Source organism: Elgaria multicarinata, chromosome 1 (genome assembly GCF_023053635.1).
Source record: "Elgaria multicarinata webbii isolate HBS135686 ecotype San Diego chromosome 1, rElgMul1.1.pri, whole genome shotgun sequence".
Classification (NCBI taxonomy): Eukaryota; Metazoa; Chordata; class Lepidosauria; order Squamata; family Anguidae; genus Elgaria; species Elgaria multicarinata.
In genome coordinates, this window is record NC_086171.1 from 218,162,386 (window position 1) to 218,449,347 (window position 286,962).

The 286,962-nt window shown below is 50.5% G+C and overlaps 3 protein-coding genes across 3 annotated transcripts in view; 1 reads left to right on the forward strand and 2 right to left on the reverse strand.

Annotated features, from left to right (window-relative positions):
* Positions 1 to 11,201: 11,201 nt before the first annotated feature.
* On the reverse strand, positions 11,202 to 135,262 carry CTNNBL1 (catenin beta like 1). The gene is made up of 16 exons (XM_063147497.1): positions 135,150 to 135,262; positions 112,006 to 112,191; positions 109,940 to 110,046; positions 101,323 to 101,462; positions 89,339 to 89,436; positions 86,219 to 86,312; positions 83,794 to 83,885; positions 78,974 to 79,046; positions 78,655 to 78,713; positions 76,854 to 77,002; positions 63,868 to 64,049; positions 28,500 to 28,597; positions 26,875 to 26,955; positions 18,081 to 18,218; positions 16,585 to 16,657; positions 11,202 to 11,418 (listed from the first exon to the last, which is right to left on the reverse strand). Exons 1-16 carry the CDS (start codon positions 135,177 to 135,179, stop codon positions 11,330 to 11,332), a joined length of 1,689 nt encoding a protein of 562 aa, XP_063003567.1. The 5' UTR covers positions 135,180 to 135,262; the 3' UTR covers positions 11,202 to 11,329.
* A 99,846-nt stretch (positions 135,263 to 235,108) lies between these two features.
* Positions 235,109 to 237,992, forward strand: LOC134395222 (omwaprin-a-like). Its single transcript, XM_063121343.1, has 3 exons — positions 235,109 to 235,186; positions 235,854 to 235,988; positions 237,846 to 237,992. Exons 1-3 carry the CDS (start codon positions 235,114 to 235,116, stop codon positions 237,881 to 237,883), a joined length of 246 nt encoding a protein of 81 aa, XP_062977413.1. The 5' UTR covers positions 235,109 to 235,113; the 3' UTR covers positions 237,884 to 237,992.
* A 47,558-nt stretch (positions 237,993 to 285,550) lies between these two features.
* Positions 285,551 to 286,962, reverse strand: part of LOC134411045 (kunitz-type serine protease inhibitor 4-like) — a 4,123-nt gene continuing 2,711 nt past the window's right edge. The window contains exon 2 of the mRNA XM_063144670.1: positions 285,551 to 285,720. Coding sequence (XP_063000740.1) covers positions 285,551 to 285,720 — 170 coding nt within the window. The remainder of the gene's footprint in view (positions 285,721 to 286,962) is intronic.

Below are 286,962 nucleotides of genomic sequence, written 5' to 3' on the forward strand. Positions count from 1 at the left end.
TTAGGGTGGATTCCTGCATTGAGCAAGGGGTTGGACTCGATGGCCTTATAGGCTAGGGTGACCAACTGTCAGGATTTCCCCGGATTTGTCCTGGTTTTTGTTCTTTCCATGGTGTCAGGGGGGATTTTCTATAATTTTCAATAATGTCCTGGAATGACACACCTTCCTCTTTAAGGCTGCCATTAGCATGGCAGGAGGGAATGACATGCTTTCTTGAGGCACATCATTCCCCCACCCCGAGCTCCAATTGAGGTCTTAAAGGGGAAAGTGGGTCATTCGTGGACATTATAGAAAAGGCCCCAATTGGAGTGGATGGTGGTGGTGCAGAATGAAATCCTTTCCCCTCCTCCACTCCAATCGGGTTCTTTAAGGTGGCGGGGGAATAACGTACTTTCTGCAGGACTCAGAAAGCTGCTTCCCCCCACACACGCACACTAGGTGTCCTCTTTTTTGGTTTCCCAAATATGGTCACCCTATTATAGGCCCCTTCCAACTCTGCTATTCTATGATTCAATGAGGCTCCCGAACATAGTGCAAGGAGGCCAACGGCTTCACGACACTCTTGGGTGGTCCTGCACAAACCCACCACAGCCAAAGGTTTGCATCATGGGAACTCCAGCTTTTGCAATTAGGAGGGCTGGGTACAAGCCCAGGCCTGCCACCTCATAAGCAATCCCGCCACACACATCAGAAACCCAAAGCAGCCTGTGGATGAGGGGAACGTCTTCCTAGGATGTTGAGGGGGCTCACAGCTTCAAGCCTAGCTTCGGCATTGACTCAGCTGAAGCCCCCCAAGGGAGAGCCCTGCCCGTTAGGGATGCAAGGACCCCTATGGCTGCCACCCCCACCCCCAAACCGACGAGCAGTGCATTTAACACCAAGCAGTCCGCATTTAGTCTCGGTCCAGTCAACGGGCTCTTTGCCTCGGAGCCAAGCAGCAGGCTGCAGGGAGAAAGCCGACTGTGCCTGCTGGCACTCTTGCAAAACAGAACGAAACCTTCCCTTGTCGATAGCAGCTTTGCAAAGGCAGTTTGCCACGGAGATCTGAGCCCTCTGTCCACAGATGTTGAGCACTGTAGCAAGGAAGGAGCTGCAAGCCTCTTCTGGGCCAAACCACAGTAAGCAAGGAGTGGCGAACTCATTACTTGCTGCTGTCTCTGGGGAAAGCAGCGGCTCACCCACTGAATGAAACCGCCAATAATCAGCCCAGTTGTGAGGAAAGGCCGCCTGGCGATGAAAGAGCAGCATCCAGGCACATCCCCATTGCTGTTCCCTGTGGAGGAACCTGAAAGAGCAGGTTCCCTTGGTTCGCTGAGTGGTGGTCAAAGACTCTCAAGACACAATTTCTCTCATCTTGGAAAAGTTTTATTACGAGCAGCCTGCAGTGCTGCAAGGTGGCAAACCCTAGAGCAGCCTTCCTCAACCTGGGGCGCTCCAGATGTGTTGGACTACAACTCCCAGCTGGCTGGGGCATTCTGGGAGATGCAGTCCAACACATCTGGAGCGCCCCAGGTTGAGGAAGGCTGCCCTAGAGGATCTGAAGGACTGCCCACTAGTTGTAGGCAAAGCTAAGATACTTAGAGGGTAACATCCTCAGAAGTAACAACAGAACTTCTTCATATAATAAACCAATCGTAATACAGTTTTGCAATACAGTAACCAATGATAGACAAGGCACTTCTGCATGTGCAGAGTGCAGATAATTCTAAGAGTAGAAAAACAATACGTAGATGGGAATTGCAATCCTGGAACATCTGTTCCTTTATGGTTACTACTCTTCCTGTCCTCGCTGGGAGGCTCACACTCTGACTAATGTGTCAACACTTCTTGTTGGTTGAGCAAGTGTTGCTCAATATATTTTCCATTACAGTTTGGATCAAATTGCTATAGAACTTAATTTCTAATAGAAAGGGCTTACATCAAAACAGGGTGGGCACAGACAAAACAGCCCATTCACACATTTCCTCGACATCCCCACCCGCCACCCCCACAGCTGCGTGACCCCAGAGTAGAAACCCTTGGAAAGACCATCAAGTGAAGTCCGCCCCAGGGGCAAAACCCACCACAGCCAGTCAGCCATCCATCCATCCATCCATCCATCCATCCAATATCACATAGCTCCATGGTAGGCCCCAGTACTGGGGAAAAGGCAGAAGAAGGAGGAGGAGGAGGAGGAGGAGGAGGAGGAGGAGAAGGAGAAGGAGAAGGAGAAGGAGAAGGAGAAGGAGAAGAAGAAGAAGCCGCTGCTTGGAATGCAGATGGTCCAAGATTCAATCTGTGGCATCTCCAGGTAGGGATGAAAAACAGCAGCAACAGCAACAACACAGCCTGAGATGCTGGCGTGCCACTGCTGCCAGCCATCATTCAATGCTCAACAGACCCGGGGTCTGAGTCCGCCTAGAGCCAGATCTCACTCTACTGAGTGCCACAGCAACTTCCCCATCTGAGAGAGGGGCATGCAGCAGCACCCAGTTCTATGGGGTCTCCCTCTCTTACAGCCCCCTGATCGGGGCTCCTCTGTGCTAAAAAAGGACGGAAGTCCTGCAGATGAAGGGTACAACGCAGCACGCGTGCTCCCCTTCAGAGACATGCAAAACCGCAAAGCCAGAAGCAATTGCAATTGCAGCTTCACCTTGGTCCAGTTTTTAAAGGGAACAAGCTGGAGCGTGTTCAGAGGAGGGCAACCAGGATGATCAGGGGTCTGGAAACAAAGCCCTATGAAGAGAGACTGAAAGAACTGGGCCTGTTTAGCCTGGAGAAGAGAAGATGGAGGGGAGACATGAGAGCACTCTTCAAAGGCTTGAAAGGTTGTCACACAGAGGAGGGCCAGGATCTCTTCTCGATCCTCCCAGAGTGCAGGACACGGAATAACGGGCTCAAGTTAAAGGAAGCCAGATTCCAGCTGGACATCAGGATAAACTTCCTGACTGTTAGAGCAGTATGACAATGGAATCAGTTACCTAGCAAGGTTGTGGGCTCTCCCACACTAGAGGCCTTCAAGAGGCAGCTGGACAACCACCTGTCAGGGATGCTCTAGGGTGGATTCCTGCACTGAGCAGGGGGTTGGACTCGATGGCCTTGTAGGCCCCTTCCAACTTCTGCTATTCTATGATTCTATGTTATAAATATTGTCATTGTTTATGAAAAGTGAGAAAAACACTTCCATGGTTCCTGTCAGATTCTGGGCTGGAGCCCTTCTTCTTGGGGTGAACTGCCCAGAGAGCTTTGGCTATTGGGCGGTATAAAAATATAATAAATAAATAAATAAAAAATACCAGGCTGGTCTCTTCACGTTGCAAAGTGCCAGGTGCGTATTCTGGGGAGGGTGCCAGCTCATGTGCTTGCCTCGTACAGGAGCACGACAGCTCTGGTGCCAGTGGGCAAGGACAACAGACGCTGAGTGGACCCTTCCCTCCACCCCCAGCCTCCTTGGGTGGAACATGCCTCCACACCTCCCCTCGCCTCCGAGTGCCTCAATCACATTCCCCCTAATTAACGTCTAATTTGCCTCTTTAGTCAGATCTGCTTACAACTAGAGACAAGAAAATATGGCCCCAAACCAAGAGGCCAGGCATTGGCTTCTTTCTTTCCTTCCTTTGTCCAGGGAACTTCACCACAGTTTTCACCCCCCGAGTCCACACCGTGCAGGGTGAGGAAGGAGATGCACTCCAGGAAGGCGGAGTAAGCCTGTGTGCACCAGTTGCTGGGGAACATGGGTGGGAGGGTGCTGTTGCACCGTGTCCTGCTTGTTCATCCCTGGCTGGTGGCTGGTTGTCCACTGTGTGAACAGAGTGCTGGGCTAGATGGACCCTTGGTCTGATCCAGCATCAGGGCTCTTCTGATGTTCTTAAGTTCTTAGATGTGACCAACGGGGCTCAGATGCAGGTTCTGCTGTTCCCTTTCATTGCCTTTATTCGTACAACTCACTTTTTCAAGGGAGCAGCTCCATGGGCCCGTTTGGAGGAGGTCACCGGGGGTGTAGCCAAAAAACGACAGACATCTGCCCCATCGTCCTGTGCTAGTTCTCGGGAGGCTGCCTTTCCCCCAGCAGTGATTGCTAAACACAGATGGTTATAGGTACGGCAAAACTGTGAATCTCTTCAGTTTTTACATTTTATTTACTTTGAATCTTTTCAATTAACCACTCAATTAAACTGAATCAAAACTTTTTGGGAAGATGCCACCCAGGTGTGTTTAGAGCAGGGGGTCGCCAACTTTTTTGGTGGGTTGGTGGTCACATTTGGAATTTTGAGAGGGTTACGAGCGCTGTCACAAAATGGCCACCGTGGCAGGTATGGCCAGTCATAAAGCTCTCACTTCCCAGAAGGCAAACTGGGGAGACCAAAAGAAAAGCAACTTGCCCAAGAACCTAATATAAAGCAAAGACGGGGTGGGTGGGTGTCTGAGCTCCAAAACACAGAGCCCCTCATTTGAACCCCAATAAGGATGGCGTTGAAAGGCAGCCCTTCGCCGTGCAGATGCCAGCATCCCAGCTGAAGCCTGTTGAAGCGAAAATAGGTTTGGGGGCAACGGTGCTGCCTTCGTGAGAGGGCCAAGCATTGTGAGGGGGGCAAATCCAAACTAAATACACCTTTAGACGCCCCTCCTGAAAACCCCAGAGCGGAAGGGCCCAAGTTCCCCTCCGTTCCACTTGCTTCCACTTAATGCCGAGCAGAAGATTCTTGGCTGGAAAAGTCCCCTTCGGGGGCCTTTGCTTAATGAACTTGCTGGGGAATTAAGCGGACAAAAACGGCGCGTTTACACCAGCAGCAAAGAGGAAAGCCGGGCTCAGCCGGCTTCCTTTTTATGCTCAATTAGCTGCTGCCTCCAGGGCCGGCGGAGTGGCAGGGGGCTCCCGGTCTGGCTTGTGCCGTTTCCTGGTGAGGCGCCAAGAGGCCAGCCGGGGAGCCGGTGGGAATCGCTCTCTCCAACATGCAAAATGACAGGGCTGCTGCAGGCCGGGAAGAAAAACCGCTTTACAGGCGCTCCCTGCCCAAATCTCTCCCACTGTTCCTCATAGAATCATAGAATAGCCGAGTTGGAAGGGGCCTACAAGGCCATCGAGTCCAACCCCTGCTCAATGCAGGAATCCACCCTAAAGCATCTCTGACAGATGGCTGTCCAGCAGCCTCTTGAAGGCCTCTAGTGTGGGAGAGCCCACCACCTCCCTGGGTCACTGATTCCATTGTCGTACTGCTCTAACAGTCAGGAAGTCATAGAATCACAGAATAGCAGAGTTGGAAGGGGCCTACAAGGCCATTGAGTCCAACCCCCTGCTCAATGCAGGAATCCACCCTAAAGCATCCCTGACAGAGGGTTGTCCAGCTGCCTCTTGAAGGCCTCTAGGGTGGGAGAGCCCACAACCTCCCTAGGTCACTGGTTCCATTGTCGTACTGCTCTAACAGTCAGGAAGTTTTTCCTGATGTCCAGCTGGAATCTGGCTTCCTTTAACTTGAGCCCGTTATTCCGTGTCCTGCACTCTGGGAGGATCGAGAAGAGATCCTGGCCCTCCTCTGTGTGACATGGAGGAGAAGGAGGAGAAACAGCTCCCAGCCTGTCACAGAAACCCAGGAAGGCCATCGGACACATTGCTGAGTAAGACTTAGAAGTGGCTGGGAAAACAGAGCACCCCACACCTCCTTAATCCCCACCCCCCACGACTAGCAGGAAGAGACTAAGGGCGCAACCCTAGGCACATTAATACAGAAAAACATGCTACAACTCACAGCATTCCCTTTCCCCCCTGTCTAAACATGCCTAGGGTTGCGCCCTAAATTGTGCAAAGTAGGATGACTGGAGAGAACAGATAAAGCCAACATTATGAAAATTTGCTTTTTCTTCAGCACAGAAGTTTTCATTTAATTATTTAGTTAGTGCAGAACACACAGAGCCTGGCTCCTAGCCAACGTTCTGGGTTCAAGGCAGGTTTGTTCAACTATTCAAAGCCATCCCTCCCCTCCCTCTCTCTCTTGCACACACAGAGAACCCCGAATGACTGCAACATCAAGTGTGTTGTCTGGGGTGGGTGGGTGTTACACCAGATGCCCTCACACACTCTTAGGGTCAGGGATGCCTACCAGCAAAGCTGCAGCCTGGAGACGGTGTTCACGATATCTATCTATGGAGAGGTCTTGGGGCGGGGCGGGGTGCTCATTTAGTGCCCCCGCTGCCCAGGGCCCATCCTGCCCAGGCCATTAACACGCTTGCTACAGCTACATGCCTGTTTCCCAGAACACACCTGGAGAGCCGGAAGGCTTGGTACGCAGACACCACAACGGGGTATCCAGCCAGGTCTTCTGTAGGACGTCAAGGGCACGCGTCCTGCCTGTCACAGTTCTGCTTGCTTTACCACCAGGCAGGGCCGGTGCCAGACTATTTTGCACCCTACGCAAGGTCAGCTACTTTCACCCCACCCCCACCCACCCCCAAAAATGCCAACTTTGATTTTTAAGAACAGATGTTTCCTGGAAAAAATAAGAAGCACAAAACTTGAAACGGCTAAATTTATTTTAAAGTGCAAGAAATACGTCATGCCAATTATAGCAAACAAATTGGAAAGGAACGTCTATGGGTCTAAAATGCATTATTTAATAGGAATATCACCTCCAAATCATCCCCCCCAACTCACACACGCGCATGCACACACACACTCAGCATCACTCACTCCAAACAAACACACGCATGAACACATGCATTCAGTCAAAGACCCCCTGCATGCACCCCATTCACCCATACATTCTCTCTCTCTCTCTCTCTCTCTCTCTTCCGGGCGCGTTCCGGAAGTCCGAACGTGGAGCCACCCCACCCCCACCCCAGCGTCCTTGGCTTCGCTTCAGCTGGGCAGGCGCGGGGCACCATCTTGCCCGCCCAGGCCCAGCTGAATCCTGGGCCGGGCCGGCTCACAGCCAACGCACGTGAGTGCTGTGCGGTGCCCGGCGCCCCTCTTAGCTTGGCGCTCTAGGCGGCCGCCTGAACGGCCTCTATGGCAGCACCGGCCCTGCCGCCAGGAAAACGTCTTTGATCTCCAGCAAACTCAGCGGCTGCCTGAGACGTCTTGGATGCTCTTCTTCCAGCACACAGCAGGCCCAGGAGTGACAGGCTGCAAGTCGCAGCAGGAGCCCCCCGCCCCCCAAGGAGGAGAGCAGTGCGCACAAGCTAAGGCCAGGTGGGCCTCCTCGTGAGGTGGCTTTCCTAGTGATACAGCACCCAATCAGCTGCTTCCTCCCCTTTGCTATGGCACAAGCCAAAGAGCCACGGAACAAGCCACGTGGCCGTGGCCGCGGTGCCCAAAGTGCCTCTCAAGGAAGCGTCCTGCACGCCGTCTCCCGTCACTGCTCCAGAGGGATGGCAGGTGCACAGCCCTTGCCGTGGCTTTCAGTGCTGTAATCCTCCCAAGTCTGTCTCCTGCATTCATCCGCTAATAGGTTTAAAAGGAATTACACACAGAACTTTCTCCGCACATACAAAGCGTCGGCCTATATCCAGCCTGGCAGGGGAGGGGGGCGGGTTTGGGATCTGTGATGCAGGGCAGCCGCGCAGGGAGACGCCTCTGGACCAGGGACCCCTGCACAAGCCCAGCTGAAAGGAAGAGGGGGCTGCAGCAGTGGGGGCTGCCCGGACCCCTTGGTCCATCTAGCCCAGAATTGGCCTCAGGGGTGGGCCGCAACGGCTCTCCAGGGTTCCAGGCAGAAGCCTTCCCAAGCCTTCCCTGGAGACGCTGAAAGGGATCAGACCTGGGGCCTCCTGCATGCAAAGGAGGGGCTCTTCTGCTGCTGAGCCATGGCCTTTTCCCACGAAGAACTTGCCGGTGGATTGTGTCCGATGTCAAGCGTTTGGCTGGCCCTTGAGCCAGTCTGCCTGGCTTGCAAACCGGACGGGTTCCTTCAGGGCGGAAGGGCCGAGATGGTTTGCATGCCCACAACCCCCAAATAAAACGGCGGATGTTCTGTGCAGGACTGGGGCTTCCCCTGCTTGGCCGGGCTGCAAAGCTCAATCGGACCAGAGCCACTTTCCCCGGAGAGCGGCCAGGTGGGGCTGCAAGGCCACCGCAAGGCCAGAAGCACAAGGACCGCGGAGGAAGCGGCGCAGCTGGCCCCAAAGCCAGGCCACGATTTATGGCCGTCGCTGCTGTGGTGCTGCAGCTTCCTCTCCTAATGAAATTTTACTGCAGGTGGGAAGGATACGACATCCCATCCCAGGAAGTGTTCCTATTTATTCATTACGGTTATTTATGGCCTGGCAGCCTCCCTCGGCAGCTCCCAGCGCCGCCTTGCCAGAGACAAATCTGGAAGCCGAGCCAGGCAGCCGGCCGGCTGGTGGGGAGGGAGAGAAGAAACAGGAAGGAGGCAGCCCAGGCCAGGGGCTCCTCTAGAGTAGCCCCCCCCCTCAGCTCAGAAGCTTTTGCTTTGGGGGGTGAGAAACCGCACTCTGCCACTGTTTAAATGAACAGTTCTTCTTACATGTTGCCTGGGGCGGAGTCCTTCCTTTGAATCCAGGTGCCAGAGCTGAAGGGGGGGGGGCTCCCATTAACCTCCCTCCTTTCTCACAGCAGTGTCTGCAACTTGCCCCCCCATCTCACCCCCCCATTTCTCCTTTGCTAACTCCTCACTTTTCTTACCAGCTCTCAAGAGCCGCTCTGTTCCGTTCCAATAGGAACGGTCCTGCCTGCCCTGCGGGGAGGGGGGGCACACGTGGGCATCGCCTCATCGGCACACCGGATCTTGCACCCGCACAGGCACTCAGGGCAGTTTTACCAAGTCCCAGATGTGCAGCACAGCCCCTCACAGGGGCTTAGAGGGAAGAGGGCCGTGCGCTTGCTGGCCGTGTTGACATCAGGCTGAGCTTTGCGGCAGGGACCGGCAGCAGAAGGCCAACAAGGGCGTTTTTACTGTTGATGATGTTTGATGTCGGATTCCAGTGCTTTTCTTTCGAAAAGGGTGAGGCGCAGGGCTGGGCAGAGGGGGGGGGCAGTGGGGCCAGTTGGCAGGGGCCTACGATTTTGAGGGGGGCTACTCCAAGTCCCCCTGGGCAAAGTTACTAGATTTTTCCATTGTTGATGATGAATTTGCCCAAAGAAAAGCACGTAAAGCATTTCTGAATGTGAAGAAGTGATGTCTTATATACGTCTTGAATAAAAGTGCTTGCCATGACCTTTTTTTATAAATCATTCTAAGTATTTAGAATTGATTAAAAAATACTTAATGAGCAGTTTGAAATGGGGCCTACATTTCCCATCTGGCCCAGCTTTGCCCGGCCCTGGTGAGGCGCCCCAAATGGTGCGTAGGGAGGTGCTGCAGCTGCAGACAGAAATTAAAGCCACCATCCTTAAAGCTAGCCTGGAGCCCGCCATCCCATCCCTGGCTCAGAAACAGGGCATTTGTTTCTGCACCCAGAGAATCATAGAACCATAGAATAGCAGAGCTGGAAGGGGCCTACAAGGCCATCGAGTCCAACCCCCTGCTCAATGCAGGGATCCACCCTACAGCATCCCTGACAGATGGTTGTCCAGCTGCCTCTTGAAGGCCTCCAGTGTGGGAGAGCCCACAACCTCCCTGGGTAACTGGTTCCATTGCCGTACTGCTCTAACAGTCAGGAAGTCATAGAATCATAGAATAGCAGAGTTAGAAGGGGCCTACAAGGCCATCAAGTCCAACCCCCTGCTCAGTGCAGGAATCCACCCTAAAGCCTCCCTGTCAGATGGCTGTCCAGCTGCCTCTTGAATGAAGGGCTCCTCCACCTTCAGAGCTCCTAGGATGGATCCGGCAGTCAGCATCTGGCACACTACTTGTCACCTATTGGGGTGGGTGGGGGTGTCCTCCCTGGCACTGTCTGGAATGGCACGTTTGGGAGGGAGGCGGAGGGGTGGTCACTCCCAGCTGGCCGTGGCCACGGTCACGAGCGCTCGGTGCTTAATACCCCTAACATCTGGAGCCTCATTCGCCATCCATCGGGCGAGGAAGAGATGCCAAGATTGCTTTGTACTCAGATAAGCAACGGCATTTCGGATTTTTTATAATCCCTTCAAACATTTCTTTCATTTGGGAGAAGAAAAGAAAAGGGGGAAAGAAGGATAAAGACAACAAGCAACCACACGCCGGAGTAATCTTCGCAGGCTTTGGGAAGGCTCCGGCGTTTCTCCTTAGAACCTCTGCAAATGGGAAGGGACCCCCCCCCCCCCCACCCAGCACACAAAGTTTAGGATCTGCCCCAAAGTACTGAGGAGGGGCGGATCCAAAGGCGCTGTGGGGGCTGGGTTCAGCTCACAGGTCAGCAGTTCCCCACCCTATCAGAAAGAATGGAGAAAAGATTGAGGGGAGACCTGATAGCACTCTTCAAAGACTCAGAATTCAAATGCTCTCTGGGCAGCGTTCCAGAGGTGGGCAGGGCAGGAAATGGAAGGGCCCTGGCCAAAACACCCGACTATTTTAGCCTAAAGCGCTTATTGTTAGTAACGAAGCTGTAGGGGAAGAAACATTTCAACTTTTCAGAATGGCAAAGAACAACAAAAGACGTGCAAAAGCTGGGAAACCAGCCAATGAAGTGGTGGTGGTGGGGGGTGGCCATCAGGGGAAAACCAGAGGAATGAATTGGGGCCCCCAAGTACACCGGCCGTGTCCCACAGCCTGAGGTTCAAGGCCCTTGCTTTACGTTTTAGAATGTTTTTAGAATGTTTTAATCATGTATGTTATGTTTTTAATCAGTTTTTAATGTGTTTTATATTCACTGTTGTTCCCTGCCTTGATCCAAGTGGAGAGGCGGGTAGGAAATAAATTATTATCATCATCATCATCATCATCAGGTACGAAAACAGAAAAGGGGCTGATAGCCACACGTCTACTCAGAAGCAAGTTCCACTAAATTCAATAGGATTTACTCCTAGGTAAGTGGGTGCAGGATGGCAGCCTCAAGGCCGGGACATCCAGAGGTCCGGGGCTTTCCACCTGGGCACAACTGGCACCTGAGATAACGGCACAGATCAGGCCTTGTGGGGACCGAGGCAGGAGCCACGCCGGGTTCCCCACCAGAGGCACCGGGTAACGCAGCAGCAGCTGTGGCAGCGAGGGCCCCCACCCGGGCCCCCAGCCTACGGAAACCTTTCTGGAAAGCAAGAGGGCCACCGGAAGCAAGCACCCACTGCCAGACCAACGCTTTCCCAGAGACGGCCTCCTCCGACGCTCCCAAGCAGACAATCAGTCGCCGAGAAACTTTAAAAAAGCAAACTCTCTTTAATATCTCAAGGCTCAGTTTCTTCAGGAAGTCCTTCTATGACCCCAGGGTGCCGCAGACAACGCACCCTGCCGGGGCGAGCCGGGGCCCCCAGGCGGGATCCTCAGAAATTCTCCAGGAGCTCCACAATCCGCTTCTGCTCGCTCTCCCGGAATTCTGGGTTCTTCCCGTCCCCGATGTTCTCTGCATACTCTGCGGAAAGACAAGAGGGAGGCCTCAGCAAGAAGCACAAAGAGCCGCAGCTGTGGAGACACACGACTAAAAACCCCACACGGGGGGAACAGAAGGACATAAGGAGTGCCCTGATGCTGGATCAGGCCCAGGGTCCATCTAGTCCAGCACTCTGGGAAGCGGCGGAGGACGGGGGGAACGCGGCCTTCTCATGCTCCCCGCACAGGAAACGCTGCTCTCCCTTAGAATCACAGAATCCTAGAACAGCAGAGTTGGACGGGCCTACAAGGCCATCGAGTCCAACCCCCCTGCTCCATGCAGGAATCCACCTTCAAGCATTGTCCAGCTGCCCCTTGAATGTGCCTCTAGTGTGGGAGAGCCCACAACCTCCCTAGGTCACTGATTCCATTCTCGTACTGCTCTAACAGTCAGGAAGTTTTTCCTGATGTCCAGCTGGAATCTGGCTTCCTTGAGTGTGCGTGTTACTTCCCTGACTGCCCCAGAAAGGGAGAGAGGCAGCCATACGCAGCTGTGGGCCCCTGGTCGCCCTCCTCCGCCCCAGGGCAGCTCTCACCCTCCCCCACCCCACCCCGAAATCCAAACGGGGCTCACTGGCAGGCAGGACGTCCCACCCACGAAGCAGGACTCCCCTCTTGGAGTGTTCTGTGCCCAGCAGCAACACTCCTGGGAAAGCTCTGGGAAGGTCCCAATCCTCTCACCCAGGAGGACGATGAGGCCCCCCAGAAAGGGGGGGAGAATCCTTGCATGCTTTGAAACCGGCTTTGGATAGGGTGAGCCAGGAGCTCCCCCCCCCACCTTAAAGGCAGACCGTTTCTGGAGGGTTCTTCTGTGCAAAGACCGACTGAACGGCCACCAGGATCCAAGTTTAAGCATCAGTTGCAAACCCCACGCCCACCCCTCCACTGGACTGGAGCCTCTACTGGGGGAAAGGGGGCAGACACACCTTCTCATCTGTTTTTTATTATTACATCTATATCCCATCCTTTTATCTTTTGAAGAACCCAATGCGGTTTACATAATCCTCCTCCTCCTCCTCCTCTGCGTTTTATCCTCACCACAACAACCCTGTGAGGTTGGCTGGGCTGAGAGTCGGTGCCTAGCCCAAAGTCACCCCATGAGCTGCCATGGCCGAGTGGGGAGACGAGAACCCGGATCACCAGAGTCCCAGCCCAGCACTAAGCACCGCACCACGCTGGCTTTCAAAACCTTGGGGTGATTTCACAAGGAATTTCTTACGCCAGAAATCTTATGGATTTCCCACCCCTCTGGGAAAGAGGCCAGCCGGCAGCCCGTGCGCTCCAACCAACGCCGCGCCCCACTGTTTTACAACAGATCACCCGTGTGCCGTGCTGCTCCACAGCAAATGCAGGAACTGTTGACCGATGACACCGATCTGTTCACAAGGGAAGCCGGCGGCCACGACACAATGCAGCAGCCATCTTCCTAGGCGCTCTCGCTCACCTCCGAAAGAGCCGCTCCTGGTCTTCCCTGCCCCGCAAACCCCACTCAAAAGTTCTGAACGCAACCAGCCGCCACATTAGGGAGAAAAACGGCTTCTTCACATCACTTGTGACGGCACCTCAAGGTCACCCGCCTCTCTTGCCACTGCCGAAATGCCATTAACCACAGAGGAGGCGAAACGGAGATGCGCCAGATCACGGCGCTACACCAGCCGCCCCCGACGGCTCAGAGGCCACCGATGGGGAGCAATAAATGCAACAGCAGCAGCAGAAAGCCCTACACTTGTCTGGGCCAAGGTGGGGAAACCGTGCTTCTGTAGGTTGGGGAAGGGCGGTGGGCGGAACGGGCGTGCGTGTGAGACAGGGTGTGCAACTGAATGCTCAGATCGTCAGGAGTGTGCCTCAGGGGTCTGGAAACAAAGCCCTAGGAAGAGAGACTGAAAGAACTGGGCATGTTTAGCCTGGAGAAGAGAAGATGGAGGGGAGACATGCGAGCACTCTTCAAAGACTGAAAAGGTTGTCACACAGAGGAGGGCCAGGATCTCTTCTCGATCCTCCCAGAGTGCAGGACACGGAATAACGGGCTCAAGTTACAGGAAGCCAGATTCCAGCTGGACATCAGGAAAAACTTCCTGACTGTTAGAGCAGTACGACAATGGAACCAGTGACCTAGGGAGGTTGTGGGCTCTCCCACACTAGAGGCCTTCAAGAGGCAGCTGGACAACCCTCTGTCAGGGATGCTTTAGGGTGGATTCCTGCACTGAGCAGGGGGTTGGACTCGATGGCCTTGTGGGCCCCTTCCAACTCCGCTATTCTATGATTCTATGAATGAGGCAACCCTAACGTCCCCCGTCCCATCGCTCCCTTCAAGTTGCCCCGAGAGAAGACCTCCTTAGTGCTCTGGCACTCCACCAGCCCACCAGCTGCGTCCATCTCTGATAACGCCAGAGACAGGAAGAAGCCCCTCCACGCCCCCCCCCCACATGTACACACAAACGATAGGGAAGAAAGAAGCCCCTCCTGACCCCCATGATCCTGGTGTGGACTGGCAAGCCCCACATGTCCTCCCCCCCCACCCCAAAGAAAAGCTACTTCAGAGAGCCCAGCTGGTCAGCTGGCAGAGAGGAGCTGTGGTGACTCCGGCATCCTTCCCTGCCCATCTCCATCTCCACTTAAAATAAATGCAGAGCCGAATTCTCCCCCCCTCAACCCCCCCTTGCATCCAAAGCAATTCTTGGCCTTCCCGGGGGACCCATCAGCTGTCAGGCTGCCAGAGAAACACGGAAAATATGTAGGCCATAAAAATCAAACTCAAAAACAGGCTTCCAATTAGCATGCAAAAAAGCAGGCGGGAGAAGGGGGCAGGAGCAGCGCATGCAAAGCAGGAGGCTGCAGGAGCTCTGCCTCGGCTGTGGCCCAGCAGAGGGGGAAACGGGCTGCCGTTGGGGTGCTCCTGCCCCCCTCCACGCACCCCACCTCACCTGTACCCCTCGCCAAAGACTAACCCCTTCCCCTCTCCCCCCAAACCCCAGTTAAACAACTAGGAGGTGCTGCAAACATGACTTATGGCCCAGCTGTGCAACACTCAATGCTCCTTTCTCTCTCACCACTCTGTGCCAGATGTGCTGCACCAAAGGAGAAGCACCGGCTGAACAGGCTTCTTTCCACGCTATTTCTTATTCTTCCATCGTGTGTGATGTGACTTGCTCCCTGGTAAGTGTGCTTCGCGTGGCAGCCTTGATGTTGCGTCTTTTCCAGCGAAGAACGCAAGAAGCGGTGGGGGAAGCTTTCCGCCGAGGCCTGCCTGGAACCTTCAACGGGCTCTTTCCGGCGTTAGGTGACGACCTTTTCCAAGGCGTTTCAGTCTTTCAGTATCTACAGTTTTTAAATCTGTTTTTCTATTTTTAAATCATTACATTGCTATTGGTTTTTATTTTGGGTTTAAACTGTAGTTGTAAATGTTTGTTTTTTTTAAAAAATTATGTTTATCGTGCTGTATTTTACGGTTTTAATTAAGAACATCAGAAGAGCCCTGATGCTGGATCAGACCCAGGGTCCATCTAGTCCAGCACAATGTTCACACAGTGGCCAACCACCCATCAGCCAGGGACCAACAAAGCAGGACATGGTGCAACAGCACCCTCCCACCCATGTTCCCCAGCAACTGGTGCACACAGGCTTACTGCCATGAATACTGGTGATAGCACACAACCATCAGGGCTAGTAGCCATTGATAGCCTTCAGCTCCAGGAATTGATCCAACCCCCTTTTAAAGCCATCCAAATGGGTGGCCATCACTGCATGTTGTGGTAGTGAGTTCCATAATGTAACTATACGCTGTGTGAAGAAGTACTTCCTCTTATTTCATAGAATCATAGAATAGCAGAGTTGGAAGGGGCCTACAAGGCCATCGAGTCCAACCCCCTGCTCAATGCAGGAATCCACCCTGAAGCATCCCTGACAGATGGTTGTCCAGCTGCCTCTTGAAGGCCTCTAGTGTGGGAGAGCCCACAACCTCCCTAGGCCACTGGTTCCATCGTCGTACTGCTCTAACAGTCAGGAAGTTTTTCCTGATGTCCAGCTGGAATCTGGCTTCCTGTAACTTGAGCCTGTTATTTGACCTGGATCTCCCACCAATCAGCTTCATGAGATGATCCCAGGTTCTAGTATTTTGAGAGAGGGAGAAAAATGTCTCCCTTTCCACATTCTCCACACCATGCATAATTTTGTCCACCTCTATCAGGTCTCCTCCAAGCTAAACAATCCCAGCTGTTGTCACCTTCCCTCACAGGGGAGATGCTCCAGCCCCTTAATCATTTCAGTTGCCCTTTTCTGCACTTTTCCCAGCTCCATAATATCCTTTTTTAGGTGTGGTGCCCAGAACTGTACACAGTATCCTAAGTGTGGCCGCACCATAGCTGGCCGTTTTATCCTCAATTCCTTTTTTTATAATGCCTAACGTGGAGTTTGCCTTCTTTACAGTGGCCGCACACTGGGTGGACATTTTCATGGAGCTTGTTGTGAACTGCCCAGAATGCTTCGGCTATTTATGTAATAAATAAAATAAAAACTATCTGAATCCCGCCAGTGCAGTGCAGAAATTCAACCTTGCCTCCCTCCCGATGGAGGGTTACGGCTGCAAGGAGCCTGCACTCTACTAAGCCATGGCCGCACTGACTATTTTTGGTGGGTCATATTGCCTCACACAGCCGGCCCACACCACACAGTCCGCCTGTTCATACAAGCAGTCGAGCAACCTTGAGCGATCACAGTTTGGACAGATACAGGCAGAGTAAAAGCTCTGTTACGGTTCTTTCTCCAAGCCCCACCTGGTAGAAAGACGTTAGAACAAGCCTTAGTAGTGCGGTCAAAGCAATCCATTTCTAAGCCCGCAAATGTCGCAGCCCCTCCGAGTCTGACCTTAAGTGCAAATGCCTGAAGATCCGGAGTCAAAGGCGCCAGCCCGCCCTGTGCCACTGGCGATGGCTTTGCATAGAGCATTTCCCTCTCTACGATTTCATTCGGAGCCGAAAAGGGACGAGAATACAAGGACCAGCGGCCAGGGCTCGGAGCGGGAGGAGCGCGTGGCTTTCTCCCAGCCTCGCGTGCTAGAGGAAGCCAAAGACCGGCTAACAGCCAGCTCTCCTGGCTAAGCCGGAGCTGTGGAGCAAGCTGCACTTTGCCGCTCCTGGTCTTGAGGACTCACCTTTGATGATGTGCCGAACTATTTTGATGGAGCTTCCCCGCATGTTCAGAATCTGGTGGACTCTCTGACGAATCTGGCCAGAGGAAAAAAGGTACAGAAAGCTGCAGTCATTCTCATGGAAACAGAGAACGGAAGAGCCGCCCAACAGCTGCAGCGGCTTTGAATTTTCTGGGAAGCAGCTTGGCTGAAAAGTCTTCTAAGTCCTGTAGCTCTACTCCCAAAGCCAAAACACCCAGAGAGGCTTTCTAGAGGGGTACCAGAGAAAGCCAAGCGCTCAGCCAGGAGACGGCGGGTGTGCTGAGTGCACCGAACAAGGGAGGCGACTGGCAATGTGGGAAACCCACGGAGGCCTCCAGGTCCGCCCAACCCACCTCTGCGGCGGCGAGGCGGACGGCTGCGTGGAAGGGCACCTGGGGTGAACCCGCCGGTGCCTCTGCCAGCCTGAGTCTACACGACATCGATCGCCATGCACAACATTGCCTTGGCTGCCTCCTACAACACATGGAGGCCCCGAGAAGCCCGATCGCCAGGCGGGGGAACCCAGGGCCAGAGTTCAGTCAGAGGACGTGGGAGGGTGGGGCCAGCAGCGTGCCAGCAGCATTCTGCCCAAGAGCTCTCGTTTTAATGGCGTTTGTTGGAGTCGGGAGGCAGGTCTGATGCAGCGCAGCCCCACAGACCGCCGAGGGTAAGTCACCCTGGCTCCCGTTTTATGGGCAGGGCACTGAGCCTGAGTGACTTGGCCAACCCAAGGCCCCTCAAGGAACACACGGCTCTAGGCGGAGCGGAACCAAGGCTGAATGCTAGCTCTTTATCCACTGGAACTCTGCGCCCCACCTGCCCGAGGCTCCCCAGTGCTTCTGGCAGGTGAAGCAGGGCCCAGACAGGGTCACTGCTCACCTGGGGAAGCGAGGACTCACGCCAAAGGGCGGGCACTGAAGGCACGGCTCCCACCACCCCAGTTTTGAAGGCGTAAAGGGTGGCCTTCAGCACTGGAGCCGATTTGTGGCAGGCAGGCAGGCAGGCAGGCAGGCAGGCAGGAGCAACCCGGTGCGCCAGTCTCGAGGCCACTGCAGTCTGTGCAAAGGAAGTGCCTGCGAACGCATCCTCCTCCCATGGGGCACACGGTGAAAAGCTCCACAGGCCAAGGAGGGGAGGGGGAGAATTTGGACGTGACAGACTTCCCCCCTTCCCGACTGCTGCCCACTCCAGTGGCTCCCACCTCACCTCCCTTTTACTGCCGCCCTCCCAGTGCTCCCAGTCCAGGCCTTGCCAAGATTCCACATTCCGCGACGGAAAACTCAAGGAAAACATCGCCACCACGTAAAATAAGCCAACCGAGCCATTGATCCAGAAGCGCGGAGTTCACCTCACAGAAGTGGGAACCCTTCTAGCAGAGTGCTGCCGGAGCGCAAACCCCGCCTGGCTGTGCAGCAAACCTGGCACGCTCACGGCAAGAACGCCCCGTGGGGCTGGCAGCGGTCGCAGCGCCCTCTCACCTGCGGGATGCCGGCATTGCAGATCTCCGCCATGATGTAGCAGATGAGCTGGAGGACAAAGAGTCCAGCGTCCAGGCGGCGGAGGTAGAACTCGTCTTCCATGTCGTCATCAATTATCTCTCCACGGCGGACCATGTCCTGGAAGGAGGAAGGCAGACGGTTGGGTCAAGGGGAGCTGAACCAATACTGGCATCCTCAGTTTCGGCGTAGAATCCTAGAATAGCAGAGTTGGAAGGGGCCCACAAGGCCATCGAGTCCAACCCCCTGCTCAATGCAGGAATCCACCCTAAAGCATCCCTGACAGGTGGTTGTCCAGCTGCCTCTTGAAGGCCTCTAGTGTGGGGGAGCCCACCACCTCCCTAGGTCACTGGTTCCATTGTCGTACTGCTCTAACAGCCAGGAAGTTTTTCCTGATGTCCAGCTGGAATCTGGCTTCCTTTAACTTCAGCCCGTTGTTCCGTGTCCAATAACGGGCTCAAGTTAAAGGAAGCCAGATTCCAGCTGGACATCAGGAAACTCCTGATCTGTATCTGACTCCTCAGATGCAGAGGGACACTCCGCCCTTACAGCCTTCATCACGCCAACCCCATAGGTGCCAGTGGCTACAAAATCGGGCAGTGGCCTTTTAAGAAACCAACGGCTTCTTGTGTGTGTGTGTCTAGACTGCAGGTCTAGATCCGCTGGCCTTTATAAGGCTTCAGAAAGTCTTGGACTGTCGCTGAGTCGAGCGCTCTCTCTGACTGAGCCTCAGCTAGCTTGGAGCTAACCAAGGTCCTGAAAGACCCTGCCTGGTTTAACGTTGCTTTGTGCTTCTGCAAAGGATGGGCCCTGGTCTGTCGTGACCAGACGTGACCTGATTTAACCCAACTTGGCCTGACGAGACAGTCTGGCCTTGACTTTGCCTTAAAAGGAGATCCAGGACAAATGAAAGGAAGGACTTCTTCACACAGCGTATAGTGAAATCATGGAACTCACTACCACCGGATGTAGCGATGGCCACCCATTTGGATGGCTTTAAAAGGGGGTTGGATAAATTCCTGGAGGAGGTGAAGGCTATCCATGGCTACTAGCCCTGATGGTTGGGTGCTATCTCCAGTATTCGAGGCATTAAGCCTGCATGCACCAGTTGCTGGGGAACATGGGTGGGAGGGTGCTGCTGCACCATGTCCTGCCTTGTTGGTCCCTGGCCCATGGCTGGTTGGCCACTGTGTGAACAGAGTGCTGGACTAGATGGACCCTTGGTCTGATCCAGCATCAGGGCTCTTCTGATGTTCTTGTTGATTTTGGCAGACTCCCTTGGATTGTGATGGAGGGCGGGTGGTCACAGGAGAAGCCTTTCTGGGCAAAGAGAATCAAGCAATCCAGAGAACATTTTCTTTGCTGGCAAGGCCAGGAGACCGGGCTGGTTAGCTGCACATGACCTCCTGATGGGAGCAGGCCCCAGAATCGTTACTGGATAGGAGTCCGGAAAAAGCCCTGGCAGGGTCAGTTCTAAGATCCAGGGCAGGGAACAGGTAGAATCGGGAAAGGGACAGGTAAAGCAAGAACAGAGCTGGTCCCAGGCTCGAGGCAAAGCTCACGGGAGTGGGGAGAGACAGAAGTGCAAGACCACATGCTTTGCAAGGGCTGCTAGAAGGTCATAGACCCAACACAAGTCCTGGCTGTGCCTCATTCTGGGTGGAGACCAAGCCCTGGCAGTGAAGCATCAGGAGGAGGTAGAAGGGGTGGGGGGTGGGGAATCCGTTTTCCACCCAAGTGGCCCCTGAAATCCCTGCCACAGGGATTCCGAGGCCCATCCTCCCTCAAATCTCCTGGGTAAGCCTGCCTGGTCGCCCTCCACTTCCTGGCCCTGTGCCAGCACTAACTCATGCCACAGGTGACCTTTTGCTATCCTCACACTGGAATTTTGTTTTGCCAACCTGAGAGCTCCCTGCCGCTTGCGTGATTTATTATACAGGGGCGCAGCAGGTGGGCACGCTCCTCTGGAGCAATATTTCCTCATTAGAGAGCGAGCGAGCGAGCGCTGTACCTGCATTGCTCAGCAAGGAGACCCTCCTCCTCCTCCGTGCGTGTGTGCATGTGTTGCAGACAAAAAACTGTAAGCAATCTTGCGATGCTACAGCGGAGACCGGCTTCTCCTGGCTTGTCCAGACCCAATTAGCGGCTCCAGAGGCCACACAGGCCCCAACGGCTGCCTGCAAAGTGCTGAGGAGAGCAGCAGCCAGGCGGAGGAGCCGAGGGAGGGCAGCGGGGGGGGGGGGGGGGCTCCCTGCCATTGCTCCTTGGGTGACGCATGAAAGGGTATCTGACGCTCCTTCACTGTCACACACGCACACGCCCAGCCCAACCCACTGCCCCTGTTCCGAGTCCAGACGCAAATCCCCCGTGACGCAAGACCAGGAGTGGGCCATCTTTTGGGCTGCAGGCACATACGGCAATTTGGAGGACTATCCTGGGCACGACACCCACACGGCAGCCTGAGGAGGCCGAGGCCAAGCAGCCTGCCCCAAAGACCGGCTTACAAGGCAGCAGTGGCGTCTGAGCCCCGACCCAGACTTTTCAGGGCTTGTTTTGCAGCAATCCCAGGTGCTAGTAAGAAAATATGTTTGCTTGTTTGTTTTTTAAGTGGGGGGGGGGGACACCTTGGCGGGCACCAAGAAAGGAATCCTTAGGCACAACGGCGCCTGCGGGCCACCGCATTGTCTACCCCATATCTATTCTGTAAGCCAGACCTGCACAGCGCATGACCAACCCCACCTTCGAATGAGGCGGGCCAGGGCCTCGGTAACCCCAAGGCAGTGGCACAAACAGGGTGCGTGTGTTTCTCCCCGGGTGCCAAGGCCTGAGAATCATAGAATGATAGAATCCTAGAATAGCAGAGTTGGAAGGGGCCTATAAGGCCATCGAGTCCAACCCCCTGCTCAAGGCAGGAATCCACCCTAAAGCATCCCTGACAGAGGGTTGTCCAGCTGCCTCTTGAAGGCCTCGAGTGTGGGAGAGCCCACAACCTCCCTAGGTAGCTGATTCTATTGTCGTATTGCTCTAACAGTCAGGAAGTTTTTCCTGATGTCCAGCTGGAATCCGGCTTCCTTTAACTTGAGCCCGTTATTCCGTGTCCTGCACTCTGGGAGGATCGAGAAGAGACCCTGGCCCTCCTCTGTGTGACAACCTTTCAAGTATTTGAAGAGTGCTCTCATGTCTCCCCTCCATCTTCTCTCTCCAGGCTAAACCTGCCCAGTTCCTTCAGCCTCTCTTCATGGGGCTTTGTTTCCAGACCCCTGATCATCCTGGTTGCTTTTCTTTACCTGACTGCAAGAGCTACCAAAGAGCGCAGTCTGGTCAACTCTGCCACTGAGCTCGCTGCTGCCCCTACTGCACTCCAGGCCTGGCTTGAGCCCGCCTGCACCAATCCCTGGACCTAGCTTGGTTATGGCCGGTGCCAGCTTCCTTTCCCCCCCCCCCCTTGTTTTTCCGATGGCAAGATTCTGGCCCTCCCTCCGGCAAGCCACCTGTAACCTCTCCTGGCTTCCCCACCCTGCCTCTGCCTGTCCCCCTCCCTCTGCTGAGAACCTGCAGCCAGAGGGGCCTGAATTCTGCCACCAAACACCGGCAGGAGCGTCGCCGACAGATATCAGCCACAGCGGGAGCTCCTCCCGTCAGCCGTGATATCTGCCCATCTGCCTCGACAGCTCTTGAATTTTTAAAATCCGGACAGCGAGGTTTCCGGAGCCATCAGCCCTGCCAGCTCAAGCTGACATCTGAAACGCCGGGCGCACGACACCTGCAATCCAGGCGAACGGCTGATTTGGAGGCCGGATCTGCTGATTGCACAGGCAGCCAACGGGGAGGCCTTTCTCTCTCCCCCCCCCCCCATGCGAAGTGGAAGCCTCTCCGGCAGTGCTGACAGCGGGACGCGAAGCGCGAGCGCCAGGAAATTAAGCAGCAGCCACTCGCCAGGTGCGCAGGAAGCAGGAGTGCGCGGAGCCACGGTGCCATTTTTAGCCTTGTTAACAACTGCTGCCGCTCCATCCCCCCCCTTCAAATGTTAATCCGCTTCCAGCACAGATACCAAACAGCCGCCCCGCCGCCCCTCTCCAAGCCGTCAAGATGAGGATCTCCAAATGAGGGCTCAGGTGCCAATCCCTTATCTGCCGCGCGATGCCCCGTGCTGATGGGAGAAGACAGCAATAAGATGGGCTTCCGTGCAGCTAGAGCGAGCGCCTCTCACACTAATGAGGCTGGACTGGCAGGGAGGGAACGGCCAGCGGGGGCTCTCGGAGGCCGGGGAGTGGGGCCGGCCGCGGCCACTACCACCACCACCACTGCGAACAGCAGAGAAAGTGCCTCTCTGCGACCCCCAAGATTCTGTCCCAGTCGCTTCGTCCAGGGCATCAGGATCTGCCACAACTGGAGGCAGGGTGCTGGGTGCCCTGGATGACCCCAGCACCAATGATGTTTCTCTTAGGAAGCCGGGGGGGGGGGGGTGTCGCACCTGCGCAGGGAGTGAACACTTGCTATATCGGGGGTTAGGAAGGACTTTCCTCCTCTCCTGGCAACCAGGAAGGCTGCGTTGCCTCCCTGTGCAGGTCGTGGCACGGAGGCCTTTGCTCTGCACGATGCCCCCCTTTCTGCAGTGCGTCCTTCCGTGGCCATGGGGTGTGGCGGTGGTGCTGAGCGTTCAGCTGCTCTGGGCAGGAGGGATGCATCCGGCGAGATCGGCCTTCCCCAAATGGGTGCGTTCTGGATGCCTCGGAGTTGTAGCTCAGCACTCCTGGAGGGTCCCTGGTTGGGGAACACGGGAGCAGACCACGTCCGCTCACGGCCCAATTATTATCAGCTGTCACAGCGACGGAGAGGCTGCGAGAGGACAGCAAAGGCACATGAGCGGCCCTTTCTGGAACTTGGTGCAAGGCGGAGTGACGGTCTCCTAGGCCAGTGCTGCAGGGCTTCCACCACTGGGTTTTCCCTGCTCCCACCAACAAGAGCCCCCCCCACCCATCGCCAAAAATCGTTTCCAGGTGGGGAGGAACGAGGGGCGACTCCCAGTCCAGGACACTGACCTTGAAAGGCCAGAAAACGCCCCCCGCCCACCCCAAAACTCAGGGGATCTCCTGCTAAAGCCCAAGCCCCCCACCCCGCTGCAGGGAGCCTCCCCGGCAAACATGCTGTGCTGCTACTCGAGGGAATAGCAAAGTGGGGAAAGGGGGAGAGAGGTCTCTGCTGCACCCCTGCGGAGGTTTGAGAGACGGGACATTAAGGGGGAACTTAACTTCCCCGTAGAGGAAAATGAGCAGGCCTTGAAGGGGGGGGGGAAAGGCTCTCACACGGCACGTGGAGAGATCAAACGTGTGGCATTTCCCCCGCATAAAAATGCACCCTGCATCATGGAGAATGCAGTAGGCTACGCCTCTCCCCGCGTGCGTGCGCTTGCACACGGAGTTTTGTTTTTGCTTCTTAATGTAAGGAAGCATTCAAACATGCAATCAACACCTTGCAGCATGCAATGGCTCAGGCACAAGCGGATACGTGGGAACGTCTCTCTCTCTCTCTGAGTGTGTTTCTTCTGCTCAGCTGGTTCAACTTTCCTTCAGCTGGGTGGGCAGGAACAACAAGAAAAATGCCCAGTGGTGTGTGGGACCCAAGGAGAAGAACAGGCCCCGACTCACGGCTGGCAAGGCCGGTTGTGAAAGCCGAGAAAAGCTGCAGGGTTGCAAAGGGACCCAAAGAGGCCCCTGAGCGCAGAGGGTTCAAAGCGCCGTGCTGGAGCGCAGGCCTGAGCTGGAAGGTCCACTGAAATGGTCAGCAGGGCTGGGGCAAAGGCCTTCCCTGGAGAGAAGCACACAGCAGCCGTGCTGGGTCAGACCTCGGGCCTCTCTCTCTCGCCCTGCACCCTGCTCCCCACAGTGGCTGATCAGACGCCCCAGTGGGAAGCCCACAAGCTCCCACTCATGTCCCCCCCCACTCCACCCCCAGCATTTCAGGACACTGGTGGCTCTTATTCTCCATCCATCCGTCTAATCCACTTTTAAGCCATCTACGTTGCTGGCCGTCACATCACCTTGTGGTAATGATGGTGCTATATAAATTAATAATAATAATAATAATAATAATAATAATAATAATAATAATAGTAGTAGTAATAGGGTCCACTGTCTGATCACGTGTTGCGCAAGAAGTCCTCCTTTTTGTCTGTCTTGAATCTTCCACCGTTCAGATTCACAGGACGACCCCAGGAGCCACTGCCTGTCAGAACCCAGAAGCCTTCCCCAACCTGGCGCCCTCCAGATGTTTGGGACTTCAGCTCCCACTATCCCCAACCAGCATGGCCAATGCTCAGGAATGCTGGGAGCTGCAGTGTTTTCCACTACAATAGGGAGCACCAGGTCGGGGAAGTCTGGAGTAGACATTCCTGGACCTGACTGACCAGAGCTGTGCAGAGCACTGAAGCCACAACTCTTGGTACAAATGTCATGTGTGTGTGCATGCGTGCGTGTGTGCGTGCGTGTGCGTGTTCCCTCCAGCACCTAGCACAGGTAGCAGTGGAAGGCCACTGGTAAGCAGCCTCAGCCTCAAAAGCTTAAAATGTGTTTCAAACTGGATCAGATGCTCACAGCTCTCACACCTGAGCAGCAAAACCACAAGCCACAACATGTACCCAGGCTGGCCGGTCAGGCGCCGAATGCCAGACACGCGATGGACAAGGCTGAGCGAGGAGAAGGGCTGCGCACGCAACCCCTGCATCCCCAGCCTGCCTGCCTGCCTGCGCGCAACCATAGAATCAAGGAATAGCAGAGTTGGAAGGGACCTAAAAGGCCATTGAGTCCAGGCCCCTGCTCAAGGCAGGAGCCAACCAGGTGGGCTCCTGAGCTGTGCCGGCTGGTCCAGTCTCACTCACCCCTCTGTGTCCCCAATTCCGAATCACAAGGGCGGGAGAGGCCACACAGTAGGCGCAGCAAGGCCTCGCCCTTCTCCTGAGTTGTCTCCTGCCCCCCAAGCTGTTTCACACTGCTGCCGGGGGCTGGGGGGGTCGGTCGGTCAGCCACGGAAGCCGAGGGGCCACTCCGACACCTTCTGGCTCAACCCATCTCGGAGCTCCGGAACGGAAGGTCCAAGGGGCTCCGACCAGCCGGCGAGGCCTCCGTGCCGTGCAGAGGATGGCGCCACGTCCCTCGCACGTCGCATTAGCCCCCGTCATTAGCATCCGCCCTCGATGCCACGCCGAGAGATCCAAGCCATTTGCAGCCGCGTTGAAATGCCAGGTTAATTCAAATCCCCCCATTTAAGCTATCAAAACCTCCGGACGCGGCTTCCCTTCCAGGCGCCCTGTTTCTCCCTTTCAAGGATGGAGCGACTTAACTGTGGCACAATTAGCATCTAATTTGTAAGTCGTTATGGCGCAAAGTATCCGGTGAGAACGTTTTATTGAATAAACCTGCTGAGCATAATTTTCTCACGGAACTAAGGAGAAATGCATTAAGCCATCTCCTGCCTCGGCCTCCCATTTGAGGGGATCACGGCTGCGGTTCTATAATTACGCCTCGTTTCAGAGGGAGCTAAAAGCTGGGGGGGGAGCGGGGGCGGGGGGTTGTCACCTTTTCCCAAAGAAAGGATGGAAACAGCCGGGGGGGGGGGAGATGAGGTGTTTTACCCACAAGCCACTGTGTTGAGAGTTCCTGGGCTGTGTCCGTTGGCGAACGAAGAGGAACCCAAACCGTTTCCCTGGCTTCCTGCAGTGCTCCAGGGGGGACCCCCACACTTTGCTTTTAGGGGGGGGCTGCGTGGCTCTCTGCACCGACACCTGCCTCCCATTCAAAGAGCTCCCATGGGCACTAGGGCTGCCCCATTCCCTTCAGTCCCACAGAAAGCACTCCCGTTAATTCGCCACCGTTGAACGGAATGTCGCACACGGGTCAACTGGTCAAGCGCCGCTCCTCTGAGGCGGAGACACCTGAAGAGCTGTGCCCGGTGCGGTTTCAGTGTGGCCAGGCAGGAGGCAGATCAGCTTTTTTTGCCTCATGAACGACATTTCCAGCACTCCTCATAGAATCCTAGAGTAGCAGAGTTGGAAGGGGCCTACAAGGCCATCGGGTCCAACCCCCTGCTCAATGCAGGAATCCACCCTAAAGCATCCCTGACAGAGGGTTGTCCAGCTGCCTCTTGAAGGCCTCTAGTGTGGGGGAGCCCACAACCTCCCTAGGTCACGGGTTCCATTGTCGTACTGCTCTAACAGTCAGGAAGTTTTTCCTGATGTCCAGCTGGAATCTGGCTTCCTTTAACTTGCGCCCGTTATTCCGTGTCCTGCACTCTGGGAGGATCGAGAAGAGATCCTGGCCCTCCTCTGTGTGACAACCTTTTAAGGATTTGAAGAGTTCTATCAGGTCTCCCCTCAGCTGCCTCCCTAAGAAGGGCCCAGTGAGAAAGATCCGGGCAGCAGGCGTCATCGCAGCACGAGGCGACAGAAAGACAAGAGACCATCACCTGCCTATGGCCAAAGGCCCATCTAGGCCACCGTTTTATTCCCACGGGGGACAACCAGATGCCGCCACAGGAAGCCTGCAAGCAGGACATGAGGGCAACCGGTTTTATTGTTGCCAGCTGCCTCATGTGGGCTTCTGCCCTGAAAGGCGGCCAAAAAATGTTCTGGATGACTAACTAGCCACATTCCCTTGCTGCTGCTGCTGCCGCCCAGCGCCTGGCATTCAGCAACGTGCCGCCTCTGAGCCTGCAGGGAGCAGGCAGCCGCCGTGACGAGTCGCCACCGACGGCCCGAGTGGAGGAAGGAAAGGGCACTTACATGCTTTTCTCCTTCAATCTTCTTATCGGCAGCCTGCATTGCATCCAGGTACTTGAAATATAACTCCATCAGCCGATCCACCTGCCATGGAAAGAGAGAAGCGGAGAGGGGGGGATCCTGAGCACCAGAAAAAGGAAGCCGGCCCATGCCCACGCAACGGTTCCGTCTCCTCAAGACCAAGGAGCCAGAAAGCCAGAGAGAGCTCTGCATTCCGCCGTGTTTCATAAGATCGCATCTGAACTAGACACGGAGTTTGCTCTGCTCGCTGCCCGCGGGGCCCTTTGGATTCAGAAGGCGAACGGCCCCAAGTGGCCAGGGGTCCGGCAGACTCTCTCACTGGCGGGATTTGTAGCACGAAGGCCTGGAGCTGCAACAGCCCCGGCAGCTCCTAAGCCACCTCCGCGTCTCTTCCTTCCACTCCCTCGACGTGGGGCTTTGCATAGCCGCTCCCCCAGACCGGCCTTGCCCCGGGGCTCCCCTTCCTTTGCCCGGCACCTGGCCCAAAGCGCGTCGCTTCCTTCCCTTGAGATATGTCGTCTCTAGAGCCCAAGTGGAAGAGTTCTACACCGGGGGCCCAGCCGGATGCTGCTGGCAAACCCACAAGGAGAACAGGACAGCCATCGGCTTCCCCTGTCCCCCAGAGACAGGTACGCTGCCCCTGACCACGGGGCTTTCCTTTAACAATCACGGCTAATAGCCCACGAGAGACCCAGTGGGGGACAGGAGAGTTTTTAATTAAAAGAATGCCAACAGCAGAATTTTAAAAGCCATTTGGGCGTATTAATTGCTGCTCCCTGCAGAACAAAACCAACAGGAGCCCCGTGGGACCTGTCTTGCCAGTCCTACCATAAGTGTCTACACTTCCGCTTGGCTCCCTTCTAGTAGGGCATTCCTGGTCCACACTGCTACGCTGATTCACTTTCAAAACGGACCCTTATTTTGAGTCGTTTCCAGGAGCACTGAAAGCGCCACCATCACAGACCTGGCGAAATGCTGGCTATTAAATGGGCAAATCCCCCTTTGCAAGGCAGCCCCCCGGGGGGGGGGGGACACACCGCTGCTGCCAATGATCCACACAGCACTGGCGAGCTGTGCACATGGGGGCTGCCATTCACAAGGGGGGATGAGGCCAGACGTGGCTGCCTGCACGAGGCTGCTCTGGGGGGCGGGGTGGGGCGGGGCGGGGTCTTTAAAGCAGCCCTAGAGTCACCTGGAGATCTCATACGCCACGCCACACCCTCAACCCACCGCTCTACCTTGAAGCGAGGTAAGATGGCCACCTGGGGAACTGTTCCGGCTCAGGCAGTGTGGTGCAGTGGTTAGAGTGCCAGACTGGGACTCAGGAGATGGCAGCTCCTAGCCCCCACTCGGCCACGGGAGCCCACTGGGGGACTTTAGGTGGCAGAGGCAGATCTGCATGACGGGGCAGAAGCCCCGCTGAAAGAGGATCTGAAGGGCAACGCGGGGACCGTGCAGGAGAACCGCCCCGTGGATTGTGCGACCTAGATCGTCAGTGGAACGTGCGCGTGTGTAAAGGGGCCACTTGGATTTCCACCTGCCGATAACCACGGCAGCCTCGTTGCCCGCGCCAAACCCCTGCTCACTCCCAGCTGCCCCAATCTCACCTTCTCGCTGTCATTCTCCGTGAACTTATTGAGTAGCCGCGTTCTCTGCTGGCCTCTCAGGTTCCTCAGCAGGGAGGCCAAGATGGAGCAGACGTGTTCTGCGGACAGAGAGAGAGAGAGAGAAAGGCAGATGCAGGTCAGGGGTGGGGGCTTTCTTTATTTTTAATTTCTTAAAGGACCCTAAGTCGCCTTTTAGAATCATAGAATAGCAGAGTTGGAAGGGGCCTACAAAGCCATCGAGTCCAACCCCCTGCTCAATACAGGAATCCACCCTAAAGCATCCCTGACAGAGGGTTGTCCAGCTGCCTCTTGAAGGCCTCTAGTGTGGGAGAGCCCACCACCTCCCTAGGTAACTGGTTCCATTGTCATACTGCTCTAACACTCAGGAAGTTTTTCCTGATGTCCAGCTGGAATCTGGCTTCCTTTAACTTGAGCCCATTATTCCGTGTCCTGCACTCTGGGAGGATCGAGAAGAGATCCTGGCCCTCCTCTGTGTGACAATCTTTTAAGTCTTTGAAGAGTGATGTCATGTCTCCCCTCAATCTTCTCTTCTCCAGGCTAAACATGCCCTGTTCTTTTAGGGCAAAAGCCCCCCACGAACACGGCACTATCCCAGTCCCTGTGCGTTTCACAGAAAGAGAAACAACCCACCCACCGGAGCGACCCCAAAGGTACTGCATTGGCACATGACGGGAATAAACTGGGTCAGGGAGCGGCTCCTGCCCCAAGCCTCGGCTCCATCCACAGAAAGGCCTTTGTGCCAGGCAGAGCCACATACAAAAGCAGTGCAAAATAATGAGCTTTTTTGCCTGCTCTGCAGCCTCCCGGTTTTGCTGACAGGTCGAGTTCAATGCAGCACAAGCCTTGGAAGAGAGGAGGGAGCGTGGCTGGGCAGGAGCGCCCCGAACAGAAACTCTTCTTCTCCTCTCTTCACGCTCCACCTCAGGCTCTTGCTGGCAAGGAGGCAAACTGCTCCTTGCCGTTGTCCCTCCCCACCCACCGCCTTCCGGCAGGGCCTCAAGGTGCCAAAGTCAAGGCAGCTGCACAGACTTCCTTTAAGCAGACGGGTTCTTTCTTGGAAGGAGGGGGGGCTCGCAGCTACGGCTACTGACCAGGCGCGTACATCAGAAGAGCCCTGATGCTGGATCAGATTAAGGGTCCATCTAGTTCAGCCTTCCTCAACCTGGGGCGCGCCAGATGTGTTGGACTACAACTCCCAGAATGCCCCAGCCAGCTGGCTGGGGCATTCTGGGAGGTGCAGTCCAACACATCTGGAGCGCCCCAGGTTGAGGAAGGCTGATCTAGTCTGTTCACAGAGCTGTCAGCCAGGGACCGACGAAGCAGGACATGGTGCAGCAGTGCTGTAGAAGACCCATTTACTTAATTTAAAACTCCCTATACTGCCTTTCAATGTAAATACTTGCAAGGGGACTTGCACAATAAGAAATAAAGCAAACATGATCAGCTCTTTTGGGCTGCATTAATAGAAGTATAGCTTCCAAATCGCGTGAGGTCCTGGTTCCTCTCTATTCGGCCCTGGTTAGGCCTCATCTAGAGTATTGCATCCAGTTCTGGGCTCCACAATTCAAGAAGGACGCAGACAAGCTGGAGCGGGTTCAGAGGAGGGCAACCAGGATGATCAGGGGTCTGAAAACAAAGCCCTATGAAGAGAGACTGAAAGAACTGGGCAAGTTTTAGCCAGGAGAAGAGAAGACGGAGGGGAGACATGAGAGCACTCTTCAAATACTTAAAAGGTTGTCACACAGAGGAGGGCCAGGATCTCTTCTCAATCCTCCCAGAGTGCAGGACACGGAATAACGGGCTCAAGTTAAAGGAAGCCAGATTCCAGCTGGACATCAGGAAAAACTTCCTGACTGTTAGAGCAGTACGACAATGGAAACAGTTACCTAGGGAGGTGGTGGGCTCTCCCACACTAGAGGCCTTCAAGAGGCAGCTGGACAACCCTCTGTCAGGGATGCTTTAGGGTGGATTCCTGCATTGAGCAGGGGGCTGAACTCGATGGCCTTGTAGGCCCCTTCCAGCTCTGCTATTCTATGATTCTATGAGAAGCATCAGGGCTTAACAATTGAAAAGCCTGTGAAGTCTCAGCCTGGCCCAAAGGCCAGCGTCCCTGGGAAGAGTCCTCCACAGAGGGCCTCTCCTCAGCTGCCTCACTGCTGATGGGGGACGACAACACGCAGAGGGTCTCAGAGGGCGATGCCCACGGGCAGGCAGTTGCTCCTTCATCCAGCCTGATATGCCCACCAGCCACACAGGACCTTGAAGCCCTTTGAACTGCGCTTGGAAACAGACTGGTGACTAATTGGAATGTCCTAAGAATCTGTGAGATAGCTTCCTCTCCACCTATTGATCCTGGTTAGAAGCCTTGCAGCTCAGCCGTATTTTGGTGGTTTGTTTTGGTTTTTTGAATTCGCTGAAGTTTCTGAAAAGTCTTCAAAGGTAGCGCCGTGTACAACATATTGCAATACTCGAACCTATTACCAAGGAACTGATAACCATTCATTATCCACGAGGTGTGGGGACGCCACAGCTCATTGGCAGAGCACGTGGTTTGCATGCAGAAGGGCCCAGATTCCATCCCCAGCTAGGGCTGGGAGAAGCACCTGGCCAAAAGCCCACTGCTGGTGGTCAGTGTCAACACTATTGGGCCAGATGGACCAGGATAAGGCCGTGTCCTCTGTTCCTATATTCCATGGCAAAGCTATTTCTACCCAGGGGACCCCCACAATGGATGTGGCAGCCACACGCCAAGGCACGGACATGCCTTGGAACTTTAGTGACAAAGCTGCGTCTAGAAGCACCCGCGGACTGCAAACGGTCTTTCAGGGGTAGCCCATTCCACCTCAGAGGCATTTCACGATGGCCTTACGCCTGTGTGCCCCAGTTGCTGGGGAACATGGGTGGGAGGGTGCTGTTGCATCATGTCCTGCTGTGTTGTTCCCTGGCCGACGGCTGGTTGGCCACTGCGTGACCAGAGTGCTGGGCTAGATGGTCTGACCCAGCATCAGGGCTCTTCTGATGTTCTGAAGAAGCCCCTTCCAACTCTACTGTTCTAGGACCCTCCTGAGCCAAGCCTTCCCTGCAGAATTCCTGCTCTCTCTAAACTCCTCCCAGCTGGCATATGGCAACCTTCCACTCCCCCTCCACCCAGCTGATCAGACAGGTCCCTTTTCCTGCCCTCCTTCTTTTACTTGGGGGCTGGGCACATACCATCTTCCTATCCTAACTGAGTCCCACCTGTGGCCCAGAGGCATTTGTGGGAAATGGAGATCGCAGCAGCGGTCTCCATCTTCACTTCCTTTGAAGTGATCCCAGCTGCTGGAAATAAAATGTCGTACTTTTTCAATAAAATGTGGGAGGTGTAGGGCGCCTTGGGGGGCACTAGGAAAGGTGTCGTGGGGCTGGAGGTGCAGCATGCCTACCGCTGACCTAAGGGCTTGTGCAACCAGGATGATCAGGGGTCTGGAAACAAAGCCCTATGAAGAGAGACTGAAAGAACTGGGCATGTTTAGCCTGGAGAAGAGAAGATGGAGGGGAGACATGATAGCCCTCTTCAAAGACTTGAAAGGTTGTCACACAGAGGAGGGCCAGGATCTCTTTTTGATCCTCCCAGAGAGCAGGACACGGAATAACGGGCTCAAGCTAAAGGAAGCCAGATTCCGGCTGGACATCAGGAAAAACTTCCTGACTGTTAGAGCAGCACAACAATGGAATCAGTTACCTAGGGAGGTTGTGGGCTCTCCCACACTCGAGGCCTTCAAGAGGCAGCTGGACAACCATCTGTCAGGGATGCTTTAGGGTGGATTCCTGCATTGAGCAGGGGGTTGGACTTGATGGCCTTGTAGGCCCCTTCTAACTCTGCTATTCCATGATTCTTTGATTCTCCATGCACTGGTCAGAAAAGGCAGGGTTGGAGCAAAGGCATTTGAGAGTCCACGGCTTGGCAGGAACGGCACGTCAGGCGTTGGGCATGGCATCGTGCCCCACCTGGGCTCAGGCTCCGTGGCCCTGCAGGGCCCAGCCCTGAAATACTTTGAGTCAGGGGAGCCACAGCCCCAAGAATCAGGCTGCTCCCTCTTGCCACGGCGTGCGTGCCCACTTCCAGCGTTCGGAGCAGGCCTTGGCTTGCAGACATTTCAGTGCAGCTGCAATTCCAACTTCTCCACATTGTCTTTGCTTTAATCTTGCTGATTAAGATTGATGAGGCAGAGGGGGCCATAAAATTTGCCTCTGTTGCCTCGCCGGAGGAGAGGGGTGTCAGGATGCGTTATTTTTCAGAGAGGAAAATGCAATATACAGAGGAGAGGGATCATCTCCTCATTGCTGTCAAGACAGATTAACATGAGTTTCCACAGCTCTGCCTTAGCCCGGGGGCCACGGGAAGCCGCGATCAATTGCGCTCAGAACAAGCGACGAGCACCTGCGAAGAGGGCTTCAAGGAACGGATGGGCTCAGGCCCGGGTTGGACGGACGAAAGGATTCTGCAAGGGGCACATGACGCACCAAGTGATGGACGGACACGGACGGACACACAGGGGACTGGGCACGCCACGTCTAGGCAGCACAGACCGAGGAGGAGGAGAGCCCACTGCGTGCACAGGTTTCATTAGCTGCTAATAAATGTTGCTCCCTCAGCAACAGATTTCAGCCCGAGGTGGTGTCGATTTTTCATGCACCAAGGAGTCGGAGTGGGGAGGGGACCTGCTGGCAGGAACAGGAGAGGCGATAAACCTGTTATCTGGTGGCTGGCCATGCTCAGAGGCTCCATCATTCCGACGAAGGGGAGGGGTGGCTGGGCAGACGCCAGCACACGGCCTTTGCCGACACAGGATTCAGCCGTTGGTAACCACAGTGTGTGCGCATGCATGCATGCACACACGCACACACACACACAAATACACACACAAATACACACACACAGAGGCACACACACACCATCCTCTGCAATAATGCAAGGAGCGTGAGGGGGGGGGGAAACAAATCAGAAAACCCAGGCAAGGCTGTTTGCAAACAATACAGACTCCCAAGAGTTCCCTCTGCTCACTGGAGAGACAAGGATGAATTACTAACACATCTCTGGCTCTTGTCTGAATGCCAGAAAACTGAAGATGAACCACCCACACCCACACCCCTTGCTGGCAAGCAGCAGCAGCAAAAGAGGGAATCCTAGAGAAAACACTTTGGTGAAACGTTCAGATGGTATTGAATGATGTAAGAACATCAGAAGAGCCCTGATGCTGGATCAGTCCAAGGGTCCATCTAGTCCAGCACTCTGTTCACACAGGGGCCAACCAGCCATCGGCCAAGGACCCACAAGGCAGGACACGGTGCAACAGCACCCTCCCACCCATGTTCCCCAGCAACTGGTGCACCCAGGCATACTGCCTCTGATACTGGAGATAGCACACAACCATCAGGGCTCGTAGCCATGGATAGCCTTCACCTCCTCCAGGAATTTATCTAACCCCCTTTTGAAGCCATCCAAATGGGTGGCCATCACTACATCTTGTGGTAGAGAGTTCCATAATTTAACCCTGGGCTGTGTGAAGAAGTCCTTCCTCTTATTTGTCCTGGATCTCCCACCAATCAGCTTCATGGGATGCCCCCTGGTTCTAATATTTTGAGAGAGGGAGAGAAATGTCTCCCTGTCCACATTCTCCATGCATCATTTTGTCCACCTCTATCCTGTCTCCCCTCAGCCTCCTTTTTCCCAAGCTAAACAATCCCAGTTGGTGTAACCTTCCCTCCTAGGGGAGATGCTCCAGGCCCTTGATCATTTTAGTTGCCCTTTTCTGGCCCTTTTCAGACAGCCTTCCCCAACCTGGAGCTCTGTGGAAGCTCTGAACAACACCTCCCATCATGATAGGAAGTGTAGTCCAACACTGCAGCAGGGTACCTGGTTGGGGAAGCCTGATGTAAGACGACCGGCCTGTGGCCAAAGACTTGGACCTCCCGTCCTACAGCACCGCGTGACGTTTCCTCCCAGCCAAACCGGAAACTCCTGCTCACCCCTCAAAGCAGCTCATCGTGTGCCCGGCCAATTTGCTGAGCGACGACTACAACAGATGCCATAAGTCTGCCAAGCCAGACTCACGCGGAGGAACATGGCCAGCGGGACGCCCCTCGCCCCGCCACCACATGCGTTGGCCCAGACGCGTGGGTCTCCAGGGCCAGAGAGACTCGCCACCAAGCCCGGCGCCCTCCCAACGAATCCCGCCAAACACGAGGCCTGGATGGATCAGAGCGGCGTGGAAGGCGCCAGCGAGCGCTTTGAGCTCAGCATGAAGAGAGGCGCCTGCAGCCGATCGCCTTTGATCTCCCCCCGCAGCTGCAGGCCCAGGGCTGAGCATTCCTTGGGATGCTGATGGGCCTCGGGCTACGCTGCAGGCATCGCAACCAAGCGCCGGCACGGGTGCAAAGGGAGCTCCCAAACAGCGGCATCAAGAAACACACGCACAAAGTTAACTTTGCCTGCCTCCAAAGTTTCCGCGTGCCGGGGCTGCCACGCGTCCCGTGCCGGCACTCCCGAGTCCCCAAGAGAGGCCGCGGAGGCCGACATCCCCCCCCGCCTGAAATAATCATAGAATAGCAGAGATGGAAGGGGCCTACAAGGCCATCGAGTCCAACCCCCTGCTCAAGGCAGGAATCCACCCTAAAGCATCCCTGACAGGTGGTTGTCCGGCTGCCTCTTGAAGGCCTCTAGGGTGGGAGAGCCCACAACCTCACCAGGTAACTGATTCCATTGTCGTACTGCTCTAACAGTCAGGAAGTTTTTGCTGATAGAATCATAGAATAGCAGAGTTGGAAGGGGCCTACAAGGCCATCGAGTCCAACCCCCTGCTCAAGGCAGGAATCCACCCTAAAGCATCCCTGACAGAGGGTTGTCCAGCTGCCTCTTGAAGGCCTCGAGTGTGGGAGAGCCCACAACCTCCCTAGGTAACTGGTTCCCTTGTCGTACTGGAAGAGGAGCCCGCCACCTCCGGCCAGGCTCGGCTCAATGTCTGACGTTTGGGTCAGCCGCTTGGGCAGGCTGCAATGATAAAGCAAAGCTAGCCCCACCCCAGCCCCAAAGGCATCAACAGCACAGCCAGGTGGGGTAAAGCCTCCACCCTGGACAAACTCAGCTGAACTCACCCCAATCCTTCCCAGAGTAAAAGGCTGCGCTGCAAAACCCTCCTCCCCTAGTTTTGCCATCTGAACTAGGATGGTTGAGGGAGAGAGGGTCTGAGCCAGCCCACAGGGACCCTGGGCCCGGGACGGTCTACTGTGACTGGCAGCAGATCTCGGGCAGAGAGAGAAGGAGGCCTTTTCCATTCCTGAAACTGGAGAACTGAACAAGGACTGAACTTAGGGCTTGCCACATGCAAAGCGTGTGCTCTGCCACAGAGCTACGGACAGCTTCCTTTCGTTGGGAAGAGGCAACTGCTCGGTTATGGAGGGGTGATCACTCAGCAAGCTTTGTGGCCAGGTTTGGATTCAAACCCAGGCTTTGGGGAGGGGGCCGCGGCTCAGTGGCAGAAGCCCCTGCTTGGGACGCATAACGAATCCCAGGACTGATCGTTGGAAACGCTCCTGCATGAAACCCCGGAGAGCCACGGCTGCTAGTCAGAGTCGACAATACTGGGCTGGATGGACCGAGGGTCTGGCACCTTCTGATCTTCCTGTGTCTTGCAGACAAACCCCAACCCTCTCTCCACTATCTCAAGCTGACTTTTCAGGTCTCAACAGAGGCTTCCTTCCTTCCATTTCCATACTGTCCAATCGCCGAAGCTCTCTGGGCAGAATTCGCCAAAGCTCTCTGTGATGATACCAGCCTAGATTTTAGTTCTAATGCCCCCTACCCTGGCTGGTTCTTCCCCTCCCTGCCCTGTCTGTTACTGTGATTTTAGATCCTAGAATAGAGTTGGAAGGGGCCTATAAGGCCATCAGGTCCAACCCCCCAGGTTTAGAGACATGACAGCACTCTTCAAATACTAATGCCCAGAGCATGGGAAACAAACAGAACGAACTTGAACTCTTATTACATGAAGGCAAATATGACTTGATACGTAGAACTGTAACTTGGTGGGATGACTCCCATGACTGGAATATAGCAATTGAAGGATATAACTTGTTCAAAAAGAACAGAAGAAATAGAAAGGGAGGAGGAGTTGCATTATATGTTAAAAATACCTCTCCTTGCACAGAAATACAGGTGGATCAGACTGGGAGCCCCGTCGAGAGCATCTGGATTAAAATTAATGGGGCAAGGAATAAAAATAATATGATAATCGGAGTCTACTACCGACCACCCAATCAAGGAGAAGACAAGGATGAAACTTTTGAGAAACAAATTGCCAGTGTTTCAAGGAAGTGTGATGTAGTAGTGATGGGGGACTTCAATTACCCTGATATCTGTTGGGAGACCAATACTGCCAAAAGAGGCCCTTCCAAGAAATTCCTGACATGTGTGGGTGATAACTTTCTCCTACAGAAAGTGGTGGAAGGAACTAGAGGATCGGCAATCCTTGACTTGATATTGACCAATAGGGATGACTTAGTGGATAAAGTGGCAGTTACGGGAACTCTGGGGGAAAGTGACCACGTCCTACTTGAATTCTTGATTATGAAGGAGACAAAAGCTGAGTGTAGCCATACACGTACTCTGGATTTTAGGAAAGCTGATTTTAATAAACTCAGAACTATGATATGTAAGGTCCCGCGGCAAATGAGCCTAATGAGAAAAGGAGTGCAGGATGGGTGGGAGTATTTAAAAAAGGAAATTTTAAAGGCACAGTTACAAACAATTCCAACAAGGAGAAAAGATAGAAGACAACAGAGGAAACCAATGCAGCTCCACAAAAAGCTTAGAGATGACCTGAAAACAAAAAGGGATACATATAGGAAGTGGAAGGAAGGCCAGGCTACAAAAGAAGAGTACAGACAAGTGGTGCAGAAGTGCCGAAATGGCGTCAGGAAGGCTAAAGCTGAGCATGAGCTGAGGTTAGCGAGGGATGCTAAAAGCAATAAAAAGGCTTTCTTCAGATACGTGAGTAGTAAAAGACAGAGGAAAGAAATGGTGGTTCAACTGCTTAATGAGGATGGCAAATTGATAACAGATGACAAAGAAAAGGCTGAAGTGCTCAATTCCTACTTTGCCTCAGTCTTCTCCCAAAAGCGGGTCTATGACCCCCCCTGGAAAAAGTGAAGCAGAAGTTGATGGGGCAGGATTACAGTTTGAGATTGATAAACAAATGGTCAAAGAACACCTAATTTCCTTGAATGAGTTCAAATCTCCAGGGCCCGATGAACTGCATCCAAGAGTAATGAAGGAGCTAGCGGAAGAACTCTCAGAACCTTTGTCTATTATCTTTGCAAAATCATGGAAGACGGGTGAGGTGCCGGACGACTGGAGGAGGGCTAACGTTGTCCCTATCTTCAAAAAGGGCAAAAAGGAGGAACCTGGGAACTACAGACCAGTCAGTCTGACATCCATCCCTGGGAAAATTCTGGAGCAGATTATAAAGAAGTCAATCTGTAAACACCTTGAAATCAATGCGGTGATCACTAGAAGCCAACATAGATTTGTCAGGAACAAATCCTGTCAGACTAATTTGATCTCATTTTTTGATAAGGTAACCTCCCTTGTGGACCGTGGGAATGCTGTGGACGTCATATATCTTGACTTCAGCAAAGCTTTTGACAAAGTACCACATGACATTCTGATTAACAAACTAGCTAAAAGTGGGCTAGATGGAACAACTATTAGGTGGATTCACAGTTGGCTACAGAACCAGACTCAAAGAGTACTTATCAATGGAACCTTCTCAAACTGGGGAGAGGCAACGAGTGGGGTACCACAGGGCTCAGTCCTGGGCCCAGTGCTCTTCAACATTTTTATTAATGATTTGGATGAGGAGGTGCAGGGAATGCTGATCAAATTTGCAGATGACACCAAATTGGGTGGGATAGCTAATACCCTGGAAGACAGAAACAAACTTCTAAGTGATCTTGATAGGCTGGAGTGCTGGGCTGAAAACAACAGAATGAAATTTAATAGGGATAAATGCCAAGTTCTACATTTAGGGAATAGAAACCAAATGCACAGTTACAAGATGGAGAGGCCAACTGTCTCTGCAGAGGCCACCAGTGAGGGAGGAAGCAGCAGCCAGGCACCTCTCCACCGTGCCTGGGTCCAGCTCCAGCTGAGAGCCCCCTCCCTCATGCTGTCAACTGTAACTGCTGAACTTTACAACTAAGATTGTAGTACCTGAATTTGCTTTCCTTTTCCCCCTCCTCCTCCTCCCTCCCAATCCCCTTTCCTTTTGTGTTATGTCTTTTAGATTGTAAGCCTGTGGGCAGGGACTGTCAAGAAATACTTTTGTAAGCCGCCGTGAGAGCCTTTTTTGGCTGAATGGTGGCATAAAAATCCTTAAGTAAATAAATAAATAAATAAATAAAGATGGGGGATACTTGGCTCAGCAATACTACAAACGAGAAGGATCTTGGAATTGTTGTAGATCGCAAGCTGAATATCAGCCAACAGTGCGATATGGCTGCAAGAAAGGCCAATGCTATTTTGAGCTGCATCAATAGTATAGCTTCCAAATCACGTGAGGTCCTGGCTCCTCTCTATTCGGCCCTTGTTAGGCCTCATCTAGAGTATTGTGTCCAGTTCTGGGCTCCACAATTCAAGAAGGACGCAGACAAGCTGGAGTGTGTTCAGAGGAGGGCAACCAGGATGATCAGGGGTCTGGAAACAAAGCCCTATGAAGAGAGACTGAAAGAACTGGGCAGGTTTAGCCTGGAGAAGAGAAGATGGAGGGGAGACATGATAGCACTCTTCAAATACTTAAAAGGCTGTCACACAGAGGAGGGCCAGGATCTCTTCTCGATCCTCCCAGAGTGCAGGACACGGAATAACGGGCTCAAGTTAAAGGAAGCCAGATTCCAGGTGGACATCAGGAAAAACTTCCTGACTGTTAGAGCAGTATGACAATGGAATCAGTTACCTGGGGAGGTTGTGGGCTCTCCCACACTAGAGGCCTTCAAGAGGCAGCTGGACAACCCTCTGTCAGGGATGCTTTAGGGTGGGTTCCTGCATTGAGCAGGGGGTTGGACTCGATGGCCTTGTAGGCCCCTTCCAACTCTGCTATTCTATGATTCTATAAGGCGTTTCCTCCACCCTCCATGACACTCACACAAATCTGGCTTAGCACACTCTGGTCATCCCGTTGCATGTCAGCCATATGGCAGATGTACAGCCATGAACATTGATGGCGCTTTATAAATAAATATTAATAAATAATAATATTAACAGTGTACAAAGAATGTGGGGGGGGGGAGTCAGGACACTGCTCCACCCCCCACCCCCCAGGCAGAGGACACCGCACTGGGCACGGCTCCTGCCACCCAATCAGGGATTCTGCTCAGCCCAGTTTCCAGCAGCTCATCCCTCGCCCGTCCTCCGGCAAGTGGGCAAGGAAGGCTCGGGACGCAGGCAGTGTTTAAAATACCCTAATTAGATTGATTTCGACTTTGGTGGAATGCAGATGAATCCCTGCCAGGGCTGGCAGCTGCAGCAGCGGGAGGCCCCGTCAAAGCGCACCGTAGCGCCGCGCTGCTCCTGCCTTTCGTTGTTGTTTTTCTTCCGCCCCCACTTTGCATTACGTTATAACGGACATCTGCCTAGCAGGGAGGCGCGGGCAGAGCGGAAGCGTGCGCACGCTCTGGCGGAATATTGATGCTGGCTCAAGAAAAACCCCGGCCCTCAAAAGCCGACCCCACCCCCCACCCACCCCCGCGCATCGCAAAGGAAGGGTGGTGGTGGGCTTTTTGGAACAGGTCAGGATAAGCACAGCAAGGCAAAGAGGGGCGGAGGCAGGCAGGCAGAGTTTCTTGTTAACAGGCTCTGAAGGAACGACCGAGCTGTCTGAAGGCCCCTCCAGACCTCGGTTTGATTTCAAATGAGCAGCAGCCGGGAGGAGGGAAAGGCCAGGCTCCGTGCCCTCCATGCCGATCGCGCACGGCCACCTCACCCGGCCCGTGACTATTTGTCAGAACGGAATGAGATGTCTGCAATCGGCTCCAGAGATGGCCTCCTCTTTGCCTGCCAGAACGAGCGGCCGACACTTCCGGACAAAACACGGCCCATATCAGCGATGCACCCACTGGGGAAATGAAAACTCCAACAGTGTTTCACACGGGCCGGCAAGTATCCGTCGCCTCCAGCCCCAATATTGGGACGTGGCCTCCCTCGGTGCCACAGACACGTGTCCATGGCTCAAAAAGCCGTGGTTTGATCACGCTATAGAAACTGCAGCCACAGCAGCAGCAGCAACGACGGGCATTCTTTTTACCATGGAAGGAAATGCTGGATCATGGCCACAGCCTAAAATGTGCAGCTCCCCTGCACTGGGATGACTCTAACGTAGAGGCAGCCATCTGCTTCTCAGGACTGCGTGCCTGTGCCCACAAAATACCCTGGTGGCTAAAATCATTGCCAACCCTCAGAGATGTGTGAAAGACTCCTTGTTAAAGGATTATGGAACTGAAGAGACTGGGGGGGAAATTTGCACTGCCAGTTTAGTCACGGCGCAAGGGCAGGAGGGTGAGCCTTGTCCAGGCCAGGACAGGCCTGCCAAAACGAAGAGGAGCTGCACCAGAGCTCAGCTGTGCTCGGAGCCTTGGGCCACAGCAATGCACTCAAGCTCCCACTCGTGCTTTGAAACAACCCCATCAACACAGAGGGGCCGGATGCCAGAAACCTTAAACAAATTTCGACCCAATCCGCAAACCCATTATGGAGTGCAAAGGCATTTATCCTTCCCTGTTCCCAAAAGATTTCCTGTTGGAAACACCCAGAAACAGTGCAATAAGTGCACTATCTGTTTCCCAAACATGTGGGTCTCTTCACACAGAACGCCGGACCAAGTGGCAAAGTCTCGCATTGGCCTCTGTATTAGATCTCTGGTGGAGGACCAGCTCAGGACCTCATGGCCTTTGCACTCTCATGGGCTACCAGTCATCCTCGTTGCACTAGAATCATAGAATCATAGAATAGCAGAGTTGGAAGGGGCCCACAAGGCCATCGAGTCCAACCCCCTGCTCAATGCAGGAATCCACCCTAAAGCATCCCTGACAGAGGGTTGTCCAGCTGCCTCTTGAAGGCCTCTAGTGTGGGAGAGCCCACAACCTCCCTCGGTCACTGGTTCCATTGTCGTACTGCTCAAACAGTCAGGAAGTTTTTCCTGATGCCCAGCCGGAATCTGGCTTCCTGTAACTTGAGCCTGTTATTCCGTGTCCTGCACTCTGGGAGGATCGAGAAGAGATTCCAGCCATCTTCTAGCCTGTTGCCTCATTCAAAGGGAGCCTTCTGAGCCCCACAGGGCCAAAGAGAGCATCCACGAGCAATTGTGTTGACGGCCCTTCATGCCTCACCATTCCAAGGGCCTCAGCAGAATTGCTGGCTCTGGCTACTGGAAAATTCCTCAGAGCGTTCAGGAATCCATCAGACCCCACAGAGGGGTCGACATCATCAGCGGGATCTTCAGCATGGTTTGAAATTCTCAATTTCAGGAGTCTATCAGCCAATCCAACCTGCTGGCGAATCATTTACCCATGACTTACCTAGGGAGGTTGTGGGCTCTCCCACCCTAGAGGCCTTCAGGAGGCAGCTGGACAGCCCTCTGTCAGGGATGCTTTCGGGTGGATTCCTGCATGGAGCAGGGGGTTGGACTCGATGGCCTTGTAGGCCCCTTCCAACTCTGCTATTCTATGATTCTATGATTCTATGAATCTGACTCCTACATCTGCAAAGACAGGGGCCACAACCCTGCCCAAGATCAGTGGGATTAAAGAGGTGGAGCCCTAAGGATTCCCGCACAGCTGGTCTGCTGAGTCTGCCTTTCGCCGTCCCTCTTGGTGGAATCACCCAGAATGGCCGAGGCTTTCCCCTGCCAATACGCTGGCTTCATTGCCCCCTGTGCCAGCACTGCTCAAATCCAGAACAACTTCATAACCTGCAATCCCGACTGTCAGCAAGTAAAAGCGTCGGCTTGTTTGGACGGGTGGCCAAATTCCTCTTCCCAGTTGGTTATTTTAGCATTCCCATCACACAGCTCTCCTCTCCCTCTCTCCCCCCTGCCAGGGCTCGGCAATAGAAATGAGGTCACAGTTTGCCTCCGACACGAGCGTTTCCAAGTCCTCCCTTTCTATATTATCCAAGCCCAAGTATTTAGGCAATTAACAAATTCATTTTCTTCAAGCTACTTGACACCTTGATTCATTATGTTCGTGATGCTGTGAGTGAGACGCATGTTTTGGTGGCGAGGCGATTTACACGTTTGATGCAGGATGTCAGCTTAGCTTGTCACAAGGAAAGTTAAACAGGCAGCTGACTGAAGCTTGCAAGCATGACATCTCTGTGGGCCAAGGGCACCTTGTACGGCCAGGTCCTACAAACAGCAGAGAATGGAGGATTGAGACGAAGGACCAGTTTATGCCACCAACTCGTTGGGGACAGATCCCCATAAACACATGTCAACCGCTGATGAGTGTACACGTCCCGAAAGCGCATCAGTGGATGAAGCAAGATGACAAGGTCAGGGGCTTGACCTGAGCGGCCTCACTTTCCTTCTGGAGTGACATAACCAAAGCCAGCGTTGTTCTCTCTGATGGGTGGCCATCACAGGGCCATGGTGACTGACAAACAGCCCAAGGCGGAGCGTGGAGCTGAAACATCCTGGGATGCCTTGTTTGCCTGCAGCGGAGTGGTGCTCTTACATCTCACCGATTCTGCATATTATCTGCGATTGCAAATTGGGTGGGGGGACAACCCCCCCCCCCCCGCCCCGGTTGTCTGTGAGAAGGAAAGTGCAATTTCCACATAGAGGAAACACCCTCCATTGACAGCTGCTTGAAACACAAGTAGAGAATCGTTTGCTTGAAAAGCTAGCTCCCAGCTCAAGATGGGGCTGCCACTGGATGCATACTTGACTCATTCATTCCTGTATATCTCTCAGCAGTCCACAGAACTCAGGTCACAATGGTTTCTGCTACCTCCAAAGGTGCAAGATCTAAGCAGAAGTGTGCAAGAGATACTGAGCAGAAGATCCGTGAGCTGCTGGCACACCTGAGGCCTCACTCACAGGCATGGATGACTCTCGTGAAACGGAAGGACAAGAGCCACAGTTCTAATATTTGCTTCACCTCTTCATAGAATCGTAGAATAGCAGAGTTGGAAGGGGCCCACAAGGCCATCGAGTCCAACCCCCTGCTCAACGCAGGAATCCACCCTAAAGCATCCCTGACAGAGGGTTGTCCAGCTGCCTCTTGAAGGCCTCTAGTGTGGGAGAGCCCACCACCTCCCTAGGTAACTGATTCCATTGTCGTACTGCTCTAACAGTCAGGAAGTTTTTCCTGATGTCCAGTCGGAATCTGGCTTCCTGTAACTTGAGCCCATTATTCCGTGTCCTGCACTCTGGGACGATCGAGAAGAGATCCTGGCCCTCCTCTGTGTGACAACCTTTTAAGTCTTTGAAGAGTGCTATCCTGTCTCCCCTCAATCTTCTCTTCTCCAGGCTAAACATGCCCAGTTCTTTCAGTCTCTCTTCACAGGGCTTAGTTTTCAGACCCCTGATCATCCTGGTTGCCCTCCTCTTCATCGTTATCATCTACAAATGGCTGTTCCAAACAGCTGCCCTGGGTAGGAATGGCAACTTCAATCTGTATCTAAAGTATAGGGTACAATTTAGCTTCAAGAGACCCCCTGGCAATCTTTGTCTCTTCAAAGCGTCTTTCTTGCCCTCGTGGGAAAAGAGCGAACTTTGAAATGCCAGAGGAGCCAGTAACAGATGGATCTTGGGCTGGGAGAGGATCTGGAGACCCTGCAAGACCTCCAGACGATGAATGTTCTGCCGGAGCTCAGCCATCCTCTATGCCACCAGCGACAACAGCAAGGATTGCCCACTTAAGCCATGGGACAGTTACTTATCTGTAGAGATTAAGTGCCTAGGAAAAAGGTCACTCCCTCCAAGGGCTGTGCTGTGCTCCAGGCTGCACGCGGTGCTCCGTCAGCTCCTGGGAGGCCCACCTGCCTTATGCTTCTACAGGGATCATAATCCTTAATCAAGAAGATTACAACAAGCTTCTAATCCCAAAACAAACAGCCCCCAGCGCCGGGCACGGTTCAACTTTGGATTTGACAGTAATTTCAGCCATCATCTGCAGAAATTTCCCACGCGCTCCCTCCCGTAGCAATATTGTGGGATGGGGTTAATAGGTTCATTGACACTAAAGGGTGTTTTACAGGTAAGACAGGGCAAACCTGGCTCTGCCTTGGCGTCGGGCAATTCTGGCTCCCAAGTGAGCATCCCTGCATTAGACACGTTTGTCTCCTTCACACTTTACATTTTTTAAAGCGCACACCTGAATATGTAATGTGTGAAAAGGCCCCGAGGTGTCCACAGATGCAACAGATGTTTTCGAATTTTGATATCCATTTTGAAAGCAGCACATTCAGTGAAATCAAAAGAGTCGTCCTCCCCTGAATACTCACCTTGCCAAACATTCACACTGACTGGATTACATCCGATGGACTCTGGTTCCGGTGGCAACGTTACCTGGGTGCCATTTTCCTCCTCCTTCGCCCTCGTGGTCTCGTTGGCCCACGCTGCCACTGAATCTGGCTGGCTCAAGACACCCACGAAGTTTTATTTGCAGATGTTTGAGAGCAGGTCAGGTCACATGACCAGCAAGGTCACAGAGGTCGCCAGAGCGAAAGGGATGTGGGTTGAGGGTTTTTAATGGAATTGTTTTATATGGGATTGTAAAGCGCCACAATACCAGAAATGGCGAGGTGGTGCCATAAAAATGCTAGAAATAAAATAAATAAGGAATAAAATTAAATGGCCATGTGGGCACATGAGGCAGAGGACTACGAGGGCAAAGGAGGAGGAAGAAAATGGCGCCGAGAAGAATATCATTTATTTATTTATTTGTTACATTTATATCCTGCCTTTGCCTCTAAGAAGCACAACGCTCTAAGCACTGTACAACACCGGTATAGAACAGTACAGAATAGGATTCATAGAATCCTAGAATAGCAGAGTTGGAAGGGGCCTACAAGGCCATCGAGTCCAACCCCCTGCTCAGTGCAGGAATCCACCCCAAAGCATCCCTGACAGAGGGTTGTCCAGCTGCCTCTTGAAGGCCTCGAGTGTGGGAGAGCCCACAACCTCCCAAGGTCACTGGTTCCATTGTCGTACTGCTCGAACAGTCAGGAAGTTTTTCCTGATGTCCAGCTGGAATCTGGCTTCCTGTCACTTGAGCCCATTATTCCGTGTCCTGCACCCTGGGAGGATCGAGAAGAGATCCTGGCCCTCCTCTATGTGACAACTGTTCAGGTATTTGAAGAGTGCTATCATGTCTCCCCTCCATCTTCTCTTCTCCAGGCTAAACATGCCCAGTTCTTTCAGTCTCTCCTCACAGGGCTTTGTTTCCAGACCCCTGATCATCCTGGTTGCCCTCCTCTGAACACACTCCAGCTTGTCTGCGTCCTTGAATTGTGGAGCCCAGAACTGGACGCAATACTCTAGATGAGGCCTAACCAGGGCCGAATAGAGAGGAACCAGGACCTCACGTGATTTGGAAGCTATTCATTCCCTTAGTCCACAGGCCACATCAAAAGAATAACACTGGAACAACGCAAGCGTGTTTTGCAACGAGTGCCAAAACACCAGAGATGGGAGGCATTTTGCAACACTCACACTGGAGAAAACCAAAGGAGGTGTAATGTTTTTAATCAACCCAAGCCTACATCCACTGCAGGGTGAAATGTCTGTACGAAATGCAGTGTCAAAACAGCCTGTTTTAGGGCAGTCTACGAGAGAAGTAGAGGTAAAATGCGTGGCTCTTGCTTCCTCGTAAAACTATTTGCCAGCGTGTGCAGCTGCATGTAGTGATTTGCCTGAAAGGGATCGTTTATTCAGACTGGGCAAATGGCGTTCAAGTGTCAAGTACACCCTCTGGCAACAAAAGGCAGGCGTGACACAAGAAGCTGGCTGGCTGGCATCCTCGCTCCCCTATCCTTGCATCTCCCTGCAATGTGCATTGCAGATTATTTCCTCTTGCAAGACAGTCAACATCAGGAGAGTTCAAAAAACAACCTACCGAATTTCCAGCTCTTTAAGCCAGCAACGGCCAGCCTTTTCGGCACATGGACCCCGAACCGCATCCAGAACATCAGAGCGTAGTGCTCTGTTTCACCCGACAACACACATAGATCCCTTTCGCTACTCCACTTTGCGCTTTGGGCGGTTTCTGCCTCTGGAAGCTTGCGCTGGGAGGAAGCAGCTGTGGAGGCCGGCTGGCAGGCAGAAGTGCAGCACCGGCTCTGCCTCGCTGTCTGCCCTACTGACCCGGTGCCCTTGCCCAGGCTCCCTGTGAAGTTGCACTGCCTGTGAGGCGGAACTTGACCCCTCTGGCTGGCTGCAGGGCGTCCCTGAAGCTCCGGCTCAGCTGGCTCGTGTGCATCTCGTGTTGCGTAGACTCTGCTCGCTCTCTGGCTGTGGGGCACGTGATGGTTTGGAACATGAGGGCTGATCTGTGGGCAGCTGGTGGTCTTCCCTCTGGTTCACCTGGTCCCTTCTAACTCTGTAAGGTGTTCTCTGAGAGCAAGCAGACTCCTCTCTCCCTGTTACCACCACAAATTGAAAGCAGGCTTGAGTAACTACTGCAAAGACGAATGGACAAAACTGGCCGGTCTTCTGCCAGGTGTGATCCAAGAGGGGCTTGGACCCCTCCCCTCCCCTCCCCTCCTCCCCTGTATGGCAAGTGGTCAAGCTCCTCTGCTTGGGCTGCAGGGGCAGGCGGTCCAGTGACCCCCAGATGGTTCAGACTACAGCTCGTAGCAGCTGCAGCCCACACGCCCAATGGCCAGGGATTACAGCTTGCAGTCAGAAACACCTGGAGGGCAGCAGGGTGCCTACTCTGGACTTAGGGGAAAGAAGAGGCGGCCCTTCGGTCCATCAGAGAAGCTGGGTCGGGGGCCCTGTCTGAAAGCAAATGCTGGACCTCTTCACTTGGGCAAGTTTTAGGATGCCGCAGCCATCACTGAGGGGCCCCGTTATTACGAAAGATCAGCTCGACTGACATATGCGCACGTATGGGGCGGGGGAACGCCTGCCCCCCTCCCCTCTCTCTCTCTCTCCTGTAAAGGCAGAAGAGAATGTGAGGAACTGATTAAGAAGTTCTGCACGGTCGCGCACAACATCCAAATCTCTCAACATACCAACATGCCACTGTGCTCCCCGGGCAGCCATGGGCTCCACCCACACACAGAATCACAGAATAGCAGAGTTGGAAGGGGCCTACAAGGCCATCGAGTCCAACCCCCTGCTCAATGCAGGAATCCACCCTAAAGCATCCCTTACAGAGGGTTGTCCAGCTGTCTCTTGAAGGCCTCTAGTATGGGAGAGCCCACAACCTCCCTAGGGAACTGGTTCCACTTAAAAGGTTGTGACACAGAGGAGGGCCAGGATCTCTTCTCGATCCTCCCAGAGTGCAGGACACGGAATAATGGACTCAAGTTAAAGGAAGCCAGATTCCAGCTGGACATCAGGAAAAACTTCCTGACTGTTAGAGCAGTGCGACAATGGAATCAGTTCCCTAGGGAGGTTGTGGGCTCTCCCACACTAGAGGCCTTCAAGAGGCAGCTGGACAAGCATCTTTCAGGGATGCTTTAGGGTGGATTCCTGCATTGAGCAGGGGGTTGGACTCGATGGCCTTGTAGGCCCCTTCCAACTCTGCTATTCTATGATTCTTTGATTCTATGATCCTCTGTGTGACAACCTTTTAAGTATTTGAAGAGTGCTATCATGTCTCCCCTCTATCTTCTCTTCTCTGGGCTAAACATGCCCAGTTCTTTCAGTCTCTCTTCATAGGGCTTTGTTTCCAGACCCCTGATCATCCTGGTTGCCCTCCCCTGAACACGCTCCAACTTGTCTGCGTCCTTCTTGAATTGTGGAGCCCAGAACTGGACGCAATACTCTAGATGAGGCCTAACCAGGGCCGAATAGAGAGGAACCAGGACTTCACGTGATTTGGAAGCTATACTTCTATTAATGCAGCCCAAAATAGCATTTGACTTTCTCGCACTGTTGGCTGATATTCAGCTTGCGATCTACAACAATTCCAAGATCCTTCTCGTTTGTAATATTGCTGAGCCAAGTATCCCCCATCTTGTAACTGTGCCTTTGGTTTCTATTTCCTAAATGTAGAACTTGGCATTTGTCCCTATTAAATTTCATTCTGTTGTTTTCAGCCCAGCACATCTCAGCCCCGCCATGCCCCCCGCTTCACCACGGCCACCTGGACCACAAGGTGCCACAAGTAAAAGGAAACAAGTGTGGGACCCCACCCAACAGCCTGAAATGAAACAAGGACGCCAGCCAAGCCTGTGAGCAGACCTTTGCCAAGGGGTTCTTGGCTACCGGAGGAAGTCAGAGTCCAAACACGAGGCAAAGAACACGCAGTCCATGTGCGTGCACACACAACACCCCCCATCCTGCCATGCTTTCCCTGGCTGTGGAAGTGCTAGAGGGGAAAGGAAAAGCCCTCTTTGTTCGTGTGCCTGCCAGGAGGGGGCTTCTGAACTGACGAGGGAGGCGTGCTCCTGTCTTTCCACAGCAAACGTCGCAATGCCGGGAGGGAAGAAGGTGTCCTGGTCGCCGTCGCTCCTGGGTGTCTGTTTTCAGCTGTGGCATCTCTCCTCCAGGCTGTGCAGTGGTCACTGCAGAGATTCACGATGGAAAACAAGAGCCCCTTTTGGCCATAAACATGTGAAATGGCTCGGAGAGGCACAGCTTCAAGCCACTTAATTATGAGATTTCGGTTCCACCGTCAAGAGGAAGGATCAGATACATAACAACTTGATTTTAAATTTGGTAAGCTGCCACTCTTTGCTGCCCTCTGTAACCCGAGATGTTCTGGGCACAGAAATCCGGCTCTTTGTAGTACAAAAGAAGGCAGGATTCATGAGGTTTCGTGGCCGTCTTCAAGCACTCCCAAGTTCACCTCGATTAAATATATACTCCCTATCTCTCCTACACAGCCTGGAGATTAGGGGCGCATCGTGTGGCCTCCGGCTTGAGGCTGCAAAGGCAGGCAAATAATCTCTCCTATCAAAAGAAGTTTTGTTTGTACACACCGGAGGAGAAGGGGGCACAAACACCAGGCAGCCTCAGCGAGCTGCCGCGTTATCGCAGGAGCAGATAACGAGCAAGAATTAAACATTTCTAGCAGGAACAGGGGCTGCTTCGTCTGACAGAAGCAGAGGACAGGAAGACGCCCGTCTCTGACCCCACCCACTCCAATGGGCCCACTTGCAAAGCCATGCAGAGCCTGGGAGCTCGGAGGGCAGAGCAGGCAACGGGCTATGAGCCGGGGAGCGCTTGCTGAGGTCTCTGCTCAGCTGCGAAGTGCGCGGGGTGGGTCTTCGGCAGACCCCTCTCCCAGCCTCACACAGCTCAGTCCTGGGGGGAGTCAGGAGCAAGGAGGTGTCTACCCTCCTTCGAAACACGCACATCCTCAAAAACGCCTTCCCAGAAGTGCCGCACCCAGAGGTCTCCCCTCCTGGCAAGCTCACCCCACTGCTTCCCTGGCAGTCTGGTTTAAGCACTTTGCCCTCCCCATGTTTTGTACAGAGCTACTCTGTACACTCAAACAAATGTTTGGTGGCAGCAATCAGCAAGAGCGAGGCCACCAGAGGTCGGGGAAGGAAGCAACAATTCAAGGCACGTGAAGGACGGAGAGATCAAGATACTCCCCTGCCTGCAACATGCAAGCACAAACACACACCGCCCCAGCTAGTCCCTTCTCAGGAAGGCACTTTGCCCATTTGTATAACTGAATGGTGGAAAATTCCTAAGAAGGGACGCGCCATCCTCATGCTCTCCTACGTAATCCTACATTGATGGTGGCCAACCATGATTACTCAGCTGCGAGCCAAAAGCCTCTGCATACATGCCCACAAGCACTCTGCTTCGTTCCTAGCCCACCCATTCCAGGGCAAAGTCAAATGCTGTGGACGTCATATATCTTGACTTCAGCAAAGCTTTCGACAAAGTGCCCCATGACATTCTGATTAACAAACTAGCCAAAAGTGGGCTAGATGGAACAACTATTAGGTGGATTCACAGTTGGCTACAGAATCGGACTCAAAGAGTGCTTATCAATGGAACCTTCTCAAACTGGGGAGAGGCAACGAGTGGGGTGCTGCAGGGCTCCGTCCTGGGCCCAGGGCTCTTCAACATTTTTATTAATGATTTGGATGAGGAGGTGCAGGGAACGCTGATCAAATTTGCAGATGACACAAAATTGGGTGGGATAGCTAATACCCTGGAAGACAGAAACAAACTTCAAAGGGATCTTGATAGGCTGGAGAAAGAACAGAAAGAAATTTAATAGGGATAAATGCCAAGTTCTACATTTAGGAAATAGAAACCAAAGGCACAGTTACAAGATGCAATACTACAAACGAGAAGGATCTTGGAATTGTTGTAGATCACAAGCTAAATATGAGCCAACAGTGCAATATGGCTGCAAGAAAGGCAAATGCTATTTGGGGCTGCATTAATAGAAGTATAGCTTCCAAATCACGTGAGGTCCTGGTTCCTCTCTATTCGGCCCTGGTTAGGCCTCATCTAGAGTATTGCGTCCAGTTCTGGGCTCCACAATTCAAGAAGGACGCAGACAAGCTGGAGCGTGTTCAGAGGAGGGCAACCAGGATGATCAGGGGTCTGGAAACAAAGCCCTATGAAGAGAGACTGAAAGAACTGGGCATGTTTAGCCTGGAGAAGAGAAGATAGAGGGGAGACATGAGAGCACTCTTCAAATACTTAAAAGGTTGTCACACAGAGGAGGGCCAGGATCTCTTCTCGATCCTCCCAGAGCGCAGGACATGGAATAACGGGCTCAAGTGACAGGAAGCCAGATTCCAGCTGGACATCAGGAAAAACTTCCTGACTGTTAGAGCAGTACAACAATGGAATCAGTTCCCTAGGGAGGTTGTGGGCTCTCCCACACTAGAGGCCTTCAAGAGGCAGCTGGACAAACATCTGTCAGGGATGCTTTAGGGTGGATTCCTGCACTGAGCAGGGGGTTGGACTCGAGGGCCTTGTAGGCCCCTTCCAACTCTGCTATTCTATGATTCTATGAAGGTTCCGGCCAAGCCCTGTGGTTAGCCTCAACAACAAGGAAACCATGTTATCATGACAGATATCCTGTCATGTCCTCTGTTTCCTGGCATACATTCCTCTGAGGTGGACTCAGATTCAGGCAGGCCACAGATCACGCTGCTCCAGGGGGAGCCCTCAGCACCCTCTTCTATACCTCCCTGGCCTGAAACTCTCCGATCATATGACTCTCAGGATGAATCTCCTACAGCCTGTCCTGTTCCTCACACATGCAGCAGACCGAGGCTGAAAAACAGATCCCGGTCCTTTAATGTCTACACTCAGCATCCCACAAGATTGGAGCCACTGGGAGACCAGGCTCCGCCAGCCCTGTTAAGACCCCAGTTGACTACAGCCCGTTTGCTGGGACAAGAGCTCTCTTTGCAGAATGCTCCAGCCAGTGCTTCCTGTGGTGCGCTACCCAAGGTCCTGCCATCACCCCAGAATAGACAGTGAGCCCCGTGTTGCAGCCTGCTTCCCCCGGCCTCGCATGTTCCGCTATCCTACCCTGCCCCAACCTGGTACACCCTACATCTGTTGACTACCATCTCCCTGGGCAGCATTTGCCTATGGTGGCTGGGGATGATGGTAGCTGTAGCCCAACACATCTGGAGGGCACCAAGTTGGGGAAGGCTGCTCTATCCTGATATAACAAGCACAAGTGGTTTGTTAGAGACACGGGGAAAGAAGAAATGAAGAGTCCCAAAGAGATTTTCCATGGTTGGACACCGGCACCACTCTGCAAACTTTCTAGAGATAAACACCTTTGGAGTTTCTTCTACAACATTTAATTAGAGCCATGAAATTCCATAATAAAGGGGAAGCTGCCTGAGCCACACTGAAGTCATAATAAAATGACAGCAGCTGGGAAAAGAGCTTTGAATAAGAGGATAAACATTGTTTTACACATAATCTCCGACGTGAAATGCAATAGGAGCAGGGCTTCATCCGCTCAAGAGAAGCGCGAGGGCGGGCACCCAATCCCCTCGCGGGAGCTCCAATACAACCAGGAGAAGGTACCGCTGCCTGCCTGTGCCACGGGAACCCGCGTTAACCCTACCGTTCCTATTAACAGCAACGCCATCTCTGCATTGAGCCATAATCATCTCCTAGCCAAAAGGGCTACTGGAATCCCAGGCACTGCCAAGGCAAGCCCCGGCCACATCTAACCCTCTCTCTCAAGGTTCCAACTGGCTACTTGGCCTAGGAGTGCGGCCCAAGGAACTTCAAAAAGCAGACTTGTCCCTCATTTAAGGAGGCAGCAACTTCCCCATGGCCACAAAAGAACAGAGGTGAGTCGAAAAGGAGCTACTTTACAGGAGGTGCAAAGGTGGAACAAAACAAGAGAGACTCCTCTCTGGGTACTGGGCAGGTTTTATTAGGAAAAAGCCCGACATGTTTCAGACTCTATTTTCTTGTCGCGTTCAATACCATTCGCCAGAGATTCTTTTCACTGGAGATGCCAGAGGTTGCAACCTGCACGCTCAGCGTGAAAAGCAGAGGGCCCTTCCTTAAAGCCAGCCCTTGAGACTTCAACACTATGAACAGACCATAATAGCTAATCTGGAAAGCCTCCGGTTGACTCCAGGAGAAATACCCTAATAATTGCTCAAAACATATAAACACATAAATATATGTTACTGATGTATTATGCTTGAAAAATAATATTATATGCCTATCTTTTAATATATTGCATGACTACAGATTTTTCTATTCTATATTTTTAAAAAGACAAAGAGTATTGTTGTAAAACATGACAGTAATAAGCTCATATAGGGAAAATGTCCTGGAATTTCAGCTTTTCCCAATTAACTCATCCATGGCTGCAAGAAAGGCCAATGCTATTTTGGGCTGCATTAATAGAAGTATAGCTTCCAAATCATGTGAGGTACTGGTTCCTATCTATTCAGCCCTGGTTAGGCCTCATCTAGAGTATTGCGTCCAGTTCTGGGCTCCACAATTCAAGAAGGACGCAGACAAGCTGGAGCATGTTCCGAAGAGGGCAACCAGGATGATCAGCAGTCTGGAAACAAAGCCCTATGAAGAGAGATTGAAAGAACTGGGCATGTTTAGCCTGGAGAAGAGAAGATTAAGAGGAGACATGAGAGCACTCTTCAAATACTTAAAAGGTTGTCACCCAAAGGAGGGCCAGGATCTCTTCTCGATCCTCCCAGAGTGCAGGACATGGAATAACGGGCTCAAGTTAAAGGAAGCCAGATTCCAGCTGGACATCAGGAAAAACTTCCTGACTGTTAGAGCAGTATGGCAATGGAACCAATGACCTAGGGAGGTGGTGGGCTCTCCCACCCTAGAGGCCTTCAAGAGGCAGCTGGACAACCCTCTGTCAGGGATGCTTTAGGGTGGATTCCTGCATTGAGCAGGGGGTTGGACTCAATGGCCTTGTAGGCCCCTTCCAACTCTGCTATTCTATGATTCTATGAGCAAGTGGTCTGACTGCCCATTTTAGTCATGTGTTTTCATGAGAGAGAGGAGAAAAGAATAATAATTGTACACCTTTACTCTGGTGGTATGAGAGAAAGTCATCAGCCATATGCGAGAGGGACATGTGAAAATTCGTGGGTGCCCAGTAACGAGCGTGCAATAAAACACTCGTCTGATGGAGCTCACAGAGTTCTCTGATTCCTATCACCATTACAGGAATTCCACAGCTGTGGGGGAAACCTGGAGTGATTTTAAATCCAACTCCAGTGGGCTAGAGATGGTGCATTAATCCACCAGCCCACTCACCCAACCTGTCACAGCTGCTGGCCACACCAAGAGAGACTTACCCTGAGATTGATTCCTCCATAAGAACATCAGAAGAGCCCTGATGCTGGATCAGACCAAGGGTCCATCTAGTCCAGCACTCTGTTCACACAGTGGCTGACCAGCCATCGGCCAGGGACCCACAAGGCAGGACACGGTGCAACAGCACCCTCCCACCCATGAGAAAGGGCAGGAGAGAGATGAGAGAAATCTATCTATCAATCAATCTCAGGGGAAGTTAATAATGTGTTTCTTCAACATGATGTGGGCAGCAGGGGAGGTGAGCATCCATCCCTGGAGCTGGTCAGCGAAGTCGCATTTTCAAATTAGTCACTTGAGGGGTGATCTGGCCGTTGAAACTCAGCCGGCAGCTTCATACTGCTTTGCCAGAAAGCAGCGGCTTTCTAGACACGCTGCCAAGCTGTCACTCGGAGACCCTCACCGGACGTTTGGAGTTGGGGGCAGAAGCGCACAGCCTGCCTGGAACTGCGCACGCCAGAGTCTGCAATGCTTCCCACGGCGCCTATTTCTGAGGGTGATCCAAATGAACAACAGCTTCCACTTTCGGAATAAAACCCATTGTGACAAGGATTACATACGTGCAGGCAGCATGTGCATTTTTAGAAGCCTCTTGTCAAAACGCAGACATCTCAAAGGCCCACCAGGTATTAAACACACAGCAACAGTCCTCCAGACGCCAGCATGGCTATTTAAGAAGCACGGCAGCAACGGCAGCAGCCCCGTTCCCTTTCGAAGAATGGAGGCATTGCAAAACACAGGCGGCAACGGAAATCATTTAGGAAATAGAAACATTTAGGAAGTAGAAACCAAATGCACAGTTACAAGATGGGGGATACTTGGCTCAGCAATACTACAAATGAAATGAGAAGGATCTTGGAATTGTTGTAGATCACAAGCTGAATATGAGCCAACAGTGCGATATGGCTGCAAGAAAGGCCAATGCTATTTTGAGCTGCATCAATAGAAGTATAGCTTCTAAATCACGTGAGGTACTGGTTCCTCTCTATTCGGCCCTGGTTAGGCCTCATCTAGAGTATTGCGTCCAGTTCTGGGCTCCACAATTCAAGAAGGACGCAGACAAGCTGGAGCGTGTTCAGAGGAGGGCAACCAGAATGATCAGGGGTCTGGAAACAAAGCCCTATGAAGAGAGACTGAAAGAACTGGGCATGTTTAGCCTGGAGAAGAGAAGATGGAGGGGAGACATGTTCGCACTCTTCAAAGACTTAAAAGGTTGTCACACAGAAGAGGGCCAGGATCTCTTCTCGATCCTCCCAGAGTGCAGGACACGGAGTAACAGGCTCAAGTTAAAGGAAGCCAGATTCCAGCTGGACATCAGGAAAAACTTCCTGACTGTTAGAGCAGTACGACAATGGAACCAGTGACCTAGGGAGGTTGTGGGCTCTCCCACACTAGAGGCCTTCAAGAGGCAGCTGGACAACCCTCTGTCAGGGATGCTTTAGGGTGGATTCCTGCATTGAGCAGGGGGTTGGACTCGATGGCCTTGCAGGCCCCTTCCAACTCTGCTATTCTATGATTCTATGAAATCCAGGGGGTGGGGTTTCCCACCTCAAAGCAGCAGCCCACAGGCTCATGCTGGGCTTACCAGCAACTGGCATCTTTCAGCTCGACAGACCCAGTGAGGGCTTGGGGCGGCAGGAGCTAAACAGAGACATCAGCATACAGGCAGCAAAGGCTAAGCCCTTGTGGCATTGAGACCGGGACCTGAGTGACAGGACAGGCAAAGGAATGGAGGAGTGGAGCCATTTGCTAGAGCAGGGCTGGGTGCAGGAAGCCGCCCGAGGCAGAATGCTTGGCGCTAAAAACTGTCTCTGGAGAGACCACCAGTGAGGGAGGAAGCAACAGCCAGGCACCTCTCCACCGTGCCTGGGTCCAGCTCCAGCTGAGAGCCCCCTCCCTCCTGCTACCAACTGTCTCTGGAGAGGCCACCAGTGAGGGAGGAAGCAACAGCCAGGCACCTCTCCACCGTGCCTGGGTCCAGCTCCAGCTGAGAGCCCCCTCCCTCCTGCTACCAACTGTCTCTGGAGAGGCCACCAGTGAGGGAGGAAGCAGCAGCCAGGCACCTCTCCACCGTGCCTGGGTCCAACTCCAGCTCAGAGCCCCCTCCCTCCTGCTACCAACTGTCTCTGGAGAGGCCACCAGTGAGGGAGGAAGCAGCAGCCAGGCACCTCTCCACCGTGCCTGGGTCCAGCTCCAGCTCAGAGCCCCCTCCCTCCTGCTACCAACTGTCTCTGGAGAGGCCACCAGTGAGGGAGGAAGCAGCAGCCAGGCACCTCTCCACCGTGCCTGGGTCCAGCTCCAGCTCAGAGCCCCCTCCCTCCTGCTACCAACTGTCTCTGGAGAGGCCACCAGTGAGGGAGGAAGCAGCAGCCAGGCACCTCTCCACCGTGCCTGGGTCCAGCTCCAGCTCAGAGCCCCCTCCCTCCTGCTATCAAGTGTAACTGCTGAACTTTCCAACTAAGATTGTAGTGCCTGAATTTGCTTTCCTTTTCCCCCTCCTCCTCCTCCCTTCCAATCCCCTTTCCTTTTGTGTCATGTCTTTTAGATTGTAAGCCTGTGGGCAGGGACTGTCAAGAAATACTTTTGTAAGCCGCCGTGAGAGCCTTTTTTGGCTGAATGGCGGCATAAAAATCCTTAAATAAAAAAAAATAAATAAAAATAAAAAAAATAAAATGATGCAAATTACGGGGACGGCCGGGGCTCCGTGGCAGAAGGCCTTTGGTCCAGCACCTCCAGTGAGAGCAGATCTTGCAGGGGAGGGCTCAGGGAGACCCCGGAGAGCCGCTGCTGGTTAGAGTAGGCAGAGCCGGTCCGACCTGGTACAAGGCAGCTTCACACGTTCCAATTAGGCACTATGAAAAGCCCATTTCTGTAGCCTGCCTAAACGCTGCAGCATAAGCCAGCGTGCGCATAGCTTTATTTCATTTACTGAACAGACTTCACGTCCCGCCTTTTCGAATGTCCCCTCTGACGGCTTATAATACCCAGTCGAGACACCAAAGCAATCAAATATAAAATATATCACTATGGGTTGGATCCGACTAATTACGGGTTGGATCCAGTGACGCAAATGACGCTGCGCTGGCGGCAACCAAGATTCGAACGACGGCAAAGTTCTGCTTATTAGAACCACAGCCACTTCTAGGCCTTCAGTTCACCGAGTGGTCCTCTCGTGCTCGGGCGATGGCGGAAGGCAGCAGAGCTCTGCCAGAGCAGCAATTTCCCCTGCTAACCGTACATTGGATTTAGGCCTATAAATTTTTTAATATAGTTTTAAAACAAACCCTAAAACCTTTGCTTAATTTGAAGCGTTGATTGCGCTTCCGCTGGTCACAGGGAGAAGAAATACCTCTGCTCAGCATCCCATCCTCTGATGGACAACTCCGCCTGCTCAGGTAGCCCAGCCCCCTCCCTCACGCCCCCACCCCCACCTCGGTCCTAGCCAGGGCCGGTGCCAGACTATTTTGCACCCGAGGCAAGGCAAGCTACTTGCACCCCTCAAAAAATTGCCAACTTCAATTCAGCTGTTTAAGAAGAGTTTCTGAAGTATTATAGTTCTCTTTTATTATGTTTTTTTCCTTAAAACAGCTAATTTGTATAAAACTGTGACCCTTAAAGGGCAGTACTGCGCCCCTCCGAAGTCTGCGCCCTAGGCGGCTGCCTAGTTAGTGTAATGGTCGCACCGGCCCTGGTCATACCCCATCTCTTGAGATTCCCACGAGGCCATATCCTGCCTGCACATGTTCACGTCTACGTTCACAGCCGTACGGACAAGGAACAGACCTTGAAAGACAAAACACAAATGCTTTTTACGGTTGTTTTAAGGAAAGGTGTTTCAGGTGATGATTTCTGGGTCTCGTTACAAGTTCTGCTTTTTCAGAACCATACGAGGAGGACGAGTCCAAACAGGGAGGGGGTAAATGGGAGCTGGATGAAGACCAGATCCGGGGTGGGGAGGCGCGTTGGAGGAGATTCATAGCAGAGACAGCTCAATGGTGAGATTCTTAAACAGCAACAAAAGCCATCAAGACACACATTTTAATCCTTGTTTAACACAAAGTGCCTGTTAGTGAACAGCTTAATGCCATTCTTTAATTTAAACGGCATTGACTGTTTAAGGCTTTATAGCCAGGCAGGGGGAAAAATCCTCTTTTGAGATTTCCAGCTCAGAAGGGTGGGCGTACGTACGTACACACACACACACACACACACACACACACACACACAGAGGTAGAGGAGTTTGAAGCTCTCAGGACCAAACTAGTTGCTAACATCCGAAAAGACCTTATTAAGCAGAAAAAAAAACCCTTCTGAAGGGGGACAGTGATTGGTCAGAGAGCTTAAACCTTTCCCTGCACTCCAAGTGATGCTGGATCAGCGCCTCCATCCCTGTCAGGTTCTCAAGTGAACTAGGAAGTTTAAGGGGAAGGGAATCTCCTGGGGCGGGGGGAGGTAAGAAACAGCAGGTGGAGGTAAGGGTCACGCATTGCCTCTCCTCCTCCTATCATGGCCCCTGGTTCTGAGGCTCAGAGTCACTGAAGGAGGACTCGGATCCAGAAAGGTTACAGGTCACCCCGCTTCGGGGGCAGTCCTTGGCGCCCCTTCTAGGCCTCCTCAGCCAGAGGACGTAGACCTCCCATCAGCCCCTGACTCTCCTGCAGCTTCTCCTGTCCATCAGCCTCGCAGGAGCCAGAGACTGCGGAAACAGACACCGGCCCTTTAAAACTCGAAGTCAGCCTCAGGCAGGCAGAAGTCCAGACGGCACTTCCTGCAGCGCGGCCCTCCAAGGCCCTGGCTGCCCCTGCCTTGTTTGCCGTGATCCTGCCCTCCTTTGCCTTGCTGCACCTGACGTGACTCAGAACAACCAGGAAGGGCCGCGGCTGCTTCTGTCCACTTGCCCTGAGCTTCAAGCCACCTCTGATCCTGACCGGGGCCACCCACGCCGCCAAAGTGGCCTTTCCCCGTTTCGTAAAGGCTGTTGGGGAAATGCTCCACGCATCACCTAGAGGTTGTGTCTATATGAAAAGGGCCGGGTCCTCCTGTGGATTAATAACTGGTTAAAACACAAGAGGCAGAGAGTAGAAATAAATGACATTTTTCACAGTGGAGGGAGGGATAAGGAGTGCGGTTCCCCCAAGGATTGGTATTGTTTTATTTTGAAAGCGTAGACGCCACACACACACACACACACACACACCCCGGGGCCCCTCCTATTTCCCTGAGAGGGAGCTCAAGGCAGTGAACAGACAAAATCAGCAATACTTAAAAGAACTTCCAAACCCAAATTAATAAACATACAACAAGAATTGTTTGTAAGAACAGCAGTTAACAGCAAAGGATAGATATTGGGGATCCCGCTTTTTAAAATCTTTCTGTAAATGATCTGGAGTTGAGGTGAGCATAGAATCATAGAATCCTAGAATAGCAGAGTCAGAAGGGGCCTACAAGGCCATCGAGTCCACCCCCCTGCTCAATGCAGGAATCCACCCTAAAGCATCCCTGACAGAGGGTTGTCCTGCTGCCTCTTGAAGGCCTCTAGTGTGGGAGAGCAAACAGGATGCCACATCTGAAGAGGACGCCAAATTCCTCTTAAATTAAAACTGAGGCAAAGCTTCAACATTCCCTCTCCAAATGGGAGAATGGTGAACAAATTGGCACGTGCAGTTTAATGTAAGTGTAAAGTGATGCATACTGGGGCAAAAAAAAAAAAAGTAAATCCTAATTTCACATATGCACTGATAAGAGTCTAAGTCGAGTGACCCAGAAAAAGACTTTGGGGTCATGGTGGAGAGCTCAATGGAAGTTTTACCCCATGTGCTACAGCACTGAAAGGGGCACAAACGCAGGGCTGGTGGCACCCAGACACCCTGGGCTAACATCCAGAATTTTATTTTACACTAGAAAATATTTTCCTTTTTGGGGAAACTACAGCATCATGCTGTGACCGGTTCACACATCATGGTGAGTCATCATGGGCTAAACAACCCATGATGATTCACAGCGTGTGCTGGGTGTGTGCGGCCGCTGATTTGAATCTGCAACCCATGATTGGGGAGATGGGGGGTAGTGAAATGTCGTGCGAACCTGGCCAGCGTGGGTTATTCAAGGTTTAAGCAGCCCCTGCATCATCCTCAATTAGTAGTATGGCTCTGCGAGGGTTGTTTAACCCTTCAATAAACTACACTGCAACCCTTCACCACCCTGATCGGGGCTTGCATATTAAAAATGATGGCTACATGCACCAGACACACGCCACAGGTCATTGTGTGTTAAATAACCCATGATGACTCCTGAGCGGTGACCTGGCTGTGTCACGTGACCTGGCCCTGTCTCACACAGAAAAAAGAGCTTTATATCAGCTTGTATGAAGAAAGGGCCTTGAGATGGTCCGGCATCTTCTGCATGACATAGGTAGCTTTTGACGCTCTCAGGCTACGCATGGCCAAAGTCCCGCTGGACGGCCCTGACCCTCAGGAGAAGTCTGGCAAGGCAAAGGGCGGGCACTGGACTGCTGCACCAAAACCACTCCATGCACCACCAGGATAACGGCCAGCCAGACGCTGGGGAGGCCTGTTAAAACATCTCAATTAACTGGAATTGCTACAGTCTCAATAACTCACCTGCCCAGTCATGCAAAACGAAGAAAATTGGACTTACTTTTTTTTAAAAAAAATATCCACTATTTTAAGTCTATATCAAAACCACTCCAGGATCCTGTCTATCTTTACGGCCATTCCCTTTATTTGCTAGAAACACTAAGCAAAAGAAATCGAATAATTCACTTCTCTCTCTCCCCCCGCCCCCAACCTTCTCCCTATAACATATAAATTGTTGAACAACTGGCCCTTCAGGGGCGTGATGCTTGTCCCAAGGCCATGTTAAGAGCTGCGGCAGGAACAGAACACCTAACAGGACGGGGCATAAGAATCTCATTGCATTATAAATGGCCCAAATCTGGGTCACATAATACCACGGCCCCAACTGTGGACCAGTGCTATCCTCTGCAAGGCCACTGATGGGACTAGCTGTGGCCGTTCTGTGTAACCCAGAAGGGCTTTAAGCAAGCCCCAAGGGCCGGGCAGATTCCCGTGTTGGCAGACAGGACTCCCTGCAAGCTCCTGTCTGCACCGATACCACCAAAGCAGCCGCTTCAGACTGGATTGCAGACTGGAGCTTTTGGCCTTGCTAAGCAGGAGTTGAAATAGGGGGAATTCTTATTATTTATTTATTGCATTTCCATCCCGCCACGTAGCCGAAGCTCTATGGGCAGAATCCAGGCGCTGCTCCAAAGCAGCCTCTACGTTTCTTTATAAAGATACATCAGTAGTTGGAATTTCGTTTCATCTTATGTACATTCAAAGTCAGATGCTTAGTCAAGACCAGAGAAAGCTGGGTTCCGAAATGGCAATTTCCACGTGCAAATTCGGCCTGAGGAACTCTCCCGGTCCCAAAGAGAAGACATTCCAGAACAACCACCAACCATATTCAAACAACTCCTTATCCAGAGCGAGGACTCAAAATATTGCAAAAGTGAGCTGTTTAAAAAAAAACCAAAACAGAAATCTGATGTCTGAACTTAGGCTACTGGGCAGTATAGAAAAGCAATAAATAAATCAATTTTAAAACTTCACTCTATGGTTTTAACGCCCAATCTTGGGCGCAGCTGCCAGAGTTTGACACGCAAACACGGACATGCTATAATATAACTTCGAAGCCTAGACCATTTGAAATTGCAAATGTGAATATGCAAAGGGCTAATCGCCACGTAAAAGTTTAAAATGTGAGAACTGAGTGAAAATACTTTACCCCACCCCACCCCCCAAAAAACCCACCTTTCCAGCTGCAGTGCTTAGCTCTGCTTCAATTCACTGTCAAACACAGCAACGAATGGTTGTTAACGCCATTTCACAACGCGAAGTTTGTTTTTTAACAGACCCCCAGAACTGTTGTTTTTAAATGGATACTGTTGTTTTTATACTGTTGTTCTTATGTTTTTAAATGTTGTATACTTTTAATGTTTACTGTTTTTAACTTTTGTAAACCTCCCAGAGAGCTTTGGCTATGGGGCAGTATATAAATGTAACAAATAAATAAATAAATAAATAACGAACTAGATATTTATTATTTATTTATTTAGAATATTTATATGCCGCTCCCCATTGAAAAATTTTGGAGCAGTGTACAAGGTAAAATGAAAATAAAAACACAATAAAACAGTTAAAACAAAATTTTAAAGAAGCAATAACAGTAATCCAAGGCTGCATGTTAAAGAAAAGGCTTCTTGGAATAAAGATGTTTTCAGGAGGCGCCGAAAGGAGTACAAGGTTGGCGCCTGCCTGACCTCCAGAGGCAGGGAGTTCCACAGGAGGGGGGCCACCACGCCGAAGGCTCTTCCCCTGGTGGATTCCAGTCGGAGGATGGATCTAGGTGGAACCACCAGGAGCAGGCCCTCGGATGACCTCAGTGACTGGGCAGGTTGGTAAAGGAGAAGGCAGAGCTCTCTCAGGTATCCTGGTCCCAAGGTGTTTAGGGCTTTGTACACAAGTACAAGAACCTTAAACCTGGCCCGGTAGCGAATAGATAGTAGAGGGACGTTCACTAATAGACCTTGATCAGACATTGCCACCTTTCATGGTGCTCTGGAGAAGACGGGGGAATCAAGGCCGGCATTCCACGGTGCTTGCATTCTGCTGCCGATTTGGGGGCATATCTTTTTCACTGCAGCAAATAAGCCTATACTCGGGGATTTCCTCGTTAAAGGTGCATTGCTTTTGTTCATGGCCTGACTCAGACTGCGAGTTCAGTATTCCTTGCTGGCCCCTCCTCACGCTCGGAAGGAGAAAACAGCGCTGAAAGCAGCCGCCCATCGCGTCAATGGGAGTCCTGGTTCCCTCCGCAAAGCCGGGCCTCCCTGGGGAGCGGCCGCGCAGCGGAGAGAAACGGGGAGAAGGCCACGGGGACCCACAAGGAGCCTGTGTCTGCAATGCCTGATGTTCGCGTCACACTTCGTTGCCGGGAGCCAGGAAAAACACGGCTTTGGAGGTGACATTTGCAGTTGGCTCATTACTCTTTTCAAAAGAGTTTGGCATCAAAGAGACAGCTTCAAACGGGCTCACATGCGCATATGCAAGAGCTAATTAACCGCCCCGCTGGCAGCTGAGGAGGAGCTGCTGCGAACAAGCCCAGCCTCGGTGCGCGGTGACTGACCGGGCCGGTCTGCTTAGGCATTCCGGGCCAGTGGCCTGGTGAGGGAGGGGCGCGCAAAGCCTGGACGGGCCCAGCCTTTTGCTCCCGGAAAGGCGGAGGGCTGAGCTTCGGCTAAAGCCTACCTTCGTGTTCCTTTTCCGAGGTTCCAATCTTCTTCATCTTCTTTGGGGACTTCATGAAGAGCGGGAAGATGGTCCGAAGGCCGAGGATGTCGACGAATTTGTGGCAGTTGTCGGCCCCCTCGGGCCCGATCATGGCGTGATCCAGCACTTTCAGGGCGCTGCTCCTGGAGATTTTCTTCTCCCTGGGAAAGAGGAACGGCTGTCAGTGAAGCGGGGCGGGGGGGGGGGGGCAGCACACGTTGCCCCCAAAACAAAGTCTGTTCTCTGCTCCTTGGCTGCAACATTAAATTCTAGGCTGCAGGAAGGAGAGTGTTCTGGCCCCCTCCGTTTTAGGTCAGGAATCTGAGCTGCATTTCCCTCCTTTATTTCTCTTGCACTGCCTGACAAACAGGTGCGCTTGCCCCTTAAGGAACACCCCCACCCCGCTGCTGAAACTGTTAACATCGACGCATAAGAAACCTGCAAGAAACCACACTGGCCGAAGGCGTCAGCCGAACTGCTAACGTGTTTTCCACGCCACGATCGCTCACTATTAATCATCATTTGCGCGGCTACTAATTTGGATGGCGTTTCCCATTTGCTAAGTGCTTTGTCAGGCTTACTGTGCTTGCTCCCACCGTTTGGACCGCCATGATTCCTATTTCACGGACGGCAAAACCAAAGCGGAGGGAGAGACCCACCAGGCCAGACTTGCACAAGGCAGGGGCGGGACCCGAGACGCCCAACGGCAAGTCAAACTGTCCATCCAGGAGCTGCCGCCGCGGCCCCCACCCCTGCCCCGGCCATCAACCATCTTAGCGCTGGCGTTGGGCCTCTTTCTCTTCCACAGCTGGATTTTGTAGGCTAGCCTCTTGAGAGAAAGCGAGTGATGAAATGGGAACCAGCTCCCGTGTTCAGAGGAGGGCAGCCAGGATGATCAGGGGTCTGGAAACAAAGCCCTAGGAAGAGAGACTGAAAGAACTGGGCATGTTTAGCCTGGAGAAGAGAAGATGGAGGGAAGAGAAGATGGAGGGGAGACATGATGGCACTCTTCAAATCCTTAAAAGGTTGTCACACAGAGGAGGGCCAGGATCTCTTCTCGATCCTCCCAGAGTGCAGGACACGGAATAATGGGCTCAAGTTACAGGAAGCCAGATTCCAGCTGGACATCAGGGAAAACTTCCTGACTGTTAGAGCAGTACGACAATGGAATCAGCTACCTAGGGAGGTTGTGGGCTCTCCCACACTAGAGGCCTTCCAGAGGCAGCTGGAGAACCATCTGTCAGGGATGCTTTAGGGTGGATTCCTGCATTGAGCAGGGGGTTGGACTCGATGGCCTTGTGGGCCCCTTGCAACTCTGCTATTCTATGATTCCTTTTTCCAAAGTCCAAATGGGCTCCTACAAACCTTATCCCCAATAAGGGACCCGCACTGAAGTTAAGGCACAACTGACAAATTTTCATACTTGAAACGTGGTGCGTATTTATTCTGCGCAAGGTGTTCGAGGGCCGTTCGTGTTGTTTTATTGACCTTTTGTGCACAGGCCCCCCAGCTCCCCCTCCCATCACTGTAACTAGCAAGAGGAATGAGGCGCAAATGGATATGTCAAGGGGAAAAACACTCCCTACTCAGAGGGTATCGATCCGCTAATAACGTTTCATATTTCTTGTATGACAGCTACACATGTGCGCAAATAAGCAGGAGCGGAGAGGAAGGGGAAAGGGAAACGCTGCTTTCAGCTGTGACCCAACGCTACACTTCCTTCTCAAGTCCATGAAGTGTGTGGAGTGGCGCTTCGTATTATCCCAGCCGTGAGGGAAACGGTGCTTCTGCCAGCACCACTTCCCCGGGCAACAGATAATTACGCCAAGTCGACAGAAGCGGCCCTGCTGGGCAAGACCAAAGAGCCGTCTTGTCCCACCTCCTACTTCTCACAGCGTCCAACCAGAGGCTTCTGGGAAGCCTGCAAACAGAGCAGGAAGGCAGCAGCGCCCCCAAGCCCCCCCCCCCCCACAAGCCCCGAGGTTCCTAGGCAGGGGCAGGCTGCAGGTTGCATTTCACTATCCTGGCGAATAGCAACCCCCGACCCCCTTTGGGGCCCATCTCAACTAGCGGCCGTACCAGCGCCAGGTCCTGTGGCAGCGAAGGCCACGCATTAATTCCACCTTGTGCTTTTAGGTGTTCTAAACCTACTGCTCCATCCGTTTCACTGGGTGATCCCAAGTTCTTATATTGGGAGGCAGTGAAGAACACTCTCGATGCACTTTCTCCACACTGTGCAGAACTGCAGAACCCCCTGTCATGCCCGCCCCCGCCCAAAGAAAGCACCAAACGCTTTAGCCTTTTCTCCCTCACAAGGAAGGCGCTTATTCCATCCCCTTGGATTATTTTGGTTTCTCGTTGTAGCACCTTCGCCATTATTGCTGGTAAGAACACCAGAAGAGCCTTGAGGCTGGATCAGACCCAGGGTCCATCTAGTCCAGGGCTCTGTTCACACAATGGCCAACCAGCCATCGGCCAGGGACCCACAAGGCAGGGCATGGTTCCAAGCCAAATGTGCTTTCCGGTAAGAGCATGTTCTTCTCAGTAAGGTCTTCTGAAAGGAGCCTAGTTCTTGCACAGCTCCCATTCATTTCAATGGTTCTCACAGAGGAGGACCTCCTGCTGGATGCGTCCAAACGATTTCCCCCAAGGGCTGCTTAGTAGCCACTTATTTCGCACTTGCAGGCTGTTCCGGTGGACAGGAGCTTTGGCCTACGAATGCACAACGTACGTTAGCAAATGAAGCCGGATTTGCTGCTTTGCCACAACTGCTGCTGGCGGCAGGTGGGGCAAGGAACGGAACAGCCACCGCGTGAAATGCTGCTGCAAAACGCCGCTGTGGACGTGTGTTTGTAACTCATGCCAATAAAAGGAATGCAAGAAGCAGGCATTTGATAGCCGACGCAGCTCCATTCAGCAGCGCATAGCTCCCAATTTGTTCGGGGAGGGCGTTGCATTTTCAGAAACAACATCCTGAAACATAAACTGAAAGAACAGCCGCTGGGATGCTTGAACTGGAACATGAACAGATGAGAGGAAGGGAAGAAAGAGAGAACAAATCTTGGCAGCCTCTTCTGAGTCAACACTGATCCCTTCCCACACAACAGAAAGCTAGAAGACCAGCGCAGCCTCCCACCAAGGCCAACAAGGCGGGATCCGCTCCTTAACCTGCCTTCTTGGTGGGAACGGAGGGGGGAGCTGCACTTCCAAAGGGAGAAACAGAACACAGACATCCTGCTTGTCATAAGTGGAAGGAAGCCGAGGGGCTGTGAGGGAAGAGGATCGAGGCCGCAGAGGGGCCAGCCATGTGTTGCAAGGAACACCCCGTGTGTCCGTCAGATCGTAGGTCTGTAGAAGCAGACAAAACCCAGAGGAGGGCAACCAGGATGATCAGGGGTCTGGAAACAAAGCCCTAGGAAGAGAGACTGAAAGAACTGGGCAGGTTGAGCCTGGAGAAGAGAAGACGGAGGGGAGACATGAGAGCACTCTTCAAATACTTGAAAGGTTGTCACACAGAGGAGGGCCAGGATCTCTTCTCGATCCTCCCAGAGTGCAGGACACGGAATAACGGGCTCAAGTTAAAGGAAGCCAGATTCCGGCTGGACATCAGGAAAATATTCCTGTTAGAGCAGTATGACAATGGAACCAGTTCCCTAGGGAGGTTGAGGGCTCTCCCACACTAGAAGCCTTCGAGAGGCAGCTGGACAAGCATCTGTCAGGGATGCTTTAGGGTGGATTCCTGCATTGAGCAGGGGGTTAGACTTGATGGCCTTGTAGGCCCCTTCCAACGCTACTATTCTATGATTCTATCAAAAACAGGAGTGGAAGGTCTGGAAGCACGGGGAGATCTCTGGGTGATTGGTAAACACTTCTGACTGGCAGAGGTTTCTGACACCCAATTTCTTAACAGAAGCAACAGCAGCATGACTTTGCTTGCCTAAATTAGGCTGCTGAAATGAAGAAAGCTTGGGATAATCAGGAGTGGACATTTGTTTAAGCTCAGTTCAGCTCCAATACTGAAAACAACCCCCAGGGCTTAAAGTGTACTCAGAGGCAACTTGTTCTTTAAGTAAATTTCTTTTGTACTTGGCTCTGGCTGGTGCATCTTGGGTTTCTAGTTGAAAAACAAAACAAAACCCAAATCCAGAGGAGAACTGGCAGGCCTGAAATCTGCCCACGGCTGCTTTAGAAGAATCAAACACATTTGAACCCAGGTCTCCCCAGAGTCCAATGCTCTAGCCACTACATTATAGGGTAGAGGCACATTACAGAAAAGGAGTTTGTCATCTTAGGTTTTTAAAAAAAACTTTGCTGTTTTAAATCTGTATTTTAAATCTGCATTAATCTCTGCATTGCTGCTCGTTTTAATTCCGGTTGTGCTTTTATATTGTACTTTTATGCTGTTTTTATGCTGTTGTTTGCTTTATACTTTGAACAGTCTTCATGGTTTTAATTTTTCTGAACCGCCCAGAGAGCTTTGGCCATTGGGTGGTATAGAGATGCAATAAATAAATAAATAAATAGGGACACCTCAATGGCCTTTTTTGGTACCCAAAAGAATAATGGTGTGCGTGCCATTTTTGCATAGGGAGGGATGGAGGGACTCCAATTAGAGAAGTCATCACCACGAGCGCTTCACAGTGGTTTGAAAATTAAGCACGGAGGGAATTGTCACTCCTTGCCAATCTATCCATTCTTGTTTATATCCTGAGAGATTCGAGTCAGCTAAAACATATTGAAAAGCAAACCCCAACCCAGCGCTACACGTGACGCAAAAAACATTCCTATAAATCGCCGACACCCCACAGCCTCCTGCCCAGCCGCTCGTGCATCCCAGAGGGCCGTTTTCTACTAAAAAGTCCTCTTCTCCCAACCCTGGCTTCTCATTCCATCAGACGCATTCAACAGAGCCTCTGACAGCTGGCAGTTCTGAATGTTTCAGGGGAGAAATAATGAGGCCATAAAAAAACATTTCAAACTAACCCACCCTCTGTCAATTCCCAGGTATTCTGCAAGCCATAGCCCATGCTTGCACAGTTCCCTTAAAACATGAAATTCTAGGCATTTAAAGATGATGATGATGATGATGATGATGATGATGATGATGATGATGATAATAATAATAATAATAATAATAATAATAATAATAATATCATCAACCTTATCAGAAGCCCGTTTGAATAGCATCAGATGGCAGGCAACAAATTCAACAGGTTACATTTTGGAAGCTCAATGGAGCATAGTCATAGAATCATAGAATAGTAGAGTTGGAAGGGGTCTCTAAGGCCATCGAGTCCAACCCCCTGCTCAATGCAGCAATCCACACTAAAGCATCCCTGACAGATGGTTGTCCAGCTGCCTCTTGAAGGCCTCTAGGGTGGGAGAGCCCACAACCTCACCAGGCAACTGATTCCATTGTCGTACTGCTCTAACAGTCAGGAAGTTTTTCCTGATGTCCAGCTGGAATCTGGCTTCCTGTAACTTGAGCCCGTTATTCCGTGTCCTGCACTCTGGAAGAATCGAGAAGAGATCCTGGCCCTCCTTTGTGTGACAACCTTTTCAGTATTTGAAGAGTGCTATCATGTCTCCCCTCAATCTTCTTAAAGCAAGGAATATGTGATGTGTACTACACACACACACTTCTCAGACACACTCACTCACACCCCTCCTCACTTTCAACTCTCCTTCACCTTGTGAGTCAAAATAATAAAAGGCTAAAAAAAAATAAAGTTCAGGATTTGGCTGGAGAACTTAAGGTCTCTTTTCGAGGGAAGGTAATTGCATATTGATCAGCATTTAGGCAGGTTGCAGGGAGCTGATCCCTGGAATATTCATTGGGTTTAAGTTCAGGCTTTTAGAGATCAATAGCTGTTTGACTGGACCGTCTCGGGTTGATTTTATTTGAAATATTTATTCTACTAGAGGGCAAGCAGTTTATCTTAGTCTCATCTTGGGCTTACCGAAGCCTCCCTTGGGTGGAAACTAATTCAAATCCCAGTGCCTGGGAGCTTCAGCAAATGAGGACTGAAGTGGGCCCTAAGAAGGCTGGAAACGACTTGATTGCCCCCAGTCCTCCTGCACAACTCCTGTGATCCACCAAGCCAACAGCAGCCCACTCAGGGTCAAGAGGCCTCCTGGTTCTGCTAGCTGGCCAGGACTGCAAGAAAGGTGCACGTGAGTGAGAGCAGGGGCGGGAGAGAAGCTACGTTGGGCTTGGTGGGTGACTCGCTGTGCAGACTGAGCGTGGAGGTGGCTCTCTCGGGGGAGTTCTCAGCGCGGTAGCGGCAGCATGTTCCAGTGGTGGCAGAAATGCAACTCTTGCACATTTGCAGGCACCACCCCAAAAATTCAAGCCCAAACCAAACACAAACCTGACACTCAGGTCCTGAAGTTAACCTACGTTGGGCAGGGGGTTGCAATGGGTGGCCGTATTGGCCCCTTCCAACTCTACTATTCAATGATTCTACAGCCCTGATGTAGCTCCATAAAATAGCTCCGGCTATTGGGTGGTATAGAAATGTAATAAATAAATAAATAAATAAATAAATAAATAAATAAATAACAAATGGAAACCTCTGGAAAACATCAAAGTGCTCTGGAAAGGTGGACCAGAAAGGCTGTCCAAGGCCAGCAAAAGACCAAATGTGCGGGAACAATGAGCGCTTGGGGGACAAAACGAAAGAGCAAAATCCGGAGAAAAGGCAAGGGGGCGTGGTGATGGGAAGGGGGCGTGGCGATGGGAAGGGGCGGGCCCACCCTGGAGAGGCTTCGCAGACCAGATCAGGGAGCGACACGAGCCAGGTTAGGCCGGCTGGATGGCCGTTCCCCATTGGTGCATTGCACATTTTCCTGCCGCACATCCGGGCCACCATTCAGGGGGGAGGCCCCAAGGCCCCAATGAGACCCTGAACGCATCGGATCTTCTACCAAAGAGGAAGGCACACCCCCCCCCCCTAAAGGCCCGGGGAACAGGTGCTTCAACCAAAGGACTCTCACGCTTCCAGAAGGATGCATTACAAGAGCTGGAGTGAGCATCTGATTCCGCTAGGCAAACACAGCATGAAGCTGCTAATAAAAGAGTATTTCAGTAGATACACATTAATTTTGAGTTTCCAAGGAGCTGATGTGACATGGAAACCGGAGGAGTAATGAAAGAGGGCGCGGAGGCTGCTGCACTGCACTCTGCACGTCAACAGACGCGTCTTTTATTCCGCATGCCTGCTTGCTTGTGCTGGGCCGTCAGCAGACACCTCTGCACGGGGCAAGGAAAGCCACCGCGAACAGCTGCACGGCAGAGACCTGCCCACTTGTGCCGTAAAAAGGTTTGCGTACCCATTTTCCTCAATCCATTCAGTTTCACGTGCACTTAAAAAACAAGCCAAGCTCTCTCTCCTCTTGCCGTAAATACAGGAGGGGCCTCCCCGAGCGGTCCCTAAGAGAAAGCGGGGTGGGGTGGGGGCTTCTTCCTACACAGGAAACAGACAATGCGTCTCGTGTCAATGTTCCCAAGGAATATGACAGTGCAATTCTCTCTCTCTCTCTCTCTCTTTCCGCAGGGAAAGAGGGGAACCTCACTTTCTCTCATGGAAGCCTCAGGCAGCTCCGATCTGTGAAGGAATTGAATTGTGCTTGGAGAGAGACCTTAATTGGATGTGACATTTCTAAACCTCCAGTTGGGAGGTCACCAGCTAGAAACTAAATTTGATTCTTTTTAACTCTTATTGCAAACCGCCCAGAAAGCTTCCATTATTGGGCAATGTACATAAAACAGATAAGAAAGAAAGAAAGAAAAAAAGAAAGAAAGAAAGAGAGAAAGAGAGAAAGAGAGAAAAGCAAACCTGCTAATTTGCAGGCCAGGCGATTTCCAAGACAGACAGCCTTGCACCCAACTCAGCCCAACAATGGGAATGCACATATGCGAGTAATCTCAGCTCCTCCGTGGCTCGGGCTTCTCTCCTGTGTAAGGAACCTATTTATGATCCAATCCGCAGGAAGGTGATCTGAGGGTAAAGCCCCTCAACTCTTGCTGCATAAGCCAAGAGCTACCCCAGCTATTCTGTTTATTCATCTGACATTATTCTTAGGCCTCTTGAAGGCCTCTAGTGTGGGAGAGCCCACCACCTCCCTAGGTCACTGGTTTCATTGTCGTACTGCTCTAACAGTCAGGAAGTTTTTCCTGATGTCCAGACGGAATCTGGCTTCCTTTAACTTGAGCCCATTATTCCGTGTCCTGCACTCTGGGAGGATCGAGAGGAGATCCTGGCCCTCCTCTGTGTGACAACCTTTTAAGTATTTGAAGAGTAACCAGAGGGAAAGTGCCAGGTGACCCTTCTAAGGAACAACGTCCCACAGAATGGGTGCCAGTAATGAAAAAGCTCTATGCCGTGCCCCTGCCAACTATACCTGAGTGAAAGGGGACATTTGGCCCAGGATCTCACCGCCTGATCTGCGGAAATGGGGAGGGGCACATGGATGAAGATGCCTCTCAACATGCACAGGAACAGCATTTTAAATTGTGCCCAGAAGCCAGGTAGCAACCCGCGTAGCTGAGCCACGATGCAGCTGCCCACAGCATTTTGCACGTGTTAAAACTTCCAAACAGGCTCCAAAGGTAGCTCAATACTGAGCACATTGCAGCAGCCTAAAAGCGGACTGACACCATTAGTAACCGATCGCAGCAAAACTGCATCTGACGGATCAGGCCGGAGACTCCTGTGGGTCGTCTACTATTTGCTGCTTCCAGAGTCTCTGCAATAAGTCTGCTGAGCAGCTATCGGCATGACCTGAAGGACTCAGTGGGTGGAGGCCTTTGATGGAGGCCAGACGGTCACACCTTTGCACCTCACCACCACCCCGGTCAAGACTATGCTCACGGTAGCAGGTAACTTAAGGTGCTGCTCTCAACATTTGGAGGTTCAGACCATGCGTCACCCCAAGGACCATAAACGTAGCAAACTGCCACAGGCCCAGGGGGAGGCGAGGGGGGAACGGTGTGCATCGGGGCAGGCAGAGGGGCTGGCTGCACAGCGTTCTCTCTTTTGCCAACCCCTCCTCACCCATCAGGGAGAGGGGGCAGAACCCCCTGTTTTTCAGAGCTAATTCAGTAGCAGCAACAGATGGGGTTGCTGGTTTATTCAAGCTTTGTCCTTCAGAACTCCTTTTAAATGCAGCCACGTCCAGGGAGACGTTTTCTCCTTGTCATCATTTGCCAGCTGGGACCAGGGAAGAGAAGAATGGTAAACAGCACAGCCCCCAAAAAGAAGGGGGGGGACACACCATTAAAAAAAAATTAAAATGCAAGGTCCCACCCATATGGCTCGAGGACTCCAGGTAATTAGTTCTGCCAGGCTAGCTGAGCAGCTGAGCATTCAGAGGAGAAAAGGACAGGAAATCTAGGAGGCGGAGGGAGCTTCCCTCGTGCCCGTGGTCTCAGAGCTTTGCAGCTTTGCTTTAATTAGCCTAAAGAAAACTCAGCACTCCTATCTGAATAATCCATGTTTCTGGTTATTTATTCAGTTCCCTGCTGCTGCTGCTGCTGCGCATTACCCAGCCTTAGTCTGCAGGAATAGATCATCTCTGGCTGCTGCTCGCAAGGCACCTCTCCGTGCGGCTCAGCGCAGCCCACCCAGGGAAAGCTGCAAGGCGAGAGCAAGTCCTTCCAAGGCAGCTGGGGGAAGGGGAACGCCACCCGGGGGCGTTGGCGGGGGCCGGGGGGTTGAGGGAGGGCCTGGACGGAGGGGGTGCAACGCAACGGAGGCGTGAAAGGCGTGGAGGCCGTTTCACGAAGGCCACTGCTCGGTTTGGTGGGGCGGGGAAGAGGCATCACCTCAGAAGCATTCGAGGGAATTTGGGGGAACCACGAAGCGCCTGCCCTCGTGCAGAGTGTCCCTTCACGGGACTCCCGAGCAACCCTTAGCTAGCAGCCATCGAAAGCCTCCAGAACGGTTGCCTCCGGCACCAAGAGTAAAGCTGAACAAACTATTGGTGCGTTATCACGATTCTTCTATGCGAAAGGTGGGAAATATCTACCGGCAGCCATCCAGGTTTACAAAGCTAAAATAGTGTCTCAGACTCTATTTGGAGCTCCAATATGGTTCCCACACTTCAAAAGTTCTCTTGAAGGAGTGCAACATCTCTACCTCAGGCTTATATTTGAAGTCCCTAGATGTGTTTCTGGTGCTGCCCTCAACTTGGAGGCTGGACTAAGTACACTTAAATGCCAAGCTTGGATATTCACCATACACTACTGGCTCCGCTGTCACCTAACGCTCACCCCCAACTCCTTGGTTACCAAAGTCCTGTTAGAACCCTCCGAATCTCACTGGTCTAGGGCAGTGGTGCAAAAAGTAACCTCAATAGGGCTATCCCCTTTTTTCCTGCTATCTCTGGACTTGGACAGCGCTAAACAGATCACCAAACAGAGACTACTGGATATAGACCACCAAGAGCTCCGGGGAACTGCCTGGGGACCATGTTCCCCCCAATCATTGGGTCTCCCAGTCCCTTCTTGCAAAGACGGAATGCCATACCTGGGTTGGTTAACCATTCCCAAATACAGGAAAGCATTCACCCTAGCAAGATTTAACGTCCTCCCCTCCAAGTTGCTGGAGGGCAGATATAAGAAAATTCCATCCAAAAACAGATACTGCCCATGTAATAACATCGAGGTGGAATCCATTTTGCATGTGCTCTTCCATTGCAATTTTTACCAACAGGCAAGAAAAGACCTATTATGTCCTATTATGCAACGTCTCCCTGGACGATCCCCTGAGTCACTCCTGATTAGTCTACTTCAGGGCTCCAGTAAATCTACCACTGAGCAGGTGGCCAAATTCCTGAATTTGGCCATCCGCACCAGATCGCTTATGGATGTTGATTGCGTTTAAATGCACAGATTAGCAATTTTATTATCTATATATCCCTCCCTTTTTCACTATGCTAGGCCCCAATAACCCAATTCTGTTCCCTTTTCAGAAACCAACAAATAACCATCTAGTATCTTTAGTGATTTTGTAACACTCCTTCTTTTTATCCCTACTCTGTATTGTTTTATATAATGGTGTATCTTCTTGTTTTATATTGGTCTGTTGACTGTAAATAAAGGAATACAATACAGTACATAGATTGCCTCCGGCATGGACAAGATCCACAGCTAGGATCAAACACACTGAATAAGACAGGTGGAAACTTCCTGACTTTCAGAGCAGTACGACAATGGAACCAGTGACCTAGGGAGGCTGTGGGCTCTCCCACACTCGAGGCCTTCAAGAGGCAGCTGGACAAGCATCTGTCAGGGATGCTTTAGGGTGGATTCCTGCATTGAGCAGGGGGTTGGACTCGATGGCCTTGTAGGCCCCTTCCAGCTCTGCTATTCTATGATTCTATGAAATACACGCCAGAGGGGAAGTGGGTAAGAGGGATGCCGTTGAGGTTTGCTACCAGCGCACCACAGGGATCGGAGTACGGGTCCCATGAAGGGAGGTCTTCAGCCCAACATGCCAACCCCCCTCCCCCACCACTCAGTATAACCACACTGCCCTGCACGGACCCCAAGTTTGTGCATTTCTGGCTTTCAAGCTTTGGCCAAGAGGTGGGCAGTGGAACAGGCGTTGGCACTGGACAAAAGGAAGTCTCCAAATGAGTGTCACCTTCAGCCCAGTCCCCAGCTGTGCCTTCTCTGCCAGCCGGTTCTGCAGTGACCGACGATGGACCGACGATGGTCCCCACGTCTTGCTTTCCTGCTGACTGGCAGGCAGAGGAAGGCGGGGATTGTGAGGTCCTCTGGAAGAGCTTGAGAAGACACATTAAGATCCTAAGAAGAGCCCGGCTGGATCAGACCAAGAGTCCATCTGGTCCAGCACTCTGTTCACACTGCGGCCAACCAGCCACCGGCCAGGGATGAACAAGCAGGACACGGTGCAACACTGTGAAAGATGCTTCCCAGACCGAATGGCCACACGCCAACCCTGCCCCTCAGAGTCAGCATGTCTGGCTAGGCTGAGCACTTGAAGGCCTGGGGATCGTGCCAGTTGCCTGCCAGACTGGGACCAAGCACACCAGAGGGATCGCCAGCCAAAGAACTGCTGCACAACCAGATTCTCCGGGTGCTACAGACTGAGAAGACGCCCAAGCGAGACAAGGTCACACCCACATGGGTCTTATCAGGGCAAAGGTGTACATCAGGGCCCTCCGGATGTTTTGGCTAGAAGTCCATTATCTCTTGATGCTGGCCATTATTATTATTATTATTATTATTATTATTATTATTATTATTATTATTATTTATATAGCACCATCTATGTACATGGTGCTGTACAGCGTAAAACAGCGTAAAACAGGCCGTGGCGGATGGGAGTTGTAAGCCAAAACATCTGGAAGGCTGCAGATTGCCCACCCCTGGTGTAGGCAGTGGCAAGCAGGTGGATTCTGCCACACTAGCTTCAAGTGAATGTGACAGATCAGGCCATTCTTTCCCCAAAGCGAAATGCAACAAGTGATGTTCTCTGGGCCTGATCAGACCGTCAACGCTGTGGTGCGTGGCTCGTGGAGACGTTACCAAGTCATAATCACTGTGTGGCAAAACATCTCTCCACGGTTTTACTTGTACGGCAGAGAAATGTGCTGGCAACTGGTAGGCCAGGGAGAGGTGCCATACTTTTAAGCTCTCTCTCTCTCTCTCTCTCTCTCTCTCTCTCTCTCTCTCTTGGACTGTGAAGCCCGGGCTGCGACACACTTTGCACAGCCCCTGGACCACCGTGTGGAGAATGGAAGAGCCACCGAATGTACCAGCCCTGGCCTTGATCCTGGGTGTGAAAGATCAGCTCATCCATCAAGCTTCCTTGAGAGAACGTCCCTTTTGCCCTTGAGTTCCCTACCCGACACCTGGGTTCTATGCCTGGGGCTGGTGGGAAGCCTTCACAGCCCCCAGAGGCCAGGCACAGTGGCTGAGCCACCCCGGTCTTCACCTGAGCATGAGGTTCATCAGCTGCAGCCCCTCCCCTTTCAGGAAGCGCTCCCGGTTGGAGCTCAGCATCAGCGAGGAGCAAAGGGAGTCAAAGAGGTTCTCCATCATCTCCTGCTCCTCGGCCGTGTTTGGGTTGTGGCGCTTGAACACCTGCACGAAGAGGGAGACAGAAGGCGTCACAGCCTGCTGGGCCAAAGAACCCCCCTGACGGAATTCCCCACTACAAATCTGGCCTCCGCTATTGACTGTGCACTGAGGAAGGGACTCTTGGGGACCGCAGGAAGGGCTTCCCAGGGGACTCAGGCGCACGTTATGAAACGTATGAACGACCTGGGGCTGGTTCATGCGTCGCCCAACACCACGAGGGGGCCCTGGAAGAGGCTTCCTGCCGGCAGTTTTACAAAAGGCACACTGTGGATTCAGTACGAGGAGGGAGACCTAGCCGTCAAAGCAGGCGACTCTGGAATCTACTGGGGACGGCAGGGGGAGGGGCTGAGATGTTGGTGAGCTTGATGCACTGCACAGGCCATGCACTGAGGCAGGAGGCAGCTAAACGTTGATAAAACCCAAGCTCTCATCTCCATGGCTGCCGCTTTTATTCCCTAGTTGTCATTTATCCTGCAATGACCTGGCTGTGCCCACATACTCTAAGGCTGGCGGTTTGATGACCTCCTCCTTTAAGCTATTGGGCTGACAAGCGGCCTCCCTCTGTGTTCCCCAAACTTAGGCCTAACTCTCCCAAGGGGCTTCGCACATTACTGTCAGCGGAAGGAGAACCCACAAACACAGCAGCCTCCGTGCACAGAGTCACCATGCAATGGGCGTGGCTTCTCCATCCTTCTCCACACTGGAGGCCTTCAAAGGCAGCTGGACAACCATCTGTCAGGGATGCTTTAGGGTGGATTCCTGCATTGAGCAGGGGGTTGGACTCCATGGCCCTTTAGGCCCCTTCTGTTGTTCTATGCTGTTCTATGATTCTATGATCGTCAACCACATCCACCACCACCAGGGTGAATTTCCATGCTACTGCTGGATGCGGCCTTCTCAACCTGTGCCTGGGCTGTACCATTTCATAGAATCATAGAATAGCAGATCTGGAAGGGACCTACAAGACCATCAAGTCCATCCCCCTGCTCAATGCAGGAATCCACCCTAAAGCAACCCTGACAGAGGGTTGTCCAGCTGCCTCTTGAAGGTCTCTAGTGTGGGAGAGCCCACAACCTCCCTAAGTCACTGGTTCCATTGTCGTACTGCTCTAACAGTCAGGATGTTTTTCCTGATGTCCAGCTGGAATCTGGCTTCCTTTAACTTGAGCCCGTTATTCCGTGTCCTGCACTCTGGGAGGATCGAGAAGAGATCCTGGCCCTCCTCTGTGTGACAACCTTTTAAGTATTTGAAGAGTGCTCTCATGTCTCCCCTCAATCTTCTCTTCTCCAGGCTAAACCTGCCCAGTTCTTTTAGGACGGAGGGGTTGGGGTGGGGGGGGGCGCGGAGCGCATGTGACCAAATGCTTGTGCAAGAAGAAAGGACCAAAACCTTGAGTATTTTTTAAAAAACACAACTCCCATGGAATATCAAGTGGGAGGCTAGGCCAGAATATTTCTGCAGACCTGCTAGTTTCCTGTATGCAGGAAGACTTCTGTGTTGGGGAGCATCTCATCACGCAATGCCTCCATGTACCCCCCCCTGCAGAAGGGTCAGTGCCAGCCTCTCTCCTCTCCTCCTCCTCCCACGCCCACCCCAAGTCTCCAGCCTGGCTCTGTGGCTCTCACTGGCAGACGCAATGGCAGCGAATTACTCACGGATAACTGCTGAAGCAGCACATCGATCCCGTCCAGCTCCCCAAGTAATTCTCTGTTGTCTACAGGAAGGGAGGGGGAGGGGGGGAAATGAAGCCAACTGTCAGATTTTACAGCCATCTAACACGGATATATCAGCAAACAACATCAATACGGCTTGACAGAGTACAAAAGCTGCAGCCCGAGAGAGGGAAGAGCCGGCAAAAGCTAGGGGAGGCCAGAGGCAGGAGAGGGGCAGGAACGGAGGAGGAGGAGGAGGAGGAGAGCGAGCGAGTGCGGAAGCTGCCATGGTCCGAAGCACGCGGGCAAGGGTGCCGCTCACCGTCCTTATTCTGGAGGAGAATGGCCAGCACCTCACTGCAGTACAGCTTGTTGGCATCAAACGGCATCTTGGCCTGTGGGAGGAAAGAGAGCAAAGGAGAAGAAGGTCAGAGGCACAGATCTGCTGGTCCCGGAGAGAGACGCAGGAAGGGGCTCAGGCCGCTGGTCCCTCCAGTTATACTCAGCAAACAGCCAGGTCCAGCAGAAGCCCGTGAGAGGGGGCCGCCCTGCTTGCAAGAGGCTTCAGGCGTGTCATTCCCACTCCTCACAAAGCCTGAGGCATCCTTACTGGCTCTCGTTGAGCTAAGACTTGCTCGTGCCATTGTCCCGGGCCCAGCATACTGAGGGAGAGGGCCTCACAACGTTAAGGCGTGAGAACACCAGAAGAGCCCCGACGCTGGATCAGACCGAGGGTCCATCTAGTCCAGCACTCGGTTCACACAGGGGCCAGGCAGCCTTCAACCAGGGACCCACAAGCAGGACACGGTGCAACAGCACCCATGTTCCCCAGCAGCAACTGGTGTACACAGGATTACTGCCTCTGATCCCGGAGGTAGCACATAGCCATGCTTTCCAGCATCAGCTGAGAGCTCCCTTGAACACCAACTACCAACCGGTGTGCTGCGTTTGGGAAGTCAAAGGTGCAGAGTGGGACAGCCACGGTTGCTGCTCAGGACGAGGGTTTACACTCTGCAAAAGGCCAAACCGTCTTCAGAAAGACACCCCCCACCAGACATTTCTCAATGGGCCGGAGTTCACACTCGCTCTGCCTTTACGCTTTGTACCCTGAAACTGTTTGGCCAGAGTTGCGCTGCTCCCCAGCAGAGAAACTGAAACAAGCCTCCTGGAGAGACTCCGCTGTGCGAAGACCTGGGGAAACAGCAGCTGTGGACTAGCAGTGGCAGGCAGAAAGGCACCACGACAGCCACTGGCCACGGGGGGGGGGGGGGGAATGAGGAGGTGGGGAAGGCTGGAAGGTGGGGAAGCCTGCCCTAGAGAGAGAGCAAGCCAAGGCCACCATTTTATGGGTTTACTGCTTTTTGCAATAATCTTGGGGAAGAACAAGAGTGGAGGAAATTCACGCACACAAGAATTTGGCGTTCCGGGGACCTGAGGGAGGGCCTAGTCAATTACCAGCCAACAAGGACCCTTTGATCTGCAAGAGATGCACTGTTCACTGCCTGTCCGGCCCCATAAAAGACAGGAAGAGGATGGGGAGGGGAAGAGGGTGGGGAGGCAAGACAGGGCATTCTCAGTGGTGACCCCGTTTGTGGAACTCTTTCCCAGAAGAGGTGCAATTAGCTCCCACAGTGAGTATTTTTAAATTCAGATTAAATACTATTTTTATTTACAAAAGATGGTATGTTGGCTTTGTGTTTTTAGATTACATTATTACTGATGTATTTAAAATTGTTTTATTGCAGTAGTAGGATTTTATAGTTGTTTTAGTAGTACTTGTTTTATTAACAGCGTAAGCCGCACTGTGCTTCTTTTGGAGAAGGGTGGCCTGTAATAAATTTAAATAAACAAACAGAGCGCAGTGGAAAAGTACGGAAACGAAACTGGCTCCAGATTTATGGCCAGTTGCTTTTCTTTTGGATTTAGCCTGCAAGGTCATGAATTTCCACCCACCTCAAGAATCAGGTCCCCAGTTTGGGTGTGCTCTTGGATCTGGCTTTGTTTCTGGAGGGCCAGCTGGCAGAAGGTGTCTGAAGTGCTTTCTATCAACTTCACCTAACGCACCCTTTCTTGCAGAAACCAGGCCTGGCCTGAGTCATTCATGCTCTACACAATTCTACATTAGGCTGTTGTCATGCACTCTACCAGGGACTCCCCTTGAAGACAGTCTGGAAGCTTCAATTGGATCAAAGTGTGGTAGAATCACAGAATAGCAGAGTTGGAAGGGGCCTACAAGGCCATCTAGTCCAACCCCCTGCTCAATGCAGGAATCCACCCTAAAGCATCCCTGACAGATGGTTGTCCAGCTGCCTCTTGAAGGCCCTGATCATCCTGGTTGCCCTCCTCTGAACACGCTCCAGCTTGTCTGCGTCCTTCTTGAATTGTCTGGAAACAAAGCCCTATGAAGAGAGACTGAAAGAACTGGGCATGTTTAGCCTGGAGAAGAGAAGATTGAGGGGAGAGATGAGAGCACTCTTCAAATACTTAAAAGGTTGTCACACAGAGGAGGGCCAGGATCTCTTCTCGATCCTTCCAGAGTGCAGGACACGGAATAACAGGCTCAAGTTAAAGGAAGCCAGATTCCAGGTGGACATCAGGAAAAACTTCCTGACTGTTAGAGCAGTATGACAATGGAACCAGTGACCTTGGGAGGTTGTGGGCTCCCCCACATGAGAGGCCTTCAAGAGGCAGCTGGACAACCCTCTGTCAGGGATGCTTTAGGGTGGATTCCTGCATTGAGCAGGGGGTTGGACTTGTAGGCCCCTTCCAACTTTACGATTCTATGATTCTATTCTGATGTTAAGCCACCATATTTAGTAGAAAGGCAGGGGGAGTGTGTTGACAAGAAATAGAAAGAGGACTCAGGTGCTGATCAAGTTGAAGTCTCCACTTTAGCAGCAGATCACGGAGAGGATAACTTGCCCTAGTCCTGTATTACAGAAGTCATCCAAAGTGATGGTTCAGCTGCCAAGTACAGGGGGCTCTCAGCCTTCATGAGCGGCCAGCTACAAACAGGGGAATAGACGGATCACAACGAGTCTTAATCCAACAGATTTTTCAACATCCTGAAAAATCTCAGCTTTCAGTTTTCAAAATGGCCCAATGGCCAGAGCCTTCACGGATGCAAAGGTCAGAATACTGGAAGGCGGCTGACCTGGTCTCCTGCCATTCAGAGAATGGGGGTGAGGCTGAGCAAACGGCTCCGTCGCCTTTCCCAGGGCCAGCAGCCGAAACGAAGCACATTATGCAAAATACACAGATATGCAAATGCGGGCGCTTTAAAGTAAATGAAATGTAGTTTAAAAGCCTTAGGATTAAAACATTAAACACGGTGCCTGCAGTGCTTTCCTTCCAGCGCTTTCTCTGCTCAACACACAGCTCTGAGCACAGACCGTTCCCCCCCACCCCAATCACCACAGTAACAGAAAAATTCCATTGCTGGGGACGTCTCCTGAGCGAGTCGCTTTGAAATGAGCGAGGACTGCACGGAAGGGCTTCAGGGAAAGAAAGCTGGGCTTTTCAGGCTGCAATGTGGTTTCCATGGGCTGGATGTAGCTTTTTGGAAGCCTCAGTTTCCCCATCAATGGGACCTGCCCCTCAGGTCCCACTGATGAGAAACTGAGGCTTCCAGAGTACAGCGCTGTGGCAGGCTGATGGAAGCCCAATTCTTCTGGGACAGGGTGCGCATGGAGGGCTCTCCCCACGTGCCAGTCCGCCAGCTGAATCTGCTCACATTGGGAAAGAGGGGGCCCAAGGAATCATAGAATAGCAGAGTTGGAAGGGGCCTACAAGGCCATCAAGTCCAACCCCCTGTTGAATGCAGGAATCCACCCTAAAGCATCCCTGACAGAGGGTTGTCCAGCTGCCTCTTAAAGGCCTCTAGTGTGGGAGAGGCCACAACCTCACCAGGCAATTGGTTCCATTGTCGTACTGCTCTAATAGTCAGGAAGTTTTTCCTGATGTCCAGCTGGAATCTGGCTTCCTTTAACTTGAGGCCGTTATTCCGTGTCCTGCACTCTGGGAGGATCGAGAAGAGATCCTGGCCCTCCTCTGTGTGACAACCTTTCAAGTATTTGAAGAGCGCTCTCATGCCTCCCCTCAATCTTCTCTTCTCCAGGCTAAACAGGCCCAGTTCTTTCAGTCTCTCTTCATAGGGCTTCATAGGGTGCCCCACTCCAAACCAGGGCTGTGGAGTTGGAGTCGGAGTCAGAAGCAGTTCTTGGGTTACTGGAGTCAGAGTCGGTAAAAATGTACCGACTCTGACTCCTAATAAATTTAAATTGTATATAGAGTTGCGATATGTATATTCACTTGAATTTTATATTCAAATGATACTTTAATTTCGAAAAAGGTTTATGCTACTTATGTACCTAACTGAGTTCATTTCTTTTAAAATGATCATTTGTTGAGTTGTTTCAGGTGTTCAATTGTTTTTTACTTTTTTGTAGTTTTGACTTTGATATCAAAGTATCAAAGTATTTGATATCAAAGTATTTTTGAACTAGTAGAGAAAGTTGTTCCTGATTTTCTTTTATAGTATCATATCCTATTACTTTATACTCTACAGTCTTTTGATAAACTTCAGCTATGGGGAGATATAAATCCAATTAAATAAATAAAAAAAATATAACCTCATTGTTTTCATTTTGGGGCTTCTTTAACAAATAAAATAAAAAAACCAGAATGTCTTAGCTATAGCCTTTAGACCCGGGCTTTAACAGGTTAGGGTTCTAAAAAGTTGCGTGCTTGCAGTCAATGTAGGAAATATATAGGAAATTTATTTCCTATATCAATATATTATTAAAGGAGTCGGAGTCGGAGGTTTTATGTGCCAACTCCACAGCCCTGCTCCAAACACATCAACAGCCAAAACCTGCAATCCTACCCACACTTCAGGCCATTAGGTGAACTGCTAGGATGTTACGGAATATCCATAAACATCCCAACTACCAAGGAAAAAGGTTGTTGGCTGAGAAGAAAAACTTCACACAGTACCCAGAGACAGAAGGAACTGTATTTCCGGAAGAGAGGACAGAAGTAAGCCGTATATTCACAATTAAGTGGGGGGGAGGGGGAGATGAGGAAAGGTGTAAAAAGAGAAGGCAAAAGGTTCTCAGGCCAAACAAAAGGTAACGTGCTTACCTTCAATCTCTTGAGGAGCCACTGCATAAGGCCCTGCTGAGCAGCATCAGAGCACATCTCAGGCCGGAACTCCGCCATATTCTCAATGATTGCTTTGTGGAGGAGGGGAGAAAAGAGATCATCAATTCTGAATTTCCCATTTATCCCATTTAAAGAGAAGATTGAGGGGAGACATGAGAGCACTCTTCAAATACTTAAAAGGTTGTCAAACAGAGGAGGGCCAGGATCTCTTCTCGATCCTCCCAGAGTGCAGGACACGGAACAATGGGCTCAAGTTAAAGGAAGCCAGATTCCAGCTGGACATCAGGAAAAACTTAGAGCAGTACGACAATGGAACCAGTGACCTAGGGAGGTGGTGGGCTCTCCCACCCTAGAGGCCTTCAAGAGGCAGCTGGACAACCATCTGTCAGGGATGCTTTAGGGTGGATTCCTGCATTGAGCAGGGGGTTGGACTCGAAGGCCTTGTAGGCCCCTTTCATCTCTGCAATTCTATGATTCTATTTATGGTATTTCTATACCTTCCTTCTGAATGCAACCAAAGCGATTTACCAAAAAAATTCAGACGACAAAAACCACTAATCAAAGAAAAAACATAGTAAACAACTAAGAACAGCCTTAAAAACCATAACAATCATTTTATATTACATGTGAATTTGCCATTAATAGCGGTATCCCATATCTCTTTGTACCAATCTTCAATTGGTACAATCTTCATAACAATCATTTTAAACGCCCGGTGTAAAAGGTGCGCCCGGACCCTTTCTTCCTGGGTGCTTATGCCAAGTTTCATGATTAGGCGCATTCCCCTCACCTTGGCGTTCCTCTCTTAGTGCTAAGGCCCTCATTCACCTTGGATTCATAGCATGAATGAGGGCAGCACCGCTCCAAAAACAGAGGAGAGGGGCGTTTCTTATTTTCCTCTCTGAGGAATCAATCAGACACGGCACGTGGCGCTGCTTTGGTGTCACCCTTCACAAGACGACCCAGAAATCGCACTGCGGTGCCTAGAGACATTCAAGAGGATGAATAGCCTTCCTTTTCTGCACCCCAGGCCTGCAGATGCCTCTGGGTCCAGTGTCGGAATGGAAAGGCATTCCGGATTTCTTAGCCATCCAGTCAAACAGGTGCCCAGAGGATCCACCCTGCCCCTTTTCTTCCCTTCTCCTTCACAGGGATACCTGGCCAGAGAAACATGGGCCTCTTTAAAGGAGCACAAGGTGACAAGAGAAGCAGAGGCCATGTTGGCCGCTGCATCGAGCTGGAGCTGGTTTAATGGGTTGTTCCAAGGAAACAGTGCTTTTCGGAGAGCATCTTCCAGCTTCAAGGAGTGAAAGCAGGCACTCGCAGGGACCTGCACTCGCCATTTCCACTCAGAAGTCTGAAAATAGGTCATTACATCCCTAACACTACTTTGGTGCAGGAGGTGTCACTGTGGAAGAAGGGGGAGACGGGACAGAGCGCTGCTCAGCCAACTGTTAGCAAAGAACTCCCTGGGACAGTACCGTCGATCGTTTAGGGGGCTCACGGTATTCACCCCACCCTAGCAGCTACCCACATTATAGGCAGATCCTGTCAGCCCCTCTTGGATTGCTGAGGTCCGGTATCTGCTGCTGTGGGGCCCCTCTGAGCTGACACTCCCTCCTTCGTGGAAAGGCGCCCCCCTCAATTCATCCCTGCGCCTCCCTTTCACCACTTGAGAGCAATTCCTCTGGGAGGATCGAGAAGAGATCCTGGCCCTCCTCTGAGTAAAAGGTTGTCACACAGAGGAGGGCCAGGATCTCTTCTCGATCCTCCCAGAGTGCCGGACACGGAACAAAGGGCTCAAGTTACAGGAAGCCAGATTCTGGCTGGACAGCAGGAAAAACTTCCTGTTAGAGCAGTATGACAATGGAACCAAGGAGCTAGGGAGGTTGTGGGCTCTCCCACCTAGAGGCCTTCAAGAGGCAGCTGGACAACCATCTGTCAGGGATGCTTTAGGGTGGATTCCTGCACTGAGCAGGGGGTTGGACTTTATGGCCTTATACGCCCCTTCCAACTCTACTATTCTATGATTCTATGAATACCAAAGGGTTACCGGGATCTCCCCACTTAGGACGGGATTTCTCTATAAACGTCTTTTCCAAAACCTCAACCTCAAAATAAGCTGACCCTGCCTCTAGCATCCAACCACTAAGGGTGGGTTAAAGGCTCTGTCAGAATTTTGGCCAAACTCATGGAAATCCAGGGCCAGTTGGCACAATCCCTCCACGCATGGAGGAGACGGGCTGAACAGGATTCTGGGACTTACTCTCTTCGTAACAGGAGCGGTAACAGAAAGAGCAGTCCTTCCTTCATGAACAAACCTCAGAAGCACACGTCAGCCTCCCTGCCGCCGGGCTTTCGCCAGCTGCGCACGCGCCAAAAGGGCGCCCCGCGTCCTCCTTACCCAGAGTGTTATGAACGCCGTCTGCCTCTTCCTTGACACTTTCATCCAGGCGCTCCAGGTTTTGCACTAGCAAGGCTACCACCTGCCCGTCGACCTGGGCCACAGAAGAGGGAGAGATCAAGAACAGAGAGAGGGGCTTGAGGCAACGCAGTGCAGAGGAGCTGCAAGAAGGGCGGAAATCACACGTTACAGAAATACAAACTGCTCCAGCGAGAGCTGCTTTGATCAGGGGAACAACCTCGCTGTCAAAGTTTTCCCCCAGCAAACCCCACTGCTATGTTTTCCCCCTTAATTAATTGGACAATTTTTCTGAGCCAGACACAACAGAAAAAACCACACCTGAAGACTATGAACCTTGTCACGAGTCTGCTATTCCCTAAATCAAGTGTTGATTGACTTATAATCTCTCTGAATTCCAAGGTGCCAAGCTGAACAAGCCCACTGGGCATCAGCTGCCTGTCAGCCCTGAAAGCAGCGCGGCGAGATTCCACTGCCGGTTACTGTGTGTGCAGGATTTGCTCCTCGCTTTCAGCTCTGCCTCCCTGCCTGGGAAGCGGCTGGAGCAAAATCCAAGGACCCAGCAATTACGCAGAATGAAAGCCTAAAGGAAGAAACGTCCCCGTTTTTAAAAGGGAGGGGAAACGCCCCCCCCCCAAATTGCCACTGCCTGCCTTTTATTATGTAGCCCTCCACAGTTAATGTGGCTGTAGGCAATTTTATCTGATTAAAACAGTCTTGCTTATTCTTCTGCATGTGCATGTGCTTTGGACATGGACAACAATTTTGGGCTGCATTAATAGAAGTCTAGCTTCCAAATCACGTGAGGTCCTGGTTCCTCTCTATTCGGCCCTGGTTAGGCCTCATCTAGAGTATTGCGTCCAGTTCTGGGCTCCACAATTCAAGAAGGACACAGACAAGCTGGAGCGCCTTCAGAGGAGGGCAACCAGGATGATCAGGGGTCTGGAAACAAAGCCCTATGAAGAGAGACTGAAAGAACTGGGCGTGTTTAGCCTGGAGAAGAGAAGATGGAGGGGAGCCATGATAGCACTCTTCAAATACTTAAAAGGTTGTCACCCAGAGGAGGGCCAGGATCTCTTCTCGATCCTCCCAGAGCACAGGACACGGAATAACGGGCTCAAGTTAAAGGAAGCCAGATTCCAGCTGGACATCAGGAAAAACTTCCTGACTGTTAGAGCAGTACGACAATGGAACTAGTGACCTAGGGAGGTGGTGGGCTCTCCCACCCTAGAGGCCTTCAAGAGGCAGTTGGACAACCCTCTGTCAGGGATGCTTTAGGGTGGATTCCTGCATTGAGCAGGGGGTTGGACTCAAGGGCCTTGCAGGCCCCTTCCAACTCTGCTATTCTATGATTCTATGATTGATCCCACAGTCCGCCGCAGGGTCAGGCGGAAGGAGTTGAGAAAAGTCGGGAGGCAGCCTCTTAGGGTTGCGACTCACAAAAGGCTCCTCCCGAAAGACCCTCCTTGAGTTAAAGTGCCTGTTGGATTGCAGATAACAGTCTTGCTTTAGGCAACCACCTAACTTTGTTAGCCAGATTAGGTTTAGAGGATAGCTCCTGGCATTCACACTCCCTTCTGGTGTGAAGAAATGTTTGTTTGTTGAATAAAGCTTTGTGGATTACACAGCAGACGTCTTCATTGTCTCGCGTCAGCAGGAGGGCTTGAAATCACAACACTATAACTCCCAAGCTAAGAACTGAAAGAATTGTGGGACAATACGTAGCAGCCCAGGGGCTGGGCAGGATCTCCACAAGAAGATTGGGGACAAATTTCAGTGCAACATTTTGTGAACACCAGGTGTCTTCTGGAACCATTCCTGTGGGTCCACACACCTGAAAAACCCAGCAAATTCTGTGGAGGAGTCCTAAAGATGTTCCCATGGGCTGAACCTGAATTCATGGATAGACAAGAGCCCACGGAATTGTCCTTCAGCGAGCTGCATTGAAGGTCCATCCTGAACCAGCACAGGAATCATTCCAGAAGGCATCCCGTGAAGACAAACAATTTGGTCAAACAAAATCATGGCCTTTCAAGCAGGTTAGATTAGATGACCCCTTTCACACTTGAACAGCTCTACAGTCCAGAGCACAGTTATATAGTGATTCTGGAACACACACCATCAGTGGGTGTGAATTATCTGAGTAGGGACTTTAGGGACCTCAGCTTAGATGTCCAGAGAGTAATTATGTCCGTAAAATAAAGAGGAGCCATTCAGAAGTCAGGCACGGCCCGTTTTGTTCATGGTGGACAACAAAATGCTCACACAAAGGGAGCTTTTGTCCAGGTTTATTGCTTCCCTGTGCAATAGATTCAGCATCCTCTACAGCAACGTCTTCTCCCAACCCTGCCGTTTCATTCATTCCGCCCGCCCTTGTAACGAAGAGTCGGTAATTAAAAGAGCTCAGAGGCCGGCCAGAAGAACTCATCCAGGGCAACTGTAATTAACCTCTGGAAGGGTAACATCAGAACCAGGAGGCCGGAGAGACTGCAGCCCTGGCCAGCACCTCGCTGTGCTGCTCCGGACTGACAGCTCCCTGCCCTCCCCTCCTCCACACACGGCAGCAGGAAGGCCACACGGGAGCCCTGCTGTTTCACAAACACAACGCTCCCCCCCCCCGCCCCATTGAAAGGAGGGTGGGAATGTTAACACTGACACTGGGTCAGCTGCCGGCGACTTGGCTGGCAGCCCTTCCTCACCCTGTACAACTTCCTCACCGAGAACATGGGAAGCCTCCCCAGCCCCACCAATGCGTGCACTAGGTAGGCGGCCCCCTGCCCTGCCCCCCCTCTCTTCTAGACGCCCTCCCACGCCATTCTTTCCCTCTCTGCGTCTTTGCACTTGGCCAAGCACACGGCCCCCAAGATTCGCGTGAGGACACTAAGCTGCAACGGACACAGTGCTCACCTCTGCTTTCAAACTGAATGTTTGCCTTTGTGAAGGTTCTTCTTTTAAGGTGGGTGGGTGGGGTGTTTGGCAGATGGCCCTGCTGAACACCTTCATGTTATCAACTAGAATAACACCACCACCACCCAAAAAACCCTGTATGATAACAGGAGGCTCTTGCCCAGACGGAGGGTCTTGTGGGAAGGGGTTACTTACCAGGGCATCTATGAGGATCTCTGCTCCTTCCTCGCTTTCGTGGAGGGTGTCAATGTCAGTGAGCTCCTGCAGAAGATCTACTACAGCTATAGACACATGTACAGGAGGTTAAGGAAAGCAAGCAGGGAGAGGCAGGCAGGCAGGCGAAGGCCACCTTGGGGCCTGCCTGCTCCTGCTAGACCAGCCTTCCTCAACCTGGGGCGCTCCAGATGTGTTGGACTACAACTCCCAGAATGCCCCAGCCAGCTGGCTGGGGCATTCTGGGAGGTGCAGTCCAACACATCTGGAGCGCCCCAGGTTGAGGAAGGCTGTGCTAGACTATCGCACAAGGCATCTACCTCCGTCTGCCCTGCATGAAGGATTCCAGAAGGGGTTGGAGGCAGGCAGGCAGAGACCACCTCAGAGCCTACTCCAGCCTGACTCCCCACTCCCTGTGCCCTACAGGGCCAAATATCACCATCTTGCCTACGGGAAAGATCCTGATCCCTTTTTCTAAAAAAAGAATTTCTTGTGACTTTATTATGGATGGTTGTTACTTGAACACATTTGTATCCTGAAAGGTAAGACGTAACTAATTGCAATAAACTGAAATAAGTAAATAAGCAGAGCACTATGTGCTGCAACAAGTCATGGGCGCACCTTCTCAGCTGCACAAACATCTGCATTGCCAGCAACACCATGATACCTTCTAAAATGACAAACAGTCCATCCACAAACGTTTGCTCCAAATGAAAACACAGATTCGCATTGAAACGGATGGATTTTTTTTCTTCCAGTGATGACCTTTTAGTGCTCAAAATTTACACTCACCTGCTCCTTCCAATTTTTGCGAACCGCCCAGGGAGCTTAGGCTGTTGGGCAACACAGAAATGCAATAAATAAACAAAATTTCTGTTATGGTCCTAGGACTTCATCCACTCCCAATTCCTCTCACTACAAGCCAATTCCCGGTCCTGCGATCTCTGATCATTCCAGTCTCCCACATATTTATGTAAAGATTTACATTCTGCCCTTCTGTTGCTTACACACCGCTCAGGGCAGCTTACAACAATGAAGACCAGCTATGAAATACAGAAACGTTCCATAAAAACGACGTGATAAAACAGAGAGAGGTACAGGAGATAGCAAAGACATCGGATAAGAAATTATCTACCCGGTAAAAAACAGACCTGAGAAAATGAAATGTTTTATCATCATCTGGCAGAATACAGCAACAGAAGGGGCAACTGAGGTTCATGGGGCACAGAATTACAAACTTTCGCTGTGGCCACTGAGCAGAGCCTTGCTGCTAGCAACCAGGGGCATAGAATCATAAAATAGCAGAGTTGGAAGGGGCCTACAAGGCCATCGAGTCCAACCCCCTGCTCAATGCAGGAATCCACCTTAAAGCATCCCTGACAGATGGTTGACCAGCTGCCTCTTGAAGGCCTCTAGGGTGGGAGAGCCCACACCCTCCCTAGGTAACGGGTTCCATTGTCGTACTGCTCTAACAGTCAGGAAGTTTTTCCTGATGTCCAGCTGGAATCTGGCTTCCTTTAACTTGAGCCCGTTATTCCGTGTCCTGCACTCTGGGAGATCGAGAAGAGATCCTGGCCCTCCTGTGTGACAACCTTTCAAGTATTTGAAGAGTGCTATCATGTCTCCCCTCAATCTCCTCTTCTCCAGGCTAAACATGCCCAGTTCTTTCAGTCTCTCTTCATAGGGCTTTGTTTCCAGACCCCTGATCATCCTGGTTGCCCTCCTCTGAACACGCTCTAGCTTGTCTGCGTCCTTCTTGAATTGTGGAACCCAGAACTGGACGCAATACTCTAGATGAGGCCTAACCAGGGCCGAATAGAGAGGAACCAGGACCTCACGTGATTTGGAAGCTATACTATTAATGCAGCCCAAAATAGAATTTGCCATTCTTGCAGCTATATCGCACTGTTGGCTCTTATTCAGCTTGTGATCTACAACAACTCCAAGATCCTTCTCGTTTGTAGTATTGCTGAGCCAAGTATCCCCCATCTAGTAACTGTGCATTTGGTTTCTATTCCCTAAATGTAGAACTTGGCATTTCTCCCCATTAAATTTCATTCCGTTGTTTTCAGCCCAGCGCTCCAGCCTATCAAGATCACTTTGAAGTTTGCTTCTGTCTTCCAGGGTATTAGCTATCCCACCCAATTTTGTGTCATCTGCAAATTTGATCAGCGTTCCCTGCACCTCCTCGTCCAAATCATTAATAAAAATGTTGAATTGCACTGGGCCCAGGACTGAGCCCTGCGGCACCCCACTCGTTGCCTCTCCCCAGTTTGAGGAGGTTCCATTGATAAGTATTCTGAGTCCGGTTCTGTAGCCAACTGTGAATCCACCGAATAGTTGGGCAGTAGCCAATGGTGCCCTTGTACGGGTGGCCCAGTCCCGCTGGTGGCCACAATGCAGACCTTCCAGGGGCAAGTGCTGGAACAAGCGGAAAGCCTCGTTTCTGGAAGTGGCTCAACCTACCCCTTCAAGAAACAAGTTCTTCCGCTTGGTTTGGCCCTTGGCCCTGGAAGCGCTGGCATCGCGGCCACCAGCAGCAGGGGCCACACACACACGACATCGGCAGGCTTGAGTCACCCACACAAGGGCACCATTGGCTCCAAGTCACAGAAGCACATGACAGAAGGGCATCTCTACCAGATCTCAGGATGCGAGCAGGAGCAGGTGATCCATAAGGTAAACTGTGCCCAGTCCATTTAGGCCTTTAAAGCTAATCACTAATGCTTTGAATTGTGCCCAGAAACAGAATGGTAAACAGTGCAGCTCTTGCAGGACAGACGTGAGCAAAACCCTACTAAGATCCTCGCTGCAACTTTCCCCCTTGATCTTTAGTCACTTGCCCACTGAAGTGAGGGGAGACATGATAGCACTCTTCAAATACTTAAAAGGTTGTCACACAGAGGAGGGCCAGGATCTCTTCTCGATCCTCCCAGAGTGCAGGACACGGAATAACGGGCTCAAGTTACAAGAAGCCGAATTCCGGCTAGGTATCAGGAAAAACTTCCAGACTGTTAGAGCAGTACGACAAAGGAACCAGTTACCTAGGGAGGTGGTGGACTCTCCCACACTAGAGGCCTTCAAGAGGCAGCTGGACAACCCTCTGTCAGGGATGCTGTAGGGTGGATTCCTGCCTTGAGCAGGGGGTTGGACTCGATGGCCTTGTAGGCCCCTTCCAACTCTACTATTCTAGGATTCTATGATCCTTATTTGCAGCGCTACTGTTATCCCCATGCAATCCAACGCAACCTATCCTCACTGCTACGACTTTCTCAATCCTCAGTTTTGCACAGAAAGCCCCAAAGAGCTGGGAAAGGAAATGAGAAATGGAAGCTTGCTTCAGACAGAAGCCCTCCAGAAGATCACAACTCCGCCCCGGCAGGGCTGTGGATGGACTAGCAGCATAAGCAGGAGAGGGCTATCAGTGGCTAAATGAGGAAACTTGCCAAGTGATCTACAAAGCTTTATTTCAAGTAACAATGAAATTACCCCCGAGGCAAAACTATGCAAACTAAGCAAGACAATTGTCTGTTCAAAAAGAAAAGAAATAACATCTCAAATGTCTAGAACTTCAAAGCGGCTGGTGTGGCAGTAGTTTCTGGCGTAATCTCTCTGACTTTTTCACGGCCTCTGTCCGCGCTGAGCATTTTAGCTTCCAGTGGACCCTAGCATCCGTTAGCACTTCGGAATGCTCGCCCCCGGAAGCTCCCTCCCTTTCTACTGAGCTTGTAGGATTTGGCCTTGAAGAGATAAGCTCTGGAGGGGGGCGACTTCCAGCTGAGGCCTCTCCCATGAGAGCTTCCTCCCTCACTGGCACTGGCTGGCTGGTGTGTGGCAGTGCATCTTCTAGTTCTGAATCTGATTCTGATTGATTACCTGAAACACCTTCTCCCGACACAGGTGCATTAGGGTTAGACATGACACCGTGCCACTTTCTGGGGAACATGACCAGGAGGATGCTGTTGCCCCTATGTCCAGCAGGCCTATCCAGTGGAATTTGAGAATGTTTTAAGGGTGTTTTAACCATGTATGCTATGTTTTAATCAGTTTTTAATGTGTTTTATATTCACTGTTGTTCCCTGCCTCGATCCAAGTGGAGAGGTGGGTAATAAATTATTATTATTATTATTATTATTATTATTATTATTATTATTTTCTCAGTATTTTTTATTTTCTCAGTATTTTAACATTTAATTTTAACTTAAATTTAAATCTTACTGTTTTAACTCTGTATTTTCATCTTATATCAATTTTGCTGCGTGGTTTTATCCTGGTTGTGCTTTTTATATTGTATTTTGTATTTGTGCTTTTAACCTATTGGTTGTTTTATGATGGTTTTAATTTTTGTGAACCGCCCAGAGAGCTTCGGCTATTGGGCGGCATAAAAATGTAATAAATAAATAAATAAATAAATAAATTATTATCAGCACTTTGGCAAAGGCCACTGCTTAGCCACTGAACAAAATGTTGGACAAGGTGGGCCTCTGGTCTGAGCCTGCCGGGCTCTTCCGACGTTCTTACGAGCAGAGCTCTACTTGTGCCAAAGGCGTTAAGGAGCCACATTCGAGGGTGCCACTCATTCCACGAATAAATACATACTAGGATATCGGCGGTGGCGGTGGCAGTGGGACGTCCCAGGTGCTGGCTGCAGCGTGGCAGCATTTCCTTACAGAACTGGCATCAGCCAATTTAGTCGCTCTTTAAAGCTACCTTCCGTGGGCCAGTGGCTAAACATTCTTGTTAGCTTTTATTTGCAGCTCATCAGATCTCACAGCTGTCCTGCCCTGTTTTGCAACCGACAGCCCACGGGCCACACTGGGACCCATCTCATCCCTGCGCCTTCCCAACGCCACTCCGCTGCTCCTGGGGGTCAACTGGAACAGCTGCCCCTGGGAACAGCAGGCACACGGGGCAGCAGGCCCTTTGCTAGGACTGGCCAGCAGCCAACCAGACCGTCTGAGCAGCCCTGTTCCCCTCTTTGCAACAGAGAGCACCTCACACACCGAAACAGTTTGGGCAGGAGCTCGAATTGTTTTGACAGGGATGAGAGAAGCAATCTGACAGCGAAGGCATTCGGCAAAGCGTACAGCTTTGGGGGGTCCACTCGTTCTCATTTTCTAGTTGTTTACTCTCTTACATGGAAATAATGGCAAAGGCGCTGGGCAGGTCCATGGAAAGCAGCACATTGCAAAAAGCCAACGTCCGGATGTCATGTTGCCTTTGCTAACTGCAAAGCAAACAGACTCTTCACAAGGCTGCAGCGCTCAAGAGATGAACAAAGCGGGCCAGAACTCTGCATACGCCAGCCAGCGCCCCACCAAAGAGCCCGATTTCCAATCGTTAACTCCGGGCCCAGCCTAACAGGCAGCTCCCTTAACGACAGCATCGCTCCGCCAGACATCTCGGCACATTTCCGCTCATTAGACCTACTTGACTATTCTCCAAGACACGCCGATCAATCCTGACCTATTCCCTGTGCATCACAAAAGGCAACCCAGATTTGGAGATGTCCTACATAGCAGCCTCCTGGCGGAACTTTCTAGGCCAGCAAAGGCGGCTTCTCCCCTTTCCTCTTCCTGGAATGTTTAAACCTCATTTTAAACGTTGTAAGCGGCGCCCTCCGACTCAGAGCCAACGAGTGCTGGTTTCCCTCATCGCGATTTGCATTTTTCTGCAGAGTGAAAACTCCTTAATGCGGAAGGAAAATGCCACCTCGGGTGTCCAGCCCACAACTGCTGCCTCAATCCATGTTACACGGCAGGACTTCAAGCACTTCCTCTGGACCACAAAGGTGGGGCTGGGATTGTGTTTTCTGTAGGCTGGCTCGACCCGGTTCACAATGCAAAGGCTCTTGATTTGAGGTGTTCTGAGGAAGGAGCCTCCTTTCTTAGCCCAGGCCATGCCGGTCATTCTCTCGACGGCTCTCAGGCAAGAGACCTGAGAAACCACATGATCAAGGGATCACCAGGTGGAGGGAGGTGGCTTATTTATTTATTATTTATTTATTTATTACATTTTTATACCGCCCAATAGCCGAAGCTCTCTGGGCGGTTCACAAAAATTATGGGCGGTTCACAAAAATTACGATGCACAACACAGCTTGCGATGCACAACACAGAAATTCCTGTCAAAGTAGAATCATAGAATCATAGAATAGCAGAGTTGGAAGGGGCCTACAAGGCCATCGAGTCCAACCCCCTGCTCAAGGCAGGAACCCTCCCTAAAGCATCCCTGACAGAGGGTTGTCCAGCTGCCTCTTGAAGGCCTCTAGTGTGGGAGAGCCCACAACTTCCCTAGGTAACTGGTTCCATTGTCGTACTGCTCTGACAGTCAGGAAGTTTTTCCTGATGTCCAGCTGGAATCTGGCTTCCTGTCACTTGAGCCCGTTATTCCGTGTCCTGCACTCTGGGAGGATCGAGAAGAGATCCTGGCCCTCCTCTGTGTGACAACCTTTCAAGTCTTTGAAGAGTGCTCTCATGTCTCCCCTCCATCTTCTCTTCTCCAGGCTAAACATGCCCAGTTCTTTCAGTCTCTCTTCATAGGGCTTTGTTTCCAGACCCCTGATCATCCTGGTTGCCCTCCTCTGAACGCACTCCAGCTTGTCTGCGTCCTTCTTGAATTGTGGAGCCCAGAAGGAAGAATTGAGAACATCAGAAGAGCCCTGAGGCTGGATCAGACCACAGGTCCATCTAGTCCAGCATCCTGTTTACACAATGGCCAACCAACTGTTGACATGAGTGCAACAGCACTCTACCACCCATGTTCCCCAGCAAAGAGTGTGCATAGGCTTATTGCCTAGGATACTGGAGGTAGCACATAGCCATCAGGGCTAGTAGCCATGGATAGCCTTCACCTCCTCCAGGAATTTATCCAACCCCCTTTTAAAGCCATCCAAATTAGAGGCCATCTTGTGAAAGCAAGTTCCATAGTTCAGCTAGTCCTTCCTTTGATCTGTCCTAAATCTCCCACTGATCAGCTTCATGGGACGATCCCGGGTTCCAGTATCATGGGAGAGGGAGAAAAATGTCTCCCTGTCCATATTTTCCAGACTGTGCATTAAAGCAAAGTATTATCCACCCTCCTACAACTATGCATGGGGGGGGATCCCAAGTAACAAAGAAGCAGCTCTTTTTAAGCTCCTTCCTTCCAAAATCACACTGGGACGACGGGACAGTTAAGTGTGCAGCTACACCCACGCAAATCCAAGGTGGACCTTGGCTGTGGGCATTCAATCCACCCACATTTGGGCTGGTGGCCAGGGGAATGCAGGAAGGTACTGCCTGCCTCAGGGTCCAATCTTTCTCTGGAACTGCAACCCCTTTCAGGTGCTTTATGCCCCCACCACCACCTCCACAAGGAGCCCCCCCCACACACAATTACAGAATCACATCTTGACCTATAAAGCCCGTAATGGCTTGGCCCGAACACACATGAAGAAATTGCCCCTCTGCAACACCCTCCTGGGATCACTAAAGGAGACCTGTTGATCAAATCAGCTCCAGGGAGCGATGAACTCCTCCCCACCTAGGGACTTCCCAAAACTGGAGGCTGTTCAGGCATCCTTCTGGAAGCTGGCTTTTAGTGGACCGAGCCACGCTACCCCGAAGGGAGAGGGGACATGGAGCTTACGCTTCTTATCTGGTTGGGTCAAAGGGGGGGGGGCTTTATGTCTGCATTTATCCTTAAGGGTTTAACTTATCATTAAAAACTCTGGCCCCTCAGGGGGATGGAGAAGGATAAACATCTTGGCGCAGTAGCTCTGCAGGTAGGAAATCGAGTTGAAGCGAAACTTCCTCTGCTCTTAATTCATCTTAGTAAAGGGGGGGGGGAAGGGTTAGGAAAGCAGGATTTGTCTCTGCCAACTAGGCCCTCAGGACCAAGCTGGGTGTCAGACGCACACAGGGGAGGGGGCGGGGGGGGGGGGCGGGGAGAGAGAGAAAGAGAAAGAGAGAGCTTCTGAGCGGACTGCCGCTACCGGGGCATAATGTTCTAAGTTCACCCAAGGGCTGTTTGGGAGCTGCAATCCTCTTGCACCAGGGCGGAGGTTTTGCTATCTGACTCCAGCAGATGCTTACCAGCCGAGCTAAAGGATTTCGGAGACCGGAGCAGGTTCCGTCCCAAGAGGTCTTAGCTTTTAGTAATTTAAGCCACCAGCTGGGCATTATCTTTTCCCCACATCCTTGGCTCTACTTCAGCAGAGGAGCCGCCAGGTCCTTCCGTTTTATTGCTGGCGACTTTATCCAAACCCGCGTCTCCAGCCTCCCCTGCCAAGGCACGATATCCAAATCAAGTGTGCAGAGCGAAGCCATCCCTTCAGCGTTCCTTTCGGAGGAACCAGCTTCCAAAGCACCTCTTCAGCACGTTAGGCAAAGCCGCCGCCTGAAGGAGACCTGTCCCCAGGTGCTTCCCTTCCGCAGTCCTTGCCTTCCCACGTCTGCTGCAATGTAGCATTTTCAAGCAAAATGGCTCAGCCCGGCCTTTCCGCTTTGCCTTCCAACGTTCCAGAGCAGCTTCAGCGGCGGCTTCCCACCGTGCCCTTCCCCTGGGGCTCCAGAGCGCAAGCCACGTTTCTGCCCCCAATCTAATCAACAGACGCAGACTGACCCGGCTTTGCTAAGCGCAGGGGTGAGCGATCGAAATTTTGACAAGCCATCAATAGCAGCTGCCATCCCCAGAAATGGCTGGAGAGACACGACAAGCTGTGTTTCCTCCTCTTAAAGGTCACGGTGAGCAAGACTACCAAGCCCCAGTCAAAATCCCCACTGTTTGTGTTTTTCCCCCGAGAATGACAAATACATGCTAACCTTCTGGCACAAGACGTCCCACACAAGCTGCCTGCGGTCTCCCGCCAAAGCTCAGAAGAACAATCAAGCAAAGCCACGATGCTGGCTTCACACGGAAGGCGTGTGCAGCGCAACACCACTGGGCTGCTAAATTTACGACCTTCAACTTCAAACCAGAGATAAGACAAAGCAGCGGAGTTGGCAGAGCTCAGCCTTCGGCTGATCAAGATTAGGCAAAAGGCCAAACTGAAGCTGGTGCCCTTCTGTAGGCCTGGTTAAAATGGTCCCAGGTTGGAGAGTTGCAGCCAACCTGAATGTTTTAGATGCTTTAGTTTTAGGGCCTTCTCCGCTGTGGCACCCTGGCCGTGGAATGAGGTCCCCAGAGAGGTCCGCCTGGCGCCTACACTGCATTCTTTTCATCGCCAGCTGAAGACCTTTTTATTTTCTCAGTATTTTAACACCTAAATTTAAACTTTGCTGTTTTAATTCTGTATTTTAATCCTATATCAATTTCTGCTGTGTGGTTTTATCCTGGTTGTGCTTTTTATATTGTATTTTGTATTTGGGTTTTTAGATTGTTGGATGTTTTATTATGTTCTTAATAGTTTTAATTTCTGTGAACCGCCCAGAGAGCTTCGGCTATTGGGCGGTATAAAAAATGTAATAAATAAATATATGAATAAATGTCCGCCCCTCATTTGCCTGGGCTTTCAACTGTTATCCCCTCGCGCCTAGGGCAGCAAGCCCAAGGAGTGGGGCGTCACTGCCAAGTCAGCTGCACACACGGACCTGGCTGACCTACCGCCCCGCCAAAGATGTGTCAAAGCTCGTGTTGTAATTGTGGTGATCTCTAGTTCGGGAAAGCGGTGCTGGCTGTGAAGTGCAACTGTATGGGGTGGGCATAAACAGAGACCAAGCTGGCACACGGATTGAACTCAGTCACACAAAATGACAGGTTATTAGGTTCGAGACGAAGTTTCAGTGCTGTAGATGGTATTGTTATTCACTTGGATGATTAATGAGCAGCCTAAGCGCACCTCACAGCCCCGCCGAATCCTCCCTCAAAACTAGGACGACGCTTTGCCAAACTCCCAAACCCCCTCAAAACTGAACTGACTAAACGGGGGGGGGGGGGAATCCTCCTCTCACTACACTCACTCCGCCCTCCCCTCCCCGCCCAGGTAGAACCAAACCAGCCACACACAAGCCAGCAGTTAACCCCCTTCCTTACCTGTATAATCAGTTTCTGAAAAACTAAGTACATTCATATTAACATAATAAAACTGGAAACAAAGCCCTATGAAGAGAGACTGAAAGAACTGGGCCTGTTTAGCCTGGAGAGGAGAAGATGGAGGGGAGACATGAGAGCACTCTTCAAATACTTAAAAGGTTGTCACACAGAGGAGGGCCAGGATCTCTTCTCGATCCTCCCAGAGTGCAGGACACGGAATAACGGGCTCAAGTGAAAGGAAGCCAGATTCCAGCTGGACATCAGGAAAAACTTCCTGACTGTTAGAGCAGTACGACAATGGAATCAGTTACCTAGGGAGGTGGTGGGCTCTCCCACACTAGAGGCCTTCAAGAGGCAGCTGGACAGGCATCTGTCAGGGATGCTTTAGGGTGGATTCCTGCCTTGAGCAGGGGGTTGGACTCGATGGCCTTGTAGGCCCCTTCCAACTCTGCTATTCTATGATTCTATGAACAGAACTCCACACCTACCAGTTAACTAGGAATGTCAACGGGTCAAGACCTTTGGCAGATACAGTGATACGGATTTATTCATCTAAATTATTTCTATCCCACTTTTCAAATGCATCTCTAGCACAACTTAGATCCGCCCACCCCACCCATTGCCAGGCTGGCTGGGAGTGATGGGATTTGCAGTCCAACACATCTGGAGGGCACCAGGTTGGGGAAGTCTGACTTAGACTGCTTTAAACCTCCTTAGTTGCCCTCAGGCTAAGTGGCGAGAGGCGGCAGAAATGCAACAGACTCCCTTGCTAGAACTTTGCTGTCTCCCCAACTGCTGGTGTCTTCTTATGGCAGCTCCTGCCCCAGCCTCCTTCACCTGTGGCTCAACTCAGCAGAGACACGTTCCAGCAGCCCAGCAGGCCTTTGCCCAGGTGGGACCATCTCCCCTGTGGCCCGGCAGGTAAAGAGCTACGCAGGCAGAGCCGGCAGAGCTGCTTGGGAATGTGGCCCGGGGCCACGCCGGCCCTGTTCATCCGCATGGAGGAAGCAGCAGAACAAATGAGCTGCCCTTGCCTTTTTGGTCCTAAGAAATCCTTCAGAAGGAAGCATGAGATGATGATGACCGTCTAGCAAACGCAAACTGTACATCAAGCTCATCCCTAAGCTACGAAATAATGGGCTTACATTACAGGGAGGCCGATTTCGGTTGAACATCAGGAGAACCTTTCCAGCAGTCAGAGCAGACCGACCATGGAACTCACTGCCTAAAGAAGTGGTTGCCTCTGCATCGCTGGAGGTCTTCGAGCAGAGACTGGGTGGCCCCCTGTCAGGGATGCTTTAAACTGGGCTCTTTCACTGAGCAGGGGGCTGGACTTGATGGCCTCAATGGGCCCTTCTAACCCTAGGGTTCTTGCTCAGCAAGCCCTGCCTGCTGACTTCCTTCTTTTCCCTGCACATTCCGAGATGATGACGATGATGATGATTTATTGCATTTGCATCCCACCCCATAGCCGAAGCTCTCTGGGCGGCTTACATAATATTAAAATTCCTTCGCTCTCTTCAGCCTATCCTCAGCCCCGAATGCCTGTTCCCAGCCTTGCCTGGATTTGTGTGCACAAGTCTCTACTTGTGTGCACAAGTCTTGTGTGCACAAGGCGATCCATTTTTGCCTCTCTCCTAGACCGGGTTCCTCCCCTAGATCTGCTCTTGCCAAGATTTCGCTCCGGAGCGTCAATTCTCTAAACGCAGCTCACGCCCCACCTCGCTCGTGACATTCTGTTGGCTTTTAAGCGGAGGTAGAATGCCACAGCAGTGCTGCTCCGAGCACGCCGGCCGGGCTTCACCCTCCCACATGAATCCAAATTAAGCCACCGTTGATGACACATGCGGAGGGGCAGCCAGAGACAGGGGACTAAAATCCCTGCGGGGGAAAACGGGCTAAGCACCACCGGGCTCGCAGGAGCACTCAGCTCTCCGCTACGGAAAGGATATCAGTGTTGTCATGCCCAAGCAGCCCCAGGAGGGAGTGCACAGCATTCAGTTCCACCAGGAGGTGGTACAGGTCCGGCATGGTCGCCACCACGTGCATCTCCTGGATGATGTCGTTGAGGTCCAGCTCCGACTCCATAAACCTGCGGACAGATGTAGGGAAACGGTCAGCAAGAGCAGTTCAAAGAGAGACACACACACACACACACACACACACCCTGCTGGCAAAGGACCCCAGGGGAAAATGCGGCTGCTGTAGCCTCACTAACCACAACAGGCCCCCGAGGAAGGGTGTGGGTAGAGCGGGCACATGACAGGTGCCTGGGCATCCTCTGCCTCTAGTCGGCATCTCGTCAGTGTGCTTTGGAAATAATAATAAACCGGGCCTTTTCTGTTGCTTGGTTTCTCCTTGCTCCAGCCTCCCTCTTCCAAAAGTCCCTTTCCTGCCCTCCAGCTTTTCATCCGCTCTCCTGACCCCCAGCCTGCCTACTCCCCTTTTTCCAGCCCCATCAATGCCCAAACGTACTTTCGAGTCCAGGCATAGAGAATCTGTGGCCCTCCCGAAGTTGACGGACTACAAATCCAATTATCCCTCACCCCTGGCCATGCTGGCTGAGGCTGACGGAAGGGCCACAAATCCCTGCGCCTGTTCTAGGCTCTCTGTCATGCAGCTAAACACTGCTCTTCTCTAGGCACTGACAAATAGAACACAACGGACTCCGAGCAGACTCACGGCCAGAACCAGGCAGCCACCACCCCACTTGCATCCCTCCAAAGTTAAAGACATGCCCCAAATCCCAAGGCCAGTCTAAGCTGTGTGCATAGACCCTTTCCTCTCCCCTCCCTTCCCTTCCAAACCCCCCAGAACTACTCTGAGTTCAGCTAACCCCCATAATTTCATTTACAAGTCTGTCATTTACAAGAGAAAGGATGCAGGAAGGACCCAGGCACTTTGGGAAATGGAAAGCTACAGGACTGTGGCAAAGACCTCACTAGTCCAAACTGCACACATCAGCATGACTGCCCACATCAGAGCTTAGTAGAGAAAGCTGCCACTGAGCCACACTTCCTATTAAGTTCCACTGGGGAGCAAAGGAGAAGAGCAGAATCACCCGAGGACCATTGTTAAAAGCAAAGTTGAATTGGATATGATGATGATCATGATGATTTGGCTGGGATCTGTGAATGTGTTGCTCTGATTTTTCATAGATTACATACAGTCGTGTGAAAAAAGTTATTGCTGCTACACGCTATTGAATCATAAGGTGTACTTAATTTTCCACACGTGGCTTCTCCATTTTGGCTTTATTTCTGTTAAATAAATCATGACACGGTGTAATATGTCATGTGTTGTTCTTCATCTGAGGTTGTATTTACCTAATTTTTAGACCTGCTAAGGAACAAGTGATTGTTATTATGTCCTGATATGTAAAATCATACAATTCCAAGAGGGTGTACTTTATTTTTCACACGGCTGTATTTAGGTGTTTAAGAAAAACTGCAAAAATAAAACACTTTCATTTTGTGCGGAGCACCTGCTTATGAACGGCTTTGGCTGTATGATTTTAATGTTCAATTTCTGTAAAGAAACGAAACATCTTTGCAGCATGCTTCGAGGTGTTATCGAATAAAAGGACTGGCAAGAAAAGCCTGCAGACATCCTGCAGGACGAGGAAGAGCTTGAGCCAGATTTAGTATTGCATGCCGTCCACAGGGCCCTGGCTTTTTTACTCTGCATCTCACTTGCCCGCCCCCCGGGGGAACGTATCGCTTCAGACAGGTCTTCTGCCAACTGGCCTTTCCTTCACTCTTGAAGCAAACTCTGCCCTCCAGAAAGGCTGTGTCCTGGGGGAACCAGCATGGTTCAGCTGCTTGCAGTTTGCCAACTGGGAGGAAGAGTGGGTGGATTCCTGCATTGAGCAGGGGGTTGGACTCGATGGCCTTGTAGGCCCCTTCCAACTCTGCTATTCTATGATTCCTGCATTGAGCAGGGGGTTGGACTCGATGGCCTTGTAGGCCCCTTCCAACTCTGCTATTCTATGATTCCTGCATTGAGCAGGGGGTTGGACTCGATGGCCTTGTAGGCCCCTTCCAACTCTGCTATTCTATGATTCCTGCATTGAGCAGGGGGTTGGACTCGATGGCCTTGTAGGCCCCTTCCAACTCTGCTATTCTATGATTCCTGCATTGAGCAGGGGGTTGGACTCGATGGCCTTGTAAGCCCCTTCCAACTCTGCTATTCTATGATTCCTGCATTGAGCAGGGGGTTGGACTCGATGGCCTTGTAAGCCCCTTCCAACTCTGCTATTCTATGATTCCTGCATTGAGCAGGGGTTGGACTCGATGGCCTTGTAAGCCCCTTCCAACTCTGCTATTCTATGATTCCTGCATTGAGCAGGGGGTTGGACTCGATGGCCTTGTAGGCCCCTTCCAACTCTGCTCTTCTATGATTCCTGCATTAAGCAGGGGGTTGGACTCGATGGCCTTGTAGGCCCCTTCCAACTCTGCTATTCTATGATTCCTGCATTGAGCAGGGGGTTGGACTCGATGGCCTTGTAGGCCCCTTCCAACTCTGCTATTCTATGATTCCTGCATTGAGCAGGGGGTTGGACTCGATGGCCTTGTAAGCCCCTTCCAACTCTGCTATTCTATGATTCCTGCATTGAGCAGGGGGTTGGACTCGATGGCCTTGTAAGCCCCTTCCAACTCTGCTATTCTATGATTCCTGCATTGAGCAGGGGGTTGGACTCGATGGCCTTGTAAGCCCCTTCCAACTCTGCTATTCTATGATTCCTGCATTGAGCAGGGGTTGGACTCGATGGCCTTGTAGGCCCCTTCCAACTCTGCTATTCTATGATTCCTGCATTGAGCAGGGGGTTGGACTCGATGGCCTTGTAGGCCCCTTCCAACTCTGCTATTCTATGATTCCTGCATTGAGCAGGGGGTTGGACTCGATGGCCTTGTAGGCCCCTTCCAACTCTGCTATTCTATGATTCCTGCATTGAGCAGGGGGTTGGACTCGATGGCCTTGTAGGCCCCTTCCAACTCTGCTATTCTATGATTCCTGCATTGAGCAGGGGGTTGGACTCGATGGCCTTGTAAGCCCCTTCCAACTCTGCTATTCTATGATTCCTGCATTGAGCAGGGGGTTGGACTCGATGGCCTTGTAAGCCCCTTCCAACTCTGCTATTCTATGATTCCTGCATTGAGCAGGGGGTTGGACTCGATGGCCTTGTAGGCCCCTTCCAACTCTGCTATTCTATGATTCCTGCATTGAGCAGGGGGTTGGACTCGATGGCCTTGTAAGCCCCTTCCAACTCTGCTATTCTATGATTCCTGCATTGAGCAGGGGGTTGGACTCGATGGCCTTGTAGGCCCCTTCCAACTCTGCTATTCTATGATTCCTGCATTGAGCAGGGGGTTGGACTCGATGGCCTTGTAGGCCCCTTCCAACTCTGCTATTCTATGATTCCTGCATTGAGCAGGGGGTTGGACTCGATGGCCTTGTAAGCCCCTTCCAACTCTGCTATTCTATGATTCCTGCATTGAGCAGGGGGTTGGACTCGATGGCCTTGTAAGCCCCTTCCAACTCTGCTATTCTATGATTCCTGCATTGAGCAGGGGGTTGGACTCGATGGCCTTGTAGGCCCCTTCCAACTCTGCTATTCTATGATTCCTGCATTGAGCAGGGGGTTGGACTCGATGGCCTTGTAGGCCCCTTCCAACTCTGCTATTCTATGATTCCTGCATTGAGCAGGGGGTTGGACTCGATGGCCTTGTAGGCCCCTTCCAACTCTGCTATTCTATGATTCCTGCATTGAGCAGGGGGTTGGACTCGATGGCCTTGTAGGCCCCTTCCAACTCTGCTATTCTATGATTCCTGCATTGAGCAGGGGGTTGGACCCGATGGCCTTGTAGGCCCCTTCCAACTCTGCTATTCTATGATTCCTGCATTGAGCAGGGGGTTGGACTCGATGGCCTTGTAAGCCCCTTCCAACTCTGCTATTCTATGATTCCTGCATTGAGCAGGGGGTAGGACTCGATGGCCTTGTAAGCCCCTTCCAACTCTGCTATTCTATGATTCCTGCATTGAGCAGGGGGTTGGACTCGATGGCCTTGTAGGCCCCTTCCAACTCTGCTATTCTATGATTCCTGCATTGAGCAGGGGGTTGGACTCGATGGCCTTGTAGGCCCCTTCCAACTCTGCTATTCTATGATTCCTGCATTGAGCAGGGGGTTGGACTCGATGGCCTTGTAGGCCCCTTCCAACTCTGCTATTCTATGATTCCTGCATTGAGCAGGGGGTTGGACTCGATGGCCTTGTAAGCCCCTTCCAACTCTGCTATTCTATGATTCCTGCATTGAGCAGGGGGTTGGACTCGATGGCCTTGTAAGCCCCTTCCAACTCTGCTATTCTATGATTCCTGCATTGAGCAGGGGGTTGGACTCGATGGCCTTGTAGGCCCCTTCCAACTCTGCTATTCTATGATTCCTGCATTGAGCAGGGGGTTGGACTCGATGGCCTTGTAGGCCCCTTCCAACTCTGCTATTCTATGATTCCTGCATTGAGCAGGGGGTTGGACTCGATGGCCTTGTAAGCCCCTTCCAACTCTGCTATTCTATGATTCTATGATTCTAAGAGTCAAAGCGGAGAGTAACTGCTCAGCGCCACAACCCACCTCTCCCTGCCTGCTTGCCTGCTCTCAGATGGGCACCAAAGAGGCACAAATGTAGCCTGATGGGTCACAGGAGTTCTGCATTTCCACTGGGGCTCTGATGCTGCAGAAGAGCGAGGACCAGTGGCGGCTCGCCAGGAAAACTGGCAGGACTGATGAACGGTGACGGCAGCTGCGGGAGCAGAGAGCGATCAAAGCAAGAGCCGGCAATTGACTTGGGCTGGGGGGAGGTGTGTGTATGTGTGGGGGGGAGCTCTTGGATTTCAAGGAACTGCCACTCAAAGAGATCTCCAGCAGAGCGGCAAAACCTACCCCCGTCTAGCTTGGCACAACACATCCCCCCTCCCACACACACACACACAAATTCCCTGGACGGGACACGCAAAGGCTCTCATGAGCTAACTGTCAGCTGCAGCTAGAAGTGCTGTTCAGCCAAGTTGGCAGTTCTGAGAAATTCATAAAACCGATGAAAAACCGATGTGGCTGAGCAGGCAGGCCTGCACCTGGCAGGCAGCAAGTCAGGCGGGGAACAGCAAGAGTCATCCTCAACTGAGGCTACGGGGAGAAGAGCAGGCTTGGTGGAGACTGAAGTGGTGATGCAGGAACGGAAAAGCACGCTGGCGGAAGGAGAGGAGATATCGGCAAAGGAATTGGATGAAAATTCACGGAGGAGAAGGCTAGTCATGAGGACTATATGCTACCTCCAGTAACAGAGGCAATATAGAATCATAGAATCATGGAATAGTAGAGTTGGAAGGGGCCTACAAGGCCATCGAGTCCAACCCCCTGCTCAATGCAGGAATCCACCCTCAAGCATCCCTGACAGATGGCTGTCCAGCTGCCTCCTGAAGGCCTCTAGTGTGGGAGAGCCCACAACCTCCCTAGGGAACTGGTTCCATTGTCGTACTGCTCTGACAGTCAGGAACAGTCCTAGTTGTGGGCTTCCCATTGGGACATCCGGTTGGCTACTGTGGGAACAGATTGCTGGATGAGATGGGCCCTTGGTCTGATCCAGCATCAGGGCTCTTATGGTCTTACTAGGTAGCCACAGGCAAGCAACCCCCTTCGACTCAGCTTCCCATCTCCCCAATCGGCAAAATGGGAGTGATAATACTGACCCACCTTATAGGATTGTTGTAGAGATCACAGCAAAGCCTTTGAATACTGAAAAGTGCTACATAAATGCTAATCATGATGAGGGAAAAGTGGGCTAGATGGAACAACTATTCGGTGGATTCACAGTTGGCTACAGAATCGGACTCAAAGAGTACTTATCAATGGAACCTTCTCAAACTGGGGAGAGGCAACGAGTGGGGTACCGCAGGACTCAGTCCTGGGCCCAGTGCTCTTCAACATTTTTATTAATGATTTGGACGAGGAGGTGCAGGGAACACTTATCAAATTTGCAGATGACACAAAATTGGGTGGGATAGCTAATACCCTGGAAGACAGAAACGATATGGCTGCAAGAAAGGCCAATGCTATTTTGGGCTGCATTAATAGAAGCATAGCTTCTAAATCATGTGAGGTCCTGGTTCCTCTCTATTCGGCCCTGGTTAGGCCTCATCTAGAGTACTGCGTCCAGTTCTGGACTCCACAATTCAAGCTGGAGCGTGTTCAGAGGAGGGCGACCAGGATGATCAGGGGTCTGGAAACAAAGCCCTATGAAGAGAGACTGAAAGAACTGGGCATGTTTAGCCTGGAGAAGAGAAGATGGAGGGGAGACATGAGAGCACTCTTCAAATACTTGAAAAGTTGTCACACAAAGGAGGGCCAGGATCTCTTCTCGATCCTCCCAGAGTGCAGGACACGGGATAACGGGCTCAAGTTAAAAGAAGCCAGATTCCAGCTGGACATCAGGAAAAACTCCCTGACTGTCAGAGTAGAACGACAATGGAATCAGTGACGTAGGGAGGTTGTGGGCTCTCCCACACTAGAGGCCTTCAAGAGGCAGCTGGACAACCCTCTGTCAGGGATGCTGTAGGGTGGATTCCTGCATTGAGCAGGGGGTTGGACTCGATGGCCTTGTGGGACCCTTCCAACTCTACCATTCTATGATTCTGTGATTCTACGATGGGTTATAGAAGCAGCATTCATGATTGGGAGGAGTCAGGTAAAAGGAAAACTACAGTCAAGGATACACCTTAAGCAAACCACACACCAAACTGAAAGCTTTGGGATGGAAATGAGAACAAAGCCTCAGAGGACGGAAGCTGACGCAGCACCCGAAGGTGAGAGAAGGGAGGCCGCAGTGGCACAGGGATGCAGGACATCCCATCCTGACCGTTCAAAAGCCTGGCAAGGGAACCCTGACCCCTGTGTGTGTGTCTGCTTCTAGGCAGGGAAGAGCAGCGTATTGCCTTTCGATGGACTAGGTAAACCTCCCTTCCAAGGGAGGAAAACAAGCACAATCTGTCCCAGTATTATGCTTTGGCTGACTTTGGAGAGATTATGGTAATGATGTTTATATCTCTGTATGTGTTCTTGTTTATGTTTTTTCAAAGCTAATCAAAATGTAAAGTTTTCTTTTTTAAAAAAAATATATATTTCCCAGCATTGAGCAGATTTTGCAAATATGTAAAGAACTGCAGGCAGCTAATCTCCGTTTGGCCAGAAAACTAATCATACAAACTGAACTAACACATTGGACCAGAAAAGCAACAACATTACAGCAGTCTGCAGATTACACAAAGAGCAACACATGAGGCTTTAGCCTTTGGGCATCCTGCTAACCGAACTCATTTTCAAAAACGTGAACGCGGCTGAGTCCCACTTGCCCTTTAAGTCTGAAAGCCCCAAGACTGGAGTGACGGACTGGCATAACAGGGGAACGGGCCCACGGAACCCATAGAGGATACCTGAGATCACTCTCAAGAGCTGCCCGAATCCTGCCACATTGCCGGCCCTGTGGCGAGAGCGGGCACCAAGGAGAGGAAATAGGGCCGCCGCCGCTGCTGCTGCTTCTCTCCTGGGGGGAGTCTTTACGTGCAGTCCTTCAGTAAACGGTGTTCAGTAGCTGCTCACAGGTTCAGGGCAGAAGACCAGCCAGAACAGCTCACATTTCAAAATAAAGCAGAAGTTTTTGCCCTAGTTTTCAGCCCGCTTCTATACTCAGCCACAGCACTTGGTGCCTTATGAGGTTCCCTTTGATGCGCTGTTGCCATCAGCCGCATGAGCTTCAACAAAGCCTTCTCCCGCTACTTTCAAACGCGATTCCTGATTTATACCTGGCAAGTTAAGAATGTGAAGCGAGACGCGTCCCTCTTCAATACCAAACAGCAGCAGGCCAGAGCATTGCTCTAGACAGGTATGCATGGAACAACAGCTTGCCAGATTTTGTGTGTTAGAACAAAGGCTGACCTGTCATGCTGACAAGCCTTGAGATTCGCTTTACCGGCAACAGACTTCGGCTCAGTGAAGTCTGGCTTGATCTACATGTATGAATTCAGAAGCCCCTGGATCTGCTGAGAATTGTTGCTAGCTTGCCTTGGGCAAACAGAGAGCTCCTGAACCTAGCAGCTGCATAACCTTAAAAGTTTATTGCCTTGGAAATAGGAGGCCAGGATCCCTCGTTCTCCGAGGCAGGTTGCTCTGAATTAAAAACAAACTAACCAAGCCTAAATTCCCCATGTGAAGTCTATCTGGAAAAACTTCCTGACTGTTAGAGCAGTACGACAGTGGAACCAGTTACCGAGGGAGGTTGTGGGCTCTCCCACCCTAGAGGCCTTCAAGAGGCAGCTGGACTACCATCTGTCGGGGAGGCTTTAGGGCGGATTCCTGCATTGAGCAGGAGGTTGGACTCGATGGCCTTGTAGGCCCCTTCGAACTCTACTATTCTATGATTCTATGCTTGTCCTCTTTATTAATGGGGAATGCGAGGGGCTGGTGACAGCAAGCTGAGAACAGTGGGCCAAAGGAAAAAGCTAAATCCCGACAAGGCTTACTTCTCTGGGTTATCTGGAAACTTGATCCGAAGTTCCTGGTTCTTGTACGATCGCTTCTCAAAAGTGAGGATCATCTTCTTTACTGAGCTCTCATCCAGCGGTTCCTCCTGGCCAAACACATATTCATTCGTGTAAGACGACAACAATCATGCAAGGCAACTTAGCCATTTTCCCCAACCTTTACTTTCTATAGCTATTGTTTGTTTATTTATTTATTTATTATATTTCTATACCGCCCCATAGCCGAAGTTCTCTGGGCGGTTTACCCTATTGTTGCGAACCACCCAGAGAGCTTCAGCTATTGGGCAATGTAGAAAGGCAATTGACAGATAAAGCTGTGTACTAGTTCCAGTTTGTGCAGAGACCCAGCCCTTGCGCGCATCATGTCACAACAGAAAATGACTGCCTGCTCCCCAGCCCTCATCCTGCGACCCACCCCTATTCCATAGAGAGAAGTGGGTGTTGTTTTGTGACTGGCAGTTCTAGCTTCCAACCAGGCAATGACTTTAGCAGGAGTCTCCTTTTTGCTTCCAATCTCAGTGACTTTGGGAAGAACATAGAAGAGACCTAGCAGTAAAGGTTCCACTTTCATGGCACTAAATGGCAGTGTGTGTGTGTGTGTGTGTGTGTGTGTGTGCGTGGCAGCAGAAGCACTCAGGGTTAAGGCACGATTTAAAGTAAAGCCCAGTGATGCTCTAGACTTCTCACAAAGTGTGAGGAGGACATCCCTTCTCTACCCAAAAGAATACAGGAGCTGCTCCAAGGACTTTGCAAACAAGTAGGGATTTACTGCTGCACTCTCTGTCTGTCTGTCATAAGAACCTAAGAAGAGCCCTGATGCTGGATCAGACCGAGGGTCCATCTAGTCCAGCACTCTGTTCACACAGTGACCAACCAGCCGTTGGCCAGGGATGAACAAGCAGGACTCGGTGAAACAGCACCCTCCCACCCATGTTCCCCAGCAATTAGTGCACACAGGCTTATTGCCTCAAATACTGGAGATAGCATCCAACCATCAGGGCTAGTAGCCATGGATAGCCTTCATCTCCAGGAATTTATCCAACCCCCTTTTAAAGCCATCTAGATTGCTGGCCATCATTACATCTTGTGGTAGTGAGTTCCATAATTTAACTATGTTAATTTAATTATGGTTGTTTTATTATGGTTTTAATTTTTGTGAACCGCCCAGAGAGCTTCTGCTATTGGGCGGTATAAAAATGTAATAAATAAATAAATATGTGCTGTGTGAAGAACGACTTCCTTTTATTTGTCCTGGATCTCCCACCAATCAGTTTCATGGGATGACTCCGGGAGAAGGGAGAAAAATGTCTCCCTGTCTGTCTGTCTGTCTCTCTCTCTTACACACACAGCCACTTGCCCACAGAAGGTGGGTATAGGAATCCCATTTAAAAAGGCCCCAAACTTCAAAGGTTCTCCTTCACTATATTATACTGTGTGATCAAGCGCTAGGTAGTGTACACAGTCATATATTTTCCCCAAGTGTCATCCACCCACTCCATCAAGGGTGAAGCGCTGTCTGTGACTCTGGGGTCCAATTCTGAGCAAAAAACAAAGTCAGCCTCAGTTTTTCGTTCATCATAGCTCCTTAGTCCCTGACCTGTCTGAAATATTGAAAGGTATCTAAGACACTTCTACAATGTATGCCACTTTCAGACAAATTGCCCATATAAACATGGGGAGGGGGTGGTGGAGTGAATCCCTTTTTAACACCTTCAAAATCACTGCACCACTCCTCTGTCCGAAATGTAACAGGCTTCATCCCCTCAGAAGGGGCTACTTAGGCCCGGAAATTTCATGCTATTCTGTCTAAAAGTAAAGACGTTACGGTTGTTTGTTGATTTCCCCGTGGTAATCAGCAGGGAGTCACAAAGCTTTGGATGTTCCAAAGTGAGGTTCTGTTTCAGACCCAAGACGAAGCAGTTCTCTTCCAAAGGGCTCCAAACCAAATCAACCCGCTATCTGAAGAGGGTTCCCAGTAGGGGTCTGCCCAGAAGACCACACTAAAAAGAGTGCAAGTCACCCCAGCCTCACAGCGGTAAACGTACCTCCTCCTCTTCCTCGTCGCCTCTGTCAATTACATGAAGCAACTTCTTTTTCTCGCCGTCCACGTCCTCCGCTGCAGGGGCCTCCTCTTCCCGGTGCCGGCCCCGCTCCCGCACGCTGCCTTGCTTGTGCCGCACTTTAAGATCATCTTCTTCATCTTCGCGAGTTCTTTTCGTCCCTCTATTCGGCTGTGGAGAGAAAACTCAAATGATGAGCCAAGAGAATCCACCTTCCCTTGCCTCTGTAGGCCAAAGAAAAAAGACGGAATCTTTTAAGGGCTGCTGTCAACATGTTTGCAAAATACAGGCTTAACCCCACGGTGCTGTTTGGGGTCAGCCCTCAAGGAGTCTCTCGTTGGGGCTAGAGCAGAGCCACAATGCTCCGCCCCACTCAGTGACATGGGTATGGAGAATGTGGATAGGGAGACATTTTTCTCCCTCTCTCATAACACAACCCCCTGCTCAATTCCTGCATTGAGCAGGGGATTGGACTCGACGGCCTTTTAGGCCCCTTCCAACTCTACGATTCTATGATTATCTATAACGATGATAGAAGCAAATGTGGACCGATAAAAGGAAGGACTTCTTCACACAACACAGAGTTAAACTATGGAACTCACTACCACAAGATGTGATGGCCGACCATTTGGATGGCTCTGAAAGGGGAGTGGATAAATTCATGGAGGAGAAAGCCATCAACCGCTACTAGCCCTGATGGCTATGTGCTACCTCCAGTATCCGGGGCAGTATGCCTATATACACCAGTTGTTGTGGAACAAGGGTGGGAGGGTGCTGTTGCACTATGTACTGTGTTGTTGGTCCCTGGTCGACAGCTGGCTGGCCACTGTATGAACTGAGTGCTGGATGACCCATGTCTGACCCGGTATGGTTCTTATTCTGTCCTTATATTTCCAGAAAAATCTGAATTGGAAAATTTTCCACCAAAAATTCCAACATAAATCGGGTTAATTTTCATAGGGGGAAAAATCAATTCAGATTGGAAAATTTTCCAATGAAAATTAAGTTCATTTGTATAGGAAAATTAAGTTCATTTGCATAGGAGAAGATTGAAGGGAGACATGAGAGCACTCTTCAAATACTTAAAAGGTTGTCACACAGAGGAGGGCCAGGATCTCTTCTCGATCCTCCCAGAGTGCAGGACACGGAATAACGGGCTCAAGTTAAAGGAAGCCAGATTCTGTCTGGACATCAGGAAAAACTTCCTGACTGTTAGAGCAGTACGACAATGGAACCAGTGACCTAGGGAGGTGGTGGGCTCTCCCACACTAGAGGCCTTCAAGAGGCAGCTGGACAACCCTCTGTCAGGAATGCTTTAGGGTGGATTCCTGCATTGAGTAGGGGGTTGGACTCGATGGCCTTGTAGGCCCCTTCTAACTCTGCTATTCTACGATTCTATGAAAATGTCCAGTTCACCTCACAAAGTTTTCTGAAGCCCTAGAGAGATTTAATTTAGCACTAGCCTTGTTTCGGCACTAAGTTAAAACATGGCTTTTTAACAAAGCTTTTGATGGCTAAGTTCACCACGGTTACATATAGTTTTAACAATTTTTAAATTCTATACTGGTTTTAGCTTCATTAGTGGTTTAACTTGTTTTGAGCTATGTATTTTTATTGTTTGTATGATTTTATCTATATGCCACCCTGAGATCCTAGTGATATAAGGGCAGGATATAAATGTTTTAATAAATAAACAAATAAATAAAAAATAAATGTTTATTTGAATTGTATTTAGTAAACCACAAAGCTGAACACCCCATGTTAATTTTTGGCCCGGTACATCACAAGTGCCCTGAAATGGTTGAGAGAAAACAATTTAATAATATTTAAGGTGATATTTATTCATTTCAAGTGTATATAAATATATTTCTCTATGCCTTTGACAACAGTGTCAGCTAAGAATAATGTGTCCCCTCTGAATGAAGGCTTGGAGGCAGTAATGGGCTGGAGGAGGAAAAACAAACTGACGCTGAATCCAGACAAGACGGAGGGGCTCGCTGTCAAAGGCCACAACCTGGGTTTGGAGGTGTATCAAGCAGTTCTGGATGGGGCTACACTCCCCCTGAAAGACTACGTTCACAGCTTGGGGGTGCTTCTGGATCCATCGTTCCAAATGACAGCCCAGTTAGATGAGATGGCCAGGAATGCCTACTACGGTATCAGCTTCGGCTGATATGCCAGCTGTGCCCCTTCCTAGAGTTGGAAGTGCACGCGCTGGTAACTTCGAGGCTCGACTTCTGCAATGCGCTCTACACAGGGCTACCTCTGTGCCTAGTCCGGAAACTTCAATTAGTCCAAAATATGGCAGCCAGGCTGGTCACTGGTACACCTAGAGGTGACCACATTACACCAGTTTTAAAATCTCTTCACTGGCTGCTGATTAGTTTCCGGGCGAAGTACAAAGTGTTGGTTATCACCTTTAAAGCCCTACATGGTTTGAGTCCAGGCTACCTGTGGGATCGCCTTCTCCTGTACAATCCGCCCCGCACACTCAGATCCTCTGGGAAGAATCTACTTCAGCTAGTACAAATTAGATTAATAATTGTTACCCAGAGGACCTTCTCTACTGCTGCTCCCAGACTGTGGAATGGCCTGCCGGAGGAAATTCGTCAACTTGACGGTCTTTTAGAATTTAAAAAAGTAATAAAGACTGATCTATTCCGGCAGGCCTATCCAGTAAAATTTTAGAATGTTTTAAAGATGTTTTAATGTTTTAAAGATGTTTTAATCACATATGGTATGTTTTAATCAGTTTTTAATGTGAATTTTATATCCTGTTTTTATACTGTTCATTTTATACTTTGAATGGTTTTAGTTTTTGTGAACCACCCAGGGAGCTTCGGCTGTTGGGTGGTATAAAAATGCAATTAATAATAATAATAATAATAATAAGCTGGAGCGTGTTCAGAGGAGGGCAATGAGGATGATCAGGGGTCTGGAAACAAAGCCCTATGAGGAGAGACTGAAAGAACTGGGCAGGTTTAGCCTGGAGAAGAGAAGACTGAGGGGAGACATGGTAGCATTCTTGAAATACTTGAAAGGTTGCCACACAGAGGAGGGCCAGGATCTCTTCTCGATCCTCCCAGAGTGCAGGACACGGAATAACGGGCCCAAGTTAAAGGAAGCCAGATTCCAGCTGGACATCAGGAAAAACTTCCTGACTGTTAGAGCAGTATGACAATAGAATCAGTTACCTAGGGAGGTTGTGGGCTCTCCCACACTAGAGGCCTTCAAGAGGCGGCTGGACAACCATCTGTCAGGGATGCTCTAAGGTGGATTCCTGCATTGAGCAGGGGGTTGGACTCGATGGCTTTAAGGCCCCTTCCAACTCTCCTGTTCTATGATTCTATGATATCAATGTACATACGGTGCAGGAGTTGAAAAGTGCACCAGGCCCAGAATCAAAGCCACCGCCAGTGACCCTGCCCTGTCTTCGTGATTTGCAGGGCTCTTTGCCTGCAAGGGAAGGATCAGCGGTTCGCCATGCAGTTCACCGTGCCTGAGATTTTCCACTGCACGTAGCCCATGTACATCTGTGCACTACAAGCAAACCTGGCACTTGCCTCATAAGACGAGGACAGAAGGATGAGAGACCTTTGCAGGAAGATATCAGCAGGCTTCTCTTCCCCATCTCTCTTCAGAAATACGCTCTGGCCATATTTAGCACGTTCTTCCTGCCAGCCAGAGATGGGTACAAATAAGACCAGCTGCAGGGTACAAGGTTTGGGAGAGAGCGCGGGGTGGGGGGAGAAATTGCCAGGGAAAAAACCACAGGCAGTTGCAGGAAAAGTTTGTCCACACGCCTCTTTTCCCAGACGAATGTCCCCCCCTTCCCCTGGATTCATTTTACTTCAGCAGACACAAGTTTGGAAAGACACATTTACTAGAAGCAGTAAGTAGTTCCACCATCATCAAGATGCAATTACGAAAAAACCATCCCAGCAGGAAGGATGCACCACGGAGGCCCAGCTCCTCGAAGAAAGAAGATCTACTGCACCCAGCTCGAAATTGCAAGTTAGGAGCCCTGAAAAGGGTCGCAAGCATTCGTTTTTGCCTTTGCCTACCAAGGCAGGGTGTCAGCTAGGCTGCCAGGTCTTATTTTTCTCCCTCCCTCCCTTCCTTCCCCCTCCACTTTTTTTTTTTAATTAAAAACAAGGAGACGACTGGCGTAATGAGGGGCTAGGAGAGCACACGGTTTGGTGGGAAGCAAAGTAATGTACCATAGAAGAGGCTACATCACCAGAACGATTGCTAAATTAAAACTCCACCAGAACGCCAGCTCCGTCTCCTCCAAGCGTGCAATCAATGTCATTATCGGCAGTTATGATCTGTTTCAGCCTCAATTGGGGAAGGGGGGGGGAATCCTCCTTAATATGCAATAACGGAGTCATTATGATAAATTATGAAAGTGCCGGGAGTGTAATTATTAATGCTGCCAACACATTTGCACCCAAACACCAATGAATTCCTAGACAAAAAGTATGAGATTCAGATATGAAGCGGGTGTGTGTGTGTGTCTTTCCAAGAACTCCTGCAGCATCAAACGAAAGTCGTGCCAAATTATGACAGCCATAAATATGGCAACAGGAAAAGGATTCACCACGTCACCAAAACTGCCTCAAACAGCGAGACCACCATGTCCTAAGAAAGGGGCGGGCAAGTTGTGGCGCTGCAGATGTTTTAGCCTAGAATTCCCGTGATCGCTGACCAGTGGGTATGTTGGCTAGGGGCGGGGGCGATGGGAATTGTAGCCAAAACACCTGAAGGGCCACAAGTTGCCCACCCCTGTAATCTGCAACAACGTTCCTGGGAATGCTTTGCTTCCCAGAAACAACTGGCTTGTCGCTGCAAGAAACAGGAGGCTGAACTAGGCAGACCCTTCGGGCTCTTCGGACATCCTTGAAGAGAGACCCCCTGGTCACAGAAAGGAGAGGACCTGGCTCGTGTGTGCCACAGGAGAAGGACTGGTTGAGTCCTGAGATTAGGTTCCAACCTAGATTTGTTACCGTTCAGAGGGTGTGAAGGGCAAGACCGACGCATGCTGCACCTGAGCGTCAATTCAGAAAGGAGTGAGTTGTACAGGTTCCCTTTCCTAGCTTACAGGGCATCTGAACCTACTGGAAAAGGGGTCTGTTGTAGGTCAGGCTGCAACGGGACCAGTATGCCTGGCCTGGGGCACCCATTAAGCCTGCGAGGCAGCCAATGTCTGGATCGTCATCTGCCATCTTGAAAACATGTTCAGTAAAGAACACTGCATGAGATAATGAGATTTTAATAAATGTAAATATACGATATGATCCGTGATGCCTATTTTGCACTCAGGGTGGTACTCCATGTGCTACGGCTGTGCATGTAACGCCAGGGAATTCCCCTAATTTTTAGCGGTGCAGCAGAGAGGAATGCAACCCCACACACACACACACACACTCTGCATCAAGACACAACCCATCCATCCATATTGCGGCAGTTCAGTGGCGAAAAGGCAAAAACAAGCCCCGACAACCCTTAAGGTCAGCATTGGAGGCCCAACTCTCTTGCCTACCAGCAGTATCCATTGGTGGGTTCTGGCTAAAGGGCTTTCTCAGTGGTGGACCTTTGGAACTCCCTTCCCAGAGAGATACGTTTGGCTTCAACACGGCATGTTTTTTTTTAAAAAAAAATCCTAAAGGTTCATTTGTTCCAGTCTGAAGCTGGTAGTTAAAAGCTCTTCTGCCAATGGTGTCTGTAATTGTAGGTTCATAGAATCATAGAACAGCAGAGTTGGAAGGGGCCTACGAGGCCATCGAGTCCAACCCCCTGCTCAATACAGGAATCCACCCTAAAGCATAATAGAATCATAGAATAGCAGAGTTGGAAGGGGCCTACAAGGCCATCGAGTCCAACCCCCTGCTCAATGCAGGAATCCACCCTAAAGCATCCCTGACAGATGGCTGTCCAGCTGCCTCTTGAAGGCCTCTCGTGTGGGAGAGCCCACATGTTTTTATAATACTGTAATTCACCTTGTGCAGGTAGTGCACCCTGAAAGGTGGGCTGAAAATCTCTTAACAACAACAGGAAACCAACCATTAGCCAATTTCTATTTCACCTTTTCGGTAGCAGCACGTCAACTCCCTAAGGGGGTCGGATGGATTGAATCTTTGGCTAGCTTTAGGCCTGCCATCAAGACTTGCTTTATTTAGGGTGGCTTTTGATGAGTTTTAAAGTTTTAATTCTCCTCTCTGGGAGAGTATCCAAAGCTGGCAGTTTTCCAGGGCTGGTTAGGCTGTGCTAGCGGGAATGATTGGAAGCTAGCAATTGCAATTGGAAGCTAGCATTTCTTAGAGCAATTGCAGAAACTAGTGTATGCAGGACAGTCAGCGGGACTCGGAACGGGACAGGCCAGCAATGCTCCCTTCTGCAAACTCCGCTGATGTGTTCCATTCCAGAAACACTAGTTTCCAAGGTTGCTCTAGGAAGCACTAGCTGTTCCCACTTGCTCTAGTTGTTCCTACTGGCCCAAGGACAGCTTTGTATACTGCCCTGGATGTTTTAAAGATTGCTTTCTCTGAAAGAACTGGGCATGTTTAGCATGGAGAAGAGAAGATTGAGGGGAGACAGGATCGCACTCTTCAAATACTTAAAAGGTTGCCACACAGAGGAGGGCCAGGATCTCTTCTCGATCCTCCCAGAGAGCAGGACACAGAATAACGGGCTCAAGTTACAGGAAGCCAGACTCCAGCTGGACATCAGGAAAAACTTCCTGACTGTTAGAGCAGTACGACAATGGCACCAGTGACCTAGGGAGGTCGTGGGCTCTCCCACACTAGAGGCCTTCAAGAGGCAGCTGGACAACCATCTGTCAGGGATTCCTGCCTTGAGCAGGGGGTTGGACTCGATAGCCTTGTAGGTCCCTTCCAACTTTGCTATTCTATGATTCTACTTAATTTGTTTTATTTCGTTTATAAAGTCGCATATTGGCTTGGGGGCTTCTTTACATGGCCACCTGTAATTCAATTCCCATTCACTACAGGCGACCAAGGGAGCGTCTGTTGACAAATCTTGGGCTTCCTGAGTCCATGCATCTGAGAAGATTTCCTTCCCTGTAACCGTTCCTTCCAGAACAGCCCTGAGCTCTAGTAGCTGCCAGCCTTCATCAGCAACTCAGCAAGACTGGGACTGGGGGGCAGAGGAAAAAAAGAAGAAGCTGGTAATAAATTAACTTATTCTGTTTAAAATAGGAAAAAGAAAGATGCCTGTTTTGCATGGCACAAAAGCAAAATAACGCAGTTGCTATGGCGCTCAGAAACGATTTGTTAAAAGAAATTTGAAATGAAATCTTCGTAAGTGAAAGGGCTCCCTTTGTGCACGGATCTCCACCAGTTAAATCTAGCTGGAAAGAGCCGTCAAGGAGAGCTACCTATTAGCTGTCAATTTAGAAAGACTTCAGGAAGCAAGCCCCAAATCTCCAGTGATATCTTTCCAACAACCTCTTAATCTTTTTTTTTTTTAGTAACACCTGTGTTGAGCCAGTCTGCTTTCAATCCTGCTTTTCGCGAGTGCATCTCAAAAGGAATAAGCAAAGTCAGGGAGCGCAAGAGCTAAACGTTGTTGTTGTTGTTGTTTAAAAAAACGAAAAAAGGCTGCCTTGGAGAGGGGAAAATTGATAGGCATAACCAGGGAGTACATTCCATACCCACTAGCTGATGAGCACAGAAGGGGAAATCTTAGAATCATAGAAGAACAGAGTTGGAAGGGGCCTACAAGGCCATCGAGTCCAACCCCCTGCTCAATGCAGGAATCCACCCTAAAGCATCCCTGGCAGAGGGTTGTCCAGCTGCCTCTTGAAGGCCTCTAGGGTGGGAGAGCCCACAACCTCCCTAGGTCACTGGTTCCATTGTCGTACTGCCGGCACATGCACACATGCCCAAATACATGCCCACACCTTGGCATGGTTCTTTTACAAGAGAAAGAGACTAGTGTTCTCGCCTCCGATGCACCTGTACTAGTTACACCCAGACTAGACTACTACAATGCTCTCCACAGGGACCACTTTTAAAGAGAATTTAGAAATGGCAAAAAGGTGGTAATATTGATTACCACTTTATTTCCAGGTGCAATTTAAAGTTTTGGTGATAATATTTAAAGCTCTAAGCAGCCTGAAGTAAGTTATCTTAAGTTAAGGGTTGCTTTGTCCATATGATTGTCCAGCTGATTGTCCACAAGAGACAGCTGGAAAGCCTTCTGTAAGGGATGCTTTGAGGTGGATTCTTGCATTGTGCTGGGGGTTGGACTCGATGGCCTTAGAGGCCCCTTCCAACTCTACTCTTCTATGATTCTATGAACCAGCCCAAACCTTAACTTTGGTACCAGAGGTTCCATTATCTCCTCAGTGTCATCCAGTGGAGCTTTTCTAAGTGGTTCGTGGCCTTTTGCACTCTGGGCCAGGGAGAGAGAGATGGTAGAACCCTCAGTATTTATTATTTATTTATTGCATTTCTATACCGCCCAATAACCGGAGCTCTCTATCACAGTAGGGCACTGTGATAAGTTTGCACGGCGGGTTGAAGTTAAAGTCGCTTGCATTCGTCATGACTTGGACACCACAGTTAGTGCAGTTCTACTAGCAGAGGTGTCCAGAGCACCATCTGGTCCAGTTCTGTTGGATGAGTTTCAGTTGTTGACGCCCGAGGATGCAGCCAAGGTGCTTGGCCAAGTCCAGTTGACCATCTGTGTGCTTGGCCCTTGCGTTTCATGGCTTATTACCTCTAACAGGGAAGGGATGTCCAGCTGGGTCCAGGAGGTTATCAACCCCTCCATGAGAGAGGGAGTGGGGCCAACAATTTTAAAGGAAGCAATTATTACGTCACTCTTGAAAAAGTCTAATTTGGATCCCGAAGACATTAACAACTATGGACTGGTTGCTAATATTCGCTTCCTGGGCAAGACGTTTGACCAGGTGGTTGCTGGTCAACTCCAGGCACTCCTGAATGAACCAGATTTTCCTGAACTATTTCAGTGGGGCTTCAGACCTGGTTTTGGAACAGAAACTGGTCACCCTGCATGATGAGCTTTGCCGGGAGAGTGGGAGTGCGACCCTGTTGATTCTCTTGGACCTCTCATGGTTTTTGATACCATCAACCATGGCATCCTTCTGGATAGGCTAGCTGATCTGCGAGTTTGAGGCAATGTGCTGCAGTGGTTCTGCTCCTACTGGGATGGCCAGTCCCGGATGGTGGTCCTGGGGGATTATTGCTCTGTCATGGGGTGCCACAGGGCTCCATTTTACACCCGCCATATTGTTTAACATCTACATGAAACCACTGGGGGAAGGTCTGGAAATATGGACTGAGGTGTCACCAATATACACACATGACACCCAGCTCTATCTCTCATAGAATCATAGAATAGTAGAGTTGGAAGGGGCCTAAAAGGCCATCGAGTCCAACCCCCTGCTCAATGCAGGAATACACCCTACAGCTTACTTGACAGATGGTTGTCCAGCTGCCTCTTGAAGGCCTCTAGTGTGGGAAAGCCCACAAGCTCCCTAGGTAACTGGTTCCATTGTCATACTGCTCTAACAGTCCAGCCGGAATCTGACTTCCTGTAACTTGAGCCCATTATTCCGTGTCCTGCACTCTGGGAGGATCGAGAAGAGATCCTGGCCCTCCTCTGTGTGACAACCTTTTAAGTATTTGAAGAGTGCTCTCATGTCCCCCCTCCATCTTCTCTTCTCCAGGCTAAACCTGCCCAGTTCTTTCAGTCTCTCTTCATAGGGCTTTGTTTCCAGACTCCTGATCATCCTGGTTGCCCTCCTCTGAACACGCTCCAGCTTGTCTGCATCCTTCTTGAAGTGTGGTGCCCAGAACTAGACGCAATACTCTAGATGAGGCCTAACCATGGCCGAATAGAGAGGAACTAGTACCTCACGTGATTTGGAAGCATTTGCCTTTCTTGCAGCCATATCACTCTGTTGGCTCATATTCCGCTCATACAACAATTCCAAGATCATTCTTGTTTGTAGTATTGCTGGGCCAAGTATCCCCCATCTTGTAACTGTGCATTTGGTTTCTATTTCCTAGATGTAGAACTCTCCTTTTCATCAAACCCAGGTGAGGCAGTTGGTGTTCTGAATCTGAGTGCGGCAACGGACTGGATGAGGGCCAATAACTTGAGAAACAACCCAGACAAGATGGAGGTACTGTTAGTGGGTGTAGAGCAAACACATTTGTGGAGGTGACATCTACTAACAGCTATTAGACATGCTAGCCAAATAGAAAGTCCTTGATCAGCAGCTTTATGACAAAAAATGATGGGGTAGGAATTGCCTTCAAGACCTCCTATGAGCTTGCCAATCAGAGATGAAGTCATAACTATGGGTTAATCGTGAATTAAATAGCCTACAATTAACCTAATAAGTAATTGTAGGTTAAGTGTCGGTTGTTTAACCCACAATTAACCTATAGTGTCTGGGTTCACACATCAGACGGTGGAAATGGCACACTCTGGGACAAATCGTGGGTTAATTAATTAACCCACGATTTGTCGCCGTTATGTGATCATTGAGTCTGACTTAACCATCCCACTTCCTCCGCCTCCCTCCGACTTTGGAAACGATTCCTAAGAATCTTATCCTGTCACCTGATTATTAACTAATTAACGTTCCATGTTTTCACAGACCGTGATCGACACATCAAGTGTGCTACTGCCTTCTGGCAAGCCTCAGTCCTCTTCCCAGCCTTGCAGCTGCAGAACGGCTGAGGAGGCCAGCCAAAAATTGTGATCCACATTATGTATCTTGCATTACTCACTGCCTAATTGTTCCGCTCTGGAGAGCAAAACAGAGAGAACAACAACAGAAATGAAGAGGGGACAACTGACTGACTGGTCCACAAGCTACAGATAAACACTGGCAGTAATTCGTCAGACACGCAGGGTTGCTTAAAAGAACCACCTTGGTCAGTTGTGCCAGATCGAGCCAATAACGAAAGGAAGGTACAGTCAAGGCTGAACAGTGCTGAAAATTTCCACACATTAACAGTCTGCATCAGCGCCTCTGCCAAGGCAGCTTTTTCTGCGGCACTGGAGGATGTAAAAACGCTGACAAGCATTGCGCCTTGTGGGCTCCAAAACAGAGTAAAGAATCACAGAAAGACCCCAAGCTTTCCCTGCCCAGCTCATTTCTGTTGGGGGTAGAGGGAGGATGGACGGGCTCCATTTGACCTTTTACGGGCTCCATTCGTGGGACAGGAGGAAGAATCCCCTCTCAGAGTCTCATCTTAGCTGCCTCTTTCTGAGGATCACTATTTATCATAGAATCCTAGAATAGCAGAGTTGGAAGGGGCCTACAAGGCCATCGAGTCCAACCCCCTGCTCAGGGCAGGAATCCACCCTAAAGCATCCCTGACAGAGGGTTGTCCAGCTGCCTCTTGAAGGCCTCTAGTGTGGGAGAGCCCACAGCCTCCCTAGGTAACTGATTCCGTTGTCGTACTGCTCTAACAGTCAGGAACAGAAGTTTTTCCTGATGTCTAGCCGGAATCTGGCTTCCTTTAACCCCCAGGCTGTCACCTAGAAGTGTTAAAAATTGTGCCGTTGAAGAACATGACCCAGTCCATTGCTGCTCTGTTGACCCCAGACAACAAGTGAATAGAATGGTCTCTTTTGAGGGGGTGGGTGGGGGGACCTTCTTGTTAGGCATAGGGATCATACACAATTTTGTACAAGTAAGATCCTGAACGAAATTGGCCCCTGTTTAGGGTTCCATCTAGCAATGCCCATTTCCAGAAGACAAACCACCCAGAGCTTTGTAAATCACCTAGAGAGCTTCGGCTATGGGGCGCCAGGTGGCATATAAATGTAATAAATAATAAATAAATCAGCAGTAGGGAGATTTATTTATTTCTGTATTATTACATATTGAGCACTCTCTCACCCGGCAGGTTTCCTTTCTAACAGACGCTCAACACGCTGAGGCACCTGAGGACCACCCCTCGGCTGCGAAAGGTAAAAGAAAGAAAAAAGTTTCCTTCCCCAAGCATGATGGTGCTGCCCTTCTGTTTTGGGGTGACCCTGTTTAGTTCCCAATCAGGCACTTAGTTTGCTAGGAAAGGGAGTGAAAGTTGAATATAAAAATAGGTTCCAACAGCATGGCTCCTCACTATCGAGGTTTGGTTCTGGAGCAGACAACCAAACAGGCCAGGAACGTGCCAAGGAGAGGCACATTTACTGTCATGGTATCTCCCACATAGTGCGCATGAAAGCCTGTGGGCCAATTGCACAGGTCCCACGCTGTTAGCCCCTAGGCAGGCAGAAGTGGCACCTATGTCTACATGACGAAGGTCAGAGGAACAATTTCTCTCCTGAAACACACCCGTTGCGTCGCTCTTACAAGATCGTGCCAGGGCACGGCTCCCCCGGGATTTGCCTGCACTACTCAGATGTCAGCAATCCCACTCGGAAGGTCAGGGAGGGCTGCAGGACGTCTGGCAAGGCTGTAAGGACCCAAGGGAAGGCACATCTTCACGAAATGGCCGTCCCTGGCATCCGCTGGGCTTGCTGCTACCTAGATTGCTACCACAGCCATCTCAATCCCTTTGCACCTGCACTCACTGACAGCGCCCACGATCCATCCTTGCCTTGCCTCTCTCAGCTGTCCTCGAGCATCACGCAGGCGTTCCGTCCTGAAACCCAAAGTGGCAATTGGGAATCGACTGAGTGCAGCAGCACAAATCAGCTCTTGGCAATCATGACAAGTGCTTCCCCTCTCCTCTCCCGAGATAAATGGGAAGAGGAAACCTGGAAATAGCTGGACTTGGCGGTGACCCCCTAATTACCTGATGTAATCAGAAACCAGACACACGGGGCCCGGGCACAGCCGTTCTGGGCAAAGCGGCAGCAATATTTAATCATCAGCTTAGGCCATCTGCAACTGTTTTGCTGCGCCATATAAAAGTTTATGGATTCCTGAGCTCTTGAAAACTGCCAGGTGCTGCCCTCGGCGTAATTGTATACTCGGTGCGGCAGGGCAGTGCAGCGCCTCCCTCTCCCCCTTCTAATCAATGTTTGGTGTCGAATTAAAAGGCACGTTGCCCAGCATTGCCCAAGCCAAGCCTGGCATAGCGGCAGCACCGCTATTCGATTACGCAGAACATAGATTAAATGTTTAGAGAAGAGATATCCAGGACAATCACAATGGAAAAGCAATTAGTCTGGCTGGCTGGCCGGCCAGCTCCGGGAACAGGGAGCAGGGTTCCTCAGGCGCTCAACAACATAATCAGGAGAGGCCCAAGGAACCACCCAAATGGCGCTTCTGCACAAGTGCCACTCATTTCTGCGCAAAGCCCAAATGTTTTGCCCGGAACAAGCAAGTTGCACACGGTAGGAAACTTGAAGTCCCACTTAGGAATGTTATTGTATTTAGTGGTATACAGATTTCCCAAATTTATAAGTAAGTCACTGCACCAGAGTTAGCTAGTCCTGGACTGGAGCACAGTATGAAGTTGACATCTATTTAATTTGGTTTCTGGCAATCCAGGCCAAAACGTCCCCGGCTCCCCCACTACCCACCACACGAACTGCAGACAAGAAAACCGTCTCTCCGCCCACTTGCAACAGTGCAAGCAAAGCGCTCTGTTTTCCAATCTGGAGGGTGCAAACGAAGGACCGCCTTCACCCACGACTTATCGGTGTTCAAATTATATATGTCCCACAAAGTGGAACCAAATGCTAAATCAACCATGAAGCAACAAAAGGAATCAACGGCACGCACATAGCAACTGGCATTTGAAAACATATTGCACAGCAGTTCCTTCAACACAGATAGCCCAATATTTATTTATTTTTTAAAAATCATTTCAATGGCATCAGGAGGGAAGGAAATGAACAGAAGGCAGAACAAAGCCAGTGAAGGCTGTGCTCCATCTGCATTTGGAGTCCTGGGTTCAAACCGAGAGCGGAGGAAGTTTGGCTCAACACTGCACAGAGGCCTTATCAGCTAAATCCAGAACTCAAGCTGCAAGAACATCCAAATGGCACACAGAGCAAAGCCTTCATTGTTGGCCTTACAGCGAGTGGAAAATTTCAACCCTTAAACCTTCCAGGGGATGCTTCTGGGTTGCATTTGCAACTTAACGGAATAAAAGAACTGAAAGTCCAACAGGAATTACATGGTCGCAAAGCCACTTGACCCAACAACCATTCGCACAACCTTCATATTCCAAACAGACCCTATAGTGCAGAAACACCACTACAACGATCAAGGCTTCCCCGGAGAGACGGCAAACAAGTGAGCCAAGCCATGAACTACAGGGGAAGCAAACACTCAGGGCGTGAATGACAAGCTTTCCGACAGGATGGAGCCATTTCAGGGAACGCGGCAAACAGACCATGTCAGAGGAGCATGGGCCTTGGAAGCAGAAAGGGCAGGAAATGCGTAACTTCTTCATAGAATAGCAGAGTTGGAAGGGGCCCACAAGGCCATCGGGTCCAACCCCCTGCTCAAGGCAGGAATCCACCCTAAAGCATCCCTGACAGGTGGTTGCCCAGCTGCCTCTTGAAGGCCTCTAGTGTGGGAGAGCCCACAACCTCCCTAGGTAACTGATTCCATTGTCGTACTGCTCTAACAGTCAGGAAGTTTTTCCTGATGTCCAGCTGGAATCTGGCTTCCTTTAACTTGAGCCCATTATTCCGTGTCCTGCACTCTGGGAGGATCGAGAAGAGATCCTGGCCCTCCTCTGTGTGACAACCTTTTAAGTATTTGAAGAGTGCTATCATGTCTCCCCTCCGTCTTCTCTTCTCCAGGCTAAGCATGCCTAGTTCTTTCAGTCTCTCTTCATAGGGCTTTGTTTCCAGACCCCTGATCATCCTGGTTGCCCCCCTCTGAACACGCTCCAGCTTGTCTGCATCCTTCTTGAATTGTGGAGCCCAGAACTGGACGCAATACTCTAGAAGAGGCCTAACCAGGGCCGAATAAAGAGGAACCAGTACCTCACGCAATTTGGAAACTATACTTCTATTAAAAGCTATACTTCTATTAATCATCCCAGACTATGAACTGAAAATAAGCAAATACATTTCTCCACCACTACCACCACCCCTAGCATTCACACCTCATTTTCAACAGCCTCGTCTCACTGGGAAATGGGAAAGGTGGGGGTACAGAGATTTGAAATATGCCTGAACACATGCTCCCCTACACACACACACACACTTTTCACTGCAGGAGTCATTTCCAAAAGTAGGAGAGAAAAAATATGAGCAAAATCAATCTTCTTTTCCAAGACGAGCTGCCGAAACAAGCGAGCTCAATGAAATACAGCACAGGATTACGTTTTATAATGTCTTGCATGCCACATGCAAATTGCATCAAAAATACTTAGAATTAAATAAGAGGGTAATAAATAATAGCAAACCTCAAGAAAACTGAAGAAAGAAAGACAGGAGAAAAATGAATGTTTTCACTTGGGATTAGAAGAAAGATGAACAGTTGGCATAAAATACAGAATAAGCAGGAACCACCGGGGGGGGGGGGGGCAGAGAGGGAGGGAGAACTGTCTGCATTTGATGGGGGTGGGTGAGTGGGCGGGTGTCAGTCCCCTCAGGAATGTGCAGAAAGCCCGACACAGGACAGAGGAAGAAAGGGGGAACGGTGTATCGGAAGCGAGAAATCTCCTTCCACTTCCTACGGGGGAGGATTAGGAACAAATGGGGAAGTCTTATTTTAAAGCAAAAGAAGAAATAAACCCAACAAGACAGTGTAGAAGAAACTCCATAGTTTGTTGTCATTTCCCACCATACCCTCGAACCAGCACCCTCCTGGAATTTAAAGCCACCCACGCGTTCTCAGCCTCTGCCGCTGCTGCAAAGTGCACCCAGAACACAAGCAAGGCGAAGGTTACAAAGGGAAGCGTCTCCCAAGGCATTCCCAACTGCTAGATCCTGTGGAAATCAGTCTAGCTGAAGCTCCCTTCAACGGGAATATGCCCCCCTGTAATGACTCCGGCTAATGCTGTAACTGCTTTTCGGCTTCCCCCTGAACCGTCAGATGAAGAACAGGTTTGTTGGAGCATGAAACTCGAGGCCTGGTGCAAATAAATGGATCAGAACACTATTATAGAAATATTAGTTGAGTTTAGGAAGTCTGCATTCAGCTGACCATATGAGATTATTCTGGCAAGGAAAGGGGGATGCAGTTTGCTATGGAAGCCTAGAAAAGGGCTCCCAGCGCACTTGACGAGGTTGCCAAAGAAGTCAACTAGCAAGAAATATTTCACACCATGGGGCAGAGGACACCATCTTCCGTGCAAGCTTCAGCCTGCCGGTCACAAACAGAGCCATTTCCACAAGGGACGCTTAAAATGGTTTTCCTGGATCTCCATTTCTCCACAAGTCAATCACACCAACACCTGGCACATCTTTAGCAGTACCTTCAACATTGTTATATAGGGTGAGAAAGGCCGTACGGGGGGGTCGACAGCTCAGACACTGTTGATTGTCACAGGAAAAAGTGGTTTATGAAGGCCATGCCGATATACAGGAGACATGGAATCATCTGAATTACATAAACACATTTCTAGGAGATATCACAGCTGCGGTGAACCTTTGTGGCAACGGTTCTGAACATTTCTAATACAACAGACAACACGGAAATAAATCCCATTCACCATATGGAGAAAAAGCTCAGTGGAATGTGCTTGAGATACACATTTACATTTCACAACGTTTTCATCCAAGGTGGTGGTCGAATCAAGAGAAGAGATGGTTTTTGAGTAGCACTGGGCAATTTCCATCAAGGAAAGGACCGAATAGTGTGCTGGGTGGCTGGCTAGGAGCTGTGCACCAGTGCGTGCACAATGCACGTGCACACACAAACTTCACCCCTCCCCCTAAATCCTGCAACAGATCCTTGCGTGGGGGGACATTTTAATCTCCCCTCTCCCACCCCAGCAATACTGAGCATCACTGGGATGACGGGAAGATTAAAATATCTCTCTTTCTCTCTCTCTCTCTCTCATACACACACACACAGCTATGCTGCTAAAGATCAGTGTGATGGAGAGGATGCTTTAACTGCGCCCACATCCCAGCAACTCTCCAGGGAAAGACGGCATGCGGGGATGACTCCTCGCGCACCCGTTTATCCTGCAGCGTCCTGAGCGTTCCCAGTTAGCACTGCTCCAGATGCACGTCCAAACTTGCTCCTTTAGAGGAAATGCAACCCAGTCTAAGACCAGACATATTCCTCTATCCAGATTCCTCTGGAGAACTGCAAGGGATCCTAGTCTGACACCACACACTATTTACTCTGTGCCTCCAAAGAAGTGTTGAATTGGTGGGAGATTCAGGACAGATGAAAGGAAGAACTTCTTCACACAGCACATGGTTAAATTATGGAATTTACTACCACAAGATATGGTGATGACCAGGGGGTTGGATAAATTCCTGGAGGAGAAAGCTATCAATGGCTACTAGTCATGATGGTTGTGTGCTATCTCCAGTATCCGAGGCAGTAAGCCTGTGTGCACCAGTTGCTGGGGAACATGGGTAGGAGGGTGCTGTTGCACCATGTCCTGCTTTGTGGGTCCCTGGTCAACAGCTGTTTGGCCACTGCGTGAACAGAGTGCTGGGCCAGATGAATTCTGATTCAGCATCAGGGCTCTTAAGTTCTTTGGGCTTGAACCGGTCATTTAACCACTCATTTAGAACCACACGTTTTTTTTCAATTATATAAGCCGCCTTAGGAAACCTGGCTCAAAAAGGCAATATGAAAATGAAGCAATTAAATAAACCCCACTCCGCAAATCCTTTGTGTAGAGATGTCTGGCTCAGCAGAGATCTTGGCTAGCATAGCTGGTCTAGAGGGCTGGTGACTGAAGCTGTGGCATCTTGACACCTTCTTCAAGGCAGGGCACCTTGACACCTTCTTCAAGGCAGGGCACCAATTGGTGGACTCATAGGTGCTCTTCATTGTGGTCCAAATTTAAAGGGGGAGGGAGTGGACCTTAGGGAGGGAGTGGACTGGCCAAGAGAGAGTAAATGGTAGTAGGACCGGGGGGGGGGGGGGAGAAAAATGAAGAATAAGGAAGGAGAGGTGGAGCTTAAACTGGTGTTCTAAATCGGTAATTTATTGTGACATGTAAATTGGAAAAACCAATGAGGTGTAATTGTAATTTAAGACAGTTAACATCACTTGTACTCTGCTGGTTTGTCTGTTGCAGCTTCTGTGCTGCTGGTACAACCTTTTCTCTGTTTTGCTTGTATCGCATAAATTGCACAATGCATTTATTTCAATAACCACCTTTTCCAATGACACGGAAACCAGCAACAAGATGACTTAACAATAGAATTAAAATATACACAAATTTAAAACAGTTATCCACTAAAATACAACTGCCCCATTATCAACTTTGGTTGGTACGCCAGCTACACCTGTTCCTGGATAGGGATAGCCTAGCCATGGTCATTCATGCAGTGGCAAACCCACGATTAGACTACTGTAACACGCTTGATGTGGTTCGGAAGCTGCAGCTAGTGCAGAACGCAGCAGTGAGGGTGCTCACGGGGGCACCTAGCTCTGCCCATATAAAACCTGTGTTAAAAGAATTGCACTGGCTGCCTGTTAGCTACCAAGCGACATGCAAGGTTACGTTATTATCCTACAAAGCCCTAAACAACTTGGGACCAGGATACCTAGCAGACCACCTTCCCTTATATCCACCCAGACAACAACTACGATCCTCAGAGGAGGCCCTAGCGGCCATTCCGAGATGACTGGAATGCCACCATGAAGAACCTCGGTGGCAGGGCCTTCTCTGTGGCAGCCCCCACGCTCCGGAGGACCCTCCCTCATGCGGTTTGGGAGGCAGAAAACGTAACATCTTTTAAACGCCTCCTGAAGACATACCCTTTTACACAGGCTTTCCCTGGTCTTTAATGCAGCTGGTCTTATATTGCCTTTTAAACTTTTTAATGTTTCAAATTTATACTTGTTGTATTTCATGTTTTTTAATAGTGCACGGCCCAGAGAGCTTCGGCTGATGGGCAGTATAAAAATGTAATTAATAAATAAATAAAATATTGGTAACTACACAAACAATTCAACTGATTCATTAAAGAACCCATCATATTTATTTATTTATTTATTACATTTCTATACCGCCCAATAGCCGGAGCTCTCTGGGCGGTTCACAAAAATTAAAAACATTCAAAGTATAAAACAACAGTATAAAACCATCATATAAAATACAATATAAAAGCTCAACCAGATAAAAACAGCAGCAATGCAAAATTACAAATTTAAAACACCAAGTTAAAATTTATTTATAGATTGTTAAAATGCTGGGAGAATAAAAAGGTCTTCACGTGGCGTCTAAAAGCATATAATGTAGGTGCCAAGCGAACCTCCTTAGGGAGCTCATTCCACAGCTGGGGTGCCACAGCAGAGAAGGCCCTCCTCCTAGTAGCCACCTGCCTCACTTCCTTTGGCAGGGGTCCTTCTCGCGGAGAAGGACCCCTGAGGATGACCTTAGGGTCCGGGCAGGTACATACAGGAGGAGGCGTTCCTTCAGATAACCTGGCCCCAAGCCGTTTAGGGCTTTAAATGTTAATACCAGCACTTTGAATCGGGCCCGGACCTGGACTGGCAGCAAATGAAGCTGGAAAAGGACTGGCATAATGTGGTCTCGTCAGCCAGTCCCTTTTAGTAAACGTGCTGCCCTGTTTTGTACCTGTTGAAGTTTCTGGACCATTTTCAAAGGCAGCCCCACGTATAACGCATTGCAGTAATCCAAACGAGAGGTTATCAGAGCATGGATAACTATAGCTAGGCTATCTCTGTCCAGATAAGGGCACAGTTGGTATATCAGCCTAAGCTGATAAAAGGTGCTCTTTGCCACTGAGTTCACCTGTGCCTCAAGTGACAGTTCTAGATCCAAGAGCACCCCCAAAGTTCGGACCCGATCCTTTAGGAGAGTGCAACCCTGTCCAGAACAGGGCAAACATCACCTCGCCGGACAGATGAACCACCCGCTAACAGTACCTCCATCTTGTCTGGATTGAGTTTCAGTTTATTAGCCCTCATCCAGTCCATTACCGTTCCCAGGCACTGGTTCAGAACAGTCACTGCCTCACCTGGGTTTGATGAAAAGGAAAGGTAGAGCTGGGTATCATCCGCATATTATTTATTTATTTATTTATTTATTACATTTTTATACCGCCCAATAGCCGAAGCTCTCTGGTCGGTTCACCTCAGTCCACATCTCCGGATAACCTCTCCCAGTGGCTTCATGTATATGTTAAACAGCATAGGGGATAAGATAGAGCCCTGCGGAACCCCGTGGCTTAGGTGCCACGGCACAGAGCAATAATCCCCCAGCACCACCTTCTGGAATCGGCCATCCAAGTAGGAGCGGAACCACTGCAACACAGTACCTCCCACTCCCAGCTCAGACAACCTATCCAGAAGGACACCATGGTCGATGGTATCGAAGGCCGCTGAGAGGTCCAGGAGAACCAACAGGGTCGCACTCCCCCTGTCTCTCTCCCGGCAAAGGTCATCCCATGGGGCGACCAAGGCAGTTTGCCATCAAATGCCTGAGAACAGTGGACAATTTTAACCTGGCCTCAAAAAGATGAAAAAGTTGGCATCAGGCAGACCTCACTGGGGAGCGTTATTACATAATGGAGTAAGGGGAGATCACAAGAAGGGCTTCTTCCCTTGTTCCCATCGTCCAAACCTCTGATGGAGGGAGGCCTCAGATGTTGATCGCAGGGTATGAGTAAGTTCACACTGGCAGAGGTACGCCTTTCGGCATTGCGGCCCCAAGATGTGTAAGGCTTTAAAGGTTAAAAACAGCACCTTGTCTCGGGCTCAGAAATGCAAAGGCCGCCAGCACAAGCGGCCTAGAACCAGTGTTATATGTTCAGATCTTCTGCTCCCAAACCGGCTACCACATTTTGCACAAGCTGCGGTTTCCGAACCATCTTCAAAAGCAGCCCCACATACAGCGCACTGCAGTAATCTAACATGGAGGTTACCAGGGCATCAACGACCAAAGCCAGGTTCTGCAGCTCATAAGAACTGCAGAAGAGCCGTGCTGGGTCCATCTAGTCATAATAAGTGCCACGCTGGCTCAGACCCAGGGCCCATCTAGTCCAGCACTCTGTTCACACAGTGGCCAACCAGCCATCTGCCTGGTTGGCCACCTGGCTGCTTTATTTATTTATTTTTATTTATTTATTTATTACACTTATATACCGCCCCCATAGCTAGAGCTCTCTGGGCGGTTTACAGAAATTCAAAAGTTGAGAAAAAAACGAGTATACAAAATTTAAAATTCTAAAACGCAGAACATACATACCCAAAGCATCCCTGACAGATGGTTGTCCAGCTGCCAATTGAAGGCCTCTAGTTTGGGAGAGCCCACAACCTCCCTAGGTAACTGATTCCATTGTCGTACTGCTCTAACAGTCAGGACGTTTTTCCTGATAGAACAGTAGAGTTGGAAGGTGCTTCTAAGGCCATCAAGTCCAACCCCCTGCTCAATGCAGGAATCCACCCTAAAGCATCCCTGACAGATGGTTGTCCAGCTGCATCTTGAAGGCCTATAGGGTGGGAGAGCCCACAACCTCCCTAGGTCACTGGTTCCATTGTCGTACTGCTCTAACAGTCAGGAAGTTTTTCCTGATGTCCAGCCAAAATCTGGCTTCCTTTAACTTGAGCCCGTTATTCCGTGTCCTGCACTTTGGGAGGATCGAGAAGAGATCCTGCCCTCCTCTGTGTGACAACCTTGTAAGTATTTGAAGAGTGTGATCATGTCCCCCCATAGAATCATAGAATAGCAGAGTTGGAAGGATCCTACAAGGCCATCAAGTCCAACCCCCTGCTCAAGGCAGGAATCCACCCTAAAGCATCCCTGACAGATGGTTGTCCAGCTGCCTCCTGAAGGCCTCTAGTGTGGGAGAGCCCACAACCTCCCTAGGTAACTGATTCCATTGTCGTACTGCTCTAACAGTCAGGACGTTTTTCCTGATAGACTCATAGAACAGTAGAGTTGGAAGGGGCTTCTAAGGCCATCAAGTCCAACCCCCTGCTCAATGCAGGAATCCACCCTAAAGCATCCCTGACAGAGGGTTGTCCAGCTGCATCTTGAAGGCCTCTAGAGTGGGAGAGCCAACAACCTCCCTAGGTCACTGGTTCCATTGTCGTACTGCTCTAACAGTCAGGAAGTTTTTCCTGATGTCCAGCCAAAATCTGGCTTCCTTTAACTTCAGCCCGTTATTCCGTGTCCTGCACACTGGGAGGATCGAGAAGAGATCCTGCCCTCCTCTGTGTGACAACCTTGTAAGTATTTGAAGAGTGCGATCATGTCTCCCCATAGAATCATAGAATAGCAGAGTTGGAAGGGGCCTACAAGTCCATCGAGTCCAACTCCTTGCTCAATGCAGGAATCCACCCTAAAGCATCCCTGACAGATGGTTGTCCAGCTGCCTCTTGAAGGCCTCTAGTGTGGGAGAGGCCACCACCTTCCTAGGTAACTGGTTCCATTGTCGTACTGCTCTAACAGTCTCCTTCCAACCCTTCCTCTCTTGCCACTACATAAATTCCCAATGCTCTGAACTACATTTAGGAGGGGCTCCCATTAGCACATCAGCTAACATTGAAACAGAATGCCATTTTTTCCCCAAAAAAATCCCGGGCCGGGGAGCCCCAGCCACGGAAGCTCCTGCGGCTGGGGCTCCCCGGGCTCGGGGATGCTGGGGCTTGTAGTCCAAAATCATAGAATCATAGAAATTATGTTTTATATGCTTAGGTTATCTTATTGACCTTTTGCTTGGAATGACTGTACCTTTCTTTTTCTGGTCTATTGACTGTAAATAAAGGATTGATGGGTTGATGTCCAAAACATCTGGAGGGCGCCAGGTTGGGGGGAGGCTGGGGGGTGGCACCGGTCGTCCCAGGAAGCCCTGCAGGTAGGCACAACAGGCCTTTGGGGAGGGGGAGGGAGGGGAGGGGCCCTCGTAGGCAGGAGCCCCCCACCCCGCCCCCAAGCGAGACCCTCCCCCACCCCGTCACCGCCGCTAGTAACCATGGAAACCCCGTGAGGGACCACCATCCCCCGGGAAGGCCTCGGCCTCCTCCTCCTCGGCCCCCTCACCTGGTAGCTGAGCAGCTCGCCCACGTCCATGACCGCCACCACCACGACGCCCCCTCCTCTCCCTCTTCCTCTTCCTCCTCGAGCGACCCGGCTTTGCCTCTCACGCCGTTACCTTCTTCCGGACTGTCGCAAGATGTCGCGAGGCTGCCGTAAAGCTCGGAGTGCAGGAAAGGCGGCCGAGGTGTGTGTGAAGGGAGGGCTGCCGTAAAGCGCGCCGCGAGTACGCCGCCACGCCGCCGTAAAAACCCGACGCCGGGGCGCCGCTGCCGGGCGCCGTAAATACTCTACTATGAGCGCAGATGGCGGGAGAAGAGCAGGTGGTGCTTGGGTTCGTTTATATTCATTTATTCCTTTATTTATTTATTTATGTGTTTATTACATTTCTATACCGCCCAACAGCCGGAGCTCTCTGGACGGTTCACAAAAATTAAAAACATTCACAGTATAAAACAACAGTATGAAACCATCATATAAAATACAATATAAAAGCTCAACCAGATAAAAAACAGCAGCAATGCAAAATGACGAATTTAAAAAACCGAGTTAAAGGTTTATTTACAGACTGTAAAAATGCTGGGAGAATAAAAAGGTCTTCTTCACCTGGCGTCTAAAAGCATATCATGCAGGTGCCAAGCGAACCTCCTTAGGGAGCTCATTCCACAGCCGGGTGGAATGATGCGATGCGAGGCTGGGGACAGGGCGCAGGGAGCGGCGCTCCTCCTCCTCCTTCCAGCCTGTCTGGCATTCATCAACCCCCGCTTCGCCCCACCCCAAAGAAACCCACACGAGGCCTCTCCTGTAATTATCCCCATTTTGCAGATAGAAAACCAAGGCTGGAGGAGAGTGGCTTGCCCAGGGCAGCGGATCTGTAGCACAGGACCTCAGGCGTTCCTTTCCAGGGACCTGCAACGGTATGGTGACCATATAAAAAGGAGGACAGGGCTCCTGCATGTCGCACCTGGTGAAATTTCCTCTTCATCGCAACAGTTAAAGCTGCAGGAGCTATACTAGAACGACCAGATTTAAAAGAGGGCAGGACTCCCACAGCTTTAACTGTTGCGATGAAGAGGAAATTTCACCAGGTTCCCCATATATACAAATGACACCTGCTGAAATTCCCTTTTCAATACAACTGTTAAAGATACAGGAGCCCGGTCCTCCTTTCCATAGGGTCACCCTATGCAAAGGCAAAATGCTGCCCCAAATCGGGGAGGGGGGGAGGAAACGTTGGGGCTAATTCCTGAGTTTGGAACATCTGGAGTTGGGTAATAATAAAACCTCTGTGGCGGGCACGCTCCCGGGGAGGCACCACTGCCACCTTCCCCAACTTCGTGCCCTCCAGAGGTGTTTCACTGCAGCTCCCATCATTCTCAGCTAGCATGGGCATGCTAGGCACGATGGGAGTTGTAATCCCAACCCCTTTGGAGGGCACCTGGTTGGGGAAGGCTGTTCTACGTCAACAGTTCTTTGAAATGGATGAATCGCCCATTGCCTTTATTTATTTATTTAGAATATTTATATACCGTTCCCCATTGAAAAATTTCGGAGCGGTGTACAAGGTAAAATGAAAATAAAAACAGAATAAAACAGTTAAAACAAAATTTAAAAGAAGCAAAAATAGAGATTCAAGGCTGCATATTAAGGAAAAGCTTCTTGGAATAAAGATGTTTTCAGGAGGTGCCGAAAGTAGTACAAGGTTGGAGCCTGCCTGACCTCCAGAGGCAGGGAGTTCCACAGGAGGGGAGCTACCACGCTGAAGGCTAAGCTAGGGTGACCCTATGAGAAGGAGGACAGGGCTCCTGTATCTTTAACAGTTGCATAGAAAAGGGAATTTCAGCAGGTATCATTTGTATATATGGAGAACCTGGTGAAATGCCCTCTTCATCACAGCAGTTAAAGGTGCAGGAGCTATACTAGAGTGACCAGATTTAAAAGAGGGCAGGGCTCCTGCAGCTTTAACTGTTGTGATGAATAGGAAATTTCACCAGGTTCTCCATATATACAAATGACACCTGCTGAATTTCCCTTTTCAATACAATTGTTAAAGATACAGGAGCCCTGTCCTCCTTTTCATAGGGTCACCCTAGCTAAGCCCATGAGACACACACACACACACACACCCCTCCCTTCACTCTGCTAGGTCTTGTGACACCTGAAACTCTTGTTTCAATGACATTTGGCATTTATATAGTACTTCACAGACATTGCCTGGCCAGGGCTACTCTGGGGTCCTGGGAGAGAGACGCTTTCCTTTGGCTACCTAACAAATCCACAGCCAAAGTGAGCCTCCCAGAGAGCTCCGGCTATTGGGCGGTATAGAAATGCAATAAATAAATAAATAAATTTGAACCAAAGAGTTTATACTCCGATTTCTTAATCTCTCCACTAGCTGTTTAAGAACAGCCGACACTTTTCAGCTTTGATCAGTTTCTTAGGATTGCCACGTTTGCAAACGCCATTATGCTGCTACTTTTTGGCACAGGGTGTGTAACTAACTGGTTCGCTTGGGGATAAAATCGCAAGAACATTCCTTCTGGATAGGAGCAAAGAAGGGCTGGATCTCAGTAGCAGAGGGAATTTGCACCGAGGGTCCCAGGTTCAATCCGTGTCAGGTCCAGGCAGGGCTGAGAACCCCGGAGAGAAGACGTGATAAATGCATTTCATTTGCAGCCAGATATGAAGTACTTGTAAGCAAAATTTGCTAGCGAATCCAAATAGTTAGGAAAGTAAAGATAGCTGTCAGGAATCCTACAAAATAACGTCTAGTGCTTGTTTTTTAAAACTTCTTCTCTGCCATTAATAGCAGAGCGTGCGCAGTTATCTCTGTGGGAGTTTGCTTGAAAGATAGGCCTGAAATTAAAAACATATATAATTTTTTGACAGAAGCCTCCAGCCGGCACCTTGGTCGTTCCAGTGAAGCCGAGGACGAACCAGTCAGGATGAAATTAACTCAACAAATCTCCGCTCTAAAGATGAGATAAATGGCCCATCATTATTGTATCATCTGCCATCCTTTTATTGAGGATCCAGATAAAGCACCAGCTGTGACAAACGCACACGTACAGTGGTGCTGCAAAAAATCGACATATTCTTGGGAACATTACGAAGTTATTGGAAACCTCAGCGACTAATGCTAATAAAGAAGACATAAGGACGTGTAAAAAAAAAAAAAAAAAGGTAAGTAGAGAATAAATATCTAAGAAGAGAAAAAGCGTCGATCCTGGGTGTGAAAGCAGAAATCTCAGCCCGCCAGATGCGGAACCATGAGCGAGAACATCCATTTACGCATCTGAGTGGACGAGCCGTTTTGTTATCTGAGCCATTATGTTCCGGCTTCTTTATTTCTTTTCCTTCCCTTCTGTTGCTTGCTCTTTATTTCCATCACGTAAAACTCCCAAGTGGACATTTATGAAGCAAACCAGAGTAGAAAACAGCCCCTCTCCGGAGGAGGAGGAGGGGAGGCCATAGGGAGAAATGCCCCATACTGCTTGGTACTCAGAAAGATCATAGAATCATAGAATAGCAGAGTTGGAAGGGGCCTACAAGGCCATCGAGTCCAACCCCCTGCTCGATGCAGGAATTGACCCTAAAGCATCCCTGACAGAGCTTCAAATACTTAAAAGGTTGTCACACAGAGGAGGGCCAGGATCTCTTCTCAATCCTCCCAGAGTGCAGGACACAGAATAACGGGCTCAAGTTAAAGGAAGCCAGTTTCCAGCTGGACATCAGGAAAAACTTCCTGACTGTTAGAGCAGTACGACGATGGAATCAGTGACCTAGGGAGGTGGTGGGTTCTCCCACGCTAGAGGCCTTCAAGAGGGAGCTGGACAACCATTTGTCAGGGATGCTTTAGGGTGGATTCCTGCCTTGAGCAGGGGGTTGGACTCGATGGCCTTGTAGGCCCCTTCCAACTCTGCTAGTCTATGATTCTATGATACTAGCGCTGCCTTAGTTACAGAGAAGCTATTTCAGGTGGTGGGGGAAGTTTTCAGTGGAGAAAGGGCAAGATGTCTGCGTGCGCGTGCCTGAACCTTCCCCCGGCTACGGCTTTTCTGCTGGAACCTTCCATTGCCCAAACCGTGGGTGGTGTTATTGAAGGGCTCACCTGGGCAAAGGCCCCAGATCTTCTGAGGTGCCCCAGTTGCCGTCACCTGCCTGAAATACAAGCCTGCAGCTTCCCTCTGAAATGAGTAGCTGTGCAGTTCCTAGGAGACCTTAGGATTTCCTCCCATAGCAAACTAATAGGCAGTGCAGTATGAAGGCACGAGCCTTTTGAACTAGAGGGGAGACTGCCTTTCTGCCCACAGTCTGCTCATTATTTCCATTAAGTCCGGAGTCCCAAATTGCCTGAACAGCACCACTGTCGCCCGGCTTTCTCAAAGTGTGACGGACTCCGCAGATCTCGGCCCAGCCAATTGCTACTGGGCAATTGCACTTGTGCCCTGGACCATTGTCGGCAGTGAGTCCCTGACGAGAGGAGGAGGAGGAGGAGGAGGCGCATTGGCTGCTCACAGCTCAGACGGAGGGCCAGAAGCCTTCCTCATCTGTTACTTCCTCCACGGTAGCTCAGGCTCCTTATCTTGGGGGGGAAACAGACGTGGGTTTGCTTCCAAAAAGGCCATGAACGAACAACGCAGCCTGCATTAGGGGCAAGGTGATTTATGAGTGCACTGTCTCACATGGGTGTGACTGAAACTTCTTGGCTTTGCAGTCATCTTTCTCTATGCCGCCTCACCTAGTCCTGCGGCCAGGAGCAGCAGAGCAGCGTCCTCTGGTCCTGAGGTATCTGTCCAGGGCTCCTGTGCTTGTTGGTGAAGAGATGGGGGGAGTGAGAGCGAGTGTGGATTTTCTCAGAAGTAAATCCCTTATATTGAACAGGGAATTGTTGTTTATTCGTTCAGTCGCTTCCGACTCTTCGTGACTTCATGGACCAGCCCACGCCAGAGCTTTCTGTCGGCCGTTGCCACCTCTAGCTCCCCCAAGGTCAAGTCTGTCACCTCCTAGAAATGGTGTAAGTTTGCTGCCTAAGAACATAGGTCATTACACTTTTCAATACATTCCTACCCTCTCCCTTGGCAGTGTGCCATGTTCAGTTTTCAATTAATCAGTAAATGTTTAAGGCGCCCCAACAGCTCTTTGCTGGGTCCACCAAGCACTCCATTCCCCCCATCTGGATTTGGGATTGAAATCATAGAATAGTAGAGTTGGAAGAGGCCTCTGAGGCCATCGAGTCCAACCCCCTGCTGATGGTGCTATATAAATAAATAATAATAATAATAATAATAATAATAATAATAATAATAATAATAATAATAATAAATGCAGGAATCCACCCTAAAGCATCCCTGACAGATGGTTGTCCAGCTGCCTCTTGAAGGCCTCTAGGGTGGGAGAGCCCACAACCTCCCTAGGTAACTGATTCCATTGTCGCACTGCTCTAACAGTCAGGACGTTTTTCCTGATGTCCAGCCAGAATCTGGCTTCCTGTAACTTGAGCCCGTTATTCCGTGTCCTGCACTCTGGGAGGATGGAGAAGAGATCCTGGCCCTCCGCTGTGTGACAACTTTTCAAGTATTTGAAGAGTGCTATCATGTCTCCCCTCAATCTTCTCTTCTCCAGGCTAAACCTGCCCAGTTCTTTCAGTCTCTCTCCATAGGGCTTTGTTTCCCTGTATTTTCTTTGCTCTTGCTCTGCTGGGAGTTTTCCCTTCGATTGGGGCGGGCGACTTGTGGCCTTCCAGCTATATTGGCCTACAACTCCCATCGTCCCATACCATTGACTATGCTTTCTAAGGCCGATTTCAGTTGGCAAAAACATCTGGAGGGCCGTAAGTTGCTAGAGATGAGCTAGAGACCCTGGCGGGGAAGGGGAAAGAAGTGTGCCTGGCATTCCCACATGTGGGCACTTCGCTGGATCCCTTGAGCACACCTGCTCCAAAAGCACCTTTCCACCGTCCCCTTTCCTTCTTCTTGGGCAGTGCCATGGTCTGGCTTGCAGCCTTGATCGGCCAACGTCTAGATGGCCCTGCTTCTTTGGGCTGAGGGTTTTCACAGACGGCCGTCCAGCTCCTTCCGATTTCAGTGATTCTGAGCAAAAGGCAAAAGCTGTGGTGCGCCGTGCGGCTTTCACCGGTGTCTGTGAAGCCCTTCTCACGGGCTCCTCCAGCCCTCGTTCCCGGCCTCGGAAGATTCCGCTCCAGGCTTATTGCTGCCTGGGAAACTAAATTTTCTCCCTGCAATTGCGGGGGAGGATTCAATAACAGAGTAGTGTTATCCAATAAAGGGAGATGGAGCACGGGGACAAAATATTGAATTAAAGGCAAATACAGAAAGCAAACAAAGTTGAAAAGAAAGTAGAAAACCGAGGGGCAAGGTTGAAGACCGCCGCTGCACAGTCGCAGCCAGAGAGAGCAAGGAAGGGGGGGGGGAGGGAGGACACCACCCACCCTGTGCAACAGCCCCACCCCAACCACACATTAAATCATGCTTTAATCATGCCGAGTCTTTAAGGTGCGAAAAGTAAACCGGGGAGAAGGATGGTGGGACAAATGTAAGGAAGCCAGGGTTTAGAATCATGGAATCATAGAACTGGATTTCTGGGCTGTCAGGTTAAGAGCGGGGGTGAATAATAGCAGAAGGCTTGCCAGCATCAAAGGTGGGAGTTTAGCCCAATATTCATGTAGAGCAGCCTTCCTCAACCTGGGGCGCTCCAGATGTGTTGGACTACAACTCCCAGAATGCCCCAGCCAGTGGCTGGGGCATTCTGGGAGATGCAGTCCAACACATCTGGAGCGCCCCAGGTTGAGGAAGGCTGATGTAGAGGAAGCTGCATCCCTCCCTACACACATTTACTTACCTGTAAGTCCTGTTGCACTCAATGTGACTTACTTCTGAGTAGACATGTGTAGGATTGTCCTGCAAGTTTGTCCTATCAGATCATTTCAGACCACAGTGCAGTATTTATGATACTTGAGATAACTTAAAACCTGCCTTTATTAAACCCTGGCAAGACTTGTCTGACTGAAAGCTCCAGCCCACGAGCGTGCGTTTTACTGCATGCTCGTTCCTGGGCACTCACGGATCGCTCACATGACACGTCGCCTGTCTCTTGCGCCTCTCCCACTCTCCCATTCTGGCCTTTGTTGCGCCCCAAAACACCCCACAGAAAGTCTGGTTGCTGCTTTCTCCTACCAGACTGAATGGGGCTCATTACTTCCTGTTTTCAGGAAGCGACGTCGAGCAGCGACAGTAGGGTGGCCCTATGGAAAGGAGGACAGGGCTCCTTAACAGTTGCATAGAAAAGGGAATTTCAGCAGATGTCATTTGTATATATGGAGAACCTGGTGGAATTCCCTCTTCACCACAACAGTTAAAGCTGCAGGAGCTATACTAGAGGGACCAGATTTAAAAGAGGGCAGGGCTCCTGCAGCTTTAACTGTGGTGATGAAGAGGGAATTTCACCAGGTTCCCCATATATACAAATGACACCTGCTGAAATTCCCTTTTCTATGCAACCGTTAAAGATATAGGAGCCCTGTCCTCCTTTTCATAGGGTCACCCTAGGCGACAGAGAAGGGACGGGAGCCGTGGGCTTTGAATGGGACACCTCCCACTCTGTGGTGTGGACAAATGGAGGTCAGGAGCGCTATTATTTTCAGCCAAAGAAGAGCAGGGAGAACTGCTTCAAATAAGCCACCATCACATCCAGCATCCTCCATGCCCATGGCAATGTATCAGGCTTCACGATTAAAACAACCAAATAAGAAACAGTTCCCTGACCTCAAGGAGGGTACAATCACCTTGAGGTTAGAGGAAAGGGAAGCCAAGGCAGGGGCGGGAGGGCAGCTGCGTTCTTGCACTGCACGCTTTCACTTCACTCTGGGGCTCCTTGCGCAGGGGACATTCACGCTGGATTGTGTCCGTTGCCTGCCAGGTACCATGGGATCCTCTGCTGACTTGAAAGCAAGGGAGACATGATTGCACTCTTCAAGTACTTGAAAGGTTGTCCCACAGATAGGGTGACCATATGAAAAGGAGGACAGGGCTCCTGTATCTTTAACAGTTGCATAGAAAAGGGAATTTCAGCAGGTGTCATTTGTATATATGGAGAACCTGGTGAAATTCCCTCTTCATCACAGCAGTTAAAGCTGCAGGAGCTATACTAGAGGGACCAGATTTAAAAGAGGGCAGGGCACCTGCAGCTTTAACTGTTGCGATGAAGCGGAAATTTCACCAGGTTCCCCATATATACAAATGACACCTGCTGAAATTCCTTTTTCATTCCAACTGTTAAAGATACAGGAGCCCTGTCTTCCTTTTCATAGGGTCTCCCTACCCACAGAGGAGGGCCAGGATCTATTCTCGATCCTCCCAGAGTGCAGGACATGGAATAAGGGGCTGGACATGTCCGGCTGGACATCAGGAAAAACTTCCTGTTAGAACAGTACGATGATGGAACCAGTGACCTAGGGAGGTGGTGGGCTCTCCCACACTAGAGGCCTTCAAGAGGCAGCTGGACAAGCCTCTGTCAGGGATGCTTTAGGGTGGATTCCTGCATTGAGCAGGGGGTTGGACTTGATGGCCTTAGAGGCCCCTTCCAACTCTACTATGCTATGATTCTAGGGATCTTTGCGAGGGGAGGCCTGCTGAACAGATCAAGGCCCCGTGGCTTTCCCTGGGGTAGAAGCATCAGCATCAGCAGCTTTTGCCTGGCTTCCCCATCTGCTGCCCCCACCCCACCCCAACTCATTTTTCGGTTGCAAGGTTGCTTGGATGTGCAGAGGAGGAAGCCAGGCGCAGGAGAAGCACATCACGGGTTGCCTTTGGTCCATCCATCACCCGCCCGACAAGCCCTCGCCTCCCACAAATAAAGTTATGACAAGAGTCCCCAACCCGTTTTCCTCTGCCGCCGCCTCTGCGTTTCCATCATCGCTGGCATGATGAACCATCAGCAGAGCTGTTTGTCAGGGCCTCTGACAAGCGCCTGGGAGCCTGCGGCTCACGGGAGCACTGAGGGGGCAGTGGGGGGGGGAGATCAGGGGCCGGGGGGACAGGGCTCCTGATAGCCACAGGCCCAAGAAGAGGCTGGCAAATGCGCTCAGAACAAGCCCCAAGTCCCCAGCCTGCCTGGCTGAAAGCAGGATACCAGAAGAGGAAGAAGAATATAGTTTCATCCATTGCATCATACAAAAATGCACAAACAGTTTTCTCTCTTCCTTACACACACACACACACACACCAATGTTTTGTACACTGCTTTGGGAAAACACACACATTATTTTCAAAAGTGGCATATAAGTTCAAGTACGTATGTACGTATGTATGTATGTATGTACGTATAAATAACTAAATATCAGCTGCAGTGGCCCTACGTCATCAGCTCAAGGGCTATGTAGCCAAAGACAGTCCTTGGTTTAAACTTAAAGGGACACTGTTCAGTTTTTCAGTATTCAGTGAAATAAACTGGCATTCTGAACAAACCCTGTTTTAAATTAACTCCCAGATTTTTATTTTTACGCTAATGTTCTTTGTGAGAATTAGGTATGGGCACATATAGTTTTGATGTCCCTGTACCAGCAGAGGGCATTGCAATGGCTTTCCGACCCGGGTGGCTCTTCCGCCGGCAGCAGGAGGCCAGCGGGGAGGTGGGCGGCGGCAAGGATGCGGCCGGATTCCCCAGCCGCCTCCTCCTCCGCCTCTTCTTTCTCCGTCCTGGGCAGGATCTACGCCATCGTTTTGGGGGCGCACTGGAGGCACACGCAAGCGCCTTCAGTATGACGTGTAGATCCCCTCCAGTGAGCTAGGAGGACAGGGCTGAGAGGACATTTCAACCATCACTCCTACCCTGGCCTTGTCTACTCAGATGCCAGCCAGCCATAAAGAGGGCAGCACCTCACATCAATGAACGTTCTCCGTCCCAGCCTTGCTTCAGGCGGGCACAGGTCAACTAGGGAGGCACCTGCTGCCCTTCTGATTTGGTGATTTGAGGAGCCACAAATAATATTTATTAAGAACATAAGAAGGGCCCTGAGGCTGGATCAGACCAAGGGTCCATCTAGTCCAGCACTCTACTCACACAGTGGCCAACCAGCTATTGACCAGGAATGAACAAGCAGGACATGGTGCAACAGCACCCTCCCACCCATGTTCCCCAGCAACAGGTGCACACAGGCTCACTGCCTCGAATACTGGAGATAGCATCCAACCATCAGGGCTAGTAGCCATGGATAGCCTTCGCCTCCAGGAATGTATCCAACTTCCTTTTAAAGCCATCCAAATTGGTGGCCATCACTGCATCTTGTGGTAGGGAGTTCCATGATTTAACCCTGCGCTGTGTGAAAAAGTCCTTCCTTTTATTTGTCCTGGACCTCCCACCCATCAGCTTCATGGGATACTGACCCTACTGAGTTCTAGTATTTTTAGAGAGGAAGAAAAATGCCTCCCTGTCCACAGTCTCCACACCAGGCATGATTTTGTACACCTCTATCATGCTTGTATCCCACTTCCACATAGTAAAATCTCGAAGTGAACCACCCAGAGAGCTTCAGCTATGGGATGGTATACAAATGCAATAAATAATACATAAAAATAGATAATTGGTTTACAGAAACATTTTAAACCACAGTTAAAAATACATATCTAACACAACATTGTAACTTTCACCAACCAAATAAACACCAACACCAATCTCAGGGCGAAGAGAGACACGGCCGGTGGCTTTGCTGGATGGCTTTTGGCCAGAGCCCTCCATGGACCCCTGTGGGCGTCAGCGGGGGCCTAGCGTCTGCCTCCCCCTCTGCAGCCTCTGTCAGGGATTCTGTAGGGTGGATTCCTGCATTGAGCAGGGGGCTGGACTGGATGGCCTTACAGGCCCCTTCCAGCGCTATTATTCTATGATTCTATGCCTGGCCCACGGCCCTCGGCCGCCTTCCTTAAGAGCAACTGTGGCATTTCTAGCAGCCTGGAGCAGCAACGGCCTCCCTCGGGGCGTTGCATCAAAAGGAGGAAACGCCACTCTAAGCACTGGTTCCTCTCAGGAGCGCAGAACTGCTGGCAAGGCCAAGAGCCTTCCCCTCCCAGAGCCACTGGGACCTGTCCGGGCGGAGCAGAGGAAGAGAATCCCTCCCTTAATTGTATTCCTTCCTTGGGCTCTTCCCAATCCAGATGCCTCAAGATCTAATTCCGAATAAATAATTGTACTGAGTAACCCCGGTCCCCCGGTGATTAACTAAACACACGGAGGCTCAGCGAAATTGAATTAGTGGTGTGCGCTCAGCCGTCATTACCCTCCCCACATCATGAATATTAATGAGGGGTTATTAAGAAATGTAAATGATGCCTCAGGGGGTTGGGAATCGAAGAGGGAGGGGGGCTCGCAGGGAGCTGCAGCTTGATATGACAAACCATTAGGAAAACAGCCTGATTGAAGTCACTTTTTAATTATGTCAGATCTGCTGCCTTCCCGGGCTCCACTGTGTTTCCGGATGCTTTCGTTTTTATTAAAACGAGAAAATGAGAACCCGTTATAATTGGACGGTAAAATTAGCATTAGCAAAGCAGCAAATCTGCAGCAACAGAGAAGTGTTTTGATAGACAACAGGCACTCCGTGTTTGTGTGTGTGCGTGCAAGCGCATCTCAGAGCCTGATGGTTTGGGCTTTTGACAGAACATACCTTGAAAGATTTTTCTACAGCGCAGAAAGGGAAAGAAAGAACTAACAGGCAGGCGTGAGATCTTTGCAAATGGCAGCACTTTCCTGCCACGGTATCATCAGCGGCGCTAGACGGAGCTTTGATACTGCTTTGCACAGATCCTTCGGCACGGGCTGGAGTCCTGCTGCACCTCTGATTTGGAGGAGGCAAGAGTCGCGGCTGCCCCCACATTCATTCTCCTGCACTGAAGAAAGGAAATTTGAGAGAGCAGCGCTTACTGGGTCCTGTTGGCAAAGGGGCGAGAACAAATTAGGCCCACAGGCATAACTGGGTAATAAATTGGCCACAACTTCATTGACTCACTTGAATAGGCTTGGAGGCAGCATAGGGCGTGGATCCGGCCAGCCCACCTGCTGACCAATTCCCCTTCCTGGCCCGCATGCAGGGGGCACTGGGACACACCACGGCACGGAGTGCTAGTGTGAAACCCTTTCTACCGCCCAGGGGCACATCACGGCATGGACCGCTAATGTGAACACCTTTCCACCTCCCCGGACATATTGGTCTGGTCTTGGCACCACGTCCCCGAGATCCCTCATGGGAATCCTCACCATGTGGGAGCAGGGAGCCCAATCCTGCACCCCCTCACCCATGGATCCAACCCAATGCCTATCACACCACAAGAGGTGGGGGAGGGGTGTCCCTTACCTAGGGTGACCCTATGGAAAGGAGGACAGGGCTCCTGTATCTTTAACAGTTGCATAGAAAAGTGAATTTCAGCAGGTGTCGTTTGTATGCATGCAGCATCTGGTGAAATTCCCTCTTCATCACAACAGTTAAAGCTGCAAGAGCTATACTAGAGTGACCAGATTTAAAATAGGGCAGGGCACTTGCAGATTTAACTGTTGTGATGAAGAGGAAATTTCACCAGGTTCCCCATATATACAAATGACACCTGCAGAAATTTCCTTTTCAACACAACTGTTAAAGATACAGGAGTCCTGTCCTCCTTTTCATATGGTCACCCTAGCAAAGGATTTTGCTGAGCCTCAATGAGTTTGTGAGTTGTGTTTGGGAGGAGATGAGCACTGGTTCTAATGGCGTTTCACATTTTAGTAAATGACTTGAAGGAGAAAATTACTCATACATGCAACCTGCACAAACCACACCTGCTAGACGTGAGCTGGGATGAGGTGGGACCATGTGTTCTCCCTTTCTGTCCTGCCTGTGCTCTCTCAAGTCTTTGCCCTTTGGAAAAACAGCCAGAGCATTACAGAGCATCCAGGGGATTCAGGAGGCACAGAAGCAGGAGGCTCAGCAATACTACAAACGAGAAGGATCTTGGAATTGTTGTAGATCGCAAGCTGAATAGGAGCCAACAGTGCGATATGGCTGCAAGAAAGGCCAATGCTATTTTGGGCTGCATTAAGAGAAGTATAGCTTCCAAATCACATGAGGTCCTGGTTCCTCTCTATTCAGCCCTGGTTAGGCCTCATCTAGAGTATTGCACCCAGTTCTGGGCTCCACAATTCAAGAAAGACGCAGACAAGCTGGAGCGTGTGCAGAGGAGGGCAACCAGGATGGTCGGGGTCTGGATACAAAGCCCTATGAAGAGAGACTGAAAGAACTGGGCATGTTTACCCTGGAGAAAAGAAGACTGAGGGGAGACTTAGCACTTTTCAAATCCTTGAAAGGTTGTCACACAGAGGAGGGCCAGGATCTCTTCTCGATCCTCCCAGAGTGCAGAACACGGAATAACGGGCTCAAGTTAAAGGAAGCCAGATTCCAGCTGGACATCAGGAAAAACTTCCTGACTGTCAGAGCAGTACGACAATGGAATCAGTTACCTACCGAGATTGTGGGCTCTCCCACACTGGAGGCATTCAAGAAGCAGCTGGACAACCATCTGTCAGGGATGCTGTAGGGTGGATTCCTGCATTGAGCAGGGGGTTGGACTCGATGGCCTTGTAGGCCCTTTCCAACTCTTCTATTCTATGATTCTATGATTCTAAGTCTCAGCCTTGGAAAAAGTTCAGGAGGTGGGTCCTTCTGTGTGCGTACCCATGAGGGCTCCTCGTGGTTGGGCCACGGATCTTCAAAAGAGGACGGAGTGATGGTGTATCCAACTGGGATCTTCTAATCTAGGCCCATGGTGGAACGTTCACCCAACTTGACTAGGAGCAGAAAGCCGGGTGTGTTGTGTGCAGAATCCAAACTGCGAAGTTAAATGGTAAAGGGAGTTCACTTTCCTGGAGGTGCCGGGCTGTCAATTTTCAGAACCGTCTCAAAGTGGGAACTGAACGCCTTGGAACCCCTGACTTGTGGTTTGCAAACTGCAAGCTTATTTTGCCAGCCAGCCGGTTGCTCTTCAGTGGAGCGACGAGCCCCAAGCTGCCTCCTCCCTTCCCCTCGCCTGCGTCTGGTTCAGCATTGCTGGCCAGGAAAGAGCAAATGTGATAAAAACTCATGCATTTTAACAGGTTCTCGCTAGCGCTCCCCGCTCCGTGGAATAAAAGCTGACAGGTGCAGTTGAGTTAATCAGGGTGGATAATAGAGGGAAAGAAAGAAATCTCAGACCAAATTGATGGAGGCAAAGAAAGAGAGAGAAAATCATGAGACTGAAGTTCAAAAGTATCCAGTTAAATTGTGATGAAACTTAAAGGGACAGCCCTCTTCTGTCAGGAAAATCAGCAATGGCTGTAACGTTTGGGTGGAGGAGAAGGAAGACCATCCCTGGACCCTGGGCAGTTCTGAACTGGCAGGGGTTGGTTGAGTGAGGGTTAAACAACCCTTGCAAACCCTAAAAGGAGGGCCGGGGCCAGTCTATTTTGCACCCTAGGCTAGGGTGACCATATGGAAAGGAGGACAGGACTTCTGTATCTTTAACAGTTGTACTGAAAGGGGGAGTTCAGCAAGTGTCATTTGTATGCATGCAACACCTGGTGAAATCCCCTCTTCATCACAACAGTTAAAGCTGCAGGAGCCCTGCCCTCCTTTGTAACTGGTCATGCTAGGCAGGGCCCTGCAGCTTTAACTGCTGTAATGAAGAAGGGATTTCACCAGGTGCTGCCTGCATACCAATGACACCTGCTGAAATTCCCCTTTCAATACAACTGTTAAAGATACAGAAGCCCTGTCCTCCTTTTCATATGGTCACCCTACCCTAGGCAAGGCGAGCTAGGTGCGCGCACACATAAGAACAGATGTTTTGTAGAAAAAATAAAAAGCGCAAAACTTGAACTTATGTTTTTTCTTAAAACAGCTAATTTGTATAAAACTGTGACCCTTAAAGGTCAGTATTGCGCCCCTCTGAGGTCTGCGCCCTAGGCGGCTGCCTAGTTGGCCTAATGGTAGCGCCGGCCCTGCCTAAAAGAAGCCATGTGTTATGTGAGGGTTGTTTAACCCTTGCACTACCCACCCCTGCCAGGTTCAGATGACATGACAAGCCACGGTTGTGGGTTGAATATTTAAATTCTGCCCGGCATGCACCAGCACAAGCTAGAATCCAGTGCTGCAGACATCGTGCAAACTGGGTCCTTATCTGCATAGCTCAGGTGATCTCCACAGGGGAAGTTCCTGCTCCAGTAGGAAAGACATGGGGAGATGCCCAGAGAAATCCAGTCTGGGGTGGCCATCCCATTCATAGCCCACTCTCACCCACAATCTGACAGGACAGGACAAATGTGTTGTGCTCAAAAAGCTCTAGAATCCTCCCTCCGCCCACCCACCCACCCACCCACCCAGACCTAGCTATCCTTTTCTGTTGAGACAAGAAAGAACATGACCCAGGTTGCATGTAACAGTGGCAAATTGTGGGTCCATGAATTAATCCTCAATATTGATTATTTGAATATTGATCTTCCGATTACTATGTCAGGTCCAAACCTACAAATAGTAGTTAGGTTATCTGTGGGTTGTTTAACCCATGATTAACCTATAGTGCCTGGGTTCGGACGTCACGTGTTAACTCTCAATTGGCACGAGCCCACGCTGCAGCAACTTGTGGGTTACGGGCAAACAGCCCCGTCCTCTCTCCCTCCGGCTCCCAGCAGAACGCACCGCTGGCCCCAGCCTAACTCGAACTAGTTACTAGACTCGCCGCCGAAATGCTTTTCAGAAGGCCAGGCCGTGGGGCGTGCTAAAACAATAGTGATAATAATATGTGCCTTTAACGACGTAGTCAAGGTCCGTTACAGCTGTCGAAAGAAGTCTGCCGGCATTATTGCGGTTTTATCACGGATAAATCAGGCCGCCCACAAAGAGCAGGAGTCAGTTAGCATTCAGGTCTCTCCACACCGACAGATTCATAACTCCAGCCTTGTCTCTAATTGCACCCTGAAGTGTGGAAATTACTGAAGAGTAATATGCAAATCGGTGGTAACCTTTCCGGAGTTCACCACTGGTACTGCAGTTCTGTGGGTGGGAGAGCCGGTCTGCGCCCACAGACCAGCGCGGGCAGCTCTCCTCTCTCTCTCTCTCCCCCCCCCCCTTGCCCCACCCCCTCATTATTTTAATTGCTAATAGAGCTGAGAAGTGATCCCTTTCCAGGGTCCTCATTACGGGAGAGTTAAACGGTGCCTCTGTTATTGCAGATTAACACTCTTAAAAGGCAAAGCGAAGAGAAGAAGCAGAGCAATAATGCCTTCCTTGGACAAACCGGCTGTCGGAAATGCTGGAGTGGGGGGAGCTTTAGGGTTTTTTCAGCTGTAGGAACATAAAACAAAAGAGGGGGGGAATGGAATGAAAGTTACTATGAATGCAGACAGGCTGAAATGCGTCCAGCACCTGCATATAACAGGCTGAACTTAACTCAGCCGCTTTGAGGGCTCTTAAAACAACAGGCCAGGAGAGTTTAGAGAGAGGCTCTGCTAACTGGACTGCAATTAAAGAGTTTGGCCTTTTATAAAATACAGTACAGAAATCCCAAGAGACAAAGCAGAGGACATTTTCCAGGAAGACTATAAAGAAACAAGACTTCCCTCCAGAAGTCTTGGAGGGAAGACTGCGTCCAGTTCTGGGCTCCACAATTCAAGAAGGACGCAGACAAGCTGGAGCGTGTTCAGAGGAGGGCAACCAGGATGATCAGGGGTCTGGAAACAAAGCCCTAGGAAGAGAGACTGTGGCCATAGCTAGTCCTACGGTTTATCCCTGGATCATCCAGGGGTCAAACCTGTTCATCTAGGTGACACACAGGGGATCCAGTGCTCAGGCAGGGGCGAACCCTGGATGATCCCAGGATAAACCTTAGGTCTAGCTGTGGCCTGAAAGACCTGGGCATGTTTAGCCTGGAGAAGAGAAGACTGAGGGGAGACATGAGAGCACTCTTCAAATACTTAAAAGGTTGTCACACAGAGGAGGGCCAGGATCTCTTCTCGATCCTCCCAGAGTGCAGGACACGGAATAACAGGCTCAAGTTACAGGAAGCCAGATTCCATCTGGGCATCAGGAAAAACTTCCTGACTGTTAGGGCAGTACGACAATGGAATCCGTTGCCTGGTAAGGTTGTGGCCTCTCCCACGCTAGAGGCCTTCAAGAGGCAGCTGGACAAGCATCTGTCAGGAATGCTTTAGGGTGGATTCCTGCATTGAGCAGGGGGTTGGACTTGATGGCCTTGTAGGACCCTTCCAACTCTGCTATTCTAGGATTCCTAAGTGCCTTTCAAGAGTCTTGTAGCTTTTTTGCTATGTTTCAGGAATGCCTCCATTTTAGCTCAGTTTCCCCACACTCTTTATATTTTGTTAATATATTCTATTATTAATTATATTATTTATAATTAAGGCTCCATAAATTAATGACTCCAGTGGGAAGAGCCAATATGCAATATTCCAACTCTGCTATTCTATGATTCTATGATTCTAGAACTGGTTTCCTGACCTGGATCAACACAGCAGACTGAATCCTTGGCCTCTCCTCAGGGGCCTGGCTATCGGGGACTGCTTGCGCTTCCAAAGATACCCCGACACCACTGCACACATCTGAGTGCATCTTCAGACACAACCATCCCCCCCCCCCCCCGCTTGCTGTCTGCAGTGGGATAGCCCAAACACCCATTGAAGACCACGTGAGCCAAACCCAGGTGGCGTCAGTGAGCCAGGGAGACCCAGGCTCCCCTCTCCAGCAGAGGCCGTGCAGCGAGGAGCCCTGGGGTGCAGACAAGGAAGTGGGGGCCCAGTGCCTCACTCTGGCCACAAGGTCGTTAGTCCATCGCTCTCCGGTGCGGCCCTTGGCTCCTCCACCTTTCCGCCTCCGAGCGTGCTTTGCAGAAGGACATCAAGGCACAAAGGCAATCCGAGCCACCAGTATTGTGAATATCATGGCAGGATTTCCTTTCTGTGCGGCGGGACAAGGATGGGGAATGAAAAGCTGGTGGGGTGACAGAATGAGATGCAGGACCCCCCTGGCTAGGCAGGGAAGCGAATTCGTGGTGCATCTCAAGTTAATGAAGTTTTATGAACCTGCAGTTTCCCATTGCGAGACAGGAAGGCTGGAAGGCTGGCTGATGAAAAGGAGCTGACCTGTGAAATCAAGGCTCTGGGTGCCTGCACAGAGGATGGAGAGAAAGACAGGGAAATGGGGGGGGGGATTCCATGTCTTCATTCCGGCTCCCTCCCAAGCTCAGGGCAGGTGTACGTGAGAATTGCCTTGCCTGATGAGACCAATGCCCACGAGCCCTGGCTGCCTGCCTGCCTCTCACAGTGACCAGTGGGATAGAATCGTAGAATCATAGAACAGCCGAGTTGGAAGGGGCCCACAAGGCCATCGAGTCCAACCCCCTGCTCAAGGCAGGAATCCACCCTAAAGCATCCCTGACAAGTGGTTGTCCAGCTGCCTCTTGAAGGCCTTTAGATGCTCCGGTTGGTCACAGTCAAGGCATGCCGCGGCCGTATGTGCTCCCCATCCAGTGGGCAACGCAGCTCCACTGCCGGGTCTAAATCAGGGGTGTCGAACCTCAGGCCCAGGGCTCACGTCTGGCCTGCCTGCACTCCCAGTATGGCCCTCTGGGCTTCCCCCCATTCTCCTGGCCTCATCTCCTTCGCCCCCCGGGCACTGAGTGGTTGGTGGTTTCCCAGCTTCTGCACAGGTTTCTTTCCCCAAACTTTTAAAAGTTTGAAATGTCTCTCCTAAGGGAGGCTGACCGTTTGGAAAGGAGGACCGGGCTCCTGTATCTTTAACAGTTGTGTTGAAAAGGGAAATTTCAGCAGGTGTCGTTTGTATGCGTGGTGAAATTCCCTCTTTGTCACAACATTTAAAGCTGCAGGAGCTATACTAGAGTGATCAGATACAAAACCGGGCAGGACTGTTGTGTTGAAGAGGGAATTTCACCATTCCCTTTTCATAGAATCATAGAATAGCAGAGTGGGAAGAGGCCTACAAGGCCATCAAGTCCAACCCCCTGCTCAATGCAGGAATCCACCCTAAAGCATCCCTGACAGATGCTTGTCCAGCTGCGTCTTGAAGGCCTCTAGGGTGGGAGAGCCGACAACGTCCCTAGGTCATTGGTTCCATTGCCATACTGCTCTAACAGTCAGGAAGTTTTTCCTGATGTCCAGCTGGAATCCAGCTTCCTTTAACTTGAGCCCATTATTCCGTGTCCTGCACTCTGGGAGGATCGAGAAGAGATCCTGGCCCTCCTCTGTGTGACAACCTTTCAAGTATTTGAAGAGTGCTCTCATGTTTCCCCTCAGTCTTCTCTTCTCCAGGCTAAACCTGCCCAGTTCTTTCAGTCTCTCTTCATAGGGCTTTGTTTCCAGACCCCTGATCATCCTGGTTGCCCTCCTCTGAACACGCTTTTCTATACAACAGTCAAAGATACAGGAGCCCTGTCCTCCTTTCCATGGGGTCACCCAACCTAAGGCTTTGTTCCTGGCAGTAAGAGATTTTGGCTAAAATAGGCTGGTGTTTTGGAGTATTTCTAGCCCCACCACTTTTGTCTTCAGCCCCGCCCACTCCTGGGAGGCAGCCCTGAGAACTTCTGCAAAATGCCAGGTGGCTCTGGGGCCAGAGGACGTCCCACAGACAAAGGTCTCAGTTAAGTGTTGCACCAGCAGCAATCGATGCATTTTCTTTTACCCAAGAGCAAAGAAGCCCCTGGACTTGGAAAGAGCTTGTGGCATTAGCAGTATTGTTATATTTATGGCTCATCCTTGGTTTTAAGCTCTTGGTGTGATGAACATAAGCAAAAACAATAAAACCAATAATAAAACACGTTACAAGGTATTGTTTTAAAAGCAGCAAGAAAAATCCAGCATTTAAAAGAGATAAATAACTGAGGGGATAAAAACCTAGAGAGAATGATATTTAAAATGCAGCATTTAGCATATTAAAAGCAAAGCAAGCCGTAGTTAAGGGCACAATCCTATCGATCGTGCCTCTGGTGATCAGAAACCTCTGAACCTGGAGGCATCCGATCAGGGCAGGGCAGGAGAAGCAGCGGAGGTGATCTTTGCTTCACCCTCTTCCTGCCCTGCAGATTTGGCTTGATGGGCTCCTTAGCTTGTCTGGCGAGGGCACTTTGGAGGGGGAGGAAGGAAGCTGGAGAAGGTTCAGGAAGACTCCTCTCCCAGCCTCCTCCCACCACCCTCTCCAAGATTGAGTTTCTGACTTGTGGCTGTGAAGAGGAGGAGGGGTAAGATCCCCGACCCCCCCCCCTTCCAAGGACACAGCGCTGTCTCTGACCTTGGAGGGGGGTTACGAGCTATCCCATGGCCCCTGGGATGCTCTCCCAGGGACCAGAGGATGGCTATGTAAAAATGAGCAGCCCACCCCCACCCCATTTCAGTGTGAGGGGCCGCTCTGAATGGGGCCTCAGGTGATGATCTCAGGGCACAGGCAGGAATACAAGGGAAGAAGTGGTCATTTAGATACTGGGGTGGCCCCAAGCCGTGGAGGGCTGTGGAGGTGACACCAGCACCTTGAGTTGCGCCTGGAAAGAACTGAGAACCAGTGAAGAATCATAGAATAGCAGCAGCTTGTCTGTGTCCGTCTTTCTTGCCGTCCAAGAAAGGCAAATGCTATTTTGGGCTGCATTAATAGAAGTATAGCTTCCAAATCACGTGAGGTCCTAGTTCCTCTCTATTTGGCCCTGGTTAGGCCTCATCTAGCGTATTGCGTCCAGTTCTGGGCTCCACAATTCAAGAAGGACGCAGACAAGCTGGAGCGTGTTCAGAGGAGGGCAACCAGGATGATCAGGGGTCTGGAAACAAAGCCCTATGAAGAGAGACTGAAAGAACTGGGCAGGTTTAGCCTGGAGAAGAGAAGATTGAAGGGAGACATGATAGCACTCTTCAAATACTTGAAAGGTTGTCACACAGAGGAGGGCCAGGATCTCTTCTCGACCCTCCCAGAGTGCAGGACACGGAATAACGGGCTCAAGTTAAAGGCAGCCAGATTCCGTCTGGACATCAGGAAAAACTTCCTGACTGTTAGAGCAGTACAACAATGGAATCAGTGACCTAGGAAGGTTGTGGGCTCTCCCACACTGGAGGCCTTCAAGAGGCAGCTGGACAACCTTCTGTCAGGCATGCTTTAGGGTGGATTCCTGCCTTGAGCAGGGGGTTGGACTTGATGGCCTTGTAGGCCCCTTCCAACTTTGCTATTCTATGGTTCTCAGTCATTCCTCCCCTCCTCCATCTGAGTCCTGAACGCGGCAGCCTACCCCAGCGCCTGCTGCTGCTGCTGCCATGTGCCACACAGATCCAGGGTGCGGTCCTGGGATGGTTCCGTGGAGAAAAGCCTCTCTGTGGTGGCCCTTAGCAGGAGCTGCCCATCTCCATGGCGGTGCAGTTTTGCTTTTCCACTTCCTGAACCGATGCTTTTATTTATGGCTCCGCTTTCTTGATTTAAAACTCCGCAAAGTGTGACAATCAAAATTAAAGATTTCTCCAGAAAGCCAGCCTGGGGGGAAATCATTGCTGAAGCCATGGGAGATTTCCCAGCGGCGACTTTCAAATTAAAGGGGAAAAAAGAATTTCTTTAATTTGGTGGCGTCGTTGCGATGCAGCTCAGTGGGCACGTCATTACCGGCTCACAGAACGCGCCTGGAATGCGCCGGCTTTCAAAATTACCTTTTTATGTGGCGGCCACTTCCCTACTGCCACGTTTGACTGTGCAGTTTCGCTGCAGGACATGGCAGGAACTGTGGCCACACGTGGGACTGTCTTGTGTAGGATTTTTCTGAAGAGGAAGGAGGGAGGGAGGGCCTTGGGTGTGCTTGGCTGCACTATGGGTTCAGCGGGTGGGGTGTGTGTTTGTTTGTGTGTGTGTGTGTGTGTGTGTGTGTGTGTGTGTGTGTGTGTCTCGACGCACAACTTCTCTCCTATCTCTTTCTTTCCATGTTTCACAGCCCTGCCTCTCAGGGGCTCCCGGTGTCTCCCCCACTCACGTCTTTGGCCCGTGATGGAGAAGGAGGGCCAGGTCCAAAGGAGGCCCTTGGCATGGGGCTCCTGTCCCTTGTATGAGGCACCCACAGGCCGGCTTTTACACTGCACTGCTGCTCACGTGGATCTCTCCTCCCTCGCGGTCCTTTGATTAAGGCAGGGCTTTGGCATCTAAGCGGGCCTGTTGCTGACGGGTGTTTCTTTTATTGCATTTTTAATTGAGTTGTTTTTATGTTAGAGTTAAGCTTTCATGTTTAATCTGTTTTTTTTTATTGTTAGCCGCCTTGAGCTTTTTGGGGGGAGCAGAACGGTGAGATACACGTTTAATAAATAGGTAACATTTCCGTATATTCATCCTGTGAATAACTCCTTTGCCAAATCTCTCGGTGTTGTCTCACCCCAGAGTACCAATGTATATAGAATCATGGAATCGTAGAGTTGGAAGGGGCCTACAAGGCCATCGAGTCCAACCCCCCGCTGAATGCAGGAATCCACCCTACAGAGAAGAAGGAACTGAGATGGAGCTCCACCTCTACTGGAATTGGGATGAGGTGGGGAAGAAGAAGAAGATCTTGTTGGATGTTTTATTATGTTTTTAATTTTTTGTGACCCGCCCAGAGAGCTTCGGCTATTGGGCGGTATAAAAATGTAATAAATAAATAAATAAATAAATAAATAAATAAATAAATAAATATCTTCTGGTGGGTTGTCATTTTTTTGTGGAGGTGGAGGAACTGCTTCTAGTCCAGGACTCTCTTCTGACCTTTCCAGGGGTCCACAGGAAATGCTCTGATGCAAGGAGAAAGACCCTCAGATTCTCCCTTCCTGCCCCAGAGTTCTTGGGACCTGCAATGGGGGAACGGACTTCTTGGGGATGTGAACCGGGGGCGGGGGGGGGGGGGCTGCAGCCTAGGGCCATCAGGGCAGGACTTTGGGGGAAGATGTTCAGGGCCATCGGGACATCAGAAGCTTCCCTATCCGGAGTCAGTCCACCTAGCCTAGTCCTGTCCATGCAGACAAGACTTCAGGCAGGGCTTTTTCCTAGCCCTAGCACAGCCTTCCTCAACCTGGGGTGCTCCAGATGTGTTGGACTGCATCTCCCAGAATGCCCCACCCAGCCTGGGAGCGCCCCAGGTTGAGGAAGGCTGCCCTAGCACGAGCTCTGCTGTGCTCCTTCCCTTCCCTGCAAGAACTCGGCCACTCGCTCCGCAGGATGAACAAGCCCCCCCGCCCCAAGGCAGCAGGGCGGGTTTGCCATCATTTTTGGCAGGCAGTGAAGTCCTACACGTCACGTTCTAAGAAAACTCCACTGCCTCAAGACCATGATGTCCAGGGTCTAAAACGGCCGACCTGCACCACTGGTCTGGGGGCTGCACCAATGCACACACCCCCCTCAAGATTTTAGGATTCTGGTGCAATGAAAGGGAAGGATTAAAAACAAAAAAGCAAAACCCTAACCCTAATCCACTCCCTGCCAGCCACCCCACCCACCCCATCAGAGACCTTCCTTCTTGCCAGTTTCTGGACACACCGGTGTGTCTGCGGCTTTTCGAAGGCTTCGCTGGCAGGAGGCTGCGTCGGCCGGGTCCATCATGCGCTGCTTGGCTCTGGACTCTCCCCCAAATGAGCCCAGAGCTGACACATGACTCTACCCTCTTCTCCTGCCCCATTTCCCCCCTCCTTTTAAGATGAAGCAATGAAATTATTTTTCTACTTGAGCAGTTTTCAATTTAGATTAAGAAAAATCTGTGCTCCGTTAGCGGCGCTGCAGTAAATCACAAGCAAGCGACACTCTGCGCCTGACAGGCCAATCGCTTATCGGATGCAAACCTTTTTTCACGTTGACAGACTCCAAGAGTGACATTGAGCGAGGGCAATCGGCACGGCACCACAGGGGGGGGGGCAGGCAGGGAGGGAGGGACGGAGGGGTGCCTTTGGGAGAGTTCAAGCCGGGAACTAAACCACTGGGGCTTAGAATCATAGAATCATAGAATAGCAGAGTTGGAAGGGGCCTACAAGGCCATCGAGTCCAACCCCCTGCTCAAGGCAGGAATCCACCCGAAAGCGTCCCTGACATATGGTTGTCCAGCTGCCTCTTGGAGGCCTCTAGTGTGGGAGAGACCACAACCTTGGCTGGGCATCTTCCCGGACAAAACCCAGGGGAAACAGGATTGAGACTTGAGGAGGTCATAAGAGCCAACGGACCATCTTGCAGGACTAGACCAGAGGCCTACGTAGCCCAGTTCTCTGCTTGTCAAGCAAGCCAATGGTATTTATTTATTTATTTATTTATTTATTACATTTTTTATACCGCCCAATAGCCAAAGCTCTCTTGGCGGTTCACAAAAGTTATAGCAATGCTGAGGAAAAGGAAGAGGAGCAACAGCAGCTTGTGACAATGGTGGTAAGATGGTCCCTCACTGATGATCAGGATCAGTCTCCCTGGTGTGTACACTGAATTGGACTCAGAGCCTGAAGACGTAAAAATAGACTAGCCAAGACAGGAAGCAGAGGAGGAAATTCTCCAAGACTCTCCTGGAGTCGAGGAGGAATCTTCCCAGGAGCTTATCAGACAGCAGGCCCAGGCTCAGATCACCCTCCCTGCCCCTGAGAACTCAGTCTTTGTCGGAGGGAGAAAGGACATTGCAATTGACAGATCCCAGAGTCTGCAGGGTCAAGCGGGTGGAGATGAGAGGAGGTGGGATGTGGTCCGCTGAGTTAGCCTCTAGCCAGAGATTACAACTTGAAGATACTCCCGGAAGGAAGGAGGGGTTCCTTTGGTAAAAAGCCCCTCTGGCACTGCAGGAAAGTATCCATTTAATTGATAGGCAACTGCCTTGCTTTGTTAGGCAAATTAAAGCTTAGAGGATAGCTGCTAGCCTTCACACTCCCTTCAGGTGTGAAGAGGCGTCTATTTACTGAATAAAGCCTGCTTGGCACAGCGGGACTCTTCATTGTCTCACACCCTGCGGGAGGGCTTGGAATCACGACACTGAGGGAGAGGTAAAATTGACGGTGTGTTGCTCAACAGCTCAGGGATCCTCTTTTCTAACAAAAACGACCTCCATGTTCCTCTTCGTTTCTGTTCTCTGCCTGCTCTGAGAGCCGACGGATGGATCTGAGTTACAGCTGGGCTTTAATATGTTTTCAGAAAGGGGGATCGGACATTGATGCTTTGGGTCAGAATGCCGGCTGTTATTCTCTGATACCTGCAAGCCCTACCAGTGAGGCATTCGGCCTGCCCTCACCATTTTGGAACTGAGCCTCTGTGGCTGAGCTCACAGCCTGACTCTTCGGCTGGTCTGCTTCTTCCCCCATCTCCTGCCTCTATAGTATCTAGCCCGATAAAGAGTTCTGGAGAACTCAGAAACTTGCACAGTCTTTTGTGGCATTTTGGTTGCTCCGAAGAAAGGGGTTGCCTAACTGGATTCCCCCCCTCCCTAATTTCCCACGTTTTACTCATGGGCTGCCACTAACTTTGGTTTTATGCTGCCAAATAGTTTCGCTGGGTGACCCCCACCCCCACCCCCAGCAAGATTGGCGAGGAAGCGGGGAAATCCCAGGATCTATTAGAATCATAGAATCATAGAATAGCAGAGTTGGAAGGGGCCTACAAGGCCATCAAGTCCAACCCCCTGCTCAATGCAGGAATCCACCCTAAAGCATCCCTGACAGATGCTTGTCCAGCTGCCTCTTGAAGGCCTCTAGTGTGGGAGAGCCCACAACCTCACCAGGCAACTGATTCCATTGTCGTACTGCTCTAATAGTCAGGACGTTTTTCCTGATGTCCAGCTGGAATCCGGCTCAATGCACTCTGCACTGTTCATAATATTACAAACCCCTGCAATACCCACCCAAATTGTCTTTTTTCTCTCTCCAAACACTTCAGTGAGGGCGCTGCCTCCTCCCACCTGATCATTTCAGATATGATTTTCTGTATTATTGTTTTTAGTGCTCTGATCTCATGCTTGAAATGAGGCAACCAGAATTGTTTATAGCCTTGTAAATATAGTTAAGATGAACAGGGTTCTGTTCTCAAAAATTAGTTGGTTTTGAGGATGGCTCCATCCTCAAAATGCGGGGGGAGGGCTTCCTGATACCACATTTCGTTTGCAGTGTTTGGGGGGAGCCAGGCCATCGTTTGGACGCTTTGCCTCCTGGCCCTGCACCTGGGAGATGAGCAACATGACTTTCTCCTCCCCACCTTCTCCCCGCCCCCCCCCCCACTCTTTGCAGGGGCACCTCAGGTGCATCACATCCAGGTGCAAAGGCTGTATCAGTGCTTCTACAACCTTGGTTTGGGTCCTTCTGCTAGCCACAGAAAAGTGGAGAGACATTCTAGCCAAAACGCAGGGACAATCCCAGGTTTTGCTTTGCTTGGTCCCAAGAGAATGCAGACAGAATTCTGGGATATCATGGTGGTGCGATCCAAAAAGAATAACCGTCAGGGGAAAGGATTCGTTGCCTTAATACTCTCTCTGAGTTTAAGACAGCCATAAAAACTATTCTCTTCCGGCAGGCCTACCCAGATAAATTTTAAAGCTAAGAATTTTAACATGTTGTGATTGTTATTTTAATACTGTATTGGTTGATATGCTTTTTTAACTAGTTTATGTATTATATTATATTTAATGTTGTTCCCTGTCTTGATTGAGAGGGAGAGGCAGGTAAGAAATAAATCATAGAATCATAGAATAGCAGAGTTGGAAGGGGCCTACAAGGCCATCGAGTCCAACCCCCTGCTCAGTGCAGGAATCCACCCTAAAGCATCCCTGACAGATGTATAATATATTATTATATTTAATAAATTGATGATGATGATGATGATGATGATGATGATGATGATGATGATGGATGACCCAAGGTTGGTGGGAAGGGGCTCAGGTTTCGACTGGAACCACACATTAGGAATTTCCTCTGATTAGGAAGTCGAGAGTGGGACCGCCTACCCCACATGACATCAGGGATGGGAACCACGCCCCGTGACATCACCTGGGGGAGTGCCGGGGCAATCTAGTCCACCCCAAAATAGTTCTGCATCCCTGCTCTAGGGGCAACTGTGCTCTTATGGAGCTTGCGTGCACACACACACACCCACACCCACACCCCTCTGCATGAATCTTCAGCACAAGTAACCTGCTGCACTTGTCTGGCTTAGTGTGAAGGGAGAAGGTAGCAAGCAGATTCACGGCTCTGCAGGCTCTGAAGGGCTCATCTGTTGCACTCGTGTGATGCTTGTGGGTCTCCCGTCAACAACTGGTCAGCCACGGTGGGAACGGAATGCTGGACTAGATGGACCCTTGGTCTGATCCAGCGTCAGAGCTCTTCTTCTGTTCTTACGTTCCCTTCATATTTCCACAAGTTAGGAGGCTAGCTTTCCTTTCTTTAAAATTCCAATGAATACCAGTTCAGGGAAGGGTCTGGAATGTCCCTGAAAGGTTGGCATGGAAAAGAGGCCGTGTAAACTCACTGGGGGACTTTGGGCCGGTCACCGACTCTCAGCCTAACCTACCTCGTAGGGTTGTTGTTGTGAGGATAAAATGTAGAGGGGGAGGGGAATCATAGACAGCGGGCTTTGGGCTCCTCATAGGGGGAAAAAGCGGGATTCACATGTAACAAATATAAATAAATAAATGCACAAAAGCAGCTTGCCTGGCTGGCTCTGGGGTGAGGTGGGGGAGGGGGGCGGCAGTGGCTGACCAAGAGGGAAGCCCAGCGGCAGGCCTGCCGGCCCCTCTCCCTGCCCGCCCTGCATCCCAAGGGCGCCTTTGGGTCAGGGGTTTTGCGGCCTCCTTAACCTGAAGGCTGGGGGCCATCAGCATCGTAGTTCTTGGCGAATAATGCAGGCCCACCCCACTACCACCACCCCCCGCCTGAGAAGTGCAGCACAAGCGGCGCCCACCAAGCAGCTCGCTTCCGCTCCGCGCGTTGCTGTGGGAAGTAGGGCTGTGCTCCGCTTCTCTTCAGGTCGGAGAAGCAGAAGCGGATCGGGGTGTTTCGCCTCCCCTTAAGGCAGAGGTGAAGAGGATTGGGGGGGCAGTGGAGCGTTACAGAGCGGATCGAGATGAAGGCGGATCCTTCACCTTGATCTGGAGCTCCGAAAAAAGGTAAGGGGGCCTCACCTGGCGCTGCCACCGCCGGTGCGGAGATGGCGGCAGAGCCAGGTAAGGGGGAGGGGGGAGGAGGGGATCTTACCTGCGTCCATCTGCGGTCTGGCAGTGGCTTCAACTGAGCCCGAGGACTGTGGCCTGGTCTTCCTGTTTGAGTCCTCGGGCTCAGTTGAAGCAGCCGCCGGACCGCGGACGATGCAGGTAAGGGGGGAGGAGGGAGGGGGCCTTACCTGGCGCCGCTGCCACTGCGGAGCTCTGTTTCGAATCCGGAGCTCCGCAGCGAAGCGAAGCGGACCACTGGTGAATCGGCATGGAGTGGACCCCATCCGAAAGTTGCGGATCGGGATCCGAAGCAGATCGGGGGGGGGGGGTCCGTGCACAGCCCTAGTGGAAAGGCGGCCACCTGTGTCCGAAAGCCTGGCGCCGCAGCTGCTCCCTGGTCGGACGCCGCGCCACCCGCAAGGAGGGCTCCTCCAAAAAGCATGAGCCCGCCACGCCCCTCTCGACGGGCGAGGCCTCCTGAAGGCGATGCGCTGAGATGCTGCCTTTGGGTGGCCCTTCCCTCCCGGGCACGAAGCGGACCTTGCGCCCGGCTGGCTGGGTCGGCGCCCGGTGCGGCTCTCTCCGCTCAGCACGCCTGCCTTAAGCCGCTTGGGGGGCTCGGGAGGGATGCCGGTACTGGCGCGGGGGCCGGCCAGCCGGCTGGCTTTGGAGAGGCGCCCCCGAGTGCCCCTCACCCGCCCGGGACTCCCAAGACAAGAGGGCACTTGGGGGACGAAAGGAGGCTTAAGCTGGGGGGGGACTTCCCCCCCCCCTTTGGAAGACAGGGGCAGTGCCAGAGAGGCTTGGGAAACCAGGGGCGGCGGGGAGAAAGTGAATTGGGCATGAGGCTTCTCCCCCCTCCCTCCCCCCCTCCCCGCCTCTGTCCCTCCCTTTCAACACCCCCCTCCTCCCGTTGCCCAGAAAAGCCCAGTTCACCTATCAAAACTGACAGGTTTAAGACAAAATGGAGGAGTTGTTCCACAAAACGCACATAATCAAGCTAAGGAATTTATTGTCACAGGATGCTTTGGTGACAAGCAGCATAAATGGCTTTTTAAAAGGATTAGAGAAACACACAGAAGATGCTCCTGTCAGCCAGCTCTTAGCCACAAGTGTGGAGCCAGCAGCTCACGAGGTCCTGGCAGGGCGCAGAGCCGCGCCGCGGAAGTCACTGCTGCAAGGCGGCACGATGGCCGCTGCTTTGGGTGCCTTTTGGAGGGGACTGGACAGGGCGGGGGGAGGAGGTGATCCGTGGCTACCAGGCCTGAGGGCCACGTACTAGGCCTCTGCGGGTCAGTTGCCGGGGAAGACGGCTGTGAGGGTTCTGCTCCTGCTGCACTCAGGTCTTGCTTGTGGGCTTCCCGGGGGCATCTGGTTGACCACTGTGGGATCACAATGCTGGGCTAGATAGGGGTCCTTGGCCTCCGGCAGCACAGCGCTCCTCACACCCTTCGATACTGGGGACCAACACCCTCCATCACTTCTTCATCACCCCGTGTTTGTTTATTGGCCTCCTGGGGCCCTGGGCTTGTGTTGAGGAGCCCAGGGCCCATGGGCCACCCTTATGCCCGTCTTCTTCTCCTCTGTCCACTCTCCCATGTGAGTTGAGGAGTGAGTGGGTGGGTGTCCCCTTTGAGGCTCCTTTATTTCTCTTCTTAAATCAAAGTCTCCCAACTACGGGGTGGGTCCTCAGAATGACTCTGGGACTCACGGACCCTTCCTGGCCTCACAGCAGCCAACCCAGCCCTCTCTATTTTCCCAACTCTTTCACCACTGCCACAACTAACTACTTACCCTACCTCAGGTACTCCAATAATCCACTCCAGTTTCTGAAACGGAAAGAACTCTTAATTAACCATAAGTAGGGTTATGCAGTTACAAACGTGTGGCTTCGTCAGGTTTCATTCGGTTTCAGTGGCGAGCCTGCCTACGCTGCCCCTGTAGACAACACTCTCTCCTCCTAACCACTCTGTTCCCAAAATAATAAAAGCCGTTGTTCCTACACTCTCTCAGCTCTCTTCAACGGACCCTAACCCTGACTCCCACAGAACTGAACCCCAGACTCCAACAGAACCCAACTCTGACCAAGGCCATAGCTAGACCGAAGGTTTATCCCAGGATCATCCCGGGTTCCTCCTTGCCTGAGCGCTGGATGCCCTGTGTGGCACTTAGATGAACAGGTTTGACCCCAGGACAATCCTAGGATAAACCTTAGGTCTAGCTAAGGCCCAACTCACTCACATACAGGCTGAGTTTGGACGACACGCTAATCAACGGTTGTTTCCCGTTCTATGTTCCTATTACACGTCCCCCTCCCCCTAACCAGGTTGATTAGCCTGTTGTCTGAACTCAGCCACAGTCTCTACTATTTCCCTTAGCTCCTCCCTCTCACTACTAACAACCAATCCAGACCTTTAAACCACCAGCCAATCAGCATTCACTTCCCATTCTCTCCACTCTCTCCCCCTCCCACTAGATTCAAATACTTACCAACTTCGTATTTGAAATCTACACAGCACATACATTTGAAAGTCAAATATCATTTTAACAGCACAAATACTTACATCGCATGTTCAGAGCGTGTTCAGAGGAGGGCAACCAGGATGATCAGGGGTCTGGAAACAAAGCCCTATGAAGAGAGACTGAAAGAACTGGGCATGTTTAGCCTGGAGAAGAGAAGATTGAAGGGAGACATTATTGCACTCTTCAAATACTTAAAAGGTTGTCCCACAGAGGAGGGCCAGGATCTCTTCTCGATCCTCCCAGAGTGCAGGACACGGAATAACGGGCTCAAGTTAAAGGAAGCCAGATTCCAGCTGGACATCAGGAAAAACTTCCTGACTGTTAGAGCAGTACGACAATGGAAACAGTTACCTAGGGAGGTGGTGGGCTCTCCCACACTAGAGGCCTTCAAGAGGCAGCTGGACAACCACCTGTCAGGGATGCTTTAGGGTGGATTCCTGCATTGAGCAAGGGGTTGGATTCGATGGCCTTGTAGGCCCCTTCCAACTCTGCTATTCTATGATTCTATGATATAAATAACTGGCAACAAACAGTAAAACATCACAGCCTGCTCTGTGATTCTTAGGCCGTAGCTAGACCTAAGCTTTGTCCCAGGATTGTCCTGGGGTCAAACCTGTTCATCTAAGTGCCACACAGGGCATCCAGCGCTCAGGCAGGGGCGAACCTGGGATGATCCTGGGATAAACCTTCGGTCCAGCTACGACCTTAGTCTTCCCTTGCAGTCGTCTGGAGTGCTATCAGCCACTTGCCTGTCCCACCTTCCACTGCTTCATGCTCAAGGTTGCCCAAGAAACGGGGGCTGGAAATTCACCTTCCATGGCCAATTGTGGGGCAGGGAGAAATCCCAAGGGGGCCTTCCTCATGGGAGGAGTGTTCCATCAGTGTGCTGAAGTAAAACAAGCAGCCCAGCTTTGGCATGAGGTTTGTATGCTCATGATAAACATCTCCTGCCAACTTCAGCTGGTAGCCCAGCTACGCCCCTGTCTGGGCAGCGATAGCCTGGCTTCGCTTGTCTACGCTCTGGTAACTTCCAAGTTAGATTACTGCAATGCGCTCTACGTGGGGCTGCCTTTGAAGATGGTTTGGAAGCTGCAGCTTGTGCAAAATGCAGCAGCCCGATTGATAGTAGGGACAAGACACTCCAAATATATAGCACTAATTCTAATCTACTTGCATGGACTGTGTGTATGAGTCTGAGCCCGATTCAAGGTGCTGATTTTGACCTATAAAACCTTACATGGCTTGGAACCACAATACCTGAGGGCCCCCTCTTCCAGCATGAACCAACCTGTACACTACGCTATGCATCCAAGGCCCTCCTCCAGGTGCCTCTTCTGGGGCAGGTTCTGAAGATGGCAGCAAGAGGGCCTTCTCAGTGGTGTCCCCCCTCCCCCATGATATGGAATGATCTCCCCAGTGAGGCCCACCTGGCATCAGCTTTGTCATCTTTTCAGTGCCAGGTTAAGACCTTCCTCTACTCTTGGGCATTTAGAAGCAAATGACCTTCCCTTATCTACACCCTGGCGACATTTACAATCTTCAGAGGAGGCCCTGCTGCTCTTCATCCCAACACAAAAAGAATGTTGCCATGAACAACCTCCGTGGTGGGCCTTCTCTGCAGCGGCCCCCACCCTCTGGAAAACCCTCCCTCGTGCGGTTCGGGAGGCGGAAAATGTAACAACTTTTAAACGCCTCCTAAAAACATATCTTTTAAAACGAGCCTTCCCTAGACTGAAATTTATTCTGGTTTTTTATGTGATTTTAAAGTTTTAATCTGGATTTTATGGTTTTAGTTGTAAACTGTTCAGAGAGCTTAGGCTGTTGGGCAGTATAAATATGTAATAAATAATAAAAAATACTTTTTTTATTCGGGTACCAGATTCCTTATCATTGGTAATAAAAATTGCTTAGTTAAGTGTGTATATGTGTGTGAGAGTGCTGTTTTTTAATATTATGTACAATATCAGGTGTTAAAGGTTTTTAATCTTTGTAGACTGCTCATAGAACTTGCGGGAATGAAAAGGCACAAATGAAATTAAATGCCATGTGTACCTGCTCAGACCCTGAGGTCTTTAGGGTGGATTCCTGCCTTGAGCAGGGGGTTGGAATCGGTGGCCTTGTAGGCCCCTTCCAGCTCTGCTATTCTATGATTCTATGAAGGGGGGTGGGGGCAGGCTTCAAGTGACAGGAAGCCAGATTCCAGCTGGACATCAGAAAAAACTTCCTGACTGTTCGAGCAGTACGACAATGGAACCAGCTACCTAGGTAGGTTGTGGGCTCTCCCAGGCTAGAGGCCTTCAAGAGGCAGCTGGGCAACCATCTGTCAGGGATGCTTTCGGGTGGATTCATGCATTGAGCAGGGGGTTGGACTCGATGGCCTTGTGGGCCCCTTCCAACTCTGCTATTCTAGGATTCTATGATTCTATGATCTTCAGAGGCCTCCTCCAGGTGCTCCCACCAGGGACGTTGGGCAGGTGGCAGCAAGACAGGAGAGGCATCTTCAGTCGCTTGTGGTGCCCTGTTTATAGAATCCCTTTGTGGACTATATTTGCCTTCCTCCCAGGCAGTTTAGACTTCTCACACTTTTATATTCTCTGGTTGTTTTTACATATTGTTAGTCCTGTGCTGTTTTTGTTCTTGTTTTGAATTGCATTTTTCCATCCTGTGGCTGTTGCCTTGAGAACTGTGAAGTGCTGCAAAGCTCCATCGTCTTCCAGGCGGTTTATCCTCCACAGGAAACTACTGGAGTGGGGGAAGCTGACCAGAGATTTGGGGAGCAGGGACCTCAATATGCTCATGACCCTGAGCCCTGTCCTCCCCATCAAATCCTAGGGAGTTAGTCCACACTGGATTACAGTATCCATTATTTATTTCATTCTTGTAACACTCAATAACCACAGCTAGCACCTCTCTCTCTCTCTCTCTCTCTCTCTCTCTGTCTCTCTCTTAATTTTTTATATATTAAAACCTTAGAAATACAATATAAAACATAATATAAAAACCATTAACATACAAAAATAATTTTAAACAATGAACAATAAAAATCCCAGGACTGTTTTAAAATTTGCCACATGCTGTCAAATGCCTAGGAGTAGAGGAAAGTCTTAATGTGGTGCCAGGTAGACCTCACTGGTGGAGAGTGTTCCACAATTGGGTGGCACCACTGAAAAGGCCCTCTCTGTTGTTGCCATTCTCTGAACCTCCTTTGGAGGAGGCACTTAGGAGGAAGGCCGCAGAAGGCCATCGTAGGGTCAGCTGTGGCCCCCAAACAGGCTCTGTGTGAGGCTACCTTTGAATACCAAGAAGGAGGAGGAGAACGTAACTACAGGAGTAAAGTCCAACAGGTGCAGCACTGCCAACCCTACAGAAAGATGCACCTGTTGGATTTCTGACTCTCACGCAGAGACAAAAATCTGGCAACCCTAATCGTTCTTTGATTGTGGGTCCATTTATTTGTCAATGATGGGGGCGGTAGTCGCTGCCCTTCAAAGAATGGCTGGGAGCAGGCCTTACTCCGGGGGGGGGGGGGGGCAGGTGGTCTTCTCCCCCCTGAGCTTCAAGGCCACCATGTGGTGGTGCCGCTTGCCGTGGCTGTGCTGAGGCCGCAGCCAGGCAGAGCAGTGGCAGCCGCGGCCCCTTTCTCCCTCCTGTTCTCAAGTCTCCTTCGCTCATTTATTGTTCCAGCACGGAAGCACAGCTGTCATCGCCTAAACCTCACTCATCCATTTAACCTTGGAGGAAGAAACACATTTGTGCCGGATAACGCGCATCAGATGGTGGCCAAGGCACGGCTGCCACGGTGCCTGATGGATGGGTTACACGGGCCTGGGCTGACCTGGGCTTGTACGTTATCTGCGTTCTCCCGGGAGGCTTTTCATCATGCCAAGTGGGGACAGCAACACGGCTGCCAGGCGCAGCGCCTCAGGGCAGCTCTGAACTCCAGCAATGTGTGTGTGCGTGCGTGTGCGCGCGCGCGCGGGGCGTATGGTGCATTCTAGAGCACTGTTGCTTCCCCTAGCTCTCTAGGGGTTTTTCAGGCGAAGGGTCCTGGGCCCTGGCTTGACGGCGTTGCGTCGGCATCGCACGGCCTCGGGCTTTTGCATTTGCGCTCCTTCCCAGCATCTGTATGGGAAGGAGTGGTAGTGCGGAGTTGCTCTGAGTACCAGGGTGGGGGAGGAAGAGAGGGATGTGTGGCGCCAGGACCCCGCGCTCCTGCCTTGACCTTCCACCCGGAGGTCTGTCCCCTTGGTGGCGACCAATCAGGGGTCGCCATCGGCTGTGGCATGCCTTCATAGCAAAATAAAAAGTTGGGGTAAGTGCCCAACTTTTTTTAAGTGTTGTTTCGGGAGGGGGGGTGTTTGCCCTGGGATGGCTTTGGGATGGCTGCTGTGTCATATAGATGACCTGCCACTAAACCGGATCCACCCTAGGGCTAACGGAGGCTGCCAGGGATTCAAGCTCAGAGCTTCTGCATGCAAAGCAGGAGTTCTACCACAGAGTCCTTAGGACCGCAGGCACACAAGAAGCTGCCTTACACGGAGCCCAGCCATGGCACACGTGACATGCAGCGATCTGAAACAAGAAAGGAAGCCAGATTCCAGCTGGACATCAGGAAAAACTTCCTGACTGTTAGAGCAGTACGACAATGGAACCAGTGACCTAGGGAGGTTGTGGGCTCTCCCACACTAGAGGCCTTCAAGAGGCAGCTGGACAACCATCTGTCAGGGATGCTTTAGGGTGGATTCCTGCATTGAGCAGGGAGTTGGACTCGATGGCCTTGTAGGCCCCTTCCAACTCTGCTATTCTATGATTTTATGATTCTATGATCCCTTGCAGTCATGCCATCCTCCCAGGCCAGGTTGGGCTGTGGCCAGGACAGGTGGCAGTTCTCAGGACTCGTGCCCTGTCTGCCTTGTTCTCTGCAGAATCGCTGCAGCACAGTGGTGCCAATTTTCAACAACGAAGTAGTGATTTTCAGGGATGCAGCGTCAGTGCCTGGGACCCACTGCCCTGCACAAATGGCCCGCATGTCGCCCACTCCTGATGTACACCGTTCCACTCTCCCCTCTGATCAAACAGGTCTGTATGGTTTCCATAACCTGCAGCACCTGTTTGACCAGAGATGACAAAGGGGCAAAAGAAGAAACTTGTGTGCACGCGCTCTGGGAAGCACACAGCCTCTCCTGAAGCACTTTTGACAATCCCTTTAAAAAGAGTACAGGTCTCTAGCCTTTGTGTAGCATTCCCGGCTGCTCATGACTCAGATCAATCAAACTGTTATTTCTGGTGCAGAAACACACACACACCCCGCACCCCCTCTTCCTTGCACTGCCGTCACCATGGAAATAGTTCTCAAGGACTTGGCCAAGGGGCAGGTGGAGGAATTCCATTCGCAATAAAATGCCTTTGACAGGCAGAGGAAGGCGCAAACAAACAATTAAGCAACGGATAAATTGTCTTTCAAAGGTATCTTTCTCGACCTAAAGAAAATCCTGCTACATTTCATAGTTTTATTTCGGGCAGCAGTTGCCTTTGTGTGGGGTTTGCTGCTATGGGATGGCTCCGCACAGCGCTGGGAGTTCCGCCCCAGTTAATCTGTGGGTTTGGGGGGGGGGGGCACAGTCCTCCGCTGTGCCACCACGTCCTCCCCCTGAGGGTCCATTTCAGCGCCAACCTCGGTTTCGTTTCAGCGCCAGGTTAAAACCCGGCTATTTACCCAGGCTTTGTGGGTTTATTGACAGCTGCTTCAGTTGGGATTGTTTGCTTGGGTTATTCATGTTGATTTTATGCTGATAACGCTTGTGCTGTATTGTAGATTGTTTCATGGTTTATGCTGAATTGTTTTCTTGATTGTATCTGGCCCTGATATTTTAATACATAAAATAAATACATTTCCAGATACTGTTACACACGTGAACCGCAGGTTCGAGGGGGGAGATGTTTCAGGGATGCCCAGCGCTCTGAACTCTGAACCCAGAGTTCAGAAGGAGGCCAGAACCATCTATGGACAACTTGGAGAACAGCCACTGCTTGGTTGCTCTCCAGAACAGAAGGCAGCCTGCCAGGCCAAACACGCCCAACTGGGCTTGTTTAGCCTTGAAAAGAGAAGGCTGAGGGGAGACATGATGGCACTCTTCAAGGACTTGAAAGGTTATCACACAGAAGAGGGCCAGGATCTCTTCTGGATCCTCCCAGAGTGCAGGACACGGAATCATGGGCTCAAGTTACAGGAAGCCAGATTCCGGCTGGACATCAGGAAAAACTTCCTGACTGTTAGAGCAGTACGACAATGGAATCAATGACCTAGGGAGGTTGTGGGCTCTCCCGCACTAGAGGCCTTCAAGAGGCAGCTGGACAACCACCTGTCAGGGATGCTCTAGGGTGGATTCCTGCATTGAGCAGGGGGTTGGACTCGATGGCCTTAGAGGCCCTTTCCAATTCCGCTATTTTATGATTCTATGATTTGACCCACCTGAACAGTCTCTTTTCACTAGGCATGTCAGAGGAATCTGTTTGGGGTGGGGTGGGGGTAGAGCTCTATGAGTTTTCACCAGCTTCCTCCCCACCTGGACTCCATCTCATTCATCCACATGCCAGCCCAACTTCTTGGGTGATGGACTTGCACCAGCAAGCATTGCCCCCCCCCCCCCCCCGATTTTAAAAACTTGTTCAAACTGTGATTTGTGCAAAATCACAGCTGTAAATATTTATGGAAATCTCAGTTTGTGCAAAATCTCAGCTGTTAATAGCACAATTTGCACAAAATCATGGGTATAAATGATCTATTAGACCATTTCTCTGGGGCATTCTTTATCTGGGGAGGAGTCAGCCCAGGGAATGCCTGCTTTTACATCATGTCATGCGTCTCCTTCACGACAGCCCATTCCTCACATCTAGGATAGAGGGAAAGTGTTCCCAGTGCAGAAAACATGCAACTTTGAAGCAGCAGCAGTAGCAGCAGCAGCAGCAGCACACCTCTGGATATAGGCAACCCTTTTTAAATTCAGTACTTGACCATGAAATGTGGCTACCTATTATCTACATTCCGGTCAAGCAATGTATTATTCAAGTGCAAAATCAGTTTCTCTGGCAAGTGCTCCTTAGACCAGCCAAATGGCAGCTGCCTCTGTTCGGTAGGAGCAGTTGGAGGGCTTGGGCTGGGGCAAGAGGCCAAAGATGTGCCCCCAGAAGGCCAAAGAGGTGCCCCCTTCCTCCCCCGCCGGACCTCCGAGGGCCTCCTCTTAGCCACCTGGTGGCCATCTCCACATGCTGTCCCGGCCTCCCCGTCACAGCACAGTGAGGCGGCATCCGTCCGCGTGCACAGCCTTCAAAGAGCTCCATTTGCACGCCTCCAGGCGCCGAGAGAAAGGGATGGGAAATAAATGAGTCTGTTTATGGCGCCCATAACGTGGCCGACCAAACAAGTCGCTCAACGAAGCGTCTCCGCTTCCATAATGGGAGGTTATTTACAACCGTCCCTTCCGGGCGCCACGCAGGAGCGGTTGCAGAGCAGGACAGTGTCCAACAAGAACGTGCCAATGTCACAGTGAAGGAGGCTGAGAGCAGGCGGGGGGGGGGGGGAGCTGCGGGCTCCACGCCTGCAGGGCAGGACAGACGAGAGCAAGGCCCAAGGTCATCAGCCCAAGGTGTTGGGGTGGCCCCAGGGTGGCAGAAGCGTGGGGTGGGTGGGTGGGCTGCTTTCAGCTGCCCTGGAAGGGAAGCTGGCAGGCACCAAGTCAAAGCCAGCACACCCACCTCGTCCTTCAGCGTCCTCACCTTCTTCCCGGCAGGGATCATCTCCTGTGTTCCGTTGCCACTGCCCCAAGGAGTGGAAAGCTCCGGAACGCCTTTGTATGTCTGGGGTTCCTTGCGGGTGGGGGGTGGGCAGGTCGAGCGCACCTTGAAATACGATGCTTCTGTGCCTATGTGCAGGTTGAGCAGGGCTCGTGGAGGGCAGGGCAGCGTCAGCAAGGTGCTGCAGTAGCCCAAGGCAGCGTCTCAGACCGCTGCTGCCCAACCTCCGCATTCAGCATCAAAACAACTCATTCCCAAGGCCCAGCTCCCCAAGCCCTTTCGGAGGGTGGCGTCTTGGACCCTGCACTTCGGGGGGGGGGGGGTCAGCTGGCTACCTGGCAGCCCACCAGAGAGATTTGGGGGACTTTGCTGCAGCGAAACGGGCCCTGGAGCATCAGAGAGAGTGACCCACCCTGAAGAGGGAATGGGCAGCCCACACTAGTCCGAATGTGGTCACCTGGCCAAGACAGCCGCGTCTCCATCCCAGAGGGCAGATCTCTCCCCCCACAACACACACACTGTGGGACTTCTCCAGTTGCCGTCCCATTCGTCAAGCTGCCACTTGTCCATGAAGACTGTGGCACGGCTGAAAAGGAGGAGGATGTGGAGCCCAGAGGGCTGGGAAGGTCACCAGGCAGTGATTGCTGAGTGTGGTGAGAAGTGGGGGGGGGCACAGTGCTACGTGGGTTGGGGTCCCTTCGGGGGAGAGAGCACTGGGGGCTTGGGAGCGGGGCCTTTGTAATCTTGGCTCTGTTGTTCATCAATATACCAGCAAAGTATCAGTGGAGGCAAACAGCAGCCACATCTGGCCGAGAGGGCCTCTACCCTCAAGGTGTGTTCAGCCAACACGTTCACACACGCACGCTTGGACCAGCAGCCCCTTCCCTTTATAGCTCCAGGCTCCAAGACGGATCCCTCAACCATCTGCTCAAAATCAGCTCTCGTTGAGCTATAGACAAGCTGCATCCCTAGGAAAGGAAGGGTGTGGGGCCAGCCACAAGAGGAAGGAAAGCGGAGGGAAATGCAAAGGATGAGCAGACCGAGCCTTTTCCACACCTGCAGCTCTGTGACTTGAGAAGCTGTAAGTACTGAAATTCCCTCTTCTACTCAGCGATGGCAGGAAGAGGGCTGCTGCTGGCCCTTGCATCCGATCACCCTACTCAGAATGAGAAAACACATGAAACTCACCCTTAAACTGGGTTCAATCCGGTTTCTCTGCCAACGGTGGACCTGCGAGGACAGAAAGAATCATAGAATCATAGAACAGCAGAGTTGGAAGGGGCCTACAAGGCCATCGAGTCCAACCCCCTGCTCAATGCAGGAATCCACCCTAAAGCATCCCTGACAGGTGGTTGTCCAGCTGCCTCTTGAAGGCCTCTAGTGTGGGAGAGCCCGCAACCTCCCTAGCTCATTGGTTCCATTGTCATACTGCTCAGCAAGCTTTTCCTGATGTCCAGCTGGAATCTGGCTTCCTGTAACTTGAGCCCATTATTCTGTGTCCTGCACTCTGGGATGGTCGAGATGAATCATAGAACAGCATAGTTGGAAGGGGCCTACAAGGCCATCAAGCCCAACTCCTTGCTCAATGTAGGAATCCACCCTAAAGCATCCCTGACAGATGGTTGTCCAGTTGCCTCTTGAAGGGCTCTAGTGTGGGAGAGCGCACAACCTCCCTAGGTAACTGATTCCATTGTCGTACTGCTCTAACAGTCAGGAAGTTTTTCCTTATGTCCAGCTGGAATCTGGCTTCCTGTAACTTGTGCCTATAATTCCGTGTCCTGCACTCTGGCAGGATCAAGAAGAGATCCTGGCCCTCCTCTGTGTGACAACCTTTCAAGTATTTGAAGAGTGCCATCATGTCACTCCTCAGTCTTCTCCAGGCTAAACATGCCCAGTTCTTTCAGTCTCTCTTCATAGGGCTTTGTTTCCAGACCCCTGATCATCCTGGTTGCCCTCCTCTGAAGTGTCTAAAGAGTGTCCCATTTCCCAGGCTTCCTTGTGGGGCAGCCCGATAAACTCACTTTGAGCTCATAGGGTAGACATGCCCAGAGAGCTGGGGACGCACTCCCTCACCGCTTCAGGAGCGTTCTGGAGAGGGCCCCTAATGAGGCGCTCGCCCTTTTGGTGACAGCTGCTCACCTGAGGGTCCCAGGAGCTGGCAGTGATGGATAAGGGGTGGAGGCGGGCCGCAAAGCATCCTGCTGACGGATGAGAGCTGCCAGCCACTGCCGACACAAACCCATTTGGTGCAGGGAAATGATAGATGCTAACACTAATTTTAAACACGGGCAACTGAATTCCTCCAGACAAGCACCATGCTCAGAATTTAGGGCACAGCTGCTGGGTTCAGATAAGGTGCGGAGTCTGTCCCTGCGTACAGAATGTTTCTTAATAATGAAAATTTGGTGATGGATGCGGCTGTCGCTGGGATATAACCTCCACAGTTGGAACCTTTCAGCTCCACAACCATCTATTTTGGTCTCTGGGTGGCTGGGGAGGAGGAGGGGGGGTGGAGAGATGAGAGGTTTGCTTTGTTCCCTGGCTCCAGGTGGGACAGGCGGTGTTTCGCAGGATGAGCCCCTACCCCTCTCGCATGACCTGGTTATGGAAGAGAAGAAAAAGGGGGCAGTGGCGGGGGGGGGGGGGAGGTTGTGGAACTGTGGCCTCCCAGGGCCGGCCTTGAGCATTTGCGTAACGGATGTGGGGGTGGAAATCACATGAAACAGGGATGACCGCAGAAGCAACGCCAATGATGGGCTGAGCTGGCAATGCGAAAGCCGCCACGGGATCCATGCGCTGCATCCCAGCCAGGATTCTCTTGCAATGCCACAGAGGACGCTGGGATCCGGTGCCCCACTCTGGTTGCAAGATTAAATCCAGCTTCATCCCAGCATTGTGTGATGCCCTAAAAGAGATCCCGGGGTGCCCCTCTCTCGCCTGGATGTTTCCCAACACTGCAACTTCATAGAATCCTAGAATAGCAGAGTTGGAAGGGGCCTACAAGGCCATCGAGTCCAACCCCTTGCTCAAAGCAGTATATTCCACTAGAGGGAAGAAGTTTTACACACACACACACACACATTTTGTCATATGTGCTTACCTACAAACTGCCCAGGCAAATCACCCTGACAAAAAGTAATAAACTCTAAAGAGGAGTCAGTCCCTCTGCCCCGAAAAGCTCACTGTAGGTCCTCAGAACCGCACTTAGCTCCCGGTGGCCCGCCAGATGCGTGACTCAGACTCCTAGGTCCACCACTGGCTATGTTCTGAAACGTCCTTCCAACTCCCACCACGCAGGTGGGGAAAGTCCTTCGCTCGTAGCCACCAGCCATTGAACCCCACCACGTCTCACGTAAGCAAACATCTTCTCAAACATCCATGCCAATTAAAGAACTTTTGCTTGTAGAAGCTCAGAGAAAGGGTGCGCCCTCAGTTGACACAACACAGCAATGGCATTCTCGTTGCTTGGACGTGCAACTGCCTGGATGGGAAAGTAACTTGAGCAGCCCTGCAAACTTCCCTCCCCCAGAACCTGTCTTGTCTTCTTCTCCCCAGTGTTACCTCTTCTTCATTGTGTGGTGAGGGCCTTGGTATTGGCCCACCAAGCATGGCAACCAAGATGATCAGGGGTCTGGAAACAAAGCCCTATGAAGAGAGACTGAAAGAACTGGGCATGTTTAGCCTGGAGAAGAGAAGATGGAGGGGAGACATGAGAGCACTCTTCAAATACTGAAAAGGTTGTCACACAGAGGAGGACCAGGATCTCTTCTCGATACAACTGTTCGATACAACTTTATTAGATTGTAAGCCTATGCGGCAGGGTCTTGCTTTTTACTGTGTTATCTGTACAGCACCATGTACATTGATGGTGCTATATAAATAAAATAATAATAATAATAATAATAATAATAATAATAATAATAATAATAATAATAATCCTCCCAGAGTGCAGGACACGGAATAACGGGCTCAAGTTACAGGAAGCCAGACTCCAGCTGGACATCAGGAAAAACTTCCTGACTGTTAGAGCAGTACGGCAATGGAAGCAGTTACCTAGGGAGGTGGTGGGCTCTCCCTCACTAGAGGCCTTCAAGAGGCAGCTGGACAACCATCTGTCAGGGATGCTTTAGGGTGGATTCCTGCCTTGAGCAGGGGGTTGGACTCGATGGCCTTGTAGGCCCCTTCCAACTCTGCTATTCTATGATTCTATGACTTGGCCATTTGGTTTTTATGTAGACATAATATAAAGCCGGCATGGCAATGTGCTTCCTGGCAAAACAAAAAACAACCCACGTCTTTCCTGTGGTTTCTTATCCTGAGGTGACAATGAGCCAGTACAATCCAATACTAAGCCCTGGTCCATGAGAACCCTAGTCCATATGCTCCTGCCCAATTGCTAATATCATCTGCAGAGGTTCTTCTTTGTATGCACAGTGGTGGTGGTGGTGGGTCTAGCAGGGAAAGGGCCTTCTCTGTTGGGGCCCGCGTCTGTGGAATGTTCATCCCATGGAGATCCACCTGGCATCTTCTTCACTGTATACCTTTAGGTGCCAGGTGGACATACCTCTTCCAGCAGGCATTTAGGGCACCTCAGAGACTGACAAGCCTCCTCTGCAGGGCAGGAGGAGCAGTGGAGGCCGGCCGAGACTCCGGAGAGCGCTGTCTCCGACCTCGGATCGGGAAATCTAACCAGTCTGTGGCGCTTCGGACGCTGTCCAGGGGCCACAGCCTTGCTCCTTTGACCTTGAGACTGTCGCTCTGATTACTGCATTTACTGCTGACTTTTTAAATGTTTTTATAGTTTTATAGTGGTATGTACTGTGTTGGCTGTTATTGTACTATGGCAGTCTTCCTCAACCTGGGGCGCTCCAGATGTGTTGGACTACAACTCCCAGAATGCCCCAGCCACATCTGGAGCGCCCCAGGTTGAGGAAGGCTGTACTATGGTGTTGTTGTTTTTGCGATTGTAATCTGCCCCGAGAGGATCTGCCATTGGGTGGCATTTGAATGAAAAATAAATAATCCATGCTTTAGGAGTGACACTGGAGTAGGGCCCTGAGTTTGTTCCCAGCGCTGCCGTTCTTCCTTCACCCTCCTGCGTGGCTCACTCCTCCCCAAACACCTCCTGGTTGGGCTCGAGCCATTGGGAAGGGGAGGGGCATTAAACCCGAGAGCGTTCCAAATGGCACCAAGTCAGCCAGGTAGGCCGTGCGTTCAGATGGGGCCCTCTTGTCCACCGAACGCTCCGTCCATAGAAGCCACGTGCCCCACAGAAGCACCCAGGGAGCCGGGAAGGGCAGCGCAGGGCGGCGCAGAGTGGCGGTGGAGCAGCAGAGGCCCCCGGGCCATGGCCACCTGCCTGCCGAGGGCCTGGAGGGGAAAAGAACGGTGCTCCAAACAGCAAATGGTTCACTGGTTTGAGATGCTTAATCTTCCATTTGACCTTATCAAAAGCTTATTTGCACTGGGATTTGAAATTAAGTTTTCTTAAATCGTCTGCTGCCGATTTTACACCATATTAATTTCTCTTCAAGCAAAAGGAGCTTATGCTTGCTTTCTGCACTCTAAGAGAAGGAGAGAGAGAGAGAGAAAGCCAGAGTCCAAGGTACTCTTTTCACACACACACACACCTTCTTCCATTTTGGGTGGGAACGCCTGGCCGGAGCTCTCAGGTGGATGGCCGATTTGGCCCAGGCCTCTCTACCCTGACTGGGAGCAGCAGGCTTTAAAACCTGCCCCCTGAGGTCACCGGCCGAGGCCTCTCCCAGTTCTGCCACTTGAGATGTCTGACCAGGGGGCTGCGGTCTGTTCCCCCGGCGTCACCGCTGCCTGGCTTGCTTGGGTATCTGCTTCCCTGAAGCAGGGGAGGTGAATGAGCGTGGGCCTCCAGAAATGGCAGGGGGGACCTCCGACACCGTGGCTGAGCATGTGCTTTGCGTGCCAACGATCCCAGGTTCAATTCCAGGGACCTGCCTCCCGTGAAAGGGGTCTCAGTGAGCATGAAAGGGTCTCACGCTGCCAGAGAGCCACTGCCAAGCAGAGCATTGGACTAGGCGGGCCTGTGGTCAGATTCTGTATAAGGCTCCAGAGCCGTGATCCTCTGAGGCTGTGCTATGAGGAAAGGCGCTCAAGGCCAAAAGCTCTCTCGCACGAGCAGAGACACACTCCTGTGCACACCTCCGGACGTAGCCCTCTAACACCCACTCCTACAGGAACGTGCAAAGGGAAAGCTATTAGAGGAGCCCCCTGCATACTGCTGCCATGAGGGTCTCTGTGTGCCGTGTCCAGCCCCATTCACTGGGCTTAAGTGCACCCCCACCCAGCCCAGCAAATAGGGTGACTAAAGAAGCATTTTCTTGATCCCACTGTGCAGAACTCAGAAGTAGCTCAAGGTGTCCACAAATGGCATGAGAACAGCCAGGAATTGAACAGAGGAACTCTCATAGAGGAACCGCCCAGAGAGCTTTGGCTATTGGGCGGTATAAAAATGTAATAAATAAATAAATAAATAAATAAATAAATAAATAAATAATATAGCTCCATGGTAGCAGCACCTGCTTCATGTGAAGTCAGTTGTGGTCTAATCCCAGCAACTCTGGTTAGAAGGATCAGAAAACCAGTGATGGAAAAAGGCATTAGCTGATACTTTGGGGAGCCACTGAGAGTCACAGGAGGCAATATTGGGTTGGACGAATAAATAGTCTGACCTGGTATATGTTCATGTGACCTGATAGAGGTGTGCGAAACTATCCATTGTGTGGAGAATGTAGATGCGGAGACATTTTTCTCTGTCACTCAAAATATGAGAACCTAGAGGGAATCTACACGTCGTACTGAAGGCGCTTGCATGCGCCTCCAGTACGCCCCCAAAACGATGGTGTAGATTCCCTAGCTACCTGCCCAGAAGAGACGGAGGAGGAGGCAGCTGGGCCTCCGCCTCCTCCTCCGTCTCTTCTGGGCAGGTAGGCTAGGAAATCTACACCATCGTTTTGGGGGCGTACTGGAGGCGCATGCAAACGCCTTCAGTACGACGTGTAGATTCCCCCCTAATGGGAGTCATTATCCCATGAAGCTGACTGGAGAGAGATTCAGGACAGATCAAAGGAAGGACTTCTTCACACAGCACAAAGTTAAACTCTGGAATTCACTAACCCTAGATGTGGTGATGGCCACCAATTTGGATGGCTTTAAAAGGGGGCTGGATCAATTCCTGGAGGGGAAGGCTATCCATGGCTACTAGCCCTGATGGTTATGTGCTACTTCTAGTATCCGAGGCAGTAAGCCTGCTTGCACCAGTTGCTGGGGAACCTGGGCGGGAGGGTGCTGTTGCACCACGTCCTCCTGCATGTGGGTACCTGGTCAACAGCTGTTTGGCCCCTGTACTGGACTAGATGGACCCTCGGTCTGATCCAGCATGACTCTTCTTATGATTTGCCTCATTTGGTGTACACAGCTTGTACACTTCTAATACCAACCTGGGTGGAGGGAATTGTCATCAGGAAAATGGTACCAAGGAAAAGGTTAACCTCCCTTCTTCTGTTCTGTGGTTCTGACCCAAATCACACACCCGCCCTCCAGCTGCTATTTACTAAGATTCACCTATGGAGGATCTGTTCATAGAGCTCTGAGATGGTGTCTGTTTGGCCCTGAGTCAGCTCAGCCTGCGGAGAGCTCTGGGACATGAGGATCAACAAGGCAGCTGTATCATACATGTTCATATGGGAGAGCTCAGGGGTTGCAAGTGAGGAACATGGTGGATCCAGAGGCTGGCAAAACATGGGGAGACTAAGGAAGGCAGTGTTGGGCAGGCAGCGGGAGGCCAGGCTGGCCGGGGCAAACCGAAGGGGCAACCCAAGGAAGCACTGACGGAACAGATGTGATGGGACTGAGGAGGCAGCCACAAGCAAGCTGCTTGTGTGCAATGTTATGCTGAGAGCGGGTGAAGGGGCGATGAGGGAGGGCTCAGAGAGGGGGTCTTGAACAGGGCCCAGAGAGATGCTTTGTTCTTCCACACAAGTCATGCCAAGCACCCCGTATTCCGCACTACACAGATGGTGCAGACTGGAGGGGAAGAGGCTCATGGCTGCTCTCCAGGGAAGACTTTCCATGCATGGAACAGGGAGTGCTGGCAGAAAGGTGCAGCATTCCTAAAGTGAGGACTAGAAGTTTGAGGACAATCACAGGCATCTTGGACCATGAGCTTCTGCGGAGCCAAGTGGGGGTCGGGTTGCTTGTGTAGTTGGGCTGGGGGCAATTGTGGGCATGATCCCTCCTTGCGTGCCCTTGGCAGGTGGCTCCCCTCCGCCTCCAGCGCATACACGGCTGGCTCGGCACCTGGGCCTTCTCTCCACCGACTCATCCACTCCCGCCAGGTGTGAGAGTTGTAAAGCCAGGAGCCTCCCAAGGAAAGAGCTACTAGAAGGTGCTGCGGTACAGGAGTGCAAGGCACGCCCCCCCCTCTGGCGGTGGGTGTGTGGGTGTGCAGAAGTAGCACCATCCCAACCTGCCACCTTGAACTACAGCTGCTCCTTCCTTGCAGAGGGCAAAGTTGGGGATGCAGATGGAGCGGCCACGCCGGGTAGCTTCTGCCTCCGTTATCTCTCGCCTTGCAAGTGGGTTAGCTGCTAATGTGTCTGAGGAGCAATATCATTCACCGTCTCCTGTTGCCAGGCAACCAGCCCAGGTGAGCTCTTGAACTTTATCAGGAGAGCTGAAATTTACTAGGGGCGGCTAGATGTACACGCCGCCACCGCCACCGCCACCGCCACGGGGGCCTCGCCCTCCGTCTTTGAGTCAGGAGCTATTCACAGGACCATGTGCTTCATGGGCCCAGCGAGTGCAGGTGTGAGACGCAAGCGTAGTAAAAGTATTTGTGAGCCCCATCTGCAAACTGAAGCTGTGATAGTAACGTTGCAACAGACAAAGGGAGTCCCGGGAGTCTCGGGTGGCACGTGGCTGATTCTCCGCTGCTGTTGCTGTTGATCACTAGGATGCTTACTCAGCTGGGCCAGCCCACATTTCTTATGTTATGTCTACCTCCTCCTCCTCCTCCTCCTCCTCCTCCTCCTCCTCCCCCTCCTCCTCCTCCTCCTCCCCCTCCCCCTCCCCCTCCCCCTCCCCCTCCTTCTCCTCCTCCTCCTCCTCTTCCTTCATCTCATCACCATCAACATTATACATTACAATGATATCGGCGATATGAAAAGCTAGAACCCAGGTCCCTGGCCCAAGGGGCTTGAAATTCAAAGGTGGTGATGGAAACAGACCCAAGGGAAACAGCAGACCACAGAGAGGGAAATGGAGCCAGAGATAAACAAAGAAGAATGTGCCATTTTTTCCCAAGTTTGGCTTATTTATTTTTAGTATTTTATACCACCTTTTTGTAAAAAAAAACAACCAATGTGGTGCACAAAAAATCAAAACAATAAGAACAACATCATAAACAACAAAAACAAGAACCCATCATTAAAAACGGCAGAGCAACAAAAAATAAGTTAAAAGGAAAAGTTTAAAAGAAGTGTCTTGACACCTTCAGCTTTTCTATATGAGGCTGTTAATAGGCTGTTAATCTGCTGTATCTACTTCCATTTTTGGCATAGATTTGAGATCTGAGCACTAGGGGTGTGATCCGCTCCGATTAGGAGCGTAGAAGCAGTAGCGGATTGGCCTGCTCCGCCTTACTCAGAGGTGGAGTAGGAGCGGACCGTGGACCCCTAGAAGCAAGGCGAAGAGAAGCGACCATTTTTCGGAGCTCCTAGTTCAGGCGGAGCGCTCCGGTCGCCATCTTGAAAACATTTCGCCATAGGATTGCATTGCTGCAAATAATCGCGCATAACCAGGTTGTTTTTGAAGCTATCGTTCTGGAAATTCTTGTTCTCAGAGAGTCGTGGATGGGGGTCATTTTGAGACCACTCTCACCTCTCTGCGTCGTGTGGGTCGCGTGCTATATTTTTTTGAAAATCGGGTCAACCGCGCGGCTCAAACGGCGTTTTCGGCTTTTCGCCCATAGGATTGCATTGAGGGAAAGAATCGGGGATAACTGGGGGGGGTTAAGCTATCGTTCTGAAAATTCTTGTGCACAGAGAGTCGTGGATGGGGGTCATTTTGAGACTACTCTCAACTTTCTGCGTCGTACGGGTCGCGCGCTAGAAGTTTTTAAAAAATCGGCGGGAAAAATACCTTTTTCAAAGGGCTGAGGGGCAGAGTCAGCTCCCGGTCATGATGATCCCAAAGTTAGAGGAGGGCATAGGCAAAACAGGTAACTTGGGATTCTGGGAAACTTCTCTTTCTTCATCTGAACGGGCTTTCCCCCGTGTTTTTTAACACAGTAGCCCCACCAAATGCACAAACACAACCTGAAATCATATACTAAGCCAAGAATAAGAGATAGAAACACAGCACTGCTCCCCACCCTAACTTTGGGGAACAACTGAAAAGATGTGGTGCAAGGGGATGAGCTCCCCTAGGGCATCTCATCGTGGACGTGCCCCCACTCTCTCCTGCACTGGAAGGCCATTAGAGCCTTCCAAAGAGAGTAAAACGGTGGAGCAATGCCTATCATGAGTTGAAGTGAATGTTCACTTTTTAGTGGTGGAGCGATGCCTGTTATGAGTTGAAGTGAGCGTTTACTTCTTAATCTCAGAGCTGTTGGTGGCTGTCTTGAGTTGAACTGGCAGCTGCTTCCCCCTCCCCCGGGCACGTCCCCCTATTGCTGGTAAAAGACAGATATAGCCTTTTTTTAAAAAATCTTCTTGCTGTTTATTCAGCAACACTGCTGCTTTTAATTCCACCCCTCCTTTGTTTATTTATTGATTTATTCCATTTTATATGCATTACTGGCTTATCCTTGGCTCACTTCCTTATGCCCCCAGAAATGCCAGCTGCATGCCTGCCTGCCTTCCCTCCCTCCTCCCCTGCCCACCTCGCAGGGATGTTGTGTGTGTGTGTGGCTTTGACTCAGGGGAGAAGTCCTTCCTGCGCTCACTTGGAGTTTTGGAAGTTCCAAATTTTGCAGGTTTAAGCCCCGCCAAAAAACAGGGGATGATGGGACTGCCTTGAGTCTCGGCGTGCATATGTATCCCTGGATAAGCTTTCATGGTGGTGAGTTTGAGGGTTTTTTTTAACGTGCAAAATTGACGGAGCTATGGAAAGGGGTGTTGGATTTTCATAAATTCCCCAAAAATCAGGGGATGATGAGACTGCCTTGAGTCTCGGCGTGCGTATGTATCCCTGGATAAGCTTTCATGGTGGCGAGTTTGAGGTTTCTAACGTGCAAATTGACGGAGCTATGGAAAGGGGTGTGAATGGGGTGCCCGATTTTCAAAAATTCCCCAAAAATCAGGGGATGATGGGATTGCTTTGAAACTTGGCGTGCGTGTGTATACCCCCATGAGGTGTCATGGTGCCAAACGTGAGGTTTCTAACTTGAACAGAAAAAAAGTTGTATAATTTTTTAGCTTTCAATGCAAGCCTATGGGGGGGGGAACGGAGCTCCGGATCCGGATCCGGAGCTCCGAGCGGAGCGGAGCGGAAGTGGGCGGAGCGGGGGCGGGGCGGAGCAGCCCGATCCGGAAAATGGCGGATCTGCAAGTGAAGCGGAGCGGGGGGTCCGTGCACACCCCTACTGAGCACTACACAAGGAGTGTTTCCTTTCCTGTTTTTCTGCTACATAACCTCTAGGTGGCACTGTGGGGTAGCAGAATAGCGCAAATACAGACGAGAACAAAAATGCTTTATTTGGCCTTAACCATTAAATGTTACATCTTCCATGCTCTAAAAAGACTTGCGGAAAGTCCTGGTTAGACACAGAAACAAACTTGGAGGATTGCATCGTCATCTAAAGAACTCATAAAGAATCGTGAGCAGGGAATGACAAGCACATGATAAATGCCTTGTATAGAAAAACTCCTTTTCTAAAAGCAGAGAGACTGAGGACTGAATGCAACTCTGAAGGGGCTATATTGGATGCTGACTGCTTTGGGGGCGGTGTCACATAACATGACAGGCCATTTAAGGTGGATTCCTGCATTGAGCAGGGGGTTGGACTCTATGGCCTCAGAGGCCCCTTCCAACTCTACTATTCTATGTTGTTTGCAGTCGGGGCTGTGCTGGAGAGGCTTCCAGGAAAGGTGAGCATTGAGGAGGGACACTCTGCTCATCATTCCCTATGCAGAGTTGTTTACAGATTCTTTAGATGACAATGGGATCCTCCAGTTTGTTTCTGTGTCTAACCAGGACTTTCAGCAAGTCTTTTTAGAGCATGGAAGATGTAGCATTTTAATTGTTAAAGCGAAATAAAGAGGTTATGATCCTCTTCTGTTTTAGAGCACTTTCCAGGGGGTCTTAGAGTGGGGGAAATGGGGCATTATTTCTGATGGCGAAACAAAAGGTACTTCCCTACTTGTGTACTTGCACTATTCTGCTATAGCACAGCGCCACCTAGAGGTTATGTCGCAGAAAAGGAAAACCTCCGGTAGTGCTCAGATCTCAATTCTGCAATGAAACCAAAAGTTCCTACAGTGGATTAACAGACAGTTAACAGACTCATGTAGAAAAGCTCGCTGACCCTACAAGTCTGGGCTACTTGTCTGCAGTTGTCCTGGGCGACCTGACCTCCCTTCCATTTCTTCTACCTGCCCTTTTCTTATTTTCAGCTCCTCACTTAGCATTTTGTGCTGCTACATTGGCCTTTTTTTTTATGTCTCCCCCCCCCTTTTTTTTTTTTAGGCACTTAGCTTATTTGATTACATATTTTACAAGTGTCTAAAGCCGTAAGTCTCTGCATGATTTCTTGACAGCAAACCCTAGTTAGCACAGTGGGGTTTATTTCTGAGTAACATGTACAAGGTTCTTCTGTTAACCCACCACATTCTCAGGGCAACTTGCAGGCTGAGACTCCCAGGGCCTCTTCATGCCTTACATTTGCCTTGTCTTGTGACTTCCCCTTAACGCCACCAGGCAATAACGTGATGCGGGAAGAGAGCGGGAATTGCACTCGGTCTAAAGAGGTCAGGACATGAAGTAAGTTGCACTACAAGACCAAGAGAACTTGACATGTGCTTGTCCTTTGTTAGTGACAGTGCCATGTTTGCAGTCCAATGTAGCTGCCACCCCCACCCCCCAGGCCCTGAAAATTGTTACATGCCAATGTGCTGATACATGTTGTTTTCTACCCTGCATGCCTGCAGACTGCTGCATTTGTTGTCAAGGGGTCAGGATGTGTTGACCTGGTGACAGGTTCCGGCTTGTCCTGTGTAATGTGTGAAATAGCCCAGAGCCAGTGTGTGGTGCCTTCCTTGCCTCTTGAACTCAAGCTGTGGGCAATGTAAGAGGCGTATTAAGCAGCACAGCTGGATCTGTGCAGGGATCGTCACACAGGCCTGCAGCCAAGGGAAGATGGGAGTGGGGCGGAAGCGGCCTAGAGGCTGGGCTGTACAAAGCCCTACTGGCTCAGAGCCTGGGTGCAACACTTCGGCAACAACACACCTATTGTGTGTTTCTAGGAAGAGAGTAGCCAGAAAAGGGGTGTGCATGTGTGTGTGATTTCCAAAGGAAGTTTTAGCTCTCGTGCACTTAAAGTAATTCCCCCTCTCTAGATTTGTGGAAGCTCGTTACCCACCCTAAGCCTCAGTGGATCAGATGGATGAGCTCTGGAAGTCCTCAGGTATGCTAAGCACCCTCCCCTTCCCCTCCCCTCCCCTCCCCTCCCCTCCCCTCTAGGGTGACCATATGAAAAGGAGGACAGGGCTCCTGTATCTTTAACAGTTGCATAGAAAAGGGAATTTCAGCAGGTGTCATTTGTATACATGGAGAACCTGGTGAAATTCCAGCTTCGTCACAACATTTAAAGGTGCAGGAGCTATACTAGAGTGACCAGATTTAAAAGAGGGCAGGGCTCCTGCAGCTTTAACTGTTGTGATGAAGTGGAAATTTCACCAGGTTCCCCATATATACAAACGACACCTGCTGAAATTTCCTTTTCAACACAATTGTTAAAGATACAGGAGCCCGGTCCTCCTTTTCATAGGGTCACCCTACTCCCCTCCCTTCACTGCTCCTGCTTTGCCTGATGAGGGGATGTTGCTTATGGAGGCGCTGATGTGCTCAGGAGCCGCAGACATCCTGACACCTGCACCGACCAGCGCAGCAGCGGCGGCCTCAGCACCACCGGCTTCTCTTGCCCAGCTGGAATCTGTCCAGCTGGAATCTGCTTCCTTTACCTTGAGACCGTGGTTCCGTGTCCTGCACTCTGGGAGGACCGAGAAGAGTTCCTGGCCCTCCTCGATCCTCCCAGAGTGCAGGACACGGAACAACGGGCTTTTCCTCGCGGGAACCTCTATGTCTTGACACTCCTTGGCCCCAAAGACATGAATGACAGCTACCAGTTACAAGGAGGCCTGCATCTCCATCCCTAAGCCTCTACATGCACAGCAGGGCAACCTGGCTTGAAACAGACTGTCTTAAATCCTGCCCCACTCCCTGTATTGAGGGGGATATTTGGGGCCCAGGAAAGCTTTGGGTCCTGTGTTTCCATGACTTCCCCGAATCTGTCCCTGCCAAGCCCCTGATCCAGTGTCAGAGTTCCAATGTCGGGATGAGGAACTTTTCACGTGGCCGGGGAGGAGGGACCAGAGATTGGATCTCTTTTGTTACCACTGTTCCTCAGAAACCCTTCCTGAAAATATCAGTTCAGGCACAGGCATCCATCCTGTATCCTCTGCAGTGAACACCGATGCGAAGAATTCATCTGCTTCCCCATGACACATCTACACCAAGCAGGATATTGCACTATGAAAGTGGAATGAAAGCGGTATATAAAAGGCAGGAGCCACACCAGGCAGGATACAGCGGTATGGAAGAGGTATATGCTATGTGTCAATGGGCCCCGACAGTTGTCAGTGCACTTCAATGTTGCTATAAAGCAGTCGCGTGGCTCCTGCCTTTTATATACTGCTTTCATAGTGGAATATCCTGCTTGGTGTAGATGTGCCCAGGGTTGGATTTCTGCTTCTGATATATTTAAAGAATTCTTTATTGTTGGCCTTGATGTTGATATTGATATGCTCTGCAAATTGCATTTATTTGTTTATTGAATTTCTATACTGCCCCATAGCTGAAGCTCTTTGGGTGATTTACAAAGATTAAAGCACACACACAATAAAATACAGTATAAAGGGTTTAAAAACCATTTACTTAAAACACACACAGAGAGTATACATGGAGAGAGCATATATCTAAAAACATATTTGAGCTGATGTCTGTTTGCCTCTGCTTTGTCCACGCTTGTTTCCCAAATCCAGCCAAGGCTTCCATTTTCTGAAGGAAGCCCTCTTTTCTATAATAGATTCCTTGACTCTGTTCGTTAGCCATGCGAGAGACCTCTTGGACTTGGCGCTACCTTTCCTAACCTGTCGAATACATTCTAGCTGAGCTTCTGTTATTGTGGTTTGAGTGACCTCCGTGCATTTCGAAAGGATTTAACCCCCTTGACCCCCCTCCTTCAATGTGCTTTTATCCATTTCACTCGTTTTTACAATCTTTTCAACATCCCAGAAGTGAGAGATTTATGATATTCCTCCTGACTTTGGGCCACGTAAGAAATGATGTGATATAGGAGGAAGGCATGTTCACAGCCCTTCCATTTTCTTAACGTTTAAAAGCAACTTGTAGAGGGTATTTGGATAAGGACTGTGGTTCAGATGAACTCAAAAAGCGCCGTGCTCCTTTTCGCATTCTGTTCCCACACCGGCTGCCTGTGGGAAATCCCACAAAGAAGGGCACAAGTACAACAGCACCCTCCAGCAGCAAGCATGCAGCCTCTGATACTGGAGGTAGCGCACAGCGCTCAGGACTAGCAGTCATTTCTAGCCCTTTTTCCCCCTGAAGTTGCCCGATCCTCTGGCCGCATCTCCAGTTACAAAAAGGACCAGATAGCAGGAAAGCCCCCCGGCCACCCCACCCGCCACCCCCTGCCTAGGGTGACCATATGAAAAGGAGGACAGGGCTCCTGTATCTTTAACAGTTGTATTGAAAAGGGAATTTCAGCAGGTGTCCTTTGTATGCACGCAGCACCTGGTGAAATTCCCTCTTCATCACAACAGTTAAAGCTGCAGGTGCCCTGCCCTCTGTTAAATCTGGTCACTCTAGTATAGCTCCTGCACCTTTAACTGTTGTGATGAAGAGGGGAATTTCACCAGGTTCTCCATATATAAAATTAAACCTGCTGAAATTCCCTTTTCTATGCAACTGTTAAAGATACAGGAGCCCTGTCCTCCTTTTCATATGGTCACCCTACCCCTGCCTGAGGCCTGGAGAGCTTCTGCTGTCAGCCAGTGTCGACAATACTGGCTTAGGTGGACAGGTTGCCTGACTTGGAATCATAGAATAGCAGAGTTGGAAGGGGCCTACAAGGCCATCGAGTCCAACCCCCTGCTCAATGCAGGAATCCACCCTAAAACTTGGCTTAAGGCAGCTTTAGGAGTTCATTTGTGAACCGCCCAGAGAGCTTCGGGTATTGGGCGGTATAGACATGCAATAAATAAATAAATATGTGGTAAGTCATCAGGAGAACAGCGTGGGAGTAGCACAACCCCCCAGGACAATCTACGTCATGCAAACACGTGGCTGTTCTCCTCATTTCAATGAGGCTCGATCCTGCCCCACCCCAATTAGGCTGGGTGCCATTTTGATTTCCCACATGCCTTTGGCCAGCCCGGCTAGCGGAGGCAGATGGTCCCACTGGTTGGCTTCCTTGGGCCCAGGGCCGGCGCTACCATAGAGGCCACTCAGGCGGCCGCCTAGAGTGCCAAGCTGAGAGGGGCGCCGCACCATGCAGCACTCACGTATGTTGTTGGCTGTGAGCTGGCCTGTGCCAGCCCAAGGATTCAGCTGGGCCTGGGCGGGCAAGATGGCGCCTCGCGCCCGCCCAGCCAAAGCGAAGCCAGGGATGCTGGGGTGGGGGGACGGCTCCACGTTCAGACTTCCACTCGGAAGCTGCCCTCCCAGAGCTGCTCCAGCCGCCCGGAAGCTTCCCTCCCAGAATTGGGAGGCCGCCACCAGAAGAAGAAGAAAAAGCACATGGCGAGCTCAACCCTGGCCCAAGCCAGCCTCTGCCTTACTCCTGAGGAAAGAGCACCGGGTCACCTCGCCTCTCTCCTCAAACAGGCCACGAAGTCCAGGCAGGCGGGCAAGCAGGACTCCTCTCCCTTCCCCCAGGAAAGCTAGGGACTTGTTGTTCTCCTCGCAAGGCAAACTCTCCTGCTTCCCGATCCTGCACGCGTGGATCAATGGGCTTGCATCCGAGAAAGCGTTGCACCAGGAGGCACCAGTGCGGCCCGATCCGCCTATGCCTCCTTACTCAGAACCCTTATTCCCTGAGTAAACGTTCAGAGGAGATCGGGACGCCAGGCTGCATAGCAGGCCGCGTTCGCACGGAAGTAAGTCCTGGTGAATTCCAGATGGCTCGGTCCCAAATCGAAGTGAGCCAGTCCCAGCTCTCCACTCGGCGCACACGTTTGGACTTCCGCGCAATTTGGGGGGGTGTGTGTGTGCAAGTAGCTGGCCTTGCCTTGGGTGCAAAATGGTCTGGCACCGGCCCTGCTTGGGCCACAGAAGCAAACTCTATTTTCCAGGAAGGACATGAGCAAAGGCAGTGGGTGGGACAGGCTGGGGGAGGGGGAAGGGGAAGGGGGGGGCTGCAGACACAGCAGACGTCGTTTTTCCTCGTGGTTCTGAAGTGCACGTGAACGTAACCTGCTGATATATGTCGGTAGAGAGACGCTTCATTTGGGTGATGAATTTGAAGGGGCTAATTAGAATGCTATTCATATTTATGAGCCTGATGTGAATGTCGATAGTCACCACTGGAAGATATTAGGGCCTTATCTAGTCAGCCAGGACTTTGTGTGGGGGGTGGGTGTATAACGGGAGGCAAAGTGCAATCACTCTGGCAGGTGGGAATCCAGGTAACTCCAGCATCAGCCAGCCTGGAGGAGCAGCTCTGGGGGGAGGGGGGAATGGGTTTTATTCCAGGCTCACCAGCTGCCTTTTAGAATGAATGAGGCAGACCCTCCACCATGGGGCTAGAAGCCCCCTGACATGCTTTCATAGGAGCCCGGTAGCCTGCCTGCCTGCCTGCCTTTCTTTGAACTTCTAAGCTGCCTTTCAAAAACCTTTCCCCGCCCCCCGCCCCCAAAGTGGCATACAGCAGTAAAAGCAAAAATATTTAAACAAAGAGAAATTCAATAAGACAGCACTAATAGCTAAACATTAAGATCTAAATCATTCAGAATACAGAGCCAGCCAATTAAAAGGTAAAACCTCAGCACAGCAGAGTAAATGCCCCCACCCCCAACCAAAGGTAGACCTAAATAAAAATTCCTTAAGGGCCTGGCTAATAGATATGAGAGAGAGAGAGAGAGAGAGAGAGAGAGAGAGAGAGAGAGAGAGAGAGAGAGAGAGATCCTAGTTTGGGGGGGGGGGGGTCAGTGAGTTCCAAAAAGAAGGGGCCACTGCTGAAAAGTCCATCCCTTTTGCCTGCCTATCTACGTAATTTCTGCTAACGGCAAGCGAACAAGCTGGGCCCCTGAAGCGGATTTCAATGCTTTGCGATCTGCTCCCAAACCTTTTTATTATTATTATTATTATTATTATTTATTTATATAGCGCCATCAATGTACATGGTGCTGTACAGAGTAAAACAATAAAATAGCAAGACCCTGCCGCATAGGCTTACATTCTAATAAAATCATAATAAAACAATAAGGAGGGGAAGAGAATGCAAACAGGCACAGGGTAGGGTAAACAGGCACTGGGTAGGGTAAAACTAGCAGTATAAAGTCAGAACAAAATCAAATTTTAAAAGGGCAGATTTCCCTAACCTGATTCCCTCCATAAGTATCTGCCATAACTTCCAATGGAATGCTGGCTGGGGATAATGTGAGTTGTAGTCCAACACGTTTGGAGGGTACCAGTTTGAGGAAGTCCGGATTAAAGCATTTAAAAGCAGCATCTGCACTTTGAGTTGAGCTCAGCGTCAAGTAGGCAGCCAATGCAGCTGCTGCAAAAGAGGCGTACCATGGTCCGGATGCCTTTGCCACCTCCAGCATCCAGGCCGCTGCTTTCTGCTCTAGCTGAATCTTCCAAAAACGTCTTCAAAGGCAGCCTCATGTAAAGCTTATTGCAGTAGTCTAGTCTGGATGCAACCAGTGCAAGAGTAAATGAGGCGCAATCCACCGCATTGACATAGGGTTGCAGTTGCTGCACCAGCCTCCGCTGATAAAAGGCATTCCAGAGTTGTTCAGTCACCTGTACGTCCACAAGCCACCACCCCTCAAGTCCAGTGGTCTTTCAGAGGGAGCGCGACCTCATCTGGAACCAACTGAACACCTCCATCCAGATCCTCCAGCTTTTCCACCCTCAATGGCCTTGTAGGATCCTTCCAACTCTGCTATTCTATGAGTATCTCCAGTATTTGAGGCAGTAAGCCTGTGTGCACCAGCTGCTGGGGAACATGGGTGGGAGGGTGCTGTTGCACCCGTGTCCTTCTTGTTGGTCACCAGTTGACAGCTGGTTGGCCACTGTGTGAACAGAGTGCTGGACCAGATGGACCCTGGGTCTGATCCAGCATCAGGGCTCTTCTTACGTTCTTAGTACTTCTGAATTGTTGGGTTTGTTCACCTGTATCCATCTCTGGGAACAGTACCTGAAAACGCGAGGTAGAGCTGCAAACTTCTGGATGAAGTTTGGATGAAGTTTGCAGATGACATAAAATTGGGTGGGATAGCTAATACCCTGGAAGACAGAAACAAACTTCAAAGTGATCTTGATAGGCAGGAGTGTTGGGCTGAAAACAACAGGATGAAATTTAATAGGGATAAATGCCAAGTTCTACACTTAGGAAATAGAAACCAAAGGCACAGTTACAAGATGGGGGATACTTGGCTCAGCAATACTACAAACGAGAAGGATCTTGGAATTGTTGTAGATCGCAAGCTGAATATGAGCCAACAGTGCGATATGGCAGCAAGAAAGGCCAATGCTATTTTGGGCTGCATTAACAGAAGTATAGCTTCCAAATCACGTGAGGTACTGGTTCCTCTCTATTCGGCCATGGTTAAGCCTCATCTAGAGTATTGCGTCCAGTTCTGGGCTCCACAATCAAGAAGGACGCAGACAAGCTGGAGCGTGTTCAGAGGAGGGCAACCAGGATCATAGAATCATAGAATAGCAGAGTTGGAAGGGGCCTACATGGCCATTGAATCCAACCCCTTGCTCAATGCAGGAATCCACCCTAAAGCATCCCTGACAGATGGATGATCAGGGGTCTTGAAACAAAGCCCTATGATCACGGGGTTGGACTCGATGGCCTTGTAGGCCCCTTCCAACTCTGCTATTCTATGATTCTATGATTCTAAGAGAGACTGAAAGAATTGGGCATGTTTAGCATGGAGAAGAGAAGATGGAGGGGAGGCATGATAGCACTCTTCAAATACTTGAAAGATTGTCACACAAAGGAGGGCCAGGATCTCTTCTCCATCCTCCCAGAGTGCAGGACACGGAATAACGGGCTCAAGTTACAGGAAGCCAGATTCCAGCTGGACATCAGGAAAAACTTCCTGACTGTTAGAGCAGTACAATAGCAGTACTGCTATTCTATGATTCTATGGCACCCTGTGCCTGCTTACCCTACCCTGTGCCTGTTGGCATTCTCTTCCCCTCCTTATTGTTTTACTATGATTTTATTAGAATGTAAGCCTATGCGGCAGGGTCTTGCTATTTACTGTTTTACTCTGTACAGCACCATGTACATTGATGGCGCTATATAAATAAATAATAATAATAATAATAATAATAATAATAATAATAATAATAAAGCATCACTCATCTGAGCTGTTCAGGGCTGATTGAGGGTGTTTTGGTGTCAGAAGCTAATTTGCTAAATCCAATTTGCCCCCTGCCCCACTATGGGCCTCAATCACAGGTCATCCAGTGTCAGGGCCAATCAGGGCCAATGAGCAGCTGTCTTCAGGCACAGAAGTGGAGGACTTGGGAAGAACAGAGGAACCGGCCTTCTCCTGAGTCAGACCACCGGGTCCCTCTTGCCTGCACTGGTAGCTCTTCAGGCTTCTCAGGCAGAGAAGGACCTTCTCCAGGCCCTGCTGCTACTTCCCCCCACCCCCAACCTGGAGATCCCAGGATCGCCCCCCATGCAGAGCGGGACCACTGAGCAACGACCCCCCCTGCAGCTGGAACTGGGAATTACAGCCACAGAACGACTCAACGCTCTGTCATTAGGCAGAAGGCCAGGCTGCCGCCGCTGCTCCTACTACCAGGCCCAACGCACCCGGAGGCTTCATCCCAGCAGCTAATCACAGCGACAGATGTTGCACATCCCGGCTCCCTCCTGAAAGGGGCCTGAGCAGCCCATGCTGGCTGTGGAAGCACAGCCCTGGGGCTGCAGCATCTCAGCTCTCCTCCTGTGCAAGACCCAGAGTCGGCTCCAGACCCATAGAGATGAGTGGGAATGACACTAGACGGCTGCTGTGCACAATACACACCCACACCCCTCCCCCCTGCCCACCGCTGGAATGTTGCTCGGTTGATCACATCCTTTGTGATCCCTTGAAATCCCTCCAGCTGTTTCCCTTCCACAAGGGAAGGCGCTCCAGCTTTTGCACCACCAGGCAAAGCATTCCGTCTGGCAGCTTGAACGAACGCGCACAAATGCGCTGGCCTCCCAGACTGGCCCCGGCCCTGACTGTAGCGTGGGCTTCCCAGCAGCGCCTCGTTAAGGCTCTTATAATCCATAACGAGTCCCTTCCACGTGCTTTTGCTGACCTCACGCTGGAGCAAAGTTCACATCCATTTTCCTTCCCCTCATTTGTCTGTAAACCATGAAGAAAAATCGCCACCGTCCGCCTGCATTAGGCAGCCACTTTGATGTATGGCTGTAATAAAAAGCCCATTTTCAGCTGCCTGCTTGCCTGGGCTGAAGTGCTGAGCGCGGCAGCTGGCGCCACGCAACCCTGCCGGGCCCAGGCAACGCCAGCGGCCCGAAGGAGGGGAGGCCGGGAGAGGCCGTGGCTGGCAGGGCTACACGCAGGAAGCAGGAGGGGGCGGTGGGCACCGGAACCGGGTTCTTGAGAAGCCCACCTTTAAAAAGAAGAGAGCACGTTCCTAGTCCTTAGAATGGAGAAGGGCTGCCTAAACGTGTGTAGAGAATGGCTGCTGAACTCACAGGAGCTAGAGGGAGGGCCAAATGAGATTGCTAGAGGTCTGTGGGAGGAAGAGCTGCAGTTCCCCAGCCCCTCCCTGAGGCCAGCAAAACCGAAATAAATGATTTCAGAGGAGGAAACCATGCAAACGTGCATGCCCACTCGAGATTATGGCATTCCAGTCTCTCATAGAATCATAGAATAGCAGAGTTGGAAGGGGCCTACAAGGCCATTGAGTCCAACCCCCTGCTCAATGCAGGAATCCACCCTAAAGCATCCCTGGCAGAGGGTTGTCCAGCTGCCTCTTGAAGGCCTCTAGGGTGGGAGAGCCCACAACCTCCTTAGGTAACTGATTCCATTGTCGTACTGCTCTAACAGGAAGTTGTGCCTGAGATGATGATGATGATGATAATCATCATCATCATCATCATCCTTTTCTTCTCCTCCTGCTCCTCCTCCTTTAGGCTGAGTTCACATCGCTGGCCATGGACTGGGGGCTTGTGTCTGCTTTGCTCCACTGCTTTGAGGAGAGACGGAAGCCCCCACTCACCCCCACCCACCCACCCACCCTGTCCTTGCTGGAACCTCCAACTGCTGCTACTGAAAGAGCAGTTAGAGTGAGCATGGACTGGCGGAAAAGGGTCTCCTTCACCGAGGTGGCTCCAGCTGGGGCCTAGAGAGCAGCCGTGACCTCTGAGCCCGCTGGGCAATCTGGGGTTTGTCACCTCCCATCTTGTATACATGCTTCATTCTTCCCTACCGGAAACAACCGTGAGCACAATTTAACTTTCATTTAATCTTGGGCGACGCGTTACAATGACCTCGGACGCCCATTCCCCCCCCCCCGCCCAGGTTGTGTTCTCCGCAGAGACCCCCCCCTCGCCCCACCAGTGGGGTGAGAGTCCAGCCCCTAAAACCCGGGCAGTTTTAGAGGTTGGACTTCACGTGCGGCTCCCTGGGTGGTCATTCTGGGCGCCAGGACCCTGGACCTGGGCCCCATGACCCGGGCCGGGCCGCAGGGCTGCAGCACCCCACCCCGGCTACCCGGCGGAGCCGCCCTTCTCCTCTTCCCAGCACCCAGGGCTGCCTTGGGGTTGACACCCCCCACCCCCACCTCACCCCACCCCCGAGCCGGGCCCCTTCTCTGCGGCTGCTGACATCCCTTCGGCGGCGGCGTGCCTGCGCGGTGGCGGACGGGGGAGGCAGCGATGCGGCGGGGACGCGCGCAGGGAGCGGAGGGGCGGGGAGGGGCGTCCTGCCGCGGCGCGCGGGGCTCCGGAGGCCCGGCTCCGCGGCTGGCGCAGCTGGAGGGCGTCCCGCGGCGCCGGCGAGCCCCGCGATCCGGGCTAAAGATATCCAGGCAGCGCCCGCCGCATCAGCGGCTTGAACGCGTGGGGCCGGGCCGGGCCGGGCCGGGCGGGCGCGGGGCTGCAGGCGCGGATCGTCGCCCGCAATCGCGAGCCCGGCGCTCTCACGCTGCGCTCGGCAGAAGCGGCGCCGGGGAGGGGAGGGGACGGGAGGGGGGCGTGTCGGGGGCCGCTGCGCAGCGGGGCCGCCCAGCGACTCGGGGTGCGGGTGGGGGGTGGAGCGGCACGCAGGGCGGATTTTAGTCAGGGCCGGTGCCAGACGATTCTGCGCCCTAAGGAAGGTCAGCTACTTTCACCCCACCCCCACCCCCACCCACCACCCAAAATGCCAACTTTGATTTTTAAGAACAGATGTTTCCTGGAAAAAATAAGAAGCCCAAAACTTGAAACGGCGAAATTTATTTTAAAGTGCAAGAAATACATCAGGCCGATTATAGCAAACAAATTGGAAAGGAACGTCTATGGGTCTAAAATGCATTATTGAATAGGAATATCACCTCCAAATCATCCCCCCAACTCACACATGCATGCACACGCACACTCCGCATCACTCCCTCCAAACAAACACACACATGAACACATGCATTCACGCAAAGACCCCATGCATGCACCCCATTCGCCCATACGTTCTCTCTCTCTTCCGGGCACCTTCCGTAAGTCCAAACGTGGAGCCACCCCGCCCCCACCCCAGCATCCCTGGCTTTGCTTCGGCTGGGCGGGCGCGGGGCGCCATCTCGCCCGCCCAGGCCCAGCTGAATCCTTGGGCCGGGCCGGCTCACAGCCAACGCAAGTGAGTGCTGCGCTGTGCCCGGCGCCCCTCTTAGCTTGGCTCTCTAGGCGGCCGCCTGAGTGGCCTCTATGGTAGCACCGGCCCTGATTTCAGGCGAGCAGCTGCTGCGAGAGAGGGGGGGCGGGGGGGGGGGCGCCCTGGCCTCCTTCCGCGCTGGCCATGGAGGAGAGGACGCGGCAGCCGGTGCAGCTTGTCGAGTCTCCCGGACTCCGAGGCGAGAAAAGCCGCTTCTGGCGAGAATTCTCTCCGCCAACACGCCTATCGTTCGGGACACTGAGGGAAGAAGCGGGGCGGTCCAGGGTGGCACACGCCCTGGGCCCACCTTTGCCTGCGCTGGAGAAGGGCCCTGCTGAAACGGAGGCCGTTCCGGGCAGCCCTTGCGAGCCCCGGCTGCGCCCTCTGGCAGGCCGCCCTGCAAGGCCCTGCAAATGCAAGGCCCTGCATTTTAGGCCCATCTTTAACTCCTCAAGTGCAACTTTCCTTTCCCCGCCCACCAAAACTCCATGCCTGGTCAAGTGCACTTCTTGAATGTCTCCCTGTCCGGTGGCTGTGAAAGGCACAGGAGCCCTTGGAGATGCCCGGTGTGGAGAATGTGGACAGGGAGACATCCCCCCCCCTCAAAATACTAGAACCCAACGGGGTCCTCCCATGAAGCTCATTGGTGGGAGATCCACGACAGGTAAAAGGAAGGACTTCTTCACACAGCGCATAGCTGTGTGAATTTCTGTAAACCGCCCAGAGAGCCCTGGCTATGGGAGCGGTATAGAAGTGTAATAAATAAATAAAATAAATAAATAGCGAAGTTATGGAACTCACTACCACAAGATGTAGTGATGGCCACCAATTTGGATGACTCTAAAAGAGGGTTGGGTAAATTCCTGGAGGCAAAGGCTATCCATAGCTACTAGCCCTGATGGTTGTGTGCTACCTCCAGTATCCAAGGCACTAAACCTATATACAGTTGCTGGGGAACATGGGTGGGAGGGTGCTGTTGCACCATGCCCTGCTTTGTGGGTCCCTGGCCGACAGCTGGTGGGCCACTGTGTGAACAGAACATGCTGGACTACATGGACCCTCGGTCTGATCCAGCATCCGGAATCTTCTTAAGTTCTTATGTTCTTATAAAAGGAGCTCCTCCCCCTGTGGCCGAATGCTGCGCGCCCAGTTCAGTCCCAGCTTGGCCGGCTCAGGACAGCCACGGCGCACCCCACTGGCCTGGAATGTTAGTGGAAGCCAGTCAACTGTTGAGCTGCCTACTCCAAGGACCTGCTGGGCACCCTCTGGAGACCCCCTTGAGCTATGCAGCCCTGCAAACAGACATCACGCTCATGAACTGGGCTGAAGGTGGCCATGTGGACAGAGAGGCCTACTTAGCGCCTCCCCCCCCCCACTCTCCAGAGCAGACAGGACCTGAGGGCAGGATGAGAACCAATGGGTGAAAAGTGCAGATTTTGGCTTAACATTTGCAGAAATGTCCTAAGAGTGAGAGAAGTGTTTAGCTGTCCTTCGCTGGAAGTATTGAAGCAGAGGCTGAAAGACCCCCTGTCAGGGATGCTGTGGCTGCACCCTGCACTGCAGAGCCTGTACTGAGCAGGGGTTGGACTAGATGGTCTCCATGGTCTCTTTGAACTCCCATGATTTTATGATCCTTTCCTGGGGAAAAGAGTCCCCCAATACCCCATACCTGTAAGAAAGTTGCCAGCTCTACTGTGTGTGGCACTGCTGCCCTCTAGTGGACAGAGTCACAAGCGGCCAGAGAGCTGGGGTCCTTGGGCTTGAGAATGTGGGTGTTTTGTCATTTGGGCTCAGGCAGCATCATTGTCATGGAGCAGGCCTTTTTGGCCAAACTAAGATGTGACACACAAGACCCTTGAAAGTCTCCTTCGTTTGTTTTAACTGCAGTGCAGCTGCAGGGGGCTGCCCCTTTCACTGGAGCAGTGACACAGGAGAAGGGAGGGCATAAACCCCGCACTGCGTTTCTCATTCGCAGCCTCCTCACCTGGTTGCTTTTCCCACCTGCAGGTGGGAAAATGTATGGAGTCCCTGCGGGGAAAAAGCAGCTTGGACAGGAAAATGTGTAGGAGGCCTCAATGTAAGTGGCCGGGGGCCCTCATAGAATCATAGAATAGCAGAGTTGGAAGGGGCCTACAAGGCCATCGAGTCCAACCCCATGCTCAGTGCAGGAATCCACCCTAAAGCATCCCTGACAGGTGGTTGTCCAGCTGCCTCTTGAAGGCCTCTAGGTGGGAGAGCCCACAACCTCCCTAGGTAACTGATTCCATCGTCGCACTGCTCTAACAGTCAGGAAGTTTTTCCTGATGTCCAGCCAGAATCTGGCTTCCTTTAACTTGAACTCGTTATTCCGTGTCCTGCACTCTGGGAGGATCGAGAAGAGATCCTGGCCCTCCTCTGTGTGACAACCTTTTAAGTATTTGAAGAGTGCTATCATGTCTCCCCTCCATCTTCCCTTCTCCAGGCTCAACATGCCCAGTTCTTTCATTCTCTCTTCATAGGGCTTTGTTTCCAGACCCCTGATCATCCTGGTTGCCCTCCTCTGACCATGCTCCAGCTTGTCTGACCTCCCACCTTCCCTCCCCCATCTTATATGCTAAGCCACAAGTGCTGAGCCATACCACACCAAGCAGAATCTGTGCTCGGACTGGAAAGGCAGAGCGTGGGAGAACCGGGTTGCAAGCCAGAGAATGTGCAGCTACTACCTCTAAACCTTGCAACGCAATGGGAGACGGGACTAGCCAGAGCAGGCCCTCTTTCCTTCCATCTGCCCCCTCCCCTCCGCTGCAGTCAAGCAAACCCAGGCGTGGGGGTGTCTTGCTTGTCTTAGAATCATAGAATCAAAGAATAGCAGAGTTGGAAGGGGCCTACAAGGCCATCAAGTCCAACCCCCTGCTCAACCCCCTGCTCTTCACCACATCTTTGGTCTAGGCGGAAGCGAACGCACTTTCTCCAGGTCGCAACCTTGGCAGCCCAAACAAACAAGCATCCCTTTCTCAAGCTCTTAGGGCAGCCTTCCTTAACCTGGGGCGCTCCAGATGTGTTGGACTACAACTCCCAGAATGCCCCAGCAAGTTGGCTGGGGCATTCTGGGAGATGCAGTCCAACACATCTGGAGCGCCCCAGGTTGAGGAAGCCTGTCTTAGGGCATCGGACACAACGGAACCGTGGCAGGGGCGGCGTTTCTCATCCCTGTATGACAAGCTTGAATCCCCTCTTTTGCAAAACAACTCAGGGCCCAGAAAACAAACATCTCTTCCTGCTGTCCTCTGTTACATCTGGTTACTCCACAAGCTGTAAACAGGAGTGTGTGCATGTGTGTGCATGCATGTGTGTGCGTGTGTAAGCACAAGGCTTCTTGAAATGCTGCAAATCTGAGAAGACCTCCTCCTCCTCCTCCACCATTTTGCAGGCAGGCAAATTGTGCCAATGGCGCTCTCTAGCGTTTCCATAGTCCCGTGTTTTCACAATGATTTTTTTTAAGGAAAAACACGTAGAGAACACTTTTATTGCTTTTAAATTATATATTGTTTTAACTTGGATCATGGTTTAATTTGTTTTTAACTGTGTATATTTATTGTTTTATTCTGTATGTTTTTATCTGTACGCCGCCCTGAGATTTTAGTGATATAGGGCGGGATATAAATATTTTAAATAAATAAATAAAAAATGGGTAAATGAATAAATAAAATATTGGGCAGAAAGGAATATCCTCATCCATTCGTAGAGTCATAGAATCATAGAATAGCAGAGTTGGAAGGGGCCTACAAGGCCATCGAGTCCAACCCCCTGCTCAATGCAGGAATCCACCCTAAAGCATCCCTGACAGATGGTTGTCCAGCTGCCTCTTGAAGGCCTCTAGTGTGGGAGAGCCCACAACCTCCCTAGGTAACAGATTCCATTGTCGTACTGCTCTAACAGTCAGGAAGTTTTTCCTGATGTCCAGCTGGAATCTGGCTTCCTTTAACTTGAGCCCGTTATTCCGTGTCCTGCACTCTGGGAGAACCGAGAAGAGCTCCTGGCCCCCCTCTATGCAACAACCTTTTAAGTATTTGAAGAGTGCTATCATGTCTCTCCTCTAATATTCTAATCCTTGGGAGTTTAAACGCTTACTGTGATGTGGCAAAAATCTGAAGCCCCGCACGGATGCTACAAGGAAAGCAGTGTGATGTGGGTTGCATTTGCTCCCCCTGCTCCTGGTCTCCATGGGTTCAGCCGAAGCGCTGCATGTACAAATGCATGGGGGGGGGGCTCTTCCTGCAGAATTGGGGATGCTGCAGTCATTCATCTCACAGCATGGAGGTCAGGAGCAGGCTCAGGCCGGCTGCTCCTTCCCACGTGCCTTTATGGTGAGATCTGTCAGCCCAGGGCCAGCGTCTGGTGCAGGCAGGCCAGGAAACCTCCCAGAAACAGGCCGATGCTGCCACCTGCTGTCTGAGGGAGCGCATTGCCCCGGCTGCTGAGAATTTCCCCTCGGACTTTGCGCCTGGCTTTGCAAAGTTCCACCCTGCCTGCTGCCTTCTGCCCCGAGATGCTAGAGGAGGCACTGCATCACCAAGAGAGCTGGGCAAAGAAAGGAGAAGAGCTTCCGGTATGCTGGTTGCACCTGTGTGAGAAGGAAGCTGCTGGAGTTGTACTGGGAGGAGGCATCTAAGGTTTGCTCTTTCGCACCTCGAAGATGCAAAACAGGATCCTTCGGGATCCAGGGAGGTCTGGCTGCTGTGCCAGTGTGAACCGGCTCCATTGCCATGCCTGAAGTTGAGGGCAGACCTCTGCCTGGTGTGGGCACCGCTGCTTCATGCTTGCAGATCATCCCTCGAGGTGGCAATGACCAACAGGCATGTGTGAACAGGGCTTCAGGGGGCTTTTATGGGTTGTGCTATGAACGCCGCCCTCGTCTATATGACAGCGGGATTACTCCTCATTAAATATAAACCTGATTTTTCATTGATTCGAATGTAGGTAAAGAGCGTCACACTGCAGCAGCAACAGCGATTTATCTCCTGTATATATTTTTTGTAGTGCAGTTATAAATGCGCACATGCGCATTCTCGCATTATGGGATATACGATGCTACGGAGATGAGTGAAGTGATAAAGTTTATATGTGGAGCTCTGCAGATTGATATAACATCAAAAATCGGAGCTGGGCGGGGGGAAGGAACGAGGCCGCAGAGGAAGATGGCAGCGCGTTTCTGCCTCTTTGTTTATGTGGGAGTTCTGTAGGGTCAGATAGTTCAACCTAAAAACGGCAAGAAAAAATGAGCCAACCGATAGGTGGGACCACGGGAAACCGGCCAATCACGTTCTCCTACCCTCAAAGCTCCGCCTACCTGTCAAAATGCAAGTTAACTCCCGCAGCAACACACAACCATAATGCGGAGCAAATTTGGATATGATCGAAAAGTCACAGTATTTGTCAATGCAAATATGTGCGTTATCGCGTTTAAAACGTGATGTTACTGCGAACGGACGGCTGACTCATGTGTCCTTAAATGAGCTACGTCGGGGTAAACAAGCCGTATAGACAAGCCCCTGATATTCCTGATGACGCATGTTTGTACTACTTGGTGCGCTTTCTTGGGGTCAACATTGAGCTCCATCAGACGGGGGGAAATCACGCTTCCCTACCGTCGCTTCTCGGCCCCCGCTTTCATTGCTTGATACTTCCTCTTTCAAAAGAGGAAGTAAACAACTTTCACGCGGCCCATTCAGTGGGCTGCTCTGATCGCGCTGCTTCTCCTGCACACGGCAGGAGATAGCAGCAACTTCCGTTTTAAAAAATATGTCAGACTTTCTGGGTGTTTTTTTTTTGTGGCGGGAGGAAGGCCAGAAGGGGCGGGAGGCAGATGATGTCGTGAGAGGGACCTGCAAAAACGAGCGTGTGTTAAAATGCTCGTCTGATGGAGCTCACAGTGTCAGTGCACTCCAGCTTTTCAACACTGGTCCAGCCCAATTGCATGTAAAGAAAGGAAGGTTGTGGTGATGGGTGCAATTTAAAGAGCTAAAAGGCCACAGGAGAGGAAGGGGCTGGTGCTCCCCCCCTCCCCCCCATATTCAGGCTAACTTCACTAACCTGCCTAGAGGGAAATGGTCTCGGGAGGTGGCCAGGGGCCACCTCAACACTCCCCCCACAGACACCCCTCAACACCCTCCCGTTTGCTTTGCCCTTGAGATCACACCGCAGCCCGTGCTCCCCTTAGACGTAACGTGGGCAGGCCCAGATTTAAAGAGAGGGCTTTGCTCCTCTTATGCCTTGATCACAGAATCATAGAATAGCAGAGTTATTCTTCGAAGCCTTCCACTTGTTCTCGTGATCCGATTCCTTCTCACGTCTTTATTAATCTTATTCCTGCTATCCTCCCTTCCTTGCTTCATATTATTAATCTTTCTCTGTCCTCTGGTTCATTTCCTTCTGCTTTTAAACATGCTACAGTCTCTCCCATTCTCAAGAAACCTACTCTTTATAGGCTATCTCTGTCTAACTACCGACCTGTCTCTTTGTTGCCGTTTGTTTCAAAGATCCTGGAGCGGGCGGTCTACTCTCGCTGTCTTGACTTTCTTTCTAGTAACTCTGCTTTGGATCCATTTCAATCTGGATTCCGTCCTCTGCATTCCACTGAAACAGCCCTTACTAAGATCACCAATGAACTCCTTACTGCCAAGTCTAAAGGCCATTATTCCGTTCTTATTCTCCTTGATCTAACTGCAGCCTTTGACACGGTTGATCATGATCTTCTCTTAGATTCCCTTCATGACCTTGGATTTTGTGGCTCTGTCTATAACTGGTTTGCCTCCTATCTAGCGGGTTGCTCTTTCAGCGTGTTGACTAATGGCAGCTCGTCTTCCTCCTTTCCCCTTTCAGTAGGGGTTCCGCAAGGCTCAGTGCTTGGCCCGTTGTTGTTTTCCTTATACATGTTGCCCTTGGGCAAGCTTATTCAATCTCATGGCCTCCGATATCATCTGTACGCCGATGATACACAACTATATCTGTCATCTCCGGAACTTTCTCCTGATGTTCACGATCGTATCTTGGCATGTCTTTCAGATATCTCAGCTTGGCTGCTTCATCGTCGCTTGAAGCTTAACATGGCAAAGACTGAATTGCTTGTTTTTCCTCCTAAACCTTCTCCTCATCTCTCATTCTCTCTTACTGTCAATGATGTTACGCTTACTCCGGTCAAGGAAGCTCGTAGCCTTGGCTTTATCTTCGACTCCTCGCTCTCCTTTATTCCTCATATTGAAGCAGTAGCTAAATCTTGTCGATTTTTCCTGTATAATATTGCCAGGATTCGATCATTTTTGTCTGTCTCTTCTGCCAAGACGCTTGTTCATGCACTGGTTATTTCACGGTTGGACTACTGCAACCTTCTTCTCTCTGGCCTTCCTTCTTCTCACATCAGTCCGTTGGTTTCTGTTCACCACTCTGCCGCAAAGATCATCTTCTTGGCTCGCCGCTCCGACCATGTTACTCTGCTTCTGAAATCTCTTCATTGGCTTCCAATTCACTTCAGAATCCAATATAAACTTCTCCTGTTAACCTTCAAAGCTTTTCACGGTCTAGCTCCTTCCTATCTCTCCTCTCTCATCTCACACTATTGCCCCGCTCGTACTCTTCGCTCCTCTGATGCCATGTTTCTCGCCTGCCCAAGGGCCTCTACTTCCCTTGCTCGGCTTCGTCCATTTTCGTCTGCTGCCCCTTACGCCTGGAACGCTCTTCCAGAACATTTGAGAACTACAAGTTCAACCGCAGCTTTTAAAGCTCAACTAAAAACTTTTCTTTTTCCTAAAGCTTTTAAAACTTGATGTTGTGCAGACTTCTACTGTTACTTTCTACTGTTAGTTTTTCCCTACCCTGTGCCTGCTTACCCTTCCCTGTACCTGTTGGCATTCTCTTCCCCTCCTTATTGTTTTACTATGATTTTATTAGATTGTAAGCCTATGCGGCAGGGTCTTGCTATTTACTGTTTTACTCTGTACAGCACCATGTACATTGATGGTGCTATATAAATAAATTAATAATAATAATAATAATAATAATAATAATAATAATAATAATAATAATGCTATTATCCCTGACAGATGGTTGTCCAGCTGCCTCTTGAAGGCCTCTAGTGTGGGAGAGCCCACAACCTCCCTAGGTCACTGGTTCCATTGTTGTACTGCTCTAACAGTCAGGAAGTTTTTCCTGATGTCCATCTGGAATCTGGCTTCCTTTAACTTGAGCCCGTTATTCCGTATCCTGCACTTTGGGAGGATCGAGAAGAGATCCTGGCCCTCCTCTGGGTGACAACCTTTCAAGTCTTTGAAGAGTACTCTCATGTCTCCCCTCAAGATGTACATGTTGTGGGCTCCTCTTTTCTCACTTTGCTTTTGAAGTTGAAAGTTGACTCATCTCTCCCGGTGAAGCTGAATGGAAGTGGAGGGACAGAAGCGAAGGTCTGAAGCGATGGTCCGGAAACTTCAACTGGTACAAAACAGGGCAGCACGTTTACTAACAGGGACTGGCCGATGAGACCACATCAGGCCAGTCCTTTTCCTGCCAGGACCCTAAGGTCATCCTCAGGGGTCCTTCTCCGGGAGCCCCTGCCAAAGGAAGTGAGGCAGGTGGCTACCAGGAGGAGGGCCTTCTCTGCTGTGGCACCCCGGCTGTGGAATGAGCTCCCTAATGAGGTTCGCTTGGCACCTACATTATATGCTTTTAGACGCCAAGTGAAGACCTTTTTATTCTCCCAGCATTTAAGCAGTCTATAAATAAATTTTAACTTGGTGTTTTAAATTTGTAATTTTGCATTGCTGCTGTTTTGATCTGGTTGAGCTTTTATATTGTATTTCATATTATGGTTTTATACTGTTGTTTTATACTTTGAATGTTTTTAATTTTTGTGAACCACCCAGAGAGCTCCGGCTATTGGGCAGTATAGAAATGTAATAAATAAATAAAAAAATGAAGCAAATTAACCGGGCGAGCAAAGAACAGTGAGTTTTGGCTTGGATTCATGGACAGTTCAAGCCCACAGCCAGGTGTGCAGTGAGGCAAACAGGGCTCCACCCCTCTGCAACTCTGCAAGTCAGGAACACGCCAGAAATGTGCCAGCTGCGTAAGCAGCCTGGGATGGCTGAGCTGGGGAACGGGGTCCTGAGAAGGAAAATGGGGCGTGAGAAGGAAGCCGCAGCCAGGCAGCTCTGGGCCTGGTTCCAGCTCCAGCTGAGAGCCCCCCTTGCCTCCCGCCACCAACTCTCGCTGCTGAGGCCATCAGGGGGAAAGGAAGCAGCAGCCAGGCACCCCTCCATCGCGCCTGGATCTGTACGAGGCTATGAGAGGGCGGCGGAGAGGAAGTGGCAGCCCTCCCGCTGGGCCCGTGACCTGCAGAACTTCGCAATGAAGAACCACGTGCCTAAATTTGCCTTCCCCCACCCGCCTCCCTCCCAAGCCCCTTTACTTTGGGGTCAATTCTTCTTTTTTTAAAAAAAGATTGTAAGCCTGTGAGACGGGAAGGTCTTAGGAAATATCTTCGTAAGCAGCCTTGGGAGCCTTTCTGGCTAAAGGGCGGGATAAAAATGCAATAATAAATAAATTAAATAAATAAGTGTCACAGAAAAACAGGTCTCCACAGCAAACAGCAGAGGGCATCATGGACCATATGAAAGTGACTAGGAAGGAACAGGTCCTGTTCTGCTGTCTGTTGTCGCCCGGCAGCTGGGGGACCACAGACAGCAGAACAGGACCATTGTTGTGGGGTTCCCGGACCATCTGGTTGGCCTTTGTGGACGACAGGATGCTGGCCGGCTGGCGCTTTGGCCTGATCTCGCAGGGCTGTGCTTCTGTCCTTACCTTTGACTGGAAGCCCTATGAAGAGAGACTGAAAGAACTGGGCATGTTTAGCCCGGAGAAGAGAAGATGGAGGGGAGGCATGAGAGCACTCTTCAAAGACTTGAAAGGTTGTCACACAGAGGAGGGCCAGGATCTCTTCTCGATCCTCCCAGAGTGCAGGACACGGAATAACGGGCTCAAGATAAAGGAAGCCAGATTCCAGCTGGACATCAGGAAAAACTTCCTGACTGTTAGAGCAGTACGACAATGGAATCAGTTCCCTAGGCAGATTGTGGGCTCTCCCACCCTAGAGGCCTTCAAGAGGCAACTGGACAACCCTCTGTCAGGGATGCTTTAGGGTGGATTCCTGCATTGAGCAGGGGGTTGGACTCGATGGCTTTGTAGGGCCCTTCCAACTCTGCTATTCTATGATTCTATGATTCTAAGCCTGGAACATACGGCCTCAGCCACACCAACAGCAGTGCTCATTCGCTGGGCAGTTGGCATCTGTGAAGTGGAAGACGTTCCGCTCCTTCAAGGGCACCAAGCCCTCAAGGCATGTCCCACGCTTCACAGGAAAAGGCCTGGGAGTTATGAGGACGGGGGGGTGGGGAATGTTGGACTACAACCTCCATGCTGCCTAGGAATGATGGGTGTTGCAGTCCACCTAGGAGGTACAGATTTCATGAAATCCATTCTGTCTCTGTTTCGCAGATTGCCAGGTGTCTTTCGTTCCCTTGTTCGCTCGCTGACAGACTTGAGATTTTTTTAGCAGATGTACAAGAATTCCATTCTACTTGTGCAAATGTTATTAATGCACATTAGTGCAAGTTAACATTAGTGTTAATGCACATCAGTACAAGTATAAATTTGTTCAAATCTCCCCCAACAATTTTTTTTAAAAAATGTTGCTAAATATGCAGAAACTGCAGAGCTCAGAAGAGTCTGTAAAGCTGCAGAAACCGCACGACTCAGGAGAAGCTGGTGCCCTGCCTAACCTGTCATGAAGCCCAGTCCATTTCTAGCACCCTGCCGCGCCAGGTTGTTGTGGGAATAAAATGAAATGTGCTCTCCCCCCCCCCTTCGCCACATGGGATAACATCCTCAACTCCTTGCAGTGGCGCACCCACCCCTTTCAAGCGAGGGTGGCACATGAAACTCGACAGGTGGACAAAGGGAGCCGGTTGGGCAGAGGATGGGTATTCTGCAGCCAACTGTGGATCCATCTAATAGTTGTTCCATCTAGCCCACTTCTAGCTAGTTTGCAAATCAAAATATCACAGGGCACTTCGGCGGTGACTACACAAGATCACTTTGACACCTTGTTAGGTGAAGCCCCGCAATTGCTCTCTTCCCAGGTAATACCCATGGAAAGGAATGCAAAAGCCGGGTGTTAAATGCCACTTGGCTGCCTCCGCCCCATCGCCCTGTTCCTCCACCCCCACCCCCGTTGTTTTCTTCTTCCTCCAAAAAGAAAGGAGTCCTGGTGGGGGAAGCGGGTTCCTCCGTTTTGGGTTTTTTAAAAAAAACTGTTTTAATGAGCAGAGGCAGACCACCCACATAGCTGCCTCTCTGCCCGGCTTGTGTTTCTGGCTTTGGATCAAGACAGTCCTTGGCTCACTGACTCATGCCCGCATAGCTACCTACTTCCTGCTTGCCTGCCTGAGCACCTACACGTTGTTTATTCGTTCAGTCGCTTCCGACTCTTCGTGACTTCATGGACCAGCCCATGCCAGAGCTTTCTGTCGGCCGTCGCCACCCCCAGCTCCCCCAAGGTCACGTCTGTCACCTCCAGAATATCCTCCATCCATCTTGCCCTTGGTCGGCCCCTCTTCCTTTTGCCTTCCACTTTCCCTAGCATCAGCACTTTCTCCAGGGTGTCCTGTCTTCTCATTAGGTGGCCAAAGTACTTCAGTTTTGCCTTTAATACCATTCCCTCCAGTGAGCAGTCTGGCTTTATTTCCTGGAGTATGGACTGGTTTGATCTTCTTGCAGTCCAAGGCTCTCTCAGAATTCCCCTCCAACACCACAGTTCAAAAGCATCGATCTTCCTTCGCTCAGCTTTCCTTATGGTCCATCTCTCGCAGCCATAGGTTACTACGGGGAATACCATTGCTTTAGCTATGCAGACCTTTGTTGTCAGTGTGGTGTCTCTGCTCCTAACTGTTTTATCAAGATTTGTCATTGCTCTCCTCCCAAGAAGTAAACGTCTTCTGATTTCCTGGCTGCAGTCAGCGTCTGCAGTAATCTTTGCAGGTGCTGACTGCCGTAATCTGACTGCAGTAATCTTTGCAGACGCAGCACACTTCTCCAATATTACCTGCCTGGTCCCTCCTTGCAGGGCTGGTTTGACTAAATTTCTGAGGCATATCGCTCCCAGCCAAGTAATGTGTGTATTGCAGGCAGCCTACTTCCCCTGTTTGTCTGAATGGGGACATGTTAGCTTCAGAACAAACAAAAGAAAACTCATGTAGGGGAGATGTGCACTTCAAAAACAGACAGAGATTAGGGAAGGGATGGTGTGAGCTTGATTGCACACCTTCTCAAATTGCTCTTTGCTTTGAGTGGCTGCTTTGTTTCCTTGAAAAATTTTGCTTTTAGCAGTGGATTACAGAAATTCCACTGCACAGATGTGTCTGAAATTTGGGACACATGAGCATCTCCAAGTCATCTGTAAGGTCACCAACTTCTATATTTCTATGTTGAAAAATAAAAAAGCTATAGGTGTTTATTTTTTCCAATGCACGTCTATGGGAAAATGAAATAAAGAATGATTCGGATATCCGAATCTTTATTTATTTATTTATTACATTTTTATACCGCCCAATAGCCGAAGCTCTCTGGGCGGTTCACAAAAATTAGGATTTGGATTCAGATCTGAGGCGAGGCGGACTGAGTCCGAATTGATCCAAAGTGAATCAGGCTCGATTTGGAAGGTCTGAATTGGGATCCAAAGCAAATCAGGGGGTCCGTGCACAGCCCGAGTCCCCAGGTAGTCTGACACCAATCTCTGTAGTTCCCACCACTATGAAAAAAGAGGAAATGCATCACCAAAAAGAAGAAAAAGGAAAACACATAGTTGCATACAATGTGGGCATGCTATAATCTATATGCACATGTGAAAATTTGAAATCAATGACTGAAAGCTAAATAGAAACACAATAATTCTCACCCCAGCCTGTGGGGAAGTCTGTGGCCAGGTGAGCTCTGTACCTGCCCAGGTGCTGCTAACTGTGGATGAGGAAGCTTGAGGCCCCAGCAGGCAGCTCTCCCTTCTGAGGGGTCTTTATCTATGGAAAGGAAGACAAGGCTTTAGCTGCCTGTAGCAGTTGCATAGAAAAGGGAATTTCTGCAGGACCTGGTGAAATTTGCATGCGTGCAGGACCTGCTGAAATTCCCTCTTCATCACAACAGTGAAAGCTGCAGGAACCCTGCCCTCTTGATCAAATACAAAATCGGGCAGGGCTCCTGCAGCTTTGACTGTTGTGATGGAGAGAGAATTTCACCAGGTGCAGCATGCATACAAATGACGCCTGCTGAAATTCCCTTTTCAATACAACTGTTAAAGGTACAGGAGCCCTGTCCTCCTTTCCATAGGGTCACCCTATGTACCATAGAAAGTTAGAATAAAATGAATCCACCCCATTAACTCTAGTCTCTAAAAAAGCACCCTAAAGGTGCAAATCTATGCATGTTTCGACAGAAACATTCCCCACGAGCATGCTGGGGGTTGTAGGCCTTTTCTCTGTGTGTGTCTAACCAGGCATCCTAAATTAGAAAGCAAGAACAAGAGCTGCTCTTCACTGATGCCTGCTGGGCTGGGAGTGGTCCTGAGAACTGCCCAGCGGCTCTCAGCCCTCAGGCTGCTGGCGGAATGATGAGGGGATGGAATCCCAGACAAGGAGGTGTGAGCTTCCCCTTCCCCTCTTGGCATGCACCCTCCCCCCCCCCAAACACGCACACCTGAGCTCCCACATCTGAACAGATTCTGGAACAGTGAACAATTTCCTCTATTTTGTAGTCTCCACCTGTGATTCCGTGTCCTGCACTCTGGGAGGATGGAGAAGAGATCCTGGCTCTCCTCTGTGTGACAAGCTTTTTCAAGTCTTTGAAGAGTGCTCTCATGTCTCCCCTCCATCTTCTCTTCTCCAGGCTAAACAGGCCCAGTTGAGCTGGAGGCTTGGCAGGATGGGGGGCGACTCAATGAAGGAATGTGCAGCAACTCCTCAACCCCCTTGCCCCCCGCCCCGCCCGCCCCGCCCCCTGGCCTCACTTTGTGGGAGCTCTCCCAGCGGTGTAGGGGGCGGGGGGCGGCTTTGGGCCGTTCCCTTTCTGCACTCAGCTTGGGCAGGTGGAATTGCTGGGGGCGGGGCTATTGGGAAGGAGGCGGTGCTTTGCAGCTTGATATAAAAGGAACGAGGGCAGGGGAGTTCATGGGCCCCTGGCCTCTTGAATGCTTCATGTTCACGCACACACACATGTGCAGATATTTACCTGTGGCTCACAGGTGATTTTCTAGGGCCCAGACCTTCTTAGATGCAGAACTGCCTCCATGTCTTCACCCAGATCACAGCACCATTTGCAGGGTATGGTTGGGTGAGGGTGAGATTTGGGCCATAGCTAGACCTAAGGTTTATCCTTGGATCGTCCAGGGGTCAAACCTGTTCATCTAGGTGACACACAGGGGATCCAGTGCTCAGGCCGGGGCGAACCCTGGATGATCCCAGGATAAACCTTAGGTCTAGCTGTGGCCTTGGTCATTTCACAGAGAGGAGGAGGAGGAGGAGGAGGAGGGAGAGGATCCTGGCCTGACCACTTCTCAGGCGGGCGCCTTCGCCCCTTTCTCTGCCCTCGTCAGCGAATGCCCCTTGTTTCCCCAGGCTAGGCCAGCCCCCCAGCCCTGATCCCACCATTCACCTCCGGTTGTTCAGAGCAGATCCAGGCAACGCCATAAAGCACCTTTCCAGGTCTGCAGCGCTGCCGATGCTCCACACAGTTCTAAGTTGCTGCTTCCAGGGGGTGCGAGAGTGTCGTCAGAACACAAATGGCGTGCTTAGAGATATAAAGCTGCCCAGCTGTGTGAATTTAAAAATGCGAAAAGCAGAGAAGTCGGGGCGGTTTAAAGCTTTTCCCGGAGTCCAGCAACTGTATTCCTGGAAGATGTCTCCCAGTTGGCTGCTCTTCAAGAGGAGTTTGTCAGGGATGCTTTAGGGTGTATTCCTGCATTGAGCAGGGAGTTGGACTTGATGGCCTTGTAGGCCCCTTCCAACTCTACTATTCTATGTTTCTATTATTCTATTCTGATAAGTTACCTTTATAACTAATTTCTTAGCCAAGATTGGTTCCCAAAGTGACTTATAATTAAATGCTATCATGATACGAAGGCTTTAGCTAGACCTAAGGTTTATCCCAGGATTGTCCTGGGTCAAACCTGTTTATCTAAGGCCATAGCTAGACCTAAAGTTTATCCCAGGATTGTCCTGGGGTCAAACCTGTTCATCTAAGTGCCACACAGGGCATCCAGCACTCAGGCAGGGACAAACCCGGGATGATCCTGGGATAAACCTTAGGTCTAGCTACGGTCGAAGTAAGAGAGAATAACAGATGTAAGCTTGGGGCGGGTGGTTATTCTCGAGAGGGAGGAGGGGATGTGTTTGCCCCTCCTATTTGTGAGATTTTCTTTAGAATTAGTTTTTTATTGTGAAATTTCAACAAAATAAAAAAAGGAAAAAGGAAAAAAAGTGGCTATATTAATTTAAATATATCATTTCCAATGCACGCATAAGAACTGTGTGTGTGAAATACGGCCTTCTAAGAATTCCATATAAGCAGACCAAAGTGACATCTATATACCACCTGTTGAAATGTTGAAGGCATTGTTAGGTCCTCAACCCATTGCATTCTAGGAGGTGATTATTTATCCTTCCAGCGTTGCAGCATCAGCCTATTAGCTGTCAAAAGGGCACAGAGATTCCATTTGTGCTGACTGTATATTAACTTCCAGGAAGGCAGGCAGATAATTTAAGAGGACATGTAAATATTAATGAGTCTTCCAGTACAAGATTTATCTGTATAATAACCTCCTCCCCCAAAGAGGCAACGCTTGGGCATTGCTAAAGCATATGATTAAAAGAAGCATTAGCTGTGTTACACTTCCAACAATTAACTGATTTAGACAAACCCTCATAAAACAGATGTTGTGACATCTGATAGACACAGAACAGGAGTTTCTGCTGAATAAGGCGTAGCCCAAGATCTACGGGCACTTCAGATATCCACACGAAAGCAGCGTTCCACTGAGGGACGCAAAGTGGGACAACCCAGCACCCTATTCTGTTCCAGCTTCAGACCCTGTGTACCCTAGTTATCAATTACAAATATTTATAAACATGGGCTGTGGGTTGATATAACTGATCAGCCTTAATAGGTTCTTCCAATAGGGGAGATGCCTAGACAATCGTGGGTGTTTGCAGGATCAGGACCAAACCTCGTAGCCTCTAACCTCGGAGCTACTAAGGAAGCACTGGATGCACTACGAAAGCCCAGCGCTAACTGTGAAAGTTGTGAAAATCTGAGGTGCACCAAAAAGGGGGAACTGCCTATAACAACTTGGGGGTTTGCAGGATCAGAACCAAGCCTCCGGGCCTGCCTCCTCTAATGGGTTATTAGACTGAATTATTTTGGCCAACTAAGCCATCATGGGTTAAAAAAACTCCCACTGGATGTCACAATAACCCATGATAGGTTAATTAACCCATCCTGGCTTAATTAACCTATCATGGGTTATCGTGACATCCGGACCCAGTCAAAGCCATCCTTTTTCATGTTCTCTTCCCCCTCGGGGAGGGCTGGCTTTCAGACACAGGGCTACGGGCCAGCCAGGTGCCAAAGCCTCATCATGTCAGAACGGTCTGAGATGCAGACACAACGGCAAGAGCGTTGACGGGTTTGGAAGTGGGAAACCTCAGGCTCCAATCCCCATGCCAGCTATCCATCCCACCAGGTGGCCCTGAGCAAGACACTCCCTGAACTCCTTCTAGAGAGGAAGAGCGGGCAAGTGAAAGGCAAAGAGGCCGAGAGCAGAGTTTCCAACCCAGGTTTACTTCGGGAAGCAGCGATTCTGGACAATGACTGTGGCTCGCAAGGGGGCTGCGTAGGGCTACCGGAAGTTGTGGTCAAGGCAGACGTGGTCCTGGAGCAGGGCGCCAAGTGGGTGGGGGACAGCTTGTGCCTGAGAGCTGGCCCGGGGGTGGGGGGCGCCCCAGCCCAGTCAGCGCGGGAGATCCGACGTTGGCAGGTGGTGAAGTTGCATCCTTCGATCCGACTCCTCCAGATTCGCTGCTCTTAGGGAGCCTAGGCCTGAGAATCGGGGGGAGATGCCAAACCTGGTGAAGGGCAGAAGGCAGTGGAGTTAGCGAGAAGAGGGGGAGCCATGCCTCGCGCGGGCTGCACATTTGCTGCGGCGGCTCCTGGTGCTGACACCTGGCCAGAGAAAACTGCCCGATGACGGGCATCTGGGAAGGATTAGGGAGGGGGTTGGCTGTATGGATGCATGGGGCCTGAGACCCCCAAACCTCCAGCCCATGCCGGCCCTTCCGGAAACATCCCGCTCCCCTGGTCCACGCACGGCAGCACCCCACCTTCCTTTGGGCGTATAAAAAGCCCCAAAACCAAAACCAAGGATGGCCAGGAACCAAAGGCCTGGAAATGGACACACACACACACACACAGAGAGAGAGAGAGAGAGAGAGAGAGAGAGAGAGAGAGAGAGAGAGAGAAGGCCGTGACACTTCCAGTGAAAGGAAGCCATGGTTTGTGGAGAGCGTGGGCCACGGTGCAGGGCCTGGGCCGTCCTTGGAAGACCAAGGAGCTGGAGGGGTTCGGTGAGGTCTGCACCAGCCAGGAGCCGGGTTTTGGTTTTGTACTTTCTCCCACGAGACAAGAATGTTTGGGGGAAAGGCTCATTTCTTAACAACCGGACCTCTTGAGAACGCCTCAGATGGCTCACTGTCCATTCCTGCATGGCCACGGTGGCCTCTAGGTGCAGCTGCAGCAACAACTGGATGTGAGGAGCGGGGGAGGATGCAGTGGCATGGAGGCGAAGCACCTGGCCATGTGCAGAATGTCCACCTGCCCGTTCTTACCTGCGGCGAAACAGACTTTGCTGCACCCATTTGGGCAGCATCTCTGGGTCCCCAGGCAGTCATCGTCCTGCCAGCATTCCAGGTTGCACGGCAGCCCAGGGGGGATTTTGAACTTGGGGCACTCGCCAGGTTTTACTGTAAAAGAAGGAGAGGCTGTCAGCGCTCCAGAGCCAGGGGAAGGCCAAGCCAGGCCGTGGGGCTTGGGGGGGGGGCAGTGCTTGCCATGCCTGGATCATTGCCAGCCTGCAGTGCCACTGCAAAACAGACTCCCCCTTCCTTGGGCCTCTTCCTCCGGACTTAGTCCTGTTTCCACGTTGTTCTGCAGGATCCCTCCACTCAGGATGTCTCTCTTGCAGTCCAGCCCCAGTGGCCAGTCTCCCTAGTGGTGACCCTTAACATGCCCCCACCCCACCCCCGCTCGCTTGCTACCCGAATCTTAATTTTGCAGCAGTTTCACAGAAGCAGATCCTCGCATGGACTTTGTGGGGAGGGGAGGGGTGGGGGCTTAGCCTGCAACCTTAATTGGTTAAATAAAGGGGCATGCGAGTGTCCCTTTATTTAAGATGAGTTGCAAAAATGAAAAGGTTCTACCATCATTAGGGTGACCATATGGAAAGGAGGACAAGGCTCCTGTGTCTTTAACAGTTGCATAGAAAAGGGAGTTTCAGAAGGTGTCATTTGTATGCATGCAGCACCTGGTGAAATTCCCTCTTCATCACAACAGTTAAAGCTGCAGGAGCTATACTAGAGTGACCAGATGCAAAAGAGGGCAGGGCTCCCGCAGCTTCAACTGTTGTGATGATGAGGGAATTTCACCAGGTGCTGCATGCATACAAATGACACCTGCTGAAATTCCCTTTTCTATGCAACTGTTAAAGACACAGGAGCCCTGTCCTCCTTTTCATATGGTCATCCTAATCCATCATAAGCTTCAAAATCCCACTGTTTATAAAAATGATACGTGTACAGCTGCTAACATGGCACCCTCATCTACCTGATGAGGTCTACAGTCATGCAAAATTTCAAACCAGTCTGATACAAACTGCAAGTTTAAAAAAGTGCAGGAAATCAACACATTTGTACTTTTTAGTTACTCCAAGCTGCGTCTCAGCAGACCATAGACTTCTTTCAAATTCTGCAAGAAACTACTTTTGTGCTTTATTTGGGCTTATTGCTTTTGTAAACCGCCCAGAGAGCTTCGGCTATGGGGCGGTATATAAATAAATAAATATTGCGGAGGTGTGCCTTTTCAGAATTCAACTCCTTGGCTGAGGGAACTGCACTAGCTGCCTATTCAGGTTTAAGGTCTTGGTACTAGTGTCCAAAGCCCTACAACTTGGGACCAGGATACCTGAGAGAGCACCTTCTCCCTTACCTACCTGCCCACTCACTGAGGTTATGAGAGGACAGGCTCCTGGTAGCGCCACGTGGACCTTTGGCCCGATTGCAGTCCACCTTCAGTGTGGACTTCAGTGTGGTGGCCCCCTTTCTTTGGAATTCCCTGTCCCTGCAGCTCAGGTAGGTGCCAACATTGTGTTGCTTCTGGTGCCTCCTGAAAACAGCTCTATTCCAGGAAGCCTTCCCTAACTGACCAGCCATGGTTTTTACTGGTATTTGGTTCGAAAAATAACAATGTTAATACAGTGTTCGATTCTATTATCTTTTTATTAGGGATGTGCTCCGCTTCTCTTCGGTTCAGAGAAGCAGGAGCGAGGCGGCCTAATTCGCCTCCGGAAAAGGCGGAGGTGAAGAGAGTCAGGGGGGCTGCGGATCGAGGTGAAGAGGATCGCCTCAATCTGGAGCTTCGCCTGCAGGTAAGTGGGGGGAGGGGGACTCATCTGGCGCTGCCATCCATGCGGTGGTGGCAGCGGCGGCGCCAGGTAAGGGAGCAGGGAGGAGGGACGCTTACCTGCGTCCGTCGCGGACTTCAATTGAGGCCCCGGTTGAAGGCGGAAGCCTCTTCTCAATTGAAGCCCGTGATGGATGCAGGTAAGGGGGCAGGGGGGGTGGCTTATCTTGCGCCGCCACCGCTGCCGCCGTCCATGCAGTGATGGCGGTGAAGCCGGATCTCGCTCCGTGGAGCGGAGCGGGAGACAGGCGGAGCGGCGCGAAGAGGATCGGGCCACGAAGCGGATTGGGGGGGTCCGTGCACACCCCTACTTTTTATCTTTTATTGTTCACCACTCTGGAATCTGTTTAGATGTGGGGTGGTATATAAATGTTCCAAATAAATAAATACCAAGATCTTTGCAGCTGTGCAAAGATCTATAAGTGCACTTGCACGTTTAAACGGAAAGTGTTAAAAAGCCTGGGAAAATAAAAACTGCTGAAAAGACCACGCCGTAGGCAGCAGGCCCACAAGGCAATTCCACTTGCCGGACAAGGACTAGAAAAACCTTTAGATGGTTGTGTGTGGGAAGGAGGCATGAAAATCCTTGGGCTCCGTTGGGCAGGCCTTGGCTTCCTCATTTCCCCGCCCTCCGCCCCTGGTGCTCTCAGACTAGCCAAGCCCTGGGGAGGCCCCCTGGCAGAGGAGCCTCACTGAGCTAGGTGGGCTGCACGTGGTTGGGGGAGAGGGCCTCACCACCACTGCTGCCGTCCCAAGGAAGCTGAGTTGGGAAGCGGGCGGCTGCTTCCTCCCTTTAACGGTGCAGAAGGCTGTGTGTCCGTCCCCGTCCCCCCGCTCCCCCGCTGCCCATCAGCAAACGGATTTTATTCCAACTTGGTGGGATGATCAAGAGGTTTTGGGCACACTTGGCTGTGCTCTGATCTGGTGTTTTGTGGGGGCGTTTGAAAGACTCTGCGCACGAGGAGGACCATTACGAACTCCTGTGGAATGAAATCGCATCTAAAATCATAATGGCCAATACTTGTACGGATTCTTATCTCTCAGCGCTTATAAACGGCTTTCAAAGACACGGAAGTCTGCCTTCATGACCTAATTAACTGAATGCGTCTGCCCATGTGATATTTAAATAAATGATTCAAGGCCTTTGAAAAATGCAAAGGCTCTAGTTAGTACGTACATGGGTGATAATTGCAAGTTGGATATTAACTCATGTAAGGCGTTTTTGCTGCTGCTTCGTAAACATGTTCATGGGTGATTGTCTAGCTCATATAGTTTGCACTTGCTTGATGGGACAATTTTCACAGCACTGGGTTGGTGCTGCGTTCCTCGAAAACTGTGCGCTTTCCCTCCTTCAGGGTGGCGTCAGGTAATCCCACCGCCAAGGAGGATTCGTGGGGTTTCTGGGCGGCCATCTGGGGACCAGAGCTGCCCCCGACTTCTTCCTAGGGGAAGGCGACCAATCGCAATTCACCTTCCACCGCACCTCCGCTGCAACTCCAGAGCGAGGCTTTGAGGCTATCTTGACACTGTCTGGCGCATCCTTGCCTCGCTCCAGAGAAAAAAGTTGGGGTAAGTCCCCGACTTTTTTTCTCCGCAGCTTTGGTGTAAAGCCCTGTAGTGGGTATGCGATTGCACCAGTGTTGTATAATCAATGTCGTGCCACCGCGCACCCATCCCAGGGCTTTCTGAGCATTTAAAGGTCCATCACACCATGGAAGAAATGCTGGCGAACGCTGGCAACCGTCGCTTCTCTGTGGACACTCAGTTACTTCCTGTTTTCCTGTTAACATGCTGCTTCCTGTTAACCCCCGGTGTGATGGAGCTTTTAGAAGAGGGGGCTGGATTTATTTTTATTTTAAAGAAATATTGGACTGCTGTTGGCGATCTCCTGGTCTAGCACGCACCAACCTCCATGCCTCACACCAGTGGTCACCCAGTCCAGTAGGCATGTTGGGGCATGGGGGTGGGGCATGGGGGAGAAAGGGGAGGACCTTGAATGAGCCCATCTTTCCTAGACAGCAGTGGGTCCTGGCCTCATCCAGCCACTGCTGGATGCCTTGGTAAAGAGGGGCCAGAGCCCTGGATCTCAGAGCCCGCCTTCCTTCCTTCCTTCCTTCCTTCCTTCCTTCCTTCCTTCCTTCCATATGGCAGACCATGCCAGGGGGCAAACGGAGCACTCTCTTGAAGGCCAAGGCTACAGCCCCACATCCTGACCTCATCCTGAGGGAAAGGATATTCTTACCGTGGAATATTGGGGATTGGCAGGTGTGGCCACAGCCGTTGCTGCAGCACTTCAGATTCCCGGGACACCCGACATCGGAAGAACACTTGTCCACACAGAGGCCAACGGGTGGTCTCTTGGGACAGTTTCCGGGTTTGCCTGGAACAGAACAGGCACATGAGTGCCAGGGACGGCGAGTCCTTTCAGGCAACCAACCGATTTTGGGGCCCCGGCTCCCCAATTCACTCAGAGTCACACTCCTTCCCACACAACATGCAGTGAGAGCATCCCCCCTTTGGAAGCCCCCCAACATCTAGCCGGATAGAGATTGGCGTGCTGGTAGCAGGTGCCCAGGGACTCCTGACGCCTCTGACTTTGTCAGGATCCATCTTCCATAGGTGACATGAACATGTCAATCCCCAAAGCAGGAAATCCAGATGGTGTCCACCTTGCCCTCCTTGCCCTGGTGGTTAACTTTATCCCTATAAACTGGGGATCATTGACCATTTGCTGCTCTTCATTGGTAACCCAAAGCTAGACCACCCTGAGTGGCCCTGACCCATGGAGGGGCTTATTCCCACTGAGGGGTAGGTGGGTTATTTCCTCATGTGATCAGGGATACAAGTGGTATGGCCATGCGATGACTCCTAGGGCCAATAATCCTATCCCCAATGCTGTTTAACATCTACATAAAACCGCTGGGAGAGATCCTCCGGAGGCATGGGGCGGGGTGCTATCAGTCTGCTGATGACACCCAAATATATTTCTCTATGCCTTCAATAACAGCATCAGCTAAGGAAGGTGTGTCTCCTCTGAATGAATGCTTGGAGGCGGTAATGGGCTGGAGGAGGAAAAACAAACTGAAGCTGAATCCAGACAAAACAGAGGTGCTTGCTGTCAAGGACTCTGACCTAGGTTTGGAGGTGTGTCAGCCAGTTCTGGATGGGGCTGCACTCCCCCTGAAAGACTGTGTTCGCAGTTTGGGGGTGCTCCTGGATCCGTCGCTCCAAATGACAGCCCAGATAGATGCGATGGCCAGGAGTGCCTCCTATCAGCTTCGCCTGATACGCCAGCTGCGCCCCTTCTTAGAGTCAGAAGACCTAAAGACAGTAGTGCACGCGCTGGTAACCTCAAGGCTTGACTTCTGCAATGCGCTCTACATAGGGCTACCATTGTACCTAGTTCGGAAACTTCAACTAGTTCAAAATATGGCAGCCAGGTTGGTCACCGGTACATCTAGGGGTGAGCATATTACCCCAACATTAAAATCACTCCACTGGCTGCCAATTAGTTTCCGGGCAAAGTACAAAGTGTTGGTCATCACCTTTAAAGCCCTAAATGGTTTGGGTCCAGGTTACCTGCGGGATCGCCTCCTCCCATACAGTCCGCCCCGCACACTCAGGTCCTCTGGGGTGAACTTACTTCAGTCAGCTAAAACTAGGCTGACATCAGTTTCCCAGAGGACCTTTTCTTCTGTCGCCCCCAGATTGTGGAACGGCCTGCCGGAGGAGATTCGTAAAATTAACTCTCTGTGTGATTTTAAGGCAGCTTTAAAGACTAGCCTTTTCCGGCAGGCCTATCCAGATCAATGATAAATCATGATTTTTTAAGATGTATTGATTCCTGTTCTAATGTTGTTCCCCGCCTCGATCCAAAGGGAGAGGCGGGTAAGAAATAAATTGATGATGATGATGATGATGATGATGATGATGATGGTGGTGGTCTTTCTCCTCCCAGCCCCATTTGGTCATGGGCGTTAGAGGTGGGGAAGGCGGGGGGTGCACCAGGTGGTGGTCTGTGCGCTGGATCAGGCTGACCCCCCAGGGCCCCTCTCTGGCTGCCTTGCTTACCTGTGGATGGCCGTGGCTGCGGTGGGCTCCTTGCTGACACCAGCCCGATACAAAGAGCAAGGAGGAGCCCCACGAGGAAGACAAGCCCGGATCTCATGGTGCAGCTGGAAGCCGACTGCAGGTGCCAAATGTTCAGAACTAGAGACCCTCCTCAGGCTGCTTTTGAAGCTGGAGCGAAACGGCGAGAGGTGAAGCAATCATGAGGTGGCAGTTTGGCTGTGGTCTCTGTGCTCGAAAGCAAGGGATTGCATGGAACAGGCAGGATGTGGAAACGCTGCTGTAGAAGGCTGAGTAAAACGGGTTTGTGGCATATAGGCTTGTGACACAATCCGGTAAAAGCCGGAGCCATCCTGGTTCTGCCGGCTTCTGGTAGAAGTTAACCCTATGGCAACATCCTGGAACCCTTGGCCTTGCTCCGCATGATACAGATCAAACTCCTTGGCCACCATCCGAGGACTGCTTGTGCACTTCAACTGGCAACTCTTAGAATCATAGAACAGCAGAGTTGGAAGGGGCCTACAAGGCCATCGAGTCCAACCCCCTGCTCAATGCAGGAATCCACCCGAAAGCATCCCTGACAGATGGTTGTCCAGCTGCCTCTTGAAGGCCTCTAGTGTGGGAGAGCCCACAACCTCCCTAGGTCACTGATTCCATTGTCGTACTGCTCTTTTGTTGTTTATTCATTCAGTCGCTTCCGACTCTTCATGACTTCATGGACCAGCCCACGCCAGAGCTTTCTGTCGGCCGTCGCCACCCCTAGCTCCCCCAAGGTCAAGTCTGTCACCTCCAGAATATCATCCATCCATCTTGCCCTTGGTTGGCCCCTCTTCCTTTTGCCTTCCACTTTCCCTAGCATCAGCCTCTTCTCCAGGGTATCCTGTCTTCTCATTATGTGGCCAAAGTACTTCAGTTTTGCCTTTAATACCATTCCCTCAAGTGAGCAGTCTGGCTTTATTTCCTGGAGTATGGACTGGTTTGATCTTCTTGCAGTCCAAGGCACTCTCAGAATTTTCCTCCAACACCACAGTTCAAAAGCATCTATCTTCCTTCGCTCAGCTTTCCTTATGGTCCAGCTCTCGCAGCCGTAGGTTACCAGCATTGGTTATTTCTCGGTTGGACTACTGCAACCTTCTTCTCACTGGCCTTCCTTCTTCTCACATCAGTTCGTTGGTTTCTGTTCACCACTCTGCTGCTAAGATCATCTTCTTGGCTCGCCGCTCTGACCATGTTACTCCACTTCTGAAATCTCTTCATTGGCTTCCAATTCACTTCAGAATCCAATATAAACTTCTCCTGTTGACCTACAAAGCTTTTCACTGTCTAGCTCCTTCCTATCTTTCCTCTCTCATCTCACACTATTGCCCTGCTCGTGCTCTTCGCTCCTCTGATGCCATGTTTCTCGCCTTCCCAAGGGTCTCTACTTCCCTTGCTCGGCTTCGTCCATTTTCTTCTGCTGCCCCTTACGCCTGGAACGCTCTTCCAGAACATTTGCAAACTACAAGTTCAATCGCAGCTTTTAAAGCTCAGCTAAAAACTTTTCTTTTTCCTAAAGCTTTTAAAACTTGATTTTGTTCTGACTTTTATACTGTTAGTTTTACTCTACCCTGTGCCTGTTTGGTGCATTCTCTTCCCCTTCTTATTGTTTTATTATGATTTTATTAGAATGTAAGCCTATGCGGCAGGGTTTTGCTATTTTATTGTTTTACTCTGTACAGCACCATGTACATTGATGGTGCTATATAAATAAATTATTATTATTATTATTATTATTATTATTATTATTATTAATAATAATAATAATAATAATAATAATAATAATAATAATAGGTTACTACGGGGAATACCATTACTCTAACAGTCAGGAAGTTTTTCCTTATGTGTGGGTACTGTAGAACATCCTTCCTCAACCTGGTCCCCAACAGGTGTGTTGGAAGCTGGTTGAAGGATTATGGGAGATGTAGCCCAAAATATTTGGATGGCAGGAGCTTGGTGAAGGCTGTTGCTGCCTCAATAACTACCTGTTCCTTTGTGACGAGGTGTTTGTCCTTAGCACTAGTTCAGCTGGGCCAAAATGCAGGTAGGTGCTTCGGAGCACACCTACTACGCTCACTGCAGGGCAACCCAGCTCTGCCTGAGAAGTCTTAGGCGGCTGTTGTCCAATGGCCTGTGCCAGCCCTTGTGTGTCATTAGGTGGCACCCCAACATGCTTTGTGGGACAGGAGTTTGCTTTTCTACCCCCTGCTTGACATGACAGGACCTCTGTCTCGAAATGTTCTAAGCAGAATGAGTAGTCGGTGTCCTGGGGTCAGTGGTCAAACACTGAACGGCCTTGCCATGGCTGGCCTTAGTTCGAGATAGGCGGATTTTGTTAAATCTGTTCCAACCGTGCTGTATGGATGGTCAGGTGTCTTTTGTTTGCCATCCACTCATTGACAGAACTGGATTTTAAATTACAAGAATTTTGTTCCACTTGTGCAAGTGTGTGTTAGCATTATTGCACATTAATGCAACTGCGAATTTGTGCAAATATGCTTTGTGGAAATTTCCCCCAAAAGTAAAACATCAGTTTGAAAGTTCACGGAATCCGTGTGTCTTGGAAAAAGCCGGTCTGCTGTGAAAGCTGAAATCATCTGAATCCACTGTGGATCTGGAGTTAGGTCCCCTGCCCAATTCATTGCAGGGTGTGGGGACATTGGTCCTTGGAGGGGGGAAACCCTGCAGATGCAAGAGGAACTGTTGATCACACAAAGTCGCAACCAGGAAGTGGGGAAACCCCGGCTGATTTCCCTAAGGGTGCTATGTCATTTATTTATTTATTTATTTTATTACATTTATATACCGCCCCACAGCCAAAGCTCTCTGGGCGGTTTGCAACAATTAAAAATAGTAAACATTAAAAGTATACAAAAAATTAAAAAACATAAAAACAGTATAAAAACAACAGTATCCATTTAAAAACAACAATTCTGGGGTCCATTAAAAACAAACTTAATGTTGTTAAAAGCTGTTAAAATGCCTGGGAGAAGAGAAAAGTCTTGACCTGGCGCCGAAAAGATAACAATGTTGGCGCCAGGCGAGCCTCATCGGGGAGATCATTCCACAGTCGGGGGGCCACCACTGAAAAGGCCCTCTCCCTTGTTGCCATCCTCCGAGCTTCCCTCGGAGTAGGCACTCGGAGGAGGACCTTAGATGTTGAGCGCAGTGTACGGGTAGGTTCATGTCGGGAGAGGCGTCCCGTCAGGTATTGTGGTCCCAAGCCATTTCTCTCTGTCCTTTAGCTACGTGGCTTCAGCTGCCACAGGGAGAGTTAATGAGCGAGTGAAAGGCCCTCCCACTCACCCTTTTGCAACGTTGCTGAGAAGCTGCATGCGACGGGCAGGAGGATCCCAAGTCAATGAGAGATGAGTGGTTAGGAAGCGTAGCAAGCGAGAAAAGGATGCCGTAGAAATAAAGACCTTTTAGGTGTTTAAAATCTCAGGATTTGCTTCCTTTTACTAACATCTTACAGGGAATATTAGTAATGATTTGCAATTTCTTCGATGACTGCTGTGTCCAACTCCTTCCATGTGTCAGAAGCAGAACTTATTGCAGGTCTTCACAAAACTTATCACCACCAAGAACCATTTGGTTCTCAGAGGAATCTGAACAGGATCAGTTAAACAGGAGGTCTGGGATCAGCTACATGCAGAAAGCCTATTCTGAGAGAACTTGTGAACAAGCTCGGAACTGATCTTCCACTTTACATACGTGTAGCCTCCAGGAAGATGAAAGGTCCCTGGCTAATTGCGCCTTTACCCCTCTGCCAGTCAACAGGCCCCATGACCTGTCTCCGCCAATCCTATGCCCCACTTGGTCCCTTGGCGCCCCCTCCCTCAGGAGCGAGGCCCCCTCCATGAGGACGTTCCTTCTCACAGCTGAAACAAATCAGCACCCCAATTAGCCCGACCTTGGTCAGGCTGATAAATCTACAGGTGCTGTGGTAGGAGGCAGGGAATGCTGGGCCCAGCCAATTATGCAGCCATGAGATTGATCTTGAGGAGTGTTCTCTGAAACTCCCTCCCTCTGGCCCAGAGGCCTGGGCCAAGTTAATTAGCTTCATCCCACCTACCTGCTTCCTTCGGATTATCCCCGTAGCACTAAGCTTTCACGGTTGTTATTGATTTTGCTACCGGGCGACAGTGATCCCTTGCATACCAGGAAGTGAGTTGAAGGGGGAAATGTAAAAAAATCATTAAAAATCAATGGATGACCCAATCCAATTCAAATTTTGTAAGCTTAAAGCTCTCCCTAATATGCCAATTTTGGTGCCTTTATCTTTAAAGCTTACACAGATGTAAGCATTTCTTTAAAATCCTGTTCCTGCGCCCCAGCGGCAGCTCGGAAGATACGCTCAAAACGTAGGGGCTAAATACGGCGAATGTTTTGGCTTTATAGCACAATTAAGGCAGGATGCCTGGGAGTACTTCACAATCAAAGCAGATTATAAGGTGGAAAACGTTTTTGCATGGAATTCACAGTGATCGCACAGTATAACGCTGGTGTGATAAAGCTCAAACAGTTAAACATAGGGTGACCATATGAAGAGGAGGACAGGGTTCCTGTATCTTTAACAGTTGTATTGAAAAGGGAATTTCAGCAGGTGTCATTTGAATATATGGAGAACCTGGGGAAATTTCCTCTTCATCACAACAGTTAAAGCTGCAGTGGCCGTGCCCTCTTTTAAATCTGGTCACTCTAGTATAGCTCCTGCAGCTTTAACTGTTGTGATGAAGAGGGAATTTCAACAGGTTCTCCATATATACAAATGACACCTGCTAAAATTCCCTTTTCTGTGCAACTGTTAAAGATACAGGAGCCCGGTCCTCCGTTTCATAGGGCCACCCTATTAAACACAATTAGCCGGACAAGACTTAGCTGAACAAGACCGCAGCCATTTCGGACAGTTCTTCACACTCTGCACCATTTGCAAGGTTCCGTCTTCCTCTCCGTGCTGTTTCACAGTCACATGGGAGGATTGCCTGGAGATGATGCAGGTGGCAGTATGCAGGGGGCTGGCAGCTCCTGCTCCTTCTCCTCCCCCAATTCCAAGGTGGCCATGGAGAGGCTAAACTGTTGCCTAGGAGCAACGGAGGGCTAGACGGGGGCTGACAAACGGAAGCCGAATTCGCACAAGTACTGCCAGTGGATGAGCCCATCTGTGGTTGGTTGTGCAGCCCGTCTTGGACGCAACCAGTCTCTCAAGAATGAGACCCACAGCTTGGCAGTGCTTGTGCACGACCTCAGGTGGCTCCTGGATGCTCACCCAGCAGTCATGGCCAGAAGTCCTTTTGTGCAGCATTGCTGCTGGGTCAGCTGCCCCCTCCCCCCATTGCTGGAAAAGGCAAACTGACCTCTTTTATTTCTGCCTACCCTTGGTGTAGCTTCGTGGGGCTCAGAGTGGTAAGCGGCAGTTACTGCAGCCGAAACTCTCCCCACGGCCTGAGTTCGATCCCAGCGGAAGCTGGTTCTCAGGCAGCCAGCTCAGGTCAACTCAGCCTTCCATCCTTCCGAGGTCGGTAAAATGAGTACCCAGCTGGCTGGGGGAAAGGTAACTGCGACCGGGGAAGGCAATGGCAAACCACCCCACTACAAAGTCTGCCAAGAAAATGTTGGCGAAAGCAGGCGTCCCTCTAGGAGTCAGTCATGACTCAAGTGCTTTGCACGAGAGGTTCCTTTCCTTTCCCTACCCTTGGTCACAGTCACATGCAGTTTGGCAATGTGTTGCATTTGGGCAGGATTTGAAGAATGTCTGGAAAGTTCAATTGGTGGGAAGTGCAACCGCTCCGCTATTGGCTGGGCCGGGTTTTTTGGTCACGTTACAGTAATATTATAACAAATGGAAGCTTCTCAGCTGGTCTACATCATGATCAAGTCCCCTGCAAAAGCAATTTAAATGTAACTCTCCGCATGTGAATTGCATTCACACAATTGGCGTCATGCCTTGTTTGGCTCCTATTGGGATGATGTTTTAATTGTGTAAATCTTTAGCATTGCCAGTCTGATGAGGTGCTGTGAGGTTTCTTTGCCTCTATGTGCATCACTTTACATTTGCTTAGTCTGAAAGTCATGTGAGCTTCGGCTATTGGGCTATATAAAAATGCAATAAATAAATAATTTTGTTGACCACTTACTAAGCTTGGAGAGATTCGTTTGGAACTCTTTGAACTCTGCTTTAGTTTCCACTATCCTGAATAATTTATTGTCAACTTCAAATGTAGCTACTTCACAGCTCAACCTTAATTCTAGATAATTTATGAACTTTGAAATCTGTAGTTCTTCCAGATTTGTATCCCTAGAATTTCCATCTAGGAATCCAAGATGTATAGCCTTCTAGAGCGATCTTGTTTATTTCTGGGTCTGTTACCCATGGACCATAGCTAGATGGGGCGATATTCCTGGGATTGTCCGTGTGCATCCACATGATACACATGGCAGAGAGCAATGATCCTTCCCTTTCCCCGGGATCTCACCCTACCCTTTAGACATGGTTTTTCCGTGGCCTCAGGATGATCCCGAGACTGCAAAAAGTGTGGCCCACCATCGTGGTTTGTCCCGTCTCCTCACGGTTACTCGTGAGGAGCAGGGAACCGTGCATAGGGTGCAGACCTCCTCAGGAGCTCTGTGCCCATTGGGGGTGGGATGGGGGAGCAGGAAAAATTGCTTTTAAATTTTTTAAAAAATACCATTTCTGCACGAGCGCTCCTGCGCTCTCCTCCTTTAAGAAAAAACAACCACAAAATGGCGTCCTGTTCTTCCGAGGACGTTGTGCGCCACGTGTAAACAGAGGGGATGATCTCGCGATAACAGTATCGCAAGATCCTCCTCACCCTGCCATCGCACTAGACCCGTAGGTCTAGCTGAGGCCCATGTCTCCTGAATGCAGATGATATCATGCTCCTGCAGTAATTTTAGAAATTCTCTATCTTGTTTATGGGTGCTCCCTCCTGCAGTGTCCCACACGAAATAGGAAAGGCCCTTTTGTTTCATCAGATCTAGATTAGCTGGGGCTTGTCAGTTAGAGGGTGGGGGTGGGGCCCGTTCCTTCTTTAGAATCCAGTGATGAGATAGGAGGGTTCGTGAGGGATGAACTAGAAGTCTGTTTATCCCCATCTCATAGGGGTGCCAAGTGTTTTATCTTCACCTTTACTTGGGTGGAATAGTTCAATCTTGTCAAAGGAATGATGTGATCTGATTACATTAGATTGTTTCAGTGGGACCAGAACAGTCTCTGAATGGTTTGGTGGCAGGGCCTTGTTTGCTGCCAACTCTTCCTTATCCAGGTGTTTCATTGCCTGCCCTCCAAGCTCCCTATGAATCATAGAATTGCAGAGCTGGAAGGGGCCTACAAGGCCATCAAGTCCAACGCTCCAATGATTGGAGCAGGACTTGGCCATACCGCTTTCCTGTTGAACCTCCTCAGTTATTCTACATGCGTTTACTTGTGATAATAAGACAATTCTCCTGGAACTGGCCAGCTTCGCTCTTGCAGACCAAAAACGTAGAGTAAACTTTCTGACTTTGCAGAACGTAAAAAATTAGAAAGCTGATTTCTTCCTATGTATGTTTATTGTATGCTTGTTGTAACCATTGGCTGAAACTATAAAGGCTATATCCATTTTTCTATCTGCACCAGGATAACCTGGCTTTAGTAGTCTATGCTCTGGTAACATCCACTTAGGCCTCAGCTAGTCCTACGGGTCTAGTGTGACGGAGGGGTGAGGACCTCACGATATTGTTATTGTTCAAGAGGCAGCTGGACAACCCTCTGTCAGGGATGCTTTAGGGTGGATTCCTGCCTTGAGCAGGGGGTTGGACTCGATGGCCTTGGAGGCCCCTTCCAGCTCTGCTATTCTATGATTCTATGAGATTGTCCCCCTCTGTTTACATATGGTGCGCAATGTTCTTGGAGCAACAGGACGTCGTGCCTGCCATTTTGTTTTTTCTTAAAGGAGAAAAGCGCAGGAGTTCTCGTGTGCAAATTGTAAGTGTTTCTTTTTTTAATTTAAAAGCATTTTCTCCCGCTCCCCCCACCCCACCCCCGATGGGCACAAAGCTCCCGAGGAGCTGGGACAAACCGTGATGGCGGGCCACACTTTCCGTGGTCATCCAAAGACCGTGGAAAAACGTGACGAAAGGGTAGGGTGATACCCCGTGGAAAGGGAGGGAGCATCCCTCCCTGCTCCCAGGATCCCCTGTGTGTCATGTGGGCACACAGGGACGGTCCCAGAGATATCACCCCATCTAGCTATGGCCTTAGATTATTGAAATGCTCCCTATGTGGGGCTGCTCCTGAAGATGGCTCAGAAGCTGCAGCTTGAGAAAAATGTGGAGACCAAACCGATCATACGGAGCAGAAGATCTGAGCATGTAACGCTGATGCCTCCCAATTGAGCTGCCTGCTTGTATATTTTCAAGCCCCATTCCATAGACTGGTCTTGACCAATAAAACCTTACACGTCCTGGGACCTGAATATCTGATGGGTTGCTTCTTCCAGAGCCTGTCTACACTTGTCTAGATGAAACGTAACAAGTTGGCAGAGATGACGTCAGCAGTCACGTGATGCTGTTGTTGTTACGTTTCTTCTGACTTTTAAAACCGTTCCACTTTCTGTTAAAATCGTTTTAAAACTAACAATGTGCCTCAACCTTTCCTTGTATTCAATGCCGTCTTTCAAAGTCATGTCTCCTGACCATGGTCTTTGCTTCCTGATTAGGACAAGTGAGGGCTTTTCTAGGGGAGGGAGAGCTGGCACAACGCGACGAGGGGGAGGGGGAGGGAGGGCGGTGAAAGAGGGGAGAGGGTTAATTTTTTTTAAAAACCGCTTATCTTTCGGGGCGCACGTGGCCCCTTTAAGACGCTGCAGGGCTGTTCATTCAGGCTGCCACCAGCGCAGACTTACCTGGGAGTAAGCAACGTCGAATAGAGTGAGGATTACTTCAGAGTAAACCTGCATAGGATCAGGCTGAAGAGCTGACGAGATCCACTATTATTAACAGCCCTCGGTAGACGAGAAAGAGGGAGCGCGCGCCAGCATAGGAGCGCGCTGAATCGATCCGTTAAACGAGCCCAGTCAGGGATCCCTGTTTCGTGGGAAAGAAGACTGTGGGCAGATCTACTGAAGTGACGCCAGAGATCCCATCTGCTAGGGTTGGGCTCCAAGAGATCCGGAAGAATTTAGGCGTGGAGAGAGAGGTCCCAGCGGAACCGAAAATGAAGATCTGACCTCGTCTCGATTATTTCGGGGAGTGGAGAGCGAGGGGGGGGATTTCCATCCAAGCAAGCGTGCAAGGGGTGGCGACCTGACCGCACGGCCCCGAGGCAGGCTTCCTCGGAAGCAAGCCCTCCGCAGCAACAGACCAGAGCCTCGACACATTTTTTTTCCGAGTGAAGCAAAGTTCCTTTTGGGTTGCAACTCTGGAGATGTGAACCCTCTCTCTGCCCACTGACCTGGCCGAGACACCGTGGGATTGACTACCGAGGACAGATGCTCAGGAAGATTGAGGCGCACGAGGTCTAGCTCAGAGTCACCGGAAGAAGGAGGTTTACTTCAGAGCCATAATGAAGAACGTTCTAAAGGAGAGTGTGCCGGGGTAAAACGATAGAAGAAAAGGTATTTCGATTGACTGGGCTCAAGTTGCATTTTGTAACGTAGCAAGGGAGGACGCAACAATGCGCTTAAACAACGGTGTAATGAATAGTGTAGATCCTGCCCCAGTATGAGTCTACCCCTACTTGAAGAAGCACTCTGGGTCAACAGTGGGAACCGTGCTTTTTCCAAGAGAGGTTGGGAGGGTGACCACAAGGGAGCGGGCCTATTTGGTGGTGTCCATGCAATTCCGGAACACTCTTTCCCCAGTCATCTTTTCAATGCCAGGTAAAGACTTTCCTCTACTTCTGGAGTTTTGACAGCATATGTTTGGGGCATTTTAGTTTCTGGATGTTTTATTGTCAACTGTTTTTAACTTGTTTTTAAACTCTTTAAAATTTCTGAATGTTAAACCTTTTGTATTGTGTTTTATCATGCTGTGAACTGATAAAACACAATATCAGGCTGGGGTATTGGGCAGTCTGGAAATGTAATAAATAAAATGAATTGTTTCTGTCGCTTTTCTCAAGAGGCCTGCATGGTAGCTAAATAAAATTGATAAATGAACAGGGGCAGGGGCAATAAAATGTGTTAGGAGAATAATTTTGACCCTGGTATGATACAGGCCTAAAACATGGGTTAAAAGGCTGGAAAAAGCTGGTGCCATGACCCCTCAGGCGCACTTTGAACATAGACTTGTTCCCACATTAAAGATTTGGGGAGACTCCCACCCAACACTCATGCCTGTGTATAGGCAGGCAGCTGGTAGGGATCCCTTCATAGAATCATAGAATAGCAGAGTTGGAAGGGGCCTACAAGGCCATCGAGTCCAACCCCCCTGCTCAATGCAGGAATCCACCCTAAAGCATCCCTGACAGAGGGTTGTCCAGCTGCCTCTTGAAGGCCTCTAGTGTGGGAGAGCCCACAACCTCCCTAGGTCACTGATTCCATTGTCGTAGTACTCTAACAGTTAGGAAGTTTTTCCTGATGTCCAGCTGGAATCTGGCTTCCTTTAACTTCAGCCCATTATTCCGTGTCCTGCACTCTTCATCTTCACCTTCATCTTCAGTGCTTTTGCTCTGTGACCCTGGCTGGAGAAATACCTTTTCCGTGGATGTCCGCTAGATAAGGATGAAGCAGGCCCAATGGAAGACACGTACAATTTTTACTGAACGTTCAGGTAGATCAAAGGAAGCGGATGTGTCTGTATCTTGTTATTTCTCCCCTCTATTCTAGCTAAGATAGGGACAACCGCCCGCCTCATTCTCCAACCCTTTTGAAACACCGCAGACAGAGATCTCGGGGAAGCTGACAAAGCACGGCTCGAAAGTTGACCATCTTACCCAGATATTTGTCTCCAGACGCAACTGATACTCCAAGGCTTGCAGGGATTCATTTCAGACTGCAGAATGACCCATCCCTCTATGATGGTGTGATAAGGGGAAGTATTGCGTTGACGTGATGTGAAATTTATGCTTTGGTGTACAGTCATCCAACGCAATTAAAATATTTTCATTGTAATCACTAATGAAGGCACATTTTGTAGACACCCAGCCTATTATGGATACTAGGGCTGTGCACCGCCTCTGGTCTGAACCCCAAATCTGGAGCGGATCTGGGTGATTCGGACACTCCCGAATCAGATCCGAACCAGTTTGGGCGAAGTCTGGGGCAACCCGAAACCAAAGCCAATTGGGTACAAAGCTTTGGGCCACCTCGGCACTTCGGAGGCAGCCCCCTGTCTCCGCCATCTGCCACCCTTGCGTCTCACCACTTCCACTGCCGCCGATGCATAAGACGGCGGCAGCAGAACAGGTAAGTGGGGAATGGGGGGAGGGCGGCTTGCCTGCTGTGCTGTCCGCCACTGCCACCGTCTTGGCATTCAGCGACTTCCACTGCTGCTGCCGCATAAAACAGGAAGTAGGCCACTGCATACTCCCTGTTTTATGCGTCAGCATCAGTGGAAGCTGCCGAACGCAAAGACGGCGGCGGGCGGCAGTGCAGGTAAGGGGGTGATTGGGGAGGGGGCTTACCTGTTCCGCCACCACATGGAAGGAGTTGGACACAGCAGTCATCGAAGAAATTGCAAATTATTACTGATATTCCCTGTAAGATGTTAGTAACAGGAAGCAAATCCTGAGGTTTTAAATACCTAAAGGGTCCCCACACCCTGCAATGAATTGGGCAGGGGACCTAACTCCAGATCCACAGTGGATTCAGATGATTTCAGATTTCACAGCAGACTGGCTTTTTCCAAGACACACAGATTCCGTGAACTTGCAAACTGATGTTTTACTTTTGGGGGGAATTTCCACAAAGCATATTTGCACAAAACTATGGGTAAGGCTGAAGGACTCGTTGACTCTCTAATTACTCCAAAGTCCAACATCTCCTGGACCTCTCTTCTTATCTCTACAAGCAGTTTCCCATTCATCCCATAAACAGCTCTTCAGATGGGTGGATAGTCTCCAGTATTAATCACATGACCAATGAAGTTAGATCTACCAGGATTAAAACTAAAAAGGTGTGAAAACTGCTGTAGAATTTTCAAGATGGCCACCTGAATTTGTGTGGGTGTGCCCTTCTGCCACTTTATCTGATCAAGACCTCCTAACGATCTTGATCTATTTTATTTTCATTATCTGTCAACAGTCAGATGGTACACTGGGACGTCACGAGAATAAATAAGGTTTAAGGGTGTGGATATGCATAACCTTAGCTTTTCCTCCATTAGATTTGGATATTGCTGTTTTTATGCTTTTAAATTTTTGTATATTTGTGTTTAATGTTCACTGTTTTAACTTTTGTAAACCGCCCAGAGAGCTTCAACTATGGGGCAGTATATGAATGTATTAAATAAATAAATAAATAAATAAATAAATAAATAAAAGTGGTTAGTTCACATTTGCTCTTAACCACATAAGCTCCGTTTCCTTACCTGGAAGACCATCACCTTGTGACCTATATCAACGTTTCGGAACCTGGTTTTTCTATCATACTGCTGCGTTTGTTTTTGCTGCTCGCTTTGAAGTGTTCCTCAGCAGCAAGCCAGCGAAGAGCAGAGCAGCAGCTGTTTTGACTGCTCTTGCTGCACAGTTCTTTAGCCGGCCAAAATTACCCACGCCGACCACCACACAATATGATAAGCCATGATGGGCTAAATAACCCACTCTGCAGACCGTGGGTTATCAAAGTGGGTTATTTAGCCCATCATGGGTTATCGTGACGTCCACACTCAGTCACTCCCCAGCATTCTGTTCATCCTAACTTAACTGGGTCACATTTTAACACAGAAGCCCATACACTGATAATAGTGGATGTGTTATGGGAGCAACGGCCCTTTTGAGGTTTCCTTATCCAGATTTGGAAATAGGAAGCACGTTGTGCAATGGTTCCTCTGGATCTCACCTGAGAGATGAGTATCTCCTCCTCCTCCTGCCTTGCACAAGAGGAGCATTTGCCAACGTTTCCTGTTTCTTTTGCTTTCCTGTTTAGCCGACGGGGGAGGGGCTGCCTAATTGTCCTGCTGGGATGGGATATATAAAGCACCTGGGGAGCGTTGGGTGAACACCACTCCTGCCTCATCATGAAGTCCGGTGGCCTCGTCTTCCTCCTCGTGGGGCTCCTTGCTGTCTGCGCCGTGGTGCATTCTGCCTCTCGTGAGTGATTCCCTTGATGGCCCCACCTCAGAGCATCTCTGGACAGGCTCATTTCCCCCACGTGGTTGCTTTGTGCTTGGAGCTTCCAGGGGGATCACCTCCTCTCCCAACCCTACCAGATGTAGCATTCAGTGGGGGATGTAGCAGGCGGTGCAGTGCCAGGGAGGGCTGACTGCTGATTGACCTGGGTGGAGATGTTGAGGAGGCTCCGCAATGCACCCCGTGGCTTCTGGCTCTTGTTTCGGCTGCAGCAAACCAGGGAGTTGTAATTCATGGGTAAGAAGCAGGAGAAGGGGGGGTGATAGGGGAGGGGGATTGCCCCTCAGGGGACTGACTGAGACTGGCTATACATGCAGCCCAGAAGGCCAGCAGGCACGACAAGGAAGTCTCTGAGGCCCACCCCACCCCTGGACGGAGCCCGGCATCCAGAGAAGCTGATGGTCATCACAGGAGCAGAGAGCCTGTCCCAGCTCCATATCCAGGCTGCATATCCCTGCTTTGGCTCTTTCCCAGAAAGACTGGGCTGAGGCAGGACAGGTGCTGTGCCCAGGAAGGAGGAGGTGCTCTGGCTGCTGCAATACGCAGATCTGCTGCGGTCCTTCTTGCCCGAGGGAAGCCTTTTTTTGAAAGCGTGTCTCTCAGCCAAAGCATTGTTTTTGTATTGCAGAGAAGCCTGGACGCTGCCCTTTCTATCCTGCGGTCGTGAGACCACCTTGTGTAAAGGAATGTAGGAATGATTTCGAGTGCCGAGGTCCAAAGAAGTGCTGTCCAGTCATGTGCTCGATGAAATGCGTAAATCCAGGTAAGATGCTAAGACCCAGGGGAAAGGCTACTGGAGGGCTCTGGTGGGTGGGGTTTGAGGTAGGGTGACCATATGGAAAAGAGGACTGGGCTCCTGTTTCTTGAACAGTTGTATAGAAAAGGGGATTTCAGCAGGTGTCCTTGGTATGCATGCAGCACCTGGTGGAATTCCTATTAATAATATTAATATTATATCCTGCCTTTTCCCCAATACTGGGATTCAAGGTGGTTTTACAAATTAAAACCTGTACATTTAAAACATATAAATGGAGATATACAAAAGTTAAAAATATAATTAAACACGCTGCAAATATTAACACATTTCATTCTTCTTCATCATGATAGTTAAAGCTGCAGGGGCCCTGTCCTCTTTTGTATCTGGTCACTCTAGTATAGCTAGACTGACAGCTGAGGGCAGACGTTGCTTGCCTACAAATGACACCTGCTGAAATTCCCTTTTCTATACAACTGTTAAAGATACAGGAGCCCCGTCCTCCTTTCCATATGGTCACCCTATTTGAGGACAACAGCCCTGTGCAATTGGTGTGCATTCTTGCTTCTCGGAGGAGTGCCTCTTGCCTTCGGGTTGGCACCTGAGAGATCACCCATGATACTACATAGAAACCGGAGAACCGGGCCATAGCTACATGGTTTGCATGCGGAAAGTCCCATTTCCATCCCCAGCCTTGCTGGGTAGCGTTAGGGGAGACCGCTGTCTGGAATCCTGGGCTGCTGTCCTCAAATAGGGTGACCATATGGAAAGGAGGACGGGAGGTTGTGGGCTCTCCCACACTAGAGGCCTTCAAGAGGCAGCTGGACAGCCATCTGTCAGGGATGCTTTAGGGTGGATTCCTGCATTGAGCAGGGCGTTGGACTTGATGGCCTTCGAGGCCCCTTCCAACTCTACTATTCCCTGATTCTATTATCAATCCCTCCATCTTGTCTGGATTGAGTCTCAGTTTGTTGGCCCTTGTAGTCCTTTGCTCTACCTGAGCACTCAGAAGATCATCCAAACCTTTTTTTTTTTTTTGCCTTTTTATAAAAGGAAACAAGTAACATATTAGACAGATACAAATAAAACATTCACTAGTATTTTATGGATTTAAAAATCGTATTTAAACAGGTTTTATTCACCAGTATCAATATTTATTCCATCATGTCAGGATTGTCAGCATTATCCAAAACTATCTAGCAGATGTAAGAACTTGGTTTAACAGATATTATGTTTACATTTAACAGATATTAAACAGGGATCAAACTATTCTGAAAGCAGTTTGCTCATAAGTAAAATTTAAAAGTGCAGGAAGAATACTGGAGAGGAGATATATATGGATTTTAAAAATCTCTTAACGTCAATTGAAGCATAAATTAAACAAGAGACTATAATGACATTTGCCTCAGGGATGCATAAAACATAACAATGAATGAAAGACAGAAACTTCTCTTTTGATCTCTATTGAATGAGTAGTGTATTTATGTGAACTCTGAGGGCTAAATCCATTTGCACAGTGCTTTGAATGGGAATCTTCAGTGACTCAAATGGAACTATTTAAATTGACATCAACAGAGAATCTAGTTGACTTCAGCTGGACATAATTTTCTTTGTTTGTTATAACTATTTTCATACTAGGAGTTAATGAGTCATTGTTAAAAAGAAACTGGATTTCAGACCTTCGCTACCATAACTGACAAAGTATATTCAAGCTTTGAGGAACATCCAATTTTTCTAAGACTTCATTTCCTGAAGTCTTGACTAAATGACACACAAGTGTCCTTAATTGTGCAATAACAGCCCTGGAAATGTGTTTTCATCCAAACCTTTCTGTGTGTGACTAACACACTTTTCTTTTCCCAACAGATTTTAGTGATGCAGAGCCTGAAAGCCGCATAGGATGAACTGTCTTCAGTTAAACAGGGACCCAACATGTGAAGGCCACTTCCACACATAACACATTGGCCGGATCCAGCACAACTCCCTCTCTGCAATAAAGTTATCCACACTTTATCTGTATACTGTAGCGTCTTGTTCTTGAGCCTTGAGTTCTTGTGTCTTTCCCAAATGGCGTTGGAAAGGGAGGATGGGAGAAAGGGTCTTCCCATGCAGACTGTGGACATTCTCAAATACCATCTGCAGCAAAGGAAAGCTTTGCAATGGGGTGGAATCAGTAGAACTGTATTGGAAGTAGGGCTGAGCATGGTTCCCCCCCTGATTTGCCTTGGAGGCCATTTTGGAGCCCCTGAAATGGCCCCGATTCACCTCAGAGTGCTTTGGGGGGGGGTTGCCCGCCTCATCTTGGCACCAAAGCCAAGGTGAGGTTCAGGGCCCCCGAAGTGACTCGGTCTTGCGGATCCCTGGGTACTGGCCGCAAGTCTTGGTAGGAGTCCATTCGACTTCCACCTCCGTGCTGCCTCCCCCACCCCCACCCCAACCCACAGCTGCTGCCGCTGGGACTTACCCACTCACCTGCTGCTGCACCGCTGCCACATTGCAAATTCTCCTGCAGAATCTCTCCAGGCTACTCTGACGTTTGCCAAAGGTGTCTGAACAGTTCTTTCCTCTTATACCTTTACTTTTAATTGTTTCCTTAGGTAAAATATTATCAAAATTAACTAGATCTGAACTTATTCAGGAAATTTCAGGACTTATTAAGCTACTGGGTGTAATTTGACTCGCTCTGCAATGCCCTGTCCTGCTGAAGTCCACCCGCCTGAGCAGCGGCACGATTTCACCTCTGAAGTGCTGGACGTTTTCAAGGTTGGGGCAAAACTTCATATACAGCCTGCCCCAGTCAGGAGGCATCCAGCCCTCCATCAAAACACTCTGCATTTACTCCAGAGGTGGGAAAATCCCAAGTGCCCTCAAAAGGGGTAAGTGGCTAGAAAACCTTGAGGGTTTGCAGGATCAGGACCTCATCTCATAGCTTAGCCTGCTGTACTAAGGAAGGAGGCAGCTGATGCACTATGAAAAACCAAGGCCTCACCGCTAGAGATGCAAAATTTCTGGAAATTTTGAAGCCATGGAAACCTGGCTTTTGGGGAAAATATGAAAAAATGTAATATTAGCACTTTTTATAGATTGAAAGTCACTTTGTTACTTTAGGAACAAAAAATGTATGCTGGTTTCAGGCAGCTGGCTTGGGTCGACTCAGCCTTCCATCCTCCCGAGGTCAGTAAAATGAGTACCCAGTTAGCTGGGGGAAAGGTAATAAAGGCCAGGGAAGGCAACGGCAAACCACCCCGCTATAAGGCCTGCCAAGAAAACATTAGTGAAAGCTGGCGTCCCTCCAAGAGTCAGTAATGGCTCAGTGCTTGCACGAGAGGTTCCTTTTCTTTCCTTTCCTGTTTGGCATAAAATTATTACATTTGGTATATTAAAAGTACAGTGTATTCAAACAATTATTACAAACTGAATTTACTTTTTTAATTTTTTTAGTAACAAATGGAGCTATAAGTTCTTGAACTGTAAGGAACCTCTTTGGTTTTGCCCGTTTATGAGGAGCAGGCAAAACAACGACAACAATAAAAACCAAAACAGAAGAAACCATCAGCATCAGTAACAAAGAAAATTATGTCTCTGCAAGTCCTCCACAGTGTCAAGCAGACATAAAGCCCCCATTCCCATAAAAAGAACTGAGAAAAGGGGGGGGGAACCAAGACTCAATGAATATGCATGAAATTTAATCAGACTCTGAGCTATAGCGATCCCTCTCAGTTTCAGTCCCCGCTTCAAGGGCAGTGCTGCCCCCCAGAGGCAGAAGTGCATCCTGCTCTTGCATTTGAGAGTTGCAGTCTCAGTTTGCAACCTAGCACTTGCTTGGCCTCAATGCACAGAAATTGTAATAATCTGATACTGTGCATAGCTTTCAGAAATCATTTGGAGAAGTAAATATCTGAACACCTTTTCTTAAACACTTTGTTCACCATGCTAAAATAAAACATCCTATAATCCATTTTTCTCCCGCCCCCCATTTTTCCATTTTTTGGGGAAGAAAAAACCCAAAAGCCTTCGGAAAACAAGGAGGGGACCTCCCCCCCCCCCGAATTTTTCTGTTTTTTCCCAGGCCTTCACATTATCATTATTATTATTATTATTATTATTATTATTATTATTTATTTATTTATTTTTATAGTGCCATCAATGTACATCAATGTACATCTCTACGCATAGCTCTGAAAATAGCAAAAATCCCAGATGAACCAAAAAGCAGGAGATGGCTGTAACACCTAGGGGGGGGGGGGTTGCAGGATCAGGACCAAGCCCCGTACCTGCCTCCTCTACACTGACAGCTTGGTCACTTTAAAGTGTTCCTCAGCAGTAAGCCAGCAAAGAGCAGAGCAGCAGCTGTTTTGACCGCTCTTATAGAATCACAGAATAGCAGAGTTGGAAGGGGCCTACAAGGCCATCGAGTCCAACCCCCTGCTCAATGCAGGAATCCACCCTAAAGTATCCCTGACAGAGGGTTGTCCAGCTGCCTCTTGAAGGCCTCTAGTGTGGGAGAGCCCACAACCTCCCTAGGTCACTGATTCCATTGTCGTACTGCTCTAACAGTCAGGAAGTTTTTCCTGATGTCCAGCTGGAATCTGGCTTCCTTGCTGCACAGCTCTGTAGCCAGCCAAAATTACCCACAGTGACTGCCAGACAGTATGACAAGTAGGGCTGTGCATCGCTTTGGATCTGAATCCCAAATCCGAAGTGAATCGGGACAGGTCCGAATTGATCCAAAGCAGTTCAGTCTGAATCGATTTGGAGATTCAGATCTATTTTAAAGCACAGAAAGCTTGTCTGCGCTTGAAACATTTCCCCCCCATCAATTAGGGAGAGGGGAAGGAGGAGGAGTTTGCATGGGGAAATTGGATGTTAATTGAAAGCTTCATTGCCCAATCCTCCTGAAGTCTCCCAATTCCCTCCAGCAGCCTCCAATCACAATGGTGGACTTAAGGACGACCAGGGAATCAATCTTCCTCTGTTCTTGCTCATTGTGGGTAGAGGCTTGGAGGGCACAGACAAGACTGACCTAGTGGGTACGATCTTGGGAGCTCATGAGAGATGCTTAGCTCTGTACTTCTTACAAGGCCCAGAAACGGACTCCGAATGGCTCCCCTCCCCAGCTCAGGGGCGGCGGTTCCTGGCACCTTCTGTCGCAGCGGGATGGGTGATTTGACTGCCTGATGCCTGCTATGGACTATTCACTCTTCCTGGAGGTCCGTACATTCGAGGCTGTGTCCTGTGAAGCAGCACTTCTGCCTCAAGGAACAGTCCTGGTCATCCTTGCAGGTGCTCCTGCCGGAGGCAAGCCTTCGCCGGACTTTCTTCTCTGGGCACACGCCAGGGTGAGCTGGGAAGAAAAGGGCGGCCGGTTATACGCTTCTCAAGAGGATGGAGCACAACCATTGAAATCAGACAAGACCAAGAGGACAGCGTGCCCAGCGAGGTACAAATGTACCATGGAAAGTTAGAATAAACTGAATCCACCCCATTAACTCTAGTCTCTAAAAAAGCACCCTAAAGGTGCAAATCTATGCATGTTTCGACAGAAACATTCCCCACGAGCATGCTGGGGGTTGTAGGCCTTTTCTCTCCCTCTGTCTAACCAGGCATCCTAAATTAGAAAGCAAGAACAAGGGCTGCTCTTCACTGACGCCTGCTGGGCTGGGAGTGGTCCTGAGAACTGCCCAGCGGCTCTCGGCCCTCAGGCTGCTGGCGGAGAGAGCTTCGGCTATTGGGCTGTGTAAAAATGTAATAAATAAATAAATAAATGATGAGGGGATGGCATCTCGGACAAGGAGGCGGGGGCTTCCCCTGCCCCCCTTGGCATGCACCCTTCCCACCCACCACCCACCCACCCCCCTGAGCTCCAGCCCCATTTCAACCTCCTTCAGCATCCACTGCATTCTCCAGTTCCCCTCTAGGGGCGGCTGTACCTGGCTCTGCGGTGACACAGGCGGAGGAGCAGCCCCACCAGCAACACTTCTTCCCCGTCCCGCAGGCGGTGTCGATGGCGCAGTTCGCGCTGCATCTCCCGGTGGTGCTGGGCTTGGGCTTGGGGCAGTAGCCAGGGTTCACTGGGAGGCAAGGCGAGAGCAACATTGTGACTGGGCTAGCAAGCAGGCCTACAAAACAGCAGCAACCCAGAAAGGGTGGCCGGCCACAGGAGGCTGACATGCAACTCTGCCCCCCAGGCAGACACCTGCCAGTCGGAGCATTTGTCTGGAGGCTGCGAAAGCCGAGGCAAAGAGCCGAACGACCGGCAGATCCAGCCAGCCAAGCAGGGGTGTTGCTAGGCCAGGGCTCAGGGCCCCCCCAAATCTTTTTCACAGGCCCCCAGTCTTGAAATCAATGCAGTGATTGCTAGAAGCCAACATGGATTTGTTAGGAACAAATCCTGTCAGACAAATCTGATCTCATTTTTTGATCGGGTAACTTCCCTTGTGGACCGTGGGAATGCTGTGGACGTCATATATCTTGACTTCAGCAAAGCTTTTGACAAAGTACCACATGACATTCTGATTAACAAACTAGCCAAAAGTGGGCTAGATGGAACAACTATTAGGTGGATCCACAGCTGGCTACAGAATTGGACTCAAAGAGTACTTATCAATGGAACCTTCTCAAACTGGGGAGAGGCAACGAGTGGGGTGCCGCAGGGCTCAGTCCTGGGCCCAGGGCTCTTCAACATTTTTATTAATGATTTGGACGAGGAGGTGCAGGGAACCCTTATCAAATTTGCAGATGACACCAAATTGGGTGGGATAGCTAATACCCTGGAAGACAGAAAAAAACTTCAAAGTGATCTTGATAGGCTGGAGAGCTGGGCTGAAAACAACAGGATGACATTTAATAGTGATAAATGCCAAGTTCTTCATCTAGGAAATAGAAACCAAAGGCACAGTTACAAGATGGGGGATACTTGGCTCAGCAATACTACAAACGAGAAGGATCTTGGAATTGTTTTAGATTGCAAGCTGAATAGGAGCCAACAGTGCGATATGGCTGCAAGAAAGGCAAATGCTATTTTGGGCTGCATTAATAGAAGTATAGCTTCCAAATCACGTGAGGTACTGGTTCCTTTCTATTCGGCCCTGGTTAGGCCTCATCTAGAGTTTTGCGTCCAGTTCTGGGCTCCACAATTCAAGAAGGACGCAGACAAGCTGGAGCGTGTTCAGAGGAGGGCAACCAGGATGATCAAGGATCTGGAAACAAAGCCCTATGAAGAGAGACTGAAGGAACTGGGCATGTTTAGCCTGGAGAAGAGAAGATTGTGGGGAGACATGACAGCACTCTTTAAATACTTAAAAGGTTGTCACACAGAGGAGGGCCAGGATCTCTTCTCGATCCTCCCAGAGTGCAGGACACGGAATAACGGGCTCAAGTTAAAGGAAGGCAGATTCCAGCTGGACATCAGGAAAAACTTCCTGACTGTTAGAGCAGTACGACAATGGAATCAGTTACCTAGGGAGGTTGTGGGCTCTCCCACAGTAGAGGCCTTCAAGAGGCAGCTGGACAGCCATCTGTCAGGGATGCTTTATGGGGGATTCCTGCATTGAGCAGGGGGTTGGACTCGATGGCCTTGTAGGCCCCTTCCAACTCTGCTATTCTATGATTCTATGATTCTATGATAATTGCCATGCAGGGGGTGATTTTCAGGAGGAGTTGAAAAGGTTTAATTCTCCTCTCCTGACATTCTACAACACACAGACCTGCTCCCAATCTCTCCCGGCATAGCAATTAAGCTTAGAAAAACCCTTTCCCATGGATTTCGGATGATCTGGGGAGGGGTGCAAATTATCAGAAGTATTTATTTTATCTGATGTTATTCGGCTGAGAAACTTGGGCTGGCTTTGCTTTGTGTGGAATTTAAATAAAACCGAGCAATTATGTCTACATTTGTATATATAGAGAGAGATACACCGACACATTCAGATTTGATGCAGATGCGTGTCCTATGGGCCCAGGCCGTGAATCTTTTAGTAGCACCGCTGTTCCCAGCAACGCCTACAGAAGAGGCTTTCGACATGTGAGCTGAAATGAAGAAGCAACCTGCACTTGACTTGCCAGGGTGGAGCAGGGGAAAGCGAAGGTGGTCCAGGAAGGTTCATTACCATCGACAGGGAGCCGACACTCCTGGCGGCAGCCATATTTACAGCAGAGCTCATTGCCTGGGCAGAGGTCATCTGAGAGGCACATTTCTCCACACTCCAAGGTTCCGTTCTCCACCTTTGCAGGACATTTCTTGGCTGGAAGACAAAGAAGGATTTAAATGGAAATCCAGCTCATGCTGCAGTGGAACAGCTGTCATGAGCATCCCCCAGACCCAGAGGGGAAAGTGGAGGACATACAGGGAGGTCCTGGAGGACTTGGAGATCTTGGAAGTCTTGGAGGACTTGGAGGTCTTGAAAGTCTTGGAGGACTTGGAGGTCTTGGAAGTCTTGGAGGACTTGGAGGTCTTGGAAGTCTTGGAGGACTTGGAGGTCCTGGAGGTCTTGGAAGTCTTGGAGGTCTGGGAGGACTTGGTGGTCTTGGAGGTCTTGGTGGTCTTGGAGGTCTTGGAGGTCTCTGAGGTCTCTGAGACCAATACCATTCCTCTGATGAAGATGATGACCCTGGGAGGGAAGTGAAGAACCAGCAGACTTAGCAACCACAACCACAATTCAACATTCCTCAAACAACAAGGAGACGTCTGGTGCTGAATGATTATGCCATCAAAATGGAAGCCCCCATCTCAGCCAGCCGTCTTCTCTTCTGCTGGATCCCAGACACCTCTGGGGCCCACTTCACATGGAAACAATTTCCAGAACTGGGAACAGACTTGGGGGGCTAAATTATTTCTCTATTGCTCAGGATGTTGCCCTACTAGATATGCAAGGTCCTCTTTCATCAACCTGGCGCCCTCCAGATGTTTTGGACTACAACTCCCATCAGCTGCAGTTAGCGTGGCCCATGATCCGGGCTGAGGGGGGCCTGTAGTCCTAGATGATGGGGCCTGTAGTCAAAAAACATATGGAGGGTACCAGGTTGGGGGAGATTGCCCAAGATAATGAGAACCTTGCCTGTTCCACTGGCCACCCAGAAGCTTCCAGGGAGCCCTTAAGCAGGGCGTGAGAATGACAGCCTCGCCCCCACCAGCATTAGTCTCAGGCTGCCCATATTTAGAGGTAGGCTGCCTTTGATCATGGATGCTCTAGAGGGCAACGGCATATCACTGCAAAGACAACAAAGAGTCCTGTGGCACCTGAAAGACAAACAAATATAGTCTGGTCTAGGCTTTTGTGCTGCGCCACAACTGCCAATACAGCTGCCCACTCCTAATTGTTAGAATACCCACCGCAGTCTTTGCAGGGGCATTTGAACTGGAAGCCCCTACTGTTGAAACTTGTTTCAGATGTGGGAGAGATCACTGTGGCGTTACACCCCACAAGTCAATTCCAAACGTATGTCTGCAGTGTGTAAGTCTGTGGTTTTTAGAATGTTGGCCTGAGTGGGCGGAGTTAGAAGGTCTGGGGAGGGGGGAGGAGTGATATATAAGGGAAGGACGGAGGGGATGGAGAAAACTTTTCGGGGAGACTCTTAGAGTCTTTAGTGCTCTCTGTGTTCAGGTCTGGAGAGTTTGAGGGTCAGTGCAGTGAGTGGTGTCTTTAGGGTGTGGTGTGCACGTAGTGGATGTATATTAATCAATACTGAGAATAAAGAAAGTTCAAGAGTGACTGTGTGAGAAAAAGGAAAGCGCGAATGTGATTGAGTGACAGGATTGTATGGAAGGTTTCAAAAAGGTTTTTAAATGTCGTTAGTTGAAACAAAGCTTGTGAACTTTTAAAAATAAATTTTGATTGTTTTGTTTTTAAACTACCACAAAAATCCCACGTGTCCGTCTGGCATTTATCATCTTAAGTTTACACATTTAACACCCACTCTGACAATCATTCACCTAAGCAGATATAACTATTATATATATATTAAAATCCATTCTCCATTTTAAACCCCTTTCTCCACATAGTTTGGAGGAAGGTGGGTTTTATCCCTTGCCTCAGGCATATCAAGCGGTGGTGCTTAGCTTGAGCAGGGAGTGTCCGCGGCCGGGTCTGGTGTTCAGAGCCTGTGTCGCCCCATAAGAAGTGGTGGCAGACGTGAGGTCTGGTGTTCAGAGCCATCACCCCTAAAGCAGAGCATGTCAGTGGAGAAAGAGCCGGGGCTGCAGGAGGAGCACGTGGGTCAGTAAGGCAAACGGCACATCCCCTCATCTCCCCCACTCCCCCGTCCTGAAAAGATGCCATCTGTAAAGATGCCCCAAGACCAATGGCCTGGGTAGAAGCTTTCCCTCCGTGCAGAGTTGGGAGAGGTCTCTCTCTCTCTCTCTCTCTCTCTGTATGTGTGAGGACCACACATGCACTGGGGGTGGGTGAGTGGGGTGGGTGTGAAGCCCCCTCCCAGCCTGCTGCGATTTCCCAGAGGACGTGGGAAGCGCCTGCTCCTCTACTTACCGCTCCACCACTGAGCAGACGCGGAGGGCACCCAGGCCCAGAGGGCAAAGAGGCCGGCCAGGAGCAAGCCGCCTCTCCACTTCATCTTCTCGGCACTCCAGCATCCGGCTGGCTGCAGCGCCTGTTGGCTTTATACCCTCGTGTCAGAAAGATGAAAGGGGAGGAGGAACAAAAGAGAGCGAGGGGGGGGGAGGCACAATGACCCAGCCCCAACCCTGCTGGGAGAAGGAGCTGGAAGTGGGCACACACCCCGTCTGCCTGTGTGGGCTCCCCCTGCCTAGCCCCAAGCCTTGGGCATGGGGCAGCAGAGCACCTGAGACCCACAGCATGTCCTCCTGAGACACCCCCAGCCCTCAGGTGAGTTTGGGAAAACTGAGCCCCAACCCGTGCTCAGGTGGGCACACCCCCATTAGGGACGGGGGGGAACCTTCTTGCAGCACACGTCCACTTAAACACTAACATTTTGCTCTCTGGCAGGGGTGAGAGATCCCCTTCCTCCAGAAGCTCAGATCCAGCCTGATCTGCTGAGCCAGGGAGGGGAGCTTTTCCCCCATAATCAGGGCTTGGCTCAGAACTATGCAGAGCCAGGAATTAATGGTGCCTCTGAGCACATCCAAAGTTCCTTCTAATCACAGCTATCTGTCAGGGATGCTTTAGGGTGGATTCCTGCACTGAGCAGGGGGTTGGACTCGATGGCCTTGTAGGCCCCTTCCGGCTCTGCTATTCTATGATTCTATGATTCTGTGTTGCAAGGCAGTACCGCAAGAGGAGAAGAATTGATTTGAAGTCCTAGATCCAGTATTTGAAGTCCAGTACCGGGCAAAAGGCGGGATACTACTACTACTACTACTACTACTACTACTACTAATAATAATAATAATAATAATAATAGATCTATTCCCAGTTCTGGGAATCATTCTTATCAAAGGGTGTCCCAAAGACGTCCCAGATTCAACATAAGACCAAGCCATGGGATGAGTGGGGCCTGACTTTCAGTGACCATCATCCAGCACATGAGACCGGTTTCACGGCTTCCAAATGCTCGAGAGGATCCTGTTATCTTTTAAGGTCTGTGGTAGGCAGTTGTTCTTCCCAGGCAGGGACAAGGTTAGAAGAGCAGGAGCTGCTTTGCCCTAGACCAGCCTTCCTCAACCTGGGGCACTCCAGATGTGTTGGACTGCATCTCCTAGAATGCCCCAGCCAGCTGGCTGGGGCATTCTAGGAGATGCAGTCCAACACATCTGGAGCACCCCAGGTTGAGGAAGGCTGGTATAGACCGTCTTGGGGCTATTCTACATGCCCTGTTTACCTTGTGGCGGTGGCTGTGTGGTGGCACTGCCTCACTTATACAACTCAGCCACCAACTCACAGGCCTCACAGGGCACCTCCCCAAAGCTGCACAATAAAGAAGTCGTGGACTTCCCATAACTTTTCCATTTGTTTATTTTATCTCTATCTATCTATCTATCTATCTATCTATCTATCTATCTATCTATCTATCTATCTATCTATCTATCTATAGCATTTGTACACCACCCCATAGCCAAAGCTCTCTGGGTGGTTTACATAGGATAAAAACATTCAAAAACAATATACAAAAATTTTAAACCACAAAAACATACAAAGACAAACCCAGGCTAGTTCAATATTGCTAAATGCCTGGGAGAAGAGAAAAGTCTTGACCTGGCGCTGAAAAGATAACAATGTCGGCGCCAGGCAGGCCTCGTCAGGGAGATAGTTCCACAGTTGGGGGGGGGGGGAGGCACCACAGAAAAGGCCCTCTCTCTTGTTGCTGTCCTCTGAGCTTCCCTTGGAATAGGCACCTGGAGGAGGATCTTAGATGTTGAGCGTAGTGTACAGGTAGGTTTATGTCGGGAGAGGCGTTCCGCCAGGTATTGTGGTCCCAAGCTGTGTAAGGTTTTATAAGTTAAAACCAGTAGCTTGAATTGGGCTCAGAAACATACAGGCAGCCAATGCAAGTGATCCAGAGTGGGTCTTATATGTTCGAAGCTTCTGGTCCCTGTTATCTGTCTGACTGCTGCATTTTGCACAAGCTGCAGCTTCTGAACCATCTTCAAAGGCAGCCCCAGGTAGAGCGCATTGCAGTAATCTAACTTGGAGGTAACTAGAGCATAGACAACTGAAGCCAGGTTATTCCTGTCCAGATAGGGGCATAGCTGGGCCACTAATTGAAGCTGGTAGAAAGCACTCCGTGCCACCGAGGCCACCTGAGCCTCAAGGGACAGCAATGGAGGACCTCCAAGCTACAAACCTGCTCCTTCCAGGAGAGGGCAACCCCATCCAGAAGAGGTTGAACGCCCTCCATCCAGTCAGCAGAACCACCCACTAATGGCATCTTGTTGCAAGGTGCTCTTCTGCTGTGCGTTGGTGGTGACCTCGCTTTGAGTTCATGCCAGGGAGCAGGTCGTGGGCACCAACTGGTCGCTGAAAGTGCAGGGAGTTCAGGCAAGGGGCAGGGGGTAAACTGGATATCCTCTGGAAAGCCCATCCTCCCTCCTGCCATGGGGATTTCCCACCCACCCGATCCCATGGCTGTAATACTGTGGGTTTTCGCTAGGAAGGAGCAGCAAAGCATCGCTGTGAAGACGCCCATTTGGCTTGCAGCATTTTCCACCATTATGACCATGAGTTTGCCAGACCATGAAAGATCCCTCATTGTTCTGGAAGTGGCTTTGATCTTGCACAATACTGTCGATAGCATCACAGATGCATTAGGATGTTGTGTGCAAATGATAGGGATCTCATTGTGGATACAGACCTGCTGGCTGCATATGCACGTCCACGGCGCCTATGATGCAGGAGAAACTGCACGTGCAGCCACTTCTGGGCTCCACAATACAAGAAGGACGCAGACAAGCTGGAGCATGTTCAGAGGAGGGCAACCAGGATGATCAGGGGTCTGGAAACAAAGCCCTATGAAGAGAGACTGAAAGAACCGGGCATATTTAGCCTGGAGAAGAGAAGATGGAGGAGAAACATGATAGCACTCTTCAAAGACTTGAACGGTTGTCACACAGAGGAGGGCCAGGATCTCTTCTCGATCCTCCCAGAGTGCAGGACACGGAATAACGGGCTCAAGTTACAGGAAGCCAGATTACGACTGAACATCAGGAAAAACTTCCTGACTGTTAGAGCAGTACGACAATGGAATCAGTTACCTAGGGAGGTTGTGGGCTCTCCCACACTAGAGGCCTTCAAGAGGCAGCTGGACAAGCATCTGTCAGGGATGCTTTAGGGTGGATTCCTGCCTTGAGCAGGGGGTTGGACTCGATGGCCTTGTAGGCCCCTTCCAACTCTACTATTCTATGATTCTGTGCTAAAGAGCGGGTGCAGCAAGGAAGTGAGTGTGAGAGAGATGGTATTTGCATGAGCATAGGCAGGTTCCAGTATCTGCTCACAAGTTTCCTCCTGGGGTCTCCATTCTGGCCCTCTTTTATTCCCATAATTTTAGCAACTGGTCCTGAATCTGATACTTGCATGGAGCAACCTACAGGCTGTAATGGGTCCCTTGTGGGGGTCTTCAGGTAGAGGTTGCTCTTGAGCTTTGCTGATGCCCTGAGTTAAGGTGATAGTTTTCCAGCCTTTCTGTCTCTGCAGTTCTCCCTTCCTTTGATATTGGCAGGTAGTGAGACTAAAAGAAGCTATAGTGCCGCTACTGCTGGAAACTGTAGACAAAAATGCTGGAATTATTTGTTGCAACAGAGATTAAGGTGGCTACTTATGCATTGCCCCCAAAGAGGACAGAATGGCTACTGGTCCTGATGCCTCTATGCTGCCTCCAGCAGCAGAGGCAGTAGGCCTGTGTGCACCAGTTGCTGAGGAACATGGGTGGGAGGGTGCTGTTGCACCATGTCCTGCTTGTGGGTCCCTGGTTGACAGCTGGCGGCCCACTGTGTGAACAGAATAGATGGACCCTTGGTTTGATTCAGCCTCAGGGCTCTTCTGATGTTCTTAAGAGGGCACAACAGAGTGGAGGGGGCAGTTTGGGCCACCAACAGGCAGGTGGTTTAGGCTGCTGCTAGGTGGGCTTTGGTGGTGGTAGGTGGCTGGCATATAGATGGGAGGGCTGGGGGTTGGGCCACTTCAGCGGGCAGTGGGGCAATGGGCTTTGCCAGTGGGGGACCCATTGGCAGCACTGTGCCTGAGGGACCCTGGACCCTGGCACCGGCTCTGCCTCCATTCCATCCATACCACCTCTTTTTGATGAGTTTCACCTCAGCCTTCTTCTGTGGTGGAAGAGAGGGACAAAAATGAAAGAAGTTCGAGCCACTCACTTTCTCGGGTGCCAGCAATGCCCCCTGATGCTCAGATTTCTATAACAAAACCAAACGCTTCCTCCCAAATAAATGCTTTTGGCATCAGGGCATTAGTAGTCAAGCCCACTTTAATCTTGCAGTCACAATGGTGTGCCTTGATGAGTTGCGTTTGGTCTTTTATCTCCAATTTTTTTATCTGTAAAAAAATGGGGTTTTTTGGATGTAATTTTTATGAACACACTTACTGTGGAATAATCCCTATTGAACGCAGTGGGACTAATGCCTGAGTAATCATTCACAGGACCACTTGCACCAGGGCAGGATCTACACTACTGTTGATAACAGTTTATAACGATTACGACAATTGTTCAGGCCCAGGACACATTACAAATACCGTTTTCATATTGTTTTTAAAGTGTTATATCCTGCTTGGTGTAGATCGGCCCCAGGTATAAGTGGGGTTCATTGTGTGCTTCGCCTTTGAAGTAAATGAAGCAATACACAATGGATAGAGTTCTAGAGTGCCCCAGCACCAGAGCTAATGACATTGTACCAGAATAAACCAAGGCTGGTGCAAGGTAACCAGGGCAATGCAGAACAGTGCTGATTCGCTGTGCGGCCGCTGTCAAGAAGGCAAACTCCATGTTAGGCATGATAGGAAAAGGAACTGAAGATAAAACTGCCAGTGTCATTCTGCCCTTATACAGATCTATGGTGCGACCACACTTAGCATGCTGTGGACAGTTCTGGTCACCACACCGAAAAAAACGGTATTATAGAGCTGGGAAAAGTGCAGAAAAGGGCAATGGAAATGATGAAGGGGCTGGAGCTTCTGCCCTATGAGGGGAGATTGTTCAACTTGGAAAAAAGGAGGCTAAGGGGAGACGTGATGGAGGTGCACAAAATTCTGCATGATGTGGAGAACGTGGACAGGGAGGCATTTTTCTCCTTCTCTCAAAATACTAGAACCCAATGGAGTCATCCCATGAAGCTGGTTGAGGGGAGATCCAGGACAAATAAAAGGAAGTCCTTCTTCACACAGCGCATAGTTAAATTATGGAACTCACTGCCACAAGATGTAGTGATGGCCACCCATTTGGATGGCTTTAAAAGGGGGTTGGATCAATTCCTGGAGGCGAAGGCTCTCAATGGCTACTGGCCCTGATGACTTTGTGCTATCTCCAGTATTCGAGGCAGTAAGCCTGTGTGCACCAGTTGGTGGGGAACATGGGTGGGAGGGTGCTGTTGCACCGTGTCCTGCCTTGTGGGTCCCTGGCCGATGGCTGGTTGGCCACTGTGTGAACAGAGTGCTGGGCTAGATGGACCCTTGGTCTGATCCAGCCTCAGGGCTCTTCTGATGTTCTTAACCAGCTGCCCACCAGAAACCCACAAGCAGGACATGAGTGTCACAGCACCCTCCCACCCATATTCCCCAGCAACTGGTATACACCAGCATCATACTGCCTCCAACAATCCTGGGCTAGATAGACCAAAGGCCTGGCTGGGTTTGAGACTCTTTCTGTCTTTCTTTCTTGTGTACATCTATCTGCTCTCTTGCTACACACTATCTACACCAGTCGTACAGTCCTGCAGACACAGCACTGCTGCAAAGGGACGTTGAGATCTGCTCTCCTCTAGGGATGTTAGAGAAATCCACACTGGACTCAACTTAGTTCGAATCTCTATGAATCTGACCTGTAGATTTTTCAGCCTTTTCTGCGTTGCCATGGATGGCAAAGACGTGTAGAGCCGTTTTTCACTTTTGGATGGGTGGGTGGGGGTGGGGGTTGTGCTGATTTGCAATAATGCTAATCTGCATTAATGCTCGTTAGCTGGTTAATAAAAATCCGATTCCATCGATAACAGGATCACGAAACAAACGACACGTGACAATCCACGAAACACAAATGGAATGAATTGAACCCAATCCGTGCATCCCTTCACATTGGAATGGCAGGAAAGGGGGAGGCTCCTGCCAAGGCACGGAGACTTGCAACTCAAGAACCAGACTTGTGCAGGTAAGTCCATGCCTTTATTTTGGAGAGGGGCAATGAGAGTGAGGGAGGGCAAGAGGGGGCGCAGCACTGCCACACTGGTGTCCGCTCCTGGGGCTCTGGGCTGGCGCTGGAGAATCCTGCTGTCGTGCAACAATACTAGCGGGTGAGTCAATCCGCTGTGGAGTTTGCTGTGGAAAGAAAAGAGAAGCCGTCACCTAGGCAGGGGGAGAACCCTCTCCTTGAGTAGGAGGGCCTGATGCCAGCAGTGCTGCTGATGGAGAGTGCTGTGTAGCTCCACGGCTTGCACCCTTCCAGCCCCCTCACCTGACTTTCCACAGGCCATCTGGCACTCCAGTTCGGTGAAGAAACGGTTGTCATTGCCCTTGCAACCGCAATAAACAAACTTCTCGCAGGTGGCAGTGGTTGAGTTGAAGTAGAAGAATTCGGAGTAAGCCAGGCACTGCCCCGTTTCTTTAGGCTGCTTGCAAACCTCTTGAAGGGCAGTAGGGTGGAGAGAGAAACTGGTGAGAATGCTTGCGTAACAGAAGCAGAGGTTTCTGGCATAAGAGTTCTAACCTTTAAAGCCTTAAATGGTTTGGGACCAAGGTCCTCGAAGGACCACCATCGCCCGTATCAGCCTGCCCGCCCTCTAAGATCAGCAAGGGAGGCCCTGCTCTTTTGCCTATTTGAGAGAGCCGCTAGGTGGGCGACCACACACGAGAGGGACTTCTCTACAGTGGCCCCACACCTCTGGAATAACCTGTCATTGGCGATTCACTAGGGCCCCATAATTACAGGCTTTTAAGAAGGCCTTGAAAATATACTACTTCCCCTGATATGTTTGCTGTTGTTGCTGGTTTTATTGGGGGTGGTGGTGTTAAATTGTGGCACCCCGCTGTGGCACCCCGGTTGTGGAACGAGCTCCCCAGAGAGGTCCGCCTGGCGCCTACACTGTACTGCTTTCGTCGCCAGCTGAAGACCTTTTTATTCACTCAGTATTTTAACACTTAATTTTAACTTAAATTTAATTTTTACTGTTTTAACTCTGTATTTTAATCTTATAATCAACTTTGCTGTGTGGTTTTATTCTGGTTGCGCTTTTTATACTGTATTTCGTAATTGTGTTTTTAACCTGTTGGATGTTTTTTGTGGCTTTAATTTTTGTGAACCGCCCAGAGAGCTTCGGCTATTGGGCGGTATAAAAATGTAATAAATAAATAAATAAATAAATAAATAAATAAATAAATAAATAAAATACTGCATCTGGAAACAAAGCCCTATGAAGAGAGACGGAAAGAACTGGGCATGTTTAGCCTGGAGAAGAGAAGACGGAGGGGAGACATGAGAGCACTCTTCAAATACTGAAAAGGTTGTCACACAGAGGAGGGCCAGGATCTCTTCTCGATCCTCCCAGAGTGCAGGACACGGAATAACGGGCTCAAGTTAAAGGAAGCCAGATTCCAGCTGGACATCAGGAAAAACTTCCTGACTGTTAGAGCAGTACGACAATGGAATCAATTCCCTAGGGAGGTGGTGGGCTCTCCCGCACTAGAGGCCTTCAAGAGGCAGCTGGACAACCATCTGTCAGCGATGCTTTAGGCTGGATTACTGCCTTGAGCAGGGGGTTGGACTCGATGGCCTTGTAGGCCCCTTCCAACTCTGCTATTCTATGATTCGATCATTCTATGATTCACAGGACAGGGGTTTGTATTGCCTTTGCAGGGATGGAGCCTGCGTGGGGAGCGCGTGTTCTGTGATGGAGTTACAGCAGTTATTCTCGTGAGTGAGGGTAGGAGTGGGGGGAAGGGCCTCCTCTGCCCAGCCAAGGCCCAAGAGCCTTGCTAGACGAGGCCAAAGGCCCATCGATTCCTCCTAGAGCAGGGGTGGGCAACACACACCCTGTGGGTCGCTTGTGCCCTCACAGCCCCTAGTGTGCTCCCTCAGATGCCCCCTCTGCCAGGCTGCAGTAATTGGGTGGCGGTGGTAAAAAAAAGACCCAAGGGTTTGCTGGCAGAGTTTGGTGGGGGAGAAAGGACACATTTAGCTTGAAAGCTAAGTTCTTTTCATGCAGGGAGTTCCAGGTGTGGGTGAAGTAGTCCCAAGGTTGACCGCCATTGTCCTTCTGCCTCTGATACAGCCCTATCCTCCATGATTTGGGCCAATTACTGATGCATCAGAGGGCCTCTCCTCTTATTCCAGGGCTGCTAAGTTTGCTCAGGTGTCTTTGGTGAGGGACTTTGGCCATAGCTAGACCCAAGGTTTATCCCTGGATCGTCCAGGGGTCAAACCTGTTCATCTAGGTGACACCCAGGGGATCCAGTGCTCAGGCAGGGGCGAACCCTGGATGATCCCAGGATAAACCTTCGGTCTAGCTGTGGCCTTTGTCAAAAGCCTTTTGGAAGTCCAGGTAAACAGTGGCCACTGGATCACCCCTGTCTACAAGTCTGTTGACGCTCTCAAAGAATTCTCGTAGGTTAGTGAGACAGGACTTGCCTTTCCAGATGCATGAACGAGCGAACGGTGCGCCTCCTTACCTGGACTGATTTCCCCGCAGGCCTTCTCACATTCCGCCTCCGTCTTGAAGTTGTTGCTGTTGCCCCGGCAGCCACCGTAGACAAAGCGAAGGCACTTCTTCTGCGAGGGGTTGTAGAAGAAACGCGGGAGGCTCGCTCTGCACGGTCCCTTCTCGGGGGGCAGCTGGCATCGGTTGCTGCGGACTGTTGGAGGGAGAACGGAGCTCTCTTAGGACCCGGAGCACCAGTTGACTAGCGTGTGCTGCTGCCCAGCTCCCCCGAGGGTGTGCCGTGCCGTGCCAGTACCTGGTTCCAGGCAGCCACGGCTGCAGCCGGTGAAGCAACACTTCTGGGTGAGCAGACAGTCTCTGTCATCGGAGCAGGTGTCGTTGCAAGGGACAAAGGTCTGCACCACTCGCCTTTTGGGGCACACGCCGGGATGCTCTGGAGAAAGAGGTGGGAAGAGGAGGCGTTCTGTTGGTGCCACAAAGGCAGGAGCCGCCGACTTCCGTCCTGAGTCAGGAGGGCAGGCAAAGAGGTCACCGGGGCCTGATCCACCTGCACTCACCCACCACCACCTGTCCTGTGGGAAGGATCCTGAAGACTCGCTATACCTCAATGTGGTCTGCTGTGGTTCTTTTTTTAAAAAATAAAGTTTCTTGATGTTACTTGAAAGCTGTCTTGGCAAAAATTGTTTTCCTGGTAGGCAGGATGTCAATAATTGTAACAGATACATCTCCAGCCATAGAATCACAGAATCGTAGTTTTGGAAAGGGGCCTATAATGCCATCAAGTCCAACCCCCATCCTGATGCCATCCTGATACCCCCGGAGAACCTAAGGAGAATCTTTCTAATCCAGCAGGAAGGTTGAAGGTGTTGTGAAGAGCGGGGTGTCGGATACGGGGCGGGGGGAGAAGAGAAACGTTAGCTGTGTGAGTCACCTCTGCAGCCATTCCCTTGGGAGGCCCCATAAGAACATTCAGTCCTGAGGCTACAACAAGCCAGCTGCCCCACTGCATACCCTGAGGCAGGGCTCAGCCCTGCCGGCTGCACAGGATGAAATAAAACAGGACAGGAATAATGATATAGCGATAATTCCAGCCCTTGTCCCAGGGAAAACCCACTTTTTGGCCGGGCTGTGCGTGACCCCACCCTCCACACCCCCACGCCCACCGGGGCTGCGCAGCGTCCCTGGAGAGCCTCACCTTCCTCAGCCTCCACGCACACCTGGCGACACCCGTAGCGGCAGCACTTCTTCCTCGGGATGCGGATGCCCCAGCCACAGTCCCAGTCTGTGATGCACCTGGTCAGGCAGTGCTGGGCCTGGACGCGTGCGATGGTTGCCCTGGGGCAGTAGCCAGGGATGGCTGTGGAGGACGAGACGGCCAGGCATGGGAAGGAGGAAGGAGGAAGGGGGTCTTTGTGGCTGGCCACGTCTGTTTATTTGCAGGAAACATTTCATAGAATCAGAGAAGAGCAGAGTTGGAAGGGGCCTACAAGGCCATCGAGTCCAACACCCTGCTCAATGCAGGAATCCACACGAAAGCATCCCTGACAGGTGGTTGTCCAGCTGCCTCTTGAAGGCCTCTAGGGTGGGAGAGCCCACAACCTCACCAGGCAACTGATTCCATTGTCGTACTGCTCTAACAGTCAGGAAGTTTTTCCTGATCTCCAGCTGGAATCTGGCTTCCTTTAACTTGAGCCCGTTATTCCATGTCCTGCACTCTGGGAGGATTGAGAAGAGATCCTGGCCCTCCTCTGTGTGACAACCTTTCAAGTATTTGAAGAATGCTCTCATGTCTCCCCTCCATCTTCTCTTCTCCAGGCTAAACAGTGGGCAGCTTTTCTTAGTTGCTAATGGCAGATCACCACAATAAATAAATAAATAAATGCAGACTCTGAGGGCTCATCTACACCAAGCAGGATATTCCACTATGGAAGTGGTATGAAAGCAGTACATAAAAAGCAGGAGCTGCACTACTGCTTTATAGTGGTATATTGAAGCGCACTGACAACTGTTGGGACCCCTTGACACAGACCATAGACCGCTTTCATACCACTTTCATAGTGTTATATCCTGCTTGGTGTAGATGTGTCCTGGGCCCCAACAGTTGTCGGTGCACTTCAGTCCCACTTTAAAGCAGTCGTGTGGCTCCTGCCTTTTATATGCCGCTTTCATAGTGGAATGTCCTGCTTGGTGTAGATGAGCCCTGAGATAACCATAAAGTTAAAAGAAAACAGCGCCTTGCATAAAAACAGTTGTTTGCTCCTTGCAAATGCTAGAACTGAGGTCAGGCACTCCAGGTTCGGAGGCCAAACCTGGCCGGGGGGCGGGGGGTGTTCCCCAGGCAGCTGCACCCCCTTGTCTCCTGGCCCCACAGCATTTCCTGACCACTGACCATTCCAGCTTTCCCCAGCTTTGGGGCAGTTTTTCCCCCATTCTAAAAGGTTGAGGTGCCCCCTCCCCCCACAGCCAGTAAGAGCTCTAAAGCTACAAGATGCTGGCCTTTGGGGGCCCACCCACCACCACGCCTGCCTCTGCTCCCAGCCACCCCTGGAATGTGCCCCTCAAGAGCTCCTCCAAAATGGGATTCAGCCCCGCCCACACACACACTCACAACTTGGCTGGGGGGCTGCTGTGGCGAGAGTGTCCACATCCTCATTCTCTCATGCTGGGTTATATTCTGAAGCACTCACTGGTGCACCCAGGAGAGCAGGGGGGGGGGGGGCACGGGCACAGCGAAAGTTGCAAGCAAACTCACGCCGAGGTCAGCGTTGGACGCATTGTGGCCACCCCCGTGTCTGAGTGATTCCATGCCTGTTGGCACCCCTTGGCATGGCCCCTGCCAGGATGGCCCCCATGGCCCCCTGAGGGAAGGGCCTGCCTCACAACAGTGGAAGAAGGCAGGATTATAACTCTGTCCCCAAGCCTACGAACCCTCTCCCCCCTCCTCCCAGTTTCAAACGGCATGGACTGCTCTCTGTGCTGGTAGGGGAGTCTGTGTCTGCCTTCAGTGGCTGAAGATCCTACAGTAGGCTCCAAGCACAAGGACGCATGAACAGGAATTAGAAGCCCCGGGGCGCGCACTCTCAATAGGCACGGCCTGCTTCAGGGGCTCCCATTTCACAGTCTTGCACCAGGACAGTCATGGACGGACAGACAGACACACATCCTCTTCGGGGTTTTCCTGACTGAAAATATTCTTAGTTGGTTCGTGTAACAACGTCATTGGTTTAAATGTTGCAGTCTTTGCTGTTTGGAAAATATTCTCGAACCTTTAATGGTACCCCACCCCAGCAATCCTGGGCAAGGTCCCTGGGTGGGGAAAGGCAGCTTCTGAGTTCCTGGAGGGAGGAGGAGGCTTTAAGCTCCACGCGCACCTGGCCCCCCAATTGGCATGGTTGCTTCCGCACCTGAAAACAGAGGCACTGATCCGTGTGGGGGGGGAGGCATTTGGCAGTGGCAGAGGGCATGGGGGCCACGCGACAGGCCTCCGGGGGCCATACGTGGACATCAGGTTTTCCACACTTGCTCTAAATATTTCATTATAAACATTTCTATTCCGCTGGGTATTTGCCCATTGAATTGCTGTTTTCTTTTCACAGACTATTTATTGAGACATTTGAGTGTCTTTTATGGTTTCCACTTCAGATTTCTATTTATCTCCATTTTCTCTGGGTTTTTGTTTGTTTGTTCTGTTTTGTTTTGGTGTTCCATCGGGAACCCCCTTGGAATGGTCCTGCTCCCAACACCTCCAAAGACTGCCTGCCTGGGCTCAGATGTGGGAAGGGGGCAGCAGCAGGACGACAGAGACCAGCAAAGCCCAGGTAAGACTTGCCATCTCTTGCCCCCCTTCCAGGTGTGAAGGGCCTGTGAGACTTGACCATAATATACTGCCTGGTGCTTAACTCAGCTGATGCATCCCAGGAGGGCTGTCCACAGCCCCACGGGGGTGAACAATAACAATATAGGATTTGTCATTCTATATTCATTAGTCCTAATTTCTATTTGTTGGACCTGTCTGTGTTTGCCTCTGTGCTGGCTTCATGGCTGTCCTCTCACGAAAAGGAATCAAGTTGTCGTTCAAAAGCTGCACCGGACCTGCTCGCTCCCTTTGAGGAGTTTTGGGACGGGCTGAGGACTTCAGTAAGAAGGACACAGAATAACGGGCTCAAGTTACAGGAAGCCAGATTCCAGCTGGACATCAGGAAAAACTTCCTGACTGTTAGAGCAGTACGACAATGGAACCAGTTTCCTAGGGAGGTTGTGGGCTCTCCCACACTGGAGGCCTTCAAGAGGCAGCTGGACATGCATCTGTCAGGGATGCTTTAGGGTGGATTCCTGCACTGAGCAGGGGGTTGGACTCGATGGCCTTAGAGGCCCCTTCCAACTCTGCTATTCTATGATTCCAGGATTCTAAGAATAACTGTCGGAGGAGGCTGCCGAGGGCACTTCAGGCCAGAGGTGGAGGGGCAGACGAGTTGGTTTAGGGTTTTGTTGTCTGCTGCCGTCTCCCGTCAGAGGGTCTGCAGAGGCCCCCACCCCGCCCCGCTTACCTTCTAAAGGGAGCTGGCATTGCTGCCCACAGCCGGACTCACAGCAGCGCTCGTTCCCTGGGCAGCTGGAGTCCGTGGAGCAGAAGCGGCCACACAGGGTCTCGTTGCCTTGGATGAGGATGGGGCACGTGCCCAGCTTGACTGCAGCTGCGAAACAGAGCACAGACATCACAGACTGAGAGAGCCCTTCCCGGCTCCTGGAAGAAGAAAGGACTTCGGCACGAGGAAAATGGCACGTTTCTGGCACCTTCTGACAAGCTCTGGCAAAAATACTGAGAAGCAAATCACCGGGAAGAGCTTGGAGAATTCGTTTCCTTCCGTTATTTTCCAGGTTGTTGTTATTCCTCCCCACCTCCCACCCCCCTTTCTGTACGTTGCTCGTTGGTTCACTCTGGGTCAAGGATGTTTTGCAACCGGCAAGCACCGAGTGGTTGAATTCCTGGTGTGGCCTTCATTTTGAGCCCAAGGATGCTCTCTGGTCTTCATCTGAGTGTCATCAGTGCGCCAGGGAAGGGCATCATGCACAGGCTTGGTGGTGTTCTGGTGGTCGTCCCACCGCTGCAGAACACCTGCCAATGCTTGGAGTGCTTTTGGAAGTCGCTGGGGTTTGATCAGGCTTTTGGAGACTGGTTACATTAAAAAAAAACCTGTATCTTTATGGTTTATATGCAGTTTGTGGTTATATGAAAAAAAAAAGCATCTTTATGGTGAGTTCTGTCGTCGTATGGGGAACAGTATGGGATGGAAGGAAGCTTGTCTCTCTGGTGGCCCAGCCCAACGTGTCACATGGCTCCCCTGGATGGGTGCAGCACAGGAAGAGTCTGTAAATGAGCACCGCAAATGGATTCGTTCCTGTGTTGCATCCAGGCACAGTCCTCTGTCTCCATCTGTAAAGCCCCCTCCCTCCCTCTTCCTTCCCTGGGCTTGCTGGGGGGCTCACCAGATAAGAGACAGTAGAATACTGAAGCCCCGGAGAAGTAGTCATGAATCCCTGGCCAATGGATGGGTGTCTTATTTTCTGTAGGGAGAGAGTTTGGGCAGGGCTGGTGCCAAACTATTTAGTGTCCTAGGCAGGTGAGCTGCTTTCACCCACCCACACCCACCCCAGCGTACCTGGGCACGGGGAGCCATCTTGCCCACCCAGCGGAAGTGAAGCCAGGACACTGGGGTGGGGGCGGCAACTTCGGAACGGTGTGCCCAGCCGGAAGCCGTTCTGGGAGAGCGACTTCCGGGCGTGCCATTCTGAAGCCACCCGCCTGCCCCAGCGTCCTAGCTTCGCTTTGGCTGGGCATCCACCCAGCTGAAGCGAAGCCATGATGCTGGAGTGGGGGGGCGGGCATGGCTTCATTTTGGCTGGGTGGGCACCCAGTCGAAGTGAAGCCAGGGCGCTGGGGCTGGCGGGCGGGCGGCTTCGGAACAGCGTGCCCGGAAGCCGCCCTCTCAGAGCTGCTGTGGGAGAGAGGCTTCCGGGTGTGGCGTTTGGCGCCCCCCTTACCTTGGCGCTCTAGGCAGCCACCTGAGTGGCCTCTATGGTAGCGCCAGCCCTGGGTTTGGGGTGTGAGACGAAGGGTGTTCGTCTCACACGCCTCCTTTGCCATATCCAGCTGTGCTCCCCCTCCCTTACAGCATTCACCAAAGAAAGAAAAGCCAGATGGAGCGAGGGAGCAGAGCAGCTGCATCAGGACACCCCAACCTCCAATTCACACAGCTAGGCCAGAAAGGACACCTGCCCCCAATTTCACTTTGGGTGACTCTACACCTACCGCCCTTTCACAAGGCAGGAGGGGCAGTTGCGAGCTTTCCCGGTTTTGCGATCGCTGCTCATGGGGCGCGCGCGAGGAAAGTTTCCCGCTAGTAAAGGAGAGCTGTTGCGGGAGAACGGGTGCCCCTTGGCGGCGGTTCCAAATGGGTATCAGCAGAAGTGGGCAGGACTTGGCAGATGGGCAGGGGGCATGGTTTTTTTTTAAGAAAAACACCTGCTCAGAGATGCCCACCAGCGCAGACACACAGCAACGCAGGGGGGAGAGAGGTGCTGTGTCGGAGATGCGCTCCTGCGCATGGATAGGTTTGTGTAAAAAAGAAAAGGAAATGAAGGCAATGGCCTCAGCTAGACCTACCGGGTCTAGGACGACGGAGGGATGAGGATCTCGTGACATTTTATTGCGAGATCTCGCCCTCTGTTTTACATGTGGTGCGTGACGACCTCGGAGGGAGAGGACGTCGTGCCCGCCCTTTTGTGTTTTGTTTTGTTAAAGGAGAAGAGCGCACGAATGCTTGTGCGCAGGAAGTAAGGTGTTTTATTTTAATTTTTCCCCCCAAGCCCTGATGGGCGCAGGTCCCAGCTCCTCGTGAGTAACCGTGAGGAGCTGGGACAAACCGCAATGCCCGCCCACATGTTCTGCAGTCTCGGGATCAACCCAAGGCCATGGAAAAAGTGTGCTCAAAGGGTAGGGCGAGATCCCAGGGAAAGGGAGGGATCATCCCTCCCTGCTCCCGGGATCCCCTGTGCATCATGTGGACGCACAGGGACAATCCCGGGGATCGCCCTGGGATATCGCCCAGTGATGAAACTGACATCGATATGGCCTCGGTGATGAAACACGCCAATGCCCATGCCCACTCGCCTAACAGTGGGTTGGCTGTTCAGTGGGCCAGGACCTCCTGCCGAACAGCAACAGCTTTGCGAGGGGGGGGGGGCACAAAGGCCGCAGACTTTGGGGTTGTAGCGAAAGAGGAGGAAAAACCGTGACAAAACCAGTCAGCGAACTCCCAGAATAACTGAGTGTTGGCCTCAAGATCACAGGGCGATGAGCTGTATGTCATGCGGCCCAGTAGGGACGACTTCGATATTCTTCTGGAATAAATGGTTGGTGTGGACACAGCCTTTGCCATCCCTACCTGGCGATGCCAGAGATTGAACCTAGGACCTTCTGCATGCCCAGCAGGGACTCCGCCATCGCCCCTCGCCCCTTCCCCTCTTCTGGACTGGTTTCTGCACAGCACCATGTCCTCATGTAGCACTGCTCTGAAGGCAACACGCTCTGCCTGCACCCACCAGCCTCTGAGATGTCAGGGCCTGACCTTACTGCTGCTGGGAATTCAAGACATGTGGCAGCAGCTTACACACAAAAAAGGTGGATCTAGGAGAGGATTTGGACATTATTCCTCCCCACCACCACCACCGGGTCCTCCAAATGTGTCTGGGAAAGTTTGGCTTGGTCCTACTTCTCCACCTATTTTTCGTTGGGTCTAACCTGGCCGGGCGCATCTCTGTTCGCACTCTCTCTGAGTCTTGAAGTTGTTTGCGTTTCTCCCACAGCCCCCATAGACGAAAGTCAGACATCTCCTGAACCGTGGGTTGTAGTACCAGCGGATAAAATAGGCAAGACACGGGCCGGAGACAGGAGGCAGCCAGCAGATATCTGGGGGCAATGAATGGAGAGAGAGAGAGAGAGAGAGAGAGAGATCTGAGCAAAGGCAAAAACAATCTGAATTGTATAGATCCTGAGCTTCTTTTACATCCTACTCTGGACACCAGTCCTCACTGGCGATGCAACAAGGAATCCCAGTGGAAGGGAAATGGTTCCAGCCCACGTGGGAATAACAGCATAAAAAGAGCCCTGATGCTGGATCACACCAAGGGGCCACCTTGTCCAGCATTCTGTTCACATAGTGGCCAACCAGGTGCCCATGGGAAACCCACAAGTGTGAGTACAACAGCAGCCTCCACCCATGTTCCCCAACAACTGCCGTACATAGGCATACTGCCTCCGATATTGGAGGGAATAACCACCATGGCTAGTAGCCAACACTAGCTTTATCCTCCGTGAATTTGTCCAACCCCCCTTTAAAGCCAAGCAGATTGGTGACCATCATTAGGTTGTGTGGTGGTAGCAAATTCCATAGTTCAGCTATGTGAAGTGAAGAAGTCCTTCCTTTTATCAGTCCGGAACCTTCCACCAATTAGCTTCATGGGATAATGACCCCTGCCTAATCCTACCCACTTTGTCCACATCATGCATAATTTCGTACACCTCTGCCATTTCTCCCCTCCCTTGCCTTTTCTTCTAACCTAAACAGTTCCAGATGTTGTAACCATTCCTCATAGGGGAGATGCTCTAGCCCCTTGATCAGTTTGGTTGCCCTTTTCTGCATCCCCCCCACCCCCCGGACTCTGCAATATCCCTTTTTAAGTGAGGTGACCAGAACTGCAAATAGTTCTCCAAGAATGGTCACACCATAGATCTGTAGAATGGCAGTATGATACTGGCAGTTTTATTTTTTGATTCCTGTCCCAATTATGCTTAACATGGGAATGGCCCTTTTCACAGCAGCTGCACACTGGGTCGACATTTTCATCGAGCTGTCCACCACAACCCCAAGATCTCTCTCTTTGTCAGATAGCTCAGTTCCCATCAGCAGACATGTGAAGTTGGGATTTTTTTCGAGTTGCACCATGGAGATGCCTCTGGGTCTGGAATAAAGTATGATTCAATAATTAAGACCAGAATGAGGTGGAGTTGTGTTGGGCATGTAGACGGCTGGTGACTTACCTGCCTGGTGTGAAGATTCCAGACCTCCCACATTATCTAGATAAGCTGGTGGATAGCACAGGGGAAGCATCTGTGTTTATAGTATGCTCCTGGTGGTTCCACATACACCAGGGGAAGAGCCTTCAGCATGGTGGCCCCCCTCCTATGGAACTCCCTGCCTCTGGAGGTCAGGCAGGCGCCAACTTTGTATTCCTTTCGGCGCCTCCTGAAAGCGTCATTATTCCAGGAAGCCTTTCCTTAATAACCAGCCACGGTTCACTGTACATTTTGCTTCTTTTAAAATCTATTTTAAAGTGTTTTACTCTGTTTTTATTTTGTTTTACCTTGTACACTGCTCCAAAATTTAAAATGGGGAGCAGTATACAAACATTGTAAATAATAATAATAATAATAATAATAATAATAATAATAATAATAATAATAATAATAATAATACATGTCGGCATCAGCCATAGTGAGAAATATAGTGTTGAGGACCCAGTAGAAACATTTGGGTGGCCAGATAGAATCCCAGGACCTCCAAGGTAGCATTTTTAAAGAAATGTTACCCATTCCACATACAGATCCAGGAGGAGCTGAGGGGTCTTGAGGTGTGGATGAATTTGTGGTGCTGGAAGAACGGGTTTACATTTTTCACGTGTCGAGGAACATTCTGGGACATTTCACATTTGTACAAAAGAGACCGACTCCACTTAAAGCAAAATGGAACCAAACTAATGGCAATTCATATGGCAAATGTTCATGGTGACACTTTGAAATTGGCAGGGTCCCGTGAGCATCCACGTATTGCGTCCAGTTCTGGGCTCCACAATTCAGGAAGGACGCAGACAAGCTGGAGCGTGTTCAGAGGAGGGCAACCAGGATGATCAGGGGTCTGGAAACAAAGCCCTATGAAGAGAGACTGTGGCCATAGCTAGACCTAAGGTTTATCCCTGGATCATCCAGGGATCAAACCTGTTCATCTAGGTGACACACAGGGGATCCAGTGCTCAGGCAGGGGCGAACCCTGGATGATCCCAGGATAAACCTTAGGTCTAGCTGTGGCCTGAAAGAACTGGGCATGTTTAGCCTGGAGAAGAGAAGATTGAGGGGAGACATGAGAGCACTCTTCAAATACTTAAAAGGTTGTCACCCAGAGGAGGGCCAGGATCTCTTCTCGATCCTCCCAGAGTGCAAGACAGGGAATAACGGGCTCAAGTTAAAGGAAGCCAGATTCCAGCTGGACATCAGGAAAAACTTCCTGACTGTTAGAGCAGTACGACAATGGAACCAGTTACCTAGGGAGGTTGTGGCCTCTCCCACACTAGAGGCCTTCAAGAGGCAGCTAGACAACCATCTGTCAGGGATGCTTTAGGGTGGATTCCTGCATCGAGCGGGGGGTTGGACTCGATGGCCTTGTAGGCCCCTTCTAACTCTGCTATTCTATGAGTCTATGACTGATTCATCCCTAGGGGAGGAGGAGGAGGAGGAGGAGATAAATATTCAGGGCATCTGTGGCAAACCCCTAGGACACTGGGTCAATCAACACCCTAGTGGGCAACCTGAATCATTTTATCACCGCCCAGAGAGCTCCGCCCAGAGAGCTCCAGCTATTGGTCAGTATAGAAATGTAATAAATAAATAAATAAATAAATAAATAAATAAATAAATAAATAAATCAAGCCTCATCTCCCTTCTTTGTTCTCCAAAATATGAACAAAACCTGAATCCCTTGTCTTGAATAGGCTGACTGGTTCCAAACTACAACCCCCTGCCCCACCCAGCTTTTTTGGTTTATATTTGGAATTCTGTGTGTGTGTGTGATTGTTGCCTCCTGTGTTTTTTCTCTCCTTACTTCTCTTCCCACCTCACCCCTAAATAAATTACTTTTATATTTGGCGTTTGGCTGTGTTGTTTTAAAGAAGGGATTCGTTACCATCCTCTTCCCTCCATGAAAGAACACACAGTTGCAAGGTTACCATTTGTATTTTAAGATTTCTTTGAAAAGGTTTTGGCATGTTCTTGGTTTCTGGGCTTTGGGAAGGAAAGTCCGAAGTTCCTTTTGTTTTTGTTTCGTCCTGGGGCTGGGCTGAAGGGAAGGGTCCTTGGCAAAGGGGCTTAGAAATCCCCCCCAATCCGCTGGACAGACTCGGTGTGTTAGGAGTTTGATCCTAACTGGTGGCAGCCTATCAGGAATATTTTCCTGGGGAACCCACCAGGAGGAAAGGTTTTCCCCCTTCCCAGTCTCACAACACCATGCAATTGGAGTTGGGATAGCAGAACTTGGCACTGATTGTAGGAGAAAGATATGACAGCTGTTTAATGAGTAAAAGAGGGCTGTAGGGGAAATACCCGTGCCAAAGACCGTTATAGGTGCTTATATGCTAGTAGTAGACATTTCCAAGCTGGGGAGCTGAAGTCCATTGTGTTACACAACATAAATGCAGTGGGCATAATGGAACCCTGGTGGAATTGAGAGTGTGAGACACAGTTATCTTCAGACACCAATTCTTGGGGGATCCTCATGCCCTGTCAGCCAAAGAAGGCATGGGGGCTCCATCAGCCAGAAAAGTGAAGAGGTGCAAACTCTTCCCTGGAATCTCTGCAGGTCATGATGCCAGGCCCCAAAAGCAGCTTAGTACTAGGGAAATATTTCTGCTCACCTGGCTCAAATGCTGAGGGGGATCTTGAGATCTGGCTTGGGCACATCGCCATGGAAAGGTTGGATAAAAATTTAATGAATGAAAAAAAAAAAGAAATTGGGAAGGCATGCAAAAAAGAAATATTATAATAAGGCTCAATTGTTACTATATCAATGACAAATGCACATTTGTGGAAAAAAGAAAAAAAAAGGGTGTCAAAACTTCAACATACCTTCAATGACTGTATCTTGGGACAGATGGTCATAGATCCAACCAGCGGGGAGAGAACTCTGGCCTAGCCTTGGGTAGCGCGCAGGACCTGGTATGAGACGTAAGTGTTGTTTCAGCCAACTGAGAACAATGACTACTCTGCCATCAAATTAAATTTCAGGGGATTGCTTAAGAAGTTGAAAGGGAGAGAGAGGGGGATCAAATCTCTTCAGGATGCTTGGGGCATTAGCTCGAATGACTATTAACGATTGGAAAGTATATTAACAACTCAAAAAGGACAGCCATGGGGTTAAGAAGCAGAGGCAAGAAACGTGGAGATGGCGCAATGGCTTCCTTCAGAAAAAGGAATTTCTGTCCAAATGATAAAAGATGAGCACAAACTCCAACAACAAGGTAAGTATATAAAAAAAAGAATACAAGGAACGTATTGCTAACATTAATATGTACAATAACAAATTTCTTTAAAGATGTCAGAAGTAGGACAACAGCCAGAGCATATTCAGACCATTAGATGGGAACTGGAAAGGGAGTTAAAGATGTGATAAAGTAGGGTGACCCTATGAAAAGGAGGACAGAGCTCCTGTATCTTTAACAGTTGCATAGAAAAGGGAATTTTTTATAAATAAATAAATTTCAGCAGGTGTCATTTGTATACATGGAGAACCTGGTGGAATTCCCTCTTCATCACAACAGTTAAAGCTGCAGGAGCTATACTAGAGGGACCAGATTTAAAAGAGGACAGGGCAGCTGCATCTTTAACTGTTGTGATGAAGAGGAAATTCCACCAGGTTCCCCATATATACAAAGGACACCTGCTGAAATTTCCTTTTCAATACAACTGTTAAAGATACAGGAGCCCTGTCCTCCTTTTCATATGGTCACCCTAGCTAAAGGAGGACGCCTTCGGGACAAAATGGAACTTGTAGCGTATGTGGTGAGAAAACAATTGATCAAAAACGTCTTCCTTGCTAATTTGGTGACACCTTGACATATAGTCTCTAGCAACCATTGGACCAAGGAGAGGAAAAAGGACAGATGGCAATAACTGAAGGAAGAGGGCTAATGCGAAGGTGGGGGGGCAAAAGAGAATGAAAGAAGGCCAATAGGGGGCACACCTGACCATTGGGAGCTCTTGGAAGGCCAGGATCAAGGAGGAGAAGAGAGCGAGTGGAGGTGAGCTCACCTGCATAAAACTTGGATGATGCAAATGGCAGCTGAGCTGAGAGTCCCACCAGGAGGAGGAGGTGGCGGAGGAGGACAGAAGGAGGCATGGTGCAGCCAGGACTGAGTTCTCTCAGCCAGAAGCAGCTTATTATACTCTGACCTCACCAGGGCTGTCTACAATAAAGCCCATCCCAGTCCCAAACAATGCAGCTGAATGGAGAGAGGCAGAAATGTTCCCGAGAGGGACAAGTACAGGGCTTTGAGACCAACCAGTACAAGTACATGGCTTTGATACATTCAGGGCAGCAGCCCAGGAACCAGGCCTGATTTGATGACTGGGGATGGTTCACAGCGTGGCCTCAATTCCCAAGCAGGACGCAGAAGCAGCGGAGCCAGGATGAAGGTTCTTTAACAAGAGAAGGCATGACTCCCCTGGTCACAAAGCACTTTGATTGCTCCATGGCTGAAGCACTGTTCTAAGCTGAGACAGGATCCTTCACACCAGATTAGTCCATGTTACTGGTTCACAGGGAGTCCCATATTATTGGGTGCAAAGGGTTGCCGGTCTTCTCTCTGCTACCCTTTCCATGTGACATGCTTTGGTAGAATCCATCTCAATTCTACTATGCCTTTAACAAGCTGGAAAAGACATCCCAGGGGGCAAGATAACCTGGATCTCTGGATCCTAGAATTATAGAATCATAGAGGGGGCTATAAGGCCATCAAGTCCAACCCCCCACTCAATGCAGGAATCCACCTTAAAGCATACCTGATAGATGGTTGTCCAGCTGGGGCCTCTCATTTCCCAAGCAGACTCATAGAATAGCAGAGTTAGAAGGGAACTAAAAGGCCATCAAGTCCAACCCCATGCTCAATGCAGGAATCCACCCCAAAGCATCCCTGACAGAGGGTTGTCCAGCTGCCTCTTGAAGGCCTCTAGTGTGGGAGAGGCCACAACCTCACCAGGCAACTGATTCCATTGTCGTACTGCTCTAACAGTCAGGAAGTTTTTCCTGATGTCCAGCTGGAATCTGGCTTCCTTTAACTTGAGCCCTTCTGTGTCCTGCACTCTGGGAGGATTGAGAAGAGATCCTGGCCCTCCTCTGTGGGACAACCTTTTAAGTATTTGAAGAGTGTTCTCATGTCTCCCCTCCATCTTCTCTTCTCCAGGCTAAACATGCCCAGTTCTTTCAGTCTCTCTTCATAGGGCTTTGTTTCCAGACCGCTGATCATCCTGATGATCCTGTGATCCTGACTCCTGTGATTTCCACTAATAAAGTCTGCCCTTCCATCTGCCTTGTTCCATTTGAGAACGGGAAATGTGACAACGTTCACCATTTTCCCACCTCCAATAAGATCCAGCGTTCTTAGTGAGGATTATCCCTTGTTGTGTTTTTCCTCAGTGTATTGTTATGCTGCTGGACAACCATCAACCATTTATTTGTTGGGCAAATTGCTGCTTAATAGCCCAGAGTGATTGCCTGATTGGATCTAAGTTAGGAAATTTCTGCTTCATGGAACCATTTCCAGAGGGGTAGCCCTGTTAGCGTGTGTAGCAGGAAAATGTAGCAAGAGTCTCGTGGCACCTTAAAGACTAACAAATTTATTTTGGCGTTCTGATGAAGTGGGCTATAGTCCACAAAAGCTCCTGCCATAAAAATTGTTTTAGTCTTTAAGGTGTCACAAGATTGCCTTATGGAATAACTGTTGAGCTGATAATTCATTTATTTACAAGATTTATATACTACTTACATCCAATGATATTCCCAAATAGTAAACAATAAAAAGAAAGAGGAGACTACAGAATTAAAAAAAATTAAAATCAGATGATGACAATAAATCAGGGAAGGCCTGTTTAAATAAAAATGTCTTAAGCGGGTGCTGAAAACAAAACAACATTGGTGCCTGCCTGACATCAAGAGGCAGAGAGCGTTCCTCAAAGAGGGAGCCAGCACACGAAAGGCTCTGCTCTGAGTGGACTCCAAACGGAGCGCAGGGATTGGGCCGGCTGGCAAGTTGAGGCTTGAATTCCTTCCCATATATCCAGATGCAGCATGCTAAGCACTTTCCCTGCGTAGCTATTGATCTTTCTGGGAAACAACATACTGTAGCTTCCCCCACCCTGTGCCCGTGCCTCTCACATACCACCATTTGCCTGATTCCCTGCGCTGAATCACAAGTTGTCGTGTCGTCCGAACCCGGTGCCTGCTGGGGTGTCTTCTAAACTATGCCACAAACCCTACAACAAGCGATAAGTTAGGCAAATGACAGGTGTGCAAGTGGCCCGTATGGGGGTAGGAGAGGAGCAAGCCACAGGGCATTGCTTGGCCCTGCTGATTGTGCGACTCTGGCCTCTGTGTTGTTTGGGACCTGTGTCAGTCTGTTGGCATCACGTGTGTATGCCAGCCGGGGAGGGTCAATGGAAGTAGCGATGCTCTTCCACTATATCCCTGTGATGAAACGGAGCAAGCCTTTGCTGTCACACTCTACAGCTAATCATCAAAATTAAAAATATACTCTCCAGCCACCTTGCCAAGATCTTCCTGAACACACTGAGAAGGCTGCAGCTGCCCTCAAAGAAGGAGGGCCAGGATCTCTTCTCGATCCTCCCAGAGTAAAGGATACGAATAACGGGCTCAACTTAAAGGAAGCCAGATTCCAGCTGGACATCAGGAAAAACTTCCTGACTGTTAGAGCAGTATGACAATGGAATCAGCTACCTAGGGAGTTTGTGGGCTCTCTCCCCCACACTAGAGGCCTTCAAGAGGCAGCTGGACAACCCTCTGTCAGGGATGCTTTAGGGTGGATTCCTGCATTGAGCAGGGGGTTGGACTCGATGGCCTTGTAGGCCCCTTCCAACTCTGCTATTCTGTGATTCTATGATACACACAGTAAAGCCACCGCCCAGCCGAGGAGAGCAAATTTGTGGAGGAGGTGGTTCAGCAGGAGCAGTGGGCCTTCCTTTGCTTTTTAATTTTTTTAAAAAAAAATATTGTCAATATCAACAAACAAAACAGAAAATACATCATGAAAACAGGAAAAAAAAAACCATAGATTGTGTATATAGAATTATCATCATTTCCATCATATAAATTGTAAAAAAAGAAGAAGGCAGAGAGTTATACAAAGGTTTCAAGAGAAGCAGACCAAATATCCGTATATTTATGCTCTTATAAGTTGCGTCTATATAGCACTTGTTCAGAAGTTGATAATAAGTTGATTAGGTCCTCGATCCTTTACATTATGGGAGGTGTAGATTTGTCCTTCCAATGTGAGAATATAAGTCTTTTGGCTGTCATGAGGGCTCTGAAGATCCATCTGCGCTGACCATGCGTTAACTTCCAGGAAACCGGCAGGTAATTTAGAAGGACCTCCTCGTTCTTCCATATTATAGATCGTTTCAGTGCAAAGTTCATCCTTATTATCACCTCCTCCCAAAAGGGGGCAACTACTGGGAACTGCAAAGATATATGACTTAAAGAAGCAATAGATGCATCACAGCTCCAACAATTATGCAAGTTAGACAAACCCTTATTGAAAAATTTCTTTCCTTTGCCGCCATTAGTCAAAAAGAACTGTCCATTTTTGGGACTCTTTTTTTTTAGCCCCAGTGGCCTGAACACCATTCTTTAGAAAAACAAAATAAGACAGAGGAAGAAAGTGGGTTGGAAGTATAGATAATCCACTCCTGAGGACTCAATGGGAAATTTGGAGTAAATTTAAAGGGAAGCTGCTTCCGAGCAACTCTCCCTTAGCACCGATAATAATGTTAAAGAATTTCCCAGAGGATCTAAAGGGTAGATTATGTAAAATATTAAAAGAGAAAAATAAAATAAAATTAAAGGATTGGGTAAGAGATATTAAAACAAGAGAGGATATGGAAAATTTGCTAAAGGAGAAGAAGCTATCTTGGCTAGAATATGGTCAATTAGAACAATGGAATAAAAAGTGGATTAAAGATAATAGAATGTGCAGAAAGATGACGAGGTTTGAAGAATTAGTAGTAAGTAAGGAGAAAGGAAAAGGAGGTAGTAAAGTTTCAAAAGGATTAATGAGTGAAATATATAAAATATTGTTAGAGAAGGAGTTCAGAGAGAATACAGAGAAAATGGTTTGGGAATCAGATTTGAAGATACAAATAGGGCGACAGAGCTGGGAGGGACTATGGAAACAAAGAGTGTTGAGAAGTTTATCAGTAAGAATAAAGGAGAATTTTTTTAAAAATTTTATGGAGGTGGTACCTAACCCCGGTTAGATTGAATAAGATAAGTGATCAACATTCAGCAAATTGTTGGAGAGGTTGTGGGGAAAAAGGAACGTATTTACATATGTGGTGGCAATGCAAATATGTACAAAGATTATGGAAGATGGTGTTCTCAGAAATTGAAGAAATAGTGGGAATGAAAATAGAACAAACACCAAAAATAGCATTGCTGTCACTATTTGAAGATATAAAGTGTGGAAAAGGAACTATAGAGCTGATATCGAGTTTGTTGGTTGCAGCACGACTGATGGTAGCTAGGAACTGGAAGATCCAAGGGGAATATTCTATTGAGGAATGGTATAAAGAAGTATGGGACATAGCCATTAATGATAAACTGACATGTAATATTAAGTGGAGAAAAGGCGTAACTAAAATAAATGAGTTCGAAGGAATCTGGAAACAGTTCCTAGTGTTTGTGTTTACTAAGGGAAGTGGGAAACCACCAGCAGAAGAAACGATTAGATTTTGGACTCAAGAATGATCCCGAGGTGGGGGGTGCACTTTTATGTTAAGAACGAAGATGTTGTAGTATGATAAGGTATATGTAATAGTTTTTGATATTTGTACTCAACAATTATTCAATATGTATGCAGCAGATATTTGATGATTTTTTTTCTTATTGTGTTTTGTTTCAGTTATATTTTGGTAATGTTTATCTATGTTTATATAGTGTTGAAAATGAATAAAAATTATTAAAAAAAGAAAAAAAAGAAAAACAAAATAAACCAAAACCTAATATTCTCTAAAGCCTTAATGATCCAGAGGGAAGTCAGTATGTAATTGGCTTACACATTATTCATGAACTAATAAATCATAGAATAGCAGAGTTGGAAGGCCATTGAGTCCAACCCCCTGCTCCATGCAGGAATCCACCCATGATTGGACTGAGACAGAACAGGGGGACTTAGCATGAAAGCTTTTACACACACACACTCAAATGCCCTCATGTCCAGTAATTATTCAGTTAGGGACATAAACACTCATTCAGAATATGAGTGAGTGGAGACATTAACCTCACTCTGAATAGGCTTTGTGATGTCATTATAGAACTGCAGATTAGTAGAGTTGGAAGGGGCCTCTAAGGCCATCGAGTCCAACCCCCTGCTCAATGCCAGAATCCACCTTAAAGCATCCCTGACAGATGGTGGTCCAGCTGCCTCTTGAAGGCCTCTAGTGTGTCAATTCATTACGAATGTGGAATAAAAAGCAGGGAATAACACTATGAAAGTGGTATATGGAATGTGTCTTGTGCCCCAGCAGTTATCAGTGCACTTCAACGCCACTATAAAGCAGTCGTGTAGATCTTGACTAAGAGTGGGCTTGTGATGAGTTCCAGAACTGAATTCTGCATGAGCTAGGGGGAAAAAAGATGGAGAAAAGAGCAACCAAAATTATCCACCCGTAATTGCTTGGCCTGCAGACAGTGTTTCCCTCCATGGCTCTGCCCTCGGTCCTGAAACGTCCCCCATTGTTCTAGAAGTTGCATTGTGTTGTGGATAGCATCTTAGAGGCATTAGGATGTTATGTGCAACTGATAGGAATCTTATTGTGTACATAGAACACTTTGTCTCTGTCAAGCAGACCCGGCAGCGTAGCTGTACGTTTGCATGAGCTCTTTTATTTAATTTAATCAGTTGTATTTTATTATGGGCTTTTGCTGTTTTGATGATATTGCACATAAACGTGTAAGAACCCTAGAAGAGGCCCATGCGGTATCAGGCTCAAGGCTCGTCTAGTGTGCTGTGCCCATGGAGTGGCCACCGGACGTCTATGGGAAGCCCACCACAGCGTCCTCCTGCTTGTATTCCCAACAACTGGCATGAAGAGGTCGGCTGGTTCTGATATGGGAGGTAAAACGCCTTATATTCATCAGGTGTCCATCTTGTGGTAGTGAATTTCTGTTTGATTCATGATACCCTCTCCACTGAGGCCCTGTCTTCCTGCTGTTCCCACCAATTTTGCTAACTATCCCGTGTCTTCTCCTCCCTTCCTGGCATGGAGCAATCTTCAGGCTCCAAGAAGTCTCTCAAAGGGACTAAGAAAGCACTATGGATCCACCTGCCAGGAGAAATGATCCACCAGACAGTTGATAGGCTTGGCTTAACCTGCCCTTGTTGGCTGCGTTGCGGCAAGGTGGGCCCTTCCTTCCTAGCTGCAGCTTGGACTTCATCATTGTCATCATGTTGTGGTGAAGTGCTGATGTGGTGGGCTGCAAAGATGAAATGAATAATCAAAGGGGTAATTTGAGTAATCTCAGTGGCTGGGAGATGTATGAATCACTTTAAACTATGCCAAATGCAGAGTGCCCTTTGCCAACTGAAGGCTGCAATTATAAGCACAGTTTGTGACTTACTTCTGAGTAAATGAATCTTGCTTTAGGGATCAGCACCATGGGATTGTTATTGTGCCACATTCTGTGCAGGTCGCTTCCATATGGAACTTTTAATAAGCCTTTTCTACGGTTTGTTGCAATGATTTGATGGGGCATCCAGACACTTTCGTGATCCTTTAGTTATCAGCCCATGTTTTATCTACCTTTTGGGAACTTTTCCCTCTCAGAAACACAATTCTGCAAAGGAGTGGATGATCCTTTTCACTTTTCTCCCATAGTTTGGGAGATGTGGCTTTGATGTTTGCAAGGACACTCATGGCCACCCTGACCTTCCTCCAGCAGCAGCCTTGTTCACTATACTGAACAAATCAGTTGTTGTAAGCACACACTTGCGTGTTTCATATACCAGCATGTGCAAGGCATGGATTGAGGCCTTTAAACGGTGGCTACGGCTACACTTTCTTGCAGCTCCTGGTAACTATCTCTCTTTACTGCTCTCAGATTCGTTGGATGAGAGAGATGGAGAAGAAGCTACTTAGGCTGGGCTTCTCTGTGGAAGCTGTAGGCAACTATGGGCTCCAGAAGGCCCAATCTCTTGTTGTTCAAAGACTAATAGATCTAGATCTACAGCATTTAAGAACTGCTGCTAACAAATCTTGCTCTCCGCTGCTCTACAATAATTCTAATAACTATGGGCTCACTGCAGCTTCATATCTGTATGCTTTAACCATTCCCAAGTATAGGAGAGCATTTACCCTCGCTCGCTTTAATGTGTTGCCATCAGCATTACTAGAAGGACGATTTAGTAAGATCACGGTTAATGAACGGAGATGTCCCTGTGGTTCTGGAGCAATAGAATCTGTTGAACATGTCATGTTGCATTGTATCATGTATGAGGATTGCAGAAAAAGTTAATCTTTCCTTTATTAACAGCCTGTTCTGGGTATAGCCCCACAACGTTGGCATTAATCTGTTTAAGGGATGTGTCCTCCCATATTACTGAAAGGGTCTCTAAGGCCGTTGCTAGACGGGGCTGCAGCGCACGTTACATACTGTTGTCATCTTTATAGATCCACATGACGTTCACCAGGATCCGTGTTCATCCTGTGGTGAAACCTCTGTTTTCCCGTGTTTTATGAAACGGCTTTAAGCGCAGCCTTTTCTGTCAGCACACGCTACTTTGGATACGGGAGGCAGAGGTGTGGAACGAAATGAGGTCAGCGCAGTTTCCGGCGAGGTCAGCACTGGTCAGGAAAAGGCATGCTAAGGGGAGTGGCCAGCGGCTTCGGACAAACCTCCTCCACCGTTTGCGCCCCATGCGCAGCTGTGGCAGCGGAGCGGAGCGGCGGGGTTTTTTTAAAACCAAACGGGCCCACTTTGCGCATGAACGGAGGACCAAAAAAGTGGCTGGTGAGTGGTTGGGGGTGTGTGGTGGATGTGTGGGTTATGTGCAGTTCGGTACCTCTGTGTGGGTCACTTTTTGGGAAGGTGGGCATCCAACTGTAATGGGAAGTTGGTGACCCGTCATGGTGGGCAGCCACAGGTACCGTCCTCATGCCGGTGGTTCACGCTGCGCGGAAGATGTAAAGGCGAGCACGGTAGAGGCATGCAGGGCTGTGTGCCTATTAGTGTGGGTACTCGGCAGCTGGCTGTAAGGGGGCAACAAGCGAGGGTGGGCGGCCATTTTCCATCGGCCACGCGGTGCCAGGCGGAAGGTCAGGGAACAGTCAGCCCAGGGGGGGACCTGCCCTGGGGCCCAGTTGCACTGTGTCAATACACTCCCCTATCCTACCGACTGCATTTGCTGGGGGCGGGGAGTGACAGCAGCAGGCTGCTGATGCCAGTTTCTCACCTCCGGTGGTGCGGAAACTGACGAGCCCCCCTTCTTTCTGGTTGGCCCCTGTGTAGGTATCAGGAATGGGTCCGAAGGGGAGGGGAACCACTTGGCGCCACCAGGAGATACTAGATCTGCTGGACATATGGGGAGAACAGAGGATACAGGAGCAGCTGAGGGCTAGCCACCGCAACTTGAATGTGTTCCAACAAGTTGCACGGGAGATGGGCAAGAGAGGCCATAAGCGAACCGCTGAAGAGTGCCGCACTAAATCCAAGGGCATGCGGACAGAGTGCTGCCATGGCTATGCCCAGATGTGGGTTGGCTCCGTGGGATGGGGGTGGGGAGGGCACAGGGCCGGTCATCGCCGGCAAAACTCAGAGGTGTAATGGGATGTGTAGGCGCAGAGTGCCCATGCAGATGGCTGTCCTCGGATCACAGTACGCCTGTCATCACCCCCGAAAGGAAATGGCAGCATCCCTGCCTTGTCAATGTTGCCGCTCAACAATGCCACTTGTTCCCATCCTCCTGCCACCACTGGCCGCACCCCCTGTGGGTCATCCCCCAATCCCAACTGGCTCCCCTGTGCCCAGCCTGAGGGGGGGGCAGCGGCAAGGAACCACAGCAGCAGCAGCACTTCAGCCACCGCCGCCGATATACGCAAATTGCACTCTTTCGCACTTGCACAAATCGTGCGGCGAGCGAAAGAAAAGAACCCGGAAATCAGGCCGGTGTGGCTGCGCATGCCGTGCTCGACCCGACAGCACCACAACCGGAGCAAACTCCCGCAACCACGACCCTCCAACACCGGGATAATCCTCACAAGGTGTGGTCCATGAGGCGTCACACCTAAACAGGAAAATCCGGATTCACCCCTCCTCAACCACGGAACACCCGGTAGGTCTAGCAAGGCCCTAAGTTTCACATGACCTCAATGCAAATTAGAAAAATAACGTTGCCATCCTTCTGAGAGAAGCAGCTCACCAAGCTGTGTTTTGTTTTTATGTCACTTTTTATCTCTCCTTTGTATGTTTTGGTGTTGATTTTGCTGGTCTGTGACCGTAATAAATAACAATGAATGAATATACCGGCATGTGCACACGAAAAGAAAATACGTGAGAATTCCAGGATTTCAAAACACTCCAATATTTTGAAGTTTGCTCCACACCTCACCTCTACATTATGGCAAAATTTAGAGAAAGTGACCTCACTGGGGGCACCTGAGTTTCCATGTCATGTTGAACCATGTTTTAAAGAATAGGAAAAATATAATAATGCTAGTCAGCACACAATTGCTAAAATATTAAATAATATCAAAGAAACTGCGGTGTTAAACACACATTTTATATGACAACATAAGTGAACAAACATTTTATATAATTTATTGTATAACCCACAAATTATTTTTTAATAATCAAGCTTAAGTAGTTAATGAAACTGAACAAATTGCTAACAATAACTAAACTCAAATAGCTGAATACTAAAAATGAGAAGGATCTTGTTGTAGATCACAAGCTGAATATGAACCAACAGTGCGATATGGCTGCAAGAAAGGCAAATGCTATTTTGGGCTGCATTAATAGAAGTATAGCTTCCAAATCACGTGAGGTACTGGTTCCCCTCTATTCGGCCCTGGTTAGGCCTCATCTAGAGTATGGCGTCCAGTTCTGGGCTCCACAATTCAAGAAGGACGCAGACAAGCTGGAGCGTGTTCAGAGGAGGGCAACCATGATGAACAGGGGTCTGGAAACAAAGCCCTATGAAGAGAGACTGAACTGGGCATGTTTAGCCTGGAGAAGAGAAGATGGAGGGGAGACATGATAGCACTCTTCAGATACTTTAAGGTAAAAGTATACTTTGCCTCTGTGTGACAACCTTTTAAATACTTTAAAAGGTTGTCACACAGAGGAGGGCCAGGATCTCTTCTCGATCCTCCCAGAGTGCAGGACACGAAATAATGGGCTCAAGTTAAAGGAAGCCAGATTCCAGCTGGACATCAGGAAAACCTTCCTATTAGAGCAGTATGACAATGGAACCAGTTACCTAGGGAGGTTGTGGGTTCTCCCACACTAGAGGCATTCAAGAGGCAGCTGGACAACCATCTGTCAGGGATGCTTTAGTTTGGATTCCTGCATTGAGCAGAGGGTTGGACTTGATGGCCTTGTAGGCCCCTTTGAGATTTGTTGAGTTTATTCCTCATATATCAAAAAGGCTTTTTTAAGTCCTTCAAAAAAGAATTGAATATATATATATATATATATATATATATATATATATATATATATATTACATCATTTTCAAGAATACTGTTGTCATAAGTGAAAGGAATAGCAAATCCCAAACCTTAGATCCACAGCCAAAAAATGAAAATCTCCAGGATCAGTGCGTTCTTGACCAGCTGTAATCATTAAGAACTAGCTGTAATAATTAAGGCTTTATATTGTTTTCTTTAAAGGTAAATCACTGAAGTGGAAACAGATGATAATAAGCCCAAAAAAGATGAAAATTCTAAGCTGGTTACCACTCCATTTTTCAACAACCCCCCATGACCCAAAAGCGGCAGAGCTGTGGCTGACCTTTCCCAGTGAGGAGTGCTTGCATTGGGGAGGGGACCCCCATCCCCCACCTCCCACCTCCCAAGAAAGAAGACCTTCTTGCTTGAGATCCTGCAAGCCAGGTAAAGCCTTTCCGTGTCAGCAGAAAGAAATACAATATGTGGTTGCAACAGACAGATCTCTGAGCCCCTCCTGGTGTCAACACCAGGGCTCTTGAATTAACAAAGAAACAATGCTCCTTCCCCCTGCCCCCCCCCAAGATATTGCTTTAGCGTCCTCCCCACTCTTGGGCTGCATGTGCAAGAGGTGGTTTCCATTTCATCACAGCATTGAGACACCAGCTTTGCACATTTCAAACTGTGGCTGCCTGCTGTGGACAAAAGATAGGAGAAATTGGGAATAGATTCCAAGCAAACTATCCCAGTGTAAATGAGCTTGTAAGAATTTGAATTGTATCTATTAGAATCATAGAATCATAGAATAGCAGAGTTGGAAGGAGCCTACAAGGCCATCGAGTCCAACCCCCTGCTCAATGCAGGAACCCATCCTAAAGCATCCCTGACAGAGGGCTGTCCAGCTGCCTCTTGAAGGCCTCTAGTGTGGGAGAGCCCACAACCTCCCTAGGTAACTGGTTCTATTGTCGTACTGCTCTAACAGTCAGGAAGTTTTTCCTGATGTCCAGCTGGAATCTGGCTTCCTGTAACTTGAACCCATTATTCCGTGTCCTGCACTCTGGGAGGATAGAGAAGAGATCCTGGCCCTCCTCTGTGTGACAACCTTTTAATAGAAGCATAGCTTACAAATTGCACGAGGTCCTGGTTCCTCTCTATTCGGCACTGGTTAGGCCTCATCTTGAGTATTGCATCCAGTTCTGGGCTCCATACAAGCTGGAGTGTGTTCAGAAGAGGGCAACGAGGATGTTCAAGGGTCTGGAAACAAAGCCCTATGAAGAGAGATTTCCCACAGAATGGGAAATTGGTAGCCTTCACATCTTGTGAAAGTGAATCCCATAGAAGTAATTCCTTTTATTTATTCTTAATCTCTCACTAATCAGCTTCATGGGATGACTCTGTTGGGACCGAATAGTGTGATCCACTTTATCTACCCAATGCATAACTTTATGCACCTTTATCATGTCCCCCCACTGACACCCCGTTTTTCTAAGCTAAAGAGTCCCAGATGTTGCAGCCTTCCCTTAGAGGCACATTGCTCCAGCCGCTTGGTAATTTTGCTTGGCCTTTTCCTTTGTTTTTCCAGATTTACAGTATCCTCTTTGAGGTGCAGTGAACAGAACCGTAGAAAGTATTTTAAGGGTGGTTGTACCATAGATTTAATGAAGAGATTATGATACTGGCAGTTTTATTTTCAATTCCTTTCACAGTAGCCACACAAAGTGTTGCTTAAGATCTCTGAGGAGGCTCTGCTTTGTGATCCCAGCCAAAGGCATTTTGCTGCCGGAGGCTGAAAACCCCAGTGCCCAGCCCACGCAAACTTCTCTTCTACAATTTTGATTGCAAAAAACACGGCCAGGGACGCTTCCGGACCATTGCAATATCATTACGAGAGGTTTTGCAGGAACTCGGAAGCCTGCTCAACATCAGCCCCATGTTTCTATGGATACCAACCCACCTGGCGAGTCCACATGTCAGTCAGCTGGATGGTGCTCTTGAATGAGATCCCTCAAGTTACAGCATTTGCCACTCAGGTGTCTCCTGCATGCAGCCAAATCTGCATCACACGAACAATGTCCTCCTTCCCCTTTGCTGGAGTGGGTGCAGCAAAAGGTACCTGATACCTGGGAGAGCGCCTTCTCCCCTACCAACCCGCCCGGTCACTGAGGTCATCCGAGGGCCTGCTCCTGGTGGTTCCACCTAGATCCATCCTCCGACTGGAGTCCACCAGGGGAAGAGCCTTCAGCGTGGTGGCCCCCCTCCTATGGAACTCCCTGCCTCTGGAGGTCAGGCAGGCGCCAACCTTGTACTCCTTTCGGCACCTCCTGAAAACATCTTTGTTCTAAGAAGCCTTTCCTTAATATGCAGCCTTGAATCTCTGTTTTTTTGCTTCTTTTAAATTTTGTTTTAACTGTTTTATTCTGTTTTTATTTTCATTTACACCGCTCCGAAATTTTTCAATGGGGAGCGGTATATAAATATTCTAAATAATAAATAAATAAATAAATAAATAAATGAGGCTCCCTCTCACGTATTGGCATTGCGGGTGCAAAACATGCCACTCAAGAATTTGCAATTGCAAGTGGTTCTCAGCCATTTGCTGCACTTAATGCAAGTGTGAGAAGTCATCTTAAATTAAAAAAAAAATACAAGTTCAAAATTTTAATTGAATTTATCAGTCAAAGTGTATGCTAGATTGTCTGACTGTAATTTTAGATTGTAAGCCTCTAGGCAGGGTATCGCTGTATTATTTGTATATTTTGCACAGCACTAAGTACATTGTTGGTGCTATATAAATAAATAAATAATAATAATAATGTAATATCTGATTCAGTGTTATTAAATCAATATGCATTTACTTCTGTATGGTCTTTATTCAGTCCAATGCATTCCTATGCCCCTTGGGGAGAAGAGCCCATTGCTATGGAGGGGTTCTGGCACTGGGACCCATGAGATAATTTAAGTGTTCGCCCTCTGTACACTCATGAAGAATTCTGTGACACCTGATATCTCCTGTGGGACTCCTTCTATCACTTCTTCCAGAACTCCAGTTGAATTCTATGGCCATTCAGAAGGAGGCGCCATTTCTATGATGTATGAGCGGCATTTGCAGGAGGGCGTTATGAGCTTGGGGCTCCTGCTGTTCCCCATGGAACTGGTTGTCTCCATTCCATTGTCTCCTTATGGTTATTCAGAAGGACACTGATTATGGCCATGTGCCAGAAGGGGTCATTCCCACAGACCAAGAAGGGGTCATGACCATGGACCAAGCATCACATCGGGATTCTTGGAGTGTTTGGGGGAACCGCCTCTGTCACCTACAAACAGTTTGGGGTCTCCTGCTCTTTCCTGTGGGGCTGCTTCTCTTTGCCCAATGCATCCCTGTGGCCTTTCAGGAGCCCAGAAGAATATTGTGGCCATTTGGGACGGGACCATTTCCGTGGTCTATCTATTCCATTCCATTCTATTCTTCATCCCTTTCTCTCTCTCTCTCTCTCTCTCTTCAATTCCCTTTATGATGTGGAATGGACCAACTTTTCTCATAGGAATCACTGCAAAATCTGAGATCGTCTTTGGAGGTTCTACTGCAGTGTCCTGGTCTTCAGAGGTTAGGTGGGTGGCAACAAAGGAGGGCTAGTTTTAAGCTGGCTTTACTGTATTTAGTCATTTTCTCTTGGAAGTCAGATGGTGGAGAAACGTACAACCTGTTGGCCCTCGCCTGTCCACAAGGGGACAGTGCCTGGCCTTACGGCAGAGGACGGCTCCAGGGGACAGGAAAGGACCCCCAAGAAGGACACTCAGAGGAATGCAATGAACTGAAGCCTTTATTGAAAAAAGGGAAGAAAAGAGCCCAGCCAAGGGGTGGGTCACCGCAGAGGGTGGGGAGGGGAAGGTGCTTGGTCCAGGTTGCGGCCTTGACCTCGAGAGCACTGGACACCATTCAGGATGGGGCCGTCCTTCTGCATCTCTGGCCTCTTCCTGCTGCAGAGAAAAGAACGGAGAGTCGAGTATGAAGAGAAGGTTCTGCCCAGAGTTGTTTCCAAGTGGGGCTGAGGGACCACAGAGCTACCCAAGAGCCTGCTTCCTTCACGAGCCCTAGGACAGAAAAAGGCACTCTGCATGTGCCTTTGAGCACACACAGAGTGCCTTTCTCCCAAGCTGAGTAATCACAGCCAGCGCCCATACATCTGGTATTGTGAGGGTAGAGAGGGACGATTGACAGGCCCCTTCCAACTCTGCTATTCTATGATTCTATGATTCTATGACAGTGGGAGAGCCGGGGCTTCCAAGTGTGCTTGAGCCCCAGCATCTACCTATTTCTGTTAGAGGTTCACTGCTGCCATTGTGCCTTCGTCAGCCTGAGGTCTCTTATGACTGGATGCCCAGTTGATCATAGAATCATAGAATAGCAGAGTTGGAAGGGGCCTACAAGGCCATCGAGTCCAACCCCCTGCTCAAGGCAGGAATCCACCCTCAAGCATCCCTGACAGATGCTTGTCCAGCTGCTTCTTGAAGGCCTCTAGTGTGGGAGAGCCCACAACCTCCCCAGGTAACTGATTCCATTGTCGCACTGCTCTAACAGTCAGGAAGTTTTTCCTGATGTCCAGCCGGAATCTGGCTTCCTTTAACTTGAGCCCGTTATTCCGTGTCCTGCACTCTGGGAGGATCGAGAAGAGATCCTGGCCCTCCTCTGTGTGACAACCTTTTAAGTATTTGAAGAGTGCTCTCATGTCTCCCCTCAATCTTCTCTTCTCCAGGCTAAACATGCCCAATTCTTTCAGTCTCTCTTCACAGGGCTTTGTTTCCAGACCCCTGATCATCCTGGTTGATCACAGCATGATAGAACCCTCTCCTTCATGAGGTGTGTCTGCTTGCCTGCCTGCTTTGCTCCGCACTGATGTCCCCAGAGGCAGCGGACGCCCCCTGGAGGCTAGGCGTGGAACTTACTCAGCCACTTCCTACCACACCTGTTTCTCTGCTTTAATGGGTAGCAGGAGAATGGAGAACGTTTGCCCCCTTCAGACTCCAGTCCAACAGGTCACCCTCATGCTCTGCCTCTCTCCCCCACATCCCTTTCTTCCAGTCTTTGAGCTACCTGGACACACAGTATAGATGCATATTTTAAAGAAATGCATGTCATTCAGCCTCCAGTCCCTTCTATGGGTCCAGAGGACCTGCTGAGTTTGGGCACCTATAGGAGAAGCAGTAGCAGCAGCATACTGGGGAGTTCTGAAAAGGGACACCCCTTCTGTGGCTGGAGAGATCATCCCCTCCATGATAATCGTGTATTTACACGGCATCGCCCTGGACACGTGGTACTTGGGGGCTTTACAGAAAATGATAACAGAATTAAGCCCAAGTTCCAAAATCTAGATCCTAAGACCACCCTGAACCCCTCCAGTCTCATCTCTTTTCTTTATTTGACTCCGCTGCCATGGCATGGGGACTGAAAGTGCCACAGAACCTATCCTAAATGTGTCTCACCTTAGACGGCATTGAGGCAGATTTTCCAGCATTTGTATTGGCAGCACTTCTGACCCTTTGGGCAGGCGCTGTCATTAAGGCATTGGAAACGGCATTTTCCGATGAATAGTTGAGGCGGCTTGGGGCAGAGTCCAGGGTTCCCAGCTGCAACACAGAACAGACCTCTGGCTGTGAGACCCCTTGTGGGTGGAGAACCTCTCATGGGTAGGTGGGATGGAGGCCCCAGGCCTTCCTGCTCTCAGAGACTCCCAGGGTTCCTAGGGTGGGACGGAACCGGCACTCATGTTCACCCTGCTTAGCTCAGCTCTCTGCACGGTGTGGCGAAAGGGATGTCGGAGTGCTACAAGCAGCAATTCATGGGAACATGTCACCTTAGTGTAGGGACAGGGGCAATCCCAGTGGGCTGGAGAAGTGTTCTGGCCTCCCTGCTTGGCACAACTATCTCCAGGTCATGGCTGCTGTGGCAGGAGTGCGACTCTGCCATGGCAGCAGGCATCACTCAATGCACATCTGGTTCCTTTCCGGTCATATTATCCAAGCAGGAGTCCCCTCCTAAGGCCTGACTGGCTCCCTGCTGTAGTAACGACATGGAAAGCAACCCGAGGGAAGGGAGGCAGATGCCTTGTCTGCTGGCTGCCACCACAGTCCCTGCAGCCCCCCACCCACCCCTAATATTGGCTCCACTAGGAATAAGCAATGGTCTGGTTGTGGGCTGGAGGACCTGCAGGTGACCATTTGGGCCTCTGGGGCCCTCGGGAGTGCATGCATGGATGACTTCCCATATCGGAGGCAGCTTGCCTCTCAGTCCTAGCCGCTGGGGAACAGGCCGTTGGTCTGATCCAGCATGAAGGGCTGAGGGGAACACCGCATGGGTGAAAAGCTGAGGGGAGCAGGAGGCCTCGGGGAAGGTCCCCCTCTCTGCAGAGCTGTGCCCCTGTGTTTGTTCTGGTCCTGCCCTGGGTTTGGGGGAAATAAACTTCCTGTTTTCCTCTGAAAACAGACCCTCCTTGTGGCTCCTCACTTATCTTGCTCTCACTTACCTACACAGGTTTTCTGACATTGCTCTAGAGTCTCAAAATTGTTTCCGTTCCCCTTGCAGCCACCATAAATGAACTTCTGACACCTGTTGGTAGCTGGGTTGTAGAAATAACGGAGGAGAGATAGTTTACAGCTTCCTGGATCCTTGGGAAATTGGCAAACATCTGTGGAGAAGAAGAGCTCGTTGGCTTGTGGTTATGACCGGATCCAATTCCTGTCTCGCTGGGGAAGTCATAGAATCATAGAATCCTAGAATAGCAGAGTTGGAAGGGGCCTACAAGGCCATCTAGTCTAGCCCCCTGCTCAATGCAGGAATCCACCCTAAAGCATCCCCGACAGATGGTTGTCCAGCTGCCTCTTGAATGTCTCCAGTGTGGGAGAGCATTCAAGGGGCAGCTGGACAACCCCGTCATCCTGGACACAGTTTGTGAATCCTTTGCTCCAGCTTGGCGTCACCATTACTGCCTGCCCTGCTCCCCCCAGGAGAAGTGTGTGCCCCTTGGCGGATCAGAGCCTCATGCGGAGGACTTCTTAGAGCAAGGTATTAGGCAGGCGGAGGATCCAGAGAGCAGCACTGGGCGAATGCCAAGAGCAGGGAAGCAGCCGCCGTGGCAATCAGGAGCAGCCGTGACTGCTTGTGCTTCCTCTACCTGCCTCTCAGGTGTTCTCCTGCTATGGCAAATATGACTGCAAGAGAAGGACAGCTGTGGATCTCAGGAATGGCAAGACACAGCCGGCTTCTGGGGAGTCCAGGGGCCTCCCCCCCCCAATTCTTTGCCCTGTGGACCCCTCAGAGTGAAGCCCAAAGCAGAGGCAATACCGTTGCTGCTGGAGCTGTCCTCATCGCCAGGGAGGGGGGACAGAGGGTGGTGGCCTGTACTCCCACCCCAGGCGGCAGGACCCCCTGTGCTGGCCCTGGGGGCCGTCTACCATCTTTAGGTGCCGTAAAGGATGTTGGGGAAAAGCCAGGAGGGGCATCTCTGCATCACCTCCCACTCTTGAACTGCCTAGGGGCCTCGTCTCTCTGGCTGCTCCTGGAGATTGATGGCTGTTGCCTGACTAAAATGGAAGATTGAACACTGGGATGATTGGGCAAGGCCATCTTTGTGAACCAGAGTTATTATTATTATACTCCCAGAGTGCAGGACACGGAATAACGGGCTCAAGTTAAAGAAAGCCAGATTCCAGCTGGACATCAGGAAAAACTTCCTGACTGTCAGAGCAGTATGACAATGGAACCAGTTACCTAGGGAGGTTGTGGGCTCTCCCACACTAGAGGCCTTCAAGAGGCAGCTGGACAACCCTCTGTCAGGGATGCATTAGTGTGGATTCCTGCCTTGAGCAGGGGGTTGGACTCGATGGCCTTCTAGGCCCCTTCCAACTCTGCTATTCTATGATTCTATGAT

What these genes read in the sequence shown, in the direction of transcription:
- CTNNBL1 (XM_063147497.1), bottom strand. Translation starts at nt 135,179, where the DNA reads ATGGACGTGGGCGAGCTGCTCAGCTACCAG. An exon ending in GCGACGAGGAAGAGGAGGAG is followed by an intron (nt 110,047 to 112,005) that starts GTACGTTTACCG and finishes GTGTTTGGCCAG; the next exon opens with GAGGAACCGCTGGATGAGAG. An exon ending in TTTCCAGATAACCCAGAGAA is followed by an intron (nt 101,463 to 109,939) that starts GTAAGCCTTGTC and finishes ATCTGTCCGCAG; the next exon opens with GTTTATGGAGTCGGAGCTGG.
- LOC134395222 (XM_063121343.1), top strand. Translation starts at nt 235,114, where the DNA reads ATGAAGTCCGGTGGCCTCGTCTTCCTCCTCGTGGGGCTCCTTGCTGTC. An exon ending in CGTGGTGCATTCTGCCTCTC is followed by an intron (nt 235,187 to 235,853) that starts GTGAGTGATTCC and finishes TTTGTATTGCAG; the next exon opens with AGAAGCCTGGACGCTGCCCT. An exon ending in GATGAAATGCGTAAATCCAG is followed by an intron (nt 235,989 to 237,845) that starts GTAAGATGCTAA and finishes TTTTCCCAACAG; the next exon opens with ATTTTAGTGATGCAGAGCCT.